The following is a 243793-nucleotide window of genomic DNA, read 5'->3' as shown; positions in this document are numbered from 1 at the left end:
TTAATTTTCTTTCTGTACTTCCTACTTGATGTTTGGCAACACTTCAAGTGGAAAATGCATCCCTAGTTAAGAATCTGAGTGCCACTGAGGTCATTGAAAGGATTTGAATCCTATCCTATTCAGGATTCTGACAAGCCCTGACAAAGCTGACAAACCCTAGTGTAAATAGGCATTCCGGGTATGATCCTTTCAGACACTGTAAGGCAGAAGAGGCCAGAACTACTAATGAGTGTTAAAATGTGCATGCGTCATTGTTTTATACATTGGTACAATGATGTTTTCTGTTTCATTCTGATGAAAACCCAAAATCCTTGCAAAGTTTGAAGATGAAGATGCTCTTCTAGAAGACATAAGTCTTCCATAGACTTTGTCTTGGGAAGGAGCAATAATGTTGGAACAGGTAACTAGCAAGGGAGAAACAATTCAGCATATGGAGGTGTAAAGGGATGCACATAAATACAGATCTAACCTAGTTGAAGTCAATTATGGTCTTTGCAGTAACTACTGGGCGTTTTGTATTATTGCAACTAGCTCTGCAAGAACACTGACTCAGCTGTCAGCAGCAATCCAAACAGTAAAGACCATGCTAGATCCAGGGAGTACCACCCGTGAACAATGTGGACATTTTCAGTCCCCTTACCCCTCATCTTAAAGGATATACATGGAAGTACAAGGCAAGGTTGGCCACAAGGCATGGAACTACTGAAGAATCATATCTTGGGATCCATAAGAAAAAATGGAAACAACATTCAGATCTATAAATTAATGGGTGACATATAAATATTTATCTACTGCTGCTTTCAATGCAGTGTCAGGGATATTAAATGAAACCATTAGGAGAGTAGGTTCAAAGAAAGGCGGCAGTTTTTTACAGAGCAAGTACTTTAGCTGAAAACCACCTTGCCTTAGGATCTTACATTCCAGAACTTGGACATCAAGTTAATTAACTTACAAATGAGTAGAACTAAAAAACCATTATAGCCTAACAGATAAGTAGTTGATATGTGGCTCAGGAAGTCCATGAAGTGCAAATTCTGATTCCATACACTTTTTGTAGGACCTCGCATTAGAATCTTGCTTGGCTTTCTGTCAGACAGTCAGACCACATAAACTCCATGTCAGGGCAAAGGCCTAACTTTGAATTTGATTCATCTTTAGTGTACACTGTAACTATTTGGAATTCCACAAAGCTCTTTAATGTGAAAACTCTTTAGCGTAATATGTAGAACTTTCAGTACCTGCAAGCTCTTCTTTACCCACATTTCTTTCTGAACTGTTCTGATCTCAGGTCAGCATGACAACAATATGAATTCCTACTCAACCATAATATCAAACTAGAAACTAATGTCTCAAGGACCAGTGTCCAGAAATAATAAATACAAACATTTAAGAAGACACGCATCCATAGGTTTAAAATTTTTTATTGTGCTGCCAAGAGCCAAATTACAAGAAACCGCCTTACAGTTAAAAAAGTAAACAAGCAATCTGCTGAACCGCAGTGCACTCCGAGTGCCACATATGCATCTATTTTTCAGAAAATTATATCTGCATTTCTCTTACAAGAGCACAACAGGAACCAAAGTAAAAGAGTGTAATGGATACAGCACATAGGATAAATCATATCTTTAAAATAATAATAATAAAATAATAATAATAAAAACATTTTACACCATGTCCTATATCCTGCTAATATTTTCAGAATATGGCCTTGATTGTAAAACAAAAGCAAGCATTTACAATTTCTGGATAAAGACTGCTTACTCTTATGCAAGGAATGGATGTTTTGTCTTGACAAAATCTCTGTAGTTACTGGACAGAAACATCTCTGTTTCATTATCAGATTGAGTACAAAACACTGGGGAGACTACATTTTTTCTTATTGGTGGTTGGAAACTGAAGTCATATAAGCAGAAAAAATGTTGACCCTTAATGATACACCTATTTTTTTCTTTGATGCAAACAGCTAGAACACCTTTTTGATATTCTAAAACAAAAAAATTGTTAATCTTCAGATTAATAAATTAGGTCATTATAATAATAAATTAGGTTTTTTTTTTTCAGTTTTAAAGTTCAGCAATCTCTGACCAAGTATTTACAACAATACTTGAGAGTTCCTTTACAAAAAATACATTTTCTTTTCACATTAAGCATACTGGGTATCTGTCTCTTATGACAAGCATTTGTAAAAGAAAAAAGGCAATGCACAAATGGGTAATTAGTATAAAAGTGCCAAGACCTGTTTGGAAAGTTAACATTGTATTATACAGTCAGAGTTATAAATGAGGCAAGCTACAACAATATTCCAGCTTAATGCGGACAATATTCCAGTAGTTGTTTCAAACAATTGTTTGCAAAAAAAAAAAAAAAAAAAAAGAAAAAACAAAAAAGAAATGGAAATAAAAATAAAAAATAAAAAAGAAAAACAAAACCAACCAAAATCCAGGAGCTGATTGTGTTATTTTATGGAGTTGATTAGTGCTGCATGTATATTGTCATCAGTGTCTCTAGCCAATGCATTCATTAAAAAGCCTTTTTAAGGCTAAGCAGGAAAAGAAAAATAAGAAACACCCTGAAATGTAGCAAGTAGCAAGAGCAACGCTTACTGCTATAATCGTGCACGAACTGAACACACGCCAACACAAGAGTGCACACACACACGCACGCACACACACAAACACTTTCAAATCAAATCAAATCAGATCAAATCAAATCAAATCAAACTGTAGGTAGAATGAGATGCTCTTTTCTTGTCTTTCCTAAACTCACAAGCAATTAAGCATTGATATGGAATGCCTGTTATCTGTTTCTGCTCTGGGTAAAATCTCTCTCAGATAAAAATACATTCAACAAGAAAAAAAATAGAAAAAATATATACTGTATACATAGTATTTTATATATACAGTATATATATGTATAGTGTATATACACATGCACGTATATATACATATGTATACCTACATGCATTTGTATATACATATATATACACAAACATACAAATACTTTTTGTTGTTTTTAGCATAATTATATTTACATAAATATTCCTATAATGCTAAAGTTTAAAGAAGCATGATCTCCTTTTTTTTTTCTGAGCTTCAAAAAAGGTGCTTGAGTAATATACAATTAAAATTAAGCAGCTTCCTAGCATGGAAGTAGTTTCTAAATCTGCATACCAGTAAATAAGAACATCAACAGGAAAAAAACAACAACCTTAAAACAGTCTCCTTTTTACTCTCTTGTACGCAAGAGCTTTGTCCAACAAAAATATTTTTCCTTCTCCTGTAAAACAACCAGAGATTGATATAAAATAACAAAACAAAACCACAACAGACAAAACAAACAAACAAAAGCCCCTGGAACTGCATGGTGTTCTTGACTTTTCCTTCCTTCCATCTGTCCGTCCTTCCTTCCTTCTTTCCTTCCTTTCTCCCTTCAATACTGCTGTCAAAAGATCCAGTGCTCATATCAGGAATTACTTAGGCCTCAGTCATTTGCTAACTCTGCTGAAGTCTGGCTAATCTAGCCAATCAGCTTTGAAGAAAAACAAAATAAAAACAAAAATAAAAACAAAAAGCAGCACAAGGTATAATTTTATACATCCTTAATAAACCCACCCTTTATCTTCTGCTATAATCTTTTCCTTGCTATTTCATTAACTACTGCAGCTTCTCATCATATAGAAAAATATTTGCAGCTACACCACACCTGTGATGTGACAAATTCTGTTCTAGGAGTACATTACTGTAGCAACAGCTGGGAAAAAATAATCAGACCTTTTCATATTTTTTTTTTTTCACCTGGGGTTAGGCTTTTGCTGCAACAGATGCAATTTCAGAGCAACAAGGAAAACCACTATCCTGCTGCTCGGCGGTATATTTTTATCTCCAGCCAAGCATGACCAGCTTTTCTTCTCTGAAGCTTCCTTTTACTTCATTGCCTACCCCTAGCCCAAATTCCCCCTCCCAAAAAACCTCTATAGCTATGTTACAAGCAAATACATCTTAACAAGTTTTAAAACTTTGGTTCTAAGAAAACACTTGGTCAGTTATCTCAAGGAAAAGTGGGAATGCTTTTTCTGGCACATTGCAGGAGTCAGAGCTCATCCCAGAAAGGTCTTAGAGCTGTACATGTAGTCACAAATCCAATACAATCCACTAAGCAACTGCACAATTCTAGTTTTATTTTAATAGCAGACTGTCTCTCTTTCTCTTTCTTAAATCCTTGGTAAGGGTGCAATTCTTCAAACTGTTTGATAGAAATTATCTGCCTGTAGGTTGTTCTGTTTCTGCATGCTGTAAAATCCACTGTATCTTGAATCTGGGTCTGCAATTCTTAGCATCCTCTGAGAACTGTCCACCTGGACCATGGTACCTTTCTTGCAGTCCACATACACCAGTTGATTGTTCAGGCAAGAAGGCTGTTAAAACAGAAAGGAAATATTGAGTAAATCATACAATTTTTGTATTCCACACATAATTTTGAAAGCCCACGTGGTTCAAGTCCAAAAGCACAAAACAAAATCAAACTGGCAATGAAAGGGTTTGGACTTTCGTTGGCTTATGTCAGACATAGTAACAGACCAACACTCTCTTCAGAGTCACCATTTTTCATTTTCTGAGTGGACCTCTGGTATTCTCATATCCCAGCTGGGCTGGTTTAACTGCTCTCTGTTAATTCAGCACCACACAAAGGCTTAACCTGGTTGCCCCAGATGTGCAGCAGCTTTTTTCCCAGACATTTAATAGCCTCTTTATTGCTTAATATTTTCCACAATGTTTTGTTCCTGGTTTTTTAAAAATGGGAAAGCCTGGAAATAGACATGGCACCTTTGTTGGAGCTTTGTAGCAGGACACTGGAATCCACTGTTTTTTCTGGTTGATGAGCAGGAGCACGATGATCAGTAACAGCGCTATCGTGATTGGGATTGTCACCAAGGCAACAGAGCTGACGGATGCATCTTCGCTGAGGTGTGGCCCACTGCCACTCCGGTATTCTCCCTGGAGATGGTTCATGTCTGCAGGGCAGACATGGGAGCATTTGTTAGCAATTATAAATGGGCCTTGGCTGTAAGGAAGAATGTAATTATAAAAGTCTCAGTTGTACATCTTGTCACTCATATGAATTTGGACCTTCTCTCCTGCAATGCCACTTTATTGGCATAAATTAGAACAGCTGGTATCCTGTGGAGAGACTATATTAGTCAGGAAAAGGCTATCAAAAGAGAGGAGACAGAAGGAACTCTAAAGCACAGTAACAATCAAGTTTGACAATAACCTTTTAACTCAGTTGTCTTTGTGTGATCTTATCTGATCACAATCAAATTCCCAGCTGTAAAAATGAATCAGACTGTGTTTCCAAGCTGAGAAGAATATGGAAATCTTAAGATGAATTTTTTTTTTTTTTTTTTTTTACTTTAAATAACTGATAGGACAAGTACTATGTGTTCACTGTCTCATCTGTTGTGAGCCTGTTACAATACCTGCAGCACTCAGCCTGTGAAAACAGACTGCTGGCAGTCTACTAGGCTGTAGCAAGTTTTTTGTGTAATTGCAAAGAATGGTTACTTTCAATGACATATACAAAATTCCCTCACAGTTTTTTGTGTGCGTTTATAATCCCTGGGCAGAACAGTTGCAAGCCAGCTGCTAATGCCTGAGAAATTAAAATGCTGTAGTTATAAAAGCGTAAGCTTAGGACTTAGTAAAGCAGTTACATTTCACACATCCTTTCTCCAAACAATAGAATGCTATGAGATCATCCTCTGATTAAAAAAAATACATAGTTTAGGTTGTCCTTCAATTAGAAAAGGTTAACAAAAACTGTGGCACAGAGTGTTTCCTCTACACTGTAATAATATTACAGTGCAGTTTTAAACAGAAGGTGCATTTACATCCTTAGACAACCTTATTGGCTCTGTGTCACTATACCTGAGGTGGTCTTTTGTCTAAGGTCTGACATCATGGCTATGATGTATGTTGGGCTGTGGTACACATATTTCCATCTGTATTTATCTGTTCCTGAGAATGTCAAACGGATAAAGTTAAGGTCAACTCCAATGGCCTGCTTTCTAGTTTTTGAATCACTTCTGATTCATCATTTTGTTGTATTCTAAATTTTATAGAACTCCATCATACCAACACAGATGTTTCTTCCATGCAGAACATGGAATGACAATGAGACCAAAATGTGTAAATATAATTTAATCAACTGACTCATCTCTACTCAAATCAAAATGCATGTAAGAATTATGCTGAAGAATATTCTCAGATGCAACTGCTACCTGAATAGAAAAAGTAGATGCATTAAAACATGGGGAATAAACACAGTCCCAAGTTTTCCCGGTTTATATCAGATCTGACCTCTGTGAATGTGGATTATATCATTTTCACTTGGTGTTGGCCAGTTTGGTACTTCTAGTTCAACATCTCCTCGATGATTTGTCTTCTCAATAGGGATGTTAGTGGGTTCAGGTACATACATCTCTGTGAAATGAGGAAAACATGTTTCACAAGTTACAGGCTGCTTAACTTCTCAGTGCTGCTCTTAATTGAGGAAATACAGTTGCTCATTTGCAGTGCTTTGTCCTTTAAATTATTTTATTTGTTTTGGAATTTTCATCATTAGCCTGGGATTTTGTTTGAAAACTCATTCCATATTGTATATGCCTGTTGCCATTATCATTATGTGAATGGGACAAAGGACTGGTGTGGACAAACTTGCTTTTGAAAATACCATCTCAGAATATACGATTTACTACAGGCTTTCTCCTCTGTGATACTCGACAAACTCCTGCTCCTCCCCCCCCGCCCCCCAAAAAAAATTGAAGGGAATGCTACACCTTCCCAGCTGGTGTGTAATCAGTCCCTACTGGTTTCTTTGCCTTGCTTTTTTTTGTAACCCTCAAAGGAGGGGAATTGTAAGAAGGAGTACTGCTGAATCTCCCCAGTTGTCCTGTCAGAAGTAGTTACCAGCTGACTAAATAAGGTGAGCAAACTTCTGCAGAAGTATATCAGGACACAAATTAAAAAGTTGTAATTCTTGCAATTCTTATGCCCCCTGTGCCCATAGCTAAGAAAATGTCACATTGCTTTTAAGCCAAGTTAAAGTGATACATAAAGCAATGTGATATTTGAAAAGTAACCAAGAATCTCAGAAAAGACAGAAATGTTCATCACTGTGACATAATCTGCAGAGATGCAAGGATATTAACTTTCCCACTTTATTAACATATTTCCATAGCCTTGTGAAAGGACAAAACGGGGGCAAGCATGTAATTTTTCAGTTCACAGTCCTCAAAATAAGTGAAATTCAAATTATGTTTTTGCACAATGTGCCTATCTGTTAAGAATATTAATTTTCCTGAAGTCTAAAAGTCTGGAAGTCTGTTGCCTTTGTGATGCTGTCCAAATATGGACTGACATTCAAAACCCAATTAAAAAACCTTATTATCTGCCCTAGGAAACCAGCATCACAATAAAGTGGGTTGTCACATCACATTACCTGGACACATGGGACAGCAGCTTCCCTCCACATTGATGGGTTCAGCACAAGGCAGAGGTGGGCAGCTGACAGTGGAGCAGAGAGTTTGACCCTGCAGGCAGTAGCAGTGTGTGCAGCTGTCAATGTCCCAGCGTTCCTCATCTGCGTACGTTTCTCCGCTGAAGTGGCAGACCACTTTCTTTGGAACTGTATCTTCTGTGGAAGGAAAACAGTGCTGTGATCATGCAGTAACAGCCAATTACACACAAATCTGATTTCTTTCCTAGACATGATTGTTTCTTTCCTAGAAACAATTGCCATAAAGAAATCCCAGCTGTAATGAAAAGATCCTCTCTTCATTTTCCAGAAAATCTTTGGAAAAAAAATGTAATTTCTGTTTCTTTATGAAGTACATAATTAACCTGGGCTGCTTCTCCTCATTTTCTTAATGCAAGAGGCTAGAGGATGGATGACTGGGACAAGAAAAGATAATATCAAAAGTGCTGTGAAAATTAAGAAAAATTCTCTTTGACTGTTTGAGGCTGCCAACTACTCATCTTCCTCCTAGTTTCCTAGTTAATCCTATTAAGCTAAAATAACCCCAAACCTGTAACTACCTAAATTTTTAACTACCAAAGCTTAAAATGATGAACTCTGTCTAGAATACTTAAAAAAGCAGATTAGGCAGGATGCCAAGAAGGATTAGAGCAACTCTCAGGTGAAATAACTGGAAGTGCTTAGACTGTAACGATAAAACAGATTTGAAGGGGAACTTAAAATTCCCTGCAACTGCATCAATGGAAAAACCTCAGGGAAAGAGCAATAACTAAACACAGTACATTTTTTCATGGTTAATATTATATAAATTGAAAATCGATGTCATCTTTCTGCCTAGGCATTCAATACACCACTTTTTAGTGCGCATCCTATGCAAGCCTTTTAGGTGGTCTGCAGTAAAAATATTTCACTTAGAAGGCAGTAATGAATTGCTTAGCCAAAGATGTTTTTTGGTGCTGGAAAACTTTAAGGTTAGCCAAAAAACCACACAGCAGAAACTCTAAAAGCCAAGCAGCACCTCATTTTCATCTTAGCTTCCTCCTACCTTTGTTTCTTAGCGGCAAAAATTGTTATGAAAGCTGCTGATGACATGAGCTTGCACATTAAACATATGAATGAGATAACAGAATGAAATCATAAGCTCAAACTTTCAGATAAATACTGGTTTAACATTCACACAGATTACATCTTTAAGTATGCCAGTTAGACATATTTAACTTATTATATATTTTATCCATATTATGTATTTCGGCCATGAGTAAAGGTTTTAATTAGTGACAACATAGTAGGGTAACATAATCTGGAATAACAAGGCTTGCAGTCAGCAGAGCAGTCCAACAGATCTGCAAGAGTAAATTCAAATACAAAAGAAGACCGGCAAGAAGTACTGTTGTGAAAATATTAACAGCATTATCCGAAAAGCACAAATGGTTCCCAAAGTCCTTGGTATCTCATGGCTTTCATGGCTTTTAGTATGGGTGGGTTCCAACCTCTCTAAGTAGATTTTTTAAGTGAATGTTGTGTGGGCATGGGAAAGGAAAAGTGAGAAGAAAAGGTGGCTGCAAGCTGAAGGAAAGACATTAGGTTCTTCCCTAGATGATCTGCATTTTGGCATGTAGAGCCAGCAGAACCCTGTGTTAAGGTGTGTCTGGGGACAGGGTGAGGCACACAGCCTGAGCACGTTTCTGCTGCTTGTTACCTATGGACACCTAAAGCTGAGCACTCCTGGCCCATTCAGATTTGCTCACAAAATGTTACCTTGCTTCACTTAGGACACCTTCTTCAATTCAGCAGCTGATTTGTCTGGAAAGGTTCTTTAACTTGCTCAGGCTTTTCCAAGTTAGTGAATAACACATTGCAGTTTAATTCAGCAAATATTTTTTAGAAGACTGAGCAAAGGTAAAATCACAATTACGGTGCTGTACCTTTGAACCTCGAGAGGAAATTTTTAAGTACTATCCTGTGAGTGTCTCCTGTTCTGGTGTCCATCTCTATGAAAGTATAAACAAGGATGAACATGAAGGCCACAACCCCAACAGGTGCTCAAGGACAGTGGAAACAATACAGACTTGCAGTAAGAAATCCACATACAAAAACACGGTTCAATGTTTAGCTCTACCCACTTCTCTCAAATTTCTTCTAGCTGCACCAGAAAGTCAGTCTCATCTGGTAAATGGCTGGTAAACAAACAGTCATTGCTCTGTGTTCTGCAGAAGACTAATCTTGTCTCTAATCAAATAGATATCCCCTTTATCCTCTCTAAACTAGAAGGTTATCTTTCAAAATTAATCTTTCTGTTCATGAGAAAGACAAATATTGAACACACAGGATGAATTTGAAGATTCAAACAACGAAGTATTCAAGACTGTATAATTTTCAGTTTGAGTCTATACAAACTGGATCCACAAAGAAGCAGAATAAAATAATGCAGTGGTAAAATTCTGCATAATTTTTGAAATTCCAAAAAATGAAGAAGACCTGTTTTCACAGAGTTTGCCTATGCCCGAGAAAGTAACTGAATCACTATCCCTAGGGGTATTTAAAGATATGTCGACACAGCATTTGGGGACATGATCTAGTGGTGGACTTGGCAATGCAGGATTAACAGCTGGGCTCGTTGATCTTAGAGGTCTTTTCCAATGTAAATGATTCTGTGATTGTAAAAATTTTATCAAGTATTACATTAAAATAATTAAAAAGAATCTGTAGAAAGATGTGCTTCACGGTTCTCAAAAATGAAGAGTAAACCAGTAAGAACCAGAAAGATTAAAATTAAGTGCATGACCTGACTCCTCTTACATGCAAGAATATAATATAAGAATATATTATATATATATAATATAAGAATATAATATAATTCATGGAAACCATAAAAAAAGTTAAATTTCCATGAATTTAGTTATTTAAACCACAAAAAATTCTGACTACAAAGGACAACATAGATTAATAAAATGTAGTATCGCTGAAAATCTTTATATCTGAGTGTTAATTAAATCTGGCTTCTGTATTTTGCTTTGCTGAGCAGTTGCTACTGAAAAAATAATCACTAAGCCTTCATAGCTAACTCATTTAGTGTCTGCAACATTATACAACTATATAGGATTCAAAGTAAATTAATTAAAGCTGTATCTACATACTGTGTGTATATATTTGCAAACCTGACATGCCAGATGTAAGCAACAAGGTTTTAAAGGTTTCATTTTTGTAGCTCATTGCACAATATCCTCATGTGCATCCCTCCTCACCCATAGTATTCTCCAGTGCAGTGCAAAGGCTCATGCTCTAACTCCACTGGTTTGATTACCCAACTTTTCAAACACTCCATATTTTTTTAAAATGTTAAAATGTTTTCTGGATTAAAATTATTTTATGGTTCAAACTCACTGGAAGAAAAGCCTGCAGAAAGACAGTTGAATTTTGATTTTGAATGCAAACCATGAGAAGAAAAAGTAATAGGATTAACACTTTTGCCTCAAAATGTCCTCATCAGGAATCTAAGTAGGGTTCCAAAGGCAACTGAATCTTGGACACTTTGTAACTTTTCCAGGCAATTCTTCCATCGAATTTCTTGTACATTGTATGAAACTGTATCACCTGTTATTAAAATTATTCTATATCCAACAATATAAAGATTTCAAGAGTTGTATCAATGTCTGAACATACTTCACAATCTTTCTGACATCTTTCTGATGAAGGACTGTTTTGTTTATAAATGGGCAAGTTGATTCACATGTTCAATTAAATATTTAAAGCCCATCAATTTTCTTATTCTCCTTCTTACTGTTCTTTTCTACTGTATCTCTCCTTACTACTTTTGCAAATGAAGGTAAGTAAGCTTTGAATGCTTTCCAACGTTACAAAGACTTAAATTCAGTGACAACATTATATGATTTTTCTCTATCAGCAGCTTCCATTCTACAGCCTTTGTACTTACAGTGAACTCACAAAAAAAGTCATCTGTACATAAACAGTCCTATTCAATACACAATGGAAAAGTGATTAGTAATCTCCAATTTTTCTACTTTAAAAATACCTGGCAATTTTTGCTGTCTACAGCAGCCACCATTTACTTCAGCTCCAAATTCAACACCAGTGCTTGGCACTAGTACCTTATGCATTTTCAGTATTTAAAAATATATATATTTTCCCTATTTTTATCTCTAAGATATTATTATTATTAATGAAATTCCATTTCCCCCGTATATTAATTTAGATGCCTTATTAATTAACAGTTCTCCATTCTGTGAAATTTCAGAATGCTTCAGCTCATCTTCTGCAGTCATAATTAATGTTTTCCTCATATTATCACATAAATCTTGACATAATTTATGTATTACCTGGCAGATCTTCCTTTAAATAAAATAATTTTTTTGTAATGTCTTCATCCAATAAGGTGTCTTACCAAGATTCCAGGAGGATGGCCTCCGGAGTTTGTAGGCAAATCAGATGTATATCTCTATGTGCTTCTACCTAAAAGCCACAAATTATGATCCTCAAAGCTCCCTATGCAGACTTCACTCTCCAGTTTGATTGGTAGCATAGACTGCATCTCACCAAACAGGGAAAGCATTTTATTTTGAAAATAAAACTTCTGTGTTATTCCCAGGAAGGGACAGCAAATTAATAACTATTTTTATTTGCTCACCAATACAGTAAGGACAGCATTGTCCCTTTCTCAGAACAGGTCTCTCACAGGATACCGGTGGGCAAGACTCGGAGTAGCATCTAATCACACCATCCATGCAAATGCAGCTAGTGCAGACATTCGGCTTCCAGGACTCAGCTGTCAGAAAAATATCTCCCTCATCGTTTTTGCAGTAACTGGGCATGCTCTCATTGCTTGATGGAGAGGGCTGAAGAGTATCATCTGGAAGTATAAACAGATTAGGTTATTTAACTTAGAGTGGGTAACTTCTCTCATAGCTCCTTAACAGGGGGTTCACTCTTGAAGAACACAATGGAATTGTTACAGATTGGCTCACTAGGAAAGAACTAGGACAGAGCCTCATGCCTCTTCAGTCCTTATATGGGATGAAGACCTCATGATATCCTCTAGCATAGTGCTTATTTAAACCTTTAGTGAGTTTACTCAAAAATAAAAAAAAAAGGGAAAATAAAGCAAGAAAAAAAAAGAAAAAAAAAAGAAGAGAAAGCTTGAAAAAAGGAAAGCAAAGTGAAAAACAATCACCATCAGAAGCAGCCCCTCAGAAAGTGACTCTGAATGCTCTAAATCACATGGTGTATAGGAATTCATCTCAAGCAAGAGAGATTAAATTCTAAATCTAAAACCTGAATCCTATCTTCCACGATGTCAGCCTAAGTCTTTGAATGATGCAAAGAGAAAAGCTATTATGCTGCTGTCACCTTCACTAGAGGCCTTAGATGAGCTAATTATAAGCTGTTGAGAAACAAATGGAACTTGATCGTGCTTGATGCCAATGGTTTGCTTTAATTCTCATGCCTGTCCATAGGGGAGACATATTCTTGCAATGAAGCTGTACCTTAACATGGGTCAAGAAATAGGACTAAGAAAAAGAGAAGAAAGGATTCATAGGAGCACTGAGATCAGGTTCTCAATCTAACTGCATTAAGCTATGAAACTAAGAATTACATAGCCAGTGAGGAAAGATCAGCTCCTCTGAAACAGTATTTTGGACTAAGCAAATGTTCATTTTTAATAATGAAAAAAATATAAGTCAGGAGAACTGTCTACCTTGCTTACTGAAAATATTTTGTCAGAAAAAAGCCTCACACCAAAACCCAAATACCTTGTAGCGAAACTTAATGGCAAAACCTAACTTCTATTTTTTCCTAAAGTAAATTTTTAAATTTTGGCTTTAATAAAGTTTTATCTCCTTAGTGAGTTCACATGCAATTCACAGGTCTATACTAAATTTGCACTGCAATAAACTCCCCCATTTGCTATGTAAAATAGGAATTTATGTTCATTTATAATTGAACATTTTTCCTTGGGGGAAAGCAAATGCTGTTATCTTCTTGACACTGTGAGGCAGTCTAGGAGGTGTCTGGCACACCTGCCAGGCTGGAATGCTTTGATATTACTTAGCTGCCTTAAAATCACTCTCAGAATGACACTATGTGAAGGTAAAAGCAAATAGAAATATTTTTGAGACCAAATCCCAAGTAGGCAAGATAGTAGTAAAAAGGTTCATAGAAACGAAGGTGTGTAGAAAGAAAAAGAAACAAGCCTCTATCTACCTAACACTTTGACTGCTTTCAAAATTTTTCTAATCCTGCATGTCTCCATAAATGAATGCATATTTCATAAACCTTCCAAGGATTCTGGTTCTTACACAACCCCTACATTATTAGATTGCCTTCAAGATTTTCCAAGTTCAGGGCCACAACTCCCCTTTACACGTAAGTTTGCTCTTGCACACAGTCAAGTTATGCATTTGAATGAGAGGATTGCAGGCTGTCACTCCAAACTGCAGAAGAACAAAGGCACCACAACAACCAGCTGAGCACACACGGAAGCATTCTCATACTGAAACATCAGACATCCTCAGATCAAGGAAAGGCTCTGATGAAAGCTGGATGTCAGCACATACCTGGGCACTGTGGACAGCAGGAGTCCTGTGTGCGGGTGGGGTTTTGACAAAGAAGAGGTGGACAGACTTCAGTCTCACACAGGACACGTCCACTGTGGCATGTGCATTGTGTGCAAGAATCAATGTTCCATGTCTCTCCTTCTACAAAGTATTCCCCACCAGGAGCATGACAAATTGATGGACTGGTGAGCTCTGGCTTTTGCACTATTATTTCATCTGGGAAAAACAGAATTGGAAGACAGGCAAAATCCATTGTGAATCTTATAATTAACAATTGTACGCAAGACAAAAAATTTCTGTTACTGAAAATACATATTAAATTATTCTTAATGAAGCTCTTTTGACTTTATAGCACTTGCATCTCATGAAAAATGAAAAAAAACAAGAAACAATTTTGGGAATAAGTCTGAATAAAGACTAGTTAATATAAATCAGGAATAACTTTAAGCGTTCTTGGCATTTCAGAAAAAACAAACTAACTTGTGATTTAGGAATTCCAAGAGACAACTGTCAATTTCTGAAAAATTCTAATGACCAGACAGTTTCTTAACTGCTGAATATTAACTTCAGATACTGAAAGGATGGATAAGTAAGCTTCTCTTCTGGGATTCAGGAAGTCCAGGTAAAGGTTAAGTTTCCCAACAGATATGTGTCTATATCATCTGTATCTGTAGACACTACATTAAAAAAACAACCAAACAACCCCCCTTCAAAACCCCAATCCACCAGGAAAGAAAAAGCAAAACACAAAAACCCTGTCCCCAAGCCTTCTAAAAATGTATGAGCACCACACATTGGTGGAAGTGCTTCATCACAGTTCCATAAAAAAAAAATAAGAATCTGCCATATTTGAAAAAAAACCCCAAAACCTGGATCCAAGAAAATGCCACAGTTTGTAGCCTCATCCTTATAGTAATTGTACCTCACTAAATGAACCTTACTTGCTTTTCAAACAGTTAATTACATCACCTCTGCAGCCCTATATAAAAGGTTCACCCTGGCAGTTTAGAGAACTAATTCAACCTCTTTCATGTTAAGGAAGAAACTGTTTCCCTTTTTCAGCATGAGTGTCCTCCAGCCTCTGGGGTATTTAAAAAAAAAATAAAAAATGGGGGAATTCTTCACCTCTTGGTGTTTTAAAAGAATAAAAAAGAAACCTGTCTGGTACCTTGAGTGCTTAAGTGTGCACCATCAAGAAAAGGTTATGCCACCAACCTCAGCCTGCTTAAAATCCTTTGAAACCTATCCCACACTAGGGGCAATAAGGGTAATAATAGTTGCCTTCTTACCATGCTGGTTGTTTTGGACCTGGAGTGAGTCCACCAGCTTTTTCCATGCATTATGCATAGATACCAAAATGCCTCACACACCATGTTTTTTCAGCTGCAGAAGCCATGAGTTTTAAAGGTACAGGCTATAAAGTGAAGATTCAGTCTTATAAGTGAATTCAGGCTGAATTCAACATTTAACATTAGACAGCTAAGTTAGGTGCCTCTGTTAAGAACTGAACATCCTCAGGTTTCCTAAGAAAAATGTGACTTCTTGCTAATTGTGCTACACCTCTAAACTACTTTATGAAGGTGCCTCTCCTCTACCTCATTATAATGAAGTAATGATGCCTAATGTGAACATCATCCTAACCCAAATATCTTGGTTAAGGAGAAAAATCATGTGTACAGCAGCTCCTCTAGTCATTTAGGCAGGCCAAGGCTCACAGCGCTTGTGGCTTCTCTTCATGTTTCTAGCACTGTTGTTCCTGTCTGGAGAATGGTGTTTGTGCCCTTTGCTCTATGACACTGCCATGTGGAAGAAATGCCACTCAATTGTTTTCATTTCTGAAGAATGATCAGTAGAACTCAATCTGGCTGATCTTACTCTATTCACAAAGTGGAATTCTTTTATCTTTCACCAGTTTGCTTATGCTTTTCCAATTGCTTACATCTATGAACCACATACACGACTCAGCAGCATTTACCTAAAATAAGATTGCTAGTCTGCTGCCTTGTCAATGTTAAATTTTTATTTCAGCTGGAACAATATATTGCATGTTATACAATGGCATCTTAACTCACCATAGCAAAGGCAATACTAAGATTTTCTGGAAATTTTCTGAGTAATCTCCTTTGCATTTAGTTTTCTGCAGTCACAGGCCTGTTTTGCTACAGCTCATTACTGATCCTGATCAAAAAAGCACGGCCAGACAGCACTGTTGCAAATGTTGCCTCCTGCTCCCTTAGCAGCATTGATAATGATGTACAACTGAACTGCAACTGAAGTGCCACAATGTGCAACTACATTGCCCCTTGAAGCAACTGGTCAAACTAATACACACTTTCTATGTAGCACAGTTCTGTGAAACAATAGCAATTAATGGCTTTTAAATCTTACAGGAAACCTTCAGATTTTTACAAGCATTGTCATGATCCATCTTATTATCCACCTCTTAATATAGAGAAACGTAATCATGTTTCTATAAGGGACATTTTAGCATTCAAGGTGTATCTTGCTCTGCTGAAAACTAACTAAATGTGGAATTGAATGTAACCACACCTTTTTATTCAGTTTGCAAAACGATCTCTGAGAGCTGCTACTTCTCTGTTGAGAGGTTAAGAGTGCAATTCCAAACCCAGTACATCAGGACTGCTAATTACTTTGATATCCTTATGGCAGATACATCTGAGTGACATGCTCACAGTCTCACAATTCCAAACTGCATTCCAATCTACTAAAAGCCATGACATACATTTAACATCATCAGTGGGGAATCAATATATTGCAAAATAAAATCAGAATTACATTTCTAACAAATACATTTCCCCTCAGTGGGGAAAAAACCCCCCACACTGAGACTAATTTGGCCGTAGTAATTCCTACACTTATATATGCCATCTTTAAAATGCTGTGTCTGCCCTAGTATTGTAAGAGTTTACACCAAGTATGACTTGATTACACAGAAGCTAGGTGACAAGTGTCTTGAAAGTAGGATTAATGTCAGACAGAGAAACCTATGCAGACCCCTCTCTCTTGAAGGAATGGACACTGCTGGCTAAGCAACTGCTCTTTTATAAAAGGTTACATTTTTGGTGGTTAGATACATCAGCATTGCTGGTGCTCAGAATCAAACGCTGATCTCATCCACAAGAAATGCATAGTGTGAGATAATAGGTTCCTCTAACTTCATATTGACCTTTCTTCCACAAACCAAACATTAGGCTTGTGAACGAATCTACCCAAACTCACTCTCTGTACACAAAGTAACTAGCTGCTGGTAAGATGAAAGACCAAAATTACCATTACTCTTATTTGAATGCTCTGAGGTGTTCTGTAAATGTTCAGTAAATCAAGATGCATGAGTATGCTGACAGTAGAACGAAGTAAAGGATGACTCCTGGGGACCTAACAAGAGAATTGCTGGAACTGCAACAACCGCCGTACATTTTAAATTTTGAATCTTGCTTGTTTATATAAGGCAAGGCTGATATGTTAACCTGCCCCCATCCATATGAAGTACATCGTCCCCTACAATACTACACAAATCATTGTGAAAAGGCTGAAAGAGAGACAGACCCTTTGGAATCTTCCATCTTTCTGGGGACTTACTGAATTTTTCCAGTTACCACAAGGCGTGAACTGGATTGGACATGACCATTTGCCTAAGGAATCTAAAGAGATCGGCTATCTTAGGTCACAGGGAGGATGCAATCTTCTCTGTCACTTTCAGCAAGAGGATCTGCTTTTTTTGCCCCCAGGATTTCCTGTTCTTTACAAAGAAAAAGCTCATAACTGCTTATATCCTGCCAGTACTGTCTTACTGTTCTGCTTTTTATAGAAGCTTCATGAGCCTCATTGTTCTTACTCCTAATATGAGTTCCAATAAAGTCATAGACAATATCACTGTATTACAAATTAATCTACTTAACACATAAAATACTGTAGGAATAATTCTGAAAACAGAGGGCATTAATCTTACATTCTACCCACACTTTTTCATAGATGTTTTTCATATTAACACTTATTAAAATTGTATTGGAATGCAACATGAGCTGTACTTGGCCTTCCCACTGAAAGTATTGAAATAATCTACTGCTGGTGGCATAGGAGCTTTCCCTCAGAACACAGAACCATAATGTTCAATTACTTAAGACATCTGTTTGTGTACATCTTTGAGGGGTTGTAAAACATACATCAGGAGATACATTTTAATAAAAATCCACTTTAAAATAGAAAATGAAAATGTAATGGCTTATTACAATACTTGCTATTATAGGTAACAGACTAGAAAGTTCTACTTACTTTTATTAGTTTAAAAGATTCCAATATGTCAAAGATTAACATGTTAGGACCCACAACTTGCATATGCTTTACATATATAAATTCCCATTTTCCACAGCTGAGAACTTAATGACAGCAACTCATCATGTTACTTAGGGCATAGAAACCTTCATCTCTGCCTGCTACTGAAGTATGCATGAGAATATTTTCACGTATTAAGAAACAGAACATGAGTGAAATGACAATCGATTACAAGGCATGTAGAAGAAATCATTTGTTACCTGGACACGATGGACAACACTGCCCTGGATGTATGGTGGGGTTGCCACAGTTGGGAACGGGGCAGGTGATCAAGGCACACATTTCCCGTCCATTGTGACAGTAACATTCCCTGCAGCCATCGTGCCAGCTCTCCTCATTCTCATGTCGGTGACCATCCATGGACAGGCAAGAGCCTGTTTTAACAGGAGGCATAGGAGATGCTGTTGCCTCTGCAAAATACCAAAGGAAAACGAGGTGTCCTGATAAGCATCTGTTGCTTAGGAAGAAATAACAACTTTTTGTCTGGGTTGCATTTATTTTTAAAGTGCATATAAGACCAAATAAATAGTAGTTCTGTCCTGTACAATTAAAAATAAAGTAACAACATGCAGGAAACAATTAAAAGGTATACTGAAGGGCACAATAGGATGTAGTAGAATGTATTTCCTTGGAAAATATAATCACTTCCTTTTGTTGAACCTATACTTTTTTAATCAACTAGAAATGCAGTAGTATCTAAATAATATCAAAAAAAGGAGAAATGCAATGGAGGGAAATAGCAGAAAGCATGAAGCATATTTAAAATGAAATGTTTAAATACCATAGCACATTATATTACCTATAATGTATCTGATAGCAAGTAGAATATAGAAATGTTTAAATGAACTATGGATGGTCTTACGAATGATAAAAAATTGCAATCAGGTGCTAACAGGGTAATGGCAGATACTGAAAATATTACATAAAGTACTTCCTGTGAGAAATTATTTGTTTATATTCAACTATGATAAATGAGATATTTGGAAGAGAATGATGAGAATCTCATGCCTCATTTCTTCTAGCTTTTACTGAGATGAAAATACAGTAGCTTAGACTGTGGTATTACTTGCACTCTGTCAGAACACACAAGCAGTTGGTCTAGGGAGGATAAAATTTCATTTGTATCTTAAGGGGTATTTAAGTGCTGCAGGATTCAGCCTCAATATACTCTTTGTTAATCAGCAGAGTGAATTTAGAGCCAAACACTCCCTCATCCACATCACTGTTATGATGAAGGATGCAGTGTCAGTTTGTCAGTGTACTGACTTGTTTTCAGTGGTATGTCAACCATATTCTGCTGACATATATATAAGGCTATTTGTACTAAGTTTTTAATTTAATTATAAAAAAGGATAATGTATGAGAAGTAGTAATGTTTACATTTAATTTTAGGAAGTGTTCAGCTTTTTTGCTTGTTGTTTTTTTTGGTCAGTTGGGGTGTTTCTCAGTTTTTTTGGTTTTTTTTTGTTGCATACTAGTATGTAGGTCAGTACTTCTTCAGCTGTGGCATATCTATCAAAATGATCTCACAAGCAGATGGTACAAAGTTAGTTTGAGGCACATTATCAGAAAAGAAAGCCAATACACAGAAGTTACATTAGTACACCATTTTGTGAACTATACAAAAATGCTGCACAGGGATAAAATAATTCTTAGAATAGACTTCACCCTGGTGCATGAACAGAAATACAAAGAAAAAACTTAATTTCCATTACTTTACTTTCATACTTTAGTATCAAACTACTTAAATTATTATTTGAATTAATATTGCTGGAATATTGCTCTATTTTAAAATTATTATTATTGATGACACTCAGAATAGTAGATAGTATTAGGACTATGTTTATTAAATAGTAAGACTTTGTTTAGCAAGGGAAAAGGGTATCTGAAGCAATCAGACTTTTTTTCCTGAAATATTCTAAAGTACACTCCATAATTTGGAGAAACATATAAGCAGACATTCAAAATTAAGTTCACAAACTGAGATTGTAATTAAAAAATGAAAAGTGAAAACAATTAGTACAAAAGCTAATATTTGAAAAATTCTAATGTGTAAATACAAAATGAGAGTAACTAGCTAATTAGAGGTATGGTTGAAATGATCTGAGATACAGTAGCTCACAAGGAAAGGAAGCGTGCAATGTGATACCACTGCAGAAAAGGCAAGTTCAATATAAGACACAAATACAGGAGCACTGTACATTTAAATACAGCACTACTACTTCTGCTAGTCTGAAGATTTTACTATGGCTAAAGCACAGTATCATTTAAATTTCTGAACAGTGATGAGAAACCACAGTAACTGGGTTTGTTTGACTTAGAAACCAATCTCCCACCCAAAAAGTGTTTATAAGTCTCCAGTTGCAACCCCTTAAATATTGCAAGAATTCTAAAGAGAATAGTGCTTAGCAGTTCCATATGTCTGCTAAGCTCAGGACAAGAAGTAAACAGTTGAATGTGTATAAAGGGAAACAGTAATTTTAGAAAATTCATTTTGAAATGTCATATGTTTCTAACCACAGGAAAACAGTATTTCAGAAAGTTGTTTTTTTTTTCTCTTTCTGTTTTCTTCTGGTTTTTTGTGTCTTTTGAAAGTGGAGATTCTTAATAAATTAGATCTTAGACAAACATCTGTCATGGATTATCCAGATACACTCTATTTTATGCAAGGGTAAAGAAGTGGACTCTTAGTTTTTCAGAGTACTACTCCAGGCTGTACTTCTATGGTTCTACTTCTATAAATCCCAGCATAAGCTGTATCTGGCAGAAACAATTTAAAAAGCAGAGCTAATTAACAGGCAGGGGATTTACCCAACCCTTCCTCTTACTTAAGGATTCTGGGTCAAAATTTTAAACAAGGACTCACATTTTCCCCAGAACATACTGGTGATTGTTCTAATCATTCTTTGTCAAAGCTGTTAACGAAGTGATGTTGAAGTGATATGCTCATGGCTTGGTATCTTTATGATCATGACAACAATAAATACTACTTAGAGCTGGATCAAGTTAATTTCACTAAATAATTGTGCTTGTTTTAAAATCCATACTTGTTAGGGAAAACACTCAAAAATGTGCATACACATAATTAGTGACCAAAGTTTATAGTCTGGGGGGCAATTATGGTACATCTAGGGGAACATTTTGTGTATATTTAGTCACAGTGCTATGACAATCAAGAAAAGTGTTCTGATTGTGAACATGGGACAAATGACAAGCTGAGTGATAAGAATTATCTCAACGGGTCATCATTCAGCAGTTACCCTTTCTTATTTAATTTTTAAAATTTTAATTTCTAGTAAAAGTCATATACTGTAGCTTATATCAATGAAATCTCTGCTTCTCATATTTGTTAAGTATGTTTATAACATTGCAACTTTTATTTTGCCAGAAGTCTGAAACTTTCTTAAACTGTCTGCAGTATATTATGTTATATAAAAAAAAGACAATGTTGGATATTTTTGACTCATATGATCATGTTTGCCTTCAACTATAGGAGAGTGACTTCAAGAATTCATACATTTTCTTCCAGTGCTATGTTCCCATAGCTTGTCCTTTTATATTTTATAATTTTTTTAAACTGCAGAAGAAATAGAGAAAAGTTAAGAATAGGGTCATTACACAAAGCAATGGGAAAGTAAACAAATTTGACTACATCTAGAAATCAAAACACACAAGAGTTAAAGAAAATAAGCATGAAAGAGCAGTTAGGACCAGAAAGACATTGAGCAAAACCAAGAAGTTATTAAATGCAACACATGGAGATTAGCAATGAAGGAAGTCTGATACCCAGACTAATACAGAACATAACCTAAAAAAAAATCATAAAGACATGCTAAAAGCAGCACAAGTATATGGCAGACTAGAAACAAACATATGATCTCAGCATCCACCTTAAACTTGGTGGTTACAGGTCTGGGATGTGGCATGTGTGAAATTTTTATCTTAAGAATACCAAGTCCTTTCTCCTGGGCAGCTGTTCTCTCTACTCATTGTCCATTAAGATTGCCTGAAAAGTATCCAAGAAACAGCACTCCAGTTTTAGGTGATATGCTGGATATCTCTCAAATCCAACACTTGTTTGTTAAGAAAAGGCAATGGTGAAGAAGCCAAGATCAACATCACTACTGAAAAAAATGCCCTCGACTAGCTTATTATTAGTAGTTGCTTATTAAGAGCCTGGTCCAATTTTTATTAATGATAACAAACTTTTTGTGACTTTGTAGTGAGACATGAAAGCAGAGCTGAAGCTTTCTGTTGAAGCCAAGGTGAAAAGATTAATAACAAACACCAGCAAAACAATACATTCCTTTGAGCAATGTTGAACTGGTTCCCCCCCAGTTAGCATATTTCAACTTGTAAATACTCTGTGCAGTATTGCTTTTCTTTCACTCTGGTTTCCACCTGCTCTGAAAACAAGTTGTAGTTAGAGGTGGTAATGTACTGGCACATACCTCTGCACTTGCAGATAACACAGCCATGACTGTTCTGCTGGAAGCCCAAAGGACAGATTTTACCGCAAGGCAGGTTGGGGCACTTCTTACACCGACAGATTTCACAGCCATGCTTGTTCTTCCTAGATGACCAAAATAATTTGTAGAAGGTCAGCAAGTCACTTTAAATAACTACATCTTTAAAGCAAGAGCATTCCCCCTAAGGAAGTGACTGATGAGCAAAGATAATTATTGTTAATTGTGGCCCTTAGATTCAGTGGCTTTATGGGCTGTACAAGTCTCCATCCCTGGCATATGCTCCCTGCATTCAGTGGATCCTTTGCTGAATGTTTCCTTGTCTTTTTTCATGAAGGCAGATAATACTATTCGAACTTTCAGCACAGATGTACGAAACAAGAAAAGACACGGCAAGTTACAGAACATGATCTAGGACGACGGAGGAGAAATAAATTATGCAAATCTCTAGAAAGCCTGGCTTCAAGTTGTAGAAAACTTTATTTAATTTTTAGTTAAAAGGCTGAGAATAACGAATTGCAATACAGTGGAAGGGAGATTGAAAGACTTTCTGTCTTCCTATCCCATCAAAAGGAATGCTTCTTTCCATTACTGTGTTGAGCTTTCAAACAGTGAGCTTTATCTAGCAGATTTTTTCAGACAGTTAACCAAAAAGCTTTTGGTTTCTTTAAAGATGCACAAACTCAGTATTTCCAATTAATAACTTTTAACAGTCTTAAAACAAAAAAATCACAAATATGTTGATTACTCCTTAACTGTTCAATCTCTAATATACTTTTCTTTTAATATTTCCTTTTTTTGTGTCCTATTTGTGACTAAATATTTACATAGAAATAGAGATTTGTCCTTCATTACACCCCATGTTTTTAATGATCACAACACCCATGGAAATCAAATACATGGTATTTTTAAAAAGAACTTGGCACAATAGCAGTAAGCTGAAGAAATATGCTATACAACCACAAATCTAAATAATTGTCACACCAAGGTAAAACTCAAAGTGAAATGATCCTAAAGTAGTTGTGGCCACAACTTTAGCCCTTTATACTACAAACAGTCCCATACAAAGATATCTTTAAATGTTATTAATTTCATTCAGTGTAATTATTAATGTATTTTGTGGAGAATGACAAGATTAGAGTGCTCATTTCCAATTTGTAAAAAATTATCTGAAGATTTTATTAAACATTCATAATTTAAAAATATCAGCCATTGTGCATAATAAAGTTACATTCTGCATGTAAACACAGAATTGAAATTGAAAACTATTTTCCAATTAGCTTAAAAAGGTTTAAAGTTCATATACTTTCCAGATGCACAAAAATGCATGGGAAAAGTCATCCCAAACACAGGGTTCCTGAAAACACTGACATCAGCTTGAAATCAACTTGTTTTTAAAACATCTTAATCTCACAACTACCATACTATGCCCATTAAAAGGTGCTGTAATCTTTAAAATGCTTTTGCTATATGCTTCACATAGATTTTCTAACAAAACTGTTTAGCATACACTTGAGTAGGGAAAAAAAAAAAAGGAAGAAGAGTATGGTTCAGCTTATCTAAGTAGAAAAATCACATACACAAATTGCAATTATGCTCTGTAGGTCAATATATTAAATGCATGATACATGCAGACTAAAATTACTGCTCTTTACAGGATTCCTTTTCTATTACTTCCCCCTGGTTCTACTTTCTGTCACTTGTGAAACTGACAATAAGTCTCAGCCACTCCTGAAGTCAACATGCCTGAAGACAATTTTATTAAACTCCTTAATTTAAAATGCCTTGTTTTCCTCTCTCATTTACTACTCAGTGTACTAAGAGGACATACCACAGTAAAGATGGCTGTTAAAAAGCCTGCAACATTTATGACCAAGGGTCAAAGAGAACTCTGAAGTGAACCAGAAACTTAAGGAGTATTACAATCAAACACTAGGAGTTGCAAATGTAGTAAATTTCATTGAAAATCCTAAAAAAAAAAAAAAGACATTTGAATTTTATGTGAAGATCTGCTGTCATGAGGTAGAAATTAAACTATTATGAAAAGCAGACAGTAACATGGAATGAACCCATAAAAAATTAAATTTTCTGGTAAAATATATAGAGATGCCACCAGAACTAATTACTAAGAAATTTCTGCCACAAAAGACCCGCTCAGTTTTCATCACCTGTTTCACAATTGAATAAATACCACAAATATTTACTTTTCTGGAAAAAAGAAGTCCATCACAAATACAGATTTTGAACGCACTTACAAAAATGTGGATAAGATATAGTACTATTCTTCACAAATCCTGTAATTAACAAAAATGTCTTACTAAAACTAGTCTGCTGTCCTATCAAAATTAAATAAACTTGAAATATTAGATAACAATTTAAATAAAATAAATGGGCTACAAAACAAAGGGTTATCAAAGCATGCAAAAAAAATTTCAAAAAGCTACATGTAAGAGAAATTACTTGTAAGTAGCTTTCTCATCTTGTTTGTCAGATTCTTTAAAAAAATTTAAGGACTGCTTTCCTTTAATAATCTGCTGGTTTTTTGAGCTTCTGTGTCTAAATCTGTTGATCAAAATTCATTTTGAAGAATTCTGCACTCCCACATCCATAACGTCATTTCTGTTTTCCTATGCTTCCCCCTGCTTTGCCACAAAGCCAGCACAAGTACACATGCCTGGATTTTTGCGTTTTTTCAGTACACTCAGGGATTGCATTAAGTGTGCTTTCAGGATGAGAATACGTACAAGTATCCAAAGGGACAGTACTTGTCACATACAATGGGTTTGCACTTCTTGGGCCGCAGCCGGCACTGACAGATCTCACAGTTGTGGGCGTCAGTCTGGAAGCCGAAGGAACAATCCAAGGAACAGCCCGAAATGAGGCCGGTGCACAGCTCCTCCCCTGCAAGGAACACACGCAGCTTATCACAACATGGAAACAGTTTACATCAAATACATCCTCAGCACACTAAACCTTCTGCTCCCTTTTACTTTGGAACTTTCTTAATACTGCTAGGCCTTACCTTCAGACTGTCCTATTTTTAAAATATTTGACAGAATTCTCCAGTAACAACCCAAACTGTATGAGCAGACACTACAGGATTCTTCAGTTCCTGTCAGCAGCTTGGGGAGGACCACCCGGTACCACAAACTAACATGACTTTATGAACAGATGCACAGACAGTGGAGTCCACCATCCATCACTCCATTGGCTTTTAATAATACATCTAAAATAACATGTATTTGCCACACATTATACAGGTTTAGTAGGCTTTTGTTCAATATAGATCATCTTTGTTTCTCTTCTACTTATTTTAAGTAAGTACTGAAAGGGTGGGATCTATTAAAAACTTTTTATGCTGTTTGCTGTAAACTTGATTGAGATCTGATTTTTAAAAATATAACTGCAATACTCTAAGATGTGATCGAAGCTTAGAGATGCTAGAGTGAAAGATCTGTCAGTTGAAGTCCAGTACCAAGTTTCATCTGCCTCTCGTGACATAAGGAAGATGCTGAACTGTTTGCATCGCAATTTTTCTGGTACAGAGATAAATAATGGTCATTATATCCCTTCTCATTCCAATTTACTGTTTTGAGATTGGTCAGTTTCTTTTTGCTTTTCTTGAAAGGAGAAATGCCAGAAAGGCCACTCTTAACATATTGTGGGATACAATGTTCTTTTATGGTTTGCAGAGATGAGAGGAAACAGAAAACTATGGGGTTTTTTTACACTAAGGATGCAAAACACAAAGGAAAGAAATGACCATTATTACAATAGCCAAAGTGATATCAAAATAGAGAAAGAGGGTAATATAAACAAGATTCTTAAATAGAAGAATATGACGGGTGATATCCAAAGGCCTGACTTTAAGAGTGATATTTAAAGGATGGTTGATCTCTAGCTGATCTAACATCCACACCACGACAAAATATTGGTTGTACAGAGGTCAGCTGAAGATTATTCTTCTGGATGTCCTCCCCATTTAAGACCTGAAGACCACTTTCCTTTAGGGGGATGAACATTTAGGAACACGGTTTTTCCAAAGAGGAGAACAGTTATTAACATTGACTTATTCTGTAAAAGGGTTAATTTACTGAAGGAAAACTACAGAAGGAATCTTGCTTTACTTAACTGCTTCCTCTTCTGCTTTTGTAATTTGTAATTTTTGTAATTTTGCATTTAAGACTCCAAAATACAGACTTAACCAGATGTGGCTAAGCCAAGTATTTCCTTATCTACGAAGTTAATGCTCATTTGGTAAAGAAGGCATGCTTGCATCCTTCTTGCGTCAGACTGAGATCAAAACCTCAGAGAAATCCAGCAAATTCATTGCCTACTCCTGAGGTGGAATTTGGGCATGCAAGTGCCATACAACGTAAGAGTCTCCTTAGCCCAAACAACAGTGCTCAGTTTGAATAGGATGAATATAATCAGGGTCATGGCTCTCACCTCTCCACTTTGATGCAAATTTGGTGTCTGAAGCAAAAACGGTGCATGTTTGGGGTTGTTTTTACCACTCAGAATACAAAAAAAAGAAATGTCAGATCCTTTCATAACCTCTAGAGATTGTGTCTGGAAGCAGAGAATCAATACCAGAAGATTTAAGCATTTACTCTCGGTCAGATCTAACCTTTGCACAGCAACAATAACCCTTGTTTTAGGTTCTTGCTTTAGAGAGAAACACACATACAAAGATCTTCATGAAGTTTTACACATTTTTGCAGGATTAAGTCAGGCCGATCTACAAAGAGTACTAATCTTTTCAATATGTAGCCACTAATGCTGATTTTAAAACATTATAAAGCAGAGGAAAGTTTGACATTTTTCTCTGGTAAAGAGTGAGTTATGTGTAATACAAAGACTCTTCCTGAAGCAGGTTATAATAATGAGAATTTATCTTTCATTTACGAGCTTTTATACTAGGATCTTTGTACAGAATTATTCCCTAACTAAACTTTAACTTAAACTAACTTAACTAAACTTTTCATTATGCAAAACTTCATAACATAGTCATAATTTTTAAAGCTAGGCTTGAAATTGATAAAGAATGTATGGAGAAGTACACTAGGATATCTCCAAAAAGAATTAAGTTCAGTTATGACCTTAGATATAATGTAAATTATGATATCTGCTGCAGATGCTCAGAACTGATCAGTGACTAAACCTGGAATTGTACAGGTTGAAGTGAGAAGAGCCATTCCTTTTCTGAAGCATACTTTGCCTGGGAAATGAAATGTTTACATGCCTCTCTATAAACCATAGGATCATGAAGATAGGTGAAAAAAAAAAAAGATACACATGCAAAGGCATGGGAGAAATAGGTATCTTAAAAATGTAAAAGGAAGAGCTGGAAATAACAATTTAAAAAAATCTAAAAAAAAAATCAGAAAAAAGAACATTTTTTTTAAGTCAACATATTTCTTTATCTTATTTGTCTCCAGATTATCTGTTAAGGAGAGCTATCAAAATACAACATCCAGGTTTGATTATGAAGTTATAGAAGATGGCAAAATAACAATGGCTCAGAATCCCACAGTCAAATACTTGGTTTTCAGTCTTCTATTCTGCTCTGATTTGGCTAATGCAAAACAAGTTTGTTACATGTAAAGCTACTATACTTTATTAGAAGTCCCAGGGTGTCTAAGGGTAGCGCTACAGAAGCAGGAAGACATCCCAAGTGTCTCATCCCAAGTAGCTTATGATGTTAAATATACTTAAAACTCAAATAGTCAGCTGACATATTAACCAGGAGATCCAGTCTTAAAGCAATATCCTCCTTGCTGAATCCTTTACACAGTGAGTTATCCTCAAAAGAATTTTCACTTTGTAAGTGGCCAAGAAAAAAAAGCTCTTCAGAGCTTTGAGGTGGGTGACTAATAATCACCATTGCCTCTCAGAGACATAGTGAAGAGAATATGAAAAAAAAATTGAAAGTCTGTCTCTGTCAAACATAAAGGGAAAGTTTGCTCAAGTCAGTGCAGACAAGAGTTAATGTATAGACTTTCTAGTGTTATGTCAATCTTATGTATGAGGTGATCCGAATAATCTCCACAGACCTCTGCGCACAGTCTTTCTAATAAAATGCTGAAAATTAAATTCAGATAAGATGCTTTTTATTGAAATTAACATCTTATTGCACTTAAATTTCTGACAGTATGACAATATGACAGTACCAACTGCGGAAATAGACTTTAAATAGTTATTTTAAAAAAAATTCTCTATGAAGAAATGCAGTGTCATGAAACTAAGTATGCAAATTCTGGTCTGCTTTCTGAATTTACATTTAGTCATCTAAATGTCTCCTATTAAAACATTATTAAAAACATGACAACAGCAGGCAGTCTCTAAATGAAGTACCATCTGGTACACAGAGTTTATGTCTGCTGCACAGGCCTGATGAAAAGCACAGTCCAGTATTTTAAGCCAGGTATTTTTTTCAGAAAATTAAGTGAATCACTAATGTCACAAAGCAAAGTGTAGTTATCAGAGAAAAAAAGAAGAAAAAGAGAAAAAGATTGAAAAGATTGCAAACCCGAACATTCAAATGTGGATCAAATTCAGCATATACAATTGTCATTCTGACAATTTTTCTATAGCCTTAGCTATTGCTTTAAATGAATCACTACTAAACAATGACTAATTCATTATGAAATGATAAGTAAAACCAGAGTTTTTGCTAAGATTTTGCATTTCAAGTGACACATACTAAGGAACAAGGAGAACTAGTTCATGAAAGTCAACTGCAATGGACTGAGGAAATCTATTATGACAAAATGTTAGGAGGGCATTTGAGAATGTTTTCCATCTCTGCTTAGATAAATTTCATGAGGAAACTGAATCACAAATCACTAATGTATTTGCAGAGAATAGAACCAGCCCTACCTGGCCTAATAACTGCTTCAAAAGTGTATCAGGGCAACCAGACATGCTGAAATGAAGGTATGGCAAACATTTTAAGAGCTAATGCAGAAGAAAACTACCATTCAGAGTTTGACAGAACTACATTATGCACTTGCACATCACTGCAACTCTAACAGAAAGGGATTAAGCTCCTGATCACATAGTATAAGCTATTTTTTTGTTTTTGTAACTGATTAGTTATAGTGACATCACATAGGGAATTAAATGGATGGTTAGATAGGAAGTAGAAGACTAAAACAGAAACAAAATGATGAAGAGGAAATCAATTAAAGGGAAAATATCTCTCATTGTGCTGCTAGGGAAATATCTGGATGGAGAGTAGAGTTCTACATGGTTAGTAGAAACATGTTCATTTATTTTTCTTATAAAACATGAATTGTAGATAAGGTCATGCCCATACAGAAAACAATTTGCACGACAAGCTCAGAGTTCAGATGCAGGATACTGGATAATTCCAGAATAATACTGATGAGCTATGACTTTAGGAAAAGATTAATATGTTCCTCAGTGTCTCAGGCTCATAGAACTGTATTTTTCCTACCAATATTTAGCTTTTTAATGTGACGACATTAGCTGAAATACCACATAAAATGCTGAAAGAATCAAGTACAGTAGAAGGCTAGGACACCAAATATGGAAAGGTTGTTTGTCCTGAACCTATGATGTTGTTAAATAGTCTCTTACTTAGAACTAATACTCACTTGAGGACTAACAAGCATGGAGTACTTACAGCAGTGAATCCCACCCACAAAACAAGACCATGCAGTTTTCTTTGGCATGTGCAACCACGACTGCAAAAGCAGCAGCAAAGTCAGCTACCAACAGGCCCAGCTGGTAGTTCACAGTCTAGTTACAGTCTTCACTAGACCTCACCACGCTGGCAAAAGCTATTGCTTTTACAGACTTTGAGTCCTCTAAAGACCGCAGTACTAGCAAATACTTTGCTCTGTAATTTGATACAAACACATTATATTCTGACTTGAATATGGGATTTTCAAATTATTGGATTCATTTGGATCAATTTAACGTGATGTTGTTGGAAAAAATACAAGCAGAAAGAACAGATGAAGATGAATTAGTATTCCAAAAAAACCCATTTGTGAATTATTAACAAACAAACAGATATTGGTGAGGTGTTTAAGCCTGGTCACCATTGTCCATAAACTCCTTACAAGTACAGTGATTTTTTCCCCACTTTCTCCACCCCCTTACAAACCCTTTCATACACACAGACACAGATCTTAACAAAACAAGTACTGGGAGTTTCAGAAGAGCATTACACTGCTTAAGAGGAATCTCTTTGGGATATGGAGGATGGGACAACGCTGTAGAAGAAAGTCTTGAGAACTGATGATTACTGAGATATGGTGACCATGCTGCACACAAGCTATCTGGTGTTTTAAAACTCTTTTCCAGTAAGTATCTTACTCTCAACACTGACATCAACTCTAGTTTTAAAAGGCTGTCTGATTACTGTAAAACCGAGTCACCGGCTGCTGAATGAAAGAAAAGCATGTTCAAAAATCAGCATGTAAGAGCAGCTGACATACTGATGTGACCTATGACAGCAGAGGTCCCACCTTGCAAACAAGACAACAAAAACATTCTCTCCCATATGTTAGCAATGTCTGCATTTGGCCAAATTAACTTAGCAGTGGAATATTTCAGATACAATGCAACCTCCTCTTCTCAGGCAATCTCAGGCATCTCAGGGGCAATGCATCTCAAAAGGAATCACAGGTCTTCATCATAAATTAAAACCACTGTATGCATGATTTGTTCCTGATTTCAGAGTGCTCACATGTCCCTACCTCACATGAACCTATGAATATTTGGAGTGTTATAAAATATTGCCAAAAAAGCCCCCTAAAAAGTAAACAAAATTCAATTCTATGAATTGCATATTAGCTCTAAAAAGGGTGTTCTGCTTGAAATTCTAATAGCTTGATTGTAATTCCAGTTATTTTTTTTAAAAAAAGACAACTTTATTTTTTCTTGCATATATTTAGTATTTAAAAACCTCTAGGCTCTTAAACTGGGATATTTATTTTTTCTTCCAATATATTATTTTACATATGGACACACTGATATTTATACTGTAAGGACTGAAAATCATCTTACTCTAAAAAGTTTTGAAAATGCATTCTATGTTGAAATACTTTAAGTTTTCAGTCCTGTAATTCACAGATGAAAAAAACAACTGCCAGAGAGTATTAGTAGATACATGACAGGGATTATGTCAGTATTTCGACTTGGCTTAGGTTGGTGTCTATTTTTACGAATTTGTAGCATGGCTACACAAAGCTAGCTACATACCTTTACCAGTATTATTTTCTTGATGCTGAGGACAGATCATATCAGGAGAACTGTTTCACAGTACCTTTATAATTAAGCACTCCTCAGCCGTCCTCTCGGTGTGGATTGCTACTGCTGGTTAATCTTCGGGGGTGGGGATCTGGGGAGGCAAATTTATGAAGGAGAAAACTAGGTTACTTAACAGTAACTGGAATTCTCTGAATATATTGCCTCCACAGATCCACACTAACCCTCCCTCCTTCTGTTAGACTTAAATCATGATTCACAAAAGCTGGATAAAAATGAAGGGACTGGGCGCTGTGATGCTAGAAAACCCTGTTTAAAGAAATCATCTTGTGAGTCCGTTGAGGCAAATTAACCACTTGGATATGTGAGCTAAACAAATACAGGATTCGTATACAACACATGAATTCATGAAAATTAAATTGTAGCAGTGGTATCTCAAAGGTGGAATTACTGTAGAATGATCAAGCTTCAAGCACACTTTTTTTTGTTTGGCTTTTTTTCACAAGTCAAGCCAAATGAAATTCTTATTTGCTTCCATTGTACTAGATATACTGTAAGCACTAACTCCAACATATTGTAATCTTCAGAGATCCTGCCAAAGACTCACTCTAGTGACAACACAGATAATATTTATTTGGCATGGGTTGTTCATCATAATCCCATCCTCTTCAGGGAGCACCTCCACTATCTTGCGTAAGTACTTAGAGTTAGTACTTTAGTTCTATAAGAATATGTACTTTTTTTTCTGATCTGAGCCCTAAATTTTTAGGAAATTTGCTTCATCCTAAATCTTCTATGGTTGTATTTCATTAATTGAAGTCTTGCATGCAATAACTATTCCCTTTTACATCACTGCAGAAAGACAGTAAGGCATCTTTTTTCTGTCTTACAAAATTACTCAAAAATCTAATATGTGCTCTCCTTAGTACTAAGAAAGATTACCTGGATTTTTATTTTATAACTTTTATTTTCCATGGAACTTTTTGTGAAATCAAAATAACACTGGAAGACAATTTCTACTAAAACAGAAAAGAGCTACCTAATTTATATTTCACTTTACTATTTCCAGGAATTTTGCATTGCCTGAAGTACATTTTGTGTGATTAGTACACAATTACTCTCTGACCTCAGTTTGACATAGAAATAAACACAAAATAAGTTCATTTAAATGGCAAAAATTAACACAGAGAGCTTAAGTGTTGAGAATGAGTATGGACTACTTACAGAAATACAGGAATGAAATATTCAAATTTTGGCTATAAGATTGAAATGTTAGGACTCTAACTATTGAAGAATTAACACACAAAAATGAGGAACAGAGATTTGTTCCCTCTCTGCAGTCCCTGAGAAGTTTTCTTAGGCTTTTTCCCATCATCAGTCCCTATGCTTTTTCAGAGCATTAACTGTTGTTATTTATAGACAGCCTGTAGATGAACCTATCTACCTTTTCTCAAACCTACCAATCCTGCCTTTGAATACCTATGCAACTAAATAAAGATCCACACTGTCAAAGCCAAAGTCCATGCTGGAATTTCACACTGCTTCATCAGCTATTAAGGGAGATGGTGTGACTTGTCAGAATATTGAGGACCATGCTTCTGGTGTGTGCTAGAATAGACTGAATGATAATGCCTCCTTTCAATTCCACGGTAGAAAACATGTTCTTCTCATTCAAGGAAAAGGTACCAACACTTCCAAAGTTATTTCTGTGTGTATCCATGGGATGTGTTTTGGGAGGAAGGTGGTTTCATGTTGAGAGGACTATACAAACACATAATATACCAAGATGCCTTATTTTTGAATAGTGATTGCATGACTTGCTTTGACAGAGTAAAGAGACCATGACACAAAGTGGAAGGTGACAGTGTGCAGGGAAAACAACTCATCTCAGTCTTCTCCAGTTGCATCTCTCCATAAGGAGTCTGAAATTAATGAAACTGGATGACAGTTGCATCTTGGAACCACAAAGGTAAGCCTTCTAAATGATGCAAACAATTTTTTAAATTGGCATCAACACTCTAATTTAATTCCATTTTAGTAAGATTTGAGATGTTAAAAAAAGTACTAAAGTCATGCATGCTCACAGTTATATCCTGAAGACTACTGCATATTCAATTCATTTGGGGTAAAACACTAGTCTCAGTAACAGATGAGATTTTAAAGGGTTTTTTCCATTCAGCTAATCCAGGGAACAGACAAGCACTGCAGATGCTTGCTGAAGAATGACTTTGTGTGCAGAGCAACTACCAATCAGATTTCAAATCCTATGTTGCTTCAATCAACAGTCATTTTTTAACATGCCATTAGGCTTCCTTGGGGCGAGAAGAGTCCTGCCTCACAAAGAGCAGACCACTGGTCTTCCACAAGGACTCCTCCGAATGGATTTGTCTTCCTAAAGGCTTCATTCCACTCCAGTTGTCCCTGTGAAAGTAAAGGGCCTAGACAGTCCCAACATGAGAGCAATTGCTGCACACCACAATTTTTTTCTTATTTACTTTTTTCTGTTTGTGTTTTGCTCTTGTATCATCTTATACCATCCTTTCTTTTTCTTTCTTTTTTTTATGCTTCTGGTCAGTATGCTCATTCTTTCTCTCTGATCATTCGTGGTTCAATGTGTACTTACTGAACTTTCTTCCCATACCAGTCTATGCTCACTCTTGGCTCAGTGTTTGTTTTTTTTCTCCCTTCTCTTACAACTATGGTCTGGCTCTATTTTTAAAAAATACTTCACTTTACAGCATGCATATTTTCACTGTGTGTTGCTACAGAATGTTTTTGCATTCACTGCAGAAATGGAAAGAAGAATAAAAGACAAAGTAAAAGTAAACTTCTATTAAAATAATATTCTAGAAACGTTTTGATTTGCTTCTTTCTTCCTTCTCATTCTGTAGTTGGCTTGAACCAAGCAGGATAGACTTAAACTAAATTACAATTAAGAACCAAACAAGTTTCATTATACTATACTTACATAATTATTCCAAATAAACCTGTTGTACTTATTTCTGGCAATATGAATGTAAATGAAGGTAATAAAGAAGAGCAAATTACACCTTCACTCTATGTTCTTCCACTTCATCATTTTGCTTTTATTTCAGCTGAAATAACTGAAGTATAACAAAACTTCAGAAGAGCTATATAAAGATAAATTAACAAAAAATTAAATTTTATTGGAAACAGATTAGTAGAATTAGGATATGATGACTTCAAATATTAGTGTGGGCACAGGGGCTTCCTTACTGAGGCAGTTAATTTGACTCTGTTGAGCAGCTTAGACCAGCAAAAAAAGCAAGTGGATGCCGTATAAAGATAATGATGTTCCCAAAAGTCCACATGAGCTAAAGACAACACATGTTCTGACGTTCTTAAGAGAACCAAGAAGCAACTGAACAGGTTTGGACATTAAAGTACACAGGATTTCAAAACATGGAGAGCTAGCAGAGTACATTTTCAGTATATTTGACCTAAGACTCCTCTCTTCTCATTTCTCACACGCTCTTTTGTCCAGAGGAGAGCCTTGAAAGTGACAGACATTACTTGACAGAAAAATCCAATTTTTGTCATTTTGATTGATAACCACCAAATGATGAAGATTTCCAAGCTGTTATTTTTCTTCACTTCCTTAGAAAATAAAGTTCTCCTCTTTCTAAATGACTGAGATTTTTAAGCAATCTACTAGTCACATTATTTAACTGAAAAAGAGAGATGACAAATGATACTATTAACTTTGCTCCAGATAGTTTGCTGCTGTAAAATGAAGAAAATTTCAAGCAAATCTGGCAAGAGAAAATTTCCCCTGAATAGGTTCTTATGCACTATTTAATCAGAAATACTCTAAATAAGAACATCCTGAGACGTGGTTTGTGTCCTTATGCAGTCTGGTAACCTAGGACAAAAGAAATCATCCTTTGGAGAGGTGTGTCTCCAGTGCACCAAGCTGGAGGGAAGGACTGCATACACAGGCATGGATGATGAAATTTGCCAAGTATGTCTATCTTCTTGTTTCTGTCAAACTCCCCAGTCAGTTTAACAATAACAGAAGGAGAAGGAAAATCAAATGACAGCGTTAAAAGCAAACCTTAACAATTCTAATGTTTTCCTTAGGAAGTAAGGCAAGTATGTGATAGCTTGGATGTAACCTAAGGAAAGTCGTCCTTCCATGAATACAACTTGTAATCAAAGGTATTGTTGCTGTATTGCCATGGTAATGCTATAGCTTACCATATATTTGTTTTTGTTAAGATGTCCTCTCCAACACCAATCCATTCCTAAAGCTCTTTAGTTTGCACTACTTAAGAATTTTATTTTGACCATTTCTACTTGAGACCCCTACAATAGTCATATTGGTTTAGAAAGTGGCTGAGAATGAGTGGACTGAAACCAAAAGAAGAGGATGGAGTAATACTTTAGAGGCTGCAAGAAAGCTGAAAAACTACAATAACATTATACAGAGAGTTTAAACCCACTCCTAGGTTGGGTTGGCAGCCACAGAGATGCATCCTGCAGCTGAGATTAGTACTCCATAGGTGTCCTTTGTTGGCCAGTTCCAAAAACCAACCTGATACTGCTTTATATTTCACCTGTAAAGACTGAAGTCTTGAGGAAACACATATAGAAAATACATTTTTCTTGATACACACAAAGTTGTCACAAGGCACAGTGTTTTTCCTTTCAGAAGAAATAGGTGTTAAAGCCTGCAAAAATGCTAACTAAAATATTATTTATGTATATAAAATAAATATAAGGATATGCTACAGAAATATGAATATTGAAATACTTGTATATATACAATCACCCACTCCCAAGCATATAATTTCAAACATTTATCCTCAAAATCTGAATTTTGACCAAAAAAGCTAAAAAAAAAAAAGTTGAAAATAGGCTGTTTAGCAATAGGAGCTTTTGAAGCGCAGAAACCGAGATGCTCTTAAAATTCTTTAAACAGAGAAAAGTGAAATTTGGAATTCTCATAAGACTTCTTGACATCTATATGAATATTAGGTCCCAAATTATTAACTTTTCTAGCCAGCTGGTAATTTTTGACCTCAAGAATCAAACACTACATTTTCCTCCAAACACATTTTAAGCAAACAAACAATGTCAGAAATCAGGAACCAATTCTTTAAGATGAACAACTATAAAGCACACACATACTAACACAACATATAATCAACATTAGGAATGGAAAAAAGCCAGCATACTACCATTTTCACGTATAGCTTGATATAAAAGGTAGAAGCCACCGTATTTCTGCATACTCACTAGTTTTGCACTGACAAATGCGACAACCGTTTTGGTCCAGTTTGAAGCTGTAGATACAGTCTTTTTCAGTCAAAGTGCAGTTCACCAAAACCTCACAGGTAGGCGGACCTATTGTGATATACGTTGGTTCTGGGGGTAAGAAAAAAAAAAACAAGATTTGAGATTCTTGAATATTTTAATTATGTTCACAAAAATCCATACACAATGTAACAGTAAAGAGAGTAATTTGAATTACTTTTGTTTCTGATGAATATTCTTGGTACTTTAGAAACAATTCGATAAACAGACTTTGTTTCACAGCGATATACACTCAACAAAAACAGCATGAAGCTGCAGAAAATTTTTGAAGCATTGAAACAGAAAAAAATACCACTTTTTTTTTTTTTACTATGAAATCAGGTTGCTTGCACATGCAGTTTCAAACTAATGCAAAGTATTTCTTTTGCCCACTTTTCTCCAGAAGTGTTTAATCAAAACTTCATGCAGATTTTTTTGCTTTAGAAACTGAACAGTTTCTCTAAGGCTGAACTGATTGATACTACCAAGCTGCACATCAAACATGGAACTCAGAAGTCAAATCTTTCTCTGTGTGAATAACATCACCTCATCTGACATTTATAGCAGAAGAGACTCTGAACACCAAAAGGGAATGTAAGATGCACTGCATGTGAAAGATCTCTGGAAAACATTTAACATGGTTATTTATTGAAAATATCACTTCTCACAGTATTCTTTGCAGTCCCAGATTATGCTTTCTGAGGTTGAGGAGATTATTGCCAATTATAAGTTATATATAAACAGCATAATACTTACTTTTTGACACCATTTAAAAATGCTGGAGTATGAAATTTGTTTTGATACATAGGGTAGAAAGAAATATTAATGCACTGTAGTATAGCAAATTGTTAGAATAAAACAAAATCCAGAGACTTATGGAAATAACAAGAAACCTCAAAATGACCATCATGAACCAGGACACAGAACAAAAGCAATATCTATCTTTTCTTGAACAACTTTTTGCTCTCTGAGACTAATTTTGCCTATCTTGTGTCCTTCATAGAACTCAGGCACTGAAGAATCAATGAATTCAGTTATGAGCATTATTAACATTATACAAAATGTTCAGGAAACAGAAATTGCCTGATTTAAAGAACTGTGAGTTTTCGTTTCAGTGCTTGAAATGTTTAAGTGTACTCTGTTTCCCCATCTCAAAAAATGAAGATTTATACAAAATTAAATTTAAAAAGCCTGCCAAAGTGATAAATTGTGAAAATATAGAGAAATTATATGGAATGGAGGTGGCCACATATTGCCATTTTTCATCCTCAGACAACAGATTTTGCCATTTTTACCTATAGGCAGCTAGTCTTTACTTTCAGAGTAAGGGCAAAATATTACTCAATGTAGATTAAGTTGTTAGAAGTGTACACTGAAGTGTACACTGTTTAACAAAATACTGATTTCTGTGCCTATTGGCTACATTCCAGCAGGCAGCTTTTGCACCCATGCCTTCCCTTCCAGTCAACTGAAAATTATCCTATTACAAGAATGAACTTTTCTGCTTTCATTGTCTTTCACAGTTTTCAGCTTTCATAGCTTCTCTCCAGCCTTGCTCTTCCCAGCACAACAGTTTATACAGCTGATGAACATTTTAAATCCTTAAAAAATTAGGTCAGCTAACTAGAGTTTGGAATGAAAAAACTGCATTAAAGACACTACAATTAAGTTAGATAACTTCAAACTTATCTCAGAGGTCATGGTTAAGATTATGCATTTGCTGAGTAACACTCAAATTCTGTTGTATAATTTCTAGTAGAAAAGTAGCAATACATTTAAAAAATATATAGAACAGCGCCAACAGCCTTGTTCATGCACAAACTGGAAGTCTGCATAATGGCATCATGTCTCTCTAGATCCCTCAAATATCTTCTTATTTAAATAAAAATTTTTCTCCCCCTTTTGTTTTTTGGTAGGGATTTAATATAAAAAGTTTGGAGGTCAAACAATTGTTTTCCTTCAATTCTTCATTTCACAGCTCTGAATTTGCATGTGCAGTGAAAAATAGCCACAATGAGCAAAGTATTTCAAAATGGATTTCCAAACTAGACTTCTTTTAATCTACATGAACGCTTAGTAGCTGTTTCCAAATTCATTTAGTTATCTGACTACATCACATTCATGACTAATACTTAACATTTACAACTTCACCAAACCATTAGTTTACGAATCATGGACATATAGCAATATACCAATATATACCAAAAACATGATAAATGCCATTAATTAATCCTGGCTGTTTAGGCCTCTGAGTATATAAATTAGTTCTGCAACTAAACTGATTTTTAGCATCGCTCCGTTCTCTAATCAAAATATCCTAAACATGCATAAGGCCAGAATGCAAGAGATACCCTGAAGCTACATCCAGGTCAGCCACCACAAACCTTGTATTTCAAATGACAAATAGGCCACAGCAAAGTTTATGCTCACAGGTAGCTAAAATCAGTAAAAATCATATGAATTGTTACTGCTGCCCAGGGCAAAATTCACTGACGGTAACACAAGCTGGAGAACTGAAGGAGACTGTAGCTTTACCACCTGACTGCAGATGTGAGGTAGAACATATTAGTAAAGAAAAAGCCTACAAAACTTTACTGAAAGGTAGATGCAGGTTAGTTAATATTCATTGATCCACTTGGGTGTGAACTAAAAGCTAGAGAGAAAGGGGATTGTGTTTTACTTCCCATCACTACAGTCTACCCCTCAAGGTAAGTGCCCTGTAATTGCAGGTGTAACTTAACATCTAGGAAAACCATTCATAAATCAATCTATCTATCTGTCTATCTATCTATTTGTCTATCTATCACTCATCCATCCATCTACCTACCTATCTTTGTTGTATAATTTTTAGTGACTTTCAAAAACTAAACATTTGTATTTTGATGCTCCCTTGCCTTGGGCACATGGACACAATTTTTGTGCCTTTGATACACACAGTAACATGGTATTTCATATAAAAAAAATTTCATAATTTCATAAAAATGAAATTAAATTTTTGTTGTATTAATTTGAAAAGTTTGTCCTCTACTCGTTGTGTTTTATTATTCTGTTACCTTCCACTTTTGGACCTTCTTTCAGCATCCTCAGTGTTTCCAGTCAAGCTTACAATTCTCTTTCTTTCTCCCTTCTCTCCCTAAAGGTAAGCCTCGAGATACAGTAATTTTATATGCATGCCTGCTTCTCAATGAGCTGCAAGCAGAGGACAAAAGAAATAATTTCATCCCCTACCCCCACATGAGCAAAAATGCAGCCAGGAAAAAAAAAGAATAAATTCAGGCCTTTTCACTTCACTAGACAAGACTCAACAAATAAAGCCAGATCTGCTCTGCCAGACTTCTGGCTATTTGAATAGGCAAGCAGTAGCTAAGCTTGAAAAAGCATGTACCACCACACGATCTGAGCTGGGCTTTCACTGCTGCTCTTGGTAGAAACGGCTGAAGAAAGATCCAGTGCACAAATGCACAGACAATGGCTGGGAAAAGGGCTGCAGTTTCTGCCTGTGTGCTTTTCCAACAATACAACTATACCACAGAAAGAAAGAGAGAAGAAAATAAAGAGAAGGGGATTGAAGAAAGTCTGGATGAAAACAATGTATTATTTGATGGACCACAGATTTTGCTGATACCAAGTGCTTATATATAAAGGCAGATTCCTATTAGAACACCATGCTTCCCTATATCCTCTCTGATACCTTCTCTGCTGAAATTTGGTGCAGATTATTAATTTGCCTGCTATGAGGTTTATAAAAATATTTGAACTAATTTTTTACAATGTCATTTACTTGGAAACAACTTCAACGATTTTAAAATCAACAGCAGATATTTCATCTGCTGGTGGACCTTCAGTCTAACTAGTCCATTGAAAAATACTACAATATATGATCATACCCTGCATCTTATCATTCCAACTTGAAATCAAACTGCATTCAAGGTGAAAGATGACATTCAAGTAATATCGGAAGCCAGCTTTGTCCTATATTAACAGTACCAACACAAAAACTGGTTGTGGGAAAAAAAAAAAAAGGAAGAAAATATCAACGTGGAATAGTATTTTCACTGATTTTTTTCAGTCTAGAACACTTTTGTAATACAAGCAAAACCAATCCCTACACACCTCTTTTTGGATTTTTGAGACCTCCCACTTCTCCTGAGAGATGTGGGACAGCTTGTAGCGCAAAGAGCATATATTTTCTTCTGTTAACAATGTGAACTACTATAAATACACAAGAACACAGGATGGACAATCTGGTCTAGTACTGTGCCTTTTATTTGTTATACTTTGATGAGTATTGAGGTACTAAGATACTGCTCAAGTATTCAGATATGGAGAGAAATTGGTGCACCCATGTTTCAGTGAGATCAGGTAAAATTTGTTTCTCATGATTACAATTTTATTATATTCACAATTTGATCAGTTATTTTAAAAAAAATAAAGAGAATGAAAACTGAAATATATCATTGACTGCTGAAATTTTGGAAAAAAATTAAAGGAAAAAAAACAGGGATAATTTACAATTTATTGCAATCTTGTTGACTTCTACTGTTTATCTGCATGTAAAAAACCAAACCATTCACTGAAGATTTAATCATAATTATATAAATTACATAAAAGGTAACTAACTAAATAAAATCCTTCTTAAGTGTGGAACCAGAATGACAAATTATACCCAGCTTCCTATCATAGTCTTAGTTCAAAACCTGAACTCTGGCCATAGAGTTTGTATCAGAAAGCAAAGAGGGATTACATGTAACTGCTCTATTGCAAAGCCAAATCAAGAGTTCAGTTTTGGTTTGTATGAAGGACAAGAGGGACCTGCACCAGCAGAAGCAGAGCCTGCAGATACAAGGAAGTGATGGTTTCCCTCCATTTAGCACTTGGAAGCCGACAGCTGGAGTAGTGTCCAGCTTTGGGCTTCGCAGCAGAAGAGAAACAGGGACACACCTGAGCAAGGACATCACAAGGCCGCTGAGCTGGGGCTGGAGAGGTGGCACATGAGGACAGGCTGAGACAAAGCAGGGCTTGCTCAGCCTGGGGAAGGAGGGTCAGGGGGCATTCTACTGCTGTCTATCACTCCTTAACCCGAGGGTACAAGGACAACAAGGCCTGGCTAATCTTGGAGGTGACTCCAGGCTAGGATGAGAGGCAGCAAACACAAGCACAAAATGGGAAATGACAACTTGATAAAAGCTGTTTTGATCTTCCTTTTAAACCACATTGGTCATCAAACTATGACATAGTCATAGAGATTTGTGTGATCTCCTTCCTTCAAAATATTCAAAATTTAACTGGGACCAGGCCCTGACCTTGTGTCTGTCAGTGGACCTGCTTGGAGCAGGAGATAGGACTAGAAAAATCTCTGGTGGTCCTTCCTGACTTGCATGACTCCATGAATTTAACTTTCTTATAAACTCAGGACATTTCCAGTGAAAGCAGCAATATCCTTGACGAATCCTAATCAAGGAACTGAAATCAAAAGATAAACATTTCAATTTCTGATGATTTCTGTATGCTTCTGCCAAGAACTGATTACCTTCCTTTTATAAAATAAGTACGTTTGCCTAACACTACCTCTCTGAATCTACTTCGTGACTTAAAAACTAGCTTTTTTATTCAAGAAGCAAAATTTCTTCCAGGTGTTTCTAAGAGCTACAACCAGCTTTAATCAGTCTCATTTTTTTGTTCTCCTTTAAGTTAATACATTACGCAGGCTTCACCTCTCAGCGAAGTGTTTTTATTATTATTATTACATGAAAAACAATCTTCTTTGCTTTGTTTCATTTGGAATGCAATATTTTAACTCCAAAAAGGTTTTGTTTCATACTTTCAGTAATATTATGATGAGAGGAAAATAGCTACTTCATGGTTTTACATAATTGCTTGTAAGTAGGGAAGTACCTATTGCATTCTAAGCTTTTAACTCTGCACAACATTTCTTCTGAATAAGCTCAACAGAATACCATTCTAGGATGTCCAACACCTCTTTTGTTTTCATAAAATGAAAAAGTCTTCTGGGGGGAAAAAAAAAAGAATAAAAAATCATGTTCTAAACAAGGAGAAAGATCTCCAGCACGAATAATAAAGAACATGCCCATGTCTGGGGAAAGTGAAATAGCTCCCTCTTCTGTAGTAATTCATAACACAGACTACACCCTTAAAAGATGTAAGACGTTTTGCTCCTATGAAACCAGCATCGACTGATTAAAAGAAACTCAAAATCAGAGCATTCAAGCATTTACCACAAAAAAAAAAAACAAACAAGGAAAAATACCCCAACCAAACAGTTGTCCGACTTTTTACCTAATGTTCTAAGTGATAACTGGCTCAAAACTGGGCCTGAAGGGTGTGCTGCTCAACAGCCTTTCATTCGAGTCTGCATGCTTGTTTAAATTTTGTCTACTGTCCAAAAAAGTTAACTGCAGCCTACTAAGCAGCAGCATGTGTGTTTACTTAAGCTTCCTGTAAAAACATTCATATCATTCCAAGAGTGACTAAATGTTTTCCATCCTCATAGTTCGCATTCCAGCCTTCCCCGCCCCTCCAATTCATTACATGAAAAATATCAGTCCTGAGTCCTGGGCTAAAGAATTTCCTTCCTGGGTTTGAAATACCTAATGCCTCACAGGAAATTTTTTCCCAGAATTTAGCTGTGTTGGCTACCAGGGTTCAAAAATTCAGCATCACATAACAATTTACAAATTTATAGAAGGACTTAGGTGATAAAATTTTCTAATGTCACAAGTAACTCTGAAAATATATTCATTAATATCTCCAAACACACAGTTCAGTTTGGCAGCCTTTTTTCTCAAATTTTATTCATGCTGCCAACCTGAAACTACTAAAATATGTATTTTTTCTTTGAAAGTAGCTATTATAATCAAAGACTATTTCTGCAGAGTAAAGAAGCCGGGGTTATATGTATTGCAGTAATGCAATCAAAATACCTACTTTCTACTCTCAAAGCGTAAAGTTAAAACCTTTAGTCTGTCATAATCAGTTCCAGTGGTTTTTGGTTTAACAGGCATGTATACTCTTAAAATGAATTTTATTGCTGATAAGAACTTTTTTGAGAATTTTAGATGGAATTACACTAGAAACAACCACCTTGTTGTAGCAGGTGGCAATTAAGTCTATCAAAAAATGTCCAAGTACATTAAGAAGGCCATTCACTTATTTTTGCTAGGTGAGGATAAACACTAAATTAGTGTACATCTGGGGCAAATCTATGAAAACCACTGGTGCTGAAAAAAATTAGAATGAACCATGAGGCTCATACTCTGACACATATTCATTAGGATTCTCTGGTTATTTACCCTCTCAGCAGTCTTCCACTAAATTCAATGATGAATCACTGAAAACCATGAAAACGTTATTCCTTACTTTTCCTGTCTATACTAAATAGACAGGAAGAGACCGTATAGTCTTCCTGAATTTCACTGGCTTGCACTGGCCAGTTTGGTTTCATCATACAGTGGTTCAACAGGCTCAGCTGCCTTCTCTAGAACCACAACACTAAATGATGATCTGGCAAACAGAAGCCCAATTCTCTGCAGCGTGGCGTTTGCATCCCTTAATTGACTATGATGAAAGGGCTGGTTAGGAGCTCCAGTGCTGCTGCTGAACAATAACTTAACATTTCATGCTCTAAGGAAGACTCTGGGCCCACACCCCGTGTCAGTGAACACTGCTCACTACCACTGACTTCGTCCTGAATGAATCAAATTTCTTTTCACTGGACTCTGCTGCCTGTTTTTACTTAATGAAGTGCTAGACACGCTAAAGGAACTGAACTGAATTACATCTCAGCTAGAGTTTGGATTCCTTTATTGATGAAAATGTTAATTTCTTTTTGTGAAGATAAAGTGTCAGCCATAATGACAGCAAAGTACTGTGGGTCTTATTCATGAAAATCCTCTGAGGGGATTTTGTTTAACACTTAATTTCTCATTCACAGCTTATGCTGGCACCCTGCCACTTGTACCTGAGGGCTCTCTTGCAGAAGGGCGTGCTGTGAGATAACCAATTACCGTGTATCAGCTTTCTCTATGAATAGCCTGAGCCTCTGAGAGATGTAAGGGTATAGAAGCAACCACAGACTTTCCTAAGGGACATTTTTGGCATCAATGCCAGTGCTGAACGCTCGAATTTATTATCTTGCTTAAAAAAAAAAAAAAAAAAAAAGATCATACTGTCCTAACCAATATTTACCTCCTGTGAACACAGCTATTACTCCAATTTGCAGATGTTTGTCCACAGATGCCGATGGCCTGAGGGAAACAGTTATTTCTATCACTGTAGCTTCTTTAGTACTATTCACATGCTATTATATATTCATATGATATATTTCCTCTTTTTTTGCAAAATTCGTTAAAAATGGAATTGCTATTTAAACCACAGTAATGTTACTGAGAAAGCAAAGTTGTTAGCCCAGCAAGAAGCAAGCAGGTCTGGAAGCAGCAGTACTAACTGCAGCTGATTGCCAATGGATCTGGTTAGCTGCAATGGAACAGGAACCCAGACCAGCCCCCATGAAGAGCTGGTCTGAGCCAAAAGATGTGTGAGCACATATCAACATTTTTCAATCCCTTATGGCACTTGAAAAACCTCTTTCTCCCCTCCATCTAGCTGTCTCTTTTAATCTGAAGATATGTGATCCCTTCCTTGTGCTGCAAAAATAAGCCATTGGCTCTAAAACCATAGGGAAAGCACAGGAGGCCAGTATGATTGCCTAAGCCTTGGCTCTTAATGAAGAGAAGTCTAGAAAACAAACTAAACAGATAAATAGATAATAGATTAAATAGACAAAGTCAAATCCCAGAGGGCCTATATCATTACAGGAGCTATAGAAGCTATATAGGAGCATCCATCAGAAGCTTAAAACTAATTCTTTGTGCTGGATCCACAGAAGAGAATTGGCCTGCTTTTCCTAGCTCTCATCAGAGAAAGGAGTTACATGGTTTGAAAAGCTGTGTCAACTGAAGAGCCTGAGTTTGGGGACAGGCCAAGGATAAAGGAAGGTCTTCCTCTCCACACTATTGTGCCTCAATATGCCTCTGTCTTCAATTTCATGCCTTTTCTGTGGAAAGGCTTTCTGCCCCTCTCCCTATGGAAGCAGCCACCTCAAAGCACCCAGTCCCCTTCCTCATATATTGGGTTTTTACTAACATGGCCCATGCACAGTCCATGGGCTTTGGCATGTCAGGTAACAGGGAAAGAAGTGATTTAAGTGGACATACTGTATCAAGATGTCTTGCCAAAAGAGTTTTGATTCCTTTGATATTTAGTTAAAAAGACCCCCAAACACCCTCCCCCTGCAAGCCCCCGGCTATATATTGGGCTCTATATTGGTAAGCCACAGCCAACACTTGCATGAACACTGAAAGCTACACATGAATTACCATTACTGCTTTCAGTTATGCAAGCAATTTCCTGAGCAAATCTCTTTTCACTGAGGCTGAAAATACAACTGCCACTCCCTGAACACATCAAAAAGACAATCTTAGTCACAACATGCCACAGAGGGAATTTTGTTTTCCTCAACAACTTTCTGCCTTCCTCTAAATCCAATCTTTATCTACTGTAATCCAATTCCATTCTTTTTTGTCTTATCTTTTTCTTTGCAAAAACCTTTTTAGGCACTTGAGGACTGCAATGTTCACATTCTGACTTCACAGTTTTATTTTAAGCTGAACCAATCCAATTTATTCAGTCTGTCTTCCTAGGATGTATTTTACGAATTTTGGACTGCGCTCATACCTCGCCAATTCTTTCCAGCTTCCACTTTTATCAGAGAAGCAAAGCTCAGAAAAGAACCAAGTACCTACTATGTCACCCAGGGACACACCAACCCACGGGAAAGAGAGCAAAAAGGATTACTTCAGCTCTTGTGAATTCACCTCTTGATCTTAATTTCAGTATGGTATTTGCCTTCTCAAGGCCCTGTTAATCCCTGTTCAACATGTTCTTTCCCCTTAATCACCAAACTTCTCCTGGAACGCTGCTATTTAACAATCACTCTGGTTCAGGACTCATGAAGACTCTCCGCCAAGCATGTCACGTTCCACTAAGGGGGAACTGCGAGGGGTTGTTTTAAAACAGATGATCTAGGATGGAATTAAGCCACATGAGGCAAATTTATATCTGAGAACTGTTTATTGGTCACAAAAAGGGCGATGCCCAACTAAAGAAGAGTAGGAAAGCCAGAAAAGGAGGAAGGAGAAGGAAAGAGACTGGGGGAGGGGAGAGAGAGAGAGAGAGAGAGGGGAGACCGAGAGAAAAAGCAGGGGTTACGACCAGAATTTGGGGGTCCACGTGGCAGGGGTGTGTGCTGGGGAGCCCGTGCAGCTCCCGGAGAGGTGCAGCTCCACAGGCACAGCTCCCACAGCAACGGGACCAGGCATGAGGTGTGAGGACATCAGGCAGGAGGTCCAGAATCCTGGACAGGGTTGCAGCAGGGACTGTGGTGACAGGCTGCATCAGTGACACAGGGTTGGAAGCGGGTGGCTCAGATAGGAACCTGGGCAGGAATGCATGGGGCAGGTGATGGCTGGAGTAGGTGAGGAAGATGGAAGTGGTAGGACAAGACACTGGAGGTGGTCAGCAGGTGTCCAGCCAGCAAGAGGGAGAGTGAGTGAGAGCAAGCAAAATGGAAGTGAGGGCAAAAAAGAGCCCAGTAGCTTGTGACACAGCTACTTTTACACCCTCCAGCTCCTCCCAAAGTCTGCTCACTGGCAGGAGACCACTGGCCCAGCTGAACATTCGAGTGGAGTCCATCGGTGGAAACCTTTTGCCACCAGACTGGAGAACCTCTCTGGAGGACACAGTATCCTTGGTGGTCACCTACTGACTGCCTATTCTATGCAAGACATGAAATGGCTGTCAGGCAAAGTCTTCCTAGAGACAGGGCTTTCCTCTATCTTTTCCTAGCTGCCTCCTGCAAATGGCACATGTGCAGCCCCATATACCTCTGCTCAGTGTTGAGACAAAAATCAAAATTACTCTGGTTCCTCACAGCATATTGTATTTTCCCTTGTTGAATTTGGCCTGTATCCTTCTGTCAGTTGTTTGCTTTAAAACACATAGGAATTAATACTCTACCCTCCAAGACACTGGCTGCTCTTTTTAGCTTTGTTGTCTATAGACAAAATAAATTTAGCTTTGATCTGAGCTAGTAAATACATCCAGCAGAGCTGGTAAAGATACTAGTGGATACCAGCTACAGTGCAACTCAAGAGAGGCTGTCCACAGAATTGGAAATCAAATCCATATACAAACTCATTGTATTGGCACACCACATCCATAAATGCCATAAAAACCCCTCTCTTTCTTGCACCTACCCCCATACTCCTACCTCTTCCTCCTCATCAATCTCCCCAGGGAGCTCCCGTGTAAAGCATCTCCAACACCTCACTCAGCCTCCCCTTCCAGCAGCAGGAGGCAAGACTGAAGTGAGGGGAGTGACTGTTACCATCTTCTCTAAGTCCAGCAAACCCAAGGCAGGCATTCAGAAAATTATACATTTCAAACCAACCTGGGCATCCAATCAACATGGGAACATGTATTGCATAGCACAGATACAGGATATACTCCATGGATACATATACAGCAGCATGTCAGGAAGAATTAAGAAGGGTTACTGCAGAGAACAGATACAAATCAACTCTAAATAGCAACAGAAATATCACAATTGCTCCCTCTTGGTCTCTAATTTAGAATAGTGTCAACAGCTACTTTTATGTAACTTTGGCCTCTACAATCCTCAGCCGGGTTTTCTCACTACAGTGGTAAGAACATCAGGATTTTCTTCACAAGGGAATGGGAATGTTCTAGTTTGGCCTGAATTTACCATATTGAAAGGCTGGATATGTTTGTGTGCTGACATACTGTATTCATATTTCAAGAATCTTTGTACATAGAATTTCTAGCACGTTATATGTGATCTCTGGCAGCAAAATTTTTTTGCAAGTGTAATCCAAGAAAAAATTTATCCTTACAAAGCTGCTGAAATGTAAACTTACCTTGGGGAACAAATATGTGCTTCATTGAAACAGATTATAAATCAGCCAGGAAATAAATGAATTGGCAGAACTGCAGGTACAGCAGCATTTAGATCAAAGACAGAGAAGAAGACTCAGAAGTGACTGATATTAATAACCTTTTACTCTGGATGAGCCACAGCCAGGCCAGATCTACAAGCAGTTTTGATTAGAATTTTCTCATCAGTTTCATGTCCCACAAATCCCTGTATCGCTCAATACTTCAAACCAAAATACATGATAGAAGTATCTTTGACTAAATGTTTTGGTTTGCATATTAAAGAGCTTATATCTGACATGCTTAAAGTAAGCTCACACAATTGAAGCTGGCTTATGGAAGTGGGTTCTCTTTCAAATATAAATAGAAGTCTAATGAGAAATAAATGCATGCTTAAAAATAGTGATAAGCATCTAAAATGTCTTCCTTATTATTCTTTATCTAACACTTATTTCTAAATAGAAATATGGGCATGAACGGGTCCATCAGCAACTGAACTAAGATAGTAGGGGCTTTTCAGCAGGCCCCATTCTTCTTCCTGATTTAGAACTGATGCATAGTTAAGATCCTAAAATACCAATAATTATTTCCTACATTCTTCATTAGTCTCCACAAAAAAAAAAGAAAGAAAAAATGCAAAAAGTAAGAGCTACAGCTAAATCAACAAATGTAGTATACAAGTAAGAGAAAAAAAGTAAAGTATATTTATGATGCAATTACAGAATGCAACTTTTGAAAACAAGTAATTTCAAGCTAATCCGCAAAAACTATGTTATTTCTTTATGGTGTATATTCTTGTTGAGAGTGTTGAGATGTGAGTGAGAACTGGAAGTTGTTCAAAAAAGGAGTGCAAAATGAGGTATGTTTATCTTTACAATCACTAGTAAAGTGCTATTTCAAAATCAGCTGCAAAGTTAACATTATTTTTGCCCATTTATTGAACATATCACTAAAGTACACTGCTTTTCTCCTCTAATAACTTGCATAGTTGAAAATATGACACTTACGTAATATCACCAATGCCAGACCTTTGCCCACACTAGATAAGAATTCTTCTTCTCTTTCCTGAAGAGTAGGAAATTAGAGAAGCAGAAGAATGGAGCAACTGAACTGGAGAGCACAGGACAGTCAACGCTTCTGCTCATACAGTGCAGTGCAAAATTCAGGTTAAGCTGTGGATATGCAAGTGCAATGAGGTGGTATGCAGAAAAGCTTCAAATGGCTGACAATGATGCATTTTAATTCCTTTAGGAAAAAATGTGCCTGGACTTTACTTCATTGCTTGAAGCTCCATTAGAATTTACTGCACATCTTTTTCATTAGAATCATTAAAATCAATCTTTTGTCAGCCAACTTCCCAGCCAGGACTTTATTTTCCCCTGTTCCCACCACCCCTGCAGGTCATGGATGACACAGTGAGTATCAGTAGCAGAACTTCATCAACAGAAACAATGCTAAGGAAAAAGACTGAGAAGCTGATTTAAAATGGGAAGGAGCACTGATCCATGAAGCTTACTTGATTAAGAGAATAGAGGCGTCAGGTGTCTGGATGATGGCAGAAACAAAGCAGCATTTCAGATGGGACTAGATTGTCATTAAACTGATACAACTAAAATTCGGGGAAAATCAGTAGTGTGAAGGAAGTAAAAGTTTTTAATTGCCTTCCCATGGCATGGATACTTCTCCAGTTCAGCCTTAGAAGAAGAAGAAAATCAGAGAACAGAATCTAAAGAAGCTCCTGCCTACTGTGTTAGCAAGGGACAGCTGCATTGTAATGAAAGTAGACAGTACTTGTTTCCTGCCCCACACATTAAACTCCAAGCAGAAACACTACTAATCTCAGATTTAGGGCTTAAGACACATGAAGCTAACTGACCTTGGAGGTGGGCCAGAAGTCTACAGCTAACACACAAGTCCCTGCTGCCATCAGTTCAAATATTACCTTTTAAAAAAATAATTTTAAGATACACATTCTTAATGTTAAATGCAGACAGTCAACACCTAGCATTGTTATTTTTTCCTAATGTTTTGGGATTTTCTTCATGTGTGCTTTCAAAGAAAAATATTAACAGATTCAGAAAGACACACAGGACTCATGCTTTAAATCAGGTAGCACCTTGCTCTCATGAATCTAAATACTTTTATTCAGGCTGCGAATTACAAGGCATAACAGCCTTGAACTTGTTTGATGCCCCAAAACATAACTTCAAGAGATTTGCTGGTACCTAAGTATGCTGAAACTTTGTCCTAGCATGAACTAGAAGCACTTCTACTAATTGTTGGTTCCACCACTTACATAATTTCATTACCCATTGAAAAAAACCCACCAAGGCAAATGTGATGCTTTTAAGCTTAAAACATAGGAAGGAACATTTTGAGGAACATATATTCCTCAAAATACCATTCAGTGTCACTGTCTTCCAGATGACACACTCAAAACTAGATTACTACAATTAAGTATACATCATACAACAGCTAACACGACAAACAAACAAGAAGTCAGATTATCTTTTAATAAAACATAAATTAGATGACACAAGGACCTCATTTAAATATTGATTCCACAATTCTGTTGTGCCACTTTTCATCCATTTGTATCATAAGTATGATTGCACATAATTTGTCACTGACCCAAGACACTACAAAACAACTTTTATGGACTTCAAAAGTTGTAGCTACATCTTCTAAAAGTAGAAACATATTATTGCATAGAATTATGCAGCCTAGTCCAGAGAACCTAACTTGTGTCCTGAGAGCACTGCAGAGGCATTACTGTGGTGTGCTAATGAAGCAGCAGCTTGTTTATGTTGCAACCTTTAGCAATGAAGGATGGAAGCCTACACTTGACCCTGTGTTTGCTCCCACGGTTCTTCATAATTAGCTTATATACATATACATATATATACACACACACACACATATATATGTATACATTTAATTCAATTATCTCATCCATTTTCTCTACTCTGGAACAGAAAAACAGAGACATTTGCCTATCCTTTCCTCATTAGAGGAAAAGAATCCTCTCAGTGTATTAACATGTTGAAAACAACTTCCATCAGCCTCTCTCTCTCTCTGTCCTGCCTTCCCAAGCTGGCTCAGACACCTAGATAATGAGGGGTGACAGCACAGGCTCTGTGATACCCATCCTGAGGTGATCACTGGGGATTAACAGCAGTTAACCTGCTTCCTCACAGTGACATTAATTCAGTGCAAATAGTGCAATTCTGCACAAATAAATGTACAATAAAAGTGCTTCTACACTTTGTATCAAACACCTTCTTCATACCTAGTTTTGTGAATTCTGGAGTTAAAGAGCACCTGTAAGAAATCTTTATGCTCCTCAGATTTATCATAAAAAGTAATATCCCAGTGAGCTTACTTAGATGGATACTGCAAACAGAGAAGGGCCCCAAGACACATGTAGATACACAAAATTTTATTTTTTTTATCAGAGATGGAATGAGAAAAACTTAAGTGGCAACTCACTGAGCCCGCACAAGTGTTTGTGTACTGTGAAGATGGCTCTAGGTCTAGATGAACCATTTCTAAATTTATCTGGTGTTTTTCCAGATGAACGGCTACTCCACAAAATGAGCTCTAAATGTACATATACATATACAATTAAAAATATTTTTTATTAATAATGTCTCAGTTTGCAATGCTGATCTTAACCACCTCTTACTATACTCTTTGTGCCAAAAGAGTACCAGGGATTGCCAACATACAGGTGTAGCTAAACCACGCTGATGTTTTCTGCCCTCAGCAATTATTCAGTAACCAGCCAACACCGTACCAGCTTCTTCAGCCCTCAAAATTTTAAGGTAAACCAAGAATTGCCAGGTGAGCTGCAGCCATGACAGCCCAAAGCCAGGTGAGGGGGAATACCACTCTTACCTTCACACACGGGGCAGCACTCCCCAGGGACCTTGACAGGGTTCAGGCAGCTCTGCCCGCAGGCCGTGGCCACGCAGTGCGGCTCCCCGTTGATGCACTGGCAGAACGTGCAGTCGTCCTCCCGCCAGCGGTCCCCGTGAGCTTGGATCTGGCCATTGGCATAGCAGCCAGCAGGGTTATTGACTGGATAAAGTGGGTCTGAAATGAGAGCAATTGCAAAAGAATGTGTGTTTTAATTAATGTTTTAATTCTTTTTTGTTCTTCAGGGCAAAGTGGTTCTTGGATCTATTGATTCCTTTTTTTGTACCAACACTTCTAGATGTCCCACTGGAATGACTCATGTCAGCACTGCAACACTTTAACACTACGAGCAAAGATGAGGCCTCTGGCACACTTGTTGCTGGAACAGGAAGAGAGCCTCCACCTCATTCCACTTTTGGATATATATTACCTTTTTGAACAGGGTCAGTTTTCAATTTCATTTCTCTTGAAGTTTTGCCCCTTGAAAGCCAAAAGTCTCATTTACCTGCTAGCAATCAAATTAAGATCTGGGTACTTAAATAACAGAATTTTAGAGAGCATACTTTGTGTAAGATTTCTCAAGTTCCATGCAAGTCTAACCCATTACTTGAAATAAAAGCAGCTTTTACTCTTCAGAATTAATAGTACTCCAGAGGTGTGCTATGTTGCACTGATCTTAACAGTCAAAAAGACTATTAAGTCATTTAATCTTTATTATATTTTTGACTATTAAGATATATACATTATATGTGAACGTATACAACTTATCATGGTGGCTAATAAAAGGTAGCTATCAGGCTCAGAAATGAAGTATCTGAGAATGTACAGTAAATAGGTCAGGCAAAGCAAGCAATACTACAAATTACATATTAAAGCAAATTTAATAGATTAAAAGCAATAAATATACCTGAAAAGATCTTTTTTAGCAGACATCAAATAAACACAAGTGATTTATTATAAATCACTTAACACGGGAGTGTTAAGATGGAAGGACTGGGAAGAAATAAGATGTCTTATCTGAAGGAAAAAGGGGATTGAATGAAACCTGGATTATTTCTTTGAAGTTTCATCAATCCCCTTTGGAAGGAAGGCAATGCATTTGGAATGTAGATAAAACCTGTAGCAGTGCCAGTAATTGCTGTCTTATTCTAAGCCACTTTTTGACACTCCAAACATCCTGAGCTGTACTGATAATCAGAATTTTAGTAAAATTCTGATTAAGCCCAGAACCAGATGGTTGGAAAATAAGGCATTTAAAAATTAAAATGCTTCCTAAATTCTAAATTCTTCTAATTTCTAATTTCTTCCTAAATTCTTAATTTGCATCTTTCACGTGTTAGGATGATTTTGCATCAATAAGTAACTGGTTTGGCCTAGCCAAAAATCAAATCATATACAATGGAATGTAGTGAATTTTATCAGTCAACTTATCATTCAACTTATGTACATATGTACATTGACAGAGGACTATAGAAAAAGCACAGAAAAGGCATACAAGACTTGTGCTGCTTGTAACAGTCTTCTATGCACATAGTTCAAAGTGCTCAAAGCACATAGTTCATGGTACTCTTACAAGGTCACTAGCATTTAAAGCTATAAAATTAGTCCAGCAAATTACGTCTCCTAATGCTGCTATAGCCTACAGAATTTTGAGAAAGAACTCCTCCTGTAGTTAAGTCAAGAAGGGCTTTTGCCTGTATTACACAACTCACACCAAATTTACTACTTGCCATTTTAGAATTCCTGGAGAAAAGAAAGCTTTATATTTCTTGATATTTCTATAATCAAGTAAAAATTTGTAGGAAGCAACTAATCACCTTGACAACAAGTCATGAAATACTCAACAGAAGAAGAACAGAAATGAAAATGAAAAATGCCACTTCTTCAACTGCTTCAGTAAAGCATGAACGGGTGGGCTGATATGTTCTGCCCATTTAAAATGACCTTGTCAATTTAGGTGTCAGCTTTACTGAAGTTATTTAAAAAGGGATGAGAGCCACCTTTTTTTTTTTTCCTTTTCTTGAAAGTGATTAAAGGAACCAGGACAACTATAATATGTTAACGGAACCAGCTGTCTAGGCTCACTTAAAAGAATGCCACCAAAACTAGGGGAATTTCTGGTAAAAACACCATGTATCTTACAATCCAATCACACAGAATTCAGAAGTCAAACTTCCTGCACTTAGTGCCATAACCCCTATCAGAAGAATACACAACAGAAAGAAGTAAACCATATAGCACCAGGTGGTTTGATGAAGGACCCCATAACTTGGCATTAAGCCGCAGTCATTACTAGAAAACACAGACTACTCAATAATTACATAACATTACCCATTTTATTCTTACTAAGGACTTGTCTTCTTGTCTTAAAGAAATTTCCACTGCAGACTAATACACACCAACTCATCAACATGAAATAAAATGTTATCAGGTTTTCTTGCTAGTCTGATTCAAGTGTTGCAAAAATGGAGAAATCAAATTTTATTGTGGTATGATGACGACAGAACAATTTATGGATAAATAATAAGGTAGTTGAATATTTAAATCATCAAAGATCACAAAGGACATATCTAGATCTGCAAATCCAATGTGGAAAACCAGCACCCATATCTGAATATGACAGAGAGATCAGATAAAGCAGATATATAGATACATTATTTATATATCTATATAAATAATTGTCACAATGATTTCATAATACCAAATCTAGGAATATTCACAATGAGAAAAAAATAGTAATTATAGGACTTGAAATCCAGAGATTCTATATATTATATAAAGTGAGCAGCTCATACAGTAATTTCTTCAGGAGTGGACCTGCACTTAGCTGGGGGCAAGGTTCACCACATCAGACATGCCTTCTCTAGACTTTTTCAATCTGTCATTAAATGACAATATAGCATAGATTTTTTTATTTTTTTCTTACAACATGAAGGCTCTTGTAAATGTAGGTGCAACTGCACCAGGAAACACCAAAAATCTAAGATCCTGCCTTCAAGTGTAGTCAGCATCAAATGTCTAGGCCATGTCTTAACTCAGGGCAAACATGGATTGGTATCTCTCTGGAATACTTAAACCTACAACATTTGCATTTCAGTTTCTCTACACGTGAACACCATGTATCAACCTGATACAAATGTACACTAAAATATAGAAAATATACACCAAAATATAAAAAAATTTCAAATACCCTTTAAAAATTACTTCCTAACTTACCCACCCGATACCTTTTCATCCAGACTTTGGGTTTAAATCTCTGAAGCTTTCAGTAGCATGTAACAGAACATGCCATTTTTCACCAGATCCTGTGCTGAGTGAGAAGGTCCAGCTCTTACAGCTGCCTCTATTACGTGTATTTTTATGAGATACTTTCTAATTCTCTGCTTGGAATAAAACATGACTATAATGGATCTTCTGGCTTATTTGCTCCTGCAAAGACCTACAGGAACACTGGTCTTAAGGAGACTGCAAAGTGTTTGAAATTCACAGTAATTACTAGATTCCTGTCCTCTGAGGAGGAGATTTCAGATTTCCAAGTGGTTTCACTTATTGAGAAGATATTCCTATGTCCACACTTAAACAAAGGGACTAAAAGTGCTTCACAAGCCTTTTGGCTACCTGGTGGCCATAGCCTGACCCTCACTGAGGCAAGATGCAAGTGCACAGCACCACCCCTATCTTCCTCTGCTGGAATTCTGGTTGTATGCTGGCAGAAGACGCCTCAAATACATTCTAATATAAGCAAAAGGGTCAATGTGAAATGTCCCAAAGAGCCCTTTTTAGGAGGACTGCAGGCTTAGCAAGGCCCTCAGCAGAGCAGAGGAGGAAGAGAAAAACATTGATATTGGGCTGCTGCCCCTTTGCTTTGCTGTAATTGCAGAGGAAAGAAGTTGTGTGCATTACTCTAATGCACATTACTTACAAGAGTAAGAAGCAGGTTGTAAAGAAATCGAAATCCGTCTCAGGGCCACAACTGCAGCTCTGGAGATGCCTGTCTAAATGTCTGTGCAGAAATTAGAAACACCTTTTTGTGCTGTTTGTCAAGAAGGCCCCCCAAAAAGCACTGCACACTTGACCGTGTCTAAGAAGTAGTGCCAAGGTCAGAGGAGCGCTGCAAAGAACCTGACAGCACACTCAGGCCCAGCAAAAATGTAGAAATAAGCGGAATTACGGAGGAATCCGCAAACTTCAGAAGACCAAAAGCCCTTGTTTGCTCATGTCCATTGAACAGGCAAATGAAAAAAAAACCCAAAAAAAACCCCATCAGAACTAAAAGCAGACAGGATTAAAAAGAGACTGTACCTTCACAGACTGGGCAGCACTCTCCTTCTGGCACATAGTACCTGTCGCAGTGTAGCTCACCACACTGGGCAGAGAAACAAATAGAGACGCCCCCTTGGCACCGACAAAATCGACAAGCATCCATGCGAAACATGTCTCCATCATAATATTCCATGCTGTTAAATATGCAAGTTGGCTTCACTTCTGAAAGAAGAAGAAGAGAATATACATATTTTACAGATATTGTTAAACGGGAAATGGTTAAGCTTACGTTGCTACTGACAAAAACAGATATAAAAGAGACAGTCAATTTTTCTCTCATTTTGTAAACTCAACGACAATTTAATTTTAAGAAAATGGCATATTTTATTTTCTGTTTCAACAATGGAAGAATATAAAATGCTGTTCAAAATAACCTTCAGAGCAACTCTCTACAATTAAAAGTCGTAATTAAAAAGAATTAAAATCTTGGGAAAAAGGCTGCAGTACTGGTATTTGTTTGCAGGTGTTAAATATTTCTCATTCTCAATGAACCTGAAGATAGTTCAAATTTCAGCACACAAAACAATATGCTTTTGTTTTAAGAAGTCAGTTTCTGATATTTCTTAAGTGTAATCTTTCTCTCTGTAGGACTGACTTGACCACCTGACTTGGTACACAGGTGGATAAATTGCACTAAAGTTGTCCAGTCCATAGGTTAAAAAAAACCAAAACAAACAACAAACCATAAAACAAAATCCAAACATTTTGTGACTGCATGATCTATTATGCAGAACTAAACACCTCCTTTTCTGAGCAACCTGGAGCAGTAATAACCATCTCACAACCACAAAAAAATCCTCACAACCAAAGAAAAAACCTCAATTGTAATAGTAGTTACATGAGCACTTTATTATTTCAGAAACATAAGATGGGTATTTCTTGTATGCCTCCATCTACAGCAGAGCCTTGACATATAATTAAAGCCAAACTTTGTGGGAAACTAAGAGCCCCTCAAAATTTTCAAATATTTTGGGAAGAACATTGCTCATTTACTTTGTTAACATTCAAAAAAGAGGAAAAAAAAGATGTTAATTAAACAGTCTGCAGATTTAATCAGCTTTTTCTCATTATTATTACTATTTTATACCAAAGAAATTTGTTTCCAGATTATGAGGAAGATCTACACATCATGTATATATCATAAAGTTTTCATAGAGGTTTTGACCCAGCAGTTCCCCCACATTTATGAACCCACCTCCATCACCTATTGCCAGCAAAGACCACTCAGTTCACCAGCCCAACAACCCCCAACAATGATCCCCCCCTTCCACAAACACTGTGCAGCTCCACGGCTTAGGGCTGAATCATTGTGACTCAAGACCCTGTAGAAAATACACTCCAAATTTATGTTCAACTACAGTACTCCACATTAGTCATTAGGAAATCATGACTTCACAGTATCATCATTATATTACTCAATTACTTATGCCCCCTCCCTCTTCCCCACCTCAAAATAAAATTTTGGCCTCCTATGACATTAGCCCAAAATTTGTGAAAGCAGCCACCTGAAGTACAGCAGTAGCTAGTCCACCAGTCTGTTTTTCTCAGAAATTGTAAATCTAGCAGTCTGAAAAAACAAAGGTTCTGCAAACAGAAAGCTATTTGTTTCAGCAACAACATTATCAAATACCGTAGGTAAATCCAACATGTTCCATTGCATTTGAAGCAAACAGCAAAGGAAAGAATGGAAAATTGTCCATGTTTGTGATTTCTGTAGAACAGATGGTAAAGACTATTTACTTACATAGATAATGCCTTGCCACATAGAGTTGAAAACTGTGCCCACTTTATGATCAGGTGATTTTTCTTTTGCTTAGTGATCAATCTCACATGGGAGATGAAATATTTTTAAATGAAAAATCAGCACCTGCAGATTCCTTTCAATCTATCCCAATTCTCCTAACTTTTGGGAGCTAAAAACTTTACATCTGTGTTTTTCTTGACAATAACACAGGTTTTCTTTAAAACTAAAGCATTTCAAGTACTTCTTTCAACATATGCTTCTACTGTGGTCCAGCCTTGAGTCATTTGAAATGATTGTAAAGCACAGAGATGAAACTTGGAAGTATCCTGAGCGATGTTTGATTTTTATATGCCTGTTCTGTCTTCAAGGCATAATGTAGAAAGCAGCATAAAAAATAAGAGCAAGAGGAGGAAATACCACTGTGTCCAGGAAAACAGCTATGACCTCATTAGAAAGCAATTCACATAAACAAACACTTGAGAAATATTTCAAGTTTATGCAGTTCAAGCTGTTAGTTTAGAAACTTACTCAAAAAGGAAAACTGCCAACACAACTCAAAAGGCCTTTAATACTTTTGCTTCTGGCTTCACTATTTTGATTGCAGCTTTCCAGATTTTTACTGATTCCCCCATACCCGAAGAGTAGAGATGAATTCCTGCTTCATTAGAAGTAGAAACATCATCCCCCATTAATTATTGTTATTTCTAAATGTCCAAACAAGACAATGCAAGTAACTGCAAATCCTGTAAGGAAACAGCATGTTTTATTCCTACAATGAAAACCACTGTAGAATTTCACTCTGTGTGCATTTTTACCACCCAGCCTTATGGTAAGTGTATATATCCAGACTAAACTATAGACTTAATCCTACGCATCCAGCTATGAGACAAGGATTACTTTTGTTAGAACCATCTGTAAGACTCCAGTCTTGAGACTGAGTCAAGGCAAAACAACCAATAAAACAAAACTCTAGCTTTAGACACTCCAGGTATCTAAAGGCCTGATGAAAGAGTGAGCAACACAGTGAAATTATAATAATGCATTTCTTCCACTATAATATGCTGAAAGATCTTTCAGTTCCCTCTTTTTGGTTTGTTTTTTTTTTTAATTTGAGTTCCCTGTTTTGAGGTTTTTGTGGGTTTTTTTTGTTTTTGTTTTTGTTTTTTTTTTTTGTTTTTTTAGTGCCAATTTTATTGCCTTATTGATCTCAGTATGACAGTCACCAAGGGATAAAAGAACATAAAGCTGACATTAAATAAATGCATCTTTTCCTAAATTAATGAATTCTTTGTTCTGCCAAAAAAGAGAAAACTACAGGTAAGATTCTTCAAGCTTAAGTATGTCACAAAGGAATTCAGATTGCCAAAACGTCATAGCACGAAGCAGGTAAACATATCTGAGACTTTAAATCCTGTTTGTGATGCACACAACTACAACAAAGCAATGGGCATGAGACCCAGGCCATGGCTTTGTGAACATAAATTCAGTGTCTGCTAGCTCTCAGATAACCCAGTACTACAAGATCCATCCAACCCAAGCACTGACACTCAACTGCCCATCTGTGAAAGAAGCCAGGACAGAAGGGAGAGTCCCCAGAAAGTTACAGGGTTTCTTCTGGCAGTGGAAGAACAAATAACATCTCTGCTCCTACACAGAGTCAAGCATGACTACAATTGACTTGATTTGGCATTAAATTTCCTGCCACAGAGTTAAAAGAAAAATAGTTCTGACACAAATTTAGCTCTACAGGGAGCTAAACATGGGATCTACATGGGATCCCATGGCCACAGCCTTTTTGTTCTGGGGGCGAGAGCCCAAAAAGGTGGCACTAAACCCCACAGCCTCACACTGCACAGTGATCATTTCTCAAACCTTTATCACCAATCTGAACTGCAAAGGGACACAATCTGTTTTATCAAATTATTTTTCAAACCTTCTACATGTAAATCTAATGAAATAGATATTAGTTCTATGGGCTGAACTACTACAAAGTAAAACTTCTATCATTGAGATTTCTGCAGTTTCCTAATACTTACAGCTTTTTTAATTAGAGTCATGGAACAGCTCAGAAACACATTCAAATTTGGCAAACCATCCCTCGTGAGGCAGCAGTTCTGCACTGTTACACCAAGCACATGAGATGCTTCAGGGCATCAGCTCTCTGTAGGCAAGTTTGGGCATTTTCTTCAGTAGTATCAGAAATTCCAGCTCTCCCAAACGGGAAGCAAGATTCAAAACAATTTTCTGTTGTTTAAAGGATTAAAAGATTCAGGATCCCAGGACTTCAGATGTTCCTTCAGTATAAAGAAGTATTTGTACCAGAGCCTTGGAAGGAACTTGGGTAATTGCAGTGAACTTTCTATTAAATGAAAGGGAAGGAAACTGATAAATTTGAATCCTGTGTCCGTATAAACAAAATAAAGAAAAGCTTTCCATTTTTCAAAAGTCGAGCTGATAGAGAGTTTAAAAAACAGAGTGCCATGTCGTTGGAGTTGGCCCATAACAATGCTATTAGGACAACTGTATGCTGTTGTTTCCTTGCAAGCATATAAAAACAAGCTAGGTAGAAAAAACTATTTGAGTTCTTACTCTTCAGGTTGTGCTGCTTAATTTCCGTAAGCAGAATATTCCTTATTATTGCAGCATATTCCCTATTAACACAATTACAGGACTGTTCTGAAAGTCCTTTGGTCCTGCATGTTCTAAAAAGGTGACCCAGAGACAGAGAAACCAGAATTAAAATAAAACTGTAACTATAATTTGTAAATGAATGCATTTATTTGTACAATTACTTAAAAATACTTTCAAAGCTTAAAGGAACGAAATACTATTTTGTGGAAACTGCAGTGTGTAAAAGAAATTAAATGATACTTGGGATGCTGAGAAAACCCAAGTTCATCTCTACCTGTTTTAATATTTTTTAAAGAATTTTAATTTTTTTTAATATTTTCTTTAAAACCACCAGTAATGGAGGAAATGCAACCTACTTATTAAACAATTGCACAGTTTTATCTACAGTAACAGAGCAAAAATCATGGAAGGGGTAATTCAGATTAAACAGAAACAGCAAACTAACAGAAAGGAAGCTTCTCCTAAGCTTCATTACATTTCCCATCGAGGTCTCATGCTCAACAGTTTTTTTCTATCCTCCAGTATACAAATTTCTTGCTAAAAGGACTCATCCTCAGGACACCTCAGGGTGTCCCTACCTACAACCTCTCTTACAAATAAAATGTACACCGTTCTTCCAATTTTAATTTTTCTCCATCAGGTCATGTTTTTTTAGTGTTTGGTTGTTTCTGTGACTTTCTACAAGACTATCCCCCTTCTTTCTCTTAATTCCTTCTAGAAATTAAGCTATGCTGCTTTTTAATATCCCATAGTCCCACTACAGGAAAATACCAGGACAACAAAGGAGGAGCTGGGGCCACAGAGGGTGGTGGCTATTCTCTAAAACCCCCAAACAGTGACTTTCTTGGTGAAATTGTCAAACAATCCTTGGAAGCAAGACATGTTCCTCGTAAAAGCGGAATGTGTTTAAGTCGCAGTGGTCTCTGTCAGTCCATCACAGGAGGAAATACATGTTGTGAGCCATAGCCATGGGCATGTTAGTAGGGCACAGACATCTGGAACAGGATCACTAATAGGTACTGGCACAGCCCATCATGCACTGCCAGGACATTTGTGAGAAACCTCTAGTGCATGAGAGAAGTTAAAAATTGCAGGGGGAGGTAAAAAAAAAACCAAAAAAAAATCTCCAAACCTGTAACACAAGGCTGTGGTCTGGCTATAACAGGTCTAGCAATGTCTCCCATGCTTTGAAAAAAATACTGAATTCTAATCTTGACTCCAAAGGTATCATCAACTTTAAAAGTCCAAATTTAAAAATCCAGCAGTATCTGAGCCAGAACACTACTGAAGGTATTAGTCTACCAAGAAAATTCACTTTGGCTTTTTTTTTCTTTTTTTTGCAAAAACCCTTACCATTTCACCAAAGTAAACACTCTAAGTATATACTTTTTTTAAAAAAAAACTTTTAAACCCAGGCAAACTGCACCACTTGACAGCTAATATCCTTTGTATATGTCATACCATTTCACAGAATCTATACTGAATCTTGTGTTTCACTAACCAACATGAAATAAGTGAAATATTTTTCCTTTTTTATTTAAAAAATAATTTTGTTTTAAAAACTCAGTCTCTACATCCCATTGAACAACCCTCCCATTCCTCGTGAACCACTGTTGAGTTTTGTGCCTGGTTTCACATCCAGCTGTGGTCCTGACAATCCCTACCCTATCTTTTTTAACTATTTATCTACAGACTATTTTTTACAAGGAATTTTGGTTGCCTGGCCTTCAGTTTTCTGTGTTTTCCTTTTCCCTCCTGTTTTAAATATAACTGGTAATGATGACTTGCACTGCTTCACACACTTTTCCCAATTTGACAAATATAATAAAGGTTCAGAGGATCTAAAACATTTGACTTGGTTTGATAGACTGACCAACTTTTTTATTAGACTAGACCAAATTTTCATCCAACTGTGACTGGTGATTAGCCATGATTTTCAAACACCTTTCAGACATCCTGACTGAACTGAAAACAATAAACCCCCAAACCAAACCTCAGACCACAACTAAATCCCTCTACCTTTTTGGTATCAGATTATCTTCCTTTAATGTTAATCTTATTATGAACCAAACAATTGTACCAAACAATCCTTTGCATCTTACAAGCTTCATTTTACATCTTCCTTTTTTAAGCAGCTGCCTATTTCAAGTCCTCCACAAAAATCTGTGGTTTTGGATGGCCAAAGAGAAATATGCAGTACTGTTCAATTAGTATTAGGACTATTTAGTTCTCAGCTCCAAGATAGACTGTTACCTTGGTCAAATTCTTATTTCTTTAGAGCACATATAAAGTAAGTTTAATGGAAGTGCAATAAGGACTGCCAAGATTAATGAAATAAATAATGGGAACTCCATTGTAGATGGTGTCTGTGAGGTATTTCACTTGGACTTCATTCCTCCTTCTAAGGTGAGTATTTCCCTTGCTGACCCTGTATGCCCCATCAACTCCCTTCAGTACTCATTGATGCTCCCTTTAGAAACATGCCATTCTCATCTCCTTTTAGAAATACTGGAATGACCTTTATCCTTTTCTGCACTGCGAGATTAATAATGGATCTGCAATTGCTGTGAGGAGCAAATGTACCAAGAGGTGACAAGACATGGGATTAAAGAAGATTTTTAATCTCTCTTCCAATGCAGTACCACTGTATAGAGATGCAAGTGTGAAAATAGCCAGAAGGCACAGAGAAAAAAATAAATGTCTCCTTTATATGTCAGTTTATCTTCTCAAATGAGGCAAAAAAAAATAATCACAGAAACAGTTATAAAATACTAATGATGAGTCACATCAAGTGGTCTTACTGACGGAGGAGTTCACTTCTGTACTACCATGCAATTATCAGTACAGCCTAAACCAGCAGTACAGAAAGGGTGAAAGTCTTAAGTCCTGGGGAAGGTGTGATTTGATCTTCCCAGGATCAATGCCAGTTATTTTCATGTCTCTATCAGGTAGTATCACTTTCAATGGAGAGGGCAATGAAAGTCCATACCTCAGCTCCCAGGGAAAACGGATTTGGGCTCCACAGCCATCCTTGGCAGATGTGGACTCTAAAATCACAGCTCACACACAGCCATGGCAGAAAGCAGCCTGGTCCCCTTGACCTTGAACCAAGCTGACATATTGATGAGGCCCACCCACACTCGTATCATATTTCACAAACCAACTGACTATTTTTTGAAGTAGTAGCTGTTTTCAGTGAAACTTACTGAGAAGTGAAAGCCCTGATTGAGAGAAGGCAGCAGCTGCAGGATGCCTGGTAATTGCTCTCTCCAATTTCTAAGGCACAGTTCACAGTCAGTACGTGCTTTAAGTGCAACTTACATTCAAGAGATCCATGCATCAATACCTAATTAGAGAACAGGCAACTTTGGATACTCTCTCTTGTTTCCAGGCTCTTGAGCTCTTGCTGCACATGCAGCTTTTAATCTCTTTAGACTCACTTGTTGATGCTTGTAATTTAATGCCGAATCAATTTTTTTTCCTTACAGGCTCCCCCATGAGTAAAAGCAGCACACCAGGATTAGCAGACAAAAGTCTTGGTGAATAATATATTTTGTATGGATCAGAAGACACCTTCTGAAGAATTCTGTAAAATGCAGGATTTTTTGGAAGACTGCATATCTTGGGAATGTCTCACTCAGTTTTCCCCAGATAAGTATCACATACTATCCAGTATTCTCTAGATGAAAACCATTTTTCAGGTAAGTGCAAGTGGGGAAACTTCACAGCAGTTGGCAGAGTCTGCCTTTAAACAAAGCAACACTGACTCTTTCCCTGAAACAGCAGAACCACACAACAGACAAAATCTTTGTTCTGTTTCATACAGTAAGATGAAATTATTTGCTATAGATTTCCCATGTTGTCTTATTTCCTTTATATTTACTTCATACTTCTCAGAAATGAGTACATCTGACTCTGGATGTAGCTCTTCCCTGAAAACTTTACTACTGAACACCACTGTGCAAATCTGATTGCCACATGCAAAAAGCAGTGATGTACTCAGTTGCATCAGTTATACCTCTAGTGATACTCTTTTATGGCAGCCAGAGATTTAAATTTAGCAATTCATACTTCTGTCTCCTTCAGGCTAAAACTGTGCTACATCTACAAACTAGGGCTTGCTCTCATGGTCATCAAGAATGTAAGAATATAAGATTAGGAGAAACAGCCAGCCAGCCATCTAAGCACAAATCACTGACAAAGCCATATCACTATTGCATTTTAAATCATTGTTTGCCAACAGTTCCATAGAGTTGCAACGTTTAAATTACAAATTAAACAGTAAAGACCTTTCTCCTGACAAGGAAAAAGGAGCAAAAAGAATTAACAATGTTGCAGCCATCATTGTTGTCTGAGCTCTCATTCTGACATCCAAGGACCAGGCAGGGTATGCTCAGGGATGGCTCAAATACTCACCCTAGATAAATCATGACAAGGAACTTGATCACGTCAAAAGGGAACTTTGGATTGATTCCCACCACCATTTAACAACACAGAATGATTCTAATTACAAAGATGCTTCCCTTCAAAATGAAGGAATCAAGGCATGCCTTAAAATTGACCTTTTCAATTGACTGACCTTTGGAACAAGAATCACATTCTAATGACAGTAAGCATTAACTGTTATAGTGAAATCTTTCAAATACAGCAGTGCTTTAAAAAGCACAACTTTATGTCTCTAGTTAGTGTAACAGTTTTATGCAAAATACTCTTGATATCTGCATACATTCGTGATGTTTAAAATATCACACAAAACTATTGTAATCTACCTGCAATGTAGGTTTTTTCTTCTCACCAATAAGAAAGTTCTTCTCAGGACTTCCTAAATTTTTTTTTTTTATAAAAAAACCCTAAAAAAAGTTTGACCTATGCAAAGATTGGATAGTTACAGACAGTAGCTACTTAACAACAAGCTCCAATTAAATGAAAATACCAGGATCATTTTCCAAGCATGAATAAATGTTATTTTGGTGATTTAAAATGTCTATATAATTATAGAATAAACTATAAGAAGCAGCAGATTGCATATGATATAAAGCATAAGGACACACCCAATATAAATCTGAAGCAGGAAAATAAAGGCTAATGTATTGACTTAATGCTGTATTTATAACCAAATAACAACACCACCATTACAACCTGCAAAAGAAGTAATTACTGCAGAAGTTGCTTTTGCCACAGACTAATGTGCTTTTCTTAGTAACCAAAAGCTAGTTTGAGACAGTGTGTATCTGTAATAAAGATAACCACACAAAATCTGCATACATATTGTAAATTTTACATCAGTTTTATATTAAATCCAGGAAAAACACGTGCAAAACAATAACTGATCTCTCCCCAAACTGTTGACAAACAACAAGGAGAACATACTGCAGTGTCTCTCCACTATACATATTTTGCAGCCATTAATTATCCCCTCAACACTGGCCACTGTTATTCTACAACTACAGCAGAGCTCTTCCCTACACAGTAAAGCCAACCTACCCATACTGTGAACATATAATTCTGCATCTATCACATTAGCACAAAATTGCAATAAATATGGCAGAAGTGTGGCCTGCTTTAACACTCTGACCATCATTAGATTTACCTAAATACACAAATTAGATTTTTTTGCAGTCTACATACACTAATTTGTAATGGATACCATTATTTTCAGGTAATAATGATCAATATTCTTCCTAACTGCCCCCCCACCCCCCGCCACTGCCAAAGGAATTATTTAATTCTTTCATTTATTTGATTATTTAATCCAATAGATGTTACAGTAGCAGGAAAACTGTACTAATGTGAGAATATATCTTTCTTTTTTATTCCATCCTCTTGCTTGTTCTCAGAGTTTTCAAACATAGAAGTAACTAATGAAACTTGTTGGTAATTCTGATTACTCAACTTCCCCACTTACCATATATAAATGGACTGAATTGCATTTAATTAAAATACATGCTTTAAAAAGGCATCTAATCCTAATTGGAAAGGATGAAGATAAGGAATTCAGCATCCTCCCAGCAGTTCGTGCCAACAGCTAGCCACCCTCACTGCTGAGAACAGCTTGTCCTAGACCTTACAGATTTGACTCTTCTTACTTTGAAGGCATTTTTTTAATGAAGCAAAGAAATTGATCTAAGACTATCAGTGTAAGATACTTTCTCCATCTGTTACTGATATCGATTGTATCTCCTCTGCACTTGTTAGTATTTCAGAGTACTGTAAAAAAACAGAACTGGATATTGAATTCAACTATCAGTTTCACTAAGAACATTCCCCCCCCCTCTTCATTTTAAACTGACAAAAGTAATGGTAGGAATTTATTATACACATGCACACACAGGTACCAGTTTGTCATTGTATTAAACATTTACCTAAAAGTTCTTGTCAGAATAAGTTTTCTAGGAATTTAGAGTTTTTAGAGGGCTCATTTGCAGTAGTTGTCCCTGAAATAAAAACCACCTAAACATGCTAAAATGCATTTGAAAAAACCTGAATTATAAAGCAATGAAGATGATGTTCTATGACTATTCTGTCTTCTCTACCAATGATATGCCACACAATACAAATGTCACACACTCATGAGGAGTTTCACAATTGCTCACATATTTTTATTAAAACTATTTATCAACTTCAGGTTTATAACTATTTCCTCTTTCCAAAATGGAGCATCATTAATAACTGCACCTGGAAGTTTGCTTGAAGTACTTTAAAATCACATCATACAGCATTAGTTTTTAAAATTTGATTGTAGCATTAAGTAACATAATGACAAATGTGATTTTCTAAAAAAAGTATTTAACTTTTCTGACCAGATTTCTCTGGATTATTTTATTTTTTTAAAGAGGAACTTATTAATGATAATTTTGATACTGGCCTGGAATATATTTAAACTGATTTTTAAGGACATATATAATACAAACCTAAAAACCTTAATTTTTCTCCAATCTACCCTTTCTGCTTCTCTCGGTGGCACCACCTTCCCCTCAAAAACTCCTGTTTTTTCTTCCAATTTACTCTATATTCATAGGCTACTAAAGTATAGAAAGCCTGAGAAGCAAAAACATTTAAACAGCTCCATCTCACGCCTGCTACAGCACATATCCTGCAAGTTTTGTCAGCAGTACCCACAAATTACATGCAGGCTGAGGAGAAGCAATTAGCATGGTGGTTTGTGCCTTTGAGGCATCGAATCAGAAATTGGCACTATATTTCTTGCTCAAACTACTAAAGTAAATCCTGAATTAAACACTGCATTGAGGTGTTTCACACACGTAAATCAGATTCAGAAATATTCATACTTTAATAGAATGAAAAAAATACGAAACAAAGAAAGATGAGTATTCCATTAGTGTACATAAACAAAAAGTAGGTAAGTTGCATTTATAAAATCTTACTCAAATAGTGAAAGAATTACCCTAAAAGCTAAGGAATCTGTGACTCTTCCTGATATAAATTCTTTTATACATATGAGAAAACTTAATTTTTATATATAATATCCCATTAAATGAACTATTATTTTTCAATCAGCATTTGTGCATTTAAACTATTGCTATGTGTAAATAACACGTTTCTCCTGGAGAAGCCTCTCTCTCTCCATTTGCAATGACAATTGTAAAATAAAGGCTGTTTCAAACATTTGATACACATACCACTAAACAAGATCAAATGTCGCTGGATAAATATTAATTAATAAATACTGCAACGGCTTGTAATTTTTAATGGTCAGAAATTATTACGCAATACTTCAAGCATATTTTCCCCCTTACCAAGAGTCAAATATTGTTCCTTCACAATTCACTATGCACACAGCATATATATATGTATATACATATATATATATATACACACACACACATATATATATGTGTGTATATGTATATGTATATATATATATATATATATACAGCTCCATATATAGAATAGTCCTCAGGTAAGAGTCACTTGCATGACAAATTAAAGTTTTTTAAGTATTTTCTAAACACTTGCACTGGGAAGCAAGGAATGGTAATAAATATATTCCTACACTGTCTTATAATTTCTAAAGGTTGTACACCTGTGTTAAAACTTAATTGGCAACTGATTTTTAAAGCAAACCCCATGGTTTAAACAGCATGCTTTCACTTACAGTGCTGCCACAAGCAGCTGTGATGGTTAACAAAAATTTCACTTCTAGAAGGCCTCTAGTGTTTGCTACTGGCAAAAGACTATGTGAAAAACATGCAGTGAGGGAGTCTTGCTAAAACTAATTCCCTGAGTCACAGAGAAAAGTGCTTCAGAAACTAAAGCAGCATGACAACTTCAAAATGAAGGTTTCCCATGTCAGTATCTTCACCTAAACATCCAGTTCCTTCTTACCAAATGAAATTCAGCAAAACTAATTCTCTTAGATCTTGACAACGTAATAAAAATAACCAAATACATCTCCCAGTGCAACATAAAACCCTCCTCTTTAGGTGCAAGAAAAAGTTTCACGTACCATTGACACATTCAAAGACATCACAGCACTTGCCAGGCGTTCCATCTCCACGCGAGACTATCTGGGGAACGGAGCCTGCCTCGCACATGGGGAAACCACACAGCCCAGTGAGACACTCGCATCTGAAACCAAAGAACAGCAGGGAAAACCCCGTAAGTCAAGGAAGCCACATACAAGGTGAAAGAAGAAGCAGAGAAAAACGGGAAGTCAGAGCACAAGTTACAGCTTTAGCATATTCATGTCTTAGAATCATCTTTTATTAACTCAACAACCAAGATATTTTATCAACTGGAAGAGTTCTTTTTAATCATCCAAACTCTGTTGGCCGTCAAGCAAACAAAAAAAGTGGTAGTGTGCAGCACCAACGTGCTCTTCTCCTCTGTGTAAAAATATTCATATTTTTACTATAATAACTGTGTCCTCCAGACTTGCAATATAAGGCTTCTCCTCCAATTCTGTCTTGAATAGTCAAAATTGATGAAACACTAATAACAAAAATTGCATTCACTCATCAGAAGGATGCTCTCTCCTTAGGAAACCACATTATATCCAGTGTAATCTTGGGAAAAATTAAAAAGAAAGGAAGATTGAAATAATTAAATCTAAGCTGAACGAAAATAATTGGAAGTTCTCTTTTGGTGTTGGTGGTGCTGTAGCTTGCAGAGAGAGAAACCAATTACACATGACTCCAAATAATGTGGGAAGCTAGGTAAATTAAATACTGTGGTTAGTTTTGGATCATTCTTTGTCCGTGTAAGTAGTATTTATTTGCTTACTTAAGAAAACAGCCTAACAAACTGGGAGATATAAAATGTGAATAAACAATAGTCATGTTTGCTTCCAGATTCTTTGCTTTATGATTAACATAACAGTTTAAAAGTTAAGACTTTTTGATAAGTTTACATTTAACAGAGTTCTTGCCCTGAACAATGGGCACATTATAGGGATAAGCAGCAATGATTCCATAATAGAAGATCCTGTAATTATGAGTTAAAAAAAGAACGCTATTTCTTTAATAACTATCCCAAATATTTTAAGTATCCCAAGATAATCCCCACACTATGCAACCCATTAGTAAGAAGCAGCATCAGCTGTATTTGCTACATAATGCATTTGCTTATTCTTTATGCTCAAAAAACAAGAAGTTCTCCTTGGTTCTCCTCTGCCATACATGTCTCCTAAATTGCCCAACAGCCATTTCCTCTCAGATCAGTGTCCAATGAATGAGGAAAAACTACCTCTCACAGATAGGCTTTTAGTATCTCTCCCTTTAACCTCATCAGTGTTAGATAAAATTGTTATATTCTCCAGTGTAAGGTATTACTCAAAACGAAGCTTGCAACAAATTTGCAAGTAAAGTCAAGGAATCTCACAGAACCTCAAACTATTTGAGAAGGATTCTTAAAATACAGCATTACAGAAGCATGTTACTGTAAAGAGATAAGTCACAAATAATGTTAAATAGATCAAGATAAAGTGAAGCAATTTAACTTTATGTGCACATATATGCTACACTATAGTAACAGCTTTAAAGGAGGCATTTGAAAGTTTGATGGGTTTTTTCTTTGTTGGTTTTGTTGAGATTTTTTTGTTTGGCTGTGGTTTTTTGTTTGTTTGTTTTTAATAATACTATGCTTCCCATAACAGTAAAGGATAACGGACTAAACAAGAAAGTAAGAGTACAAAAATCAAAATTTTATTTATCACACCTTTGCTTGTGACATTTTCCTCTCAACTTATTTGTAAATACAGACAGAGGGAACCCAATTATTTTTTACCGTGTGTTGTTTGCCGTCAGAGATATAGAAGGAAGAAAACAGAAGCATTCTGGCTTTTACTACATGTCAAAAAATCCAAAGGATTTGTGATGGCAGTCTTCCTTTAAGATGACTCTGTAATAATTTTACAGAATTACTAATATCTCTCACTTTTGCTGTCCAAATAGGAAGATGATTGTGGGGGGAGGAAGAAAATAGATGACCTCGAGTAATCAGTGAAAAAGAAAAATTAGCACTGTAAAGTTCATGGAATTTGTACCTTAACCCATGTAGCAGACTGTTTTGAAAGGTGCTTTTCCTTTCTGAGAAGAATGAAACCCAAAAATAACTACCTTCATATTACTAATGAAAAAGAAAAAGTATCTTTTAAAGCATATATGACAGGGAAAAAGTGCAGACACAATCTCAAAGTGGTATCAAAAGCCTAAATAAAAATTGAAGATTCACTTCAATAACCCTATATTCAACATCCTGATTACTCTGGGAAAATAGGTAGATCAAATTTCCTGAAAATTCAGAGAAAACAGCACACAGTAGAAAATAGTTGTGGACCTTGATTTTCCAAGTTTCATGAGATTACCACTCTTAGTTCTACTGCCTTCACAATAAGTTTTCTCAGAAGTATCTTCTTTTTTTCTCACATTCCTTGTAGCACATAGAACTGCAATATTAAATGATCAGATTAATAACTTGTACTTTCCCTCTCATCTTTTTCCCAGTCAGCAGCTTAAAAAAAACAAAGAAAAAAACCCAACCCGAAACACAAAACTAAACCACAAGAAATTATGAATCACCACTTTAAATAACTTAAGATAAGACAATCTTCCATAAAAAGGGATGAAAGAGATATTTAAAAGATTGGTGGCAGCCAACATTCTTTTCTGCAGAAAAGACTCCCTTCTATTCAGAGTAATTAAAGTTTTGCATACTCACAGTGTAAGCAAACAAAACCTCAACACTCCAAAATTTTATAAATTGACTTCCCATTTGGTTAAAACATAATCCATGCATAAGAGAATGTCAAAGTAGAAAATAATCTCAGATGAACTTTTAAATAGTCTACATTCTTTTCAGCCAGCTCTGCTAGGAAAACCTTTGACCATTGTCCAGGCTATTAGCATGGAAAACATTGTTTTAGAGACAGAAGTCTTTCAGAAAGAAACCCAAGGAATTCTGGTAGCCGAGATGGCTGTCACGCTGCCAAAACAACATCTGGAAATTCAGAATAAGTGATCCCATTCTCAGCAAGAGAGCAAGATGAGCTTTATAAAACTAGATTTTTCTGAAGTGCTTTTTGGAGCAGAGAGATGGATGAGAAGTTGCAGCCCAGGTCTGTGCTCTGCCACAGGCAACTATCCGCATGTGCATATCTTACCCTTGGTAATGGAACATTAGGTCTGAGGGAGTTCAGCAGGTCAGTTTGAGCTAAGCCTGTTGACAGTGGCCATGGTCCCTCCCAGGCTAATTTCTCTAAAATTCAGCTGTTCAGACTGCTGTTCAGTAAGGCACCATGCTGGTCTGGAGCTGCTCCCCCGTAACTGTGGCTTGCCTGAGGAAAACAGCTACAAGGAAAGCTGTCCTGAGAGAAGACTGCTCTGTAGGGCTCCTCCTCCCTGCTCGTGGCCTGCAGTGACACCACTGCAACATCAAATGGCACTGAGGCATCCAAAAGCTCTAGCATTAAAGGGAGGGCAGTACTTGAGGTACTGGGAAGCTGGCACCCAGTATCTGCCCCTGACACACCTTATTAGCAGAGGCTGCAAGGAAACAAGGCTCTTGGCATGTTATTACCATAACAGCACTCAAGTCAAGCCAAGAACATGTCCTTTTAACAAGGAAGAACAATCCTGTACCGGAGTAAAATGTTACAAGAGGGCCCAGAAAGACATAAAGAAGAATCAAACAGTAATGCAAGAGACTTTAGGGCAACTGAAAAGGTGGTGGCATGGCTTGGAAGGAACCAGGAATCCCAAGGAAGAGGTTTGCTGCACTAAAATTTTGCAAATACAGAATCAACCTCACTGATAAAAGGAATTATTTCCAGTTCTTCAGGCTGAAAAACCAAACCAAATAAAACAAAAAACCCCAACCCAACACCAAAAAAACACTACTGCAATAAAAACCCACCCACCAACAGTAATCCTATGAATTTCAACAACCGAGCAAGGCTAACTTCAGTATATTATGAAGCAGAAACTAGATGATGTACATTAACCAATGCTTTATAGATTGAGGAAGGTGACTCCCCTTCAGTAATATAAATGGCCTGATTTTTAAAATTAGTTTTTAAGTTCTTCAGAAGATAAGTAAGTTCATTAGCAATTTAGTTTATGTTTGAGGTGTGTTGGTGGTGGGGTTCTTTCGGTTTGATTTTTGTTGTTTGGGCGTTTTTAAATAAAGTCCCTTAGCTTTTTTCTTTGTGTCCCCAAAAGAGCAAAAAGGGAAAGGAAGAAGATAAAAATGATCAAATTGAATACTTGTAAATGACAACTTTTACTTCAAATCCAATTATCTTGGTTCATTTACTTCTGTTATTAAACAGATTTAAAGAGAGAAGGGCTTGCTTAGCCTCAGAAAAGCTGTTTTGATGGTAGGATCAAAAGAGTTCTCCAGGCACAAGGCATAATGGCTATGAAAATAAGAACAGGCACCCTGGAAAAAAAGATTTAGGATCAGTGAATGGAGGGTTGAGGCAGGGGTGTATTAACAAGAGGGATATTTATTTTGAGGATAAAAACAAAATTAAATTCTAATGCACTGAGACTAGAGAAAAGCATTCCTGAAACATGCATCACATTCCTGTGGAGATTTTATCACAACCCTTTTCTTTTTTCCCCGTCCCTTGCAGCAATCTAGTACCATTTGCATTAACATTATTAACACTTATATTAGTCAGTGTAGTAGATAAAACTTCCACAGATGTGTAAATAATATAAGCACTTAAGGATACTGTGAAATCAGGAATTTTCAGAAGAGCATTATCAAAGCTTGACAGTGGCAAAGAAAAGCATAACTGCAAGACTCCGACTACCATCAAGCACATGACATAAGTGATGATGATACAGCAAAATGAAATATTGACATAGCCACCTCATGAAATTATTGAAGAATTATTTCCATGTTATTCGTACCTGAATCCACAAGTTAAGTGAGTTAGGCAGACAGGACAAAGCCACTGTCTCCACTGCCAGGCAAAGCCAAAGCCATTGGGACACCACCATACATGAATTTCTACTAAAATTTTCCTAAATCTTCAGTCAGACAGACTGGAGAGTTTTTGCTCACAAATTCAGTACCACTGTTTCATGCTTTTTTGGTTTTAAAGATAGTATTCAGAAAAGTGGTACGGAAAAAATTTTTTTTTTCATGGAAATCTTTCACTATTTTATTTCAAAGATCAAATAAACCTCTAAAGAGAGATGACAGAAAAACTGGGAAAGCTGCATATAACACTTACTATGAGACTGTTTGCAAATGCTTGAAAGTTTTACATCACTGCTATGTAAACAGACTCATGCAATTTCCTCCTACTTTAATTTTTCAGGGGGTTTACTTACTGAGAAATCAAAGTTAGTGTGCTCCCAACTAAGAATTCCTTTTTAAAATCCAGATATTGTTAGAGACACCCAACATAACAGTGAATTTTTCCATGAGTATAATTATCTTTATACACAAGGGGCATTTAAATAGTACAAAAGGCAGCTATCTAGCTTTTAATTAAAGATACCATGAAAGGGAACTTTTCTTGTGCATCTTTCGCATATTATTAGCATTAGGAAATAGCAAACAGATGCTGACTTTTCAAGTGCGTTGGTTTTTTTCAAGAACACAAATATATGCATAGACCCTTTTGAATCCATCAGTATAGGAAATAAAATACAACATAAATTAGTTCAACCCTGTATTTTTCTCACATTTTGCCATACCAGCAGGTGCTTTTTTCTGTTAATGGTCTCTATGGTTTTTATCACTGTGTACCTCAGTTACTCTTTTTTTAGGCTTATCAGCTTCACCCTTCATAACATAAAAACCATTTAAAATCTAAAAATAAGGATATAAATAGGATGTTATACAAATGTCAGTTTTCAAGAAAATTAATTATGATTAATAATTAATATTACGAAATGCTATTTCTTTATGCATTCAACCACTGTTTAATGAGAAATTAAAAATATCTGATCCTCTCACAAATAAAACACAATTCCTGAGGACCTCCGGTCAAAAAATCAGTTATAGATAGTAGTTTTATAGGTAATTAATAAACTTCCATATTCCTGTAACTCCAAACTTTCTTACTCCTGAATGACATATCTCCCTACAACTAAGCCATCAGAGATGGCTTTGCCATAAACAAACAAAAAAATCCCTGAAAACCAACAAAAAAAAGAGCAAAAACCCCCACAAACCTCCCCAAAATTCATTATTGTTTAATTTATTTGACTGTTTAATTTCATAACCACTTTCTCCTCTTTGCAAGGAAAAACCCCTAAACCCTAATAATTATTTCATGTTTAGTTTTTCCATGCCATTCATGTTATTAAACATCTTTCTCAAATCCCTGAAGGCAATTTTGTACAAGTTTAGGAAAGGCAAAAAAAAAAGCCAGTTTGGGCTGGAAAGGAACCTTTAAAGGTCATCTAGTCCACTCCCACTACTGGCAGTGATCAGGGACATTTTCAACTACATCACGTTGCTCAGAGTTCCATTCAACCTGACCTTGAATAAAAATGCAAACCAAAATTTGCTCCAAAATCTAAGTGGCTTTGAGACCAAGCAACTCCACCCAATTAATGAGACCCTTTCTGTGTAGCAGGAATCATGCATGCAAGAACTGAAACACTTTTGTAGACTGAAATTCACCAGTGACGTTTCAAAGAACAGCAGTGAGAAACTACTTTTCATTTTAAATGGTCCATGACCTTCAGTTCCACTTTTTAATTATTCAATAATTTGAGAAGGAAGAAAGAATCAGTTTGTGTGCTGAATTCTGACATGAAGTTTCCTGCTATTTTCTAGAGAAAACACAACTTCACACTCTTCATATAACCTGTGTAATGTTGGTATTATTATCTGCCCCAAGTACCATTGGAAACTGCTAGGGAATTCTCTTATCTACTTCCCTTTAAGAATGCAAGCATCTAAATTATAATTCTATTGCTTTATTATGTACACAGGTCTCCCTAAACATCTGTGCACTTCTGAGTCTGAAGACAACAGTCAGACATTATTGATCTCTGTGATACAAACAGAAATTTGCCTGTTCAAGTCAGAAATTATTCTCAACTAAATCACTTATTCAATTTCCAAACAAGCTAATAACTGATTAAGTAGAATAAATGAAACAAAACACAGTGGGAAGTCTCAGGAGAAAGAGGAAAAACAATACTCACTGTGATCAAGGTACACACTAATTTTGTTAGATTGACAAATGAAAACAAAAAATTGAAACAGAAAAATGTATCTACCAGCTTATTATAAACTGAGACTTCAAACACCAGCTTGCTTATAAAGAATGGAAGCAAACCCAAATTCTGTAGACACTACAACCTCATTCTAATTTCAAGCATAAAACACCACCTAAAAGTAGATACAATTAGGTGTCACTTCGATTTATCTGGCTTAAAATTTCTTTCCAAGTTTCACAGAGAAGGAGTAAATACACCATTAACTCAGCACATGGTCAGATTAGATTACTACAGATACTTTTCCATAAAAAGTAAACTGCTTGCATAGCTATCATTGATACTTCCTCCCCTAGTGCAAATGGGGATTTTTGTTTTGTTCCTGGGAAATGTGCTTCTTCCTTTCAGTGGAATTGTCCTTCAGCTTTTCCAATTCAGTATTTCCTAGAAGTTGGTGGAAGCCCATGGATGTGTATTTTTAACAGATCATACAGGCACAAAACGCAGATCCTATACAAGGGACCTCTGTATTTACAATGTCTTAACCCTTCTTCTGCGAAAGATTTACATACTATTTCTTCTGCAAACATTCTCATGTGTCCTCTCCTTGTCTGAGGTCTCTGACACTCAGGAGTCAGCCATCGGGCTCCAGAAATGTCTCGTGTTATCAGTTCAAGTTCTTGAGCTTCTGTTCAAGTTTTACTGAGGTGGTTTTAAAGAAACCAACCAACCAACATATCATCTTTTCCTCATTTGTGTACTTCAGGAAAATATGGTTGCTGGCCAAAACAACCCACATGGTAAGGCTCAACGCCAAGGCAGCAATAACTACCATCACACTGAGAACATGTGGGAATTCCTGAGGCAGCTGTAGTAGGGAAGCAGGGGAATGCCTGAACTCTGAGGTCAGCAATTCATTACCTCTCCTGGAAGACATCAGGAGAAGACAGACATGAAACATGGGTCACCTAGAAAGGTTACACACCATGCCATTATCCTCTTTTGTGGATACTCTGTACAGTGCAGTCTGAAAGCAGGCCTGAATATCTAAGCAGTTCTGGGAAAAATACTCACCATTTCTAACTTCTGAGGATTTTAAAGACTAAAATGAAAATGCCTAAACACCTATTTCCAGATATTACAAAACTTCCAAAAAAATGCTGTGTTCTATTCATCAACCCTTAAACAAAAGCCTACTACAAGCCTGAATAGAACAAGGGATGGGTTCAGCTGCCATCAATTTAGAGCTTTCCTTCAATAGAAACCTTCCTTTTTGATAAGGAACAGAGTCTCCAATTCAACACCAAGCGTTACACCACCATGGTACTGATGCACTTGAGATGGCAAAATGGTCTGCTAGAGTCAAAGTGTAGGAGAAACAACCTGAGCAAGTTGGCCAGGATTAGAAACCAGTTTCTAAGAAGCCAATGATGGAACCAAAGACATAAAAGAGCTTCTGCAGAGTCCTTAACACAGACCTTTGATCCAGCTACCTAATCCCTGAAGAGAAGTCTCAGGAAGATAAAGTTATTGGAGCCATGATTGGTCGTACCAGTTCAGCTGAACCTTCCTTTAAGAAAAACTGGGATCCACAACGACAGTCTCTTGGATACCAATTCTTGAGGAAGAGATGTGTGGAGGAGAAGGATCTAAAATTCTAGAACTAATACAAGGGAGACCTCTGCATCAGGAAAAGCTGCTTAAGGGAGGTGATGGTACAGTGGAAAATGAGGAAAAAGTTACACTTGCTGGAAAATCATGACTAGCCTCTAAAGCAGGTTGAAGGAACTCAAGTGGTGGATGCTGTATGGAAGATCAAAACATTATCATAAAATGAAGGTCTTCCAAAGACAGGAAGACCTAAGGAAATCTAGAAAAATGAGAGAATCACAAGGAATGACATAGAGAAGATCTGAAACAGTCAAAAAATCTAAGAAGAATGAACAGAACAGATGCACAATACCCTTCCTACTAAACGGGACAGTGCAAAGTTAATCAGGGACTCATAGGCCACCTCTACAGATGCTGTCAGAATAAAAACTTATCCAACTAGCTGTGTAGGGGTCCTCTCAAATACAATCAAATATATTTGATAATAGCTTAAAAGGGAATTTACAACAGTAGACTTCCCAGTTATGATTCTGGTGGCTGCCACAGAATGAGAAGGAAAGAACAGTGCTGATTTTTGTGTTGCTGGCACTAGATTGCCTAGACACTGGTGTAACAAGAAATACACAACACTGGTAGGTCTAATGCTGTGACAGGTTGTGGACACAATGTATGATACAATAACAACATGTCCAAGTGCCATAAAAGCAGATAAAGTTTAAAGCAATTGCTTACTGGGAAAAGTCATCTGGGAAGATAAAAGATCATGGAATCACAGAAAACCTGCCATGTGTAGGGATATCTTCCACTAGACCAGGGTGATCAAAGCCGCATCCAGGCTGGCCTTGAAAACTTCCAGGGATGGGGCATCTACTTGCTCTTGGGGAAACTTGTTCCAGTGTTTTACCACCCTGCTGGTGAAAAGTTTCTTCCTAATATCTAATTTGAATCTACCCTCTTTCAGTTTAAAATCACCATCCCTTACCCTACCACTACACTAATTCTACATAGGCAAGTGGCATCTATATTGTGCCTAAGACAACACAAGTTTTTATTAGAAACAAAAGATTAAAAGTAATAAAATAGGTAATTTCTTCCTTTGGAATTAAAACCAATTCAGCAACGGTATATATACAAGTTTTAGAGCTAGATTGCTAATCTAGATTGCTACTTAGCCTTAATGCCTTTAGAACTGCTAAATATTGCACACTGATGTTACAAATATTTTAATACAAGACAGATAAAAAAAGAACATTCTCTTAAGAAGATTCTTGAAGTGAAGTACATTTTTGTAGATTTACTCTTCTTCCTACTATGTCATAAATTGCAAGGTAATGTGATAGAAGATTCTAGTCTAGTTCTCTCCCAAGTTATATTTCATTTCTATCCAGATATAACTTAAATTAAACCTTATCTAAAAAACTATTTCCTACTACATCAAGGTATTACTCATTTTCATGAGCTGTATGAAAATCAAAGTACTAAAAAATTTGGGGTGGGGGGAAGACCTGGGCTGTTTTCTAAGTAAATCTTTAATGCACATATTAATTGCCCCCCGACCCTCCAGTGGGGCTGGGTAGATGACAAAAATGTAAAACAAAATTTTATCATTCAGAGACTTAACACTTGGATTTGCTGACCAAGAACACTTCACTTCTTGACCATACTGCAGACCAAACAGTGCCATTGCCATTCACAGCAGCCCCAGATTGAGACATTTTAGCCACACACAAGGAAAAAAATGACAGGGCAAAGACAAACAAGGAAAAAGGAATTCTATGACTAATTCATTTAAGGTTTTTTTTCAGAGGTTTCCTCCTAAACAATACAAATATAATCCTACTCCTTCATGGTACTTGAGCCAACTGAGAGGTTTGCATTTGTAATGCCAATCAGCTATCTGTAACTAAGTGATAGTGAAATGGTCCAATTCAAAGCATCTTCATTTTCTCATCCATCAAGCCCAAGACTTTTGGGCTCCAGTCTTGCAAGACTGTATGTGTAAAAAGCTTTTAATCACTTTTTTGGCATATTAAATTTATCCGCTCCTGTTATGCTCAACTTAAACTGCTTTTTCTTCTCCTCATCCCACCACATCATTCTTGAAACTGCTTTTTGTAAAACCAGAACTCAGGTAGAAAGTAAAGTACTGGATATTTTGATAGATAAACATATATCAATTATTTCTGAACTTTTCAAAATCTAGAACATATTCAGAGTTATGGTGTGAGATTTTTTAAGAAGTATGTGAAACAAATTTATTACTGGGATTTAGGGAACATATTCCTGGATGCTTCTCTCCTCTCAGAAGAATACTACTACATCTGATATTATCAGCATGATATTCAAGCCAGCACGCATATGCTGCAAGAGGTCCTCTCAGGAGCTGAAGGACAATGATGCTGACTCGCTGAGACTGAGTCACTCCCAAAATCTGAGGGAGATGTGGGAAATTTCCTTCAATGTTAAATAGTTTGGGGAAAGAGGTACATTTCCATTTTATAAACTAAACCCTGTGAGACAATATTAATTAAAAAGTCCTAGTTGTTTTTCATTTGTTTGTTTTGTTTAAAGCTAGAATCCAATTTAAAAAAAAAAATTAAAAAATAGGACAAGTGATGATGGAAGACAGAAATTGAAAAGGAAGGCACTCTGATAGTCAAGTTTTTAAGGCAAGTTTAGTATTGTCAGAAGACAAAATCAGATTCTAGCAATGTTGGTTGCTTCTAGCTATAATTACATCCTTTAATCCTTAATTCAATCCTCTATCAATTTTCTTACTATTTTTCTCAGAACTGATAACAAGACAACAAGATTTAATTACTTAGGTTTTGTACATTTTAATATTGGCACAGTGCTAACATCTCACTGTTCCCTATGGAGTTTTCTTGGTTATCTGGTTTTATTAAAAGACTGACCAAGAATATCTGGGGGTGGGGGGGAGGAGTGTGTGTGTGTGTGAAATATCTATGAGAACAGAGCACTGAATGAATCTTTAAATTATCAAATTTGTAGCAGATGACAGCACAGAAGCAGGGGTACAAAACAGTTACAAGAAGCAGAGACTTAATAAAGACTAAATTTCCAACCTATTCTGACAACAGTCACAAAGAAAAAAGATAACCCAAAATTATTTGGTGGAAAGCTATCCAAACAGGTCACATACTATGTTGTAAAAATTTTATGAAACATGTACAAAACTATGTGAGCAATAAAAAATAAAAGCTGTTTATAATCACTGTCCTGTTCCATTTTTCACAGATAAAAAAAAAAGAAACAGATTTTTATAAAGATTTTTACCCTTAAAAATAAATTCCCAAATGAATCTGAAAATTTGAAGACACTTCATTTACAACAGGAAAAACTGGGAACATCCAAAGAGAACAGATTCTGTAAACTTGATATTGATCACATTCAACTTTCTAATAGAAGACCACAAACTTATATTAAAAAACTACCATAATGTTTTCTGTAAGAGCTCTAATACAATTTTGTATTAGATTATAATTTTGTACAACCTCCTTGGAGAAATGAGCATCTTTAACCAAGACCAGAGGCAGACTGTTCTAATAGCTGTTTTCCTGTTTTCCAAACATTTAGCTTTCCTAACATAATTGCTGGAAATTTAAGATAAGTGTCTCATAACAGCCTGATGAAAGCTGAGGCAACTGGTATTTTGATGTCGATGCCAAATCAGTATGTTCTGTTCTGTTTGAACCAATGCATTAGAAATCAGTGTGACACTAAATGTAACCTCTGAGTGCAAGAAAAAGAATTTATGATATCAGATGTTTATTTCCACTTTTCTCCTGGCATTGCTCAAGGAGTTTTCATTGTTATGAATACACATTCAAGAGTTTGGTCACAAAAGAAATGCCAATTTATCATCTGATTTAAGGTTCTCCATTTTCCTAGCATATTATGTACAAGAAACACAAGAAGGTCAAGAACAAGATGTGAGGCAGAAGTCAATCTGCTCCTACTGTATGTGAAATTATGAACCACTTGTTAAGCAGCTCAGTGACACATCATCTGTCCTTAACCATGGCAATCTCCTTTAATTGCTTTCTGGTTCTGCTTGTATTACCTTTTTATTCCAGTGGAAGTAAATGAAACAGGTAATCATAATTTTTCCAAAGAGTTAATAGTCTTAAAAACATAATTTAATGAAGTCTAAAGTCTAAAATGACCTTATAGACAAAGGCCTTCACTTTTAATAAATTATTCTCAAATGCACACTAAAAAAATACAGTGCCACTTCTTTTGAACTTCATTCTAACACTGAAAAAATATGGAATATGCAGTTAGGTGATTCTAAACTGAATCTCAGAAAAGGCAATGTTGATATTTCATAATTCTTAATATTTTTAAAGAAATTCTTAAATTAAGGAAAATCATCCCGTTTCCTACCATAGATTCATTCATTCATCCATAGATCTGCACTGTTTTCTATAATTTTGACCCTTCAAATAAAAAGGGTGTCCCCTCAAATCTGAGGAAACATTGAACCTGAAGTCAAATGGTTCAATTTTCATGTTTCAAGTAACTGCACTTTTTTTCCCTTTCTGTTTTCTCTTTTCATACATGCACTTCTCTTTCCTCTAATCTTTTTTAAAGCTTTCTTTTCTATCATCCCCATATCTGCATTCCTTTATTCCCCCCTCAAATAAAATCTTTACTTACAGCAGATGAATGATGACTATGACACTGTCTTCCTTAAGAAGCACAGTAGTATATGAAAATCAAAATAACTAAATATATTTTCAGCAGGCACACAGGTAAAGCATCGTTATGATCACACTGCTGCCAGATTCCATTTTTCTTCTTTCCTTCTCAACTACTTCATTAAAAAGTGTATAGTTTCTTTGGCTGATTCAAGGCAATCCAAATAGCAACCCACATAATTACAATATACATCAACGTAGACCGAGCCATGAAATTAAAAAATAATGGAGGAGTACAAGACCCCTACAATTGTCTCTACCTGCCTGCAGACATACTGGGTTATGCTAATTGCAGAGGCATTTTGCAGTTTTATACATCAAGGAGGGCAGAGGTATTAACACAAACCCCGCTTCAATCATAAGATCAGATCCTAAGGCTCCAGGAGCTAAGTACTCATCTACCCTAGCTCTGATCTCTTGTTAAACTCTGCTCCCAGGAATGCACAACAACTGATTTCAAAGAGGTTTCAGGAATTCACCATTATCTAGTAATTCACACGCTGTAAGCCTGCCTGTACCACTGGGACCTTTGTGCACAGGAGAAAAGAATACTTGTTTCATCACTGACTTGCCACACACGCAGGCAAGGACACTTCAGACATCAGTTAGTGCTCAGAAAACTGACTTTATTTTTAAACATTCTCAACAAAATAAAAAGATTCTTTCAAGAATATGCTTGCTCTAGGTATTTTATTTAAGGTCAGTTCCCACATGTGTACTAGAAATAGAAGGCATTTCAAACTGGTAATTTTTCTGAAGTAAATGAAGATTTATTTCCTCTGTATTTCCTGATAGAAGTAACATTGAAATTATCACTGACAAAGAATAAAGTGGATATTTTTCATTCCCTTCACGCAAGCACTAGAAAAATCAAACCACAAGTTGTATTCGACTGCGTAAAAATAGAACATAATTTTACTTTTGTGAAACAAAAATAATTTGGCTTATGTATCATTTTTTAATCCAACAAGTTAAAACAAATTTGGAAGCAAAAATGTACCATAAATCTTTCTATTGTATCAATGTTGCTAAGTGTTAATTTAAACCCCAAATCTATGAAATATTAATCTGTGACTGCTTCTTTGACTTTATAATCTGTCTTTCCGAATACAGGCCTTAGCAGCATTTTATTTGAGTTCTCTTCAACATGCTGAACTGTATTTGCAACAATGGCAGTATGATGACTGCATAAAATCTGCAGACTCCTGCACAATCCCAGCTAGCCAGGTCAGCTCTGAACTAATACATCATTGCAATTCCTAGGAAGTTTACAGAAAACATGTCAAAGCATAAAGGGAGGATACTGAGAACCCACACCATGTTCTGGTATACAAAATTCAGGAAAAAAAAAAATAAAGAAAACAGCTCTCAATTAAATAACCTTGGTAGCATTCACTGAGTAAGGATAATAAGAATCAGGCTACTGTCAGTATTCTACAATTACAAATAAAACTTGTCAAGTTTAGAAATGTATTTTCAAATTTTAAGAGGCAGGATTAGTGCATTAAATCATATTTTCCATCTCCTTTTCTGCCCTAATTTTATCAAATGTCTTTGATTCTCCATGCAATAAGTGACTTTCATACATCATGGAAAAAACAGTTTTAAAGAAGATGCCACACTAAATGTGCACCCAAAGAAAGATAACCTTGATTATACAATCTTTTGCTATCTTCTACTTTCTGAATTCCTTGAAAGTTTTTTACTACTTTACACAAGGGGCTGACAATATTTTCTGGCTGCAAAGGCCTCCCACTGCGTAAGCTGGCTAGCTACATCTACAAGAAAAATTTACTTTTTGATGTAATATCTTTCCAATTATGTTAATTTTTGCTTGAATATATATTTATTTGGCATATTCATGAATCAGGTTTTGGGAAATTTGTTGTAAAAACACAAACTCAAATAGTGGTGCATAATAGTGGAACAAAGCCAACTCTAAAACTGCCTTACTTTTTTTAAGCGCAGGAAGTTATAACTACTTCAACAACAGAAGTAAAATGCAAGCAGGTACTTGAAATTTTTGTTCCTCTACAGTTCCAGAGTTCCATCTTTACACTTCCACTTTACATGTACCAGTGTACATGGTCTTCCATGTACAAAAAATCAGGTTTTTTTTCTCCTTTAACTAGATGAGATTTTTTTCCTAGTATGTCTTCTATCATCTCCATCACTTAACTCCTTACCATCAAACACCTTCAAAAGTCAACTCTTGCAAAATTAATTGAATTAACTGAAAGTCAATCTGGAGACATGAACTCCTCAAATAATTTTGGCAGAAACCAACTTCATGCATCTGTACCGTGAAGACTTTTTTCTGCTTTAAAAATACAAGATTCTCTATTTCCACCAGACTGATACAACCTACGTCACGTAGCTTGTATTCAGCATCATTTATTGTCGCAGAAATGCGCACTGATATCCCGTATTTCCAGTGCTTGGATTGTCGAGAACAAGTTAAAAACACTGAGCCATCGAGACACCAACCTTGTGGGCAGGGTGCAGCAGCCATCGGCCGTCAGCCTGACTTGGGTTTCATAGCTATCCAGGGGGCAAACAACTTGCTGAACAGGAGGACACTCGACTGTGCTGCAATCCACACTGAACACTACGGAGGAAGGGAAGAAGAACATTTCTTTTACTCATGCTTTAGAAGCTTTCTGCAAATTACTTCCTCATAAGCAACCACTTATGCATCAGCCTTTTAAGTCACAAAAATTATCCAGTGAATGTGTGCTTGCTAGGTAACATTACAAAAAGCCTCCCTTTCTCTTTAAGATTCACTTTTTAAAATTATTAGGAAGCGAGTGAACTGATGTTAGTTAATAAAACAATTTACAGAAGTTAGACAGGCAACCTTACACAATCATTACAACTGTGAATATTAGTTAATAGAAGAACCCTAGTTATGAAGAATATATATTTCCCACAGCTTTTAAAACAGTAAACATTCATTGTTTAATTTTTAACTAATTAATGTCTGTTTAAACAGCAAAATACTTGGGTTACAGAAAAAAAAAAAGATACACTGTAGATATATGTGTATAGCATATGTAGATATACATGATGCATGTGTAAAGGACATTTTTAAAGACTATTTTATTAGGTTGTCTTGTTTATCTATTTATATATAGCAAATTGAAATGCAAAGTAACAAATCTTTCTGCATTAGTGAAATGAAGAATTCCACATAACAAGAAAGACAGACCGACAATTTTTAGAATGTCTAGAAATGTAAATGAAAAAAAAAAACAAAAACCAAAACCAAACCACACTAAATATATAATTAATGTTCTAAGTCATACTCAGGAAAGCTGAAACACATATTTCTCGTATTTGGTACTAAATCTTCCACACAGCAAACACTACCAGCTCAGGTAATATGTGTCTGTTATGGCTTTTCAAAATTATACCAAGAAAGTACAGAATAAAACACAGCTCCCCCTTTAAGAAATGAGCAACTTTCTGACAGAGCAAGCAGGATGAACAGAATGTTACCAGACTGCAAATGATGCAGTACGATATCCCTGATTACTGATTAAACCTCACTGCAATACTCGCACTACCACAGCGGCTTACTGAACTAATAAAGCAGATTGACAATGCTACCCACAGTTCTTGCAAAAGCTCATAACCTTCAAAGGACCATTTTTTCTCTTCTGATCCTACATTTTCCAAGCTTGATCCTCAGTGGTGCATAGCAGTAACTGACTCTGTCACCATGAGACATCAGTCTAAGAATTACATGTGCTCTGCACATCTCCATTGCAGTTGTTACTGTGTGATAGAGCATGGCTCACTAATACTGAAAACCAGCCCAGTCTGTCTTTTTAATCAAGTAAAAAGTTAAAAAACATTACAAACTAACCCCAAGTTAAGACTCCTCAAATGGAATTTTTTCTCTTTATTATTGCATTATTAGATTAATCATGAAACAGCTGAGGTAGGACATGACCTCTCAGAGGTTCCCAAGCCAGGCCAGGTAGATCTGGCTGCCCAGGATTATGCCCAAGTGGCTTTTCCATATCTCCATGGATGGAGACTCCACCACCTCTCTGGGAAAACTGTGTCAGTGCCCAGTCACCCTCACTGTGAAAAAGTTCCTCCTGATGTTCAGATGGAACCTCCTGTGCTTCTATTTGTGCCTCTTGCCTCTCTGTCCTATGACTGGGCACCACTGAAAAGAACCTGGCTCTGCTTTTATGCCGTCTTCAGGTATTCATATCATTCATGTGATCTTCCCTGAGCCTTCTCTTCTCCAGGTGGAACAGTCCCATCTCTCTCATAGTTTCCTCACTAAGCAAGAGATAAAGGCAGATAAGAAATGAAAAATATTTGGAAAAGGAAAAAAGTTCCTACTTTCTTTCAGATTTAAACAGGTTTCTCAAACTGGAAAAAGTATTGACAGAAACTTATAGATAAACTGGAAATATTCTGAGGTTACAGAACAGCTTGTAATTGTAATTCTTCATTTCTTTAAAAGGTATCTCCCAGATTAGCTGCACTACTGTCCTGAAAAATAAGGCTGCAAACATTTGCCACCGACCATTTAGTTTTCTTTACACATCCTACTGTGACTCCAATAATTGACGTGTGTATATTTTATGAACAGTTTTTTATAAGCTGTTATTATATCTTATTCTAAACTAATTTTTTTTGTCCATCATAGAAACTTTAAGCTTTAAATACAGTTTGAAAAATCTGTGTCTTTAGGAGCTCATAAATATGTTCCAATTTCCTATCAGTGAAGACTCACCCAATCAACCTTTGCTTACAAGTGTTCAAGAATTTTCTCATTCACTGAATTTGTATACAGAAGCATCTGAGAGTTACCACTTTTCTACAAGAATGTAGCAGAAACCCTGCCATGGTTATAGACCCTGACATATCTGGAGTAATGTGCTACCTCCTTTGTAGACTACAAAACCAAAGGTTTTGAAACTGCTAATGAAACCAGGTGAATAAAGCTTTCTAGAATAGTAAGTTAACAGAGTAACTTAAGTGTGTTAAGTTTCACCCTGACACATTTCAACTAATAAAATAGCTGGCTTTTCAATACAGTGTACAGTTTAGGGCAAGAACTAAATAAAGATCTACACATCTAATGGTGAAGAAGCAAGCCAGTATTTGCATTTCTGATGAAAGAGTGGCTCAGCAAAGGCTAAGGCTTCAAAAGCTGCAAATTCCTGAAGGTTCAGTACAAATATAGACAGTCTGCTTTTACAGCATGCAAGCATCACATGATGTCCCTCTGCCTTCAGTTCAGATGCATTTCAGCTGGCTCTTCATGAGCAATGCAACACAACACAACACAGCTAACACACGATAATGGTAGTCACATCGTCTGCCATGGGAGAGGTAGACAGGAAGTATCTCTCCTTGACAAGGCATTATCCTTTTTACATTCCATGACACCTCAGAACATATTACATACAACCATAACTTTCCTGGGCCTTCAATGCAGCTGTAGCACTGCCTGAACCACTTTCTTAACTGCCCTGGTCCCAGGTATTTCCCAATATGGATCTCCACATTTCCTGATTTTTTTTCCCCTCTCTCACCTTCACTGTCAACTTAAAATCCATTTCCCCAGTTCCATTAGAAATGTATCTGTAATTCTTCCTCACTCTTTTTGTCCAATCCTTCCCCACTCCTGTCTCAAGTTCTGTCAACATAAACTTTTAACAAATTGTTCAATAAAACAGTGTAAGTTCTATTCTGTAAGTAACAGAGAATAAAAGAAAAAACATTATGGAATTCTATTTCTCTGAGCTGTGTATAAAAACTTGATTTTGCTGACCCTTGTCCTTAGTGCAAGGCTGTCTAAGCTCCCGACCTGATTTTCAATGCTGAAGCTGTATCAGGGTGGAGCACAAGCTACTTCCCTGTGCGTCACTACACACTACTTACTAGATTATGTTGCTGATCTCGGACTTTCCATCAAGCCCTGACTGCACAGAATTCCCCAAAGAAGTAAGGCAAACAATAACATTTTCTTTACAATTATGTTTAAACCAATATATGGTACAGGAAAAAAAGAGTAATTTTCAGGCCATGCTGGAAATGAGTGAATGAAAGCTCTGCCAGAAAGACTTCTGAAAAAATGACACGAGTGGTCTTTTCAACACAGGCTATGTCTATCATGACAGACACTTCCCAATGCTTTCCAAAAATGTCAGAAACCATAAGATGACATTCTCCATTGCACCACATACAACAACTAAACTTTTCAAAAAAGGTACAACAAACATCTCTTGGACAACTGCCAAAGTAAACTATTTAGCTTGTTTTATTCAGAAGTGACAGCTAGACCACCTATCAACACTTCAGCAAAATATGTTTTAATTTAGATTTTAACTCAATCTTTAAATAAAAAAAAACATGATTTAAAAAATGTCCTTGTTCATAGTGGCTTAGCACATACACTCCCACAAATCTTGTTTTGGGTTATTTTTGCAGTTAACACAATATGCAGTTCCATTTGAGACTGCTCATTCAAACTGTCTTTAAGAAAAGAAAAAAATTAAAATACATTTTGAGAAATGTAATTCCCATCTTAAAGTTAAATTCAATGCACGTAGACTAAATTCCCTACTAGTGAATGGACAGTTACACACATCTTGTAGGAATAAAAGAGGTTGCTTATGAAACCAAACCAGGGTTATCTCATCTCTGAGCTTTGCAACCATGGTAAAACAATGAGCACGACACACTTGTTCTCAGTAGGTGCCACAACTGTGATGAGATACTTGGTGGAGCAGCAGGTAAGAATATTTAAAGTAAATTATTCTGGAGGACAATAGACATCTAAGCTACTAAGATTCTTCAGTATTCATTTTAACAATGCCTTCAATTGTACTCCTAAAGTAAAAGGGGCAGAATAGGAAGTGGATCTCAAAATGAAGTATTTTATTTTTATTCTAGCATTTAGTGTTGAGGAAACACTTTCTATTTTCCCTTCACTAACTCCATTGCCAATCACAGCACTTGAACATATGCAGTTCTCAGCAGAAGGCTCCCAACTCAAATGCCAGAGTAAACTAGAGAGCGGTGATATCTTTTTTAAGGAACAGAAATAAACACAATTTATGTTTTAATTGCACAAGCACTTTATCTTGGCATAAAGCAGCACTGCTGTCATAGGAAGTAGTCCTCCCAGCTTTATTTCCACCAGAAAGACCTTGCTGGCGCAAAACCCCTATCAAGGGTGGTTAAGCAAACATGGAGGTGCAGGAAGAGTGTTCTGGAAGCATTACTCCCAGAACTAAAGTTTCTAGGTCTGTGGCAAATAATGGAAACATATTTTTCTTAGTTCAATGTGGTATCTCCATAAACTTGCTGACACATTCAGTAGAACTGATGACATCAGCCCCCGAAGAGCCTCTGCAGGAGCACCAGCCTCCCAGGCCTTACTCTGTCCATTGCCCGTATTTTTCTAGCAACATGGCATTTCAGTAATAATTCATAAAGTTCAGCTCCTCTCTAACTCTTCTTGCCTACAATTCTTCAGGATACCAAGTCAGACTCTGAAGATGCAGGGCTTATTACCAGGTCTCTCAATCTCTAACTCCCATTTGCAAAGCTCTACGCTTTCCTTAAATCCCATTAGTTTCTTTCCTTCCCCAATCTCTTCAAAGCCCCTGCTCTTCTACTCTCCTGACACACACCTTCATTTTTCTTTCATTTGTCCCATGTACCTTCACCTCTTAAAACTCCCTACAGCAAAAATACAAACTGCTTCAGAAAACAAAACACACAGAGTTCCATAAATTCACTAACATGATAGAAAATCATATTCAATTTGAAGATTCTGTAAAACTAGAAAGTTGAAAACAGCTTTCAGGAAGTAATTTTCCCATGGGGAAATCTGGATGGACTTATTTGCCAACTACAAGATGGGAATTCAAATAATATTTGGGAGGACAAGATCAGAGCTAAAATTTCCTTTGAAAATGATAAATAATCCAAAGTCAGCAAGACAAAACTCAGTAAAGGCATAACTGAAGTGTATAGAAGGAATTAAAATGTACAAATATAACTGTTCAGTAGCAGTCATACTACAGAAAGATCCTGGCATCACAGCAGCTCACCAACTTGCAAAACAGTTAAAATCTTATTTAAAGTTTTCCATGAGAAACAGAAAGCAATTATTCTAAAGTATTCAGTGCTGATTAAGACGCTCCCAAAATATTAGTCTGCTTTCGGATACCACATGTTAAAGTGTGGATTAACTGAAAAAAACTTATAGAAGGGAAACATAACCAGGGAGGAGTCCAAAAAGACAATGTCACAAGAAATTACAGCTAATTCTAGATAAAAGAAGCCCATGGTTGACAGAATGTTCCAGAGCAAAAAATTATAGTAAAGACATGCTCACCAACTACTCAGGACATGGTACAAAAAAGTTTGCTTAAATTTCCACACAGATTTGCACTGAGTATTAGGGAAAAAAAACAAAGAGAAGCACTAGAAGATACAAAGAGTGTACAGCTTTCTTCTGTGGAAGATTTAAGAAAATGTTAAACATTAGTATAGGAAAGGCACAGTTTAAGCACACTTGAAACTGTTTGCATATAATGTTTTGGATTATATGCTTGCTTTCAGTTCTCTGTTTTGACTGTTTATTTTACCAAAGGCTGGATCAAAGAGTGAATTACATCTTCTACTTCACTTGGAATAATAAATCACAAGAAAGGGTGATTTGTGTTCTCATGAAATGGAAGATGAGTAAATACTGAAAATATTGTACAGTTTTTTAGTAGGCCCCTCCATAATCCTTTTGCTTTGCAGTTTTTAAGGGTCAACACTTGATAATCCAGAGAGATCTTAAAACAGAAATCCTAATTCCCTGACCATGCACAATGCATTCCTACTATGAAAAACCTCTGTATAATCTAATTAATATATAGAGTATGTCACTTGCACATTCACAGAAATGCAATATTCTCACTAGATTACTTTTCCCTTGCTACTCAGTTTAAATTAATGTCTAAAGAAAAAAGAAAGAAAAATTACCATAATATTTTTATCCTTTTTTCTTTTAATGGGTATTGCCTACATATACTTTCATATTTTTCATTTCATAGTTTTTCATTTAACTTTCAAGAATAATCAGGATAATTTAGAGGCTCTATAGGCTTCATTGGACGCAATTATATAGAATATTTTGCTTGCCAGACAGAAAAAAATATAAAAACGGGAAAAGAAAATGTATCTGGTTTTACCTGGCTTGCATTCATAGAGATCACAGCATTCCCCTGGCTTTCCTGATGCCTTAGAAACCAATATATTCAAATAGCCAGGTTGGCAAACCTTCCTCAAGCAGCCTGCAGGGTTACACACACAACGGCTTGGGAGTGGACAGCATTCACCGGGAGGTGCATAGCCTTCAATCAAGATGGAATCTTCTGGACATCGAGGGGAAAACTGGACCTCACAGCGGGCCTTGGAGCAATCAGGTTTCTCTTCTGAAAGGGAGAGAAAAATCATCATGCCATATGTGTCAGCAAAACACTGAAGTTGTAAAGATAAACTCAGATAAAGCTCCTCTCTTTTTCCTCGCCCCAAAGCACTAAAAAAAGGAAACAGATGCTGCAGAACTGATTAGCAAAAATTACTAAATATCCTTTAAAAACTATAATTATTTGCAAGCTGCAAGGTGTCTTATGAAATATTTTACAGAATTTCTAATTTGTATGATGCATGTGATGGCTGAACCCACACAGCCTCAAGTAAAGCTGTGAACCTGTATTTGGCCAGGATGTCAAGAAACAACTTGTCATATCATGTCAGCCCAGTTGTTCACACCTTTTCCTTCAGTTTCCTAAGACCTTCCATTATGGACTGATTTAAAATGATTGCTTTATTAACCTGAACTGAGCTCTCACATATTCAAAAAGCAAGTTAAAAGTTCAAGAGCTAACATATTTGAATACATTAGCACAAGAGGACTTTTCCTGTACACACTCCCAATGTTCACATTAGAAGTGTTGTTTCTACATACTTCAGGCAGCTTGAATACTAAGAGATAAGAGGTTTGACTATGCTAATGATGAGGTTTGTTGATGATCCTTATGCATCCCTTCTAACTCAGGATATTATATAAGTCCTTCATGTACAAGTACTTTATGTCTTTTCTTATAACCATCAAAGATTACTAACCAAAATGTGCTATTATACAGCATTATAGCTCTTACAGTTAAAAATCCTACTGTTTTCATCTATCTTTAAAACAGCCTTGACTAGATATGTATTTTGCCTATAACTTTGAATAACATTTTTAAGACTAGTGTTTTCTTTTTTCAAAAAAAACCTAAACTTACGTTTAGTTTCTTATCTTGTGTTCTTATTAAAGACATTGTTCAGACAGAACACTACTGGTTACAGAGGTTCACTGCAGAGAGCTATATAAATAATAGATGACATACTAGTTTCAGTATTTTATTGATAGCCTTTAGTTTATGGATATAATAAAAGGCTTGACATTCTAGCTTTTAAAGTTGTTTTCATTTTCCACTGCATGTTTGCTCAACATACACAGAGAAGCGACAGAACTGTTGCAGTAGCAGCCCTTAAAGTACATACTCATGATAGGCTCTTGACAGAGCACTTGTACTCATGATGACCCTTAAACTCCCACTGTTCATTACCTTATGTGCTCTAGCACATAAACATGCCCATCCAGTTTCCATGACTAATAGATAATCCCATCCTCATGCAAACTGTCTCATGAAAATACTTCGGATTGTAAGTATTTTAAAAAGTTGACCTGCTATTTTTTACCTGACTGCATTTACACACATACATGTATCTATACGAAGATAAGCATTTCCTTAAGTACTGCTTAGACAATTCAATACAGATAAAATTTGAGCAATGCAATTGGTCAAATGCAATAAAAACTATTTTTGACCAATTTGGATAACTTTCCAAAAGGCAAGGCTTGTCAGCAATGCACATCAAGCTATTCCAATTCACACTATACAGGACTCTAGATGTGTAATTTTTGAAGACCAATGCAAAGTCTGCTGCTGGAGTTGCTAAGATCACCTAGCAATGATATGAAAACAAGGACATGTCACTATCAACACATAAGAAGCATCAGAAGCAATAGAAGAGAGAAATTTAAAATAGAGAACCATGTATTTTTTGTATGAAAACAAAAATATTTTTGGATGAAATATTCACTCAGTGTTTTGCAGTTATTTTTGATAATCTTTTCCACTTTAGAGTATTTTGCTCAATGTAGTTAAAGATTACAGACTGTGACAAGACTTACATAAAGCCAGCACCATTTACAGAGGAAATTATTTAAACATAAGCACCGCCTTGCAAAAGACGTGTTTATGTTTTAATATCAGGAAATAAAACACCAGTGGGTATTTATAAACCAAAGGTTTTCTTTTTAATCCTGTGTCACTATTGCTTTTGTACTTCATAGTCCCAAAAAATAAACACACAAAACCCTACTAATAACTCCCTATTAATACTCATATAAATACTGTGCTTCCAAATTGCTTCTCGAACTACGTACATGTTGAAACATTCCCTTCCCAATACCCAAACACAACTGAGCAGCAGGGAAGTCAAATATATTTCACCCAAGCTGGATCAACCAACAGACAATTATCTTCCAGCTTCCCAAATTCTAGCCCACAGCAGAGTCAAAAGCAGGTTAAGAAACTTTTTGCAGACTATGTCACAATTTGTTTCTTGATTTAGATGTCGTTTTCCTCTATGGAAAGCAGGTACTGACTAAAATGATAAGTGGTCAGCAGGATACAAAGTGTTTCTTTGAACATAATTTTTATCTAATACATGAGAATCCAGCAGCTCCAGGTGCAGCATTACTATTTATCAGCTAGCATCATACTAGTGTAACTGCTTTCCAAGTCCAGAATTCACTGCAATGTAAGATGGGAGTTCGGTTTTACTGCATCTCAGTAAAAGCTGACATGGGTTCCTCATTCTGACACCAAGTTTGGATAGAAGACTTCCAAGCAACCATTCAGAAAAGTTTCAAGGTTTTTATTATTGTTATCTCAGCAAATGACAAAATTGTCTCTATCCACAGGGATTCATTACACTAAACTAGTTCTACCTTTTCATTACTTCAGCAAAGAAGGCATCAAAATTTAATCTGTTCTCAAAATAAATTAAAAACATTAATACAGCCATAAATGTCACTGCTTTAGCAGAATTCCTGATTTAACTCCAATACATACAGCTATTTAAGATTTCATCAAACAAGAACTGTTTAATAGCTCTTTTTTCCTTTATTAACAAACACTTCTACCCCTTATAAAAGGAACATTAAAAAAAACAAAACATGTAAGAACAAAATAATTAAAAATACACCAACAGCCTCAAAAGACAGAAAGCGGGGTAATGCCAAGCTGTATTCCAGAAAAAAATCCCTGGGAAGTCACTCACCAGTGCTATTTCTGCTACTTTGCCCCTTTTCCATACCAGACAGATTGTTTCAAAGCAGCTTTTAAACAGACCAAAGTAGATTCACACGAGCCTCTCTGTCAAACTGACACATACACTACAAAGCACCAACCTGTCCCCTGGATGCTTTAAGCTACTGCCTATTACACAATTCAGGTTCTTCCTGACCAATGTCTTCACAGTCAAACAATGCATCAGGACTTAAACTCTGTTTCAATAATAAATACAACATAAACAAATATTATGTGTGTCCAGTATCAGGAGAAGTTCATTTTTCAAAGCACTGTGGTGAACCGAAGGAATTAGGCTTTTGAGGAAAGGGAGAACTACACATGGGGCTATATATATGTGACTTACTATGAAACAAATTAATACAGCAAATATATACATAGTCCTGAATAACAGGGCATCTTAACAAACACATTACACAGCAATATACATGTGTCACATTGTTCTCACCCATAGTGCATATTCCTTCACAAGAAGAATTCCACACAACCCTACCTGCATGTAGAGACAGTGAAATTGCTATAGCATAAAACTCAATCACATTTCAGTATATCCGTTAAAAAAAATACCCCTACCATTAATAAGGAGAACAATCACTTTTCAGGGATGCATCCATCAAGCATCAAGCATTTTATGCTTCCCATAAAAGTTTGAGCTGATAACCTACAACTCACTAAGAAAAACATAGTTGTCTGCAAGAGCTGCCTTTATGTTCAAAAAAGCAGTACTTCAAATAGCTACACAGACAACAGAAAATATTGGTTGGTTTCCTGATGAGGTTTCTCTGTGGGACACATTCTCTTTACAGCCTTTCATCAAACACCACTGAAGCTGGAAGTGCTCTGCTATCCCTGATATCTCAGCAGCCTGAGCCAACAAAGGATCTCTAAAGAGATAAAGGAAGAGTCTGGATCAATCAAGCTTTTGCAAACTATCTACTCTGAGACAGACAATTTTCTTAAGAAATTCAGAAATGTAGCCAGAAATACAACATTCTTAATAAACTGAACACAATCCAGACAGGAAAACTAACATTTTGATTAATTCCAAATAAGACTTCTATCCTTGGAAATCAACTTAATCCCTATTCTAAAAGGCAGCACTGGAGATCATTTAAAATAAAGTTCTTCAGTTTACCAGTGACAGCATTATTTTTAGATATAAATTACTACTGGTAGAAGTTTTTCATTTCAAGACAAACTTTACTTTTTGTAGGTCTGAAGGTTCAAGCTCACTTGTACTTTGCTAAGAGCCTGCAAGGAGAACTTGCTGTTGTTGAGCACATGACAGAGTATACCCTACAGTTATTAATAATAACCTAAGTTACAATGTATAATTGAAAAATAATAGCTGAAAAAGATACAATGCACTGTGTGCTTTATTATTAAAACAGGGATCATTCACTTAAAACGTTAGGATGTCTCAAAAAAAAGTCTCACTTTCATCTCAGAAGTGCACAGGAAAGTTGAGCATCTCGGAAGTTGAGGCATAAAAACATTCAAACTGACCTTTCATTGCAACCACAGTATACTTGTTATAAAGTGCATGAGGGGGAGGAGAACAAGCTTCAAAGGATATAATCATAAGAAGAAATCAAGATATAGATTTGGGTTCTTTTCTTTCCATTAACTTTGGAAAGTGTCCATCATAAAACAACAGCCATAAACCCAGAACTCTGTAAAGAAAGTTTCTCCATATCAAAAACTACAGTGTATTTTTAAAATTATACTTCCCATGGCAGTACAAAGTTATTAGGGGGAAATGGAGTTATAATAGCAAGTTACTGAAGCACTTATGCTGCAACTAATGCTTTCTTTGAGAGAAGGAAACTTTAGCTTCCTGAAAGGTTTATGCAATACTCAAGCTGGGTACTAGTTAGATATGTTTTTATTAAGACAGTCACTGAACATAGGAAGTCCAGATCTCCAGCATTTTCCATTTCTTTTGTTAAAGTAGAGCAGTTATAACAAAAACCAACCACGTCAAACCACTCCCCAACCCTCCCCACCTATATAATACCAAAGCAGCACAGAAATAAAAATAGCTCCTTAAGAAGAATTAAACACTTTACTTTCACCTCTGTATCAAATTCTTTTCCTTCATTATGTGTGCATGCTCTGCTTTGACACGCAGAGAAAGTACATGCCAAGTTTATTTAATGAGAAAAGCAGAACAGTTAAAACATTGGTTAGTACAGTAAAAGGATCTTAGGGTATAATCTGCTGTGGGAGAAACAGAGAAGAAAAGCCCTGACAGGGATGGGAGGGTCTTCTCATTCTTCAGGTGAAATGGAAGAATGGTTTCCATGCTTCTCAGGAAACCATTTCAGGAAGGAATTGTTATCATTTTGTCAGAACTTCATGTGATGCTGCTATTCAGTCACCATAGAAACGAGGGCAGAATGTTTTATTGCAGGAGATGGCTGAAGAGAAATTGGTATTTCTCAGGTCCAAGTGTTTCCACTGAGATATTGAAATGGTTCTACAGTTGATTCTTTAAAATCAAATTTTTAATACATATCCATATGGATATACAAACAGATGTGTATATACACAGAGATGGAGGGAATACATTTTTCCTGTAAGTTCCATACAAAGAACACAGAATAAGAAGCATTTTGAAATAGCAAGCTTCATATTTAATTTTCATTTTATATTCCGTATTTCATTCTTCTGAGCAGTTTAGAATAAGATATGGTTCATAAAGATTAACATTTTGCACAACTAAACAAAGCAATGCACTACAGTTGGCACATATGCTTTGAAGGCACGTGTTCAGCTTTGCATTTTTGTAAACCATTTTTGTGAAATCTAGGCTAAAACACAGTCACTTTCATTGAACAGTCTTACAGTCATCATTGAGACACATTCCAAACAATAGGCATACTGTACTGCTATACAGTGGCAGGAAGGAAATATTAAAAGGATTAGGGATAAACAAGAAAAATGATTACCCAGCTGAAGCAGTCAGACAGACAGGGATCGATATCGGAATGCAAAATGCCCAAAAGGATTTTCAAGAATCAAAAGGGCAGTTATAGTAGATTAAAAAATGAGATTAACTTACACATACAATATGCACAATACTGTATACGGATGAACTGCTACAAATAAAAAAGGGAGCTAGAACCTGACCTTTTACCTAAAACTGAACTTTATTTAAAATCCATCCTATTTTCTAAATGAGTCTTGCTACATTTCCCAGCATTCTGGTGCTCCACATTTTATGTACTACACAGTGGAGTAACCTGTCTCACCCACATTATAGCCTAATCTTCTCCTGATATAACAGCCTGGAACTAACCTGGGTTAAAAAAAGCCACACACCACAAGACAGTCACAGATACCAGTTTTAAGAACTGGTATTCATTGATACATAATTTTGGAACACAGTGTTTACTACAGATTTACCAAAGGTTTTCCATTTTGAGGACCAAATAACCAGAAAAAGGGTTATATCAGTTGTATCAAGACAGCTACAGTCAATGAAGACAATAATCCCCTTTGGGTAGTTAGCAAAGCTATTATAATTTTGTAATTTCATTTCCTGAACTAGTTTCTTTTCCTGTACTGGAAATATTAAAAAGAAAGGTGGCAATTCAAAACAAGCAAACAAATAAACCCCAAAAAACACCATACCACAATCACAAATAATCCTGACCTCAATCCTGATGCCTTCCAAATAAAGAGTTTACAGACTCAATGAGGCTCTACCAAACACCTGCATCTAAAAGGAAATGCAAGTTCTATAAAACCAATAGTGTTTGTGGCAGTAGTTCCATTTGGGTTCAGATCTCCCAGCTCACAACGCTCCTCTGTTATGCTTAGAAAAAATCATGTCTTGGAAACTCAAAAGTAATTTTACTTTTCCTCCATTTCATTCTAAACCTGCTTTCAACAAATATGTATTAGCTTGACACCAACAAGTTAATCCAAATCAATAATGGGTAACATCAGCTGACAGAACTGTGCATGAAGGACTGAGCCCAGCCCACTGCACAGAGCATGGGAAGCTGTGCCATCCCTGGGACAGGAAACCTTTGTACTGCTAACTGCACTGCTTTCAATAGAAATAAAGCACCTTTAAAATTCAGTAGTGAAAAATCCTTCAGAAGTTAGTTGGAGAAATGAGCAGATAGCTGTAGTCAGATTTACAGCTGTGTTGCCTCTACTGTAAAATAACAATTAAAAAGTTTTCAATATTGTCACAGCTGGAATAACATTGTACATCATAATTTCTCTATATAAGAGAGCCTATTATGCTGGATGAATGGTACTACTCCTCCTATTGCTCAATCTTTATATTGGCAAATCAACTAAAATTTTCAAAGAAAGTATATAAACAGTAATGAGATGGTCTCACCTACAGAGCTAGGAATTTTAAAACTTGCCAAATCATTCTGGGAATAAATCAAAACTGAAAATACTAGATTTATAATCAGTATAAGCTTCATATACTTTGATGACTTTCAAAAATGTACACTAGTAGTAGATTTACTTAAAGCAGAAAGTATTATTTATTGCAACAGTATATTTAGCTGCAAAACCAAAGGTAATGTTGAATGAGTATCAAAATAATGATAAACACAACTATTTTGAACATTTCTGCTTAACACAGCTTAGGAAAACAATATGAGCCTAGCTGATATCTGAAGAAACAATCACGAATATTCAGTGAAAGAGAAGCACTGTAACACACAGCTTGATGTGATGAAGAGAAAAGGATTTGAATTTGAGGACACACCATATACCTCCCAAGAGACAAACCTCTGGAGGCAGCTCAGGATGTAAGGAACACCAAACAACTTACTCTACCACATAATCACACCCAGACTAAAATCTCAAATTACTTTTTTTTCTTACTCAAAGTCTAAAAACATAAGCAGAACAAGGACTTAGAAACACTTGCATTTGTAATAAATGCAAATTGTAATGAAAATACATACATGAGTTTACAAAGAGTAAGAATTCACATATGTATGAAACTAGCAACTGAGACTGAACAGCAGGAAGGGCAATCAGTTTTCTTGAGCTGATTAACAAAAGCAACAGAGTTGTAAACATTAACTTAGAAATGAGGCATCTGATATTTAATGAAATTTAATTTTTGTTGTTAGCAAAATTGAATCAACTCCTGTCTGCCCTTTAGTGCTTTGCTTTGTTAACACAAACGTAAGGTATGTGATTTCTTTCAGTTCTCTCTGATAATTGCTGATGTTAAAAAGCCCCACCAAAACCTACAACCCCAAGCCCACACACAGTAAAAGCAGGACCTAAATGCTTTAAGATGCTTCTGGCAAGTAAACTTCAGTATGCAAACTAGTTTTCCCAGTTACTATGTTCAAAGGACCTCTGTCTCTTACCAGCTTAACCTCTGTATGTTTATTAGAGGCTTAACCACGTGTTTCTCAAATTCTTTCACAAGAACACTCAAGATGCATAATATTAGGAAAATCAACCATGTTCAACATTATGGCCTTCTCTTTACTAACCTAAGATACCACAGTAGTCAGAAACTACAAAGAGAATGATCTTTTCTTTCTTTTAGGCAAACAGAAAGTGACAGCTTTCAATGGAGAAGACCAATGATGCATATTTCAAGCCATTTTCAAACTCCAACTGCTATAGTTCATCTCTCTTGACTTCTCTAGGTTGGCTTCATCCTGAGCCCTTCAAAAAAACCTCTCTAATTCAGAATTTAAACAGATTTTTATTGTACAAGATTTTTCAAACAACCAGAGATCTTCCCAAATTCTTGCCTTTTCCCCTTTATTTATTTTTAAACATTAACATTTCTGTTAAGTTTGCCTCCCCAGAATGAGTTTTAGCACCAACTAACTGTTACCAAACCTGCAGTATTATTGAACAACATTTCTATGCATTACTTAGGACAACAGAAAGCGACTCTACCTAAATAAGAAATACGACAGCAAAGCAAAAAGGGGCCATTATAATTTTAGGGGAAATCCATACTGCCAGAGAGACTTCTAATGTAGAAATTCTTGGTGTCTTGCAGTGAAGAGACTCCACAAACTTTTTAAAACATTTCCAAATAAAAGAGCAATTATCACCCTGAAGGAATTTAAACAGCTCAGTCCTCCACAAAAGGTAGATATTGGTTCTTACCAGATTTATTTTTGCTGAGAAATGACACTTAAGATGCTCCACTGTAGTTAGGAGCATTTCACTGAACACAGAAATAGTGGATATTCCACACATAAAACATTATCTTTTCTCCAAAGGCAAAGTCTTCTAATAAACTGCCACACTTGACACTTAAAATGCAAAATGCAGAACCTAAGCAGCTTATCAGAGTACTCCAATGTAAAAGAAGCTAAAGTACACTGTTCCTGGGTCCTTTTACTGAAGCCAACTTCTCATATTCCATGTAAAAATATGGAACAAATAAATACAATAGAAACTGTGCTTTCTTGACTCCAGAGAATATTTGCACTAGGCAAAATAAAATTTTAAAAAGCATCTAAAAATCATGTAAGGAATTCCGCACTCCTTGCAATACCTGTTAGCAGTGCTAGTTTGAATGTGTTTCTGCATTTTTACAACTGTCATTCACACAAATAAAAAAGGAAAAACAAAATATCTATTGGGAAAAAAGAAAGCAACAAGACAAAAAAAACACAATAAATTTTAATTTTCTTCTAAAATCCAGACAGCTTAAGCTTGAGAAGACAGCTACCCAACCGTTTGATCAAAGGTTTTTGAGAACTGATTGGAAAAATAAACACCTGGAAATTTGAGAATCATCTTACTCATCCTGCTTTCAAACTACAGCAGTATCCTAACCAGAAATACCCACACGTTGCAGGGGTGGTGAGGGATGGCACGTGTGCAATACGTGTGCACATGGATTCATAACCTGCCCCCACACACAGTAAGACCACAAGGAATTGCAGTATGAGAAGTTTGTTCTGCTCTGCAGTGCTGCTGCACAAAATGTAAGCAGCCAGATTGCTTTGAAGACAAACTGAGAATCATGCAATATCCACAGTATTTATTCCTCAGATCGTCACTAAACAGGTGCCTGCAAAGGACTGTGCAGGTAAATAAATACAATATTTAACAATACCAATTAAACACAGCTTCAAGTCCACCATTAAATGCTACCCTAAAGCAGCAACATCCCACAGAGGGAATTAAACATCAAAACTACAAAAAAGCAGAGAAAGTCAGAGTTTACACAGTACTGAGCTTCTGTTAACACTAGTACAAGTATTTTGTTGACTTCAGTAGCTTTTAAACTTGGACCCCTCTGTTTCAAACTGGATGAAAGCCAACACCTTGTATGACAAACAAAAGACAGCAAGTCTGGAAAAAGACCAACAATCCTATGCCAAATACATAAAAATAATCTCTCAATTTCAGAATGCTGTTGGCTGCAATGTTTTTTAATTAGATTCAGTTTCTGATCTCATTTGAAGCATACAGTTGTGTATTAACTACCTGGAAAGTCTGTTTCAAATAACAGCTGAAAGGGGAATGATCTAGAGGATTGCAAACAAGCATGTTTTTTTCCACAGGTGTATTGCTTAATTTTTTGTTTATTAATCATAACTAACAAAAAGCATCACAAATCATCCTGGCTCAGACATTTTTTCTGATTCTTCACCATCTGCTTCTCTTACTCTTTCTTCTTCATTGACCTTTCCTCTTAAGTTATCCACTTATTGTTTATATCCTATTTAAAGCAAACCTCAAATACTACTTATTTTACATCTAACCTGTCCTTCCTCTTGTACATCTCCATCAGTACAATACACAGCAACGCACTTGTTTTGTGCAAAAAATCAACCTTAATACAAAATATTACTTTCTCTTAAACACTAAGGAAAAGCATATTTGTGGCATTTTGCACAGCAACTTCCATGACACAAGTGAAAAAAGAACAAACTAGGAAATTCAGATGTAGAAGCTTTAGATTAGCATAATCTCTTAGGGCAGTTTGCCTAAGCCTTGAATGAAGATTAAATTTACAAGCACTAAAATGCAGGTTACATACAACTGTGGAACATTATGCATCCTGGAAGAAGCTACTGCCAGGAAACTGCAGATACAGTTGCACTTCCCAAGTGAAGCAAATTACTATTTTTTCCAGCAAGATTCCCATGATGGCACACCTTTAACAAGTTTGGGATTCAGTCACGTCCAAAGCCATTCCATTTTTAGATCAAACTCAGTACAGTGTACAGCACAGGAGACAATTAGTGTGCATTAATCCTATGCATAAAGGTTTGCAGCACACGTTGCAGATTATGTGGTTCCGTGACCAGAGACAGGGCACACGGGCTTATTAATAAATCAGTCAAGTATGCAGATGGCACATTATCCACAGAAGTTATTATTAGCATCTTTAAAACAGTCAAGAGACAGCAGTGTTGTATTTGGAGACTCCTCGTCAAACCTGGAAAAACTCTAGGAGTGGGAAAATAGCAAATGGAATTTTGAACAGTATCTACTGAGCCCCAAGGAAGGGACAAGCTCTGTACACTCTCATGCTACAATGATGGTGGATTCTACCTCACAAACACACCCTGGGAGGCAACATGAGCAGCAAGACCAGAATTTTAATTGAGAGCTATTGTGAAGAAAATGAAAGTTCTGCTAGCTTGAAACAGACTAATGAAAATAGAAGAAAGGAGTTGAGGTTACTAGCAAACACTAAGCATTTTTTTTTCTCAAAAGACACAATGATCCTTACAACCATGATGCTGCACTGATCCTATAAACTCACACAATACATTTAAGAAATCCCAAAGCTGTAAATTTATTCCTTCATATAGAGCAAGCACTGCAGAAGTGAGCAAAGCCTGAGCAGTGCTAACCAGGAAAGCCTGCTGACATTCAATGAGATAACAGGAGAAAGCAAAAGCTATCAAAAAGCCTTATCAAATACCACAACCACTGATGCTTACACATTTCAAAGCCGAGATTTCATTGTTTTCTGTGATTTGGCTGGAAAAAGACAGCAGAGAGAATAAAATCTAGTATTACATGATGAGGTATCTCACATGTCACTTAAGATATCTCCTCCACAGTACACCTCAGTGAACAGTAGTCCTCAGTAAACAGTAAAGCAGCAGCAACAGAAGCAAATGAGGAAAAAATGAAAAAAAATCAGATCTTTAGTTAAAGCTGCTAGAGGTGCTAACTGCCAACAAAGGCAGTATTAATGAGGTAAAATTTAAGGGAGATTTTTCATTAGCACAACTCAAAATTCACTTTTTTTCAGCAAAAAGAATAATGTGAAAAACATGCCACTGAGTATTACTGCTGCCAATCAAACAATTCTGCTCTAATCTTTCATCCATTCTATGCAATGAATGTACTTTCTCAACACAGAATAAGTACTTGGTTTCATGGAAATCTGGATCAAGACTTATTAACATTTATCTGTGATATAACCAAGAGGAAAAGACACATTTAAGTAATACAAATACATCAATAGTAGCAAAAATAAAACGCAACTATGTCAATTCTGTCACCTGCATGCCTTGTGAAATGTGCTTGGATAACATCAACAGCATAAAAATAAAGAATATTTGAAATATAATAAAAGAAAGTTAGAAATTTTATTTCAAATTTCTTACTACATGCATACCCTCCCCATGCACTATGACCTATAAATGCCTTAGGTGAATGCTTAAAGAGAAACAAAGCTAAGTTAAATAAAACTCTTGCACTTAACCTGCTAATGTCCTATAAAGCAGGACTTTAATTATCACCTTTAATAAACTGGTCTTCTCCCATTTCACATAATTTTCTTGAATTATGCTGTAGATTTTGAGACATTTTAAAATATATTTAACCCTGACTATTTCAGGAAAAAAGGCAAAAAACCCAAAAACTAAGCTGAGTAAATGGCAAGCTCAGCTTCAATTTCTATTATGCCACAAAAAGAAGCCACACTTAGATTATGTAAGAGTGGACAATACAACCTTAAATAACCTGTAAATGCACTGTTTGAAAAATATGGAAAGACTGCCTTACAAAATAAATTATTTATGCAGCAAGATTTAAAAACAAATATTCAGTTAGCATAAATTGCCTTAGCTGCTTGACTTAGAAAGGACTTATAAGTACTCGTGTGGATTCATACTGTCTCTTTTCCTGTGCACTACAATGTGGTAACTAAGAGCACAGACTTAAAAAAACTCCAAACAACAAAACCCCACAAATCCATTCCCTACACCCCAACAAAACAAGAAAGAAAAAAAAAATCACCCAAAACCAAATTTTAAAAAATGCATCACAAAAACAGTATTAAATCAACAAAAACAAGAACAAAGGAATAGCGATGCTTATATAACAACGAAGTATCCAAACCAAGAGACACCCAACATATATAGAAAGGATACTCCAATGGACAGAAAGTTCAGAAGACTTAAGACTAAATTTCAGGACCACATTTAACTGGACTGAGTTTCTACTCCTGGTTTCAGTAAATTCAGGTCAGGCACTTGGATTGTTTCACTCCCCAGTTTACCATCCTTTTTAGCAACACAATTTCTTCACAAGCACAGGCAAACATGTTCCGCACGTGATATCATACTTCAAGTAACACACAATCCTTTTTTCAGTCAAGATTCTTAGGTGCTACAAAAAAAATACCAAAACACTCCACTCTAACCAAACAAAATCCCAACTCTTTAGTGTGTATCTGAAAATGTTTTACAGCTGCTAAATATTCTGAGTATTCAAGAAAAAATGGACAAGTTTTTCTTCAATAGAAAAATTGCATCTGAGTAGCCATCCTTGACTAGTTGAAAAGAAGGTAATACAAATGCATGTTCACTAGTCAGTCATTGGCAAGTAGTTGTGAATTGGTGTTTTGCACAGAAACTTCACATCACTCAGTTCTTGGTAGGCGAAATTCAGTCTAAACCAAAGCATGATTTCTCTTCTTTAAATTAACCATTACGCCCTAGGCTATAGACCCATATGCAGTTAGAGAGTTTGCTACAATCATGCTATTCTGAACAGAACAAAACAAGAATGGAAGAAAACCACATTAACCAACATTTTGGTTAATTTCTCCCAAACAATTTTTTGAGAAGAGAGTTGCTTTTAAGATAAGGTAGAAGAGCCAACCACTGTCTCAGCAGGGTGAGCTCTATGGAGTAAATTTACAAGCAATCTCAAATGCATCCTAGGAATAAAGATTTAGGAGATAGAGACAGCAGCTAAACAAATCAAGTTATGTAATATATTAATGTCCCATAGGTATCACCTTGCAATGTATTCATGTCTCACAGAGATTATCAGTTCCAACTGATCTCATATAGAGAAAAAGAAAAACAAACCCTTTCAGGTAATAAGCAGTCCAGAACTGCTCCCAAGAATGGTGAGGGCCATGCAGTCAAATTTCTGAGCACAAAATTCTTCCCTATGGCAGGTACTTTCAGAACTTTCAAGGCAAGTCCGAGACCTTCCTCCACTTTTGGTCAGGATCTATTGTTTTCAAGTGTGCCAACTGCACAGTAATTCCAGTCCAACTGGACATCATAAGGTCATCTGGTCCCCACTCCTACTGCGGGTAAAGCTAACGCTAGTCAGCTGCTCAGATCCATCCAGGTGAATTCAGACAACCCTGTGGATGGCAATTCCACTTCCTCTTGGGGAAGTTTCTCTCTCCCACATCCCACCATGTATTCGGCACGTTTTTGTTGCAGCTGATGCTTCTCACCCTTCCACTGTGCACCTTGGTGCGGCACCTACCTATATCTTCTCTGCGGCCAAATACGAGGCCGCTGAAGACAGCATCAAAGTCCCTTCTTCTTCTCCTTTGTCTTTGTCTTCAGACAGAACAAAACGTCTCCTGGCTTTAGACAGCGTTCCCCAGCTCCTGCCGAGGGGGCACGACTGTGGCAGGAGGGATGCGCGGGCTGGCAGCGCTGCTCCCGCAGCCCGGGCTGCAGTTGGCCGCCGCCGCCGCCAGGGCACACTGCCGGCTCGCCATCCCGCACTGCCGGCTCGCCATCCCGCACTGCCGGCTCGCCATCCCCCGCACTGCCGGCTCGCCATCCCCCGCACTGCCGGCTCGCCATCCCCCGCACTGCCGGCTCGCCATCCCCCGCACTGCCGGCTCGCCATCCCCCGCACTGCCGGCTCGCCATCCCCCGCACTGCCGGCTCGCCATCCCCCGCACTGCCGGCTCGCCATCCCCCGCACTGCCGGCTCGCCATCCCCCGCACTGCCGGCTCGCCATCCCCCGCACTGCCGGCTCGCCATCCCCCGCACTGCCGGCTCGCCATCCCCCGCACTGCCGGCTCGCCATCCCGCACTGCCGGCTCGCCATCCCGCACTGCCGGCTCGCCATCCCCCGCACACCGCCGCTCCTGCCCCGATCAGCTTCTCACAAGGGCAAAACAACCTCTACAACTACTAACACATTGCCCCAGTGGGGCGTTTTAGAATAGTAAAATATATTTACTATTATTTAGCATAGTAAAGCGTTTAAGGGTAGGTTTGACATCCCACCGATAGAGACCCAAACAGAAACTTCAAAATCTTTAATTATTTTACTTTGGAGCTAGAAGTTCATGACCAGCAGATATGATAAAAGGAAGTTCAAAGACATGTATTTTTAACCTTGGATTCAGTTTTTATCCTCCATCTATCTCAGTCATGTCTCTTGAAGCTGTTCAATTGTCCAGGAGTAGCACAGGCTTATGCACAGCAAAAAATAGAAATTAATTTTGTCCACAAATTGCTCCTGCAATGGGGAGTTTGTGCACTCATCATCTCTTAAACTGTGACCCGAGTTCTACTTTACCTGTAGTAGACAAATCCTAAATAAAGAAGAGGAAATTCTCAGAGTACTTCACTACATTTACTGCTCTGTTCGTAAAGAAGTATTTATTATTTATATGAGGAACTTCAGCTTGTTTGTGCTATGAGGGAAACAATCCTGCCCAGTATTTTGTCATCCACCCTTCACAGTTTTGGTATGCAATATAATCTCCACAGAGTCAGATCAGATACTCTTTTCTGCCCTTGATCTAAATATTAACTCTGAACTTAGCTTAATTCATTAGTTGAGAGAGCCATATAGACACTAATGCACCAATAAGCTTCCTCCTAGAGTTAACATATGTCCTTCAATAATTTACTGACTTGATTTGACATAAGGGGATAGCGCCAGAAGCATTAGGGTGAGATATGACAACCTTCCCTCTCATCTCAGCATTGCTATTTCTAGTACTTGAGGATGGTGTGCAGGGTGCTGTACTGAATAACAGCTGAGGAGAAACAATACTACTCTTCCCATCAACTCCGAGACAAATTTGTCCCTAAACATTTAATATAAACTTAGGTTATCCTAGAAGCTCACTTGTTTCCAAGCAAAATGTCTGCCACCCAAGAAAGTGGCACAGTCTAGGAGTTATCATGTCCTGCATTTCCACTCACTGCAGACTCTCTTCAGATGCCCACTTTTGTCCACACCAGTCTGAAAAGAGCACAGCCAGGTTTGTACAAGTCAAACAAGAGGCTGGTCCCAACATACCAAACTGATACAACAGGCTGCATTCCTCCATCTAAACACACCCACCTTCACCAACAACCACAGTTCAGCCATCACAAACTTGATGGCATTGAGGTTCACCACGCCTGTTGCGGCAAATCAAAATGACCACACACAGTAACTAGACACATACATATTACTTACACCTACACTGTGTTTAACTACATAAATGACTGGCCTGCAATAACTCAACATTAAGAGTGCAAGATTTTCAATAAGAAATAGTTTTGATTTCCACTACAAAGCCTCTGCCTTCAAAAAAAGGCTTGGTTGTGAAAAACACTGGAATAAAACAGCCCATAGCCACAGCCCTGTGTTTGCCCTGTAATACCAGTCACACAGATGCTCCAATTGTGGATGCAGTTATTATTACAAAACACAGCACTGTAGTAATCATCTGAAAATAATGTTGGCCTCTGGACAACTTTAAGTGGGTGACATTTGTTATGCTAACAAGTCTCAGATGCTATAGCTACATAACTTCTGTGCTTCAATAACACTATCATGTTGCAGTTAGGTAAAAATAATGATCTATTTTACAGTGGTGCAAAATGCAAATTATTTTGGTCAATTTTTAATACCTCTGTATCTTTCAGAGATTTCAAGTACTGTTTTTCTTTATATATAATATATTTACACCTTATTAGAATATTTAATACAACATAACTAGTGTATTAATATATTCATATTTTCATACATAGATTAAATTCAGATCTGTATACTAAGCGAGACTAAATGGCAAATGCACCACTGAGGAACAAGAATACGGGAACCTTTTTTCTCTCCTCTTAAAGTTAACATCTTTTTTTCTATTTTATTTTTAAACATAAAATAAATACTGCTTTGACTTTAAAAGAAAACATTCTGAGGACATAATGACAGGACACTAGAATCTTGTATATTGAAACCAACCAATATACATATTAAACAACACCCAAACATAATCTTACAATATGTATGTGTGGAGTAGAAAAATTTCAACTGTAGCAGGCTCACTGCAGTCTCAACTTCACTACAGTGATTCAACTTCATGAGCAGTAGTATCAAACAAATAGTTTCTGTAATACTTTAGATTCCAGAAGAAGAAGTCAAAGTGAAATAGAGAAGCAAAATGTCAAACCTAACATAAATATGGTTAAGTCTCCAAATAAGCAAGCAAACCCTTAAAGCACATGTAGAGGAATCTATACAACATGCCACTGGCAGATCTTGAAAGCATGTGAGAGTCTGGATTACTACTTCATATTAACTCAAAACACTCAGTAGACAATCAGAAAAACTTTTCAAGACTTAATTTTGATAACTTCAGTTAATTTGGTAAGGTTTACGTCATGGGTCAATCCCAGTAGGCAGTACAAATACCACACAGCCACTGGCTCACTGCTCACCCACTACTGGGATGGGGAGAGAATCGTAAGGGCAAAAATGCAAAAACTCATGGGGTTGAGATAAAGACAGCTTAATAAGGAAAAAGGAGTAGTATAAAAAGAAAAGCAAAACTGCTCAAAGAAAAATAAAACAAAACAAAACCACCACAAATAATGCAAAAATCCCACAATTGTTCATCAACAGCCAACCTACTGAGCTCCAGCCAGTCCCAAGGAAGAGGCAGTGCTGGCAAACCTCTCTCCTTCTTCCCATGCTTGTGCATGATGAGCTATGGTGTGGACTATCTCTTTGGGCAGTTGGGCAGCTGTCCCAGCTGTGTCCCCTCCCATCTCCTTGTGCATCCCCAGACAACATGCTGCTGGGGCAGCATGAGAAGCAGAAAAGGCCCCAACTCCATGCTAACACTGTTTAGCAATTCCTAAAACACCAGTATGTTATCAAAACTATTTAATCACAAATCCAAAACACAGTCCCATATAAACTCCTATTGTGAAAAGCAATTCCTTCCTATTCTGAACTAGCACAAGGCTACATCAGAAGTCAACTTGCAAGATCGTATCCTAGTGAATGCACACAGCTTTACCCACCCTTAAGCGCAGCTCTTTAAGAGATTAACCCTTTCTGATTATTCTGAGATATTAAAAGAGAATTGGAATTTAGTTAAATACCATATTTTCTTCCAGCAGAATGTTTTCCCTAACAACTCAGTTAATTTCCAGACCAACTCTATCCACATTAGTTTATGCATTTCCAAGCCCCACTACTGTTGCCTAGTAAATAATTAAATGCAGAAACATTTTACTCCATGACAGCAACTGGAAGACTATTAAAAACATAAAATACAAGATGCATTTACAGATCTTTTTGAATGCAACTCCACATGTACCACATGAATTCAAGGATTTGTGAGACATTTCTTTTAGAAAGTTGCATTTATTTTTAGGATAGAATATGAATTTGCATCATTTGGAGTTGTATTTATTCACAAATAAGAAGGATATTTATTAGATTCACCATAGATTTACAATGCTTGCAAATATTTTCTAATGATAATGCCTTGTGAGGCAGGGCAGGGGAAGTAATGAATTTCGATCTGGACCAATACTACAGTGACTCAAGACCTAACTAACTTGGTAGGTAAATGGTAAATTCATGAAATCTGTCAATTATTCCAAGCTTTAATTGCAGAGTGAAAGTACAAAACAACAAACCTTTGCATATCTTTCTTCCCCACCTCCTCTTCAAACATCAGCCTTTATCACTCCCCCAGCTGTTCTAGTTCCTCCTTTCTAAATTCCTCCCTGTTTCCCTCATCATCCATTCAGCTCATGTTTAATTGCCTAGCCCTCTCCCTCTTCTATATTCTTCCCTCTCCTTTTGTAGAGTCCATCCCTATTCCATTTAATTCAAACAACCTCCTTCCAATGCACTGTCCAAGTTTGAGGGGAGATGACAGAGCCCAAAAGTCTGTCCTTGTTTTCAATCCTTACACCTGACAACACAGACTTACAAGGTTGCAGGAAATCCTCCCTTTGCCTTCTCATGTCCAAAAGCCCACTGGCAGAAAAGTTTTTTCTTAAATCTCCACTGAACTTTTGCAAACATTTCTTGAATGGATTATATCCTGGCCAACTACATGCAATTTTGACAGATAATGTCATATCAAAAACTAAAGAGACAGATGGTAAAAGAAAGTGTGTAATGAATATGGATTCCCTACTGGTTATCTCCAAGTACAAAAATCATCAATGTCAAAGTTAAATCTGAGGTACAGAGGCCTTCAGAGTTTGGGATTTTCTGTTTTTGTTTTTTAATCATGAATATTACAATGTACTTAATACAAAACCCTTAAAGAAAAAAAACCCAAAACTAAACCGATTATTTGCTCTGGGATTGCACTTTGCTTTTTTTTACTTTGGTTTTAAATCATTCAGAAGCAGATTTGGCAGAAATCACTTCAATTTACAAGTTTAAAGTTCAGCAACAAAAATATTTGAATCGCAAAATTATCTCAACACTAGCTGTAATTTGCTCCCTCCCTACCTCTCTCACATAGGAAATGTCACCAAGACTGCAGGAGAGTACAGAAGCAACCAGGGCAGGTATAATAGCTTTTTTGTCCTGCATCATATGCCATGCACAGAAAGAAACAAAACAGTAGAAGGAAACAGGCCTCATCCACCCCCTTAAGACTTTTAAGTGGCACAGCTACAAAAATATGAATTGAACATGTTGAAGCACAAAAACTAAAACTCATCCTTAGCTTGAAAGATTTGATAAAGAACAGACAGACAGGACCAAAGAATTGTTGAAATATCTTTTGGAGACAATAGTATAACTGAGAGACTAGTACTACTAAATTTGCACCTGAAACATGATATCAAATAGGGTCCTGATCTAGTCACTAACATGCAGAGAACTAAAACACAGTGTACTTGGTGTTTGTTACATGCAGCATAAAAATTAATCACAACAGTGCCCTAATGGCCTAACCCACCAAACTTCAGGCAACTTTAGTTGCTGCTGGCTCTGCTGACATCATTGGTATCATGCTAGCAAAGTTATCGATTGTGCTTACACATATGGACCATACTTTCTGAGACTACTGTGGTAAAATGTTACACTTTTAGTAAGTACTTTATTGTAATTGCCATAGCGGTTCAGGAACAAACTTCAGGAGAAACCAGGCAAGCCCACAACTGTACATTTACTTAAACTCCACAAAATGTCAGCAGAACATCAGCAATGTAACAGAGAAAGTCAACTTAGTTTTCATACAAAACCATTTTCACGGACCAGCAAATGACGTGAAATTAAATCCTGAAGAACTTTTTACTGACAGGAAAAAAGCCATAACTATTACAAACAAAACTAGGTTGTTAAGATTACGTACTGCACCTGAGGTATTCCATCAGTGGTGGAATAAACACTGTGCTCTTAAAAAGTAAAAGTAAGTTAATTGTAAGGATTTTGCATCACAAGCTAGCCCTCAGAGATCATATGGCAGTGGAGTAAACACATGCAGTCACACCCTAACAAGTAAAACATTGTAAGTTTATACTCCTAACTGGCAATGAACACTAAGAATTGTGTCATTTGCTGTCTGCTGGGATTCCTTTTTACCTTTTTTTAAAAAAAAGTTGTTTCTTGTTGGTTCCAGCTCAAATCTGTCAAAGACTCATTATTGCTGACTCAAGAAAAAATGTAGTAAGAAGAGAATACATAGAGAAGCAGTGCTCATAAATGAGATCCTGAGAAGTATAAATTGGAAAGTAAGCATTTAACATAATTGCATCAGGTTTCAAGAAAACTAATTTGTAGCACTGAAAAGGAAAGAGACTACTTCAAGACTAAATGCACCCTCCCCATTACATTATGGGTTTAGTTACTGTACCAGGCATGATATAATGGAAGCAACTACACACAACACATGTATGAATGCAGAAGCAAAATGCATAATCCAACTAAGTATAAAGTACAGCAAATTCTTTGGAAAAGCAAAAGTGCAATAGACAAGAATGATAACTAAGAAGGGCTGTTCCCTAGTATCAGATGGTAAAAACTAAGTTTTTTTTAAAGAAAAAGGTATGGAAATACCTTCTAAATACCTACTAAACAAACAAACAGCAGAATGAGTACACAGACCTGAAATAATTGGCTGGATGTGACACCATGCATATTCTATTTCTTTGTTGCATCCAGTAACAGAGGCTATAAACATCCCATGGACACAGAGCTAGAGTTACTATGGATAAAGGAACAATCAAATCAGCCTACTTGAACTAAGTTTCCAAGCTCATACCAGAAGTCACCATCTTAATATCAAATGAAATTGAAATTTTTGTAACAAAAGTTTCAAACAAGATAGTCCTTATTTTTCCCCACTGTTTAGGAATAACAAATCTAAACAGTACAAGAGAAAAAAAATGCTACATTTGAAGCTTATTCAGATTTTTTTTTTTTTTTTAATTTTACTTCCATCCTTCCTCCTAACTTTTGTCCTAGAATTATTTTTCTTGTGTTGTAAAGTTATCTTACTCTTGAAACATTCTTGCCAATGATTTTCTGATTTATGATAAAAATCAAAGCTTCAAAATTATTTAATATTCATATGCATAGCCAGTAATATTTAATTATTTAATATTAATATTGTTTAATATTCATATGCATAGCTCCTCATACATAAACAGCAAAAGAAAATACATATACAAATGTAAATGCAATATACAGTCACCTGGAAAAATTTTTTACCAATTCAAACCATAAACAAATGTTACATACAATGTTTAATATTCTATTCTATATTGCAAAGATGGAAGAAAGCAAAGAAACTATTAAATCTTGTTGGGAGACAAATGTTAATAAAAAAAATTATCTGTTTATACAAACATATAACCTGTTTATACAAACAGATGTTCAGAGTACTAGAAATGCCCATGGCTTATAACATAAATTTATTTAATAATCCTGGATACATAATCCCTTCAGCATCACCATATAGCAGCTTCATTACATATGAAGAAGCCTGCCTTAATATTGCTCCACAATAAATGAAGCTAAATATCATTGATTAAAATAACAGCAACAAAAAAGCAATTGCTATATTACTAATTAAAAACTGTTAGACTTTGTTAGAAAAAACAGACATCTCCTCTATTCCATTACCAGTGTATTTTTCCCACCAGCAGACTGGTGCACCTCCAGACAACGCACAGACTGGTTTACCCCAGTTATTTCTGACCATGCTGAACTATGCATAACATTGGAAATACACACAGTTGTTCTTTGAAATGATACAGAAGCAATGGGTTACTTTAGATAAGTTATGAAACAGTGCTGCATCACATTATGAAATTTTAGTCAGATGAGTCCATAGGTTTATTTTATGTTTATATATGTGTACACACACACACACACATATACATGTGTATATGAACAAAATAACCCCCAGAACATTATGATATTATGGAAATCCCACTCATTAAAACCATCATTGGATTTGCTACAATACTACTCATATATCTTCTGCTACTGATAACAGCTATGAAATGTATTAGTGGAATTTTGTCCTATTATTGTTAACAGTAAATCAGAAGCATAAAGACCACTGGGAAAAAGAAAGACAGACCAGACCTGTACCTCCAGAAAAAACATGCTACCGTCTCATTGAAAAATACATTTCTAGAGTATTCCAATCTCTTCGGTCATATTCTAATTTCTCTGCATCACCACAAAGGCGGATGAGAAAGAAGGACATATCAAGATCAATCAAAAAACCCTACTGTATTCAAAAGACAAGATGTTTGCTATTGCACTGGGCCTACAGAGAACACCAAGAACGCCTCCCTCAGGCAGCACCATTGAAGTGGCTAAAAGTAAATGAACAAGAAACTTGCTTTGTCTGGAGACAGAGGAGTTAATCAGGGATACCACAAATTTGGGAAGAGTTAATTACATTTGATAGATCATGAGGAATGGCACAACTGCAGAACACAGCAAAGACTGAGAATAATCCTGTTCTTCAAACCGGCATAGCTGCATAGAGAGATTCACTGGCATTGACCGCAGGCATTCCTTGTGCAAACTTCCCTGGCTTGGCCTCCTGACGGGACCCCAACAGCACCACAGAAGCCACAGGAAGCAAAGAAATAAAAGATGCAGCTAATGGAGAAAAAGTCAGTGTTTTGATCAGCCTGGCACAGAGTGTGGTGCTCAAAAATATGCTGGAAGCTGTGAATTGAGAACACATCAAAACAAACCTGCAAGCAGGTCAAAGCCTCCTTCGCCCCACAAGCAACCCTCAGCTGCGTTTCACATGCCTGCTCCAAGAATATGCTTTCTCCATAAAATGTTACTGCCAGAACCAAACAAGCAATGAACTCATCCACTTTGTCCATAAAAGCACACGTAGGTGAAGAAATATTCAAATTAACTTCTACTGTGTTGGTTAGTGATGATAATGATACGAAATACACAGAGCTGACTAGAATATCAGAGACTTCAGCTGGGCAGCTGAAGAGACTGGCACAATACTGCCTGAAGGTCAAATAAATAAAAAAATAAAAAGTCTTGTGCTACCAAGAACATTTGTCACTAGATGTGCACCTAGTTTGGGAGAAGTTTAAAGGAGTGGAAGAGGTGATGAAGTTGAGAAGGAGTATCATACTATGTAAATGGCATTTATTCAGTGACACAGTAAACACGAAAATTCTCCCTTAGAGCGAGGCAGAGTAAACAGAAGAGGATTAACACCACGGTTCAGATCTCTACCTGAAGGCAGTGCCAGGGAAGGCGTCTGACCGCCCACACTGCTGCTGCAGGCAGCTGGCACCATGGCTTTGCACAGAGAAGAGGGAAAGCTGGAAGGGCTGCTCGCTCACTTACATCCCAAAACAATCCCAAGCTGGACTCGGTCAGCATCCTGCTCCTCAGCGCCGTCTCAGCAAGCCAAAGCAGCTTTGGCCACCTGCCCACTATCAGTTTCTCTGCAACAGAAATAATTCCTGTTGCTCACTGAGTCAAACACGGCAGATAAACACAAGCACACACCTACCGTTTCTCTCCCTGATCACTTTTTTATGGTGGGGTTGAAAATATATGCATCAAAGGCAATTTTCATACCACCGTCAGTCTTCATTCTACTAACGAAAAATGTTTAATGTTTTCAAGATACATTTCTGACAAACGTGCAGTATGCAGCTTCATAATGCAAAGATCTTTCCACACAGAGCAAAGGGACATAATTGTGCAATGGAATGCTAAAAACCTCTGCATCAGACACTTAACACAGAGACGATTCCTTTCACAGACACCAAATAGCTACATTCACTATGTGGATGTGGTATTTGTGCATTGACCATGTCAGTTTTAATAGATAAGAGTATCCCACCCTTCCCCAAGTCTTACATCTAGCTAAAACATAATTCAATTAGCCAGAATCAGTAACAATATCAGTAACAACCTAAAAGACTAATAAAAAAGATGATCTAATAGTAATTTTAGTACAGATAATGCTTAGTCTCTACCTTGCATTAAGTGACTTTTTTGATCAAGACATGCAAAAAAAGCACAAAAATGTAAGTCACCACTTAGCCACTCTTATTATAACACCACCACCACCACTCATCATTTCACACATAGAACAGTGCTACAGCTGTCTGCAGAACTCATTAAAAGAACAAGACACAAGCATCTCCAAATAGTATCTGTTATGATTTACCACCAGCTGACATCAGTAACTGATTTTCTTTTTAACCTCCTGTATTTTTTAACATTAATACAACAGCAACAATGCATTACTTAACACTGGACTGGACAACCGTTCAAACACTACATGTTAACCGATATTATTTTTCTGGAAGAATTTTTATTATCAAAATAAAGTACAGAGGAAAAGTAAAGGATAACAAGAAGTAATGTACAATCAAGGTCAAGACAGCAGTAAAAATCCATCAGCCATAAAAAGTTTCAAGAAACTGAAGACAAAATTCCTTCAGTTTTCATTTCAACTACAACTTGAAGTGAGAAACGATCCAAATTAACACCAGCGAAGTTAATCTCATTTTGTAAACAATACATTAGTTTTTAGTCTGAATTTAACATTTTTTACACTGCCCTGAATTCATCAAGTCTACTTTAATTTAGCACAGCCTTGTATGTAACATGGAATTCTATAAAATAGTACTCCACTCTAATGTTGACTGCCTTAATTTGACTTCTATTAAATGAGTAAAGATTCTAGTATATGATCATGTCTTAAAAAAGATGGAATAATCTCTGTATAAGGTAAAAAAATTCTTATGCAGGTACCAGGAAAGCCTTCTCCACCTCAAAGTACATTTATTCAGAAGTCTTCTCTTATTCTACTTTGCTTGCTTACAGATTTTTTGCAGATGTCAGGTGCTTACTTTAAGTAATGGAAGATACTAAGGAATGGCAATGGTCCTTTTACCACCAACTTCTTTAGACTCTCATTTAGGTACCTTTGCAGTCACCACAAATTATTATCTAGTGCTGGTCCAGAAACTCAAGCACTCATTTACTAAATGCTTTAACAGATTATTGTCACTAAATCTTGAGTGTATTAACCTCTCAGATGCTCATTTAATACTAACAGCTACTATATAGCTTTTGAACTGCATTGGTTTATTTTAAAGACAGCATTATGCAAATCCTAAATGGAGCTACTAGCTAACAAAGTAATGCTCAGCGTGAAGGTGACTTAATCCCACTACTTAAGGAAAGCAAAACCTTGATAGTTTGAAAAAGCTTGTCTAACTTGTTCAATCAAGCACTATTTCAAAGCACCACTTCCAAGCAACATGAAAAACTTCAGGATCAATGATTAAGTATCTTGTTGAACTACTTCAGACAAAAGATAAGAAATTGGTCTTTGAAAAGAAGCGGGACTGAATTAATTGTTGTCAACCTATGATTTTCTTTTAGCTAGGCACCTCCAAAAACATACAGGTTACAGGAGCCCTACTGTAAAAAAAAAACCCAACAAACCAAACTAAAAGAAATATGAAGTTTTGTTCATTCTTTCCACACCCACTGCTAACTAGCAGTCCTGCACGTCTCCACCAATTCCTACTAATAAAGCAGGACGCCAGATTTCATCAGTGACAGATTGATGAAGAAGAAACAGAGAAAGCACCAGAATATGTTGAAGCCATAACCTGTAACACTAGATGGTCTTCCAGCTTTGTGACCAAGATTTCTGATGGAAGGAATCACAGACACTGAGAGGCCCATGGGAATGGATGCTTCTTTCTCACTGCAGTTAACAGACTAACCAGGAACTGCCACATGACTGGCAGGCTATTAAGAGTTTTTCTCCAGATAAAAACTTTTGTAAAAAGACCTCCTCCACCACGCCAGTAAACTGGAGGGAGATGCAAATGCTGCATGCCAAATAGGTAGAGTTTGAGAGGAATTCACAGGTTGCCTGGCAAGAAGAGAATAGGGGCATGTAGGAGAGGAGAGGCACTACTGTCCAGGCCTCCATCCCAATGGCCTCTACTCACCCACAGAACGGCTGAGGCTGCTCCTCCCGCAAGGAGACCATCTGGGCATCAGCAGCAGTGGGAAAAGTCCCACTGTGCAACCAGGAAAGTGGGGAGAGCACCTACAAACAAAATGGAACAAAATGTAAAACTGAATTTCAGGAAGATGAGATAGGTAAAGCTCACTGGATTCTAAATTCTAAGGAAATATATTTGAAACTTGAAAGGAAATCAAATCATATATCCCAAGCTTAGCAACTGTTGTCTAGTGTTTAATAAAATGGAAGGTTTTATCCCAAAGAAATTCCTGGAAACAATCTGACTATAAACAGCTATATGAGAAATTCAGTTTGCATACAAACTAACTTTATGAACAAGAGATACAAGCTAATTAGAAGAAACTATGAGAAATCTGTGTCCAGTAAATTAAATCAGCATTCCATGTACTAACAATTCCACACACATGTGAATCTACAGCAAAACAGTGATGTTTTTGTAATTACTTATTGTCATCTAAGGCAAAACCAAAATAAAAGCACACATGCTATATCTGAAAAAAGCTGGGACTTGGGGGAAATGCAAATGGTATTTGTTTATATAAATATTTCCCCTCCCCAGTTTCCAAATTGTTATTACATCAGAAGAAAGTTATAGAGGATTACACTGCACCACAAAGTGATACCCACTACAGCACAGTATCCCAGTCTGGGCCTTGAGATCTATCAATATTAATAAAAAAAGAGATGAAATTGTTCATATAAGCTAAACGACAAAGAATTTATGAGTTTGTTTATAACATTTGGTTTAAACACAAAAAATTATGAACTCAACTACTAATCTTTTTTGTCTGGGCTACAATGTAAGCCTTCAACGGATCTATTACCTAGAACTACTGTTAATTAAACAAGGATACAAAGAGAATATTTTCTTCCATGTAAAAGACAGCTGGCTAGCAACATCTTAATTGAATTGTAAATTGAATTGTAAATGTATTGAAAAAATATCAGATAAAACATCTTAATCAACTCTGACAATCACTCTCACCCTAAATGTTTAAAATAATTAATCATGTTGAAGACAGATGAGTTATTTGTTTAAAGGCTACAGTCATAAAACCAATATGGTCTCACATTTATAGAGCTATTTAGAACTAACACAAAGGCATTTTTTGCATGAATAGCTTCCTGCAATTCCAGAATCCCTGGAATGCAAATTCAGTTATGAAACCAATTAATCTTTTAAATTACTTATCTTTCAGATCCAACAAACAGGCAATTGTTAAAAACGAGAGAAACAGGAGGCAGAATGAAGGCACTTGTACAATGCCTAACCTATTCCAGAAAAACAATTGCCCTCTGGAAGTGGCAACTTCCTCTTCCAGGCAGGAGTCCTGGTACATCTGCAAGCAGCTGGGCTTGCAGCACTCTGGCTGGAGTGTTTCTCAAGTGCCTGGGAATACTCCTTTTGAGATCTGCTCACACTATCACCAAAAAAGGTGAACGTGAAACAGACTGACAGGTGCAACAAGCACCTTGGATTCAGCCTTCACTTCAAAAGGCTCATTTCAACCTTTCTGGAGCAGAAGGTTCATCTGTCTTTTCTATTCTACCTTGAAGTAGCCTGAGCAATAGTCTGAGTAATTTTACTTCATATATCTAAAAATAACTTCTGAGCAAAAGTCAGGTTTTCTTCACTGCAATTTATCAGGTTTATTTTGGTTTAGTACTGATGCTTGTTAAGAAATATTTTTTCCCCAATTTACTTGATTTTTGCTAATTTCCTCTTATTTTGTCTACTTGCTGCATTAATCCTGCACTTTCACCTGCAGAGGTTTGCCCCAATATAACCCTGGGAACAGTGGTAAATATGTGCTTCATGTTCTCCAGAGACCAATGCACTTACCTACTACAGACTCACAACCTTTTCTTCAGGTCTGGATAGCTCATAGCAGGTTACTTTCTTTTGCAAATGGAAACTGTTCACTTTTTGGAAATGTCAAGATAAAAGATTTTTAATATAACTTATTTGGGTTTTTTTTTAAGCAGCATTGGCCTATTCCATTCCAAAAAAAAAAAGTCTTAAAATGGCCTGTTTATATTGTTTTGCTACCCAGTCATTAGATCTGCAAGCCCATTCAACACACTGCCCTTGAGCTCTCAATTTCACACACATTTCAGATGCACATGCCTGGTTTTCCCTGAAACCAAACCACAAGTGCCATATTGTTCAAAGTTTTAAAATAAAAAGCACTTTATGTTGAAAGACTATATAGAGGTGAAAAAAAATCAAACCCCTCAAAAAACAACAAAATAAGGTAGCATTAAAAGCCTCTGGTTTAGATTACGTTTCATCATTAGAAATTGCAACTAACGCTTTTTATCATTTCTCATTGAAATCGTATTTTGGTTGCTTCTAACTAGCAAACTTAGACCTTTAACCCAGAACTCTTTGTATTTCAGCACTAGTATTTTCTATTAAGGAGAAAAAACATCACATTTCAGCAATGTCAACTTGGATTTCTTCAAGGAAAGAGAGATAAGAGAAGCAATACTGGCATATCTTGCCAGTGCTAAAAGCAAGTTAATACTTTTTTATTTGAATTTTTCAAGCTTATGCAATCTGCTAGCACCTCTACCTGAGAGGTTTTAAACAGGTTGCCAATTCCAGTCAAATAAGGACAGAGTTTGAAATACAGGAAAATAAACTCTTAAAAGGTAAGGATAAGGAAGAATAAATCCAGTATCTGATTATTGTCATTATCTAGTAACCTGAGAGACAGAAAAGTAGAAAAGGTGGTTTCTTTGTTGTTGGGTTTGGGATGATTTTTTTGAGGGATGGGGTGGGTGAGGGGTTTGGAGGATTTTTTTGTTTGTCATCAGTTTTGTTTTGTTTTTTTTAATTCAATACTCATTTGCCTTTTAGAATAGTTGGCAGTCACCATATGTTTAGTTGTTAATTACATACTATGCATCTTTCTTTGCCTAGTGCAGGTGCCATGGAAGATGCAAAAAGAGGCAGAAAAACATAAAACACAGCACAAGCTTTTCTAACGATGACAAGAAGCTTTGTATCACCTAGACATGCTCAACTTGGGGCATCCAGCTGAAGTATCTGAACTAGCAACCCAATTTCCCCATCCTGACATAATGCTACGGACAAGTCTGAATATCTGCAAAGGCATTTCAGACCTTTGGTGACCTGGATCATCTTCCCCACCTTTCCTGTTAGCCACAATGCAATATATCCATACTTTTGATAAAATAAAAAAGTGCAGAATATATCACAATGACACCTACCAGAAACTATCCTAATCAAAATAGCCCAGTAAAATCTTCAACTCTTTCAAAGAACAGATGTATCACTATATATGTATAGGTTTTCTGGGCTTTTCTTTGAATAGAGACATGGTAAAATATATTATGATGCAAGAACAAAGAACTCGAGAAAGGAACAGTTTAATCAGTTGCTCATATTTTTAGTATTATGAGTGATTTTTACACCAAATTTATGTTTATATGCTAATAACCATACCAAGGCTAAAAGAAATGCTGCAGTGCTGCTAGGCACCATAGTCTGCTATAAAAGAGACTGTTTTAATTAAACTACAAGTAGCAAGAAAAGATATATTTTTTTATTCATGAACTTTGATTGTGGCATGTACAGAAGTGTATGGGAGAAGGAAAGAGCTGCAGTGTAGAGGGGACATTGCAGGAGGGGTCAGAAGAGGCTGATCTGGACAGACAACTGGAAGAGGGCTGAGAGGAGCTTTTCAGCCAGTGGAGGAGAGACTCTCCATGCTGGAAGTGCTCACCATTAGGTATCAGGTAGTTTAAACTGCTGCAACTGCTAGTTGAAGGGACAGCTTTAAACTCTTCATGGCTCTTCTACAGGGCTGCTTTTTGAAGGCCTTTTATTTCAGGCATAGAAGCAAGGTGAAGTGCCCTCACTAAGTGAAGAAGTTTTGTCAACCTCCAAATACTGTAATACAGACTAGTGGCAGATGATCACTTCAGGACATCCTTTAAGGTTATACTGCAAGCAGCAAACGAAAAAAAGTGAGCGAACACAACTTGATTTTCACACCTTCCTCAATGAGGGTTTAGAGATGAAAGTTCAGAAACAAGGTGTCTAAGGTACTTCTCACACAATGAAACATTCTTTTTGTCCTGCTGAAGTTCTCTTACTGCAAGAACTCAGCATGACATGAAAAGCATTTTGAAAAATAAGAATATTGTAGTTTTACAACACTTTCTTAGCTTTAAATTAGCTCCATGAATTAAATGATTAAGCACTTGATGGGGAAGTAGAGAACAGTCTAAAAAACTCAACAGTATCTTTCATGTCCTTGAATTTAAAGCGGCTATCACTATAATAACAGAAAATTAAGATTTAGTCTACAGTGCAAGACAGGATTTTGACCCTGTTAAAATGCTAAACTCTGTAGCACTTTCAGTGAACCAGAAAAACACCAAAAGATTGCAAAAGATGGCAAAGTAGGACACTCTTGAAAAGCAGCAGGAAGAGAAGTACAGAACCCCAAAAGCAGTACAACAAAAAAGCTCTTGCTGTTACTCCATATTTACTTGCAGTAAACTTTCTTGGAAAAATTAATTTTGGATGTCAGCATTTGTTGGACATTTTCCTCCCCCAAAAGATACAAGCAGAGAAAATACCCATCTATATTTTCAAACATTTTGAGGACTGGATTTCTCATGACTTCATGGTTACTTCTACAGTTCCAAAACAAGAAAATAATGTCTCAACTGAACTATGAAATTCAAATCTGGATATTGTATACACGGAGACACACTACCAAGAGTCAATTTTCTTCCAAATCTGAATGGTAATAGTATGAAAATTTATTTTCATAGTCACATAAGTCACACTCTAAGAAATAATAATTGCATGTTTCTCATCCAAGGTTTTAGGGCAAAAGATTGCAAAAACCTTTCAAAAAATACATTAATGTTATTTGGAAAATGGTAATTTTCTTGCAATATTTTGGCATTGTAACACAACTATTAAAGCAATAATTTATTGTAGAATGCACCTTTAATATTTTTACATAATACAACCCTTGCAGTTTGAAGATACTAAGATGGAAGCATATTAAGATATTAAATTCAAATATTCAAATATTTATTTCACAATTACCAGAATTTCTGAATTGGATGTTACTTCTACTCATCTACAATTCTTTCAAAGAAGCAAAACCCTTAAGGCTTTATTTTAAAAGCTGTACTGACAATCATGATTAGTTTCTCTCTTCAAAGGAAAGAACACTCTGATCCAGCCAGTGCCTTCCTGTCTTACATACCTACCCTGGAAAATTTTCCCTGCAGTAAACACTGCATTTTTTAAGCCAAGCAATAGATATATTACTCATCCTCTTCCTTGAAGACCTATGCTGAAGTTCACAGTTGTGTGGAAGAGAGCATAAAAGCCCTTGCAAGCAGCCTTTTTAGTTTTAATAATTTTTTCTTCCATAGAACAAAGTTAGTTGTATTATTTTATTTAAATCAGGAAGAAAGAAATATACAAGGTCCAAATCCACTCATGCAGGGCTAACCTGAGCAAGCTGCCCAGGATCACATCTAGATGGCTTCTGTGTATCTCTAAGGATAAAGACTTTGGTTTAACCTTTGCCAGCAGTTGGCCACTCTCACAATGAAAAAGTGTTCCCTGATGTTCAGAGGGAACCTCCTGTGTTCAGTGTGTGACTATTGCCTCTGGTCCTGTCACTGGCCACCACTAGAAAGAGACTGGCTCTGTCAACTACACAGCACTCCTTCAGCTATTAATTGTAGAGACCACTCCGGAGCCTCCTCTTCTACAAGCAGAGCAGTCCCAGCTTTCTCAAGCCTCTTATCATGGGAGACATGCTCTAGTCACTAATCATCTTTGTCCTCTTGGATGGATACTCCCCGCTAGGCCACAGCGTTCTCGGGAAGCCCCGAGCTGGACACTGTACTCCGGGTACAGCCGCATGAGGCTTGAGTAACGGGGAAGGATCACCTCCCTTCACCTGGTGGCAACACTCTAATGCAGACCCAAGATACCATCAGCCTTCTTCGCTGCAAGGGCGCAGAGCTGGCCCCACGCTCACCCAGACAGCCAGAGTCTTTTCTGCCAAGCTGCTTCCCAGCTGGGCAGCCCCCAGCATACACTGGTGCTGTCTGGGGTTTTTCCTCTTCAGGCACAGGACTTGGCACTCCTCACCTTGTTCATCCTGCCAACCCATTTCTCCAGGCTCTTAGGGTCCTTATGGATGGCAGCACGACCCTCTGATGTACCAGCCAGTCTACCCAGTTCTGTATCATCAACAGATTTTCCCCATCATCCAAATCATTGATGAAGATGTTCAGCAGAGCTGGTTCCAGTACTCACTCCTGGGCACACCACTAGCTGCCTGACTCCATCTAGGTTTTGAACTACTGACCACCACTCTGTGGACCTGGTCACTCAGCCAGTTTTTACCTCACTGTCTGCTCATCAAGCCCATATTTCATCAGCCTCTCTGTGAGATCTTACTGTAAGCAGTGCCAAAAGCCTTATGAAGCCAAGGTAGGCAACTGTCTGCTGTTCTCCTCTCACCTACCAAGCCAGTCATATCATTATGGAAGGTTATTGAGCAGGTCAAGCATGACTTCACCCATGTGAATCCATGCTGACTAGAACAGATGACTTTTTCTTCACAAGTGTAGACCATTAATTACTCTCTTGCTTTACACTTCATTCAAATAAATTTTGTAGTCATTCATACACATGCATCCCCAAATTATTTCAATACCAAGTGGAAGAATCAGTATTATATAAGTTAACTTCTGTAATATTCACATACCACTCCACCAAAACAAACAAAGAAAAAAAGCAGCTATTGTCTCCAATTAAGCCTATGAATCTTTTTAGAAAGACACCCAGAGCTTGACTTTAAAACTACAAGTGATAGGAAAAATACTAATTTAAAGCTTTACCAGACTTAACATTAATGATTTTCCCCCCTAAGTTTTAGCTTGCAGGTTCTAGATCTTTTACTCCTTCATCTTTAAAATATACGTATGTGCCCCATTCAATGGGATCTTTTCTACTGCTATAAAAATTTAATAAAAATAACCATAACACTTATCTTTATACACTAAACACACTGCAGATGGTAGAATGAACTTTTCCAATTCTAAAAAAGTTACAAACACATCTAGGAATCTTTTCCTAAGAGCACAAGCTAGTTATTATTAGTAAGGTTCTTGAACTGATTAAAAAAAAAAAAAGCTATGTGCTAAGAGCAAGTCAAAACGAAACAAGAAGAATGCACATCTAACACCAATACCTAAGGCAAGGCTTGGCTCACTGCCATGCAAAAGCAATCTATATTTTAAAATTACCTGCTTAATAATCAAGTAATGAATATTCAAGTAGCATAATTATTCAAATATATTACTTCTGTCTCACTGTAACCATAAACTAAGAAAAAATAGAAAAGAAAGATAACAAATAGCAAGGCTGAAGGGCAAATGGTCACTGTGACAAAAAGTGCATCTGCCACCTTCAGATTACTAAAAGGTCCCACATTCCCATTATCCCTAGATCCTTACTAAGCTCTTGCTAAGATACCAAATACTAATCTTGACACTGCTACACTTCCAATGATAGCCTTCATGCTAACCAGATTTCCACTGATTCTTTGCAGTTACACATTAGTTGGTATCCTGCGCTCACTTTCTATATAAGCTGAACAGAAAATCTGTTTGTTTTTAATCTATATAACCCTTAATGTAATTTGAGATGCTCATCCTGGCTTACATTATGTCAATGCCCTTTTAAAAATCAAAAAAGCAACACCACCTCAAAACACACAATCAAATACAGCCTGTCTTTATTGCTAGCTACATCTATCAAGCCATCTAACTGCTATACTTGATTACAGCAACAAATAAATGCTGTTTTTAACACATACTGTAGGTAAAATAAAGTGAAAGAACTATTCATGAGCATATGACTACAGCACAAGACTATGCTGATGATGTAATATTAAAATGTTATCTTCTGTAAATCATGAATCCAGTCCAGTCACATCAGCTAAATTTCAATAAAATTAAGCTTTCAACACAAACCAGCTGGTAAGTATGCACTCTGAAACAGCGTGATAGATGACAGGGCAGGAGACCAGAACAGTTGACTACGCCTCAAAAAAAGATCTGAAGTCCTCAGCATAGGAGAGAGTGGTAGGAAGTCCATCTCATATTTAATAATCACAGAGAAAGTTCAAGCTTTGGCTGAACATGCTAATTCCTTGTGGCAGTAAAATGTCCTCCAGGAATACAACACTTGGGAATGGGTTATTATTACAAAGCCTTAGTGAAAAATCGCAATGGAAAAATATGTGGTTTATTTGAGATAACTGATTTTTAGATTCATGTCATTTCCTTGGCCTTACTATTTGTGGAACCTTGCCTTTCTCCTGCCTCTGGAGCTGTACCAGCATTGGAAACAGCAGCTGGCAATGGTCTCAAGCCAGACTTCCTATGGTTCACCACAAAGCAACTACCCTGTGGTGAACCATAAGCTGCAGCACTGTGGGGCCACTGCAGCAACCCAAGGCAGACTGTGGTTGCTGGGGAATTCTGCCAGGTTCCCATATAGACACATCAGAAAAGAGAGACAATGGATTAACCTGTCAAGTGCTCAGTAACACAGCCATGCTCCTTCTGTATCAAAGTCAGGTATCTCAGAATGTGCAGGTGAATTCCCAGGGCAGTGCTCTGCTCACTCAGGGGAATACTTGTAGGACTCAGTGTGTTATTCTTCAATTAAACTCTCAGTATTTGGTGAGGAGCCATGAAGAAGATTGCCTGTTTGCTGTGTCCAGTGTGTTGAACTCTTTCAGGTGAGATCATATGAAAGACAAAGCATCCCTTTTGCTGAAGGCAGCTGACTATACCCAGCCTGGGGATGCTGCCACAGTCTCAGGATGAGGCAGCAGACACAGGAAGCCCAGGATCCCAGTGCACAGGAGATCCCTGAGAAGGCACATAACAGGTGAACAAACCAGATGTGGAAAAGACAGTGGGATCTTCTCAAGGTCTAGGGAGAGATTTGGAAAGGCTTACCATGAATCAGAAAGCCTGTGAAAACTGCCTGGTTGGAAAGCAAAGCACTGCAAGACAGAAGAGATCTGATTCTAAAACATTAATGTTAGCATTTCACCAAGCAGACGTGAGATCTTGTGGTGTACAGTCTGACTTAATATTTTGTACTCTTACATAACCTGTTTTTAAACTGAAAACTTAGTATTTTGGGAGACTTAATGTAAGCATGGTACAGGACAGTTCTATCTCAAAGCATCCAAACCAGAAAATCCATTACAGCAAGTATAAAAAAGGATCTTTACTTCTCTTTCCAAAATGTTAAAATTATTAAGAGCTTAAGTTTTGATGCTACATACATGCAATTTTTTATCCAACACGCTTGCTTTTATTATATAATCTGAAAACAATTAGCATGAATGCCCATTTTTATCTTAGAGTAAGGAAGGCCTGGATTTCAATTTAAAGGTTTTCGGGGAAGAATCAGAAAGAGTTCTATGGTTAATGGTATGTACTGCATCTGAGTATTTTGACTGGTTATTGCATATTAGTAATCTTGCTATTAATCTCTTCAATTAAGTTTCACTGGGTACAATTATAGTTGCCATTTTAAACTATAGGTCAGATTGGATGGTATCTTCTGGCTTAAGATACAAGAATCTGGTGTTGGAAAATGCTGTAACCTGAGAGTATGCTGAATTCTACCAACTAAAATTATGTAGGAGATGAGGCATAATTAATAACCCCACTGGAACTAAATATAAGAACTCCCCTTCTTTTAGAGTAATATCCAAGAAACGAGCGCCTAGGTTTCATTAATTTCTACTATTTCAGAGTTAAACCTGCTACAGGCAACACTATACTCTCCACATTTGCACTGCAGCACAAGGTGAAGCCTGACACAATTTGCAACTTAACAAAAGAATCCTTAAAATGAGTATTAAGCATTTTCTCCATTGTGTCTTGGCTTGTCCTCTCAAAAATGTTCCAACTTGGTGCTGAAAATATTTCTCCTTCCATTCATAAATATTCTTCCAAAAATTTAGAAACTAAGAATTGGAGTATGATTTTAAGATGATGAACTCTCAATTAAAATCTTAAGAGCTCTTCTTAAGAAATCACAGAAGTAGGAATTTATAATTAATGAGCAATGCAATTGCATGAAAAACTAAATTTTAAGGACATAGTAAAAATAAAGTGCCAAATTTCCTTGAATGATGCAGTTTCCAGAATATTATTTTCCTGTAAGCTACTGCTAGATCTGATTATGCTACAGGCCAAGTCAGAATGTTTTAAACGGCATAAACTGTTCTTTCACATCCTAAAAATATGACTGATAAACACATTGAAACATTCTTGCTTTAAAAACAGGGAGCTCTGAAACTGCAAAAACCTGCATTTACTTCTCTGTGCAGAGATTGCTACAAGAGACTGATTATAAAAAGTAGAAGATACGTGAAGTAACAATTACAATTTACCAGACCTAAAATGCCTATTTATGAAACCTCAATATGAATAGATGCCATGTATATATATTGGGAAAGAGGAAAAACTAGTGAAGGAAGATGAAAACCTTGACTTACAGCAGAGCTTCAGGGAAGATCTTTTATTCCAGGTCATCAGATGACCTAATTACAATATGCCCTTCCAGCTGTATCCCCACAGACTTTCAGCCATTACATTGTTCATTAAATAATCAGTTTTTAGTCTCCCCTCCCCTCCATAATGGTTTCAAGTTTCTTTCTCTTTTGCCTCCCTCAAAATATAAGCAGCATGGGTCAGTAATTCCTGGTTTCACTGGACACATATAATATGCTTTACTTCTTGCACAACTCAATCATGTGGAAGCATTAATACATCTCCTACCACTTCCAGAACTGATTGCAATACAAAAATGTACTCTTTCAACATGACACAGTATCCCAGTATACTGGTACTCCAGCATTCAACATTCTAGCATTTAGCATTTGCCCTTTATTATACTTAATGCTGCTCTCCAATACCTCTATTTCAGCTTCTGGTGCAACTGAAGTCCTGCTTTATTATATTAATAAGTCTGTGTTAAGCAAGTGTTAATTACTCAGCATTCCTGAAGAGTAAAGTGAATAATCACCAACATTATAAAAACAAACTCACCGTTTTTGCCACCCTTCTTTCCTATCTTGCTTAACATTATATGACTCACGAACCACTATACAGCTCCCATCATCTCCTTGAAGTATGAAGAATTGTTGCAGTAAATTATAGCCTATGAAAACAACGAGGAGACTACAGATCACCAAGTCAGTGCAAAAAATCAAAGGGAAGAAGAGCTACAAAGCACAGAATTCTTCCCTCAAGTGGGCACACGAGGTGGTAAATCTCCACGGGAGAGGCCTCACAAAAATGCTTTAATCTGAACCTTTTGCTGAGCAACTGACTGTGGGAAGTGCTGCTCTGCCCTGTGGTGTTTATTAGTCACACATCCAGGCACAACATCACTCTCTTGCTTGCCTTCATCATGTATAGCACATTTTCTGTTCAAAACAGTTATTAGAACTTCCTGAATGCTTTAATTTACTAGAAAAATATGAAAAGACACTTAAACTTATAGGCAACTCTTGGCATTTTCTTTCACAGATTTTCACATATACTGGCACAGGACAAATTTCTTGTCAATGCCAAAAGCAATTAAATTAGGACTGGTACTAAGTAACTCCCAAATGCTCATCATCTGGCCTTTTGTTTGTTTTACTGATAAAATTTATCAAATGCTGCCATTCTAGAGCTCTTAAGCGTATTTCAAGCTTTAATATTTTTCTCTGTACAATGTCATCAAGGAAGACAATGTATCATAATATCTTGGGAGCAAAGGCAGACTACAATAATGCTATTCACTGAAATTTTAATCCTGAGTTTTAGAAAAAGCCTCTTCCCTTCTTCTTGTGTACCTGAAAGATAGCTAACCCCACTGTTGCAAACATTTATTAAAATTTGCTGTCCTTGTAGAAAAGGGTCAAGTTTTTCTCAGTCTACAGTGTAGACCAGCTCATATATTCAGTATGCAACAACCAAAGTCCATGAACAGTTTAAGTAAACCCAACCTTTCCCAAACACTTCCTGAGTAATTTTATATAAACTGAAAATAAAGTGTATGTGGAGTTGAGCTACTCAGAGACAATTGCTCAGACACGCCAAGATGACGTTAAGAAAACCAAAGCTTTACTTGAAACTAGTAGTGGGGGTAAGAACCACAGGGATTTCTGAAGGCCACAATGACAGCAAAAAGAAGATTAAGGAAATCAAGAGCAGCTACCTAATGGAAGGAAGATCTAGCAGTAAAAATATATGGGGAAGGCTCATTTACTCTATGCCTCCATTGCCTCAGCCTTTACTGATAAGGTCTATTTTCAGCCTTCCTGGCTCTCTGCCACTGCACTTTCATGAGGATTAAGGACTATATCAGGACTGAGAAAGTTAGAGACATCTAAGAGTAAACTGGACTTACAGAATTCCTGCATACAGAAGAATAATATGGAACTATTATTGTATGGAACGCTGTGGAAGCTACTTCTGGGTACATGAAATAAGTGACTCAGAATGGCCACCATTGTTGGAATTACACCTCATCATTGTCTACAACAAAAAGACTGGTTTGGTGAATGAGGGGAAAGCAGTGGATGTCATTTACCTTGACTTTAATGAAGCTTTGAACATGGGTCCCCTGTAATACCTCTGCAACCAAAGGGAGAAATTGACTGGACAGGTGGAATGCAAGGTGAGTGAATAACAGGGTAGACTGCCAGCCTCAAAGCACGGTGACTGCAGCCCTGATGACAGCAGGTGACCCCTTCCTGGCAGTGCTCTAACTGCTGGCTCAAAGTGCCTGACTGCAGCTACAAAGAAAGCAGCACACCACTCTTCAGCAGGATGCCCAGTAGGAAAGTGCAACAGAGTCACAAATTGCAGCAAGCACCACTCCCGTTCAACACACAGAAAACGTGCTTCACGGAAGTGTGGTCAAACACCAAATCTGTCTGAATGCAAAGCAGCCTGCAAACATCACATTTTCTAAATGTTACTTCAGTTACATTTACTTCTTGGCTCTAAACAATCTTCTGGGTTGTGTGTGAGATTTTTCTTGAACAAACACCATTTCAGCCCAATGTACTAGGTTACAGTGGGCATTTCCTCTTTCTTAGGAAGTTGGCTGCACGCTTCATCACTTAAGACTTCAGGGTTGTTTTCTTGTGGTTTTTTTTTTTTTTCTTTTTTTATATCATACTGCAGTATTTCTCATTCCACATCACTCACCAATCATTTCCTACTGCTTTCTGAAAAACCGTTCATCTTTGATTAAAGATTTTTAAGATTTAAAAAGACAAGTTTTTCCTAACTAATTTCCTTTCTAGTTGTCTTTTCTCCCTTACTCTAAGTAGGATACATATTTGAAACAATTTCTGGTCTTGGAGTATTTTTTTTTTTTTTCCCTTTAAGGTCCATGCATAATTTATAACAACCACCATTAGCTATAATCACCTATAAGCTATCAATTGTTAGTCAGATTGCTAATGGTTCCCTGTGCATGCAATGGAGTACCAGTAACTATGGCACTTCCACATCACATCATACACTGTTTTGTAGTTAATGTCTTTTGATCATCTCCATATGGAAAATTTCACACATAAGTAGAAGTTATTCATTATATCCATATAATTCCTTTGAGAAGGGAAATCAGCTGTTGCCAGAGTGGGGAAATGCCACTTTTCCAAGTTGTATGTGAACAAGTGGAATGGGAAATAAAAGCTGCACAGAAACCTGCAAGAAAGTTACCACTACAATTTTCTGAACAACTCAGAGGAGTAGGAAGAGGGAAGAAAGCAATTGGACAGACTTCTCATGCTTTCTAAGAAAAGTGAGAAAGTAAAAAAAAGGACCTGTCTTGCATTGAATCTGTTTGCTTCTCCTTGCAGCTGACTATCAAGCCCTTTGCTCCCAATCAGAAGCAGTAAAATGGCATGGGTAGTAACTTGATATAACAAAGCAGGTATCAATGCTGTTTACAGCCAGATCTCCTAATGGACATTATCCCAGTAGCATCAGTGCAAGAGATAAACTGTTCGTGGAAGGGTCACTGTGTGACTTACAGCAAACTAAGGGCTAAAGACATATGTGCCAACCCTTTAATACACCTTTTATTTGACATGTGTAGCCAAAGTATTTCTCCTTGAAGACATCTGGAAGTGGGTAAAAGTTAAATACTTACGACTTTTAATAGCTCCAAGAAGATGCCAGTAAGTTCTCAGTACTAATTCACTATTTTCTTTTCAGCTCCAATAACCTCACTAAAATATAACTGCCCACTAAAATCAACTGTGGGATAACTCTATTTATCTTCAGAGCCCAGCAAGCCTAGCCCTTTAGCCTCAACTGCCTTGGTTTAGAGATACTAAAATACAAAAGCACCCTCTAATTTTTATTAAGCTCACAGAGATACATAGCAGTTTCTCAGATTAAGAAATTGAAGCAGAAAGAATATCCGTTTCAAAGGGCTTAGGAGGAACCCTGCCACACTTACAGAAAACTTCATGTATTCTGTCTTTCTATACTTGCTGAGCTACCAGACTACATACAAAGCTGAAGTTAAGAAAGTCTGATCAAGCACTAATATGGTTTTAAGGCGCAAATATGATTTTAAGGCACTAATATGCTTTCAAGGCACGAAGGGTAGAAATCTATGACAGCAAGATAATGTTGCCAAAAATAACTCTAGTTTGCAAAGTTGATGACAACAAAACCAAGGGAAGTGTTAAATTATGAATCATCAGCTGATTTTTTTAAAGTAAAACTCTTTGAAGGCAATGTTTCCATGTAATTGGAGGTCAAGCAAAAGTTTGACATTTGTAAAGACTTCAAGATTTGTTTATGTTTACATATTTAACAAAAAGCCCAGTAATAAACCTAGTGTGTCTCTCCAATGCTTCCCATTCTTGTTAAAGTACTGTTGAAAGAAGCAAGGGACAGTAATTTTAATTCACAACAATGTTTTATTCTGTCCTGTAGAAAGGGACCATTTATCCTTGCATACTCAAGATCCTAAGGCAAATTCATGTGATACTCATTTGTAATACATCTGTCCTCCTGCTTTGCCCACAGCTTGTTTTTTATCACCATAAAGATTTCAGCAAACAACATAAATTACTTGCCTAAGCAGATTTCTTTATCTACCTTAACTACCTTACCAAACCTTCTCAAGGCTTTCTAGAGACTTACATTCTGAAAACTCAAATTTACCCCATCTCATTGCCCACTCAGAAGGGTGGCAACTACTGTTTGATGAATGAGCGTTCCACAACCTGTTTTTGTGATTATACTTGTAAAAATACAGCAAAATTTAACTGTAAAGAACTGTAAACTTTCCTTGTTTACTGTGACCAATTTTTTTTTTACTATGTGCTATCATTGTCTTCAGATACCTAATGAAACTTATCAGGTGGCCAAGGGCAATCAGAACAATTCCTGAAACCTCTCCAGTAATTTTCAGCGCTGGCTCTGGCACAGTAATCATGCTCATGCACTTTACACTGAAAATCAATATCAAAAAAGACCTGCAATGTTGATGCTATACATAAAACTAGTAATTTACATCAGACAGCATCAAGAAGTTGAGAATCATTTTCAACACAAAGCACTGGGAAGTCACCTGCTTTTCAAGGCTACACTAATGGCAACCATACTGGTTTAAGTGTCTCCACTCATTTTGCAGAAGTACAGAAGGAAAAATGACAGCTGTCATTTTTACACCTTTCTCTTCCTCTGGTTACATCTGCTATTTTACTGGGATTTACTGATACCAATATCCAAACACCAAGTAGTCCATCCTCAAGCCTATTTTACTATCACCTAGAAATCTTAAAGATTTTAAGAGTACTAGAATGAAACACATCATTCCAAACACATATCAGAGGCAATTCAATTAATGAACATACGTTTGCCTACATCAAAATGCTGTACAGATAAACAGCAGACATAGCTTTGAAATGCCTATATTCCTTTTGCAGGGAAGCCATGCTCTTCTATTTGACAGATAAGAATATAAAGTTCACCTGCAGCAAAAATTAATACACTTCCTAACATTGTATTTGAGCAGTTTTAATCCAGAAATACATTGGAAATACCTGCTACTCTGAAGCCTTTCATATTGAGACTGCCCTTTGCACCCTCAAAACTTGAAACAACTACTCTTAGCTACTCTGATGTCCTGAGAGTTTAAGATATGTCACTATGTAATATAGAACATTTTCTGGGAAGCCTCAAGAATGGGCCTTTTTCATCCAGAATCAAACATTTTTTTCCAGAACAATTTCCATAAATTCTGAGGACTTTTATGGGAGAGGGATAAGTGTTACTCACCAGTTATCCTCTTTATTGCAGTCTTCCTCTTCCTCCAGCCTACAACAGAGTCCTTATACTAAGAGTTACGGCTCCCACCTACCAGGAAGCAAAAGAATTGTCAATCAAGGTCATCAGGGAAGTACCAGCCTGTGCACTTCTATCTCAGCCACATCTCCATATTATGGATATCTAAACTGCATGTGAAAATCCAGAAAAAAACTCATCACTAACCCATAATGAAGAAGAAAAAGGGAAAGTAATTGCTTGATGCATTAGGAGGCTAGAGAGAAGCATTGGCTTGTTGATACCTCTTTCTCCCCTGCCACATATTTCTTACATAGGAATCTCTGCTGAAGAAATCAGAGAGAAAAGAAAGATTGCTATAAAGTTACCAGAGGCCAAATGCACACTTGAGGCATGCATTCAAACCTGTGCAATCTAAACACTAGGGGAACTGTTGAAGCTTAACGGGGTGTAGCAAGTTACACAGGAATAGAACTTATTGCTATTATGGACACTTACTGGTTTTGCTGTGGCAAGACCATGTCCTGTTAGGCAACAAAACTCCAACTGTCTGCAGTGTTTTGCTGCATTGGCTACTGTCCTTTGAAGACAGAGGATATGAAAGGCCTTATGCTTCTCTACTAATGCAACCTGCAGAGAATGATCACATAAAGGTTATATGCATCACTCCTATACTAAACTATTCTGTCTGTACATGTGTATCAGTAAATTCCTCAATTGCATTGTGTACACACAGCTTTTTAAAAAGGGCCTGGACAAGTATGTTATACTTACCTATTCCTTTTGTTGGAATTTATGAAAGTATCTGCAAAATTGACCTAATCTTTGTACAGAGGGGGGGGAAATTATCAATTCTCAGAAGTCTTTGAAGAGGAGGAATATAAAATGTATTGACTAGTGCAAAACACTGTTTTTAGGAACTGTGTGAGCTAATTTAAGATAATTTACCTGTCTAAAATGAGGACACATGACAAAGTTGTCATAAGATTTCACGCTTCTAACATGCTTTTTACAAGAATTACAACTGTTTTATCAAAAAAGGTGGCTTTTATTTTAAAGTAAAAGTGACAGGCATCTCAGCTGCCAAAGTTATTGGCATCATCACATTTGAAACTCAATCTTTATGGAACTTAGAGGTATAAAAAGCTTAGCTACACACAAAAGGTTGACGTGATGATGCATAAGATGATGAGAAAAAACAAGAATGAGATCATCTTTCTATTTGAGGTTCATCTTCCCTTGATGTTAACTTTCTTTACAAGAAACTTTCACTAAATAAAGGTTTTGAAATTCCATCTTTTAGGAGGTGAGAATCAAAATTAACCCACTGATTCCACAAATTATATAAGGTTTTCAAGGACAGTCACATTTTACTACCACTTTCAGAAAACACTCTATAACTCAAAAGCCTCAAAAAATACTTTTTCTATTTTAGCTCTGTCCATCATATTACGTGTAGTTGTAAGCATCCAAGAACTACAGCTACCAAGGAAAGAGGGGTGAAACGAGAAACAAAAGTAAATGAGAAAAGTTGTCATTATTTGATAAAATAAATTAAACCACAGTAAACATCCTGTGTATCAAATAAAGACAACACATCAATGATGTTACATCTGTTAGAATTACTGACTTGAGATACCCGTCAAGCTCACTTCACTTAAGGTAAGCACGGCTCAATGCCCCAGCACCAAGGTGAAAAAGTCAAAGGAATGGAGTCTCTTCCTTCCAGACTGCCAAGGAGTATTTCTGGAGGGATACTCACAGGGATAGCTCAAAATGTTAGCTGGAGTAGCAGGCCCATGGGAATCTCATGTGGTTCAATAAGGGCAAGTGCAAGCTGCTGCATCTGGGTAGGGGCACCCCTGGTATTGACACAGGCTGGGAATGAACAGATGGAGAGCAGCCCTGGGTAGAAGGATCTGGAGGTGCTGGTGGATGAGAGGCTGGAGATGAGCCAGCCATGGGCACTCCCAGCCCAGAGAGCCAAACATGTCCTGGGCTGCATCCAAAGCACTGTGGGCAGCAGGGCCAAGGAAGGGATTCTGCTGCTGTGCTCTGCTGAGATCCCACCTGGAACACTGCATCCAGCTCTGGGGTCTACAGCACAGGAAGGGCATGGACCTGTTGGAGCAAGACCAGAGGAGGTCCAGAAAGATGATTAGAGGGATGGACTACCTATACTAAAGGAAAGGCTGTAAGAATTTGGTTTGGTGAGAATTTCAGTCTGGAAAAGAGAAGGCTTTGGGGTGACTGAAGTGCAGCCTACCTGAAGGGTGTCTACAAGAAACATCGTAGAGAGGAACAAATTAGAAGAGAATGTTGTGACAGGACAAGGGGGAATGGCTTTAAATTGAGAGTAAGTTTAGATTAAATATTAGAAAGAAACTCTTTACAGTAAGAGTGGTGAGGCATTTGAACAGGTTGCCCAGGAAGGTTGTGGATGTACCATCCCTGGAAGTGTTCAGTGCTAGGCTGGATGGTGGAAGGTGTTCCTGCTTAGAGGAGGGGGTTGGAATCGATCTTTAAGGTCCTTTCCAACCCAAACCATCTGGTGAATCTCTGATTCTATGAAAAGGTTATAGTTTAATTTCTCCTGAAAAAGAGATGGATATTTACATTTGGGCCTCTATTTTTCAGACAGTGCTTAAAAAAAACCACTCAGTCAAATTTATGGTAAAATCTTTACCAGCAAAATACAAGCAGAAAAACCATGGCAAAGGAAAGTAAAGAGTTATATTAAATGGGGAACAAAACAAGCATTAAGCTTGTGTAAGAACAAAAGGAACATAGAAGTGTGCCCAATCTTCCTGCCATTCAAACACACACAACACCCCTATGAAATTAGGATAACTGAATTCAGGATAACTGAAGAGAAGCTAAAGACTCCCAGTTTGAAGTCAGAAGCTGAATACCTCCAAAACATTAAAGCTTAGTAAAACATGTCTCTTTAGGCATGAAGACCAGCAGTACCCCAGGGCACAGAAGATTTAACCCACACTATGCGATCAAAAATCTTGACCCAATAGGTACTCTACAAAGAAGTGCTCAAATCACCTTCAAACACTTAACCAATGTTTCTAACATTGCTTTAAGTGCTACTCCCACTCACCCACTGCCCATCAATATAAAATTAATTACAATGACAGAAGGAACACTTCTTCACACCAATCCATTGACCTAAAAAAACCAGGCTTGGTGGGCAATACTGCAGTTCTTCACCCTGACAGGCTGGACCTTGCCACTACTCAGTATCTATCTTATCAAATGCTCTCTGAACACATTTGTTAACCACCAGGCTGCCAAAAGCCCTTCAATAGGTATTTAACACTACAATGACTTTACAGGATGGGAGTATCACTTCTGTTAGTTGTCATGTTTCTGTCAAAATCAAAAGCAAAGAGAGCCCTTAAATTCCAAATCCATAGCTGACCTTTCTGCCCCAGAGAATTAATACTCTTCACTTTGATCAGTTGTATCTTCTGTACTTTTCCCTGTCAGTGATTTATCATCCAGTAAGACAATTTTGCTTAAGAGTGACACTTCCATTCGCAGTGACAGGCATTCTTCTCAACCACTCTCAAAGCAGCTCAAGCATCTTGCAGCCTTCTCAAGACTCTTACCCTCCCTCACCTAGCTACAGAGCTAGGCTTTTATTTAATTATTGCCTTCTTCAGCTTCTCCCTTTCCCTCTTCTCAAAACTGCACTTAACTTCCACACACCGTTATCTTCTTCAGTTATGTTACTAACACCTCTTTTGTTACTTCCATTCCTAGACCTTCCTGTGCACCACACCAGCTACCATCACACCTCTGCCTTTCTTCTTTCATACTCACTTTGATACTGTGTGACTTAGGTCACACAGACCTTAAGCTGACAACTTTATCATCTATTTAATTTCTCTCTTCTGTTTTTATATCTAAATCATCCAATTCTTGGTCACACCACTGCCTGTTTTCCTTTAGTTCCCATCAATAGGCATCACTGCATTTCTTACTTTATCCCGTTTCAGTTTCCAGTTCCTTTCCTAACAAAAACACTGACGCTTGTCTGCCATCACTTCACATCTTGAAGAAAGGCATTTCAGGACAAAAGCAGTTTGTAAGAGAACTTTTGTGAAGCAGCATCTGTCTCTCAGTATTCAAATACATGGCTTTAGGTTTTCTGTCCCTTGAATTCTTCTGTCTCATAGATAAAACAGGAGTGATGGGAGACCCTTAGAGACTTAAGCTCAAAAATACTACCTGGATACATGGCACTTACTTCAGTCGTTACTGAAGTTAACAGATGTTTCTATGAATGTTTAATAAAAAAAATTGTCACAGAAAGCCTGTTTGCTTCTCAAGGTTCACTATTAACTACATCAGTAATTATAATATGGAAAAGCTTTGCCAGGAATGAGAGCACCACAAAAGCAAAATGCTATTGTGAGAGTTTGCAACAGCTGTACAGCAGAGAGGACAGCTAGTATTTCAGAAAGCATTTTTGCTTTTGTTAACACAAGTAAAGTTTTTAAGATAATCAGGCAAAGATTTGCTTAAAACACAGTCTCTTAAGCCATTAAGATATATGTTTGAAACAATGAAGGGGAACAAGGATTCCAGCCTATACTGATGGGAAACCTGCTACATGCAGCTCCCCCCAAAAAAGGAAAGAAAAAATAAAAGTGCACAAAAGTTCTAGGTCTCACTGTGATAAAATCATTACAGGTCTAATAACTTCAATACAATTTTTCAGTTAATAACAAACATCTAGCACCTGAAGCTGCTCAGAACTATGCATCTGAAAGTGTCTGGAGATGACAGAATTAACTAATGGAAAAGTGTATTTGGAATTTTGGGGGTGGTAGGGGTAAGAAGGGTAGGGAGGATCAATTCAGAGCAAACAAAACCCAAAGCATCTGAAAATGCCTGTGTAAATTTTTCCAGGAAATTACCACAATGAAAGTTTCTCTAAAAGAAAATACAAAAATCTATTTTATTACTGAAGGGCTGTCTTGGGCTTATGAAACAAAACAAAAGTTTAATGTAGAGCAGCAGTAATGTAAAAAGCAAACACAATGAGAATAGAAATTAAGGATGCATAATGATGGTCAAATTTTAAATTTCCACTTCCAGTGATCTCAAGAATACAAATGATGCTATATAAACCACATTAATATTCCCTTGTCTTAAAACATTAGCACTTATCAGCTAATTGGTGACAAGAAATGACAGGGTGCTTACTCTATCCCAAATGCAAATTCCAACTAAATCTAGGAACTTGAGTTTGCACTTGCAGTAAGGTAATCATGTGGGCAAGAGCAGTTACAATTAAATCAGCTGACATTCACCTATTATCAGATCGTGTATCCCTCATATCTTAGAGAGACAAAGTAAATCTGATTATAGAAGGACTCAAAATGGTTTGAGTATAACAAACACTTAACACAGTTAGCAAATAAGTAGCAAGACTTAAGTGCAGATCTAAGACTCTTTCATACATACTCCCATGGACACTGCAGGAAGCAATACCCCCCTCCACAAAAAAAAAGTACTGCTTTAATTATGTGGGTAAGTAGAGATGCTGCTGAGAAATATTCTTCCTGTGAAAGGAACAGGAGAATATACTGTAAGGAAGAAAGCCAGTCAAGACAGGTAGCAGGTTAGAGAAAGTAACTTCTGGTATTGTCTGAAACAAATGGACAACTCTAGATCCAAGATGAGAGAAGAAATGTATTAAAGACAGAATGATTAACTTAGCATCATTCAACTTGAAAAGCAAACATACATTTCATCTAAACAGAAGTCCTATTACAGGACTGCTAAAATTAAAAGACCATAGACAATTTTTTTCCAGTTCATTTAGTACACTTACCAGCATTTGCTGTATAGACAATTTCATTGATGAGTCAGTTGTACTTCCTCTCTAAAGTGCTTTGAAGGGAGCTCAAGTACATCCTCTTCCTCAATCTTTGAAGTGTTTACCTGTACCACCAGCTTTGAAAGTAAAAGGCAACAGGCAGGCAATGCAGAGACAGGAATGAGGCTGAGTACAATAGTATATTACTCCAAAAATCTTTTAGTGTTGCTCTCCAAATCTTAAAGGGACACAGTCCTTTTATTTTTAACCTTTTTAAGTGAGACTTTAGATACTATTTAAAAGATACTTTTTAAAATTCACACTTTAGAATTCAGTCAGCAATATAACAGTTAACAAGAATATAAGAACAGATAATCTGAAATCATATACATTATATACACAAATACATAAATCCAATACATTTCTTTTCAGTGAATAAAATCATAGGTGTGTTATAACAGAAAACAATTAGAAAACTCCCAATATTAAATAAAACAGCATCAATAGTGGGAACTGAAAACTAATGGGAGCATATTGTAATAGGAATGTTATGAATGTGGAATTACAAAAATAATTACGTCTGTATAAACATGTCAGAGTAAAAAGAATTCCAACAGTTGTGGAAATGCTACAGGTGAAGACTACAACTGGCAAAAGTTTGTCCACAAAGTGGGGAGGAAGGGAAGAGGGAAACCACCAAAGAGAGAAAAATTGAGATTTATTTAATATTCACATTAAATATTTTATATTCCAAAAGTGATTAGAAAAGCTAAAGGACTCTGCAGTCTGTCACAATTATTCATAAAGTTATTTCCAAAATAAAAAAATAAATAAATTTTAGGGAAGAAATGCTTCACACAAGAATTAAAAATAGCTAGCAAGGAGTCAATATTGAGTACCTGCATTTATGTTTCTCCTCTTCATGTTAAAAGGACAAGCATGCTGTGGAAGCATGAGAATGAGGTTGTGTCTGAGCTGAAGACTGAAACTAAAGAAACTTCCACCACACTTGAATATTAGGAAGTGTTAGGAAGTGCTCTCCAAGCACTTGGTATTTGTTTTATGTCTCCTGACCTAGGAAAAGTAACTTGCTTCTTATATAGCTTGGAACTTTAAGAAAAAAAAAGAAGCTGACTTTTTTTTTTTATCAAATCTAACTGGCACACAGGCAAGCTGCATAATACTAGAGAATTTAAACATGAGTATTCGAGAGCAAAAGACTGAAAATTAATGCGGTTTAGATTCCATCTCTTCCCTATTGGGAAAACACTGAAAGGAAAAGATAGTGGTTGTTGCTTCTCCTACCATGTCCAACTACTGGTTTTTGGTTTTTTTTTTCCATTTTGGGATGTTTCAGGATCTTTTTTATTGTTTTGGGTTTCTTTTTAGTAACATATAATTTTTTAAATTTTCATTACTAACATCTAAAAACATACTGAAGATTTTTTTCCCTTGACCATGGAAGTATTATACAGTGATAAAAACTTATCCTGTACTTCCACATGCAATTATCAAGAAGCAATTTTAGCATAATATTTTTAATTTTAGCACAATATTGGAGTGGGAACATTTCATAGTTTCTGGGGAATACAGCACAGAAAGAAGGAGATGTTTTGCCTAGAAGAGAAAGGATTTTACTATCAGGAACAATGAAGTTCTCCCTAAAATATTAATCCTAGAGGTAAATAAAGTGAAATGTAAGAATATGAAGTTCCCTCAACTAGCTAAGAAAAAGTCAACACAAATGTTAGCAAGTGAAAAGGAAAGTGACTACAGTTAGAAAACTGTAAGAGCAAAATGAATGACAAAAGTAGGAGTCAGTTACCATCATGTTTGTTGACTTAATAAGAAGTTCCCATGTCAATCTACCTACAATGTAACAGGAATTACAATTCATATTTGCAGCATCAGAAGCTTCAGCAGTAAAACTACAGTGCCCTAGTACTATAATTTCAGTGAACACTCGCTCATGATTCAGCACCTGTTTTCCAAGCAAAAAAGATGGAAATATGGCAAGACAGATTCAGTATCCTCTACAGAGATGCCTCAAATGGACCAGAAACTGAAAATCTCTTATTATTGGCTAGAAAGTGAGTCAGGAACCATTTTTAACATTTATCACTCTTCCCCAGTTTTTAAATTCTTGTTCCATTACTATTTTCTTAATGCTCTTCCCTCTGTTTAACTGCCATTTCAAGTCCTATAGATTAAGAATCAAAAACTGAAATGTATTTGAATTTCTATGTGGTCAAGACCTGCAGTGGGGGCAGGTGAGTTGACTCAGACAATGGTCATCGCTACTTCCACAATGTTCACTGTGGAACGGTAAAAATTGTAAATATCTAGATATTCTCTTATGCCACAGACAGTGGAAGTCTCAATCATGTCATTATTTTTGGACATTAAAAACCCCAATCCACTGATGAAATGCTAAACAAGAGAGAGAAAGCTATATGGCCTGAGAGATACTTAATGTTTTCCACAGATCAAACATCTGCACACTTAACATTTCTTTTGCCAAGTCTTAAAGGGGCAGTGAAGGCAATGACCATTCACTGCACTTGGAAAGAAGATAATTCTACCATAATCTTCTGGAAAGAAGGTCAGCACCTTCACACACACACAAGAAGAGTGCCTGAAATCATTTGGAAGGCATGGCTCTTGCTCAGCTCACTTGTTCCTGCACAGTTCTTCGTATCAGCTGCAGCCCCACTACTGCAGAGCGAGATGAACAAGAGCATCCTTCGGTAGCTTCTGCAGATGCTTGGTCAGAAACTGCAGCCTGTAACTTGTCTCCCACCCTGTCCAAACAGGACCACACAAGGAAGAGACACAGAACTACTCTTGAGCACTCTGTGATCCCCTTGGATCCAGCAGAATTTTGTCAGATTCAAGAAGTCACACTGAGAAACATGAGAGCTATGCTTGGAGCTATGGTAATTTGGCATGTGCAGCATTAGTAATAAAGGACTAAATACACAGCACTAACTCTTAAAATTGCCTCTTCAGAAACTAACTGGAAGTGATGCTGGGTTTGATGGGGTGGTTTTATTCCAAAGAAAATTCCCTTTTAAGGGACTTACCTTTTCCAGTGCCAACGAATCCACAGGCTCAAGACTGATGGAAGCCAGGGACTGCAGAGCTGATAGACTTAATCCACCTGCTAAAAAGGATCATGCTGGAGCTGGTAAGAGCCACTGGCTGCACAGTCCAAATCTAATTCACTTAACACAGTGTGACATCTCTAGAGAACCTTACTGCCTAGCTCCTTGGCCAGGCAGAGTCACAGAAGCCCTCTGAAACCAACAGCCCAAGGTCACTGAGGTCCCTAAGTGGCACAAGACACACCAGACCAATTCATCACTCCCCAGACACACCCTCGTAAATAAACAGAAAAAGAATATCCCACATCAAGCTACACTGGAGAATTAAAACATTTGCATCCCAGTTAGCGATTACATCTACCGTGAAATGAAAAAAGAACTGCAAGGATGAAATTAAATTTCTTCACGCAGAAGTCAGCAGAAAATTCATTCGAACCACGGCCACAATCTGGACATTCAAACAAGCACTGTCAGTCTCCTCTGCATCTTGTTTCAGGAAGGCTAAAAGGATCATCATTATCATCTCAGGAATTTCTAAATGAAGCTCACTGCACTCATACAGCCTCAGTACAACCCTATACACCAGGACAAAACTGTTTTAAAGCCAAGCCTCTTTTTGAGCGTCACCCAATCTCACCGGCAGATATCGCACAGTGTTTCACATATTTCAAAACAAGGTCTAACATAACCCAAGGCTGATGAGTTACACAAGATATTTTCTGTCACGGATTTCCAGTTCTCTCTCTAAACAAAAAACATCAAGACCCCATGCAAGACCTCTACCACAAAGGCGAATGCATCTTCAGTATTAGTCATTGTCTCATCAACAGGACAGAAATACATCATTATCTCTAATAGTGCTGTTCTTAAGGCACACTCCACAGCTATCTTTGCACTTGTAGTATTTTCAGTGTCTCCACATGCCTGCTGTATTTCCTTTCAGTAACCCCCTTCCCCAACACTGAACTCTTCAGCATCTCAGGTCTGCCAAAGCTGCTTAAGGAGTTTATTTTCTCTCTACCTCTGCAATAGTTTCATCAGGAAACCATTTCCAGAGAACAAAATTGGGATGTTACAACCTGACATCACTGCTCATCTGCTCAGTACAAACTTGCTTTCATCATCAGTTTAGTATGCTAGGTTTATACTGTCTCAAATGACAGTAGCAAGATTCATCAGGCATTACACAGATCTTGTGTGTTGGAGCTCTCAAGTTGCAATGATCCAAGCGTCAGCTGTTTTCAACACGTCACAGGAAAACACAGAGTCAACAAATTTCCTTTCTGAAAGGAAGATAGCTTTCTACATACAGCTTTTAAAATTCAACTTAAAAGTAGGAAAAACAAAACATAATGTAATTTATAACAACCAAACTCAAACTTTGAGGAAATACCATCTTTATGATGTAGGAAAACATCATATTTGAGCATAACTTTGAATTGAAGGCATATTATGCATAAATACCCCTGGCTGTTACACTACAAACAAAGCCTGTTGAATGATCTCTATGGCATTGGTTTGTAGGTAGAAATTATATAGAGCTGATGACATGAACAGGATACAAAAGAGAAACTATATGCATAATTCTGAACACCAAGATGCTTCAGGCATTTCTGTCAGCATAGTGCATTTTTTTAAAAATATATCTAAATTAAAAACTGATGAGTTTTTGGTATTTGGGGTTGTTATTTCAATTTACCTTTCTTTGATAAAAAGACTGAGAGCCAATGTAGCACCTTCCTGAAAAACTAATTTTTTTTTTGACTTTTTCTTTCCTTCACAGAACGTCCTTCAAGACTTCTGTACACATTTCAAGAAGACACTTCAAACAAACACTGGAAGTTTTAAAAGGAACTGTAATGACAAACAAGCTTCAGAAATGTGCGCCAGCTTTTCATAAAAGGCCATGCTGCCTGCACCAGACAGCCCAAAATATCCTCCTTTAAAAAATGAAAAAAAACCCTACCCAAACCCACTTTGCCTGGATTAGAACGAGAGTTACATCTAGCACCACCAAGAGCACAAGTTCACAAACATCCCTATCACATCCCCGAAGTGGTACTGCAGAGCTGGACACTGGCTGCAACAGCACTTGCATTTCTTATTCAGCTGTTCAGAGCAGCTTCACAGAGGAGGAATGAGGTATTCATGAGGTGTGGGCATGCCCGGGAAGATCATCAGAAGCAAGGAATGATTTGATGTAGGGGAGCTAGAGAAAAGACAGAAGTAAGCACAGCAGATGTACTAAAAAGGTAAAGAAGACTGTGCACAGCTGACTGGGGCACTGAAAGAAAACGGAGGTGGGAAAAAGCCATTTGCATGCAACCTTCTATTTGAACTTACTGGGAAATAAAAGACTTGTACATCTCCTCCAAGACAGTACATTCAAAAGGTGTTTCTCATTCATGTGATTATTCCAGAAGAGCAAAATAAAGTTATAAACTTTATACATGGAGTATACTTTCATATTTCTTCACAGGTGGTCAGAAACCTCTGATAAAATTGCCCTCATGCAGCACAGCATCAGGTGTATACAAAATGCTGAGTAGGTATCTCATTGTGTTAATTCTAATTAACAGATTAATTAGAGATTAAAGGTTGATTCTAATACCTTTTGAAAACCCTAATCAAGTTGCTTCGAAATCTGACACTTCAGTTTTAATACCCCCAAACTGAAATATCTACACGATGTTCCTGAAATCCAGCATCAAAAGAAACAGACCCAAACTGCTTTTAGATTCATCAACCAGTATTTATCAGATTCATTACTAAGCATGCACTCACAGATGTCTTCATTAAAAGAGATGGCATACTTATGAGTAGATCATGAGGACACGGATGCTCCTGTCTTAGTAGCACTGTACCCCCTAATGCAAGACGAGGGCTGTGTTCCAGTTAATACAACAGGTAAACATACATAATTGCAGAATTTATCCTGTCCCCAACACCCATGACTACATAGCCCTCTACTAGTATATAGATGCAGGCAATGACCCTATTCTTGGACTGTTTTCAGTCACCATCCCAGCTGCTCTGTAAGTCGAGACAGCAACAAAATGAAGCTAAAATGATCTCCCACAATGAATGGATGACAAGCACACTGCAATCAAAGACTGGCACTAAGAGAAGAGGAACCTTATTGAAAAGAACCATAAATGGGTATTCTTCAAGACACATTTGTTTCCCAGCTGATAACTACTCACCTACAAGGGTCTCACCAATAGAAATGAGTCACTCTAAAACACTGAGCTTCCAACACAAAAAAAAATAAAAATCACACCTTCAACCACAGATTGAACCATTCACCATCTCCATGTTCCTGCCACTGTACTCTTTACAAAGCATTCCTCTTAAATGTCACTGTCATCTCCTCATTGCTCACCTATTAACAACAGAATCAAGAAAAAGGGAAAGCGTTGTGTTGACATCTAAGTGCAACTAAATGCAAGCAACTGCTTTGAGTAGCAGGCTTCTCAGAAGGGGTAGCAGTCTAAGGATAAGAGAGCGTTGCAAGTCCTCCATGTTTCCCACAACAGCAGCCAACATGAGCCCAATTAGGATAGCACGTAAACATCCCCACTGATGTCTATTCTCATTACACGATAGCTGAAAAGTATTTTCAATACAGACAGATGAAAAATCAAGACACAGAAAGAAATCCACAAAATAGATGCAGGGGTTCTGCCACCTAGTGGCATCTAGAGCCTCAAATTACTGTATCTACCATATTATTATTACTTTTTTTTTTTTTACTGGAAGCATTTGACAGCCGAGAACAGGATAAAGAACATGTAGTTTCACTAGCACTGAAATTACTAAGCTTGGTTCCCTGCGGCTTCAGAACTGCATTCTGTAGCACTCAAAATGATGAGAGTTTCTATTGAAGCTTTTCTAGCTGTTCAAATTGTAATAGTATACTTCTCTTCATCAGTCCTCCAGCTCTCACAGATTCTCTGCTGCCTCATACTGAAGTGGATTTCCTGTTGTATAGTCTCATAGTCACCTGCCCATATTCAGTACTTGCAGAATTGTAATATCTTTGAATAATTGTTGAAATACCCATTCATTGAAAATGTTCAAATCTAATATATCTTGAAAGTAATCATAAGCAGAAAACAGGGGAAAACAGAGACTGGGAAACAAAAGCAGCAGAATGATAAAAGCCTCACTTCTTCACAAGATTGTCTGGATCGCAATTTGTCAATAATGAATCTTTGTTGGCCCCAATAGCTCAAGGGATTCCCCTCCCCAGGTCACAGCATGGACACACAGCATGCCACCTCAAGGCTACAGGAGAAGGGACATAGAGGAGCATAGAGGAATAAACTCCTTAAGGCAAGAAGCAGCTGAAATCCCCCTTTTTATCAGGCCATAAACTCAAAAGCCCCCTTTTCCACTTGGGATTCAAAGCCAGAAGCATTTTAATGCCTAAACTAGGTCAGTCTCTGTTTACACAAAACACAGATGAGAAACGAAGTATCAATTCATTCAATTTAGTCAGGATGGGCCAAAACTACCAGACTACAAGACACAGAGCAGCTTGCTGGCTTTTTATTTATTTTTGAGAGAAGAAACCTTATCAAAGGCATATTCAGAGAACACACCACCCACAGATACAGCCAGGTAACAAACCATTCTTTTAATTCAAGACAGATATGCTCCTTCTGTGGGAAAACTGACAGAAACTTAAAGTGATGTCATATTCTTATTAGGCTGTACCTCATAGTTACTTTAGGTTTCAGCTCCCACTTGCCAAACTTTTGCAACCCTGGAACACCATGAGGACTTCTGATCTGTATCTACTCCACATACCTCAGTAAAAACCAGTTAGGTTGAGGTATTTTAGCTTCAGTCCAGAAGAACAAACAAACCAACCCCAAAGAACAACAAAAACCCTCACTAAGCAAAAGAAAAACAAGCCACCATGCTACAAAACAAAAAGGACAAAAAAAAGAGCACCAAAACATAAGCAAAATCATAAACATTATACAGTTGTCTTATCCTTTTGACAAGTCTCCTTTTCCTTCTCAAGTTTTTCCTCCAACTCCATAGCAATCCTTGCATTCCCCAGAAAGTTCCTAATCTATATGTAGCCTATGACAATTTTGCCCTCAAGAGGTGGGGAAGAAGAAGAGGAAGGAGAAAAACAAAAAATGGGAATATCTGCCACAAGGTGTTCAAAGGTGAGCCAATCCTGAAGACCTAGCAATGATTCACAGATTTCCACTGGGCTTTTATGAGAAAATAAGATTTTGGTAAATTTTATTTCTTGCTCCATATTCCACAGATTTGAATTTCACTTATGTAAAATATCAAGCAAGTAAGAACTACCATGGTGATGGAAAGAGGTGTGTGAGTGACTTGATGCGAAACCATATTTGATCACGCAGTGCTAAGTTTTGTGGACTGAAGCTGTAAAGACAGACTAGATTTATGCTGGAAAACAGAGCACTCTTTCCCTTGCCAATGAGCTAGTAGTTTTTATAGCAATAGTCCCTAGGATTGAGAAGAAAAACAGAGATTACTGGAATAAATGCACAGGCAAATGCTTCACAAATGCAGGGCTGAGTAAACTCAATGTCAGACACAGACGCTTCTGTCTGCAGCCTCCTGAACTAAACCAATGGTGCCTTACAGAACGTGAGGGGCTTTCTTACAAAGAGCACTCATGCTCTGGTCTGCATGTAGGACAACTACTCACATTATTGGAATGTTAGGGTGTCATTCAAAAGAAGTTAGGGATGTGTTATCATGAAGTTACAGCTTTATCTCAGTTTTCAAGTTTCACTTAAACTCACTTCACATTAGTACTGAACAGATCTGTTGAAACTCTTCTGCAGTCTAAGGAACCTGCAAAACACAGCAGTAAAGCACAGTCCCCTATACAGGACAATCCACATAAGGGATTGTTAACCAGGTAAGACAGAATCCTTATTTAACCTCATTCCAATAAACAGCTTGCTCAGATAATGGCAAAGGAGAGAGTAAATCGTTTTTAGGCAGTACCAATGCGTACCGTCCCTTTATATGATGCTAGCTCCTACAGATCTGGTTTAGGAATCTCAGTAATAACTCTCAGAGTTTTGAAAAAGATTAAGCAAGCACACACCTAGAAAACAAACATCTTGCTAAAGTTAGAATAACTTTATGCAGTAATGAAAAATTCTAAAACAGCACACTTTACATGTTGGAAATAGCAACATTTTCCTCTTCTCATTTTCTACCATGCCTCAGACTCATTCATTAGGTGTTATGTATACATGTTTTGTAAGAGATTCAGACCTATCAGTGAACTGGTCAGATGACATGTTACTTTGTAAGGGCTCTACTACCCAGGTACATACAGCCCTTGAGCCAGGATCCAAGTCCCATCCACCCCCAGTTACCTGTATGCTCCCCAAATATCCACTGTCCTAGAATACACAGTTTCTTGCTTAACACACCTAAGATCACACAACAAAAGCATTAGCATGCTGATCCATTAAGCATTTTAACTCTCCAACACTAGGAGGAGATGTCAAGGAAAAAAACAAGGGTATTTCCCTTTTCATTCTCCCCTCCTTCCCCCCTCCACACACACACTGCTTTTTGAACTTGCTTGCCTCATTCGGAGTTTCCAGTTTCTAGTAAAGCTGGGGTGAGGAGTCCAGCCTTACTCTGCTCTTCTTACTCAGGATGTGGCAGCTGCCAGCATCTTGTTCAGGGACAGATCCAGTCAAAGGAGACTGACAGCATTTAACTCCCAATAGCTCTTCAGCTCTAGCAGATGAGTTCCAGGCTCAAGGTGTTTGTCCTTCTACCTGGTATGCCTACTTTGCAGGACATTCAAAGCCCCAGCAGAAGGTATCCAGTTATTGCAAGCTGGAAGCTAAGAGCAGTGGCATGCACTAGGTGCTCAGAATGATGTCACAGACTGAAGTACACACTGTAACTCTCAACTGATATGGCAGTATGAAGTGCAAGACTTCTGAAAAGCAACGGCATCGAGACTGCTATTTTAGTTTTCTGTCATATGTGATCTACCCAGGTAAAGAATACTCACACTGCCCACAAACTATAACAGCACAGTAATTAGGAAATTTTGTTTAACAGACTTTACATCTTGTTTTCTATCCTTCATTGTAGTATGGTATATCAGTCACAAGTTTATTAAACCAATTTGGATGTTTGAAATGGTTTTCTTAAGAAGCATCCAGATTAGCTTTTTAAAAATATATTACTTTTACTCAAGTTGCAAAACTTTGATACTAGTATTCTATCCTGACTTCTAAATATGAATTTAGAATAAATTTGAACTTGTGTTCAAAACTCCCATAAAGCAATAAATAAAAATTACAGAAAGACCCAAAGCGGAAAGATTAAATGTGTTGCTTTTGGCATTACTCTGCTCCTTATTGACATCTACGAGAAGCCTGACATGACAACTGCAAAGAGACCTCAGACGTACCCATGCGAGTGTGCCAAAAGGGCTGGAAGCCCCAGCTCACATGATGAGAATGTCAAGCATTTCCTCTGCTGCTGTGTGTGACTGCACCTCCTAACCAGGGGTCAAAAGCAGATTTGAGTTTCCAGTTTGGGGCTTGGGAGTCTTTTTATACTTGTTTTAAATCATAAGAGTGTCTTCTTTGTCTTTCTAAAGTTATATGCTAGAGCCAAAAATGTTCAACGTGCAACATTATTAGTGCAGTCATTTATAGAAGCTGCAATTTTGGAATATATATCTGACAAGTCATTTTAATTCTAGCACCTTAAATGATGTGGATTGGTTTGTCACTATGACAACAATTTTTACATGTGTAAAACATACAGAAGTACCATTTCTTCTGTTCCTTACTGAAGCCAAGAGTTATTGAAAGCTTTACCTCTTCTGGACAGAAAAGCAGAACTTACACAACATCTGATTCTACAGAAACTATGTAAATTACTTGTTGAATGAAGAAGAAAGTTTTCATGAACTCAAACAGCTATAATTTAAAAAATACTTTGAACACAGAACACTTGAGGGAATCAAGAACAGGAAAGAGAACATAGGCAGGAATTTAGGAATGGGTAGAGCTCTTTCTTATCATCATTAAGGCTAAGTCAGCCTTTGAATGGCTTTCTGAAAACAAAATCCAACCAATCTCAAAGTCAGGCTTTGCATTTAAAACCAAGTTTCTCTAAAAGCCAACTGGTTCAAAGGATCTTGCTTCGATTCAAGTCTCCACACATAAATACACCTTGGACACAAACTCTTTGCTCGTAATGCTTCATGCTATTACAAAGAAAAATTAGTCTGATGATGTGGAAGTGGAATAGTGTTTGTTTTATTTAGAAAACAACACCACTACAACTTCAAGGCCTGAATTTGGAGACTGGCTAAAAATTTGGACAAAGTGCTAAAATAGTTCATACCATGCTATACAACTGCTCAGAATCACAAAATATTGGTATATCATTCATTTAAAGAGATAACAGTGAAGTTACTGGAGGTGATCCAACAAAAAAAAAAAAAAAAAAAAAAAAAGGTTGATTTTACAATAAACTGTTTCTTATTATTTATGGAGACAAATCCACTGTACTAAAATTGTCATATTGACCACTATGTCATTGGTACCACTATCATTGCATACATGCATTCAACACTCAGTTATCTCTGTCTGCATCAATGCCACATAAATACAAACAAGACTTGCCCTTTCAAAACAAGACCTGTGACCCAGCCACAGGAATATAACTTCCTGCTACTACAACATTAACCTAATGTTTACACACCATTCAATATGAGATCTTTGCTCAGGTCTCTTCTGTCACATGTAGCTATCTTTTGATCCTTAAAATCAACATGGCATCTGGAAGTGTTCTGCTCAAAGTCACCTGCTCCATTTTCACTCTCTTCCTCAACTTGAACAGAAGCAAGGTCAAGCATTCATTTAAATCCATAGCTTCCATCTACAGTTAAAGAGGACATACTTCAAGCACAGCCTACTTGCCAACATGGAAAAGAGCTTTTGGGAGGCACAGAATTTATCAAGTGCCAGATCTGACCAGCTGTAAGATACCAGCCCTGTTTTTTCCTAGTCTCACAGAAGCTCCAGGTACAATCAGTTATCTTGTATTCAGTTTCAGGTGAATGCAGGTAAGCTTTTGAAACAGAAAAAGGCAAGAAGAATGCTCCTTTGTCTCTAGGAACAACCCTGCTTTGACCATCACATCTGACTGCTGGCTTTGTAGGAGGCATTTGTCACACAGTCCTACCCCAGGGCCTACAGTAAAGGTTACACTTCTGTCCATAGCAATCTCAAAAACTGCTAAGTTTGAAGGAAACTTAAGTGTCACAAATTGAAGATCCAGTACGCTCTCCATATGCAATACATGCCCAAAGATATGGATGTAGAAAAGCAGGCATGGCATCTGTACAGCAGCTCACATGAGCAAGTGCAGCACAGCAAGGAACAGGCTCGCTTACTACACTGCAAAAACACCATACATTTACATAAAATGGCAAGGAAAAATAGAAAAGATACAGCACTACTTCCAATTGTAAACAACGTTCAAGATGGTAACACTTTAGGGTTTTTTAACCAGCTGCTCAGTTTTGTGTTCTATATTCAATCCTCCCTCCTAACAGTTTCTGCAATGCAGCTTTTTCCCTGTTAATACAAACTGCATTATTCATAATCTAATTAAGCCTAAAATTAGATATCCAGCCACATCAATAAAGAAATATGAAAGTCAGTTTTCCCTTTTGATATCTTTCTGAAACTTCTACAAGGTTTTCCTCTGGTTAGCTTGAAATCTCATGGCACAGATTTTGTCTGTGTGATAACTTGCCTTAAAAAAAAAAGCCATGCTAAAATGGCCAATATATTGGCCAAAAAGATCAAACTCCCTTGATCAGGGAACAATTCTCTGAGGAAGCAGAATCAGGAAAAAGTGACAAGTCCTGCAAATGTAACACTGCATTGTCATGCTGTGAAAGCAACTGCACTGCCTGATGCTTGATGCATCAAGTTAATGATCGAGTTCTCTTCCTTTTTTGTTTTGGAAAATTGCTTTGTATATTGAAGTTCATATTTGTATTCTTAATCTGTATTATTTCCCTATCAAATGTGGTTTTTCCCTTCCGTCTCTATGCATTCAGAAAAAAAAGGCCAAAAGTTACACTGCTGTTTTTCTCTGTGTTTATGTGAAATTTTGCCTTCAAATGCACTTACTTGGCTCTCACAAGCATGTTCAAGGGTGAAATCTGGATCTTTGCCACAACTGCATTCCTTATTGCAAATACATGCCAACCTTCAAAGTTCAGTTATTTGAGCAAAAACATACGTTAATTGTTGTGCAAGGGGAGTGGAAAGTATATCAGATTAAGCACATCTGAAAGTATTTCACTCCACTCTTTGCTTGATAAATCAGCATAAAGCTGGATCTATTCTCTTCTAGTTTTTCAATACAGACATTAAGACCACACAAGTAAAGTTTTACACAAAATCAAACTTAACAACAACCAAACAAGCATTCAGAATAAAATTACCTTCTCATATTTGTTATTCCAGGACTGGTCTAACAGGTATTGCAACATTTGTCAGCATGAAGTTATTCAGTTACATGTAAAAAATAATGGAATGCAAGGAGTGTGTTGCAATGCGCCAGCTTAGTAGATACCAGCAACTTAAAAGCCTTTTCCTTTCACCTATGAAGGACAGCAGTGAACAGCTTGGAAAGGGGCAAGCCAGGTAACCAAGAAGCAACTCTTAAAACAACAGCTTCAATAATTTAGTATCAGCAGCACATTTTACACGTGAACAGAGATACAAGTGAAAGAAGTTCATTTACCTAAAGCATTAATCACATCTTTCATCAAAAAAGGCACAAATGTTATCCTTCACATTTGTTCTGAATAAAGACTGAGTTTAACTGGAAAATGTTTATGGTTTGGACAGAGTAGAACTGATGAAGTTGACTGGTTTCTCCTCTTAGAGCTGAAGTGTACACTGAAGCTGTGAGACAAAACCACCAGCATTGCTATGACTGATGACACCTTCTCTCTGGAAAACATGTTTGTCTGTGTCACATCACAATCTGGTATTATCAAAGTGAACTCTTTGAAAGAATCTGCAGACCAAGGTTTTTATTAAATCAGTTGGAGAGAACCCAGCCTGTCGTACAGCCCACCTAGTGCAAGACTGGATGCACTGACCCCCAACTTTCCCTTCACTTCCCAGAGGGAAAAGGAGACAGCTATTCTAGCAGGGAACTTTTATTAAGAAGTGTACTACCATCTGAAGACCTGACAATGCCTGTGAAGTGGCAGCTCATAAGAGCACAGATCCAGGCCTGCTCCAGTTGAGGAGGAGGAACAGGCTCAAAAACATCCTTAGGTTCCTGTTCTTTAAAGCTCTGTAGAGCTATCTGAACTGGTGCCAGTCAGGTACTGGGGGAGAGAAAACAGAAGACACCAGAATTGGAACACAGTCACTGAAACTAGATTTTCAGGTAACTGAACACGCACTACATTACAAATTTTCCATGCTACTTCCTATCAATGCCCTACAAATGCATCTTGATGAAAAAAAATTACTTCCTTTTTAAATTCCTCATCCCCCCAAACCTCAGCATCTCACATCAAGTCTGAAGAACTGGCCCTTTTGTGCTGGCTGCAGCTAATTCTTTGCAAATTGTGACTGTGAGAATGCATGGATGCATTTTAAGACTTCTCTCTGTTAACTGTGGCTCAGCAGACAGAAGGCATCTTGTCACTTTCCGCCCCAGCCGTATTTTTCAGAGTCCACTCCAGCAGTCCAAGTTCAACCAAGCAGTCATCATTAGCAGGCTCCTGAATAGAAACAAGCTTTCCAAGCTCAAGAACACAGGATTTCCTGAGCCATATCAGAACAGGCACTCATCAAGACAATAACCAAAAGCATTTTAAACAATAATAACAAAAATGAAACCAAACCCAAACACCCCAACACAGGAATCTATTATCATTATTATTATTATTACAAGGTATGCAATAGCTTTTCCAGACAGTTTATTTCTAGGCCCAAATGTGTGCATTTCCTCATAGTAGGATGGTTCATGACCTCTATACAAACCTTCTCTACGAAAAGTCACTGATGGTCCACATAGAGAAACAGGCACGTCAAGCCTTGTGATGGAGTTGGGAGGCCTCTAAACATAAATGTGCTTTATGCTATATACTTTATTGAAGTCACAGCTCTTTAAACATTTCCAGCATATCTATGTGAAAATCAGACAGAATTTGGAATGTATTTAATCCTACTCTTTTCCAGGAAAACAAGGGCAAGGGATGGAGACAACTGCCTTGAGTTCCTGCATCACTGAGATTGCACTTTAGCCTCACCATACTTTCCTCCCAATAGACATCAGCATCCCTAAAGAGGTTACACACAATTGAGTAGAGATTAATTTCTTCTCATTACATGCTTTCCCAGTACAGGGTAGAACAAGTCTCAGGGAGACAAAATAAAGAACATGGCTTCAGGGCCTGCCAAAGAATGACATCGAAACGTGCCATTAGAGCCCAGGTGACCTGATGTTGGGAAGGAGGGATTTAAATGAACTAGGATACAAACAGAATTAAATAGGAAGGCAAAGAACAGGACAGGGAGGTAAAGCTGGAATGAAATATGAGGAGCCTAGGCAGGCAGGCAGAACCCAAACCAATAGGAAAAGAAAGATCCTACATGAAGCTAACATGAGAAAACTTTGGGTTAGCAGAGTAAGAAAGCTAGAATTGACACCAAGCCCAGAAGGGAAGACCACACACAGCCTGAAAAGCTTAAGTGTAAGATAAACTAGATAAAGAAGGAAGATGACTGGAAAGGCTCTTGAACGGGAAGGTGCTAGCAGAAAAAGGCACAAGAAAATGAACTACATGAAAAAGCCTCAATCCCTTAGCACATTCCCATATGGAAACGGGATTCCAGATTTCAGCTGTTTGTTACTTGTCAGGTTGTATCTATGCAACAGATTCCTTATCTGCAGGCTTTCAGCAAGCTGTGCAGTTTTCTTCAGAAACTGATTATGGTATATCCATCATTCAGGTATTCAACTTACGTTTTTTTAATCATACTGTGTATTTAATTATCCATGTAAAGTGTGGTGAGGAAAGAGAAGTCAGACTACCCTCCCTCAGTTCCACTTTCCATGGCAACAGATTCTATTAGCGTATTTAAAGGTTTAAATTACTAGTTTCAAATCTTCCTGCTATTATCTTTAACAGACAAGCCAAAAGAGTGAAGCATACATCAGTACTTTGGATTTCAGGAAAATCTTCATTTGACATACTTAACAGATCTTATGAATCATTCCTTTTAACATGACACTACACTTTAAGATTTAGCTTGCCTTAAATAAACTGAAAGATTTCTCTATTTTATGCTCATAGAGCCCTCTGGTTTGTGTACTACCTAAGCCATATTTCAGGTGGACTTTCCAAGTGGTTGAATTCAATTTTCAGACTATTAAAATCAGAAAACCTGAAATATTCAAGCAGCAAATACTGGCTCAGAAACACCAAAGTGTCTATTCCATTTTACCTAAGAGACTTGGCTTGCTTAGCAAACAGGGACGTGGCAAGCACCAGTGGAAAAAAGTTATTCTTCTTTTCCGTTTGCTTAGGTACAAGATGAAGCATTACTTTGGTTTTAATTACCAAAACAAGAACTAATGCATTTAAAAAAACAACCTCCATTAGCAGTTAGCATTCAATTACCAATCCAAGTCAGAGAAAGAAGCATTTACAGTGCAAAACCCAGTAGGCAAATTTCACAGACTATATCTGTAAAATGCAGAAATCAAAATTACATTATGACTTCTGCCTGTCTATTAGGAAATACAAAGGGATTTACCTTCCAACATCCCTCAGTAGTACAGCTTGATAGTCTGAGAATGCAAATGCAAATTCACATTCTTATGAGTAAAAGCTGGACTGTTACAACATTCAAGTTTTAACTGCCAGACTTCTGTTATTTAAAGGTACTGTTGTTGCTTCAACACTTGCATCAGCCATCCTTTCCAACTGTGAAAAACTAAAAAGTCAACAGGCCCTAAACACTTCTACTGGTGCCCCACAGTCTGAAGCTTTGGAAGAACACCCTCCCCACTCCACAAAAAAAAAAAAAAAACAAGGGGGGAAAAAAAAAAGAAAATTACACCTCTGAAAAAACAACTGCACCACAGCTCTTACACCAGACAGTTTACATGTAGAATATTGTTACCTCATGGCTAATTATAAAATGCTGGGTTTTTTAAATTACAATTTAGCTGAAAAAAAAGAGATAGCTGAAAGCAAGTGACTCAGAATCAGCCTGCTTCAGCTGCGCCATTCCAAAGCTAAGTCCATTTCTTCCAAGGCTGCAAAGTACAAAAAGACAACCCACAGCAGATTTTCACAGTGAGTTAAGCACACAAATTCCCATGCCAGTGGGGTCCTGCTGAAATACTACAGACTCAGTCACATACTCACAAGTCAAAAGAGAAGTGGTAAGACTGAAGAACCCATAAACGCTATTGCCCACTACAACATCAACAACAGACTAAAGGTTCTGCCTCTGCTCTTCCCAGAGTTGCAAAAGGAAAAAACCTCACAAAAATCCCAGACCAAGCACTTGTACACCTTTAGTGAGTGACACTGTGACCAACAATCATGAGTATGTTTCTTCAGTTTTCCACAACTCCCGAGTTAGACTGTAACACAAAACCAATTTTCTTAACACAAAAGAAGTACAAGAGATGACATCACATCACACTTCCTTAAGTCAAAGATTCCCCTAACTTGAAATATGGTCATAGCCTTACAAATACATTAACTTTTCCAACACGACTTTAAACATTGGTTTAAAGTAGTCTAGTTAAGCAGGTCTACACCACTAATCAACTTCTGTGTGGTCCTGAACACTTTGGAGAATAAACAGTAATTGCAGCATCACAGAAATGGTCCAAAATCACTCCTTTAATTGCTGTTCAGAACAATCCAGAAATACACCATGTAAATTTAATTCCAGCTGTATATATTTGAGCCAACTCATTTCCAGCTTAACCATAAGCAACAAAAAGAAAAAAAAAAAAGCAAACCAAATATGGATGTACACATAAGCATAAACATATGGGGCCTAATACAAACCTAATCAAAGGAACTGTAAAATACAAGCAGTAATGTAACATTATGTAAACTTAAAGAAAATAGCAATTCATACATTCATATAATAAAAGACATAAGTATAATCAGTAACTACTCCTTTTTCTATGCCTTTACTCTTAAAGTCCACTGTGTTTATTCATGATTCAGTCACATGAACACATCTAAAGGGTATTCCAGTGAAGATAAGCAAAGGTAGCTACCACAAACTACAAACAGAACCATTTAATCTTAAAATCTGCAAACATCACAGCACATAAAACATGTTTTTTTCTATCTTAAACTTAAGCATTTGGAATTCCAAGCTTATGAGGTACTATCTTCCTCTAAAATATACACCTGTTCTCTGACATGTAGAAGACCAGAGAGGTATCTGAAACTGCACAAGTCATCCTCAAACAAATACACTATACTCTAGTACAGAAAAAAACCTAGTTTTTCATCAACTGCACAGAAAAAATTACTAACTCTGAATTACTGAAGACAAGTGCTTACCTTCAATCCTTTTTAAGGCCGACAGACAAGTATCCCGGCTTGGAAACTCAAACGGATTATTACAGGTCCGAATGGTGTCACATTCGCATTTCCCGTTGATTATGTTACAACCTGTTATAAGGTTTTCATTGCATGGTTCAAATCCAAGAAGCTGATCATCATCCCAGTTTTCATCTAAAATAAACAAACAGACTCGCTCACTATTGGATTTCAGCTGCAGTATGTAAATTTCAGCCACTTCGGAGCTGGGTGCGATTCACTTTGAGTTCAACACAGTGCTAAACAGAAGATAACAGATTAAAAAAATAATGGATTAATCTAAACAGTGGGATTTGCCAAAGGCCATGTCTTGCAGCTGTTCTACTGCCCATTTTGCTAAAGCAACTGGCATTGTTTACTTCCAGCTGTATGAAAACTATGTCATCTCAGGAAAAAGCATAGCTGTAGTACAAATGAGTGCTTTCTAACAGAAATAACTTTTGCAGATCGCTGAAGTTATATTTATAATGGAAGTGAGAACATTGTACAGAATCTGCAGCTGTTACAGAAGTCAAAACTGAGTCAGAAAGACAGCATTTTAAAAGATGATTAAAAAATGCATCACATAGAATTCACTCCACGGAAGTAACTTTTTATTACAGAAGATGCCAGGCCTGTGATTCCATTATATGACAAAAAATCAGTTTTCCAGCAGTCCTGAATTATCATACATATTTCTCGGAGAATTGATCAAGCACATTGCACTCCTTGCTGTCAAGGGTCATGTGATAGTGGGGCCAAGATGAGTCTCTCTGCTTAAATAACTCTGTTCCTTTTAAATCAGTCCTGTCAGATGTGTGTAACTGGTATTCCCAGTCTACAACTGCCCATCTTCCTTTTAGGAGGCCGCATGCAACAAGGTTAATTTTTTTTTTTTTCTCCAGAAAGAAATACAAACCAAAGCCAATCCAGAATTCCAAAAGATTACCAGTCCTACAATAGGTCAGTTTCCTTAGGTCAAGTGCACATCCCACCAACTAAGAAGATTAACCAAGACAGAAAAATAGAAGAGCCTGAATTTGAAGAGACCTTCAAGACCATCCAGTTCCAATCCCCTTGCTACGGACTGGGACACCTTCCACTAGACCATGTTGCTCAAAGCCCCATCCAAACTAGCCTTGAACACTACCAGGGCATCCACAACTTCTCTGGGAAACCTGTTCCAGTGCCTCACCACCCTTACAGTAAAGAATTTCTTCCTAAAACCAAATCTAAGCTTATTCTCTTTCAGTTTTAAACCATTCCCCCTTGTCCTATCACATGCTTTTTTTAAGCAAGATTGAAGAAACTAAAAAAGGCATTACATATTCTTTGCTAAAGAATGCCAGATGTTTTATAGAGAGACAAGCTTGGAAAATTAAGTGCTACAAAATAGTTGCAGAGAGTCCACTAACTTCAAGTAATGATAAAAGGAAAAAATAGATATTTTTAATATTTTTATCCTTACTTTCAACAGCAGCACTCACACTGCACATTCTAAGTAGTTCACTCCAATTTTATTTACTATCAGCAAGCAAGTTTCCAATATAGATCCAGCCAATAAACACTTCAAAATGTTAAAATATCTTTATGCAGGTGGGTTTCTTGTTGTTGGGGTTATCAGAGGCTGTCTTCCAGTATGAGAGGCCACAGCCGATACAAAATTGTCATTCAGTAGTCTGATGCTCAACAGAAGCCTAAAAACTAATAGCAAATAACAATATATACACACATATTCTGAGGATGGCAAGTAAATTCTTTCCACTCATAGAAATATGCAGAATATTCGTTAACCTGAAGTTTTTCCTGTTTTGGAGGGGAAAAAAAATATCTAGAAAGAGCTGTTTACCAATTCAGTACTGTACATGATCTACAGGAAGTGTCACAGCAGATTCTCACAGGTGTATTTCTCCCTGTAAAACAAACTCCTTGCCTTCTATTATGAGCTGGCAAAGTATCCCGCTGACAAAAAAAGTACTGATAATCAACAAAGTCCATTTTAGATGTGACGATGGGAACCTCCATGGGAACCTCATGGCTCTTCTCCATAAAAATAGCAAAGGAAGAGTAGTCACTAACCCCAGGAAGTAATTTTTTTTCTTAGCTTAACCTATCATCCATTACAGCAACTGTATCAATGAAAGTCAAAGGAAGCGGAGCAGTTCCTGAAGAGAAACTATTAAAATTCTTTCAAAGGAAGATGCCTCTTCAGTAATGTTTGGGACACTCTCATTGTGATGAGGCTATGTGTACAGAGGAAAAAAAACAAAACCCTGAGAATCTGGAGAACAATAATACATCCTGTTTTTGAGAAACCGGAATACAGCCTGGACAATTTGTATTTTAGAAGTCACAGCAGCAATCCATGTGAGGACAAGAACAAAAGCTACACCTATGGTCCAAGACTCGCTGTTTGAAACTCTGTAACAAGGACCACAGCTTCATCCAGATCAGCCTAACAGCATTCAAGTGCTTGTGTTGCTCCTAGTTTCTGACACAGGCACTCCTCCTGCACTCCGGGGTGCAGGACAGGAGCCCAGACGCAGTGCGTGCACTCCCAGCCCTGCACCAACCAGGCCAGTGCAGTGCAGACTGGAAGGACCGATGGCGATGCTCTGCTGCTTTTCTAGCAAGCCATTTGTGCTGTTTTGCCTCCTGGTATTTCAGCACTAGATCTTCTCAAGGCTGACAGATCAGCAGGATCTTGTCACACGAGATCACCTGCCCACCCCACGTAAGGTGGGACCCAGATGGCACGGAAAGCAGAGCCGTCCCTTACCTGTGGCAGAACGCCTGGATGGAGGTGTATGCACACTGTGGCACTACACACACTGATTTTCTGGACAGTTTAGTGGTTGGTACCACATCTGCCAGCTCTCATGGGTTTCCAGAAAAGGAGGTACACAGGAAGCACATGGCCCAACAGTAGGTGCACTTAGTCTTCACTGCCACACACCTCAAAAATTAGCTCAGTAGCCATTAAAGTCTTAATGAGAAATCCCTCAGTAATACTTGTTCAGACTATACCCCTAACATGTTGAATCGTCAAACAAGGTATTTATTTTTCATTATTCAGTGTGAATAGAGAAAAGTTACATTCAGACAGAAAAAATGCAAATCCAGTTTGAGCCTGCACATCTTCCACCAGCCTGCTTTTCACACAAGTTTATTTAGAAGCAAGATTTCCATCAATGAAGTAGCAAGCATGTAGCAAGAGCTTATTTTAGCTCAGTAAATCAGTGCCAAGTCTACCATGATTGTTCATACAGACTACAGACTGACTCCTTTTCCTAGCTGATTTAGTCCTTTTATGAACAGAATTTCAAGGTCCTGCTAGATGAATAATTGTTTACCACTTAGAATAAACTCTCAGAAGTCATGTCAATATAGGCAGAACAAAATTCTTTGGAATGGAAGGTACAACCACACAAAAGTATTCACATGAGCTAAAGGGATGAATCCAGCATATAATTTCAATTCCAAACTTTGGATACTTGATGCAAATGTATCTAGTGCTCTCATTGATGCAGATAAACAGTGGTCCAGTACAGCATGCTCGCACCTTCAGAGGTCAGCAATATTTCAACTGACAGTGGAATGATTTCTTGTATAAAACATATAACCTAGCTTCTATTACTCACAAAGATCATCATGTCCTGGGGACTACTCCAAAAATAAGCTTGTACGCACAAGTGATTTGGGACCTGGGACAGTTCACAAACTATTCCAGGCTGTATACATTTTCCTGCATGCTCTGCTTGACCTCTGTGGCTTCCTTTTAAGAAGACTGGTTTTTTTGTGCCTACCTCTCAAACCTGTATGATAGGAACAAAGAAACTGAAATGTAACAATTTGTGAAAGCTTTATTTCTCTGCAAGTAGGGCCAACAAACCCCAAATAGAAGAATCTATGCCTCAAACCTTGGTATGCACATCCTATCCCCTAGCTATTTCTAGGACACCTAAAAATACAAAAATCAAATATGTACTTAAGACTAGAGTTTTTTTAAGCAATGCAGCTGAAAAGAAGCCCAAGTAAACTACTGGTTTTCATTCAATCTTTGTTTAGCTGTGATTTTCACCACCTCACTGTGCTGGCATGATCAGGTAAGGGCAAAAAATCAAAGGGCTGCACTTTTTAGCCATCCCAAGTTGTCACTGGAGTCTTGTTACACAGTCACTTAAGTACCTTTTGCACACAAGCCTCAAAGCCGTTCAAATGCTCCCAGCAGGCTCATAACTACAGCTTCAAAGTCATTTCTCTTTCAAATTTCTATCTACATGCAGTTCCCCACTCTTCCCAACTCATTCAGGCAAGTTCCAGATAACAAAGTTTCAGACAATAAAGTAGTTCTGCATATACTCAGATCAAAGTTAAGTCTTGGACATAATACCTTTTTAATTCTTCTAATTGTGCTTTCATACCAAAAGGTAGCACCACTGCACATTAGTTCCAAACTTTTTTTCCTTTTCTCTTCTGTCATTCATATAATCATTTGCTTTCTGTAAAGCAAATGTTTCAGCTTGCTAAAAATTCACATACTGCTCTGGTTGCTGAGTATTCCCAAGTTCTGTCATAGCATACATCTAAAGTAGAGAAGAGGATTAAGGCATTAGCAAGTTGAACAAGAGGTCCTTGAACAGGTCTAGTCTGGGAAATAGTCTGAGAAATATGTCTCCAGTATGCAGCATTCCATCACTTCTTCCATACTAAATCCTACATACCAGCACCAAGCAAGGCACGATGGTCACGACTAAAGCATTCATCTTTGCCTGAAGAGCTGCTTGCGTTTTTAGAAAAGCATGCCACTGAGAAACTAACTTTAAGCCTTACTTTCAAGGCACACACTACCTCACTATAGTAACATTTATTATTTATTATTCCCCATTGGCAAAGGATCACCTCAAAACCAGTGCAAGCTAAAAGTACAAGGAAAGACCTTTTTAGAGACTGCTTCTCTGTTGCTTAAATTTTTGCTTTCCCTTCCGTCAAGTTCTCAATTCTTTCTGCCTGCCACAGAAACTTGTCTTTTGTGCCCCAACCCTTCTCTTTCTTTCTGGACATCTAATGAATGTCAGCTATTGTTTGAAGAATGCTATACTGTTCACCTTCACAGTTTAGATAATGCATCACCTCAAAACAGCAAGAAACACACTGAAATGATCATTCAAGTAGCACTGTTGAAAACAAACACACAAGCATTTTGCCCACAATAATCATCTGTTTACCACCCTACCCTTCGAACTGTAATTTAACCAGAGTGGATTGAGTCAACTACTGCAGCATGGTTACTCTGCTTCTTCCACCTTTTTTTTCAGCATCCCAGGTAGTTCTCAGGACACTGAGAAGAGCAAAGACACCATAAAATATACTGATGACTTGAAACTGTCCAAGTCATATTTTACAGACCCTTGCATCCTTCTAAATCTGCATTTGAAGACAAGAGAGAAAAAATCCTTATTGAGACTGGTACGTCCCTCTGGGAACTGGGAGGCAGAAGGGGGAACCTTTCAGAAACTCCTGCATAAAACTAGATCCAAGGTCTGAGCCCCACCACTCCGGCACGCTGGTATACACAACAGCATTTTCAAATCAGTGGTATTCATTAAGATGGTATGAGACTCTGAAAGGATTCTAACTTGCTAAAATAAAAAAAGGAAATGCTTCTTGCCAGTACTCTCGCTTCTCTTTGAACAGGAAAAAAGAATGATGGAAAGGAAATTCATGTTTTGGAGGAGCTGAACAATAGAAATGACTAATTACCACTAAAGAATGCTTGAAACCCAGCCCTAGACCTTGAAAAGCAGCAGAAGGAAAGGCTAGCCTTGAAGTGAGTTTGAGATCACACACTGGCTTCAATCCTTTTCCCCCTTGCAACTTATTCCTCCACTGAAGTAATGAATCAAGGACTAGAGCCAGCAGAAACTTTTATGGTAAGACACACAGCTGAGAGTTTTGTGAGAAAGCATTTTTTTTTCCACATTTTGGAATGGTCTATTTTCCAAGATCAAATCTTCATGTGGAATGTACAGCAGTACCAAAGGGTTTTGCAGCTTCGTGAGAAAATTTCTAGTCAAAGCTGGAAAGCAGAATTGTACCATAACATTTAGAACACATGCATGTAATGCTTGTCTCCAGCCTGACTGCCTGCTTTATCTTAGCATGTACCTCAGGTGATCAAATCCCCAATATAGTGAGAAAGATTTTCACTGCAGCAGATCTTCATGTGTCTGAAGACAGTTATTTCATACCAAGGAATGCAGAAAGTATTTAAACAGACCAGCTTTCCAGTAAATTATCAGAAACTCTATAGAAGTCTTGAGGAAGGCAAGGAGATAAAAGGAAATGTTAAGAGAAGCACATGACATGGACCACTACTGCAAGTTTTTAAGTTTTCTTTCCCCCACACTGTCTGGAATATTTTACTTCTCCAGGTAACCTCCCCTCACTCTGCCTCTTTTTTTTGGGGCAGGGGGGTGGGGGGGCAGGGAAGGGAGGGATGGGGAGAAGTGTGCTTTGTTTTTTGTTCTATGACTTTCACTCTTAGGGTTCCCCACAGCTAAAGTAAATGGTATTTCCAAAAGCCTTCTTCCCCAGAGAAGATCTGAAGTAATAAACCATGAGTTTTGAAGTCTGACCCCTACACATCTACACACCTGAAAAAAAAACTTACAAGCAAATTATTTTAATCTGACGACCAGAAACATGTCTTGTTCATAAATAGCTGACTGAAAATACTGCACTGTGTCCCAGGATTTAATTGCTCAGAAAAAGCCTCTGCCAGTACTCCCCTGATTAGAACGAGCACAGACAGTGGTGTTTCAGCTGTCATAGCAGATTTTTCCTCTAGCTCTAGAAAACTCTTTGCAAAAATAATTGCTAAAGCCTCAGAAAAGGACCACAGCTTCATAACCATTTTCCAAAGCAGTCTAAAATTCCAATTTTCTTTTCTTTTTTTTTTTTTCCAAGCTGCACTCTGCACCCACACACTTCAGAAGCCTGCATGTACAGCAGCACGCAGCAGCTTCACTGCAAACAAGTACTTGGCTGGCAGCTTGCTGAAGCTGCTAGGCAGAGGCAAAGCTGACAGGAGTAGGAAAAGTTTTGTCAAAGACAAATTCTGGAACAGGGCCATGAATAAAGCAACCTATACCAAGAACAGTCCACACTATTGTAAGAAATCTGATATCCTAAATATTTTGCCACTTTCCCCTCCAGTCATTAATGCAGCACCACTGAACATCATAATTACAACATATTTCAGAGGAATTGCACCCCACACTTCTTTGTCACAGAAGACTATAGGAAAAACTGAAGCCTGGATTTAGAATTACCCTCAAGGCTTCTTTTCTTTTCCTAAAAACTAACTTAGAGATAGACATCAAGTTAGTCATTTCTATTGTGAAAGCAGCACAGGTTACATCACAGCACATGACCCCAGCTTTTTATCAACAACCCATCAGTGAGGGGAAGAAATACCTCCACACACACATCCAGCCTTTCTGAAAAAATCTTGAGGAGAGTACAACACAGCCTGTAGCAAAACACCGAAATTTAATTCATTTCAAGGATAAGAAACCAAACAGAATGGGCTCTCTTGGATTCAGAAACATTACACTTGCTAGATTTTTCATCAGTAAAAAAAAAGACCCAAGCCCATCCAAACAAACAAACCCCAACCAACAAGTGAAGCCTAACAGTGGCTATATAAGGCTTAAAGTTCAGGAAATGAGTAAGAACATGGGAATTGGTGCATGCCTATGAGCCAGTCAGTGCTTTTCCTCCTGTCCACAACCCTGCATTCCCCAGTTCATTTTCTTATTCAGTCTTAATAAAGACTTGCAGTCATGACCCACAAGGTGGTAACGTGATTTGCAGATTCTCAAGTTAAGTATCCAGCATACCCAGTGAAAGCTGCTAGGGACTGAGTACTGCCTCTGGTAAAGGTGTGAGCTGCTTCCATTCTTCTCAAAACATTAGGAAGGGCTTACTTCCCCAAAACAAGGCCAAACTAGTCTGTCTAGACAAGAGCTCCCCCAGGGACTATTTTTAATCCATATGCTTATGTCGAATTTAATCCTGATGGCCTCTATGCAGTTATCTTCCCATCTTAGTTTATGTTGGTAAATTTCTCCATGTTGTAAGTTTCTCCATATATATATAAGCTTTATGTGTATCAATCATTTTCCATGTTCCAGTATTGTCAGACACAACCAGTGTCACTCAAAGTCTCAGCAAAACCCTGAGCTCTTGATTTCCAGGTTTACATTCCCTGTGGATTAAATGCATTCTCAAATGAAAAGCAGTTTATAAGTCACAAGAGATACTTAATAGGTCACCTCTACAAAGTATTTAATCCATTAAAACAAAGCAACATTCAGTTAGGTCTGCAAGATCCTACAAACTTTACTTATTGAGATGAAGGATCCTTAAGGGGGGGCACAAAGTAAGGAGGGGGAGAGGACAGCATTTTTGAACCATATTAATGGGTTAATTATTGCATAATATGCCTGTCAGTGAAATGACATTTTGGTTGACTAAGTACCAGGCAAGAAGTTAAATTATGCAAGAATCCTTCAATTAGCTAGAGGGTGCTTAAACCAGCAAAGATGCCTAGGGGCAAGTTTGAAGGTAGTTTAAAAAAAATTTTAAAATCTTTAGAAGCACCATGATTTTGGGGAACCTGGTGAAATAATCACTTTCTGTGTGGAAAAATTCACATAAACAGAGGATGCTTATACACAGTTTTAAGAACTAGAAATAAATAAAAAGAGAATATTCCTCTTACAAAAGTTAAAGAACTTAATAATCCAGCATATCCTCAATGACACTTCTAGTTTTAAACTAATTGTGCTGATCCACAACAGCAAAATCCTACTAATTCCTGCATTATATCTGTTAGACTTTTCCATTTAATTTTTGCTGAAATACTGGAACCAAGACTTTTCTAAAATTGAAACACGATGCCCAGAAACAGAGACGAGACCATTTCCAAGTCAAATAAGCACCTGATCCAATTCAAATTCCATGCCACACTCAGAGTTACATGCTCTTACTGATGTTGAGATTTCAGCATTGATGGAATACAGAGTAGAAATAGCTTATAAATTATCCAGTCTGTGTGTAAGACGTCAGCATTTTCCTAGTAAGTGTTTTTGGGGGCAGCAGGGAGGAGGATTAGGGGAAGGGGACTGTTAAATTCGATCAAGACTAGCATATCAGAAACTGAATATTCACCAAAGAACTACTTCTCATTCCAGTTTCACAACTTAGGTAATTCTTCTGACTGTTTACTTTTTTGACAACATAAATATTCTTTCCATTTGTCTCCCTGATAGTCTGAATTGCTGACAGCCTTTGGACAAAGTACTTTGTCTTCAGACCCACAACCATTGCTACACCACTTAATACTGACGAAGTCCCCAACCAAATCATCAGTTCTAGAACTTGATGCTACTGAAAGCAGTTTTCTGCACACACAGGGACATCAGAACTACTTGGACATTTCCCCAGCCGTTCACTGCATAACAAAGAAAAAAACCCAAACAAACAAAAAGTTAAGAAATTTGGGCTGCACTGTTCCAGTCCAAACAGATGTAAGCACATCTGGGTTACCCACATGCAGCCTCCAGATTACTTGAACTTCACCAACTTGTGCTGAAAGCGAAATACTGCCTGATCTTTAGGGGACTGGACTGCATCACAGGCAAGAAACCAAGCATGCAGTATAGCAGTCTGCCTGGAGACAGAGCACCAAGTTGAGAGCTTTGTGTCCATTGACCCACCCATTAGAGAGCACAGGACTGAAAACAACTGGAAACAAGGTTTTCCAAAGGGTACTAGCTACCAAAGTTACTTATGATAAAAATACCATCAAGACTGCAAGGCAAGTTGTTCTTACTTCAGTAAAGCAGGGAAGAACTGCATTAGCACGCATGTAAACCAATGCCTGAACAAAACAAAAAAACAAGCTCAGCTTTCCTCTTCCAAATTTTGAAAAAAAGCTAGGCTTTCAAGGTTTAAATTCTTCTCATCAGCTTCAGTTTCACTAAGCTTCAGTTACATACCATACACTGTGCCCTTATATATTTCTCAGGGAGGAAAACTTGGAAGATTTATGGGTGGGGAGAGGACAATGGCCACATCCAAACTCTCCCAGCTTGCCCCAGCAAGGAGTCAGACAGACTGTAATGCTCCAAACTCCCAAAAAGATGTAGTTCAGTAAATGAGACTAGGACTAGCCACAGTAAGGAAAGCTTCTGCAATCATCCTAGGAGACTAAGATACATACTTCCCAATACTTGCCTAAAATCTGCTACAGCAACCTTCTCCTGGTCCCAAGTGAACTTCAGAAGTTAGTGTATAACTTTAAGACAAGCTTTAAGGACTCAAGGCAAGCATTAAATTACCTACAGTAAGCAAAAAGAGTACAGCAATAACTGTACCTTCCCGACCAAGAGAAAAGACCCAACTAACAACTAAAGCAAAAACCACACCCAAACCCCATTCAAAACAAACCAACAAACCAAAACCAAACAAAGTAATAGAAATTATTGGTAAGCTACTGGCACAGTGATACCTTCTTTCAATGTCTGCCTGGAGGCTAATTGATATGGAAGCACATTCTAAAGAGAAAATAAGAACACCTTCAGACTAACAGTTTTGTTAACCATGCATTTCAAATATATCACAAAAACTTATGTTTCTGTTACACAGTTAAAAATAATTTCCAGTCACTTTCAGTGTTATATTATTTGCTACTGTCATGACCTTGAAGAGTTTAGCAAAGCAATCTAGGCCTCTTCATCTAATAGCACAAGAAACTGTGGAAGCATGGAAACATACAAAAGAGAGTCATCTCAAGAAATGCCTTCACAGAGTAACCTCACTTCTTTGGCAGAACTTTTTCAAGGCTCTCTGATCCCCTGGAAAGCCAGAGCCCTGCCCAGCTGCAGAAGCCAAAGCTAAGGTGTTTCTGGAGAACTTCAGTCTAATTCTTCAGTGGTGGCTCTAGGACTACCTTTAAAGGTAGAAAGTAAAGGCAATTAATGCTTTTCATTCAAAATTTCTCAACCTTAAGAGTCTGTGGAAGGGGGTGTAGGCTCTCAACACCTCATAGAACCAACCCAGCAAATCCCTGTAAAGTATGTTGTAAAGCCAAGAGACGCTGGAGGTGCACGAAGCCTCTCAAGAATGCCCTTTAGGAGGTGTAGCTACCAGCACTAGGACCTCAGAATTATTACTTACTAAGAATACAACTGCATTTAGGAAAGGCGTTCACTCACTTCAGGATAACAACACAAATGGAGTGCTAGAACTGCTTAGAGAGGTGGTTAAGGTGGTGAGAAAAATGAGAACTTCAGCTTTTAGAATAATATAGGAAAAAAACCCTCAGGATCAACAACAGATTTCATTAATAAACTGTGCTTTAACAAAGAATGGTCTGTTTGTAATTTCAGAAAGAGAAGCTACCAGCAACAGATGCCACAGAGACTTCCCTGTCAGGTGTTATGGAACTCATTTACGTCAAGCATGTTAAACGCTAAAAACAAGTTAGCAGACAAGTATTTCTACCTGCTGCTGTTCCAGCTCTCAAAGTCTTCTATAGCCTAGCATATGCTGACAGTCTGAAATAAGACAGGGATGAAGCTTCAAAAATTATAAAAAAAAACATGCTTATAAGTGTAGCCAGTAGGGGTCATTTCAGTGTAAAAAATTGCAATGAAAGAAAAGTCTAGAGATGGGAAGGAGAGTAAAAACAAGAATTTCTATTCACATAGTTCTGTAAGACACTTCCATTTCCTCCTCCCTGGACGGAAACCCTGAAGGAAAGGGTTTGCAGTCCCGATGTGCAAGACAACAAAAAAAGTGCAGCCTTTATTCTGTCAATGGATAAAGGCATGGCTTAATACTGCTCATATCAGGCATCACCAGCCTAGCCTGTTGCATGTGTGCCTGTAAACTGAAGAACTGTTTAGGTCATCACAATCAAAAACACAGAACTATTCAAGCTCATATTAGCAATCAGAAGTAGTACAATCAGCACCCTTTTAGCCTTTCTGCCACCTCACGTGCAAAACACGCACCATGAAGAACAACATATTACCTCTGTTCCTTAGAATGGGGCAGTTTCCTGACAATTCACTAATAGGTGTTCCAGGACTATTTATTAGGCTGACGGCTCTGCTCGGTTCATTTTCATTTATGAGAATGAGAATTAAATAGATAAAATAAGAAAATTAAATAGGAAAGTTATCTCCCTTATAGTCAATAGATCGTTATCTCCCTCCCTTAGGACTATTCCTATACGGACAGCTGGAACTAGTTTCTAACCACAACACTAATTGAAACACAATCTTGCCAACAAATGCTTCATACTATTTTCAACAGTAGATGGGACGTGTTATGAGTTGAACTACAGCAACGTACAGATTGCATCACTTCAAAGGAATGAAATACTCCTAAACTGCCAGAGATGTCCATACTGTGATACAGTAAGGGAACTGGAACATTAAGGCCTTCAATGACTGTAGACTTTTTGTTCTTTTAACCATCGAGAAGGGGGGAAGCTTTTACTCGATAACACACGACAAGAGAAACTCCTGCAAAACCAGGTAAATTTTCCAAGCACCTTTGCTTGTACTTTTCTATTTACAAAAGCTTGTCCAATACATATTAAAAATAAGAAACTAAAGCAAGGTACATATTCAGTAATATAGTCTCAACCAAGGTCTTCAAAATAGTTTAGGGCCATTTAAAAATATTTAACAGTCCAGCTTTTAATCTAGAGCTCATCCTACCCAAGCATCAGCTCCCGAGGCTGACAGCATTGGTTGTAGCACAGGCGGGACACACTGCGTGCTCTGCTGTGGTTTGCAATTTATTTGTTATGGAGGCAAATGGAGTTTCAAACTGGTAATGAGCAAGCGCCAGGACAAAGGTCAGCTGCCCACTAAAAATGACCGGGTTTAGCTTTCTTAAAATAGTGCATCATTTTAAATGCAAGTTTTTTGGACAGATGCTGCCTCACCAGCTCTCTGGACTTTCTACTGCCCTCTACCCGCCGAGAGGAGACCGCCTCCGTCTCCTTTTCCAGAATTGTCGAAGCTCCCGCTCCGAAACACATATACATTTATACATATCTCAAACTAGGGTTTATTTGTAATCTCTTTACAGCGCCATGTTTTCCCTCAACTTGGGGGAAAAGGCAATTGGAGGTACAAGAGAAAGAAAGATTAAAAATTTATCTCTGGCCTTTCATTAATTTATAACACATAAAAAAAAAAAAATTTAGGAATTCTGATAGATAAAAAACTGAAGGGGGGGGGGGGGAATTAAGTCCTTTTGCATTTCCTACCAATTCATCCCCTCACAAGACGGCAGGAAGCTGAAGTGACTTTGAGAGGAGAGGTATTTCCCCTCCTTGATACTCCAGCAGGGAAAAAGACACCCCTTATCATTATATGCCGAGCAGGGCAGGCAGAGAGATATTAAGTGACAGGAACAGGAAAGAAAACTTCATAACAGATGTCAGTCTTTGTTGTTTCTTTACACGGGAGGGAATCCGGAACAAGCATCATGTGTGCACGACTGACCTCCGAGATCTCCATCTGCCAAACTCTTCCCGAGTCCTTTATCAAGGAATTTTAGCTGGGCATCAGTAGCTGATACAAGCTACTAGCAACCCAGTGACATGCTACGGAGAATTAGTAGAACTCTAAAGTTTAGGGTAAGAAAATTAAGGGCAAAACTTCTAAGTTCAAGTTTGTGGGTTTTTTAAAGCAGGGAAGCTCAGAAGACACACTCGCAGATGGGACAGGCGGGAGGGCTGGAAGGGAAGGAGGGCGCACCGGCGCCTAAGACGTCTTAGGTGCGCCCTCCTTCCTTTCCCGCCGCCCACCGGTACCCCCACTCCGGGGGATGGATGGATGGAGGGATGGATGGAAGGATGGTGTCCCGCCACCTCTCACCTTCGCAGACGCCCACTTCGTACTCGGTGATGGAGTCTCCGTTGAGCGGTGGTCGGATGACACAGCGCAAGCCCCGGTCGCAAGCTCCGTGCAGCCCATAGACTCCCCCGCAGCTCTCGTTCCGCTGCCGAGCGCACATAAAACAGCAACCGCAGATCCCCAGCACGATGCTACCGGGGCAGCTCTTCGGTTCCTCGCATTTGGATTCGTCGCAGGGTAAGCAGACGAGAGCACGCGTCCCCGACTCGCCCAGCAGCAGGGCCAGCAGGAACAGCCACCCCGCGGCCGCCAGGTGCCAGCCGCCGTCTCCGCCCGGGCGTCTCCTCCCCGCCGAGACCGCTGCCAGGTACATCCCAGCCGCCGCAGCCCGGCCTGGGCCGGGGGGAGCCTCTCGGAAGCCCCCTCGCCGGGCGGCGGACCCGAGCGTGCCGCGGCTCCTTCCCGCCGCCCCCGCCTCCGGCCCCCCGAGGAAAGTTTCCTCTCTCGGCGGCGGCGGCTTCAGCCAAACTTCTCCTCCGGGTGGCGGCTCCGCCCGCTGCCCCACTCCTGGAAGCGGCGTCCCTCAGTCCGCTCGTCCCCCGCCCGCCGGCTCCCGGCTCCGCGGCGCCGTGCGTGCGAGCGGCTGCGAGCGCGGCTGCGGCGGCTGCTGGCTCTGTCCCCCTCGCGTCCCGAGTCCCGACTCGCCTCCTGCCTCCCTCTCGCCCCGCTCCAAGTGCGCCCTCTGCCCTGCCCCCATTGGGCGAGGATCGCCTCCGCACCGCCCCGAGTGCCCGTCCGCGCCTCTCTCATTGGGCACTGCCGGGGCCGGCCCGCCCCCTTTCCTCCCGCGCCCCCCCAGCCCCAGATCCTGGGGCTGGAAGAGGCGCAGCGGAGGCGAGGAGCAGCCTGGGCCCCACAGCGGCCGCCGCCTCCGCCTCCCCCTGCACCTCCCCTCCCCCTCCCGGGGCTCCGGGCGCGGAGCGGAGCGGGGCGGCGGCGCCAGACCGCGGGGGCGGGCTGGCGGCGGGCCGGGGGGACCCGGGGGGGGGGGGGGAGAGGGCCCCAGCCAGCAGGGCGATGCTGCGGGGAGCCGCGAATGGGGCCTCGCCGTCCCCGGCCGTGGCGGCGAGAGCCTCCTCCTCTTCCTCTGCCTGCTCCCTCGAGGGGCGCGGGGATCCGGGACGGGGAGCGGCTCCGCTCCCTCTCAGCGCCAGCGCCACGGGAGAGGAGAGCCCGTCGCTCCCCGCCCCGCCCCGTTCCGTTCCTGTAGCCGGGCTGCCGGGCTCGCCCAGGTGCCCCGCGGGTGCGGGGGAGCCGTGGCCGACCCGACCCGCTCCGCGGGGGCGGGAGGGGCTGTCCCGCTCTAGCGGCAACGCAGCGCCGTCCCGGGCCGCCCCTCCGCCCGCTCATAAACAAGCGGCGGTGCCGCCGCTCGCCCGCCGACCTCGGCACCGAAAGCCGACCCCGGGCCGCCTGGTGCTCTTCGCCGGCACATGGGCAAAAGGCGCCCGCGGCTGCCGGCCGGTCTTCCCTACCGAGCGGCTGGCTCCGCTACCCAGAGCCGGGCGGGCAGCCGCCGCCCTGCCGCCGCCCGGTGCGCTGGGGTTGCGCGGGCCAAGGACGGCCCGGAGCCGCGGCGGGAGGTGCGGCGGCGCTGTGGCGCTGGCCCTGCAAGGCCGGCAGGCGGCAGCGCCCGGCGCGGCGCTCGCTCCGGCCGAGTGCGGCTGGCCGGAGGTGCCTGCCCCGAGCTGGAGCCGGCGGGCGGCGGGAGGGAAACCAAGAGGAATGGTGTTGCCGAAGGTCAAAATGCTGTCTTATCTGCGGGCGGCAGCGACCGGGCGGAGGAGACGACACGAAACAGGAGGTAGTTGGCCGCGCAGGGCAACCCCTCGGTATAATCTCAGAGAGGGACCTGCCGCTGCCTTGTCCTGCCCAGCCCAAGGTGCGATGGCAGCTTTGGAAACGATGGACCCCGCGCTCAGGACTGCCCGGAGCTGGGGTCGTTTTGAGTATGAAGGCATTGGCTCTGCAAGTGGATTTTGTCAGCTGCAGGGTGCTGAGCCTGGGAAGACTTGTGTTGCGTGTACCGGTGCCAGCAATTTGGGAAGGGGCATCTGGAACCTCAATAGACATTATTACAAAGAGGCCAAGCTATGGTTTTTACGGTTTCTCTAGTCCCGCATACATGTGCATTTTGGCACAACCAATTCTCATACCAGCTGTGAGTTGCTATGGAAAAGCGAAGCTCCAAACTGGCAATGCAAAGTTGCCACCAGGAAGAGGCAACACTATAGTGTAAAAGCTTTGTCAGCACTAGTGCTATACATATATACTAGTGCAATACCTTTTAGGTGAGATTTAAAAGCTCTGTAATTCACTCTTGTTGACCTCAGTCTAAATACCTTCTGTAGCAAAGATTCCCTATTGCTAGAGCAGGCCCGTTGGTAATGGAAACAGTGCAACCATGTAACATGATGTTGAAAAATAAAGCATTGCCATATTTGTCTAAAAGAAAGTGTTTTCCATATTTGTCTATTTTAAAATAGACATTATTAGACATTAATGCTACATTTATTGCAGCAGAATAGCAGGCTGTATTGTCATAGTTCAGAATTTAAACTAAATTGTAGGAGGTATTTTTCAAGAGCTACAATGTTTTCATTAGTCTCAATAGTTTGCAAGACATTGGTCTGTTTCTCAGTGAAGCCCCATTGTTGCAATAAAACACTTGATACAGCATCCATTACATGGATTAGGGCCATTCAGCTGGCATAGTTTAACAACAAATGGAAAAAACCAGCAATTTACTGGGCAATAGTATCTGAAGTAATACTGTGATATATTTTTAAACAGATTCAGAAAGTAAATGACAAGCTGGTCTTGCTAAATGCACTGTGTTTTGGTATAAACAAACCCAGTGTATACATTTGAGGACAACCAAAAACATTGTATGTTCCTGAGTTCTGGAAAGTAGTAGGTCAGGAAAGTACCCTGAAGGTCATATTAGACAAGACCTCAAACTCTGAATGTTATGCAAATGAACAATACTCCCTGGAGAAGCAACACACCTAAGTAAGAAGTTTTGTGCTATCTCCTCAAAAATGCAATTTCTTCCTCCCCTTATCCTCAGCCCTCTCTTGTCAGTTTGCCGAAGCACCTGTAGGGGTCAGAGTACTTTTGATTCACCAGAAATTTCCACCAAAAAACGTGCTGTGATTTGGATGAGAGTAGTTTGTAAAAACCCACTGTTTCCTACAACCTGCCTTTTGGTCATGTGTTTTACTGATGAGGCGCATGTATAGCATCGCTGAGATTGCTTTTTGAATGAGGCATACAGTTCCTGCGACTGTATTTTTAAAACACTGTTCACAAACCTGAGATTGTGCAGAAAGGAATCACAACAGTGATTTTAGTGCTAGGGAGGATGCTGCACCATACAATACATGGTCAGAGGCTTGAATTTAATAGGCTTAGTTTATCAAAAGATGAAAAGTGAACTGATTACAATGTATTAATCCCCTCATGTGAAAAAATGAACTGGTCTATGAAAAATATGGAGGTATTTTTCCAGGTCTTTTGTACATAGTCAGCATGGAAATCCCAGACATGTTGGATTGCATGCTCAGGCAGTTCAATATTTCCCAGACATGTCAGACCTACCCGTCATGTACTGTACTGATGAACAGTATATTCAACACACAAAGAATTCACTGGACCTACTGTGCCTGTTTGCTTGTGTGGGAATGAACAAAGAAGCTCTAGAAGCAGTACAAAAACAGATGAAGAGGAAAGCTATGGACAGCTTAGATAAGAATGTTTTAGGGCCCTGAGAAAAAGGGAGCAAACTTTTGAGCTCACTGCCAAGTGAGAGATGCTTCAGCTGTGAACAGGATTAGTACACTGATTCATACAGTGTTTATCCTGTGATAGCTGCATGTAAGAGAGGAAAATTCAGAAATATGTATGGAGCAAGGACCAAAATTAAGGCTTCTTATCTCCTTATGTCTTGCCCTTTAGGTACAAGTCACAAACTGTTCATGCTTATGCTTGTGTTTCCCTCTTCTGGCCCCAGGAATAAAAATACTTAATTGTACAGTGGCACAGATTCAACAGGAAAGGCAGAGAATTCTGTTGCCCCAAACCTGAGAAGAGTCCACAGGGACAATGGGGTACTCCTTGGAAACCAGCAAATCTGATACCTGGTGAATTTACAGGGAAAGTGAATATCCCTGCTTTCCCCAGCAAGAAGCAGTGGATCCATCTTCTTACCATGAAATTCAGTTATCCCTGCTCCTATCTGCTCCTTGATTTATTAAGGGTTCTACTGATCCAAATAGCTTAGGAGTAAGTGGATTCAGCTACTGAAGTGAAACCCAGCTCCTTATTTTCCCTAGAAACAGGTTAGTAAATACTGCTGAATACAACTGTGGGAGGAAAAAAAGCATTCTGATAAACAGGCTGTAGCAGCTGAAATTTTCTGAGCTTGTTCTCCTGTAATGTTAGTGTTGTATTGAAGCCACATATAGGTTGGGTGAAGTTGCAGCAGTAATTGAGTGGAACTGTATCGCTTTCTTGGTCATTTGGAGTCAATCATCTCAGTCATATCTTGGTCATTGAGGAGCTTTTGCAAAACCAAGTGATTTGAGAAAACTACAATCCCCTCACTGGTTCCTCAGATATGTACTCACTACTCTTCCTTCTGGTAAATCTCCCCATGTGAAAAATACGTGTTCAGTGTAAATTTCCTGTAAGTCTGTAATACACAACAGGATAACTGAAATGATCTCATTTTATTACATGGTTGAAGACATTTATACTACCAAAAATAAAAAAAAAAACCCTCCCCCACCCCTTCCAACACTAAATAAAATATCAAAATGTCCCCATTTCAATTCAAAAGGCTGTTTCCACTGTGCTGATATATGCTGGTAACTCCCTATATATCTCTGAATTTGGGAACATTGGTACAAAGTTGTATTTTTTTCCTACACAAATGTTTTGTTTCTATTCTGTACCTCATTGTGTCTTTGTTGCACATTAAATTTCTTTGTTCGTTCTTTAGTTTGTTAAGATCATTTATGTCTCCTTTGTAGCAGTCTCTTGACATAAACTCTTTCATAAACAGGTTATACACATGAGCAATCTCTACTACCAGAAAAGAAAAAGGATCAAGATGAAACCTGCCACTAATACAAGCAGTGCTGAATCAGTCTAAACCGCATGAGAATAATTTCTCTCATCTTCACAGAAATATCATGGGCTTATTACATTAGTAGCTGCAAGGTGTTTCAAAACCTCTAAAAAGAAAATGGTGGGAAATTGAGAAAGTGAATATAAGAGTTCATTTTAATACAAACAATCTGTGTATGAATTGTTTTGAACCATTTCACAACAAATAAATATCCCATCAGGAAGTCTCTGGGGTGTTTTACAGCCCTGCAAGTTTTTCCTCTCAGTTGAATCCTTAGTTTGGGACAGCTCAGTAGTTCAAGATTTAAGTCTGGAATACCTAACAAGCAGGTTTGCAGCTTTTTCCTAATACATCTTTGATTCCTCATGTGGAACATAGAAGTAAAAGTATCTGCTTTTTTAATGGCCTCAGAGCAACTGCATAAGCAATTTTAAAATACAATTGTATGACTAATTTACTTTTGAATATTTTTTTCTCAAATTTAGAAGCTATATATTAATACAAATTGTAAATAAATAAGCTATAAATGAATAGGAATGGCCATTTACACATGTAGTTTTTCACATTGCACTTAAGCCACTGAAACTGTGCATTCAACCCAAGGATTTTTTCAGACCTTAACATGCTAAAATATATAACTTTAAAAATGCAAATTTAAGGAACTAGGGAGTCAATATCTATTTAAGGATATGCACCAGAAACATATTGGGAGAAATAACTACTATATCTAGAAATGCAGTGTTGTATTTAAACTGATCACACTCAAGGTCACGTTGGATTTAGCTTCTTTAGCATGAAGAAAATATTCTTAACAAATAAGCATACTTAGCAAGGAAAGACAATTTGCTGTCAGTTTACAGAAGAAAAGTAGAAGTATTTTAGACTGGTATGTCATTCTAGGGGTTATTTGCATTTTTATCACAGAAAATCTGGCCACCAGAAAAGTAGGTGGATTAGATCAGCATCCACAATCCTCTTCATAGTGCTGCATACTGATAAGATTTAAAATGTTAGAATATAAATCTGAAAATACTGTTTATTTCACTGCAATCTGCCGTGTATCAATAACTGCAGTATAAAGTAGATGAAATCAAATAGGATCAGGGAAACATGGGATGTGAACTAGGGTTTGTCATAGTTAATCCCCTAGCTTAGTAAGTCCATGGAAAGCTCATAGCATTCTAGTCAAGGTACTTCCTATTCTGAACACGGTTTTGAGCTCTTGAAGGAAAAGCAGGAGTGCTGAAGCTGGTGGCTACAGACAAAGCTGGTGGGTAGCTGCCTATCAAGGTAAGTCAGGGCCCAGCTGTAATACTTTCTACTTCAGTTCAAAGTCATCAAAACTTGTCTGAGCTTGAAACTCTCCAAATGCCTGATTCAAATAGGGGAAAAATGGCTTGGCCTCTGGTTTTCATCTCAATCAAATGCTGAAAAGGGAAAGAAACAAAACACCTGAAACCCAACCTTACCTCAAACCCCAGGAAGTATAGGATGAATGCAAGATGGTCTATGGGATCACTCCATGAGAATGAAATGGCAAAAAGAGAGATCTGGGTGGGGACCTGGCAGGTGTGGAGCAAACCAGTGTGTTGGTTTTCTGCCAACACAACTCTCCTTCTCATGGATGTGAGCTGGCTCATGCAGAGCCTTTCAGGAGTCTCTGGACTTGCAATACGAGTAGTCCATAACCCAGACAAGCAATCAGCAGTTGATTGAGAGGCAATTACAGCTGATCCTGCTTTATGGAAAGAGGGCTATAAAACCCCCTGTGAGTTTCCTGACAGTGTTTCTATAACTTTTTCAGGCACCATTGCTTGTTCTGGCTGGAACTCACAGATGCCAGAGGTTGTTACAACAATCAACCTGCCCCATTACTTACTTAGCAAATTAAACCTATTTTTGATGTCTTTATTAAAGCTGGATAGAATCTTTCATTCCAAGAAATCACAGCAAATTTCCAGTGTTTTTTCTAGCTCTTTCTAGATTTTAATGCTGATAAATATAACTGGCCATAAAAGCCACCTATCCCTACTGACTCGATTCCCTTAATGTCTATAATCACCTTCTCAGTTACTGTGGATGATGATGTGGGTTAGCAAAAATGTTTAGGACAATGCGAAAGGCTGTTCTGATTACAGCAACTTCATGTATGCCAAATTAAGAAGTTTTCCTTCTGGTATCTACCAAGTATGTTGAGGGAAACAGATTTTGCCAGTTCATCCATTAATCCTAGGAAGATAATGTTGCTTATGACAGTAAAACAGAGGCATTTTCCCTAAGTAAATTTCTATATTTTTAAATTTTTAAAATTTCTATAAATTGGTTGAGCTTCTTTATTTCTCTTGATGGATAGTTGGCAGACAGTCTATCTTCTCAGCTTTTTAATATCTTGGTCAGAACCAAGATATTAAAAGTACAGCTTAGATACCATTTCATTTGCAAAGTCCTTATGTCTAAAGTTACTGGAGTATGGTTACAGTGAAAGAACAAGGTAGTATAGGTCAGCATTGTTTAGTCTGTGTTAGTTTTTGTAACATCTTAGAGCAAACCCCCACTATATATATATATACACATATATATACATATATATATATATATATATAAATATATATATATATATAAATATATATATAACTGTTCTTTTACAAGGACATTTAGGTCTTATTCATTACCGGGTATTTTTTTTTAAATATTTTCTTATTCATGTCATGATACAAATTGGTCTTCCATGGCTGTTTTCAGTATATTAACAATATTTATTTGCTAAACCCTGAGGTTTTTTTCCTTTACATAATTAGAAATATGGTGATTCATAGTGTAAATTGCTAAGTACCCTGAGAAATCTTACAAGTCTGGATTTTGTTGTAGGCTTTAATAAATGTTAATACACCCATCCGACATTAGGAGATACTCAGCATCATGCAAGTTCATACACCTTTTCTTTCAGTCTGCAGGAAGACATGTTTAGTAGATTTCCTGGTCAGGCTTGGCTGCAAGAAGTAAATTACTGTAGCTATATACCCAGTGCTTTGGACAGCACGTATCTGTTCAAGTGTGACCTTGGAGTCTTAACTTTAGACTTGGATTGGGAGTTAAGGAAACAAGCAGGAAGGTCAGATGACTGGTTTGTAATAGGGGCAGTGAGACAGGAAGAAAACACACCTGCTTCTCATTTCTGCCTCACAAATTACCATTTCACATGAAAAATGATAATTAGGGAAAACAAGTCCTGAAGAAAAAAGAAGTCTCAGCAATAAGAAAGATGGGAAGGAGGATGGTTTGATTAGTTCAGACTCATAGAGAAGATGCAGACAAGAAAATTTTCTCAAACCAGGGGGATAGATGGGTTGGATGGAGTTTAGGGGAATAGCATTCCCTAGTAGGGATTCCATTATTCCTATTCCATTAGTAGGAACATGCAATATATTAGCAGTTTCCTAGATATTTCTAATTCTATCACTTCCTAATAATAAAAGAATAAAACCACAAGACATTATCAGTATTATTCTCCCAGTCCTTTCCTCTTAATATATAGGGGATCAATGTCAACAGTCTACTATGCCACCCCTTTAAATCAGAAGGGTTCTTCTCTCAATATTCAGGTCATCATGGCTTTTGAGCTGAACCAGACCCCCTTTCTAGGAAATGCCTTATTTTTGGGATTGCATTAAAGCAACAATTCCCATCTCCTTTCCTAGTTAGCTGGTCTAGCCCCCACAGTTGATTACAGCCTTTTATAACCTGCCCCCATGGTAACTAGATTCTAGAGCATGTGGGTAGATTTTAGCGTGCTTTAATTCATGATAGCAAGTTTAGTTATGAAAAAGACTTTGTACAGTTTAATATAATTAATGTATTCTCTTGAGTGCTTGACTTTTTTTTTCTGTCTCTTTACTTTTTTATTATTAAAAAAGTCACTCTTCTTTTTTATTTTTCCTTTTTCTTTCTTTCTTTCTTTTTTTTTTTTTTTTTCAGAAAAGAAGATACAAAGAGTTTAGGTTAGACATTTGAAAAAAAAAAAGTAAAAATCAATCAACTTTCACAAGCTAATCTTTGAATTCTACCAGAAACACTACCACAGGGCTCCTGTTACCTTATGGCATTGAAGCTGTTAGAGTTGTCGTACTTGGCAGTAAGGAGAAAGATTTGATGTTATGCTGTGTCTGCTTAACTCTTCACAGCCATGCAGAGTAGGAAAAAAGGTATTCTTTACCGTCCAGTTCATTTGGTTCTACATGTGGTTTTTCATTACTAGATTACTAGATTTGTAAGCAGCAAGCAGATGACACTTGTACAGGCTACTGACTACTGTACAGGCTGTATACAGCTTTTTCACCCTCTGTCTCGGCTACAGTCCATCTTGAGGAACTGTCACTGTACTGATCTTCATTTTGGAAATGTTTCTGTCAGTCTTCAGCTGGATCTTGTGGTCAGCCCGAGACTAGAGTGGTGATCCAGTCCTGTTGACACACTAGTCTTTGCAGTAGATTTTATGAGGATAAAACCATTGATACTGTCTCAAGAACTTGAGTAGGCGATCAGGAAGAGGACAACAATTCACAGTTCCCTTGACTTACATGAAAGAGACTCAGAACAGCTGGGAGTGGGATGTAAGAAGTCCATGTCCTCCCTACACAATTCTTTGTTTATGTCCACCATCAAGGAAGGGCAAAAGCTTCTTAAATCACCTTCCTTTCCTTGGTCATCTAATATTGCTTTCAGCAGATCAAGGTGCCAACACATTATTTTTTTAATAACATTATCTTGTCTCTCAAATTACAGAGAGAGTTTGGTGGAATTTTTCTTTCTTTGTTTTGTTTTGGGGTTCTTTTGCTTTCACTTATACAAGAAAGCATGGTCCTTGATTCTTCTTAAGTGATGCAATTTGGTTTAGATTATATATTTTATAGAGGACCTTTTGGAATGAACACAAACAAACTATACAAATGGACTCTTTTAATTCTTAAAGTTTTGTGAGTATTCATTCTCAGTATAATTATTCTGAGACACAACTTAGAAAATATGATAAAGATAAGGTACTTTTAATTCTTTAGCTGAAGCCTAAAAAACCTGTAATTATGCAGTATTTCAGGTCCACCTGGGTATTTATATTACAAATTATTCCATAATACCTTCGATATTTTACATTGGTTATAAGAAAAGGAATTTTTTTTTAATTTTACACAATAGGCAAATAAAAGTGAAAATTATCAAAAGGAATACTCCTAGGACATTCATTATTCTCTCTGTATCAATTAATTTTCCAGATCATCCTGGATAATTCTAACAGACATCTTAGTTTATATTCAATGCTTTGTCTTTTTGCTATTAAAATGCAATTTTTAGTAAGTGAGATTTAAAGCCTAAGAGTGACAAAAAGAGTTTGGTTTAACTACAACTGCCTGATGAACATATTCTTAGTAGAAAAATCTTAATTTGTCTCATTCCTAAAACCCATTGAAGCTAACGTTCCATCACAAGAACTTTATGCTCGTAACTAAAGGACAGAATACATAGTAAGCTGGTAAAAGTGCTCTAACTTCAAAAAGTTCTACCTAATAATTAATTATGTTAAATACATGTAACTTTATTCAGCCATGGTTCTGATTTCTCCCTTTTTTTTTTTCCTTTGGTAGGCAGAGAAGGAATGTACAAATCTGGAATGCTTACTTTCATTCTAAATCTAACTGCTCTCAGAATCTTTGCATATACGTATTAATAATTTAACTGGACTGTAACCATGACAATATTGATAGCATATGTAGAATAAATAGGAAACAAGACTACTTACCCAGGAAATGTCAACACAGGATAATTGAAATTCTCAGATGTGACCAAGCCATTAGTTATTAATAATGTTTCTTATATTATTAGCTACTACAGGTTATTTTTTTAGTTGTTTTTTCCCTGTTATACATTTGTCTATCAGTAGTCTCAACCATTCAACAGTCGTGACATGTAAAAGGTTAAACTTGACAGTTGTCCTTTAGATTATATTGCTTTAAATGCCAAAGTGTGTCTTTCTATTTAAACCTTCTTCTGGGGAAAATATTAATTGAGGAATAGTGTTCACGATTCAATATGGAAATATTAGATTAAATTGCAGCCATATTATCTGAAATTACTGTTTGGAGTTCAAATCAGAGCAATCAGGTGCTGTCCTTTGCAAAACTTGGCATTCATTCCAAAATACTATTTTATTTCCTGCCTATTTTCTCAGTTACTTTCCTGCTTTATTGTTCACAGCTTTCATTCATTAGAATCAATACCAAGGTGCACTAGGGCTATAAAACGAGCTTTTTCAACAATTTGGGGACAGTGCTGACAATGGTTGTCACTTGTTGTTATATGCATTTCAGATGAGTGAGATGGAAGCTCAAGTTCTATCATGCGCTGGCAGTTTCCGTCAGGTGGGACAGGTTATTGATGACATTTACTGCTGGATAAAACCTAAAGGAAATCAATAAATTTGATTTATTGTCAATATGTTTGGTGAAGAGGGGTAGAGAAGGGTTTCTTTGGTAGTTGTAGGACTCCGTTTAGATGTATTTTTTTACATATTTCACAGCTACAATGTGTGCAGAACACTTCCTTCCTCTTTATTACTATTGTTAGAGCAGCAACAAAATCACCAGTATCTTTAAAAAGAAGATTGAAGTGGCCAATGTTAATGTCAGTCAAAGGGCTGTTTCTACGTCTACATATATATTTCTAGATCTTCCTCTAGAATATATGAGGGTTAAAACTATACTATTAAAATATCCCAAATACAAAAACTGAAAAATCAACAATTGCAAATAAATATAATCTCAACATAATATAAGAAAAAGGTCATTTCTATAGGCCACTAACTAATGCTCAACTTCTAGAATGCTGATTTTCTGTCAGAAATTGCATGTTAGTTTAACCTGTGTGTTGCTTTAAAAGGAATTAGAGCCAGTGCTGGTGAAGGAAGGGGGTGGTGGTGGTTGAAGAGGAGGGCTGGACATTGTTGCATCATTTGAGTAACATGTGACAGGGAAGTTGATACCTGGCAATTTTGTCCTGTTTGGGTAGTACAGCTACCTTCACACTTCGGGGTACCACTGGTCTCTAATCTTATCTGCCAGGTACTGGGACCTTTGGAGACAACACCTACAAATCTGTCTTTAGCTGGAATTCCTTACACTTCCCTTCCCTTCCCTTCCCTTCCCTTCCCTTCCCTTCCCTTCCCTTCCCTTCCCTTCCCTTCCCTTCCCTTCCCTTCCCTTCCCTTCCCTTCCCTTCCCTTCCCTTCCCTTCCCTTCCCTTCCCTTCCCTTCCCTTCCCTTCCCTTCCCTCCCTTCCCTTCCCTTCCCTTCCCTTCCCTTCCCTTCCCTTCCCTTCCCTTCCCTTCCCTTCCCTTCCCTTCCCTTCCCTTCCCTTCCCTTCCCTTCCCTTCCCTTCCCTTCCCTTCCCTTCCCTTCCCTTCCCTTCCCTCCCTTCCCTTCCCCTTCCCTTCCCTTCCCTTCCCTTCCCTTCCCTTCCCTTCCCTTCCCTTCCCTTCCCTTCCCTTCCCTTCCCTTCCCTTCCCTTCCTTCCCTTCCCTTCCCTTCCCTTCCCTTCCCTTCCCTTCCCTTCCCTTCCCTTCCCTTCCCTTCCCGCGCCTTCCCTTCCCGCGCCTTCCCTTCCCTTCTCCCTTTTCCTCTTTTTCTTTCTCTTTTTTTTTTTTTTTTCATAAATGTGAACTGTTATGAAGAAATTTGTGATAGGCAAGTTTAAAGGCACACATTTTCTACAGATTTCACAGAATCGCAGCTATCTCTATTCACACAGTCCTGTGAAATTGAAACTGAATTTATAAAAAACTCAGAAAAAGATTTCTGTATTTTGGGTATTTAACAGAGCTTATTTCTTATTTGAATTAACTCTGTTATGTTATGTATAAGTTCACCCAAAGATTTTTGGAATTATTTAAAGTACTGTCTAAAAGTGTATCCTTAGTAAAGAAATTGAGGCAAGAGGCAAAGGATGTTGCAGTAAATGAGGGAAGAACAGTAGCTCAGAAGAGAGGCTGAGGATAAGCATATACATATACATATACATATACATATACATATACATATACATATACATATACATATACATATACATATACATATACATATACATATACATATACTATACATACATCTTATATACAGCATGCTCCGGTACCAAATGCATACCACAAAAAAAAAGTAGTGAGTGAATGTTGCCTGTTGGCAAAAGTGGTAGTTAATAGACTAAATGATCATTTTACATTAATTTACCCGTATCACATCAGTCAACAAGAGCATGTTCTGTCTGGGAAAAAATGACATTTTATGACATGCATTAAAATTCAGTATTAATTAAAATAATTTGTTCAAATACCACTTTTTGTATGAAGAACATTTTGTTACAGATAATATAATTAAATTATCCAGTTCTTAGAAATAGAAACATATGTGCTCAACAGATGACGTTTTTAGCTTAAGTCTCTTCTTTTTATACAAAAGCAAACAACAGCAAATGTAGTAATAACATCTTTCCCAGTACAGGAGGTATGGCAACAATGATATCTCAGTGTCCATTCACCTCCATCAGCAAAAATTGATCTGGAAATCTAAGGGATAATGTGACAATTCTTATATCCCAGCAAGGCAGATGAGAAAGCTGAGCATCTTTACATGTATCCAAATGTGTTTTACATGGTAACATGGATTCTTGACAAGCCAACCGTTATGAAATTCAGTCAGAAAACAGAAAATGAATTATTCAACACAATCTGAAAGAGTTTGTCTTTGTAGGGTGACACTCATTTCTGCTGCATTACACAAAGAACCTTGCTTGGGGGGCAAAGACTTTGAGATGGTTTCTTCTGTTTATTTTTGGGTTTTGGTTTGTGCCAATTTTTTATTCAGCTGTCAAACCAATTACACAGACAATAAGGCCATTTGAATATTTTTATTTCTTGTCATCAAGATTAAAATCCGGAAAATTGAATGAAACCAAATTCATCCACACTGGCGAAATCTGATTTTTGATTCTCCAAAGCTTAAATATTTTGGTAGCTTTTAGTCATTAGTTTGCCATTTAGGACACAAAAGTATTTTGGTTTTCAGGTACACACTGATAAAAGTCAGGGAGATGGAAAATTAGATGTGTTTTTACTGTCTGAGTGGTTTTACTGTCAGAGCTTTTCCTCATATCAGACTGCCCAGGAAGGGGGAAGTGTTAAGAAGATCTTTCCTTTACCTGAGAGGACTTGACTAGCTATTATCCTCTTTCTTGAACAGTATGGCCATAGCACAGCACAGATGACTCTGGGCAGAGCCTCAGTCTCTTTACGTGGGGATGCTTCCACTTTGCATTAAAGCACAACTTTGAGCCCAGATGTTTCTTGTCTTTTCCAGCCACCAACCAGTACATTGTCTCTACATGTCTCTTTTTCTAATAGGCCTCTCACAATGGACAGTATCAGTCACAGCACCGAGAAAGTCTCAGTCACAGTGTACTAGGAAACAGTGAGAGGATAGTGCCACGCTTGAGTAACACTAGTTCAAAACTTCTCAAGAAACTGGAGAGCAATATGCATTTTCCTTTCTCATCTGGATGACAGAGACCTTCTTTGCTTTCCTTTTTCTGTCACATACAGAAACAATATTATGTTGAAGTAATCCATTATGTATATATGTCAATTACTACTTTTTGATATTTTAAAAAATTATTGTGCTAATATTGCTTGGCAAATTCAAATCAAACTAATGACCATTTTCTGTATGCTTTGGTGGCATCCTCCAAAAATGTTATAAACATATAATGTCAGTTTCTTTGCAGCAAAGCCACTAAAAGAAGTCTAATACATGAAGTCTAAATACAATATCTCTGAATGATAGTAAATAAGATCTTAACAAAAAATTAGAGAAAAGGAAAAATAGAAAAGGGAACTCTAGAAACAAAAAACTGTACTGTATTACATTCCTACTATTCAAGGAAAGCCATTTCTATTAGAATACTTACAGAATTATTGCCACATAGAATAAATCACGAATTCATAACACTTCATTTCTATTTCTGCCTTCTCAAGAAAAGATGATCGTTCAGATAATCTTCTTTAGATATAGTTGTTTTAACTTACTCATATACATGGTAATTTATTTAATGAAGTCTGATTTCTTGCTGTTTTGGTAATAATTTGATCCAGTTTCCCTACTGTATTCTCTTGTGGCAGTCAGGTCTCCTTTAGAGCAGTATTCTCTTTTCTTTACATGTTTTGGGTAAACCAAGCTGTAATGCAGTTTCCTCATCTCTGAGTGTCACGCTGTCCTCTTTAGCTTTTTGCAGGACAGGATGATCTTACAGAAAGAAACTTACCCAGAATTACTGCCACACAAGAGGAGTAAAATAGGAGTCTGCTTATACATATTTTAAATTAAATACTACTGCCATAACTTTTCACACCTTCCCACCTGAAGACCTTTGTCCAAACTAATTTGGTCTCAAGTAGAATCAGCATCCAGTTGACAAATTTGTCATAGAACAGACACCTCAAATGCTCACATTTTAAGCAAAAATACCTATTTTTTAATATTTTTAATATAATTTTATATATGCCATTTAGCATCAAGAGAGGGAGAACCTGATAATACAGTTTTTGGGAGAAGTAGATAAAAAATGCCATCAGAAGACATGGGAGTTTCATGTGTGATTGCTGCTCCTAGACCCTGATGAATCCTCTGAGAGCACCTTGGACTGGGCCCACTGATCGTTCTGTGGGAACACAACCCCTCTTTCTCCCTGCAGGAACAATACAGCGGAAAATCTGCTAAGACTTTGCCATGGAATTTCCATTCCCCCTGAAAGATTTTGCAATACAGGATTAATCTGGACAGTTAATGGCTTCTTAGCTGAGCTTTAACTTTGGTTCAAAAGCACATGAATGTTCTCTTGGGTGGAATAGCAGGCTACTGAAGGATATGAAATATTTCCTCAATGGAGGCATTTACCAAAGCCTCTGTAGGACTTCCATGAATCCCTGAAAGCCAAGCCTTCTGAATATTCTCATGTTAATTTATATAGATGTTTTAAAAAAGGAGTCATGGAATCCCATACCTCATATACATTAATTTTCCATCCAGCAGAATAACTTTGGCCATCTTGCACTTCAATGAAAACCTCCTCTGTAAGCAGTGTGTTACTGAATAATGGAAAGTTTCATTTCCAAAATATAATAAAATTGCAGGAATAGTGAAGGAAGTGAACATTACTTGCACTTATGGTACACTCATTTATGCTTTTACGAATATGAATTTGTGGTTTCCTTTTATGCTGTTGTTTTGTTTAAAGGAAATCTACTACAGCATTTAAAACTGGATTAAAATGTTTCTTTTGTTTCTGTTTTTGAGCCTTTTACAAAGTAATTATGTTTTAATGTTGGTATTATAAATGTTTATGCATAGGCCTAGTCCAATTACCTCTTAACTTGGTGAAAAGATCCCTTTGATGTTGATGGGAGAAGGATCAGGCGAATACATTAGTATACAAAATTTTTAATGATCCATAAATTAACAAAGACATCCCTGTCATCTGATTTTCCAATGTAGATATGTTACCTAAATCAAGTATCTCCATAAACAGTGGAATTAAAGAAGCCTTATTTTATATGAATATTTTCTGAGGGTGAATTTCCATGTGGATTCTCCTATGCTTAACCATGATTGCACTCACACTGTAGCCTTTGCTGTCAGGACAGCAACGTCTGTATCCCCTTGACCTTTGAGGCCAGTTATTTTCATGAGACTTGTAGGAAATGTATACAGATGAGTCTTTCAGCTCCCTGTTGAATTTGGGCAGAAATAGCTAACAGATTTTCCAGGAGCTGGCAGATAGGCAACACGAAAGCTTAAAAATGCTATAGCTGCAAGCCATGTTCCTGGGGAAACTGAACTAAAAGTGAAGGAATGTACACACTGGACTTTGTATCATCAGACTTTGATAATATGCTAAAGGAATGGTTAATAAGAAACCACAAGTGTAGACTTAAAAGGAACAAGAAGTAATCTAAGTTTTAATAAGCAACACAGGAAGCCTGGTTATCCCCGTAAGCACAGCTCAGCATTACACAACCTCATGACTTCCCAGGGGAGGCATCTTGTTCCACTGAGACCCCAATGCCTCCCGGAGCTTCCCAGCGTACAGTTGGTATTTGAAATATTTATGGTACTGCTACATGCCTTTGGGAACAGTTGACTCCACCAAGAATTAAGACTTTCTTTATAAGTCAGAACAGGATGGGAACAGACCTTGGCTTGGTTCCCTCTGCCCTTTGGTAAGCAAAATAGGGAATGATTTTACTTAATTTCTGGGGAATGCACTCTTAAGAATGAGGAAAGAGTCCTTAACCCAGCTAGAAGAGGGAAATGAAGAATTCATAGTGTCAGACCTTATAGTCTTTTTTTCATTCTTCGTTCTTTCCATCCTTCTAGTCTCCATTTTCAAGAAGACTGCTACTGAAGTAATAGTAAGTGTACTGACCATTGGAATTGACCTTGCTTCAGTTATTCTTGGAGGAAGTGGATCCTTACATTTTTAACTGAACTGATTAATAATTAAAATATAAAAATTATACAATAATTACATATTAATATATTATATAATAATTAATAATTGAGAACAAATTATAATGTTCCATAAATGTGAAAGCCTTAATTCCAACACATTTCCTCATTATGGAGTAAATACTTTTATGCTGACTCCCTGGGGCCCAGATATGGGACATTACCGGGAGGCTCCCTGAACTAATTCAGCCCTTTGATTATTACTCTCTGCTGGTTGTCCACATTGGCAGTGATGATAAGTTTGATAAGAAAAGTACCAGGATAATTGAAAATGACTTCAAGGCTCTGGATTGACTGGTTGATGGGACAGGAGCACAGGTGGCATTCTATTCACTTCCTTTAGTTGCAAGGATGAATGATCAAAAGAATAGGAAAACCCATGTTATTCATAAATGGCTATAGGGCTAATGCTCCTCAGCACAATTTTGGGAGCAGAATAGACCCCTGTAATCTTGGAGGAAGTAACTAGTATCTGCTGAGCCACTTGGATGCTCACAAGTCTATGGGACCAGATGGGATCCATCCTAGGGTGATGAGAGAGCTGGCAGATGAGCTTGCCAAGATGCTCTCCATGATTTATCATTGGTCCTGGCTCACTGGGGTGGTCTCAGATGACTGGAAGCTGCCCAGTGTGATGTCCATCCATAAGAAGGGCTGAAAGGAGGATCTGGCCTGTCAGCCTGACCTTGGTGTCTGTCAACGTTATGGAGCAGATGATCTTGAGTACTGCCACGCAGCATCTACAGGATGGCTGGGGATCAGACCCAGCACAAGTTTAGGAGGGGCTCATGCTTCACCATCCTGATCTCCTTTTATGACCAGGTGACCCACCTGGTGGCTGCAGGAAAGTCTGTGGATGTTTACCTGGACAACAAGCAGCCCATGGCTTGGACAGGAGCACTCTTTGCTGGGTTAAGAACTGGCTGCTGGCTGGGCCCAGAGTGTGGTGGGGATTGGTGCTGCATCCAGTTGGTGTCTCCAGTCACTAGTGGTGTTCCCCAAGGACGGGCCCAGTCTTGTTTAATACCTTTATTGATCATCCAGATGAGGGGATTTGGTTCACCATTAGCAAGTTTGCAGATGACACCAAGCTGGATGTAAGTGTTGATCTGCTGGAAGGTAGGAGGGCTATGCAAAGGGACTTGGACAGACTGGATAGATGGGCTGAATCCAACAATATAAGGTTTAACAATACCAAGTACCAGGTCCTGCATTTTTCCCCAACCTCCTGCAATACAATCAGCTGGGGACAGAGTGGATGAACAGCAGCCAGGCAGAAAGGGACCTGAGGGTACTGACTGACAGCAGGATGAACATGAGCCAGCAGTGTGCTAATGTGGCCAGGAAGGCCAATGGTATCCTGGCCTGTATCAGCAATAGTGTAGCCAGCAGTTTTTCCCCTGTACTCAGCACTGGTTAGGCCATAACTTGAGTCCTGTGTCCAGTTCTGGCCCCTCAATTTAGGAACGATATTGACATGCTGGAGTATGTCCGGAGAAGGGCCATGGAGCTGTGGAACAATCTGGAACACAAATTCTATAAGGAGGGACCTGGGGGTGTTTAACCAGGAGGCTCAGAGGAGACCTTGTCTATCTCTACAACTCCCTGAAAGGAGAGTGTAGCCAGGGGTAGGATGGTCTCTTCTCCCAGGCAGCCAGCAACAGGAGAAGAGGACACAGTCTTAAGCTGTGCCAGAGGAGGTTTAGGTTGGGTATTAGGGAGAAGTTCTTTACAGAAGGAGTGACTGGGTATTGGAACAGAGTGGGTGGAACAGAGGATTCACATTTATTCTTTGTTCCACGCAGATTTTTTATTTTAACTTAAATTCAAAAGAAAAATAATTTATGAAAGGTAAAGAAGTGTCTCTGCAAATGTTCAGTCATCTTCTCACAAATCACTATTTACTAGAACTCTACTACTGTCATCAAGATTACTTTAAGAGACAGCAAGAACAGTCCTGAAATAAGACAGATGATTGTGCCAATCTAAGGAACATCCAGGCAGAATCGTCTAAATTATAAACCTTTGAGAATATAATTTCTATATCCACATTAGAGTTTGTTAAAGATGTACTGATAAAGGTCTCAAATCTTCTCATTTGCACTTCCTGACTAAACACTTCAAGTAGGTGTCATTAATTTGTGCACATAATGTGTTGTGTAACCTTCATTTGGCTAATTATATGCCTAATTTATACCATATCCCTCTCCACCATTTAGAGTTTGAGATAGATGGTGAATGAAGCAAAATAGACAGAAAGAAGAAAGAAATTTTCTCTTTTACTTAGTTTTACCGAAGTGAGATCTGCAAAAGCTTTACTTTGCCAGAAACTTTTGTGTATTGCAGAACAAGGCTGTTACAGTGCATATGTTCAAGTAGGTCAAATCAAAATTCTTTAATTCATGACATTTTATCATTTTCCTACTTTAGTGTACTTTCAAGATAATTTTTATTTAAAATCAAGTGCATCTGATTGCTTTAAAAACTACTACTTCAGTTAACAGACCATAATTTATCTGTGACATACATTAAGAGGTTAATCCATTGTTGTTCTTTAAAGGATGTTAGAACTCATGGTGCTCTAGGGAATGATTTGTATCCTACTAGATGCTCAAGAGGGTAATTTTTCAAAACTCTTAAGTAAGTCAGTGTTTTTCTTGCAAATGTTTTTCTGGTCATAAAATGTAACATGGAGAATGTTATATCCTGAATAGGTGGTTTATTGTTCATTTAGGAGTGTATCACCTTGTGAAATTGTTGCCATATTTTTGTGACTGTGTATCCATCCTGTTGCAGACTTCCTCACAAAGTATTTTTTTTGTGGGGGTTTTCCACAAGATGAATGTTTAAAAGAGTTTGAAATCAATACTTCGCGCTCTCCCATGTAGGTGGTATCCAAGAATCTCTTCCAAATATAGTTACGTGTTTTGTAGCACCTGTTTCACAAGTTCTTGGTGCCTGCTCTCCTTATGGGTGAGTATTAGCATTGGCTCCAGTAGATAAAACATCTGGTCCAGTTTTTGTTGGTAGTCCCACACAACATTAACAGCTGTACTACTAGAAGAAAAAAACATCAGATGAGCATGACATACTCTTGTATGTCATACCTTCTTGTCCTAATCCTTTGACTATTTCTATTAGACTTTGGAATTTACTACTCTGGGTAAAGTGGGGAGGATGCAAAAGCTACACTTTCCTGTGTGATTCTGGTAAAAACAACAGCATATAGAGGAAGGATTTGCACAGTATGGCTTTCACATGTCTTATGCAATCCTCAGAAAATTTTTTTTTTTTTTTTTGGTACCATAGCATGTAGCCGACTTGGGAAAAGGCAAGGGCAGCCAGGGAGCCTGTACAGTCTGCCACTGTGGAGGTCAGAGCAGCTCAGCTCTGCACTGGGGAGTGCTTCATTTGCTGTGGCTTTGTGAGGCTGTGAAAGATCTATCCTTAGCCACTGACAGTATTCTGAGCAGGAGCATTTGAGGCCCAAGCATTTTAATGGAACACTGCAACACTTGCAGGGGCCAGGACTGCACACAGGAACGTTTGTGCTGTCTATTGTGACAGCTTATGAGATCAGAAGAGTTTATGTGTAAATTCTTAGTTAGAAGTCTATCTTCTGCTTAGAAGTGCAATGGTGGCTACAAATTAGGCTTCCTGATTTTTTTATTACAGTATTTCACAGTATGTGTGTATTACATCCCTGGGAAAACTCTGATTTATGAGACCTTTGAGTTTTAAGATTATTTTAGCTTACCAGAACAGCATCAACATTTTTAGCATATTTGAGAAACAGGGACAGAAATTTAAACTTTGCTGGTACATGCTTGATCATCATTGAACAGACTGACAGTCTTTACTATTTAAAGGAAAATTGCTCTAAAAATTACCAGTGACCCTGCATTTGTCTTCTGTTGTTTCAATTAAAAATAAATAGAAGAATAATAGTATTTTCATTAAACATTTAAAAACACTTTAGAGAAGAGATCAAGATAATAATAATAGAGACACTGAGGGAGATCAAGAAACAAAGGAAAAGAAGAATATAACCCCCCAATATTTTTCTCAATGTTGCCAAGTAGATAACACAAGTAGTCCATGCTACCACTATGGGACATGAAGGGACAAAGAGAAAGATACCTGTGTTGATTTTGCTTTGTGCAAAGCTAAAATCTGGACGATCTTAGCTTCTCCTTTGGAGGAGGGAAGCAATGCATTCTACCCCTTTCTTCCCCTTTCATCTCAGGATGAAAACCTGGGAAGAGTGCTCTGTACTCACTTTCTAAAGGCATAGTCTAGTCCTTAGCATATGGTCTGAAATGAAAATACTTTGCTGAACTTAATATAAGCTTCTCTGGTAAAGTTAATTTACTACTTTTTCTACACCTTAAAAAAAAAAAAAGAAAACAAATTCTTAATGTTCAATGTACAGCCATTATTTACTATTAAGATTCCTGTATGCTTGAAATGGTGGTAATTTTTTTCCAGTGTTATGAATCTTCATTTGGCACAAATTGACTGTGTTCAATATATCCTAATTTGTTCTAGGTTATCATTGCCTCTGCAGCTGAACTTAAGCACTGATTCTGAAAAAAAATGAGGAGTGCAAAGGCAACTGTTTGCAAGGCAGAGCTAGATAGAAGTTTTATCAGAGTAAGAAGTTCAGAATTTCATCCTCTGAGTAGATTTTATTTTCAAGGCGGTTTCCCAGAAGCCACACAGAAAAGGGAAACAAAGCTAAAATTGGGACAAGGTCAGCTGGATATAGAAGTGACTGTAACAAACCTCAAATAGTTCTGTTATTTTTGTTTCAGCTAAAGTTCACAGAATTTTTATTAGGAATCTAACCTAGATATTTACACAGGAATCAGAAAGAACAACTTTCTAATGGCTGCCCAGGAGGGAGGTTGTATTCATAACTGGTGTTAACTTCATACTCAATACTGACAGGTATCGGGTTAAATATTCAAATATTGTGAAGCTTGCCTTTACTAAGGGTATAACACATTAGAAAGTAAGAGATTGGAGAAATATTTTGAGCCCATTTTTTAATTACTAATTTCTTGGAAATATGTGTGTGTGTGTATATATATGTATATATATATATGTACATATATATACACATGTATATTTATAATATACTCATGTAAACACATGTATTTTTTCAGAATAAAATATGGTTCTTTTTAATTTTAAGGGCCTCACAATCAATGTAAGAATGTCAGTTCTTATTTAAACAAGATACAATGGAGATAGTGCATATTTTCCAAGCAGAAATTCACAATTTCAAATCAATTGTTAGGGCTAATTTATCTCAATTAAAGAAAGACACTTTTTACTTTAAACACTTCTCTTCGAAAAGGAACTTTCTCCATCATAGTTGGAGCAAATACTTGCATGCCTATGGTGTGTTCATGCAGGACTTCACCCTGCTGCCCCCCCACCCCCCAAACTGCTCAGAAACATTAGGTATCAGATAACATAAGTCACAGAGGTACTCAGAATTTCCTCTGTTGCTAAGAATAGACATTACTGTTAGAGGTATGTCTGAGAAGGTGTCTGCAAATTAGAATTCATTTTCTGTCCAAACTAAAACAGCTTAAATTTATTTGTTCTCCTAGAAGGCATGTTACTTTAAAATGAGAAATGCTGAATATCCCAAGATGGTGTTTACTTGGAAGTTTTAGATCTGGGAAGATTTAATTTAGATCATTTCAACATTTTGTTGCTGATGTGCATATACAAAGAATATTCTGTCATTTTGACTTTCATTTTTTGTGATGATTTTATGGTTTATTTTTCACTGTTGAAGCATACAGATATTATTTTCTTTTATTTGCATTTAACTAAATATTAATTCAATATATAAAATACATAAACAGCATACTGGGAACATAGGTATATTCTGTATGCTTGTAGTGAAGGCTGCTGTCCATTCTTCTGAAAGACGACACTTGACAATTCATGCGACATGGAAAATAGAAAGGTTTTAAATAGGGATACAGCTAAAATGCAAAACTCAGCCAAGGGCAACAATATCCATTGCAAACTGTTTTTAATAGTCACAAACTGCCAAATCCTTTAACAGAATTAAGTCTAATTGACAGATGAAGAAGAGCACACCTGATACTTAGAGATAAACATGTATCATATTCAGGATCATAAAAAAGGTAGGCTAAATCTAACCTTCAGCCTTGATTCAGAATGTCATGATACAAAGGGAAATTCAGTTTCTTTTCGTTCTATCTTGGTCATTGTCACATGGGCTAAGTCAGGAGCTGTCTCTAAGTCTTTCGTAAAAATGGGAGCAAGAAGGCAATTTAATGGGATCTAACTGCAAATATACCACAGTAGTCTTCTTACTTTGTGACTAATCCTAAAGACCCTGTAAAGACAGGCCATAGAGGGAGCATCTCAGTGGGACTACTCTAATTCTTAAAACCACAAATGTGTTAGATTTGTTCACAAATTATGGTTCTTACTGTATAATTAGTGAAAGCTCTTGATTCTCATTGCATAAAATCACAGTAATGCACAAAGATGGGGACTAAGAGATGAGCTACTTTTTTTCCATTTTACAGTGGGTAAACTTAGGTGCAGAAGAGTTCTGTTCAGGCTAGGCAGGGAAATCCTGAACTCCAAGCCCTGAACTCTAAAGTTTCATCTGGGTACATTTACCTGTAATTTTAGTTTAAATAAAAAAGGTATTTATTTACTAATTTGATGTAATGACAGTTAACTGAAGGAGTAATTTCAAGTAATTCAAGTAATTTAAAAAGAGAGGATTTTTTTTTCTACTGTCCACCTTAAAAGAGCATGAGTAAATCAAACAATTAGAACTGGTTACAAAGGTAAGCTAAAATCTAAACATAATAAGACACTGTTTTCAGCATTTCAAAAGAACCAAATACAACACATCAGCAGCTTCAAAATCCTTTTGAATAAGTGCACTCAGAAACAACTAACTAGCAAACAAAGCTTTCATGAAGACAGTGTGGTCAGTGAACTTTTGGCATGTCAATTCTATAAAATGTAGGCCTCTAGAAATATTCCTCACATTTGAGTAAGTAGAAAAGAGCCAAATTTAGCAACAGATGCTCTGGATGGGGAATGATGCTTTGCTGCTTTTTACAAAGTTTGACAGGCAAGAATTTCTATACAAAGAAAAGCAAACTCCTTACGTATTGTTAAAAGGATGTAATTTTTTACATTTTGGAGGATTGAGAATAATAAAGTGATCAGAATCTCAGAGACCAGTGAGAAGATTTTATCAGATTACTTTATATAGGTGAATTTCTATTCTTTTCAAGTAATACAGACACTGAGTAAACAACATCCCGCATCATGGGATAGCTGTTCTATATCCTAGCATTTATCACTATTTCTAGGCAATAAAGCTAATTCTATGGATAGATCATATTAGTCTAATAGAGTGGGTCAAGTAGTACAGAATCACAGAATATTCTGAGTTGGAAGGGACACATATGGATCATTGAAATCCAGCTGCTGGCCCTGCACAGGAAAGCCTCAAGAATCATATCACGATTAGTACATAAAATTGAATGTCCTTTGAAAGTAAAAAGCCTTAGGTTTGGATTTTGGGTTTTTTTAGCTATTGATTTCATGTAAATATGCACATGAACATTTATAGGAGGAAAAAGTGCTTCAACCTCAGTAACAACAAAAGTGATAAGAAATAAGTAAGTAACTGTATATCATTGTCTTTGGTGAATGTCAAAGCAGAATCAGCATAGTTTCAGCAAGCATAGTGTTGGGGTGTTTCTCTTCCCATGTCTTTCAGAAGGGCTATTTTACACCTCCAATAGGAAATCTTCATGCTTAATGTAGGATTGTAAAAATGCCAAACAAGAATATCAATTATTAAAAAGGATAAAGGCATCAAGGTGGATTGATTCTACTAATACGATAAAAATTGCTCTGCCAACAAAATCTATTAAAAATTACACTAACAAAGTTGCTTTTCTAGGTTTTGATTCAGTAAAAGGATTAAGCACATGCTTAAAGCTAACTTTCCTGAACTGGAAGCCTTTAAGAATTAATATGAGCCTCTGAAAATGGGATACAGGATATTCTAAAATATGCCAGGCTCCTAAATAAAACAGGGCAGAAGTTATAAGCTGATGTCTAATAGTTTCTCTTGTACCATCAGAACCACTAAAAGAATCACAACAGCAAAGGCAAAGCCAGAGATGCATCTACGCCTGGCTTCAGCACATGACAAGAACAATCCTGTCTTTTTGGTTTTGCTCTTTATTAGTTCTCATTCTGCTCAGAATTCACAAAAAAGTTGCTTGTAGTGTCTGAATATAACAATTGTTTTAATAAATTTTGTTGTAAGTTTGAATTGTTTCAGCAATTTTTATTTTGTCTTCCTTTATAATTTTATACTTTAGAGTTACATAATCTGTTTGATTTCTGAACATCTTTTTTTTTTTAGATGTTGCATGGATTCTTTAAATAGGAAAGATATTGTGTATGCTTGTGTCACTAGAACATTGTTCAGCTTATTATTTCATTAAGAATGGATATGTTGCAAACTTTTCATGGCAATTACTGCAATAGAAGCCCTTGTTTTCTTGTCTGAAGTTTTTCCCCACTTGGTTTCCTATTATTAAATTTAAATAACTTTTTATGATGTCATAGTTCTCACAAAACCTTCATAGGATTAAGACATGTTGATATGAAAGATAGAGAAAAATAACACGTTGATATAAAATCAAAATTCAAGCTCTGGGTAGCATAATTCAGATCCCAATAGTTAAAAATAGAAATGTATCAGTAAATGAGAGGGAAAGAGGGAAAGGAATTAAGATTAGACAGCAAATCAAAGCTGATAAAATATGTTTAAAAGGACAATGCTGTTTCTCACTGGCATCTATGGCTATAATTAAAATCAGCTCTGTGTCATTTTGATAGACAGAAACATTTAACTCAAATGACAAATGTAATTATTTTTCCTAGAGATTTATCCAAAACAAATAAGAGTGCCCTCCCCAAATTATCCACAGTGAGAATGCATTCAATGCATTTTTAAATTCAATTATAATTTGCTCAAGTATCATTATTAGACATTTAAACTATGAACTGGTATGTTTAATTGAGTAAGCATGGTAAATCACACATTATTCATGTTACCTGATAGGATGAGCATACAAGCAGGTATCAATAAAATAATGAATGGTCTACAATCTACTTCTAAGAGCTCAAGCCTGCAGTTTTTAAGTTCAGCAAACATGAATGTCCCACATTTAAATGCTAAATATAACCAGAAAAAACATGCTGGGGCTGTATTTTTAGTTTTTTTTAACTTGGGTGATTGAATAATGGTTGGGTTTTTGCAACAACATCCTGACATGCTTTTTTTTTTTTAATTTGTTTTTCTCTCTTGTTTTTGCCTGATCACTGTACTAGGCACAAGCTCAAAGCTATTTATGGGTAAAAACACCAATGATGAAACAAAAGCCAACAGAAGATATGAACAACTCCTTAAATATTTTATGATACTTAGAAAAAACAGAAAGCAAATTCAATTTCTCACACTAAGATACTGTATTTTGCTAAATCTGCAAATACAGTAAGGATAGACAAATTGCTCAGAAGTGAAAATTTGCTACAGCCTTTGAATCCCCAACAATCAGATTTATGTAATTATTGTAATATAAGTATGCATTTCTGTAGAATGTAAGGACTGAAATGAATGGAAAATGTGGAAGAAAATCGATTAAAAATAAAATTTCCATGAAAAATGGTAATTTATGGAATATGTCTTTTATCACTGGTCTTTTATATAGTATATTTGTTTTCCTTTACTGTAAAGCTGTTAAAGAGAGGAGAGAAATGTAAAAAGCCTAGGTAGTCCTAGTCATCATTCAGAGCACCTAAATCTGACACCAGCTTTGACTTTGATATCGCTGTTTTAAAGTTGATCTAATACTGTTGCCCTGGAAAAGAGCAGTCCTGTCTTTCTCCTTTCCATCCCACTCAGAACTGATTGCTTCTGCCCTCTCCCTTGCAGCAGCTACAGTGACTTGTTCAGTCTCAAGGAGATCAGGTCAATGTACTAATGTTGCTTAAAACTCATGATATTCTTCCAGGGTTAACTTTAAATTGATTTGCCTTGGTAATGGAAAAGAAGCAGCAGAAATGTGGTGAAAGCTGGACCATCATCTCAGTTTCAGGCTGTTTTTAGGTCAGATTAAATTCATCATGAAACTGATCTTCAACAAGATGTCTAAAAAAATATGATATGAACAGGCTTTTGTTTCCTCACTTCACAAAAAATGCTGATGATATTAAATTTCTCAGCCAACTCTGACTTGGACTTTTATTAACTTTTCTTGCTTGTTTAATGATGGGGGACATAGAAAACATCTTTCACTGTAGTTTCTTCTACATCTATTGAAAATAAGTTCCAGAATCATATTTACCTTCTCTTACTTCTTCAACTATAGTCCCTGCTTTCAATCACTCACTTTACCATGGTGCTGCTCCTTATATCAGTGGTAGATATTTCTCTCAAGACTTATACTGATACATGTATTTTCCTATTTATATCAGAACTCATAGTTCAATGCTTAACAGCAGAAGAGATTCTATTTATCATGTTCCCAAGAAAACCTCCTCAGACCGTGTTATACACAGGCTCAGAGGTAATTCTCCATCCTTCCCCAGAAAGTGTTTCCTAGACAATAAGTAGCCCCATTTTCTTCGACAGCATACATGCCTCTGATATCACTCAGGCTTCTCTACAACTGTGCTGCAGTGCTGTGCTTAAACCCACAATGTTTCCATCATAGCACCTCTGAATATGCCATTTCTGTTTACCCTGTGTGACATCTGCTACATCTCAAAACTATTCTTGTTTTTAACATTTACAAATATTTACTTCTTCTTTTTTCCCCTGTAAGGTTGACAAAAGGAAGGAGATTCATTGACAGTTCTGCTGCAAAGGCTCTTTCTTGTCTTTGACAGACTCATCTGTTCCTGTGCATCAACACACGGCCTCCCTGTTCTTCAACCATACAGAGCAGTGTCCTGCTCTTCCCACTCAGGCTTCCTCCCGTATCAATTCTCCCACTCATCTCTTTAGATCAGGTTTAAAATCTTGCCTCCGCTTCCTGTCACATTAAGATTCTAGCATCTATCATCCACCTGTTAACATTTTGGATATGCCTTTCTGAGTTTGCTTTTCATGTAGTGAGAAGGCCATGGGTTGTGCCTGTGAACCTGTGCAAAGTTAGCCTGTAAGCATTTCCTTAATAGTCTCCTGGGAGACATTTTCTGCAAATATCTTTAAAGCAGCCAGATTCTGTCAAAGGCTGTCAATCCATCATATTGATCAAACTGGCTTGACTGTTTCTTGAACTTCCCTGTTTTAACCCCTGAACTACAAGGGACTTGCCGTATGTGCCCTTAAATTGGCTTTGGGGAATGGGTTCTTTTTTCCTGCTTTTTCCTATGGTACAGTACTTACTACAGAGAAATCTCAGCTATGACAGAGGTGGCTACCACAATCTCTGCTGCTGTGGTAAAAAAAATAAAAATAAAAATCAATTATTATAGTAGATTAACAATTATTAATTTGAGCATATAAAAATAATATGCCATAACCAAACTCTAAGTCTTTTGTTATTGCTCTGGTATTACATTTGTGACCAGACAAATGTTAGCATTTTATTAAATTAAAGATTGCTTTATCTATTTAAAAATATCTTCATTCTTTTAATTAAAATATTACAACAATACAAAAACATTGATAGTTTCTGTACTTGAAAATTGTGGATGATGGAGAATGCACTTTGGGATAAATGTCACTGGATGGCACACAAAAGAAGTGTCTTTCTTTCACATCTCTTGGTACAGCCCTTAGTCAAAGAAAAGGGCCATGAATGGCTATGGAAGTTGCTGCTGGTATTATGGTAGGAATTCTAGTATAATTTTATATTTATACAAAGGAGAGACCAAGTTATCTAATTATCTTAGGACAAGAATGTAACTAATTTCAGATTTTAAGGTGTATGTATGAATAGAGAAGAGACACTGTTTTTCCAGGTTGGATTCTTGTTTTCTTATTATACCTCACCCTAAACCTGCTCCTTAAGTTGTGTATCCCTCTGTGTGTGTACAGACAGTAGGATGATATTTTGCACAGAAGCCCCCTTGCTCAACACCCACCTTCTAGGATAATCCAGGAACAGCAGCAATCTAACAGGATGTTCCTTCATCAGTGATGCCATCAGAAAGAGCTGCTGTGTGACCTCAACATTTGAGAAAAATGTCTCCATGTATAAAGTAAGTTATTAAATAATTAGTTTAATCTACTACAGTTCTATTGCTGGCCCAGTTCAGGTAAGAAATGGTGACAGCTCTCCACAGAAAGCAAACAAGGTCTCGGTAAGATGTAGACATTCCTTATTTTCATTGGTCTCTTTTTAGCAGATCAACAAGATCCTGAGTACAGAGAGGAGATGAGCTGGATCCGTTACCACGTGTATATTATTCACAGGGTTAGACCTGATTATGCCTTCTGGCATCAAAATCTAGTAGTAATCCATGAGGACAGCCCTCATTCAGAGTAATCTTACTTTTTAAGGGCCTTCTGCTTTTCAGTGTCCTTTCAGTTGCTGTGGATGAAGACACACTGCTCCAGGGAACCTGCTCTGAGCTCCCTGAGGTCTCCAGTCCCTTTTTGCTGGGAAGGTCAGGGATGGTCTATGACAGCTTGGTGATGAAGTGCTCAACACTTAGGACTTTATATATTGAAGGGAAGCATGAAGGAATGATTTAACAGATGTATTTGTGCCTGCAGAAATTTATGGGCATGTGGATATTGTGTGCCAGGACTTTTGAGCTGCTGGCAAATATCCTTGCCAAAAGTCATAGAGCTCAGATTTACACAGAGTATATTCGTCATTAGGGTTGGTATTCATCAAATGTAACCTCAGTATCTTGTATTACTAAATGTCTCAATGCGAGTTGTTTTAATTTTTTCCAGAGATAACCCTGGAATTATCTTTAGAGCACTCAACATTCAATCCCTCTCTCCAGTTTTGCCTTTGCTCAACTCCCAGCTCTCCGTGTGGACATTTCTAAAGAAAGGCATCATGACTGAAAGTTGCCTTGCTATCAATGTCCATACTGTTACAGTTTGGAGGCGATGAATATTTTTTTTACCTTCTGAAATAGCATAAAAGCTTTGGCTTCATAGAAGATCTCACACCGCTACAATATGATGACTTAAACTTGAGGGGGTAGCCTCTACAAGCCTCTGGCATATGGGTTTCATGTATTAGGGTCTGTAAAGGAGATACCACTTGTAAGGATTTCAAGTGTGCCAGGACTGTGTGCCAGATGGTAAAAGCCATATGAGTTGCTGAGTTCTTGAAAGATTTTTTTTTTGTTTGTTTGTTTTTGTTTATTATAGAGAATACGCTTCTGGGTTCATAAAGTTTCAGCATGTTCTGCCTACTGCGTCATGGAGAAAAATATTAACTCCATCCTGAATCCAGGCCACCAGGAGAATAAAAATAGTATTTAAAAAAGGAGGTAGGCAGGCCGCTTCCTGGGACAGAAAAAAAAATAGTTGGTTTAAAATACGTTCTAGCTATTTTAATACTAAAATGAATAGTTACTGCTGTTATTCTCTGAAACGATTTATTCAGAAGATTAAGCCGAGTTCTTTGAAACAAGTGTATTTAAACACTGCTTATCCTGTTCACCAGGAAATGCAAAGTTTTTCTTGTTATGAAGAATTAGTCACATTTGAGCTTGAGCATATGTTCACTCAGTATCATGGAGGGGCTTCCCCTACCACAAACAGTTGGCATGATACAGCGAGCCCCTGTGATTTGGGGTCAGAGGCCAGGGAAGCACATGTAACCCGTGGGACATTGGACTAGCAGGAACTCCAGGTACACGCCATGTGGGAGTGAGGGCATGGCTGTGGCGGGGGGAAGTCGCAAACCCACAGCACTTACTACAATAGATGTACTGCGATGAAGAGGGCGCAGCATCAAGGTATTTAACTGGATTGTTCATCTCCTTTGAAGCCAACTACTGCTCTTGTGAAAATTCATCTAAACCCACCAGTTCCTCACGAGAAGACACGGGGCCGTCATGAGAAGCGCGGGTACGCCGGGCTGAGGGGAGCCGGAGGGCGGAGAGGCCCCCGCGGGCCCAGCCCTCAGGCTGCAGGCAGGCGCTGGGCAGGCCCGCCTGCACAACGCGGGCTCGCCCGCCCGCCCTGCCGGCCGGCCCGCCCTCGGGCTCGCCTCGGGCTGGGGCCCGGGCCGGTGCCGGCAGGTGGCGGAGCGGGCCCGGCGGGCAGCGCTGGGTGCGGCAGCGCCGCCGCCGCGTGTTCCTGTTATTGTCCCTAAATAGCTGACCTTGGGAGAGCCGCGGCCCCCCTGCGAGCTCCGCGCTGCCGCCCGCGCCGCCTTATCTGCCGTTTGTTTAGCTGGGTGGGAAGCCGAGCCCCGCCTGCCCGGCCCGCCAGAAACTTCGGGGTTTTTCCACCAGCCCCGCTGGATTTTACCAGGCTCCTCGTAGCAAAGTGTCTCGAGGCAAGGGGTAATGCCCCGCTTTTAAAATTGGTGTCTCCGGGGTGCGTTAGGGAGCGCGGTGCCGGTAACGCGATCAGAGCTGGCTCCCAGCTACACCCAGAATGCCGCAAGTTTATGTGAAAATGAAGTAATCGTAGGTTCAGTGTAAATTCCTGTCTTAAACCCCCCGCTTCATGCTTTGAATCTGAGTCACTTCAGCCAGACTACAGCTACCATTGACATACAGGCTATGGATGAGATCCAGGAAAACAAGATATTTTGGGACTGCTGAAGGGCATCTCAAGTTTGTATTGCTTACTGGTAAAATTATTCATTTTTGTTGAAACCTGTAACTCCTGGCTGAACCATGCTGTGATAAATAGGGGTAAAACATGGTTTGCTTGACTATTGATAGTAAGCTGCATGCTGCTTTTTGTGAGTGAGAGATCGTTGCTGCTTGTGGAGGCGTCCCAGTCTAATCCCTTCCGTAGACAAAATTGACAGCACAGCCACATGGTGTACATGGCAGATGAAACTGCTTGAATGCTTTATATTTATGCTATTAAATTCGAAGTGTAAATTGGTAGTGAGAATTCTGTTGTAACCACCAAAAATAACCACCCCTTGTTCCAATTCTCCTCCATGTTTCCTGATACATCTTTGTTTTCTTCTCCTTTTTGTCTGCTGGAAAATGTAGAGGCTTTTAGTCAGTCTCCCAGCCATTTCAGGGATTTTTTTTTAATTTTTTTTTTTCTAGTTGAGCTAACACAGTCTTGTTTTCAGGCACCTGGACCTAAGAGATTTCAAAGGACATGAGCATTTATGCTCAGAATACACCCTCATTTTACTCCTAGTTGTTTGGGGCCAGTTTGCTAACGTAAACGTGCCATTGTATGTACATAAGTGATTGCTTTTTTCCTTTTTCTGTTAATTTTCTCTGTAGTAGTTCGAAAAACATACTATCAAACAATAAAAATTACAACACAGGCCAAAGTCTAAAGTGTTGAGAAGCTCCCAGTCAGACCCAAACTTGTCACTGCTGATCCAAAGTGCTAAGCCAATTTTGGATACATCTCATATATGGGAATGATTCATCATGCAGAAGCCCTTTACAACAAAGCAAACAGATGCAACCTATATTTCTAGAAGTGATCAGATCCATAAACTGAGACAACAAGTTTATAGAAAGTAATTCTTACCAAACAGATCAAGTTGGGCTGCCCTTTTTTTGGTTTGATTTTTTGTTGTTGTTTGTTTGTTGTTTTTTTTTGGGGGGGGGAGTTGCAGGTTTTTTTGGTTGGATTTTTTTGGTTTTTGGTAGAAAAATTCTTTGTAGAAATATTTCCAAATTTTCCAATTTTCTACAAAAATAATTTGGTAAAAAAAGCTGTTTTTCAGAAGTCTGTGCAGCTGCTAGTTAATTGGGTAGAAGGAGGTTTTGGCTTTCACTGTAAAGTAAATATATTCAGGGATCAAAGAGGTGGAAAATGGGGGTGAGGTGACTGTGCATGTTGAGAGGTAGCTACTCAGCTCTGAGTGGGCTATAACACAAACAGGTATTATGTCTGTGTTGTTGTCTACAACACATCTAATACCCTGCCAACGAACAAAAATGTATATTGACTTATGTTTTGCATAATTTGAATAAAACAAATCCAGAAAGCAAACCTGAGAAGTTCTTTCTCCCTTATGACTCCGAGAGGTATGGTGTCTGGCCTTATGTCTTGCCACACCTTTCTCTACTGACAGAAGTTCTTTGTGTTTCATTCGGAGGGATTTGGGTTAACCACTAGCTAGAGGTCAAGAAATTCTCCATTCATGTGGAGATGAGTCCTCAGTCTGAGTGCTCTCCTTAATCTAGCTACTACACCTTGAGGTTTGTCTTAAAAGCAGGTAGAAGGACTTATTTGGTATTTTAGTTGTCTTCAGTTTTGAGAAGAGGACTTTGGGATCTAGGCACAAATATCCATAAAACAGACACCTCTAAAGCAACAGCTAGAAGCAAGGGCCCAAGCCTGAAGGCATCTCACAAGGCTAGGAATGGAGGCCCCATGGATGCCTCCCACAGCTCTTTCCCAATAGTCTGACCAAAGTGACACCACTGCAGCAAAATGTAGCTGTCCTTAGGTACAGACCGCCAAACCCCACAGGTGGAGCAGGTGACAGGTTACAGAACCCCTGAGAGCATTCAGAGCCCTGACAGATGTCAACTATCACGAACATGAGAATCAAAACAACTGCTCTGAGATTTTTACACCGTTCCTCAACATTTTCTTTATACACAGCAAAGAGGAGGAGATGTAACTTGTCCCTGTCACAGAAGAGGAAAGCACAGCACTCTCATCAGGCCTGCAAAAGCTGCACAGAACTCTTTCAGCCTGAAGTCTGATGGTTCAGTAACAATCAGATTACAAGGACCACCTCAGCTTCCTGCCTGAACTAAGTACTTTCTCTGTGTCCCCATTCTTTTTGTCCTTACTTTCAGGGGTCCTTGAGAGCTCCCTAGACAGTGCCTGCAGCAATCACTTTCTCTCCCCACAGAGTTTGCATTTGTCAGTCCCTGGTACAGAAGTCACCAACTGCTGCTGCTCTGCACTGCTCTGTGTTTATGGAGAGCCTCCCTTGAAATTATTTGGAGAGCCATTCATGCTCTACTCCTTCAGATCATCTAAGGTTCCTCCTGAGGAGGACGCATTTAGAAAATCAACCAATTACACTAATGATGGCTAACTGAGGGGAAGGTATGAAGAGGGTGGGGGGCTTTAGGTATTGTAATATTTAAATAATAATTATCTATTAACATATTTCTAAAATGATTTAAAATTTAGATGCATGTTTGATAGTACCAATCACTCAATTTTATAATTTGTATTAGTTTTTTAGATACAATCTCCAGTTGATTTGGTCTTAAAATAGTTTTCCTTCACTAACTAAGAGGTGATTAAGAACATCATAATTATGACTCTGATTCAGAAAAACAGGCAAATTATGTCCTAATGAGCTATGCAAAACTGAAACCAAAATTACTAGTGCTACTTGTAGTATAATTTTGGCCTGTATTAATTTGTTACCTTTTTCTTAATTGTAAAAGATTGCTTCTTTCTCTGCTGGGGATTTGAGCAGTGAGAGTATTTGGCCTATAAGGTTAAACTATGGGACAGTCTTTTAGCACATTAATGGAAATTTTATTTTTCTTGTTTGCCTTAATTTAAACATCATCTCTGATTTGTCATGAACAAGGAAAAAGGTCATTGAAAAGGATGACAGTAGGTTCTACCCAGTGTTAACATGCCAAACCTACCAGCAGCACAATATTTCTTTTAACAAATATGCCAGAATTCTTATGTCCATAACTGGAAGAGTTCAAGTACTCCTAAAGCATCAAAGAGAGGGCACTGAAAAACTGCCACGAGTTAGTATGCAGAATTACTTTGAATAACTAGGCTTTTGAAAGAGAAGCTCAGAAAATATGCTGCTTCCTGAGAATGCAGCTTGTAACTCTAATAACTGCTCTGGATGGTAAAACGACAGAAAATTAATGGGATTGAAATCCTTCACTTTGTCACAGGACACATAAATGAGACAGAAATTATCTAGGTTTCACAGAGATTAATAATCAGTCATGTAGGTAGCTATAGTTGTTGCTCATCCCAGCACATAGCTTTGTTGACAGGCTAGAATATCAAAAACTCATGGAGTTTATTGATTGTTTCTGGATTATCTGAAGAAATTGTTTGATAACAGTCCACAACTGTTTTGAAACAATTTCAGACACATTCACCAAAGCATGTTAAAACTAATGCTTATCTCCCAGGATCAAACAGATAAACAAGGCTTTTGTACATACATTTGAAAAAGCTCTGAGGAAAATTAAGCAGAATTTTATTTGCAAATACAAACTCTGTATCAAAGTCCACCATACCGGCATAGCCTTTAATCAAAGGCTTTCTAGGCTTTATGTTTTGTAACAGATAGCATGTTATTTTGCACAGGAACTGGATAAATATGGTGGAGGAAATAGTGTCTATAATATATGCCTCCCAGACATTCTGTATCCATCAGTAGGATGCGCACAAATTTACAAAGGATGAAACAATTAGGACAAAGGTGTTGTCAAGAAGGTGTATTACCAGCATGGAGCATGGCATGGCTGTTTTTGAAAAAAGGGGCATAATGAAGAAATATATTGACCAGCTGTTACGAGACAAAAAGGTTTAGGAAGAGAAAAGTGTGCTGAAATTAAAGCTGATGTCCATGCAGTTACTGGGGAGGAAAATGATTATGCTTTTTATTGGCCTGAAGGGGTTGTAAATGAAAATGTTACAGTAGGAAGTGAATCTTTTAATACAGATGAAGGACTGAGAATGAACAAATGCCAATTCCCTTCCTAACAAGCTACCTTCAGCCATAGGGCATATACAGAACAAAACTTAGGTTTAAACATGTCATGGGAATCATGTTTGGTGTATGTTACATGTGGCTCTGTTATTTGTGAATCCATTACAATGAACAGTAATTAATAAATACATATACTATATATGTATGTATATATAAAAAACCATTCTGATTTATGAAGACTTTGAGTTATGTGTTTAAAGAAAGCCTGTATTTAAGTCCCATTGAATTTAGAGCTGTTCTTGAATCCTTTCTTGATCTGGGACCTTAGGCAGTTACTTTCCTTTTCTGGGCATCATAACATCTTGAAACTCGCATTTTGCAAGGCAGAGTCAATATGATATGCTACAGAAAAGTATTTTCTCATGAAGACTTTGTTATTGCTCCCATTTTCTTTCATCTCAAATAAAAATAACTCATGCTGAAAATGCAGTCTGTGTATACTGGCAATTAAAAACAAATCAGGAAATCTCTCTGCTATATTAAATCACACATGCCTAGTTATGATTTAACATGCTGGGGAATGAAACCAAATTCCACCCTGAAGTATCAAACACTGCTTTTGTAAACACTAGGTTTCTCATTCAGAATAACTTTTTCCCAAATGCTTATACCATTAATGTATGCATCCCAAAATTCCTGTGGAGAATGAAATGATTGGGTTGCCTACCAGTAAATACATGTGGTTGCTGTTTAAAGCAATGTTCCAGGTAAGTGAAAATGAGAAATCCTGGAGAGCAGCCAGGTTTGCTTTTTCAAATGCAAGCAAGCTATCTTGCAACTGGCTGTGCTTCTTCAGTGCAAAGACAGCAACAAGAGACATTAAAAACAGAGAGGAAGCAAGAGAGAGAGAGAGTGTGAGAACCTAACACAGGACACTAGGTACAAGTTCTACCTTTGTTTTCACTGAAGCAACCCTACTGAAATAACTACTGCAGGAAATAAACCTTGGTTTATCAAGATATTCAGTAAACAAAAAATAACTGATGTCACAGTACCTCAAAGTGGAGAAGATGTGCCAAAGATTATGATGTAGGACATTCAGCCAAGCTTCTTGGTTAGTCTCATCAAAACAAGTTAATTCTCTTGTTTTTCACAGATCTGTTTCAACTGCTGTCTGTCTCTAAGCAGGGAGACAGTATACTGAGTTAATGTAAAATATTTTCTGTGAATAATCACAGAGTCACGAGGCTGAGATCCAAAGCACATGTAGGCAGTTAGTGGAATCTTTTATGGAGAATTAATATTGAAAAATGTGATGATTATTATTATTAATATTGACTTCTGAGGGAATATTGAAACAGGCCTAAATGTAGATGGCAAGTTCATATGGCTGCAATACAAGATGGCAGTAGAAAAACAACATGGTAATTTGATGCTGCATACAGAGAAGTTGTACCAGAGCCGAAAGAGAGAACTGCAGGAAAGCACCAATGTAAACATTACCTGGAATTCTCTTTTTAGATTGCTGGCCAGGACACATTGCTAGCATAAGTGACACCCAAAGAGCAGCAAAATACCAGGGAAATGTTCAAAGTAAAACTACAGCCTTGAGAACATGTTTTTTGGTTTTTTTTTCTGAGAATGACTGAAGAGAAATGTATTTTAAGTATATAGATTTAAATGCCAAAGAAATGCAAGGATAGCATTCAGAGAACTTTTGGAACTTCTTGGTATCAGGGGAACTTGGTGTGCTTGTTGACCTTGCATACATTTTTTTCAGCTTCTCTCATTTAGACTAGCTGCTAGATATGATCTGATTGCAGTGAACTGTCCCAGGACACTTGTCATCTCTGACGCTTGCAATTAGCCTCATCAAAATGTTAGAACTATAGGCTGTTGAGGACATGGCTGCAGGCAGAGGGGAGTCATAGCAGGCACTGTTGGAGCTTGTCTCAGTCGGGAAGGCTGGCAAGGCAGTTTGTAAGCTGGTGCACCAGAGAAGATCCTTGTTCTTTGGGTGTCTCATTCAAGACAGACAGGGCCAACTTGCAGCTCAGGCAGACTAGTAAGTAGCCAGCAGTAGCAGAGCCAACAGCTTTGCCTATGCCAAAGGGCACAAGGACTGTTTGTAACAGGAGAGCTTGCTGCGTAAACAGCAAATTCCTGCCTCCTTCCCCTCCTCCTCTTCCTCCTCCTCCTCTGTTCCATGGCTGAGAAAGGGGTGAGAGTTTGCCAAAAGACAAGAGTTACTAAATTCTTCTTTTACAGACACCTCAAAAAAGGTCCTCTGCTCTGTCTCAGTTTGACCCTTATACCCCAGGGTCCCTCCATATTCTTCAAGTCCAACCATCTTCCCCAGTGACCATTCAGTCCTTTCACTCCACTAGTGTGCTGAGCCACCTTAGTCTTTTCCCACCAGCAGCTTCTGTACAGTACATTCCCTGAGACAAATCAGTTTTCCCTGTATAGTAAGTTGCTTTAAGGGATTTAGTTTTACTACTCAAGACAGATGATTAGTCACATGAGGCTGATTTTTCACTGCCTCAAAGGGACATCCTAGCTTAGGATAGACAAGTTGATAAAGTAACTTTCACAAGATGAATGTGAGCCCCAGACTAGGTCTGCATCAACCAGCAGAACATCTCAGGGTGTACAAGACTGTAGACCAAAGCAATTGGGAGTCCCTCATATACATGCCTCATGCATTTTGGGCGTTTGTTCACAGCTAGAATTCTTCTGATACAGTCTGGAGTTTAAGTACACAGTAGCAATTGAAGTGTCACAGGTCTGGTTTATACCTGCATCTTCTGATTTAGATCTGTCTGGAAGAAAACCTTCTTGTGCATTCTGAGGTAGCTCCACATTGTAACCCAAACCACAGAAAGTGGGGAAGATTTGAATTAAAACTCTGCAGTAGATGCACTCTCAAATGATTTCCAAATATTCTTAAGAGCCACTTGTAGGAGATTTGGTTTTCAAAAGTCTTTGCAAAGAACAAATTAATTGTATCCATCAGTTTTCTCTTATCTATTGTGTTAATTCTTTTTAAGAATTTTAATGGGATAGACATGTTTGCTATTACAGAAGCTCAATTGTTTAGTTCTTATCATTTTATATTAATCTGTGGTGCTTTTCAACTCTCTATGCAATTGTGTTCTCATCTGTTTTTCTTTTCACTGAAATACGACTGTAAACAGTCCACAAACATACTTATAATATTGACTGTGTAAAGCATCTCTTCTCAATCTATCAAGTGAAAGGAGTCTGTTTTATGAGAGGAATTTTGAAAGATCTATGTCAGATTTTCTGCCTTTCAAATGTTTATACCAGTTGGAACAGTGAACATGTTGCTGAATAGATGGTGAGTAAAATCTTCCCATTCAATGAGGCTAGGAGATCAGATACTAGATCAGACACCATGTCTGGGAGATTATCTTAGAGGCCTTTCTTGGTCTAAGTGTAATTGTCATGGCTCAGTGGGACAACAGGGAGCATAAACAGAGGAAAACAGAGGATTTCCTGTGAATATGTAAGAGGTAGTGGTGGGCATTGATAGGAGTCAATAGAAGAATGAGCCAGGGTCTGCTGCTGAGAAATGTAATGTTTGCATGTCTCTTGTATGAGCTGAAACTAAGGAGGGAGAAGGGTCCTAGGAACTGTACTGTGAGAAAAGAAAGACTAAAACTCTGAAGAAAGGACTTCTCTTGAATCTTAGGTTCACACATTCTGATCAGCTTTGCAGCTTGTTATTTTTCACCCTTTCTTTGACTCCTAGCGATCATGTTCAGGTAAACAATGCTGCTTCTCAGAAAGTTGAGGGTTCCCAGGATATCCCTTTTCAGCAGCCAGAAGCTGACAGTGCAGGGCCCTTCTGTGTGTGCACGAAGACTGCAGGTCTGTAAACTCTTGCTGGGGCAGTGACAGGCCCGTCTGCCCTACTGCAGTGGGGTACCCTGACTGTAGAATGGCTCAAAGGCATCTGGAGAAATGGTAATTTCAATATAAAGGAAGTTATAATTATGAATATGAGAATAATAGCAGGGAAAAAAATCTTGTCCTTTCCATGTAGTGATGCCATGCAATAGAAGGAAGGAACACTGGCACTGAGTTAAATCTGAATTACTGAGCTCTAAGTAGATGTGCAGGAAAAGGTAGCACACAAAAAAAAGGCCAGAGAAAGAAACATAGTTAATTCAACAACACCATCTTTCACATGCATTTGTGATGGGGAGAACTAATGAATTTTGATTTTCTTAGGTCTGATGCAGCCAAATTTTCAAAGAAATCAGGATCATTCATACTTTTTCTCTATCAGCAGAAATGTTCATTGGATAGGATATGATCTCTGTCATCTGCAATGCATGATGGAATCATTTTGAGTCATGTTTTAAAAAATATTAATGAAAGCAAGAAGACAACTGGAAAAATTGAAAAGAGAAAGTGCCAAAACAAATGAAGCAACTTTCTTCAGAAAAATTCTGAAGCAAGGCTTCAAGTGCAATTTAGGACATCACATAGAGGAAATAAGATACAGGACAGAAGATAAGCTTTCTTCTGGAGCTTGAAATTAAATTGTGAATCAGCAAGGTACAAAAATATAATGCAAATATTTCAGACAGGAGGTACTGCAACTAAGTCCCTGTGAATATTATATAGCTAATTACTTTCGTGACTTTTGTATGAACCTAATTTTAGGTCTTTTTTAATAGATTCACAAATAATCTTCTGGTAAAAGTATTAGTGGTTTAAAGCAACTTCTGTTATTAAAGTAGGGAATCAATTGCTGCTTACCAAGCAGGTTCTGGTTTCTGAAAGGCATATCCTATTCATAAAATTCTGTTAGGATTTAAGGTGATTTTTTTTCTCAGACAAAAATGCTGGACAAGGAAAGGGAAAGTATAGATTTTTTTTTTATATTTTTTTTTTCTTAAGTATAAGCCTTTGATTTTTGTAAAAGGTACTGGTGTGTGAGGATGAAGAATATCTCGGGTCAGAGAAGAGGCTGGAACTAAGATAAAATTGGGGATTGATTGAAGGGCATTGATAAAATGTAACCACTTCCATGACACAGAGTTCAAATTACTTTATGTTACTGGTTGTTTGAAACAAATATACACAAACTAAGAAAGGGATAGAGAATGCAAACACAATAAGGTTTGCCAAAAACAAAGAAAGTACTCACTGAATTAGTTTATTAATTTCTCAGCCAATGAAAAATGTATCATCAGGGTTCATTCCAAAATACTGTATTGTCATTCTGAGAAAAACAACTCCAAACAACCTTGTAATGTCTAAAACAGTTTGAAATTAATCAGTTAGCATTCACATTTTGGAACAGTTCACAAAAATGTTGACAACCACTATATTATTCTAACAAGTTTCAGATTTGATGGACTTGGGTCTTTACACAAATTTTGGGGTTTTAGATTGAAGCCTGTTTCTTTTTTTACAGCTATCCAAATTGGTTGTTGCCATTATCCCTGCAGGTCTCACATTTTACAGGGAGAAGGGTACAAAATGCAAAACTGAATTGAGGAAAAAACAGACAAGGTCACCTCTGTAGGCTGCAGAGGAGGCATGACCTGGTACCCTAATCTGTCTGTTGTAATAATCACTCAAAATTCAGCAATTCAGTAAGCAATCAAATTCAACATGATCAATGCTGAATAAAAAATAGTCAAATAAGATCCATGCTATTGTGAAAGTTTAAATGGAGCTCTCAATAACTTGCTTTTTAACTTGCACCTGTCTGAGAGCCTGATGGTGTCAAGTGCAGCAACTCAGAGTGTGTGTGTGCACTGTTCTGGGATGCTTTTTCACGAGGTGGATTGTAGGGTGCAGCATGGTTCCTCATGAAGTGGCAGCACCCACATCTCCCTCTGGAGGTGTCTGCAAGTGTCTGGACTCCCAGGAGAGGAGAGCTTGTGATCCACAATCCATTGTATGTGTGGGTGAATGAATGTGTACTCAGTTGTGTGCATGGGGTAATAGTCCTTCTTGGGATTACTTGTAGAAGGTGATTTAGAAACTTATAAGTATCTATGAGCACTTCATGGTATATAATATTATGATTTATTTGTTCTGTTATTGTACCAGTTAATGATGTCATTAACAAAACACTTTGATTCTAGTTTGGTTAAGCTATGTGCACTGAGAAGGATTCCCTGGACAGAAGAAGAGAGGAGAAATCTCTTCTATTTCAGGAATAGGAGAGAATGCAGGTTGCCAAAGAAGAGTGTGTAAGCAGCCCTACATTAGCAATACAAATGGAGTGGCAGAGGTGGATTCATGGGCTACACAGAAGAAAAAGTCTAACAAATATAGATCATGTTTATGATAGGAAAATTAAGTTGAAAAGTGAAACCTGGAGAATTTTTGAACAAGCCCTGCAGAAGCACTTTCTTACACATGTTGGTGGGGATTTGAGTAGTGGAAGTAGAAGTGAAAACAAACTTTCCTGGACCAGGGGAACAGTCAGTATTAGCTCTATTTGAAGGCATTGGGAAGATGCATCATGAAGAGCCTGACAAGTTTCATGGAACAACTGAAGTTGCCAGCTGAGGTAATGAAGAGATTCAAAGAGCAAAGTCTGGAACTGAGTAAGGGAAAGGACCAAGGAAAGATGCCCTGGTAAATTATAAAAAAGAGCATAGACAGAAAGGCTCTTTTAAGAACTGGAGGTGAATCTACTGTTGTTTTTCATGGCTTTGGAGAGAACAAAATACTCCAGGTGTAGACCTGAGCAGTAAGAGCTAGGTTGCTCTAAAATTAAGGAGCACGACTGCTCCATATCCTGTGACTGTATCTGTACCACTGCTGCAAGACTTGTCTGTGCCTGGAAATCTCTGGTGACAAGACTAGAAGATGAACCTTGAAAGAACTAAAAAAGCTTGGTTATTTTCAGGAGGAATAGGGAATGTGTGGCATCACTAAGATTATACCAATAAAAAAAACCTACCACTTTTTACAGCCATATAATATATGGGATTCTATATTTATATGGTGGTATTGTTTACTATGCTTACATAGTAGTCACTTCCTCTTCAAAATCACTCACTTTTAATAATCTCCACAGATTTTTAGCTACATTGAAATGTTACATTCTTGAATATTTCTTAACTTCATTCAAGTTTACTAATGGCAGGTAAAATCTTTTTCTTTAAGTTGTTTGCAATCAGAGACTAATGATGGCATTTCTGACCAAAACCAAATTGAAAAGTATTAGTTTTTCAGTATAAAAATAATTGAGAATTATTTTAAATGTGCTGATTTGGAAGTAAGGGATGGCTTACTGAGACTCTCAGTGCTATTTCTTATTGTGATAATGTACATATAATTACCAATTCTCAATCATTTTCAAATCTTTCAATAACAATCAAAGCCCATTTTTTAGCATTTTAACTTTCATAAAGTTTAGCAGTATGAAAACATAAGTGTGAATATTGGAATTATTTATATATATATTTATATATATATAGTTTTAAGTCACGAGGAAATTTATGCAGAAAACTTTTGAAGGAAAATATAATGTGATATTTTTACATAAAGTGTAATTGTGAAAGTTGTGATTAGATAGGTAAAATAACAACCGTTTAAATGAGTGGGCTTTTGCTTTCACATATAGTTAAAAATCCCATATCAAACTGACAGTAACTAAAGCATTGTTGGAAGAAGTTGGTTCAGCATGACTTTTGGCACCTTTTGTTCCTTGTCTGATACTTTCTTGAGTTGAAGACTTTTTTTCCTTTGCCCATTTTATGAAAAGTTTGTTAACTTTTATAGCTCTTCCTTTCCTATCATAAATTAAAAGGCTTAGGGAGGAGTTGCTCCCTCGAGTTACTTCTAAGTTCTGAAAGTTTTGGCACAACCAACTTTTAATGTTCAGTAACTTTCTAAAGAATATGAGCATTCTGAGAGACCTGCAACAGCTTCATCCTGTAACTTTGGGATTGCATGCACTGTTCCATAGAGGAGTGGCCTTTCAATTTGGCACAGAGACAGTGTGGACTGATCAGTGTTGTCAAGTGTTTGCTGTGCATAAGTTATTGGAATGAGGAGGTAGCCAAGAAAAGTTGCTATGGTGAAGGATTGTTTTGATTTTAAAAAAAATAGGGAGGGCAGCACAGACCTACCAGCAAGAATGACTCTGTTATGATGTTGTATTATGAATCAAAATAATGTAAATACTGTGTTAGTAAAATGAAGTTCTGAAGGCAGTGGTGATGTAGGACTGAAAACAGATTAAGGTGAAAAGAAGTAAAAGAAATTGCCTTGGGAATTAATGAAGACAGGATGGAAGATTTCATGTTTAGATCAGACCTATAATTAATTTTCACTTGGTAGTGACTAAGCTGTATTGTATGAATGCGTGTAGTTTAAAAGGGAGACCAGACTTTAGGGGAAAACCTAATTAAACTGACTAATTATTACATAGGTTTTGAGCCCCTCAAAGCATTTTCTACGCCAATGTCAAGGCTTCATCCTGTGCATTATTTAAATTATTTTTCAGGTAAACCAGATTGGCTTCATCCTGACATTGCAAATTTCTCATGTGGTTAATGAATCCATTGTCTTTGGGGTGGCTGTTCCCCCCCCCTCCACTCAAAATCACATAACAATGATCAGATATGCTAACCATCCTGTCATTCTCCTTAATTCAGTGATGCTGTGAACTTTGCTGGATTGGAGACTGCTCCTTATTTTGAAAATCTTTCCTCATGGGGTGGGGAACCAAGTTTGACAGAGTGAGTGCTTGCTTGGAGATCTGTGCAAACCAGCGTTCATCCAATTTGCTGTCAGCAGCTTATAGTCACGCACATCCTTGTCAGATGCTGTGCTTCCAGACAAGACAATACATTGATGCTTTGCTTTTTTTATTTTTTTATTTTTTTTAGTCAGAGTGTGCCAGTCCTCAACAGAAAAAGTGAGAAGTGTGAGGAAGAGGTTTTTTGCCTTGACTGGCACTGGCACAGTGCAGATAGTCCAGTGAGGACCACTGCCCAGGTGACACAAGGGATGGATCTTAGGAGACATTATGTCACATAATGGAGTGTGGGAATGAGAAAGGAAGCACCCAAGACAGTGGAGGTACACTGGGATACACAGGACTTACGAAGACAGGCCCAGCTCTGGAATGGGCCAGAACTTGTGATGGATCTTCCACCTTTCAGCTGCAGGAGACAGGGGAATTGGAACAAGGGTTTGGGTAGTGAACACAAGAGAAGTACTTTAACTGCCAAGAGTGTAATGTTTATTGAAATTGCTGCTGTAGGGGAGCTTAGCCCAGTATCTGCACAGCTGAGCAAGACATGAATAAATTACCCGTAATTCCCTGTTCTTACACAATGCTCTCCACCCATAGATTTCAAAGTTCTTTCCAAAGAAGCCTGACATTATTATTCATACTTTTCTGAGGGGGAAGATATGGTAGAAGACAAGGGAATGACTTCTCCATGGTTACCCAGCAAAGCAGTGCTACACCTGGGACCAGGACATAGTTCTCCCAAATGCCAGTGCAACTGTGCACATGATAAACCTGCCTTTCCATATGTGCTGGTGTCCTGCTCTCTATAAAGGTTTTTCCTGGTACTAAGAATGTGTTTCTTGATATTTCAAGGTAAATAGTAAAAACATCCTGCAAATCTAGTAACTAGAAAGGCAGATTTTGTGCTTAAGCATAGAATTAAATTAACCATCTTCTCAGTTCTTAAGAATTTGACCAAAAAGTGGAATTCATTTTGCCTTTTCATTCTGTGTATCCATGTGACTCTCTAACAACATCTGCAGATCATCAATAGCCTGTGATCTGTCCTTTCACCTTTGCAGATAATTTACTGTTTTGTTTTTTGCCTAAATTGTTCGATGGGTGATACAGGATTGTTGTCTTCAGTAAATTATTAAAGGTGATGTTGCAAGCTCAAAAGCTCAAACCCATCATCCCCTTTCAATGCAACAGCAAAATTTGGGACTTGCAAGTAGATTTCAGCCTTTATTTTTCCAGTGGGCTAAAACCACATGCACAAAGGCCACTGCTTCTGAATATGAAGGGATTCTAAATGCCTCTGGCTGTATCTCCAAGCCATAGAGAATAGTGTAAGTATAGGGCCATGTACCAAGATGAACCAGAGATGACCATGCAACCAGAGATGAAAAAGCTATGGAAAATTTGCAATGGAACATTCCTGGAGTTATCCTTCTAGCAGAAATTATGGGCAACAAAAGGACAATTGCTGTTAATAATTCATTCAGCTCCAGAAAGGACTTACTGTGTTTTCCTTGATTGAATGATAGCTAAATGATGTCTCTCCAAGATTTTGTGTGCCCAGTGGGGAAGATGTAGCCTTGATCTGCCTAGTACCTCTAGTAAATCCATGACTGCCTTAATACATCATTAACAGAACAGTTTAATACATACAACATTAAAATGATCAGATCCTTTGAAAGTCAGCCAAACAACAAAGAAAATAATTTCCAGAACTGACTTCTACCTCTTTATAGTTGCCCTCCTTGTTTTCTCCAAAAACCACATGGAGAGAGAAAGTCCTGAATTCTTACCTTTTTGCCTGAAATCAGGAGCAAATTCCCAAACTACTCTGCATGTCTTAATTTTAAGCTGATATAGTCTGTTCTTTTTTTTTTCTAGCCTAGGTGTTGTTTCAGCATTTTTATGCACTTTGTCACATGTGCAATCCAAGGTGCAGTGAAAAATCTTCTTGTACCCTTGGACTGTGCCTCAACTGTTCTATTTGGAGCTTTCCATGGGCTTAGCACTGATCAGTTGTTGAAGACAGTATATGGCTGAAAACTGGGGGAGGCTTGAAGGAAATATTCTCCAAGAGCCCTCAGAAACATAAGCAATAAGTCTACATTCCTGGGGCAAGGAAAAGGCACGGTTGCTGTCAGTGATGAGTTTGGGGAGCAGCCCAACCATTAGGTGTGCCAGGGAGTGGATGGATTTCTGCTGCTCTGAGAGTGATGACAGCCAGTGCTGGGCCAGGGCTGGTGCTTCTGGAGTCTTCTCTTCTTCAGCATCCCTGACTCCTCCACTCTCTTACGCAGTGTCTGTCAGCAGCTGTGCCTACATGCATGAAGCCAGGCAGGCATGGGGTTGAATGCAGCTGGTGGCAGAAGCTTGAATGGGAATAAATTATACCTGTATGAGAGGCCTGTGAGTCGCTGTCAGATCACTGGTTCTGTTTTCCTTGTCTGTCTTCATTTTGCAAAGTGGTAGGTGAGGACCTGAACTGAAAGGCTATTAAGAATCAAGTTCTTTAATGCTTTTTGGCCACACATTGAAAAAGAGAGAAAACTATTTACTGAGGAATTTCACCTGAAACCTGGAAAACTGCTTGCCAAAACACAAATGAAATGAGCACTCTATGTCAGTCTTTAGGAAACACCGCATTTAGTTTTATTTTAGAAGCAGCTGGTTATTGCTGGATGGTGACAAGGCAGAGGATGGCTGTGGAGGGGTCACCCTTCCACAGAGCTGTTTACCAAGCTCTGATCTAAAGGCAATCTTTAAAAATAAATGAAAAGGGGATGTGGTCTGTATGAATTCAGAGATGACCTAGCACACAGTTTAAAGATGCTTAAAAGAGGAGAATTCACTGTGTGTGTGGGATGCTGGAGAGCTGCCCTGTGTTTGGATATGCAAAATAAAGATCTGTTTTGTAAAGGGGCTGAACACCTGGAACTTTCTTTTGGCATTAGCCTACTAGTCAGATAAAACAGATAAATGCTAATCTAATCAATCTATTAAATAATTATTTTTCAATGAAATAGAAGCTAAAAAAAGTCTTAGTAACAAAGCTCTCCAGTCAATACCTTTGCATAAGTAGTGTGTGGATGCAGAATGCTAAATTGAGGGTACACCGATATTTGTGTGTATGTATATATATAGACACACACACACACATATACCTTCTGCCATCCATATCTATACTAGAAAAGACAGGATAGCTGATGAATGAGCCAAGAAAAACATTTGTTTTGTTTTTGTAAACATTTGGGGGTTTTTTTGTGTAAAAACATACCTTTTTAGAACTGACTTCTCTGCAGAATTCAAAAAATGTGTTTGAAATTAGAGAGGACTGTTTATAGAGGATATAAAAAAGTAGATGGAAGAAGAAATCACTTAGAGAAATGCTAATCTCCTCCTCCACAAACTGCCCTTTGCTATGACCCTGACCTTTACTTCTGTCGGTTTAAAAGATCCTTAAATATTTGTTGTGATATTTTGGGAATAGACAGGTACAGATAGAGCTATATGCTGGCTACTCTGACTCATTCCTTCCCTCCAGATGAAGGTGTAAGGAAAAATCTATCTAAACACGCATACAGACACATTATTTGTCATGCACTAAGGCATGTGAGTTTAAATGAAAACAGTCCCTCAAAGTTATTAATTTTTATTAGTGCAACACTGAGCTCTGAAACATGAAACAAAAATGTAGTGATTTCAGTAATCATCATACTTGCATATTTTCTTACTGCCTAATTACTTAACTTCTATACTGTCTATGCCCTCTTTTCTGAGCACGTTTGTTCTGTCATAATCTGCAGTTGTCTGTGCTGTAGATGTCCTGTTTATCTACGCCAAATGTGGTTTCACATGAGAGAGAGAGACTATGAGACATGCAACTGTGAAAATAGTTTCTACTTTTATTAATGCTAACCGTTACCATGCCTGCCACTGCCAAGGGCTGTGCAGCAATTACAGTGAACTACTTAATATAGTGGCCAGTGGGAGAGGAGGAGACTCTTTCTCTCTTAGTAGCACAGTCAAATGCAGCAGCTGTTTTAGGGATAAAAATGTGCACACAGCTGGCTTCTGGGCAGTTGCTTTTGTTCGCTAAAACACTTGCTGTAACTACACATAAGCAAAGCATGAATTTCACATCCTTGGCATTATAGCTCAGGATCTCTTGTTGATTTTTCTGGGGAGTGAGCTTCTATCATGCATTCCAAGTTTTTATTGTATGAACATCAAACAATGTATGTGTTGATTGTGTTTCTTAAACTTGGGTTCTGAAAGACTTTGGAATCTGTCCCTCTTTCCTTTGTGATAATCTCAGGATGTAACCAAAACCCTTTTGAATAAGAAGGTAACTTGGAAAGGATATATTGACCTAGCCCAGTGCATACTGGCTGCTACCCCTTAGAGAATAAGGCTCCTTTCAGCTGGTTGCTGTTTGTACACCTGAAATTGCAGCTTATCTGTGCAAAAGTAAGCCACTCTGTTTTAACAACTGACGGAAAAAATAAAATCAATTGGATATCCTGTACAGAACATTGGGGGATTTTTTTAGTGTTATCAAGTTTATGCCATATCAGTGATCTGAAATTACTGTTGAGCCAATAGCACTTATTATAGGAAGAATGAAGCCTGTGATAATTTTTTATATGATTATTTGGTTTACTATAAGCTACATTATACTTTGTCTAATTGTTTCTTTCCTTGAGTTCAGATTGCAGTGTTTCATACCTACTTTGCATGACCAGAAATGACCCGTCACACATGTGACATGTGACAAAACAACCAAAAGCCAAACTCAAAATTTTATAAACCCTGAAGAAGTGCTTGTAGCCTCCTCCTAATTTGTTGTGGCTCTGCAGTTAAAAATCTTACTTATTATACCTAAAAGATGGGTTTCATAAGCTAATTTAAAGCTGAAATGTGACTTGTCTTCTGTGTGTCACACAGAAGAATGTACTATCTCTTAAAAATTAATTTATCTTGTTTCTTAGAACTGCTTTGCAACTATGCTGCAGAGATAACAGTGTCAAGCACACCTTCTCTTTTCAAAAGAAAGCAAGCAAACAGCTGGGAGTGATCCCCCAAACCGTCATTCATTGTGCAATGCTCAGAAAGTCACACACGGAGATGCGAATATCTCTCTCGCATCCAGGGCTGCCCTACACACGTAGGGCACTACACGCTGACTTCCTTACAATAGCAATTGGAAAACTGGAACTTCTGCACTTGTGTGCTTGTTCCTAATCAGCTAGTGTGAACTCAGAATCTCAGAACAAGCTCAGAACAAGATAGCTCACAAATACAGCAAAAATGTGGATTTATGATGTGCATTATTAGTTTTTGTCTTTTTTACACAGAAAATCCCTCCCTTTTCCTCCATCTCTGTATTCTCCTCAAGCCAAGCTGATTAGAAACAGCCTGTACTAATATCTTAGAACACACACACTCTTTCAAGTGATAAGATCTTTGTCAAAGAGATTGACAATTGATTAGTTAATGCTCTTGAAGTTTCAAATTTAAATGAAAAATGTTGATGTTTTGAAATGAAACTGGCAAATTAAAAATCTGAGGTTCAGAAACATAAAATATAGCACACTGAAAAATCCACATGCTGTGATTTTACCAGGAGTGAAAATTTACTTTTTCTCTAGAGAATACAGACTTCCCACAGTTCAAATAATAGAAAAAAAGAGAGTGCTTTACTGGCATTTTTAGGTCATGTTTCAATACATACTGAAATATTCTCTTTTATTCCAGAGTTGTTCCAGATTGAATTATTTTCATATTTCTTCCAGAAAATTCTTTAATGGAGTTTTGAACTCTCATTAGAGAGATGATTTATTTTCTCCTTTCAGTTGTGTAAAGTTGCTAGAGCTGTGTGGTTATATTGGGAGCTAACTGGGCGGCAGATATACAGAGGTATAATTAATACAAACCAAATGCAAATCTACTGTAAGAATTATATTTGCACTTAATCTAATATGTATTCATAGCACAAGTGAGGGGATGACTTCTTACTCTTTCACCTTCAGAGTTTAAACTAATAAAGTTCACTATGCAGGAAAAGGACAACAGTGACTATAGAACTCAGTAACATAAATGAAGGAGAATCTGCTTTCTTTTTTGCACGTAAAATGTTGGGATTTTTTTTTTTTAAAAAAGAGAAGGTGGCCAGTATTACAAGTGCTGCAATGTGTGTATGTAGCAGCTTCCCAAATGAGTAATCAGCTGTGTTTGGATCCAGACTTTCAATTTCACCGCACAGACTCCACTGACTTAAAGGAAAGGATTTCCTACATTAGCTGGCAGAAACAGTAGGTTTTTATAGTCTAAGGATCACCTACTTGAGAAAAAGAACTAACACTGAGTTGCAGCTTCAGGAGTTTCTTTGCAGTTAAATTTGACAGAGCCTGTCATGAGGTGCTGTTGCTGCCTGGTTCAAGGGAGAAACGGATGGATTGGTTTCACCTCTCATTCTGCAGAAGATGCAGCTTCTGGCTCCCCATTTGCTCCTCACTAATAAATGCTGCAAACTACATGGCTTCACCACAGGGAGCTGAATTACTCACACAATTCAGATTCCCATGTGTCAGGTCCAGTATGAAGTGCTACCTGGACCTGAAATACAGAGTAAAAGGATCTTTCCCCTGTCCTTAGAATTATCTATCTGGATGTCATTGGGCATGTCATTAGATGCCTATCTGCATTTCACAACCCCTTTTAGTTTAAAGAAATCTGTATTTCAACATCTTTTTTGCCTGTGAAGAGAATCTAGAATAAAGATAAATCAAGTGTAACTATTACAGAGGGAGTTTAGTTCTGTACAGATTCTGAAATAGAGGAGAATTTGGTTACTTTTGACAGATATTGAAAAATATGATCCTGACTTAGTTAAAAATAATATCAAACCAGTTTTGGAAAAGAAGCCTAGATATGTTTTTGCAAGCCTTTTTTTTCTTTTTTCCATTTATACTGATTTTTGTGTACATGATTTTCTGTATGAAAGATCAAAATGGAACAAAAGATTGACATAAGTGAAGATGTCAGTCCATTAATATGAAGATGTAAGATGGCAAAAATCCCAAGCCACTTTCTGAATAATTTTATTGAGCTTGGAACTATTCTGTTCATCTCAGTGGAGTTTTAGTAATTTCATGTTAATTTTGTTCATTTTTTTTTCCCTGTAAGAAAGGGTAGGATTGAGGATCTGTACAATTTTTGAGACTGATATATCATTTTGCCTGTCAGTCAGCAGTGGGCTTTGTTCCCAGTGGAGGTCAGCTGTGAGAAGGCAGAATGCCCGCAGATACACCCTCATCCTCGGCCGTCATTCCCCAGCCTGGGGGCTCTCAGGTGTCTCCTGAGATAACTGTAATGGAATCTGGTCCCACATATTCAGTAGACGGACTCAAAATGAACCATAGCAGCTAGTTACAATTTTCCCGTTCATTGGTCCTAGCTATACTTCTTGCTCATAGCCGGTGCCAGTACATGTTCTCCTGTAATGTACTATGCAAACATAAAATTACACAGTTAAATAGTCAAAAGTCAGGGTGTGAAAGCAGAGTGATACCTTCACTCAAATACCATTACCCCAGAGTTTAGCCGTTTCTTCATGCTTCTTAATCATACTTGGCTCAGATGGATTAAAGGCACATTTCCCTTTGCATGGAAGTCTCGTGGAATTTTCTGTGAAACAGGCTGATTAATCTCATTCAATTTATGCCTGTTTCCTTTGGGGACACGTATCACTGTCTGGAAGGGGAGAGTCCATCTGTGCCTATAGGGATCAGTCACATGGGTGCAATTAGTCTATAACAGTTCATAGCCTCAGATCAATTCTGTATGAGAGTGTTTTTCACAGCTGCCTCTGACTTGCTTGTATGAATTCAGAGTCACACAAGTTATCAAAAATTTCCTTGCAAAGTATGAGTTTTAGCTGCTGGACAGAAATAAGTGTTCGTATGTCCATTTCAGGGATATTTCTCCTAAGAGATTTGCACGGTGACAAGAACACTTTTTCTCAGCTGCAAATGCGATCCACTTTTAAAGTGCAACGCTTTTATAATCCTGGGCTAGGAACAAATTCATCAGAAAGCTAGAATTATTTTCAATTCTTATAATTACCACTTTACATATTGTAAGTATGTTGATTTTTCTTTTCTTTTGAGAGGCTGAAAAAATAGCAAAAGCCTACTCTTCACTTCTTAATAGTGTTTGAATGGATAGATACTTCAGACTGTGCTGTTATTGTCATGTATTACAGACCATTTTTACTGAAAACAAAACATTACCTACGCAAGCAAAATTTCCCCACATTATCACAGCTTTACAGGGTGATTTGATGCATTTAAAGGGGATATTTTAGGCTACTAGAATAGATGAGTATGTGGTCTGACACAGTTTGGTCATTTTTATGTCCAGGTATAAACAACTGAGATGACTGGGGGAACAAGTCCACCCTTAACCTTAAAGTACAGACTGTTTTCATTTTTCAAACCAAAAGGCATCAGATCTATGGCATCAAAGCATACTGACTTACTTCCTGCATGTTCTGCTCTATGTTCTTATGTTGTCAACATACTCTGTACTAAGGAAATGACAATGGATACTGGTCCTGTACGTACTCTGTACAGTGCCCATTTACACCAGGTGATGCAATCTTGCCTCTTTGCTCTCTTGCATTGCAATAGAGGCATTCCATGCTATTGTTGTCAGAAAAAAATTAAGCCATATATCATACACTGATAAGACTTTTCCACATGGTTATAAATGAAAGTGCTGTTCTGCTTCCTTGTCACAGAATTTAATTAACTTACGCATCTGTGTCCACAGAACCAGTTTGTCCACTCGTTTGGTTAGTCACTAGTTCAAAAACCCATGCAGAGGCTTGCAACCCAGTGCAGCCTTGCCATAAGCCAGTATCTCTAGTCTGCAGAGAGTCCAGTCTGTTTGAAGAAAAATGCTCTTTTTATTTTTTTCAACAAAAAGATATGTTACTGAGGTGAAAACTCTAAATTATACACACCACACAGCAATTTTATTGTAAAGAAGTTTTTAGATGAGCATCCTGTGGTCTGCATGTGCCTACAAAGGGGTATGTTAATGGAAAATATATGAGCAATGCAAGGAAAATACCTGCAAACAAAATTAATTCTTAATGTGAAATGTTAGGAAAATAAAAAAAACAGAACTCATTTAAAAAACTGAAAGTGTCCCCTGGTGCTCCTTCCAAACAGTGAAATAAAATTATTAAGAGAAACACAGAAGGGGCTTTTATTGTTAGTATTACTTTTTCTTAATTAATACACTTCGGTAAACTGATAAAAAAAGAAAAGCTACACATCTGAAAAACATCCAGCTGTAGCCTTGAATTATGTGAGAGCTGCAGGAAGGCAGTCCAGGTGTGTGGCTGTTGGTGATGATGAGAAATAAGAGGGAACAGGGCTGCTCTTGCCCCTTTAGAACCCCACTTAAGGGCTGCATGTCCATGTGAGGGCATCTCCTATGCTGCTGCTCACCAAGAGTGTGGTAATCATGGGAGAACCTTGATCTCTTTCTCAACAGAAGTGAGTTTTCTGTGGCCTTTTTGTTTAATTAATCAGTTATTTGAATTACTCAACAGTGGTCTGAAGTATCACTGCAGTGGCAAAAATTGCTTTGATTGACTTTGCTTTTGGTTCTCATTTGACCCACTCTCCTTTTTTACCTCTAGAAGGCTGCATTGGGTTCATCATGCAAAGGGATGGAGGCTGCAACAAAAGGCTGAGAAGCACCAGTGAAAATAAATAGTGAGAAGTAAACTTTTCAGTGTATTTTGCCCCTGCCTAGCACTTCTGAGAGGTAAAGTCTTCCTCACTCCTGTGCTGGAGTGACTTCCTGTATTTCCTGTGACTTCCATTGGTGTAAAACTAGTTTTACACCTGACTGCTTATATCTCTGCACAGCTGGTGAAAGAGATACCAGGTTCTGAGCATTTTACATGTCTACAGTGAGAGGTCTTCGTTCATCCATATAATAGCTACATGCTTTGTCCATATAAAGGTAGTTTAGGATTTTTGTTGTTTGACACTATTGTCATTGAGCTACACAGTTCTTAAAATTTATTACATCCACCACTCCATAAAGCAGCAATTGATAAAAAGGAAAACAGTTATTTCTATTTAAGCATAAAGAGGAAAAATATATACCTGAAAAACTTTAGTATCTTAACTTCTTCTCAGAAATTTACCAGGGGTGATCTGGCCTTAAGGTTTAAAGTCTGAAATATTGTGAAAAAAATTAAAATATTATTTTTTACAAAGCACTCTGCCTTTCCTATCTTCTCCCAGCTATGTATTTTTAACTTTTATTTTACTGAAATCTCAATTATGAAATTTATTCTATCTAACAATAGGTTTTGCAAGTAGGTCAGTCCTTTTTCATATCCTATTGCTACTGCCATATTCTAGGCAGTTGTGTAGATATTTTAGTATGCTCAAGTGGACATAAATTATGTTGAAGGACATTCATGGTTGTTTTGGGGTGTGCACTGGAGCCAAAGCAGTATTGCTATGGAAAATCATTGAAACAGTGATGCCTCAACCTTGTAAGTCTCCATGGCAACTTAAAAAAATAATGACAGCTGTACCAAGAAATTTGTTAATAGAAGGCCTTAACACATTTGTCTAGACTCAGTGATACTTCATACTCATTATAACCTTTAGAAGTATTGTAAGAAAATGAAACTTAGAAAAAATATCTGCTTCTTCTAGAATTTCACACTGGCTTCATTTAAGTTACCTGACATTGTCTATGGCAAATATAACCATAACAGTGAAATTTAAAAATATTTAATAACAGAGATCAATTGCAACTCATTTGATTCTAACATACACAGCATTTCATTTATTATGTGCTATATACACAGTGGAAGTTTCTCAATAATTAGCATAAAGCTAAATTTTCTGAAAAAAAATAGGAAGATTCCCATGTTGATAATGTTAAAATTATTGTCTGTAGCAATGATGAGAAAATTGCATGAAAAATGCAACAGTATGAGAGAGATTCTGTTTTAAAATGGCCTCGCTCAAGTTCAAATTACAGGCCATGGATAAAAAAAGAGAAGGATTCTGTAGGATCAAAGCACAAGAGAGTTTGCTAGCGTTGGTCTGCTGGAAATGCATAAACACACTAGAGAATAAGAAAATTGGCTGTGCAGCCATTAAGCTACAATATGTAGCAAGAACAAATATTTTTATGGGTAGGCCGATCAGTTTGAAAGACGTGATATAAGTTGATGATTTTAAGGCAGCCTTTGCATTTTTAAAATTTTATATATAACAATTTCCTATATACACAAAAATTGTTTCTAATGGGGCAGAACTCTATTCAAGACCTTACGAAGTGAAGAGTTAATCACAAAACTGAAAAAATAGATGAAACTGATTTTATCTTGATTACATTTTTATTGTGAGTTCTGCCAAGAATACATATTCTCAGGGGGTTGAAAAGGACAATTTAATAAAGCTGAAAATAATATTGAGACAATCAACTGGAGAAAATGTAAACAGAAACATGAGAAATATAATTGTCCATTGTTGAATAACATTATACTAGATGCCCAATTGCACATTTCAGAATGATGTTGTTGCAGTGACTTAAGGAAAGAACAGGTCAAAATAAAATAAAAAACATTTCTAAATCATAGTGAAAAATAAAAAAATAGAAAAGCTGGAACAATAATAGTAAAAAGTCTCTTGGATTTTGGGAAGTAGATAGTGGAAACAAAATGTTAAAGACAAATATCAATGGCTCTCAGATCCAAGAATGGGAAGGCAGAGAAAGGAGTTCCCAGTTGTATCAGGAATCCAAATAACATTATTGCTCCTTGACTGTATGATGATAGCAGAACTGGCAAGAATTCATGAAAAGCAGAATCTCAGTCTCTTGTAGTCTGCATTTGGGGAAAGCCAGATGATAGAGTCATATGACATGATGATGCGGTCCTTTTAATTCTAACAAGTTACACAGCAGTTTGTTTAGGTTAGACGTTTTAAAATCTGCATGTCTAATTAACTTTCATCTGAAAGTTTTAAAAGAACTAGCAAAAGACCCTCATAGGCATTTTATTTTGGTGATTACAGGGTTGAAACATGGGAATATTCAAGTCAGGAAAAATTTAAATGGCACCAATATTTAAAAATTATAATGGGACTAACTCAGGAAATTACGGGCCTATCAAGATGAGATTGCCTAAACATTTAATGTCCATCAACATAATTTTCACAAAAATAATTTTTGTCAGGCTAATTTGATCCCATCTTTTGATAAGATTACAAGCTCTTTTCAATCAGGATAGTATTGTTGATGGAACAGGTTTTTAAAGGACATGGTCTCACTCATGGCTGAAGACATTTTGTTAAGAAAATAAAGGAATAGAAAATCAACTTAACACCTATGAATTTTATTAAAAATATAAGTACATTTAAGTATAATTGCAAATAAGGAACCATCACGGTAAGGATTTGGTTCTCATGAGGTTCAGCTCCCTCACATATTGTCTTTCTTAATGATACAAGAAAACATGACATTTTCTTCATGAAGTTTTCTTATACCACCAAAACCAGTGGAGGATTAAATGATAAATAAGGCTGGTGAATGACAGAGCAATCCGACTTTCTGTACAAAATGGAACAAGTTATTCTTTTGGAAGCCTGTACAGTGAGGAACAGTGTGAGCCACACTTGTAGGATGGAAAAGACTCCATGCTGGGAAATAGGGACTGAAAGGGATTTGATTTTATAATGGATAATCAGATACACGTGGAGCTCCTGCGGTGCGCCGCGGCCAAAGTGCTAAAATGATCATTGGACTATAATGAGGAGAATATGAATAAAAGCAGAGAGCTTGCATTATTCAGGTGAGGATTTACTGTGAGGGAAAAGGGAAAGTGCTACACAGACCATAGCCCCTTGGCAAAGGAAGTATGGGGCTTTGTGCCTCTGCTAGAGGAGAAAGGGAGGCACTGCTCAGCTGCTCCTGAGTGCCACAGCTTGCTGGGGTCCAGCAGCCTGCCACTGTGCTTCATCACTGCTCCTCCTGCCCTGTGGAAAAGGATTGTGGTCTTCCTTCTAATTTATTTTTTTTTTAAACATTCTTATTTGGTTTTTGTTAGAAAGAAGGGTTTGATAGCAACTCTGGTTGAGCTGAAAGGACTGGAAAATATGCTGAAAATGTGGGACTACAGTTCAAAGTCTTGAATTACTAAAGAATAGAAAAATGGTACAAAGGGCATCTCTGATTTATCTGGAAAAGACTAGCAAAATCCATTGCCTGGAATTAGAGAAATTTAGACTTGAAGTAATTTACCTCAGGGAAGGGAACTGACCACTGGAAAAACTTATTGTAGCCTGCAGTGGACTTTGAAAGAAAATTTGAAACCATGATCATTTTTTATTCTGGCTTAGCTGCACTATTGGTCCTGACACAGAAATTAATTTAGGGTAGATGTGTGATATAAGTTGTCACATTAAATAATCAACAGAATCCTTCTGATATTAATATATTTCAGTCAAAAATATGAAACAAACGTTATTCTGTTGAGACGATTTGCAATAAGGGCTTAGTGATGTTTTTTATAAATGTGCTTTGCAAATAATTTTAATTTATGAGCTAAGTAACAGACATACAAGACATGAAATCTTTAAATTCTCCACTAAGTAATAAAAGATTGATTTTTCTATTTGACATAAAGAACAGAAATTCACCTAGATCACAAGATCTGGTCTTTTGTCTCTAAATAAGCATGTTCAGATACTCCCATTTCTGTCCACATAGGAAGAGGAAAGCACAAATCACTGCAGTTCTGGAGATTAATTCTGCAAGTCAGGAGGCTGTGTCCTGCTGTGGGAACACAGCCCACACCCCCAGCCTGCCCGTGGGCCACCCTTGTACACTTGCATAGGTCATGCAGGAGATGTGTTTGGGCTGGGCTTGGTGACAAGGGGAGGAGGCAACAGAGGGGCTGGAGTAAGGGCATAGATAAGAGACTGCTGCCACCACTGTGATAGAAAATCTTCTCTATATTTACTTCATACAAAAGATTTCTTTATTTGTATAGTTTGCAAGGTTTTGGTTATTTTGTTTTTGGCCTGTTCTACTTAAAATTACATATTACCTCAAGCCATTTTGTTTCTTCTTTCTCTTTGTACCTGCTGGCACCAGTTTCACCTCATATGCCAGTCATCACTGTACATGTATAATGTAACTTGCCTTTGAGTATTGCAGCTGATTCAGCCATCCACTCCTCTGCCCCCCTTCCCTTCCTGCTTGAAGTGATTCTGGCCTTCACCTGTGGCCTTCACCAAGAAGTTAACAAAAAAAGGAAGAAACGTTTTAAAACTCACTGACACACATTGTTTCTTGTACAGTCGATCATTTGGTCTGTGTTACAGGCATGCTGTCTGCACTATCACTGAAATGACAAAAACTGTGCCTTCTTGTATGTTCTTTGCCAGCAAAAATTTCCAAGATGATCTGTGCAGTTTGTGAACAACACCTTCGCTAAAAGAAAACAAGCTGAAGTGACTAGGGAACAGGATGGAGTGGATTTCAGTGGGCTGGGGAGTGGTGCCGTGTTCCTTGGGAGGAGTCACTGCTGCATGTTGCCCTAGAAAGATCAATGTCCCAAAAGACAAGCATACTGCTGATGTAAATGGAAAAGGACAGGTCTCTTGTCTTCTTCAGCCAACTGATAGCAATCATGTTAACCTGAACACCCAAGTCCCTTCAGAGGTTGCCTCAGAAAACATACCATATCTTTGTTTCATTCTCCAGGTTTTAATCTTTTTGCCCCCTTTTTTATTTTTTTTTATTTTTTTTTTAGATTAGTACCCACTGACCCTCTGAAATATCTGTATAGTTCTCCTGGCTTACCCTCTGCCTCTGACACATTTCTATAAAGCCGCAGCCTCAGCATTACTTAGCTTTTATGTGTGTTTGAGTGTGTACTATCTACATCTGGAATGAGGGGCTGTATTAAAAATAAAATAATTATAAAAATAAAATGAAATGTCCTCACATGGAAAGCATTTGGAAAGGAAAATACCAGAGTAAAAATGGAAAAATAAATACGTGTCAGGCCAGCTGCAGGTTAGGAGCAGCTCTCTGGGAAGCCAGTGGGATTTGCTGGTGCCCTGCATGGGAAGGCAGAGACCAAGCAAGCACAGTTGCCCTGCAGCACTCTGGTGACCAGGACTTCAGTTATGCCTGCAGGAAGACTTTAACCTTGCTGGCATCAGGAGTATTTCTCAGAAGCTAAAGACGTCAACTTTAGCAAGACTGTGCCCATAGATAGTAATGACCGAAAGGGAAATCCCTGGGGCAGGCTGCAGGAAGCTTTTGAAGGTACTTGTGCCAGCAGATATCTGGGGCATGGGCATAAGGAAGGGCAGTTCCCCTAACAGTCAAATTCATATATTGAACCCTTCTCAATTCATTCCTGCGCAAAGGATAAAGAGACTCTATGCTGCAAACAAAGACATCATACACTGAATTATCTGTCAGCTGCTAAATTAAGAAAGGATTTTAATACTTTGCTTTGAGATTTATTCACATGATTAAAGTTAGGCATGATTTTAAGAACCTCAGAAGATCAGGCACCTGATAAACTCCCTGCTTCAGGTTAAAATAAATTACATTATAAAAGCATGTTTCTTGAAAAAAAAACCACAAGGAAGAGATATTATAGCAACAAAAATTTGTCTTAAAAATTATTAAATTGTTTGGTCTTTCAATAATTGAAAAGGCTTCATTACCATGCAAACAAAAAACAGGTTGGCTATTCACCTTTTGGAAGATGGCATTTGCATTGCTATAATAAGAGAGAAGAACCTTAGAAAACTAATGAAGGAGCATAAAAATGCAAATTACTGCAGCTAATTGGCTGTGCCTTCTTACACCTTCTGAATTATTTATTTATGACTGAGTAAATCTGCCCCTTTTAAATAATATAATAAAGAACAACATTGTGTTCTATGCTGTTGAGTGGATAGTGTTTGTTCCCTTAATTTTATGGTGAGTTGCTCTTGTTTGCACTAGCAAGATGTGTGCAGTGCTCTGTATAACTCTGCAGGTCCAACATTCTTCTCATGCAGACTGACACCATTTTATTTCCTTTTTCTAATTCCTGACTGGGAAAAAACAAGACAAAAGATGATGCCATTATTACAATAATGCTAATTACATCTTTATTGCCACTGGCAGTAAAGTTTAATCATAAAGCAGGCTCAGAATTCTGCAGAGACCTATTTACATGCCAATATGTGAGTAATTCCATCCAGTTCAGTATAGTAACTTAGAGTTGGTTGCTGCCCAGGGTGTTGAAGAAATCAAAATAAAATATTTGATAACTGGGATTGATATATGCACATTTTCCCCCAAATATTATTTCTTCTCCCACAAAAAAACTGGGAAGACTCTGAGGAACTGCTCATTTTACCTGGGATTTCAAGCCCTGTGATACAGCCCTTTGGCATACATGAGCACAATTTTGCAAGTGCCAGATATTCTGCCTGGCAGACCTGTTCATTCACAGCGTACACGTATTCACAGGAATGCCCTCACACTCCCTGTGCACACTCACTGGGACTGAGCAGGGCATGAGCAATGTGTCCATTACTTTCTGTACTTGCCTTATATTGCTTGAATGCTCCACAGTTATTTGAAAAACCTTGGAGTCATGTGTTTAAGGAATTCTGTGCAGCAAGGGCTTAGAAATTAAGCTCAGCTTGTACGATTTCTGTTTTCCCTGACAGCTTCGCATACATCCCTGCAGCATACTTCAATTAACAATTTTTCATTTAAAAAAGATATGCTACAGCACTGGGAAATTTTGTGTAGGTGGTGTTTGCAAGACCAAAATTGGAAGAATTTGGCCTGTGGGATGGATCATTGCTTTAGAGGACACAAGCAGCCACCATATGCAGCAGGTGGGAATGCCTCTCCTTTTCTCCTTTTGTAAGGCAGAATGGTTTTTATTACAAAAATCAGCCTGAGATGAAGTTTCTCATTCTCCATTTTAGTCTCCAAATGATTTCTTCTTTAAAACGTAGCCAAAACAGGTTAAAAGTTTTGTTGCATTTGATTATATGTTGCTTAGTGCATGCCACTCCAAACCGAAAAGAAAAACATGTTCCAAGGAACTCTTTTGTTTGTTCCAGACACTGCTGTGGCTGGGGTGCCTAAACCAGCTACCACAATGAGGCAGCTCATGGAAAAACTTTGCCTGAGTTTAAGTGATCTGGCCAGCTCAAGGCTGCAGTTATGAAGACAGCACAAGGGAATAACAGTGAGTCCAGGGAAATTCTAGTGTGTAAGGTAGGTAAACAAAAGCCAAAGAATATTAAATCTGATTTATTTTGTTTATCTTTTAGGACTTTTATAATCTGACTGTGCACAAGCTTTGCCTAGGTCTTCTTTTATAGCATCCAAATATCTCACTAGTATCAGTGCATTTCCCAGGTGGAAAAGGAACATTATCTTCAGTTTATGGAAGTGAAATTGAGAGATGCAGGTTGGGTAAAATAGCTCCCCAAGGCTGCCTATGAAAACTTGGGCTGGAACTTGGACTATCATCCCACTTGCTGCAAAAACTACTGAGCCATCTTTTTTGAGTCAGAATTTTCAGAGTATTTTCTAAACAAAAGAAACGAATGCAAACCTTGCTCTATGATGACCAAGAGATATTGTCTTCTTAGGCAACAGATACTTGGTGGCCGTAGCATACCAGTTTTTGTTGAGTAGATTTCCATGTATCAATCACTGAGAAACTCTCTGTGGCGGATCTGTGGAATATTATAGTCCAGGATCAAAACCAAACCTACTGCCATTTGAAAGCGTCATATTAAGCATTAGGCTTATGTTTGTTATGTGTTACCTAAAATATAAATGAAGTATTTAGTAGCTGTTAAACTAAAGCCAACAGGAGCAGTGAAGAAGATACCCGGATGTATTACCCAGAAGAGCAAGGAGGAAAAGACTTCACGGAGAAATATTTCAGTAAGAGCCTAGAGGTGGTAATTAAAAGCACTTAGAAACAAAAGAATTTCATCCAGATAGATGTACGGGGAATGCAGCATTTACCAAAAACTTGCTGATAGTGTCTCCTTCAGTCATCTCTGAACACCTGGAATCTTTTTTCTTAACTAGGAAGGAGAAGAGTAGCAGATGTTTTTATGCTTTAAGAGTTGTTGAAGAAACTAAAAATACCTGAAAGAGATAATAAGTGTCCATAGATCCACAGAGAGAAGAAGCAGGAGTACAGGGACTAGTCATTTCCGTTTGTCAACAGGCCAAAACCTAAAGGGATTAGCCTGCAGCAAATTAGATTAAATATCAAGGAAGAATATGAATTAGTCATGAAGGGAATATTTTAGAATTAACATCATTGAGACTAAGGCTAAACTTCCTAAAGCACAGCTGGAGATGGTTTAAGGTCAGTTTAAGTCTCCCATCATAAAAAGGATAGCGCAGCTTACTAGGAACAGGCTCCTCTCAAGTTCTAGCCATGGGTCTTTTGAACCTCAGCGAGGGTTTTCTTCTCCCTTCTGGAAGGTGACTGTCTGGTCGAGTAGCCTTCTCTACTCCTTCGTATTTTAGCCCAGTAGCTGTACACTCATTGAACGGCTTTCTCATTAGCATCTGAGGAAAAGCAGACGTCGGGATATGTGCCGTTCTCCCTGCCTTGCTGGGGAGGAGGTGGGGATGGTCATTCACAAAGGCACGGCATGTTCTGCAAGACGGGCGAGCAGTCTCAGCTTGAGCTTCTTTAAAACCAGGGTTTTGAAGACAAAGCTAAAGTAATACTTACTACCCCACGAGGACAGAAAGCCAGCACAGTGGCTGAGAAGTGCTACACTGACCATATCCTTTGGGAAGAGCCACGTCGCTTCTTCCCAAACTCTGCGCTTCACCCCCGAGGTGACTATTGCTGATCTCTGCTGGCAAGGCTGCAGCATCACCTGCTCGGCTTCTCACTGGCAGCATAACACCCCGCTTCACTGGGCTGAGCAAAGAGAGCGCATTGCTTTCATCGCTCCAGGGCTGTCCAGGTGGGAGAGAGGCGAGGGGCGCCCAGGCCGTCCATCCCCCCGGGGACTGCGGAGCGGTGCCTCACTCGCCGATCCCGGAGTGCCCTCTAGCGCCGACAGCTCGCCGCGGCTCCCGCCCCGCCGGGCAGCGGCGCCCAAGATGGCGGCCCGGCCTGGCCCGGCCTGGCGCGCGCCGGCCGTGGGGGCGGGAGAGCGCCCGCGGCCGCGCCTCTGCCTCACGGAGCTCCTCACGTGCCCAGCCCTGTGCAGGGCAGCCTGCGCTGGCCCGCAGCGCTCCTGCTAGCGCCACAGGACATTCCTGATTCACCTTCATTTTCCACTCAGCTCCATACGGAAGGCACAAAGTGGTGGGCGAACCGCGCTTGCAATATTCGTGATGAATAAACCCAAACAGTTTTAATTTATGGATACAGTTTTATTTAAACTCATTAGAATCTGAAGAGCGTATTCACTAAATGTGAACAGGGAAGCTTGCTCTTCGTATGGGTGACAATGTTGCTCAGCAATTTGTGTACCTGGGACTCTTTCATCTGAAAGGAAATGATTGGCTGTGTGTGATGTAAACTAAAAAATTAAGTAGATGATGTAGATTGAAATGATGTAGACTAAAAATTAAGGAGAAAAAGATTGTTAGTTCTTGTCTACCCTCACCTCCTTTGTCTTGTATTTTAATTTCCTAGCTGGTGGGAATTTTATTTTTGGAAATTACAAATGTGAGGCAGCTTTATAGCACCAGTTGCTATATATATAAAGTTGCTATATATCAGGTGACCTTTGATGCCAAATCTCATCTCTTCAGTTTCTAGGTCTCCTAAATTCTTATTAGAATTAAGATGAAATGATCTACTTTGCTCTAAGTCTGCCCCTGGAAAAGTATTGACAAACCAGCAAGTCTACTAGATACTGCAGGGCAAAAAACCCACGTGACATTCCACCTGTGGAACGTGCCACATCTGCTCTTAGCACTCACTGTGGGTTTGGCTTTTCTTTTTGAAGAAGATAGTACTACCAGTTCTGACTGGAGGTAGACTTGGGATGTAGGTGAGGATCCTGACGTGGCTTGACACATGGGAAGATGGGGTTATAAATAGGCTCAAGAAGCTCAAGTAAGTGACATGCCTGTCGAGCCCAGATGGGGTCTTTAGAGAAGAGCCTGGGTGAGATCTTTTGAGACAAGGTTTATATCTCTTCTCAAAAGATTTGCTTGCACTCAATGTCTTTTAATGACTGAGGAAATTACTGACAAAATGTCCTCAAGCACTTCTCTGGTAGGAATTTCCAATCTGTGTTATCTTCAGAGTTAGTCAATCCACGTAATTCCGTTTGTCACGTTGCTCACTGTTGTAGTAGTCTGCTTCTACAGTAGCCATCATTTGCTACTTCAGGTAGTAACTAAGGAACCAACAAATTGTCATTTAGCAGGGCTAGATCAGAGGGAATAAATCACTTATGATTAGATGAAGACATAATATTTACCCTCCCTGAGAACCTGCTCCCATCTGTGTATTCAGTACCAAAGTCTACCTGAAAGATTTTTATTGTTTTGTTAGGAAACACTTTCTGGCATTTGAATAAATATTAAAAAAACAAATAAAATATTTTTAAAATACCTTTCAAGTGTGACATCTCACCACTTATTTAATCTCTTTAGCAGCAGAAGATAATTGTCTCAAGAAGATAAGAGCCTCTTGGGGAAGAAGGCCATCAAACTAGTAATAATAATGATGAACATGAATGTGCTATTGTTGAATTAAAATGAATACTCTTTTCCCCTATATTTGAAATAGCTCACATTAGATTTCTATCTGATATGTTACTTGGGATAACAGAGGGAAACTACCGCTTTAGTGCCTATGCATGACAGCACTTATCTTTGATGGTGGAGCCATAATTAACCAAGTTATTTATTAAGGGAAGGGGCTTTAGAAGAATGACTTGGATTAAGTAGTGTGAAATACTAAAGCAGCTCCTTAAGATATTTTTCCTTGGCTTTCTCTAGAATTTCTTGAACAACCAGAAGTTTTTTTAAGTGTCAAGAAGTCTACTGGCTTGTGAAACTTGTGGAAAAATGACAGCTAGCTTGAAGTGTCTCAGAAATCAGTTCAGCGATTCCTATTGAACTGATTGTTTAATCTGCTTAAAATAAAATAAAAAAAATTGCTTTGTCTTTGGTTATTTTAAAAACAAACCCCAAAATACTGTTTCATTTTGACCTTTTTTTTTCATATGCCTTATGATTTTTTGGCATAGCTACTGACAACAGAGCTGAAGAAGGAAGCCAGGGAGGGCTCCAGACTAACTTATTTGGTGTGGCAGAATGATTCCTTTTACAATTGCTTTGCAAATGCTCTTCTTGCAACGGTCTTGTTTATGTGAGATTCTGGAAAAATAGCAAAATTACAAAACCAGAAGCTTTGTTTAAGTATTTTCTTTTTATTGAGTGGTAACTTCATTAACTGAAGTCAAGTGCTTTTGTAGAAAGTATGTCAATCTGTACAGGTGTGTAGTAAAGAAAGGCTGAGGTCACTAAATCATTTCTGGGGACTTTGGATATATTCTGTGGATGGTAGAGCTGTAAAAATGTTGTCAATTAATAATATTTCCAGAGGAAGAGTTTTAAATTTCTCTGTTATCTTTAGCACAAAGTCTCCCCAGATTATTTCTGGTCATAAAGTTTTTGCTTATGAGCTGGCCCTAAAGCACGTACAGACCAGGTAAGCTTTCTCTAAAATTTCTAAAATGCTGCTGCAGACCTAGGTTTGTGGATGTTATTTGCTTGTTTTTGTTATCTGGAGTGCCATGTAAAATTTCTTTACTTTCTCTGAAATGATGTGGTTTAGGACTTTAAAAATAAGTGGTATGCAAAGTTTTACTTCCAAATATAAAGATTTTAAAATGCTGAGCATTTTCATTTGGTTTCAGAGAGCTCAGTGCTTTAGAAAAATCAAATTGTTTTTCAACCTAAATTTAGACACTTGTATTAAAAAGATCTGATGAGTGTTCCAAAGAAATAAGTTAATAGAAATTAATTATCACCCTAACACTTAACTTTAAAGAAAAGTATTTTGAGTAATAGGAAATCTGGTAAAAAAATCCTATAGATAAAGGTACTTTAAAATGCAAAAATTGCTAGAATCCACTGTGAAGGCCACCTGGAATAATTTCTTGACAGAAATAGGTACAACAAAAAAGCAAGATAGTAAGAGCAGACACCACAGACACAGTGGCAAGGCTGAAGTGGTTTTTCCTAAGCAATCAGGAGTTCTTCAAAAATTATAGTTTTGCTCAGGAGAATGAAATAGAGGACAAGAAATGAGAATTCAGAAATGTGGGAAGCCTGGGAAACACAACCAGAGATAAAGAAAACCAAATAAAGCCTAAGTCTTCAATAAAGTAAAATCAGAAAACCTGCATGAAAACCTGTAAGTTTGCTGAGCTGTAGCTAAGGAGAATGAGTACTGCAGTATGGTGAAAGATTTGTCTCAATCTTCACCATGTGAATTAATAGCAGATATATTTTTTCTAAAACCTATTCTTTATAAGGAACAAAAGTAAAGGATGTTATGAGATCAGGGTGCTGATCTTATAATCAGGGTAGTGAAATAATATTCAGATATTTTTAATCCATATTTTGTTTCATGTGATAAATCCTAACTTCTGTATTAAAAAAATAATACCTTGAATAAGTTAACAAGAATCTAGTAAAGAACAGGATGGCATTTAA

General features: G+C 37.8%; 1 protein-coding gene across 4 annotated transcripts; it reads right to left on the bottom strand.

Annotated features, from left to right (window-relative positions):
- Positions 1-1405: 1405 nt before the first annotated feature.
- Positions 1406-176227, bottom strand: CRIM1 (cysteine rich transmembrane BMP regulator 1). 4 transcript variants are annotated; one of them, XM_014255980.2, is made up of 18 exons: positions 137480-137596; positions 136976-137053; positions 120522-120622; positions 93333-93575; positions 86596-86716; positions 70597-70718; positions 57734-57916; positions 53411-53608; positions 37427-37555; positions 25669-25825; positions 22910-23031; positions 18659-18868; positions 14106-14321; positions 12179-12400; positions 7498-7692; positions 6357-6479; positions 4824-5011; positions 1406-4414 (listed from the first exon to the last, which is right to left on the bottom strand). In XM_014255980.2, the coding sequence occupies exons 3-18, from the start codon at positions 120568-120570 to the stop codon at positions 4238-4240; spliced, it is 2655 nt and encodes an 884-aa protein (XP_014111455.1). In that variant the 5' UTR covers positions 120571-120622; positions 136976-137053; positions 137480-137596; the 3' UTR covers positions 1406-4237. The 4 variants fall into 4 exon arrangements, with proteins under 4 accessions (XP_014111455.1, XP_005526947.1, XP_014111456.1 ...); XM_005526890.3 differs by lacking the exons at positions 120522-120622; positions 136976-137053; positions 137480-137596 and adding exons at positions 161565-161738; positions 175553-176226; XM_014255981.2 differs by lacking the exons at positions 136976-137053; positions 137480-137596 and adding an exon at positions 161565-161668.
- Between the last annotated feature and the right edge of the window lie 67566 nt (positions 176228-243793).

This window comes from Pseudopodoces humilis, chromosome 3 (genome assembly GCF_049639895.1).
Source record: "Pseudopodoces humilis isolate 2021_Gansu_Grassland_sample_001 chromosome 3, ASM4963989v1, whole genome shotgun sequence".
In the NCBI taxonomy this organism is placed as follows: domain Eukaryota; kingdom Metazoa; phylum Chordata; class Aves; order Passeriformes; family Paridae; genus Pseudopodoces; species Pseudopodoces humilis.
This window is presented reverse-complemented; position numbering and strand designations above follow the sequence as displayed.

Bases quoted from the DNA above. Each gene is read 5' to 3' on its own strand.
- CRIM1 (XM_005526890.3), bottom strand. From the start codon at position 175,904: ATGTACCTGGCAGCGGTCTCGGCGGGGAGGAGACGCCCGGGCGGAGAC. The intron at 25,826-37,426 runs GTGAGTATGCAG...TGTTCCTTGCAG, and splicing joins CATTTGTCAGTGCAAAACTA to GGGAGGAGCTGTGCACCGGC. The intron at 4,415-4,823 runs GTGCCATGTCTA...CTGTTTTAACAG, and splicing joins GCTACAAAGCTCCAACAAAG to CCTTCTTGCCTGAACAATCA.